This window comes from Calonectris borealis, chromosome 4 (genome assembly GCF_964195595.1).
Source record: "Calonectris borealis chromosome 4, bCalBor7.hap1.2, whole genome shotgun sequence".
Classification (NCBI taxonomy): Eukaryota; Metazoa; Chordata; class Aves; order Procellariiformes; family Procellariidae; genus Calonectris; species Calonectris borealis.
The window spans coordinates 1904330-2185241 of NC_134315.1; the positions used below are offsets into that span (position 1 = coordinate 1904330).

The 280912-nt window shown below is 51.7% G+C and overlaps 10 protein-coding genes across 23 annotated transcripts; 5 read left to right on the plus strand and 5 right to left on the minus strand.

Annotated features, from left to right (window-relative positions):
• Positions 1-999: 999 nt before the first annotated feature.
• On the plus strand, positions 1000-11304 carry EMX1 (empty spiracles homeobox 1). The gene is made up of 3 exons (XM_075148338.1): positions 1000-2156; positions 4277-4461; positions 10546-11304. The coding sequence occupies exons 1-3, from the start codon at positions 1790-1792 to the stop codon at positions 10711-10713; spliced, it is 720 nt and encodes a 239-aa protein (XP_075004439.1). The 5' UTR covers positions 1000-1789; the 3' UTR covers positions 10714-11304.
• A 991-nt stretch (positions 11305-12295) lies between these two features.
• On the minus strand, positions 12296-119541 carry SFXN5 (sideroflexin 5). 4 transcript variants are annotated; one of them, XM_075148340.1, is made up of 17 exons: positions 119300-119366; positions 110579-110716; positions 110260-110445; positions 109687-109753; positions 107659-107727; positions 95920-95997; positions 79833-79859; positions 78442-78496; positions 76476-76501; positions 72212-72265; positions 69525-69581; positions 68597-68662; positions 55316-55406; positions 50460-50575; positions 48285-48370; positions 39275-39392; positions 12296-18297 (listed from the first exon to the last, which is right to left on the minus strand). In XM_075148340.1, exons 4-17 carry the CDS (start codon positions 109747-109749, stop codon positions 18220-18222), a joined length of 984 nt encoding a protein of 327 aa, XP_075004441.1. In that variant the 5' UTR covers positions 109750-109753; positions 110260-110445; positions 110579-110716; positions 119300-119366; the 3' UTR covers positions 12296-18219. The 4 variants fall into 4 exon arrangements, with proteins under 4 accessions (XP_075004441.1, XP_075004440.1, XP_075004442.1 ...); XM_075148342.1 differs by lacking the exons at positions 12296-18297; positions 39275-39392 and adding an exon at positions 46620-46815; XM_075148339.1 differs by lacking the exons at positions 109687-109753; positions 110260-110445; positions 110579-110716 and adding an exon at positions 25121-25269 and having other exon boundaries at positions 119300-119429.
• A 3592-nt stretch (positions 119542-123133) lies between these two features.
• On the minus strand, positions 123134-166946 carry RAB11FIP5 (RAB11 family interacting protein 5). Of its 10 annotated transcripts, none has more exons than XM_075148344.1 (7): positions 166436-166946; positions 150068-150507; positions 147976-148714; positions 135837-137687; positions 135093-135233; positions 129076-129265; positions 123134-127577 (listed from the first exon to the last, which is right to left on the minus strand). In XM_075148344.1, exons 1-7 carry the CDS (start codon positions 166819-166821, stop codon positions 127368-127370), a joined length of 3957 nt encoding a protein of 1318 aa, XP_075004445.1. In that variant the 5' UTR covers positions 166822-166946; the 3' UTR covers positions 123134-127367. The 10 variants fall into 10 exon arrangements, with proteins under 10 accessions (XP_075004445.1, XP_075004447.1, XP_075004444.1 ...); XM_075148347.1 differs by lacking the exon at positions 123134-127577 and adding an exon at positions 127607-128440; XM_075148345.1 differs by lacking the exon at positions 123134-127577 and adding an exon at positions 132726-133021 and having other exon boundaries at positions 129154-129265.
• A 10789-nt stretch (positions 166947-177735) lies between these two features.
• LOC142082381 (uncharacterized) lies at positions 177736-180410 on the plus strand. The gene is made up of 3 exons (XM_075150504.1): positions 177736-177982; positions 179477-179661; positions 180174-180410. The coding sequence occupies exons 1-3, from the start codon at positions 177736-177738 to the stop codon at positions 180408-180410; spliced, it is 669 nt and encodes a 222-aa protein (XP_075006605.1).
• A 13899-nt stretch (positions 180411-194309) lies between these two features.
• Positions 194310-195539, plus strand: LOC142082382 (homeobox protein not2-like). The gene is made up of 2 exons (XM_075150505.1): positions 194310-194510; positions 195381-195539. The coding sequence occupies exons 1-2, from the start codon at positions 194379-194381 to the stop codon at positions 195537-195539; spliced, it is 291 nt and encodes a 96-aa protein (XP_075006606.1). The 5' UTR covers positions 194310-194378.
• A 3397-nt stretch (positions 195540-198936) lies between these two features.
• On the plus strand, positions 198937-207970 carry SMYD5 (SMYD family member 5). The gene is made up of 13 exons (XM_075148357.1): positions 198937-199051; positions 199254-199362; positions 200902-201041; positions 201268-201389; positions 202115-202184; positions 202610-202714; positions 203196-203258; positions 203480-203550; positions 203844-203950; positions 204513-204569; positions 205444-205538; positions 205792-205862; positions 206449-207970. The coding sequence occupies exons 1-13, from the start codon at positions 198956-198958 to the stop codon at positions 206585-206587; spliced, it is 1245 nt and encodes a 414-aa protein (XP_075004458.1). The 5' UTR covers positions 198937-198955; the 3' UTR covers positions 206588-207970.
• Positions 207971-208314: 344 nt separating this feature from the next.
• PRADC1 (protease associated domain containing 1) lies at positions 208315-212076 on the minus strand. Its single transcript, XM_075148358.1, has 5 exons — positions 211971-212076; positions 210795-210895; positions 209983-210092; positions 209373-209540; positions 208315-208892 (listed from the first exon to the last, which is right to left on the minus strand). The coding sequence occupies exons 1-5, from the start codon at positions 212023-212025 to the stop codon at positions 208772-208774; spliced, it is 555 nt and encodes a 184-aa protein (XP_075004459.1). The 5' UTR covers positions 212026-212076; the 3' UTR covers positions 208315-208771.
• Positions 212077-212445: 369 nt separating this feature from the next.
• CCT7 (chaperonin containing TCP1 subunit 7) lies at positions 212446-226245 on the plus strand. 2 transcript variants are annotated; one of them, XM_075148355.1, is made up of 12 exons: positions 212446-212549; positions 214033-214186; positions 215582-215688; positions 216138-216263; positions 216921-216973; positions 218012-218183; positions 220372-220536; positions 221647-221835; positions 222438-222535; positions 223239-223371; positions 224485-224691; positions 225588-226245. In XM_075148355.1, exons 1-12 carry the CDS (start codon positions 212544-212546, stop codon positions 225810-225812), a joined length of 1635 nt encoding a protein of 544 aa, XP_075004456.1. In that variant the 5' UTR covers positions 212446-212543; the 3' UTR covers positions 225813-226245. The 2 variants fall into 2 exon arrangements, with proteins under 2 accessions (XP_075004456.1, XP_075004457.1); XM_075148356.1 differs by lacking the exon at positions 224485-224691.
• FBXO41 (F-box protein 41) lies at positions 226136-244720 on the minus strand. The gene is made up of 12 exons (XM_075148354.1): positions 243999-244720; positions 240386-240614; positions 239961-240034; positions 239523-239833; positions 239131-239372; positions 238612-238727; positions 238204-238356; positions 236028-236123; positions 234920-235038; positions 234536-234694; positions 233699-233814; positions 226136-232634 (listed from the first exon to the last, which is right to left on the minus strand). Exons 1-12 carry the CDS (start codon positions 244718-244720, stop codon positions 232572-232574), a joined length of 2400 nt encoding a protein of 799 aa, XP_075004455.1. The 3' UTR covers positions 226136-232571.
• Positions 244721-250537: 5817 nt separating this feature from the next.
• EGR4 (early growth response 4) lies at positions 250538-253247 on the minus strand. Its single transcript, XM_075150506.1, has 2 exons — positions 252764-253247; positions 250538-252427 (listed from the first exon to the last, which is right to left on the minus strand). Exons 1-2 carry the CDS (start codon positions 252900-252902, stop codon positions 251100-251102), a joined length of 1467 nt encoding a protein of 488 aa, XP_075006607.1. The 5' UTR covers positions 252903-253247; the 3' UTR covers positions 250538-251099.
• Positions 253248-280912: the final 27665 nt, after the last annotated feature.

Consider the following 280912-nt stretch of genomic DNA (forward strand, 5'->3'; position numbering starts at 1 on the left):
ATTAAATTGATTTAAATTAAATTCTACAAATGGTCCGGAGCCGGGCACAGCTCCCGCGTCTGAGCAGAGCCTGTCCCCGCATCCCCCTTCCCTTCCCTTCTCTTCCCTTCCCTTCCCTTCCCCTTCCCCTTCTCCGTCGCTCCGCGGGTGCGCCCCGCTCCGCGCCCGGCTGCCCTCTCCGCCAGCCGGCTGACCCAGCCCTGCTTCTCTATTTCCATTTTTTAATATAAATATATATATAAAATGTAGATTTCCCCCCCCCCCTCTCTTTCGGAAATAAAAATAAAAATAAAAGCGCTTTGGCGACGCGCTCGCTCCATTTTCAGGCTTTCATTTCTATGGGGTTTTATATATTTTTTTCTCCCCCCCTCGCTTCTTCCCCGCAGTCTCTTGCGGGAGTGTGTCCGCGGAAAGCCCGCGGGCGCGCAGCACCGCTCTCCTCTCCGCGGGGAGAAGGATCCGCGGGTTCCCGCGCGGGGTATTTCAATCCAGCCAAGTGGAAAATAGACTTTCAACCCCCTTTGTGCAGGAGGGGAGGGCTGGCCCCCGCCTCCGCGGGCCAACAAAACTCAGAGCAGAGCCAAACTGCGGAGTGAACTCGGGACCGGCCCGCGCAGGGGCTGCGCGCCCCGCGCATCCCCCCCGCGCTGGGGAAAAAAGCCAAAAATCGCGAGTTATTGGAGGTTTTTTAATTTTTTTTTTTTATTGCCAGCGCAGGATCGGACCCGTGGGAAGAGCGGGCTTTTGTCCAGGGGGGAAGGTCCTGCCTTTGGAGGGGGCTACGCGGAGGGGAGCGGGGCTTGCGCGGGAGGCGGGGAGCCGCGGTGGGGTGCGGGGGAGGGCTACACCTCCCCTCCCTCCCACCCGGCCGCCAGCTCCCCGAGCCGCGGAGTTACAAACAGCCGCTGCGGGTATTTTTTTTATTTAAAAAGAAAAAAAGAGAGAAAAAAAAAAAGAAAAAAAAGGGGAAAAAAAAAAGAAAAAAGAGGATTTTTAAAAAATAATTTTAATTTTAAAAATTCTTTTTAAAGAAGAAAGAAAAAAAAAACCACGCAGCCGGAGCCCCTCTCCCACAACTTCGCGGCGCGCCTGCGGGAGCGGCTCCAGTCCAGTTTTTCGGGCGCTCCCTGCCTCCCCCTGCCCTCCCCAGCCTCCCCCTGCCTCCCCCTGCCCTCCCCTGCCTCCCTGCCTCCCCCTGCCTTCCCGCCTCCCCTGCTCTCCCCAGCCTCCCTGCCCTCCCCTGCCTCCCCCTGCCCTCCTCTGCCTCCCCCTGCCCTCCTCTGCCTCCCCCTGCCCTCCCCAGCCTCCCTGCCCTCCCCTGCCTCCTCCTGCCCTCCCCTGCCTCCCTTGCCCTCCCCTGCCTCCCTACCTCCCCCTGCTTCCCCAGCCTCCCCAGCCTCCCCCTGCCCTGCCCTCCCCTACCTCCCTGCCTCCCCCAGCCTCCTCAGCCTCCCCAGCCTCCCTGCCCTCCCCTCCCTGCCCGGCCCCGGCCCCGGCCCGAGCAGGTGAGGCCGCCCCCTCCTCCGGGCCCCGCCAGGTACCGGCCGTATTTGTACCGGCTGCCCGGGGCTTGCGGGTGCGTGGGCGCCCACGGGTGGGCGTGTGTGTGTGTGTGTGTGTGTGTGTGTGTGTGTGTGTGTGCGCGCGTGTGTATGTATGTGTGTGTGTGTGCGTGTGTGCGCGCGCCCAGGGGGAGGTTTCTTGCACACGCACACACACACACACACACACGCGCGCACCCGAAGGAACAGCCCCGCTCCGGCCCCCCCCTCCCCTCCCGGCTCACACCATGTTCCAGCCGTCTGCGAAACGCTGCTTCACCATCGAGTCTCTGGTGGGCAAGGACACCCACCTCAGCCCCGAGGAGCCCCCGCGTCCCGCCGCCCTCGGCTACCCCGGCCCCGCCGACGCCGCCGCCGCCGCCTTCGCCCCCGGCTTCCAGGGCGCTGCCGCCGCCGCCGGCCGGGCCCTCTACGGCAGCGCCGAGCTCGTCTTCCCCGAGGCCGTGGGGCACCCGGCGCTGCCCGTCGGGCCCCATCAGTTGGGGGGCTCGGCGCTGCCGCACCCCCACTCCTTCTTCGGACCGCAACACCGCGATCCCCTCAACTTCTACCCCTGGGTGCTGCGGAACCGCTTCTTCGGGCACCGCTTCCAAGGTGAGCTGCGGGGCACCGCCAACCGGCTCCAGGTCCTCCTCCCGGGGCGCGGAGAAGCGCGGAGAGGCGCGGAGCGAGGGCTGCCCTGCCCGGCACCGGGCGGCCGCGTCCCCCCGCCCCGGGGCCCGTTAACCGGGGAGGCCGAGGGAGACCCGGAGGCAAAACCTGTTGCTGCGGTTGCTGCACGCACAGCCGGTGCTCCGGCCGTTTGCACACCGGTGCCGGGCGCCTTCGCACACCCGGTGCCGGAGAGCCCTTACACGCCCGGTGCCGGTGCGTTTACACACCGGGTGCTCCGTGCGTTTGCACACCGGTGCTGAGTGCATTTACTCGCCCGGTGCCGGAGTGCGTTTACACACCGGTGCCGGAGAGCGTTTGCACAGCCGGTGCCGGTGCACTTGCACAGCCGGTGCCGGTGCGCTCCCGCAGCCGCAGCCCTGCAGCCGGCGTGCGGCTGCCCCGCGGCCCCGCTGCCGGTGCCCGGTGGGCGGGCGGGCGGGGGGGGCCGGAGCGGGGTCCCGGCCGGGCATCGCGGGGCTCCCGGGGACGGGACCGGCGCTGCCTCCTCCCTGCGCGGCGCCGCGGCTGGCGGAGCCGGGAGTTGGGGTTTCTCCTTCTCGGGAACGAAGGGAAAGATTGCGGTAGATCTCGGCTGCACAGCGAGGTTTTGTTTGATTTTATAGCTTTTCTCTGTTTTCTTTCTTTCTTCTCTTTCTCTCTTTCTTTCTCTCTTTTCTTTCTCTCTCTTCTTTCTCTCTCTTCTTCCTTTCTCTCTTTTTTCTCTCTTTCTTTCTCTCTTTCTTTCTTTATTTATTTATTTATTTGCTTTCTTTCTCTTTCTTTTTCTTCCTTTCTCTCTTTCTTTTTCTTTCTTTCTTTTCTCTCTTTCTTTTTATCTTTTTTTCTTTTTCTGTCTGTCTCTATCTCTTTGCTTTATCTTTCTTCTCTTTCTCTCCTTTTCTGCCTCTCCCTTTCTTATTTTCCTCTCCTTTCCTTTCTCTGTCTGTGTCCTGTCCCTTTTTCCTCTCCTCTCCTCTCCTCTCCTCTCCTCTCCTCTCCTCTCCTCTCCTCTCCTCTCCTCTCCTTCCGTCCCCGTCCCCCCGCTGTCCCCGCTGTCCCCGCCGCGATGCCCGGGGGGTCCCGGGGCCCGGAGGAGCCCCGATTAGGGTTATCTGCTCGGCACCAACCCCTCGCCTGGCTCCGGGCTGCGGCGGCTCCGCCGGGGGTTGCGGCCGCTGCCGGCGGCGCCCGGGGGCACCGGCCCGCCGGGACACGGCCCCGACCCGGCCCCCGCCGCCCCCACCGGACGCACCGGCCCCGGCCCCGGCCCGGGAGCGGCTCCGGGGGGTCCCCGCTCCCGCCCGGGGCCCGCAGGCCCCCGCTGCCTCCCCGAGTCCTCCCTCCGCCCGCTCGGCCCTGCCCGCCTGTGCCTTCTCGCCCTCTGGCTTCCTCGCCTTTTCCTTCTTCCCCTATGTTTTTTCCTCTTTCGTTCGTTTCTTTCTACCTTTTCTTTCTCTCTTTTCTTTCCTTCTCTTTCTTTCCTTCTCTTTCTTTATTTCTTTCTTTTTCTTTCTTGCTTTCCCACTTTCCTTCTCTCTTTCTTTCCTTCTCCCTTTCACTCTTTCCTTTCTTTCTTGTCTTTCTGTCTTATTTTTCTTTCTTTCTTTCTCGCTTCTCTCTTTCTGTCTCTTTTTTTTTCCCCTGTCACTTTCTTAGGCTGCCTCTCTCGTTCTCCTCTTTTTTATCTTCTTTTTCTCTCTTTCTCTCTGTTTTTCTCTGTCTCCTTCCTTCTTCCTCTCTTTCTTTCCTCTTCCTCCTGCTCTCCCCATCCATCCCTTCTCCCTCTCTTTCTTTCTCTCTCCTTTCCCTTTCCCATTGCCCCCGTGTCCAGCCCCACCATGGGACCGAGGGCAGCCGGGAGGGAGCATGGCCATGGCACCGCAGTGCCTGGGGGGGATGAATGCTGCCAGCTTGGGGTGGGGAACGTGCCCAGGGCCCCCCAATAATACCCCGTTGTCTGTCCTTCCTGGTCTCCCCAACATCCCCCCCCGGTCCCACAGAGGGGAACCTGCAGGGCTAGGGATGCCGGCACGGGACCCTGACTCCGTCTCTGTCCGCAGGGAGCGAGGTGTCCCAGGAGAGCCTGCTCCTCCACGGCCCCTTCGCCCGGAAACCCAAGCGCATCCGCACCGCCTTCTCGCCGTCGCAGCTCCTGCGGCTGGAGCGGGCCTTCGAGAAGAACCACTACGTGGTGGGCGCCGAGCGCAAGCAGCTGGCCAGCAGCCTCAGCCTCTCCGAGACCCAGGTACCCCCCGGCAGCCTCCCACCCACCCACCCCACAGCCGTCCGTCCCTCCATCCCTCCGTCCCTCCGTCCGCCGGTGGGAGCAGCTCGGCATCGGGCGGCGGAGACGGCGCCGACCCCATGCAGGGCTGGGGCTGCGCTTTGCAAAATCCCAGCTGGGTTTGTGCAGGAATCCCGCGTGGAAGCGGTGGCCGAGCCGTGCGGATTCACATGGGCTCGGGGTGGGTTTGGGTTGGTTTTTTTTTTTTGCCGCAGCGTTCGGTCGTTACAGTCGTCCCCGGCAGGGCTGGAGGCTGGGAATGCAGGTCTCGCGTCGTGCCACTCCGGAGCGGTTTTCCAGTGTTATTTCTTGCTTGCTTGGGGTGTTTTTCCCGAGAGCAATATACGGTTTTAAAAATCCAGTTAAAAAAGGAGCAGCAGCATGAGACCCTTCCCCGGAGAGCTGCAAAAATGCCCTTCAGTTGTGCTGCTTTGGTGTTGTACACAAACACCGCGGTGCCCGAAAGTCAGGATGGGTGCATAGATGGGTGCCTGCCGAAGGGCATTTATTTCAGCTGCAGCTTTCTGATTTTTAGAAAAGACATTTCACAGCCGTTTAGAAATGATGAGACCCAGGAGGACCGTAGGGATGAAACGAAACAGAAAAGCGTGCGGTGCTGGGGGAGAACAAGGGAGTTGGGGCTGAGCATCTCTGTGCGTGCTCGAGCCCCGTGTCCCGGCGAGCAGCTATTCCCAAATGCTCCGGGCGAAGGTACGCTGTTTCCCATTATATTTAGTAGCTGAATCGATGGAGAGAGTTTTCTCCAAATTCTGGCTAGGTAGTTTGGCCTATATTCTGAATTAATTTAAGTTTTATCCTTTAATTCAATTGGAAAATAAAGCTGGAGCCGTGGGTGTTCCCAGTACCCGCCTGGCTCATCCTTGCCGAGGCTCTGCCAAGCAAAACCTCCAAATACATCTCCGCAAGAGAGAAGTTACCGGGAGGGAAATGTCACTGTCACGGGGACAGCGGGAAACCGCAAGTGTGGATATCGGGGAGGATGGAGCGAGCCCACAAAATCCAGAGGCCGTTTATATCCCGATGCTGATGCTCTCCTGGCCCCCCCAGCCCCGCGGCTCGCAGGGCAGGGCAGTAGCGGGCACCCCAGCTCGGGTCCTTTCCTTGCTGCTTCTGTCACCTCTCCGGGCTGAAAATGATGTTAAAGGGGAAAAAAAAAAAACCACCAAACCCAAAGGTCAAAGAACAAACAGCAACTTGCCCGGGCGGAAAGGGCAGCTGCGGGATGCCCGAGGGGGAGCTCAGCGAGTCCCTCGGATTTTGCGTCGTTGCCCTGAGCCTAAATGCAATAACGCAATTTACTGGGGGAAAAAAGCAGAGGCATCCGTCCCTAAATCCGGGTGGAGATTTAGAAATGGAAAGAGGCAATATAGATACAGATTTTTTTTTTTTTATGCACTGCAGTGTATTTTGCAGTACGGTATTTCCATGTTTTTGGAAAGCTGCTGCAGGCGCTCGGCGCAGGGTAATTCATCACCTGCGGCAGGCAGCGGGTGCAGGTCACGGCGGGGGGCGTTGGCGGGGCCGGGGCCGGCTCCGTCCTTCCCGCAGCCCCACAGCTCCGGCCGGGGAAAGAGCATCAGGCTCAGGACCAGCAGCAGCAGCGGTCGCGGGGGGGCCCGCGGGGCGGCAGGGAAGACTTTTTCCCTTTCGGCTTTGTGGCTTTAGAAAAATAATCTTTTAAAAAAAAAATCTTCTTTTAATTACCTGGAGGGAGATAACCCCAATGAGTAGAGGGATGCGGTACGGGATGGGCATCAAAGTACCGGGACTGGCAGGGTGGGAGAGCCAGCCTGACCGGTGGCTGTGCCAAAAGCAGGCATTATTGTGGTTGTTATTATTGTCATTATTATTATTATATTATATATCCAGTGACGAATCCCCCACACACGCAAACCTCCCGTGGAAAACCACCCCCCGTGCTCCGTGACACACATCCCCGGTGTGACGCCGGGTGACACAGGCGCATTTTCACCTGGCGCAGACACCCAGCCCCACGTCCAAACCCACGGGTGGGGGCTGGTTTATTATTTTCGAGTGGGTTTAGCCGCTCCGAGAAGGGGCTGGCGGTTCTGGCTCTGCCTGGCCCTATTTCCCAGCTGCTTTTCCCCCTGGAAAAGGAAGTTTTGCCCTTTGGGCTGTGCCCGCTCCGGGAGCAACACCTGGAGCAGCCCGGGGGAAGGTGAAAAGGGTACGGGTACCTGCCCAGCGTCAGGAAATGCCTTGGGATATAGGGTGGGGAAGGGTGGAGGTGTTTAACCCCTTCCCAGCCTTTCTCTGCCCAAGGAGCTGCATTAGTCTGGGATAAGACAGGCCCACGCAACAGCCTCAAAAAAAAAGGGAATGGGAGAAAATCCAGCACAGGGTCCCGAAGCAAAGGCAAGCGTTCAATAAGTGGGATGAGGCAGGAGGACGCGTAGGGAGGGCTCGGTGGGGGGATGCGGGGTGGCCTGTGCAAGAGGAACCGTCCGTGGGGTTTGTGCGTGACGGGATGACACGGGGGGGAACACGGTGTGCGTGAGCCGGATGGCGTAACGAGCCTGGCGGCATAACGAGCCTGGCGGTCGGCGTGCCGCGGGGGTGCCAGGCGGCGTGGGTGCACCAGGGGTGGGATGCCTGTGCCGGGGAGGTGGGGAGCGGGGAAGAGGTGGGGGTACCACGCTGCGTGCTGTGGTCGTGCCGGGCTGGGCGACACAGGCGGTCACATCACCGTGCCCATCGCCGGTGGCGTCAGGTCACCCGGGAGAGCGCGCTGGGCTGGGAAATAACTTCCCTGCGTTAATTTTGCACGACGCAGCTCGGATCTCTCCGCAGAGCCTCTCCATCCCCGGCGGCACGTGGTGCTAACCCCACTCAGGGTCTCAAACCTGCCTTCCCAGAGGAAAAGCCTCACCCCGGCTCCTGCCAGCCGGAGGTTCGGGGTGATGACGGAGACGCCGTATATCCCCCGGCATCGTGCCTGCAGGGATGGAGGCACAGCAGCCCCGGCCGGTGGGTCAGGGCTGGCCGGGCACCGCAGACGCTCTGCGGGAGCGGTAATAATTAACCGAGCGAATGCCTGGGAGTCACAGGAGGAGAAAGATGCGCGTCCCAGATACAGGCGGAGAGCGGCTGCGCTGCAAAGCCGGGTGTGCCGGGGACCCTGCGCTGTGCCGGGGCTGGGTCTCCTGGAACTGCCGGTGGTCCCGCGCTGAGGACCATCCCCAAAACCAAGTTCTTAAAAGTTTTGAGGTGTTTTTAGAAGAAAAGTCCCAGCTGGGACCGCAGGCGTAGGCGAGGGTGCAGCGCTGATGCCTGGGGAGCTCCGCCGCCCTTCGAGGCGGTAGCACATTGGGGTGACAGCACGGCACAAGCGGTGTCACTGTGTCTGGCCCCAAGTGACACCAGGGCTGGTCCCTCTCGGTCATCACCCAGACCCATCCCCATGCCCTCAGCCTTCGGCAGGGTTTGGGACACAGGGCCGTTGTCCGGCGGAGCCGCACACGAAGCCACCGGATTTTAATTGTCCCCAGCTTGGTGATGGCAACGTCACCTTTTGGGCAGAGCTGCTTCTCTGGGTGCTGTCGGCATCCCCGAAGCCGAGCGTGATTTCCCGGTGGATGCGATGGCCCGCAGGGTGCTGCACGGGTGGGAGCCCATCGCGCGTGCAGGCAAAGCGGTGGATGGGAGCTGTCTATAGAGGCAGGACTGGGGTGCAGGAGCCATCCAGGGACCGTCCCCATCCCGCAGCAGGAGCATGGGGACGGTGGTGACCCTGGAGGGCAGGGCCAGCCCCGGGGAGCGGCCGGGCAGGGACCCCATGAGCATCGGATGCTCAAAAACCCGGCATGACAACGGTTAATGCGGCGAGGGTTTGGGAAGGGATAAACCCCCCTGCGCGTGGGGGTTTAAACCAATTACTCTTGGAGTCAGGATGAGGCGTCGTAGGGGGCAGCTTATCCCCCCGTTGCCCACTGTGAGGTTCTCACACTTCTCTCATTGTGGCTTCTGGCCTGTTGGAGCGAGGGATACGGTATCGGAGGGGTCAGGGAGCCCATCCAGCCTGGAAACATCCCCCTTCCCGCAGCCGAAACAGTCGGGAAGCGCAGGGGAGCCTCGTCCTGCAGGAGACGGCCGTACCCCGGTGGGTTTGAACCGAGCTGGGGAGGAAAGGCTTTACGTGCGGGAGCCGCTTCACACCCACCGCTGATTTCCACAGAGCCTCACTCAAGCATCTTAATTGCTTTATGCCTTAGTTTCCCCTTCTATAATTTAGGGATAAGGCAACTTCCCCGCTCCCAGAGGGCTGAGAGCTTTAATTAAAGTTTGCAAAGTGCTCTGCAGTCGTTGAATGAAAGGCGCCAGCTCAGTATTGTTCCAGAAATGCCCCAAAGCTAGGAAAGCAAATGGTTTGAGTCCAGGGCGGGGGGGTTTATAATATATACGGGTGCCATAAAGCAGCTGTTTCAATAGACTAAGCATGCCGTAAAGTCAAGGGCTCGAACTGCATTGCCTGCGCAGCACCCTGCAAGGGTTTTGCTCACCTGGGGAATGCAGCGAGGTGTGAACGCTGGCCGTCGCCTCGCTGCGAAAGGCTCCGGAGCCGAAAGCCAGTGTCGCCTGCAATGAATGCCGAAGGGGAAAGGGGGTGACGGTCCCGGGGGATGAGGTGCAGCAGTGGCTGCTTGGAGGGGCTACGGGCACTGCACCACCTGCGAGCGGGTAAATGCGTCAGCCTGGCCTGTGCTGGGCTGGCAGCGGCGGCCGAGCAGCGGCACCTAGTGTCCTGCGGGGCCTGGGAAGCCGGGCGGCATCCCGCATCCCTGCCTGCAGCATCCCGCATCCCTGCCTGCAGCATCCCGCATCCCGTCTGCAGCATCCTGCATCCCGTCTGCGGCATCCCGCACCACTGCTGTGCGGCATCCTGCATCCCTGGCTGTAGCATCCTGCACTGCTGCCTGCAGTATCCTGAATCCTGTCTGCGGCATCCCGTATCCCTGCCTGCAGCATCCCGCATCCCATCTGCAGCATCCCACATCCCCATCTGCAGCACCCTGCATCCCTGCCTGCAGCATCCCACACCTCCGCCTGCAGCATCCCACATCCCCGGCTGCACGGCATCCTGCATCACCAGCCGCACGGGTGCCTGCAGCACCCCACACCACCGACCGTGCGGGTGCTTTCAGCACCCCAAACCGACCGCCGTGTCCGTGCTGCCGTGCCCAGCCCCCGCCACAGGCCGCGCTCCCGGCGCTGGCATCAAGGGTGTGCGGGGTCGGAGCAGGACGCTCGGGGCCTCGGGCGGGCGAGGAGGGGGTTGCCTCCAAGGACGGGGACCCCGCTGCCCCTCCGGGCTCCTGGGACAGTGTTTGACCACCATCACAGTGGAAAAAGTTTCCTGAAACCTAAATGTGGTAAATTAATGATGTATAATTGTAATTATAATCTATCTATAATTAGCTACCTGGTTATATACAGTCCAGCCCAAGCCTAACGATGCCACCCTGGCCCTGGGGCACAGGTCCTCGCTGGAGGCGTGGGGCTGGCTCCCACGGGGTGGTCGGAGCCACGGCCGCTGTGCCCATGGCATCCTGACGCCAGCGACCAAATAAAACGGTGCTGGGTTTGTTCCCGCCGTGCTGTGCCAGTCGGGGCACAGCCCAGACACCGGGGTGATGGGCACCGGGTTGCGGTGCTGTAAGGAGGGTCCCGTGTGCCCGCTGGCCCCCTGTCTGAGGAGCGATGGAGTGTCCTTCACCCGTCCTGGGTTTCTCCGAGGCCGGGATGTGCAGCAAAGCAGAGCTGGGAGGCGGCAGCACCCCTCACCCTGCAACCCACCACGGTTGTTCCCCCTTTCCAGCTTGCCATGGGCGGAGGGGAAACTGAGGCAGGGCAGGGTGGCCGTAGGAGCGCTCCTGGGGGAACAGGGACTTCTTTTTTGTTGATCTCCGAGGAAAACTGAGCTTGCTACCTGGTTGCAGCACCGTCCCTGGCCGGGGCCGGCTGTGCCGGGACCCCCGCGAGCGCCCGTCTCTCCTTCTCCCCCAGGTGAAAGTGTGGTTCCAGAACAGGCGGACGAAATACAAACGGCAGAAGCTGGAGGAGGAAGGACCCGACTCGGATCAGAAGAAGAAAGGTTCCCACCACATCAACCGATGGCGCCTCGCCACCAAGCAGTCGAGCGGAGAAGACATCGACGTCACCTCCAACGACTAAGGCAGGGACAGGCTCCTGGTGCAGCCACCATGGAGAGGAACCCGGGGGAGGAAGGGGGGACACAGGCGGCATCACCAAACGAACTCTAAGGACGTCGCCGAAGCCGCCGCCGCCGCCGCCGCCTCCCGCTGCCTTTCCTCCGGGGCGCCCGGCCTGAGCGGGGACCCGCACCCCGTCCCCCCCCGCCACCCGGGGCGTCCCTCGGAGGTGCTTTTTGGGAAGCTCCCGCCGCTGAGCCGAGGAGGAAGAGGAGGCTGCCGGGGCGCCCGCGGCCCCGGGACGCGACCGCGCATCCTCCTCCGCGCTGGAAGCCATCCGTCAGCCATGAGATCAAATAAAACCGTCCTACCTAGAAGCTCAATGTACCCAACCCCTTTTTCATTTCCCTTTTTATTTTTCGCTTTTTTTTTTTTTTCGCCTCCTTCCTTTTCTCCATTGTTTTTTGTGGGTTGTTTTTGTTTTTTTTTTTACACAGTTTTATTTTAATTTATTCTTTTATTTTTGTGCCTGTGTGCGTGCGTTCCCTTGTCGTAGGTAGTCAGCAGCTGTAGCGTGTGTTACTGCGTGGTAATAAAAAGCAAAATGCGCTGGAAAGCTGTCTGGTTGCCTCGGCGGGGCGGGGGGACAAGGGGACCGTCCCCCTCTCCCATCGCCGGTCGAATGGCCACGGGGATGCCGGTGCATGGGGGGGACTGGGTGTCACCAGGGAGGGATGGGTCCCATGGGAGCGATGGAGCTGGGAGAGCCTGGTGGCCCCACCGTGGTGGGTGCTGGGGGGATGAGGATGGCCGGGGGATGAGGAAGGGGGGGGTGGGTCCCTCGGGGGTCCCCGGTGGAGCAGGGCCACCGCCGGGGTGGCCGCAGGTATGAGAGGTATGCGGCGGCTTCGGGGCCGGCAGCGTCACACCTGCGCCGGGGGATTGAATGTCGGGGAGAGGCAGGATCCCAACGGCCCTGCTTCCCTCCCGGCCCCCCGGGAATAGCCCCCAGACGCGGGGTGCCGGGGGCGGGCGAAGGGACCCCCCAGCAGCGAGGGACTTGGGCGGGGGCTCTTGAGGGACGAAGGTTGGGCGTCCTGTCCACATCTCGCTGGAGTTTGGGGGAAAGAACGCTTATAATTATTATATATAAAAATATATATGTTAAAAATATACACAAATACAGTAATTATATATAAGATATACCATATATACACATATATATATACACATTATACACATACATATATATGCATGCACACAATATATACACATGTGTGTATATATACTGTATTATGTGTATTTCATGTTACATATATTTTAATAGTATACACACAATATACACACATATTTGTGCATATAATGTATATATATATTGTATTTTATAATGTATATTATCTATAATTATATATAATTGCATATTTTAAAATATATCTTTACCTATTATATATTTTATTATATATGATACATTATAATTATATATAATATTTTATATATATATGTACACACACACACACATATAACAATTCCTGCTGTCTGGAAAGCCCCCTCCCCACATCCCCTCATGCTGTAGGGAAAAGCCCCACCCCTGGCAGCTTCTCCCCTGGCAAACCAGCCCACAAGAAATTTGTCTTTTCAGACGAGACCTTTGAATCCCGACATCCGCATCCTCCTTCCCCTTAAACAGCCGCACGCGGGTCGGAAGGCTTTAAACTCTTTTATTCCAGACAGATCCGAGTGTTACACAAAGTGTCGCGGTCGATAACTCTATCGAGAAGGTTAAAAAGAGCCGGTGCGCGCGGCAGGGTGCCCGAGGGCGGCAGGGGTCCCTGCGCCGGCGGGGGTCCCGCGGAGGGACCGCTGGAAGACGTGCCGGTGCTGGCGGGTGACCCCCCCGCCGCGTCCCAAGGGACTTGCCATTAACGCGGTTATAAGGTGCATTCAGATCGGGTGCCGGAGGGCGACTGCATGAGAAGGGGCAGCTGAGGATGTTGGGTGCAAAATAAACCACAAAAAAGGGGAAAAAAGCCCAAAAGTGGATGTTTCCTAAAGCGACCCGGGGAGATACCCAGGGCTGGGGGTATCTACCACCACCGGGACCACTTCAAGCCTCCACCATCTGCACACCCAACACCAGGAACGCTGTCAGAGCTTCTCTGATGAGCCTATTTGTACCCTAAAAAGCTTTGCTCAAAGGCTGTCGGGCTCTCGCCGCAACACGCCAGCACCCCCGCGCTCCCCCCCCGCGGCTGGAGGGCATCCCAGGCTCCGGATCTCCATCACAGCCCTTCAAGAGAAGCCAACCGAAGTGGGGGGACGCTATGTGGCATCGGTATAACCCTGAGATCTACCAGCATCGCTTGTCCCAGGGTGGCAGGGTCCAGCACCGGCCGGGTCATCCTGCATCCCAGCGATGCGTGGTGCTGGCACGGGCAGCAATCGGGGCGACCCGTTGCCTGCCGGCGCTGCCCGTCCTGCCGGGACCTGGGCACCCGCCGGCACTCTGGGATGCAGAGCAGAAAAAATGAGCAACAAGCAAAAATGGAAGGAGCTGAGCTGTGCCCGAGCTTAAGGGTGGGTTCAGGACACGGGGGACACAACCCCGGGGTTGTCCCCCTGGCTGTCCCCTGGCCGGCTCGGGGAGCAGCCAACAGACACGTCTTCCAGGAGGGACTCAAAACTTCTCGCTGGCACCTTTTGCTGCAACCTGGTCCTCATTATTTCTTAATTAACATATCCAAGAAATCAATTAACTGCGACATTTCTAATTAAAATACTACAGGAGATGATCATCTCATTATTATTATCTGCTGAGGTGAACAACTTGATGTGTGTGGTGGGTTTTTGCGCTCCCCATTTCTTCCACTTCCCCAATTATAGGAAATAAGAAATGCAAATGGTTGGGTTGTTCTCGCAAACCGAAGGCTCCTTTTTGTACATTAGGAAAGTCGAAGAGATTAATTAGCCATTAAGTGAATGTGCATAATGTTATCATTAGCTGTTGTGTGTAGTCTTTTCTGGCACAATTTGCTGTCCTAATAAACAGGACTAATGTGCCACCGCTTCCCCAGCTCCACGCTTTTCATTCCTAATGCTGCAGGAAGAGTTGAGCGTGGTATTTTGGTGCTCGCCGGCGGTTCCACCACGGACGGCAGCAACCACGCTGAGCCCAACCTTGAGCTGCCTGCGAGTGAAATGGTCTTTTAAGATCCGTAAGGGTCAGGTTTGTGTCTGCTGAGCCTTTCTGCTGCTTTTAAATAAAAATAAAGAGGGTGCATCTCGACACTCCCTGCGTTGGGATGGTGGGGGCTCAAAAGCTGAACCTCATCAGCTGGCTTCAGTGTCCCAGCGCGGGGGATCTTGTGTTCCTCAAGAGTTTGGGACCATGGGACCACCAAAACGTGCTCCTGATCCACGTACCTCGTCCTGCCCACCACCGAGCCAGGGGACAGCGAGGGGAAGAGCAGCAGGGACAGGTCTGGGCCATCCTGACTGCCTGGAGGAAGGGGACACACATGGGTTTGGGAGACGTAGGGTCGAGTCCTCGGGTCTCCAACCTCTTGGGCACTGCTGCTGCAGGCGCTACCTCGCAACGCCAGACCTGCAGGTGCTTTCAGAAGAGGTTAGACAAGGGAACCGAACCCCGCGAGGTGGTGGCTCTCCCTTCCCAGCTCCAAGCAGGAGCAGCTTTGGTGCTTTGGGCGGGGGGCACAACATTTGGAGTTGCGTTTGAACAAAATTCGAGAGCAAACGTCGTCTCCAACCTGCTCAGAGATAAACACCGGCGAACGCCTGACTCAGAACCCCGGGACGTATCCATTTCTCAGCGCAAACTCTGCTGAGATGACTGAGACCCGTTTTCATGACACATAAAGCGAAACAAGTTTGACGGGGTTTGTACGGGAAGACGGTAAATCCAGACTCATTTAGACCGTTTGATTGTCACTTGTTCGACTGCGCAGCTGCTTTTGAGCCGAGCCATAATCTCGCAGCGCGGCTCCTCTGACATCCCTCAAGCTGGTCCTCACCCGCTCCAGCAGGATCAGGCCCTCGCGATTCACAGGCGCCGCGCGGCTTGATAAGCCCCAAGTCTCTTCTCCAAACCAACGCAGTTCTTACTGAGCATCACCGGATTAACGGGACCAGCACCCCCTGCTAATTAACGCAGCCGGAACTCTGCAGGTGATGTGTGCGCAGGGAAAGCATCCGTACTCGCTTCCCATCACGGAGAAAATTGGGAATTGGCTCTTTCCCAAGGCAGAACTTGCTTGATCCATGCTTTTCCTGAAGAAATACAGCAAGCAAAGCCCTGACTCCTTCCCTGCGCTGCAAATTCCTCGTTCCATCTGCGGGCCCGGCAGGTAGCCGGAGCTCACAGCCACTGAAATCTTTGATCGGTGATCACCATGCAAAACCAAATCACCGCTTCTCTCCTTGCTCCACCTCTCCGAAACCTCGCGGCAAAGGGCAGTCTCCATCTCTTCTTCCTCCCCGCCCCCCCAAAAAAAAAAGCCTGGGATGAACAAGCTTTGCAGCAGAACGGTTCAGGCAGCGACAAAACCCACCGGGGAAGGGGAAATGATCCACCCAGACAGACGTCGGAGCCAGGAGGCTTCTCCCTGTCAACACAAGAGGCTGCTTCTGTCTCAGCCTCGCATTTCCATTCAGGAGGAGGAAGGCAGCAAGTTGTGCCTCCGTGCAACACGATGCAGCTTGGCTCCTAACTTCTGTGGGCTCGGCGGAGCTGTAAACTGAAGTTTTAGGCTCAGAGTAGCTTTTTCCCCTCGTGTGGATGTGTGTGCAAGGGGGTACCTGCATCCCCAGCATCCCACCACGGTCCTCACCTCCTCCCACGCCTTGCAGCAATGGAAAGGGCCCTTTTTCAGGCGCACAGCTCGTCCCAAGGCTCTCCGAAGCCTTGCCGCTGCGGTTCCCATCGGCCGGCTGCTGTTCGGGGATTGCCAGCGTCCCTGCTCCCCTCTCCCACTGCTGCGGGGAGTTACTCGCCCCCAAGGCAAAATACAGGGCCTGATTCTGCGCTGCGCTGCCCGTAGGACAGATGCCCATGAAAATGTCCTCAGGACAGATGCCACCTGCTTGCAGCCTCTGCAAATCCCACCCGGAGCGGATGGGGTGGCCTCGCTTCCTCCGGAGCATACATTCATCTCATCTAGTGCATTAGAGGAATTCTACTGCGTTAAATTCAGCTGTCCTTTACCCTGGTGTAAATCCAGATTAGCTCATGAGTGTAACTGGACCCACTCTGTGTTTCCACCAGTGTCAGGGACCAGGAGCTGGCCCATCAACAGCAGCTATGGAGAGCCCGGAGCCGGCCTCTCCTCCCCTGCACGCTGGCATGTAAATCCATAAAATTGATTTGTTTCGTGCAATTATTTCTGATTTACACCAGTGCAGGGACAGAATCAGTCTTCCTGAGCCGGCCTGACCGTTGCGTGACTCCAGTCCCTACTGGTGTGACTCCAGCCCCTACTGGTGTGACTCCAGCGGGGAGCGAGAGCAGCCAACGGTGGAGGAGCCCCCGGCGGGGCTCAGGCCTCCCGATTTCAAGCATTGCAATAAGTCCTTCGAATACATTCTGCGTCAGTGGCGATTTGGTTCCCCCTGCTCCCCCCACCCTCCCCAAAACCCCCAACAAACTGGCATTTGAAGGATGACAGCCTGTGCCTTCGGCTGTGTCCATCACCACGGCTCCATCCCCAGAGGCAGATCTTGCTGTCGGCATGGTCTTCTACTGGTGACCATGTTCAAAATCTGCATTAACTCCTCTGGTCCTCAGGGAGTCACTCGGGGTTTACCTTGGATACAAGATATCAGAAAGCCAAATTATGGCCCCAAACCCATGTGAGGGTAGGATTCGGTGCAGTGCTGGGGAGACTTGCCCCACCTCACTTTAAGCACCCCAAAGTGGAGTAGTTGAAGAGACAGACAGACAGACAGCCATCTCCAGAGGGCAGTTCACCCCTCTGATAATGCAGACTCACGAAGCCATCAGCTTGGCACGGCTGCCAGGCAAAGCTGTCTTGTCCATCGTTTTCTGCTTTGGGTCTCCTCTGCACTGGCACAAGGCTTTGGACAGTGTTGGTTTTGCTGTCTGAAAGCATTGGCAAAAATACAGAAGAGAAGAAGAAGAAGAAGAAGGAAGAGGAGGAGAAGGAGGAGAAGAAGAAGAAAGAGGAGGAGGAGAAGAAGAAGAAGAAGAAGAGGAAGAAGAAGAAGAGGAAGAAGAAGAAGAAGAGGAAGAAGAAGAAGAAGAAGAAGAAGAAGAAAGAGGAGGAGGAGATGAAGAAGAAGAGAGGAGAAGAGAGGAGAAAGAGAAGGGAAGCGAAGTGAGACGTGAAGCGAGAAGAGAAGAGAAGAGAAAGAAGAGAAAGAGAAGAGAAGAGAAGAGAAGAGAAGAGAAGAGAAGAGAAGAGAAGAGAAGAGAAGAGAAAAGAAGAGAAAAGAAGAGAAAAGAAGAGAAAAGAAGAGAAAAGAAGAGAAAGAAGGAAGAGAAGAGGAGAAGAGTTCCAGTTGGAAGGGACCTACAATGATCATCTAGTCCAACTGCCTGACCACTTCAGGGCTGACCAAATGTTAAAGCATATTATGTCCTCAGACAACTAGCTTAGCAAAGCGTAGCTTAGCCAATTAGTTTAGATTAACAACCATACTTTTAGAGGGTCTACATTAGGTGGGACAAACCCCATCCTTCGTGTCTGTGCAAAGGAAAAGAGCAGATCGATCGTATTTTTGCTATAAGATCCCTTCCTATTCAAGGTGTGGGCACGTTGGCTTTCCAGTATCTTGAACCCCGGGCAAAAGCCCTTGCAGATACGCCCGGCGGTAGTCTCCTGTGACACAAAGTCTTGCAAGTGCAATGAACGGCAGGATGCCACCAGGACCATCTGCAGAAGAAGGAGGGAGGGGTGGAGGGCGCACAGGCTATGACCTTCGCTGTGCTAACGGAGCGTTGCACGTTGAACCATGGAAGGCTGCTTTCGCACATGATCACTGGGGCAGGATCGGCATGAAATCAATACAGGACACTTATCAAACACCCTATCGAGCGCTTCGCATTCATGCACCTGTTGATCTCTACGGAATTATTTTTGCGCGGCGTTAGTGTGGAGATTTAATTCGCGTTGAAAACAAAGTTTGCTCGGTGAAGCCTGCTTTCATGTAGTTAGGTATAACCATGTAAACACGCCGTTAAACATCCCTCCATGCAGTGCTATTAAGTTCTGAGATTATTCTTTAGCTAGTTCTCTAAAGTGTTTGAATGTAATTTTTTTGTTGCTGCTCCTGTTGCTAATTTAAAACTTTTAATATTAATCTTTCTGACTGGTGTGAGGCGTCAGTTCTCTGCAAGTGTTAATTTACTCCCAGTTCGCCGGGAGCGGGAATACGTTACTATCGCTGAGCTCTACGATTTGTTTTCTCTTGTTGTTGTTTTCTTTTACCCAGTCGGGATCTCAAGTTTCCCCCTTTCCCTCCCCAGATCTTCTGGGCTGAGATTGTCCGCTTCCACTTACAATCCTTTATTGTAGACTACAGTCTTACTGGTGGTGGCCATTGCGATTTCTGGCTCCAGCCGAGATGTCTCAATCTGAAATCAAAGAGGAGGCAAGATCAGAATCGGTATCGCGTTGTTGTCCTGCAGCAGGAGCTCGACAGATCAATAAATTAATGTGGAGAAGTAGGATATGTAAATAATACGATGTCAATCATGCCTTTTCTGTGTCACTTTAATGAGCTTTATTCTGCTGAAGTCTCAAAACAACCCTGTTTGGATTGATTTATATTACATGAAATGATGCACGCTCGCTGCCTTGCAATATTCGATGAATTACAGAGCGTCTCTGAGAATCAAACGGATCCCACTCATCATTTTCCTGGAGAGATCCCTTCCTTTTCCCGCAGCCAAGGTCCCCTCGCATGGTGCTAGAAGGAATCGAGTCCCCGGAGCTGCGCTTTGCACCTGTAGGGACCCGGCAAAGCCAAGGGCTGCCTGGTGACACGAGGGGACAGCACACCCTCATTTGTCTCCTGGACCAGGGCTCTGTATCCTCCCAGGAGGATGGATCGCAGCTAAAATCTTATCTACCCCTTTCTCTCTCTCTATAAAATCTCCAGCCCTTTCCTAATTTTTTCCTTTTGCCAGCTTCGCGCAAAGCTTTCCCTTGCTCTGAAATCACTCCGAACCTTTGCATCCCTGGGAGGGATCCGTGGTGCTCCCGGTTCCCGCGGCAAGCGAAGATCCCGCTCCCAGCCGGGACAGGGCACCTTGCAAGATCAGACTTTTAGAAATCCTATACATTGAATTGACGCTGTTGCTGACACAATGCTAGGAACCCACGTTAAAATCGAAATGCTTTTGAAAATGTTTAACCTAGTTAGACAAATTAGCAAAAATTTGTGCAAAACAATTTAGGTATTTAAAATATTCAATGTTTTTAAAAACTGGAAAAACTGTTCTTAGCTTTCAGCTGCAAAAACCCAACAAAATATAACATCAAAGCAATCTTAACATGAGGTGCAACATAACCCTTCAGCAAAGCTGTTAAACAGCTACTGAAGCATCATGGGAAATAGCACTTCATTTATTCAAATGCACATATGTCAGGTTTTTGCACCATATGTCATTCCAAGCTATTTACAGTAATAATTAAATCTTAATCAACGTTTAACCTCTGTAAAATGTTTGAAGGGATCTAATCACCCTTCAGACTGCACTAATGAAGGAGAAATATATAAACATAAAAAGAAAATGATGCATAGATAGCACACCAGAAAGAACAGTAATTGCAAAATTGTATTTCTTTTAAATATAATCAGCAAATTATGTAAAGTAAGCCAACGAGTATTTTAAGTGAAGACATCTTGGGTGTCAGAGGTGTGATCAGCTAATTTTGTACTGCTATCCATAACAGATGTAGCATATTTTCTTTTAGTGCCATTATTAGCAACTTCACCATTTCTTTCTGTGCTGAAACACAAAGTGAAGCGTTGTGCCGGGGAGAGTGCCCGGCAAAGGTGCAGGAGAGGCGATTCTCACGTACACCGGCACTGACGGGATCCATTTTGAGGGAGGATTAACTCTGATCTGCCTGGCTCTGACACAGCTTTTCTTCCTATTGTTTTCTTATTTTTTCTTCCCGAGACAGAAAGAAAAGCTCTGAGGTATCGGGGCTGGGTGGTTTCACCCACTGGTATGAAAATACCAAGGTGGGAAGCGCTTTGAAATGACCTGGAATTGGGTGGTCTGACCCTGACCGTCCATGCTGGCGTCGGTAGGGCTTGGGGACGTGGGGCAGCTCGGACAGAGCAAAACCCAGCCTGCTCCTGGGACGTCTCCGCAGAAAGCTAACAGAGAGCCACCAACAGTCCCTTCCTCTCCAGTGGGGGACGGAGAGGTGGGAGCTCCAAGAAAAGCCACGTCTGCCTTGGTGGACCCCAGATTAATGGTCTGAAAGCAAGACCTATGGGGAAACGTTGAGGACTTGGATGTGCTGAGTCTAGAAGAGAAAAGTCCCAGGGAGGCAGAGTGGTATTTGCGTGTGCAAGAGGCTACGGCACAGAAGAAAGGAGTAATGTTTTGTTCACGCTCTCTTGGGACACAATTCAAAAAGCATTGAGTAAGATCCAAGCTGAACAGCAGGAAGAGTATCCTAGTGGGAAGGAGCAAAGTATTGCAACCAAATGCTTGGGGAAGGTGTGGTGTCTCTGTGGTGGGAAGTTTTTAGCACAAATTAGATGAAACCCATCGAGAATGGTTTAAGCAGAATTGAGCTTGTCTTGGTGGAAGGAGACAGATGAGATAACTGCTTGTAGGTCCTTTCGGCTTCCTTTCCATGGGTCCGGGAGGGAAACAGCCTCCTTTCCCTGCATGGCTGAGCTCTTCATTCACGGCAAGGCTGTACACAAGGCTGTTAGATGGGACGGCTTTAGGAGGGACAGGGTTGAGGTGTGGTAGTTCAGAGACAGATTATGGTGTCTGAGCAGAAGGACAAGTGAATGAATACCTAATGCAAGATGGACACGTGGTCAGGGACTCCTCTGAAGATCTTGAAAGAAGATACAATCGGTCACAGGCATTGGTTTGGAGCTGCGTATTACTGAGCTCAATTAAGACCCTTCCTGAAGCCTGAGAAGATGCAATCTGCAGATCCCCTTCTGGGTGACTTTAATAAAGCAGGTATTAAAAACTGCTCTAAAGCCTCAGCTACAGGAGCTCCAAGAGATGCATCTGCACCAAGGAGGCAGGTACAGGAGGGACGTGCTCCACAGCAGCACTGACAAAGCCCTTCAGAAATGCATCAGGAGTAACTTACTCCTCTCACTGGGAAATCAAACACAGAAGAATGGGGAGAAGCATTCGAGTGGTAGGCTACAGATATTAAGACAACGTTAAGACACAACCTTATTGTGTACCAGTTCAGTCTTTGAATGCCTCAGGGTTTTTTGTTGGAAAGTGTAATTTCACCTATTTTGGTGTAGACTGCTACTCTAGCTAGGATGTTCAGCATCCTGGACCTGCATGGCCAACCTTCCACTGGACATGGCATCGTGAAATGGATCTGGAGACCACAATTTCTTGTCAAGTTTCTTGTGACTTAACTGCAAAGAAGACCCCCAGCAGGATCCTTCTTGGTCATGGGCACACTGGGAACCCCTTCAACAGGGAACGCCTGCCATGAGGGTGCACTGAGCAACAGGTTGAACCCTGTTGGGACTACACTTGATGGGACCTGCCCCCCCACACACAGGGCGACTTTGTCCTTTCAAACTGAGCGCCCACCATGGGACTGGGTTTGAATTGTGTCCATCCTCTTCCTCCCGATGAGGTAGATCTACCTGTCCTGGGGCAAAGGATGGATCCCCTTCTGGGATGACAGCACTGAGGTGCCTACCAGAAAAGGCCCTTCAACAACGAATCCAGGAGAACAGAAGTCCAGGAGGGACGCAAGCTCACAACAGCACTGAGGGAACCGCGGTGTAAAAGCACCGCTCCCAGAGGGTGCTACAGGGGGCTGGTTTGGGAAAAAAAACAGGCTTTCAGGCTGATGGCTGCATGAGCATCAGTGCAGCATTGACCGCTCGGTATCCTGACATATGGGAGACACTATAACGAGGCAGCGGGAGAAGGGGAATTGCTTCACCCCCCCTGGGAGGCTACTGGAAGCTTTGCCATAGATGTAGGGAGATCCTTGCTGGGGACACAGCCAGGGTGCATCTCCAAACTCATCCAGAAATGTGGCCGGTGCTAGCCACAGCCCGCCGCAATACCTGGGAGCCGGCGCAGCCTGAGGATGCCCCTCTTCCCTCTAGCAGATAGCCAAGGGCATGAAGAAAAAAGGGAAAAAACCAAGAAACGGTGTCCCCTGACCTTATTCAAGCAACTGTTTATAAACCAGCATCACCCAGGTAATGCAGGCGGGATGACAGCGCTGGCTTTTTAGCGGTGCTCCTGACCCGGTGAAATCTATCCCTCCCGGGGAACAAAGCCACCGTGAAGGGAATCGCCTCTCGCGGTGCCCACCGCGCGCCAGCTCTCTTCCCCCCCATCTCTGCCTTGCAGTGGAAGCCTCTCTCCTCTCATCAGCACAGACAAGGCTAATTGGGGTGATAAAGAACTGGCTCCGAGTGCTGGCGTGGGCTGGAGGAACAAATGGTGCGGTGGTCACAGCTGGTGCTGCGGAGACGGAGAGGGAGAGGGTGTGAGGCAGGCTCCCGGCGCCCAAAGTTTCGTCAGCCCATGTTGGATGCGGGGCGGCGAGGTGGGGGGTTGTGTGTGTTTTGCATTCGCTGCTGACACGGGTGTAGCGTACATGCGCGTCCGGTGAAGCAGAAGCAGGCAGAAAGCAGATGCTTTTTGTTTGGGGTTGATACTCATTTCTATCCCAGCTCGGCAAAAGGTGTAGAAAGGAATGTGCTCCTAAGAGTGCAGGGAGAGAGATAGGTCTAGGCTGGCTGCCAGGGATCCTGTAATGATATGGAAGGCAGCTAGGGGAGACAGGAGCAGATGGATTTGGCATACAGCTCATCACTCAGCCAAAAAAAGGGAGGGGGGGGGAAGAAGAAGGAAGAAAGCAGCCAATTTTGGTAGGGGGAGGGTCATGCGGACTGACGGATGCTGCACCGGGAGGTGGGGGAAGGGAGGATCAGGCTGGTCACTGCGTCTTCTGCTGCTGCCTCGGCAGTGCCAGCGAGGTGGCTCGGTGGTGGCACCGGTTCGGAGCCCCGGAGGGCTCTCCTGGCCCTTCCAGCAGCCCTCTGCCATCTCCTCCTGGGCCATCAGACATCAGGGCAACAGCAGAGGGCAATGCCAAGCTAAGCGAGCCCCAGTGAAGCTCAGTGAGGTGTAGCAAGGTTAATAAACAGCACCACGAAGCACCGTGAAGGACCAGCAGCTGCTGCTTCCACGGTGGTGGGCTCTGTGCACAGCTAGACGGAGAGGTGGGGCACATCCAGCACGCTAACAGATTCTGCTCTGTCCTCGGCATTTGCAGACACGATGAAAAAAGATCATGTTTTTCCTCGGACAGACGAGCTGCTGCTCATCAGCCACGCCATGGTCACCAGGCACCTCTGCTTGTAGCTTGGTGCAACCATGGTGTGAAAGCACCTCTGTACAGGTCTGCCGAGGCTTCCTTTCACCTTCAACCCACGGTCACCTAACGCAACTCATTAAATTTGGTTTAACATGCTTACTTGGGGTCAAAAACCAACTTGATTGGGTTTTCAATGTTCTTGTTCCCACAGTAAGACTGCTTCTTTCAGATATTTCAGGTCTTCTTTTCTTCTTTTAATTGAGAGTAGCTGAAAGAATGCTGATGGGGCAAAATCACAAATCTGAACCTGTGCTTAATTTTGTAAGGCTTTCCAAAATTGGAAAATGAATACTGAATGATTTAAAGACAGCAAGATTGTTTCCTCCTGTGTTCAGATAAACTCTTTCCAAAGCTTTTCCCAGAGATCAAAAAATTAAAGTGCTTTCCATGGATCCACTTGCTAAGGAATGAGATGAGGAAATTGGTGTTTGCTAAGGAGAGTTTCTTGGAAATGCTGTGGACCTACGGCTAACTGAAGGTGACCTGACAAGTGAGAGAGTTCATGAAATGCCCCATCTCACCCAAAAACTTTCTGGTTAAATCACAGAAGATGTTTTTCAAAAGATATCCAGCCTCTGCTTAAGGAGTCCAAGCAACAGTGGAGCTATGAGACCTCTCAGGATGCCGCTTCGAAGACCATCAGCCATCCACATGGTTTGCATTTTTCTAAATTCAAACTTCCAGCTTTGCATTTATCTATTTGCTGCACTAAGGAGCTCTGCCCTGCCAAAAATTTTATGCCCATGAAAGTATTCAAAGATTATTAAATCACCGTCATTAAAATTTACAGATAAAACTCTTGCTGCTTCTCTGCAAGGCAAATTATTGTTTGAAATACTGGTGTTAAAGCTTTTTTCTGACCACTTCCCAGCTTTTCTACATACTTAAAAATTAACTATGTACCCCACAACTGGACACACTGGTTGAGAGATGGTCTCATGACTAACGTACAGGGTAACAAATAACTTCATAAATAATTGATACTCAGTTTGCTGGCCAAATCACAAAGCTGGGGAAAACGATTTTGAGATAAACCTGAATTTTGTTAAGTTTTCCTTCAAATTAATAATAAAAATTGAACTTAAGAGTTGACTGGTACAGGTCTCTTCATTTTTTGTTCCTCTCAAGTCTTTTAGACCCCCCTCTTTTAAAGAAACATTCAGTTTTTGTAAGAAAAAACATCGTATCTAGTCAAAATGTTTTTCTCAAAAACATGGAAACAACTTATTCGACTCCATTTCCATCCTTGACGCTGGCTAAGGTGTTAACAAAACATAACCAGAGCCGGGGAAGCCACCGCTGCCGCTGGCAGCCCAGTGGCCGGGTGTCCCTCCACCCATCACTGGTCACAACATGTCCGAATCCAGCCCCACCCGGGATGCAAGAGCCCCGTGGCTCGGTGGGAGCCCACTCACGGGTTTGACACCGTCCACCTTCCCAAAAAAGTGGTGACTTTGGGGTCGGTGCGGGGAGGGAGGGCTGGACCCCCCGAAACACAGGGATCAAAGAGCTGCGCAGCTGCTGGTGCAGAGGCACCGAGCGCTTCCCCGGTGAGGGGTTAGAGCCTCCTTTCTCTCCATCCCTGTTTTGATCATCTCCTTTTGTCTGACACGCCAAGGTATGAACTGCACCCGGCGACTGACATTCCCGAAGAGCCTTCGCGAGGCTCCCCGGCCGCCACGCTGCAAGGAGAGGGCAGATGTGCTTTTCCAGCCAGGGTTGCACCGAGAAAGCAGCCTGACCGGTCGGGCAGAGCCAGTGCATGCCGCAAGCAGAGCACCGCGAAGGCTGTGCACCCACACAGCACGTCCACACAACCTGTGACATGCAACGGTGTGGCCCAGGGCAGAGAAGAGACCACCAGAAGATGTTCTGGGAAGGTAGCGGCTTTGGAAGGAGAAGACACTGAGGGCTGGGAGCTGCTGCACAAGCAAATAGATTAAACCTCTCTGGAGCTCTGGACCCATCTATTTAGGAAAAAACAATTAAAGTTTGTCACATACTCCTGCATCAATACAACCACTACCATTAGTGCCTGGCTTATATTTCTAATGAAGTCATGGCACAGCCTCACCCGAGTGATCAGAGCCTACAACTGTGGATACATCCAAACCCCTGATGCACCATGCCGGGAGAACAGACGCACTCGTGGAGTAAGAGGTTCCTCTCTTACGTGCCTGGAAGTAAAGCAAAGCCAGTAGCAGATGAGGACAGGAATAAGCAGATAAAAACAAGCTCAGGAGTGCATTTGATTTATACTACCCTTTCACTGCCATAAAAGTGGATTCAAGTGTAATGCAGCATATATGTAAAGTAAGGAACTATCAGGCAGTCCGGGTAATTTGCAAAGTTTCTTGTTTGACTGCAAATCTGGAACTCCTGTCATGTGTCTAGCAGGTGAGTAACCTGTTAAATCCCTGCAATGTAGTAGTTTCGTGGGGGATTTCACATAAACGGCTCTGAATTCAGAGCCCTGTTTCCAAACAGTAAGTTTTTAGGGATATATCATTTCTCTGCAGACGGGCTTACACTGAAGCGCAGGAGAGAAATACATCGCCTCTGACAGGACCTGTGGCCAGCACATTTACACCAGAGATGTATCTCAGTGCTGCTGTCTAACCTCCGGTTGGACATACCTAGAATTGGCATTAAAAAGGACCATAGCTTGAAATTAATTTTATCTCCATTTTCTCTCCCCTCCTTCAAACAATAAAAAGGAGGAAAGTTGGAATATTTGGCTGTTCTGGTTCTTGAGGGCTATCCATTTCAGAAGGTTTTTCTGGTTTTCGCCATGGATGCTTTAACCACCAGCATCTACCTTCAGCTGTCTGTAGGACAGGGCAGAAAACAGAGGTTCTTCTCAGACCAGGCTGGAAAGGGTCTGAATGTGGCACCACGCATGACACTATGACATCCGTTAGATATAAAGTATGTCAGTGACGGTGTTAGTGCCACAAGCTATTCACACTCTATCACATCTGCTGACACCTCTGCACCGTCCCCTGAAAACGTCACTGCTTTTAGCAAAGCACGAAAGGCAAAGCGTCAGCAGCACCTTGGGTGCCATCAGGTTTCTGTATAGAGACGAGTAGGAATATTCCTCATGCTCAACAGATGTTTGGATAGAGATGTGCAATTGCTTTTGAGACAGCTACAAGGTTTAAGATGTTACTGCCCTCACTTTAAATGCGAACAATTGACTCTGCCCTGAAGCAGAGCAGAAGAGTTTGCAGGATTTATGGGTCAGTTATGGGACAGCAACTTCCACCACTTCCTTGGTGGACTTGGCAGTGCTAGGTTAACGGTTGGACTTGATGATCTTAAAGGTCTTTTCCAACTTAAATGATTCTATGATTCTATGATCAAGGGTAGGAGTTTTTAACTTCAGCTTCAGGAGTTGCAAATTATAGAATCATAGAATCACAGAATGGTTTGGGCTGGAAGGGACCTTTAAAGGTCATCTAGTCCAACCCCCCTGCCATGGGCAGAGACTTCTCCAATCAGATCAGGTTGCTCAGAGCCCCGTCCAACCTGACCTGGAATGTTCCCAGGGATGGGGCATCTACCACCTCTCTGGGCAACCTGGGCCAGTGTCTCACCACCCTCAGTGTAAACAATTTCTTCCTTCTATCTGGTCTAAATCTCCCCTCTTTTAGTTTAAAACCATTCCCCTTGTCCTGTCACCACAGGCCCTGCTAAAAAGTCTGTCCCCACCTTTCTTATAAGCCCCTTTAAGCACTGAAAGGCCGCAATAAGGTCTCCCCGGAGCCTTCTCTTCTCCAGGCTGAACAACCCCAACTCTCTCAGCCTTTCCTCACAGCAGAGCTGTTCCATCCCCCTGACCATTTTGGTGGCCTCCTCTGGACCCGCTCCAACAGGTCCATGTCAGTCCTGTGCTGAGGACCCCAGAGCTGGACGCAGCACTGCAGGGGGGGTCTCACCAGAATCACAAATTAGCCTATCACAACTTCCCTAAAGAAAAAGAATACGCATATCAAAAAACCCCCAACATTCTAATCAGCTGGGAAGAAGGAAAACATGGCATTTTAGGCTACTGCCCAGCCAGGCTGGAGCAGAGCACAACCGCCACGTGGCAATGAGCTGCCCTCGCCCAGCGGCACGTTTGTTTCCGGTGCTCTATGACTGATGACAACAGTGTCAGCAGGTGGGATAATAATATATGACAGCAGGCACCTAAGGCTGCAAGGTAGCTTCAACTGCTCGGCGTGTCCCTGCCTGTCCATAGCAGAGCAGTTCAACAGCGGCGTTTCACTCCTGTGCTCCGGCCCCCGTGTTCGGTCACTGCCCCAAACCAGTCCACCAGTAAGATACCAGCTCTAATCTTCCAGTTCCCCACGGGAACCCTTCTGGTGCCTCAAGATACATCAATGATGAACAGACATGGCGAGATGAATGCAAGCCACTCTTAGGAGCTGGGTTTGGTGAGCACTGGGCTCACACGACTCTCAGACCCTCTCAAGTCTTCCAGCTTTATAAACAGATTGAAAGGTCAACCCCCGACGTGACACCGTCTCCAAGTCATTGCAAAATTGTGGGTTTGAGTCTTCTGGGAAAGAAGAGGGTTGCCCACAGCACCAGAAACCTCAAGTATTTAAAAAAAAAAAACAAAAACTAATAAGGGCTTTGAAACCATAAGGTTTCAAATAGCAAGATCGTGGCAGATTCTGCCTGTCTTCCAGAGAAAAGAGACTTTTCCAGTTCTCTCTAGCAATCCAGGAAGGCGAAGGGCTTTCCTTCCTTTCACGCAGTCACTGCTATCCAGGAGGTGCCAGCCTGTGTCCCCGGTGAGCACGGCACCTTGTTCTGCAATGCTTCGCAAGGACCAAGGGGTAAGGCACAAGTAACACGAACTCATCACCCATACAAAGAAATGCAGAAGCTCAGGCATGAGACTGAACAAAGAATCAAAGTGAAGTTGAGATGGAGAGAAGCTAAGACCATGGCATGATGCGTCTTCCATGAAGAACCACACAAAAGGCCTTTGCAGGAGCTAAGATGCCTTTTCTCCTTTACTCTGGACAAGAAGGTCTGCTCGTGTGTAGGAGGTAAGTGCTCATAAGGTAAAAATTAAATTAATTTCTACAGGAGCTCTGGAGAGGTGGATGTCTTAGGCGGGTACCACAGCAGATACACAAGGGTTCTGACCTCAGGTCACCCAGCCTCATGGGCTAAGGACCCTTCTTGAGGAGAGGACCTTCTCCCAAAACTGTTTGTGCACAGCATTCAATCTATAGCATGTAGGGCAAAAGAAACTTCCTCCTGGCCTGAAGGAAGAAGCCTCACATTACATGATGTAGACTTTGTTGGGGAACGTTCAAGCCAACTGATGGGTAGAAAAGTCATCAACCCACCTAAAATACGACCTTAAGAACCCCCAAAATTGCAGAGTTTAGGGTCACTGCTCCTTGCTGGAATGAAAGGCATTCACAAAAAGAGTTAGAGTCATCTCTCCTCTTTTGGAAGAAAAAAAATCCTGCTTTTGAATATGGACATTATGAATGTAGCAAGTTTCCCTTTTGATGAAAATGAGCTATTAGGTCTATTCTGGTAAGAATCCCTCCAGCAGTTCTGTTGAGGAAGAGAGCATTTGTTGCTATTTGGTGAGAACATCAAACCCTGCAATTCTTCTGCTATTAAGAAGGAAGAGCATAATGAGTATTGCAAGATTTAGGGACGTTCTTGTTGCTTTAAAGAAACTAAGCAAGTTCCTCAGGATCCCAACCTCCATCACATTTCCTTCTCTTGAAGGACTGACAGCCTCACTAGAAACAGGCTGCTAGATCTAAATGATTTAAAAAGCAATTACAGATAATTATATGTACCTGTGCTTGGGAAATGTGATTAATAAGGCATTCTCTGCAGTAAGGAAGCATGCTTACAGCGGGCAAGTCTGGACAACTGGCCGCCTTCCTTTGCTCATAACAACTCACTTGGAGTAGTCTGAGCTACGGTTGCTTCAGATGAGCTAAAACAACTGTCTCTGAGCAGGCAGAAAAGGACATACCCAACACTCTGCAGAGAGAGGGGGCAAGCCAGGCAACAGCCGGGGAAGAGCCGGGGACAAACCCGGTTGCACCAAATAAACCACCAAGACAGGGGACTGAGTTTTCAGGGCGGGCTGGCAGAAAGAGAGGAAAGGTCTTGGCTTTCAGGCCAAGAAGAAACCAGCAAAACCAAAGACCCGCAGGAGGACCGCACAGGGCAGGAGGAGACGGGGACGGCCACCTCCACAGGCTCCCCGGCGAGCCGGGCAGGAATCCCTGGGGGAAGTGCTTCGGGAGGAGCTGCTCTGTTTACTGTAGGTGCTGCTGAAAGGTGTCCTGAAGAAAGACAGCAATTAACAGGCCTGGAAAAAAATGGCTTCTTTCCACAAAGTGCCTTTTAAGTATGTTTTTCGAGCCACTTTAAGGGTTAATGTTTAGCTGTTTATCCGGAGTTGTCGGATGTCAGCTCTTTCTTTTGACTCCTAATGGCTTATAGCCATCAGGAGGTGAAGACTCCTCAAAAGAGATGGTGTCAGGAATGTTTTTTTATGCCCACTAGCACCCACACACCTGCAGGAGCCTGTGCTTGCAGGATAGATAGTTTACATACTTGAACCTGTATCCCAGGGACAGAGATATAAACATGAAACCAGATCCCGTCTGACACCGCTGCTGAAGCCCCTGGGCAGTACAAAAGGGTCCTTTCTCCCACACCCACCTCGAATGACCACAAATAACAGTTCGGTTCAAGCCCTCGCTTCCCAGCAAGAACAAGCTCTGCTGGTCCAGGTTACGATTTTAGGGTTAGATCCTGTAAAGTTTTCAGCACCTTTGACTCCCGCGAACGCTGGTCGTGAAACAAAGGACCACTCTCACGAGCAGACTTCAAAAACCAGCTCGGTCACAAATCAAAGCCTCTCGGACAGGGAACGTGAGAACAAAGACACAGGCTCCAAATCAATCACAGCACTGCTCACTCGTGACCTTCCCCAGACGAGAGATGTCATTGAGCCTAATAATTACACCGCGAGGTGCAAACAGGCTGAGCAGCAGTAAATCTAACCACCCCAACGTCTCCTAGGGGCTTGCAAAGAGCGATGGTGGAGCCGATGCTCCTCAAGACCAGATCCTTCCTCTTCCTCTTGGAAAGAAGGACATTTGCTCCCAGAAGTGACTGAGACCTCCCAACCCCAGCCCATTGGGGAGCGAGTAGGCATGGGAAATGCTTTGATTTTGAGAAAGACATGGGAAAAAAAACATGGATGGAAAGGGGAGATGTCCTGATCCAGAAATGTTCTTTGCTTTGCGAAACTGGTTCCTTCTCTGCTGGTCATGTCTCAGGTAAGTGACCCCACAGCAAGAGGAGTCTCAGTTGTGCCAGGACATGAATCAAAAGGGCACTGCAACGAAGTTTGCCATGAGTCTGGGAAATGGGAGGTGGCCCTGCGACAAGGCAGATGCTGCTTCCACGAGATTACCACCCATGGGTTTGCATCTGGAACTGCCGCTGCATCCAGCTGGACGAGGGCAGAAGGAAATTACTGTGCCACATCATCTTCCCTATCCTCTTGCTACAGTCCCAGAAAAAGAACTTCAAAGAGCATCACACAGTAGTGATGAGGAGTTATGACACAATAATGAGAATTTGGGGGTTTTCATGACTTGGGGGGAACAAGAATGTCGCAGTGATATAGAATCTGGGACTTTTAGTTTGTTTGGTTTTTAGAGGCTCTCTGCAGAAACATCAAGCACTGAATTGAAGCCCCCCCTGAAGCAGGAGGGAGCTTGTGGCTGTTGGTTCAGCAACTCAGGCTAAAGCACCACTGGAAGCAGAGCAGAGGACTACTAAGCCTGAAGTGTCCCCATGTGTTAGGAATACCTTCACCTGGGAGATGTGCTCGAGAAGAGGGTTTAGAGCATGTGAGCCTGCCTATGTCCTTCAATATGCCCGAGCTCCCCAAAAAGCTCTGCTGCCACTTTGACTTGGAAGTTTAGAGTATGGAGGGTGGTCTGACCTTGCAAGCTCTAACGCAAATACAGCAAAAGCTCCGGGCTTCTTTCTGTCTGTGTCACACTGGAGACCACGGCAGAGAGAGAGAAACTCAAGGTGGGAGCAGGAACTGGGGCAGATCCCTGCAGCCAAGAGCAAGTCATAGAATCATAGAATAGAATCACAGAATGGTTTGGGTTGGAAGGAACCTTAAAGATCATCTAGTTCTAACGCCCCTGCCATGGGCAGGGACACCTTCCACTAGATCAGGTTGCTCCTGACAGAAGAAGCTGTGTAGGAGGCCTACGATGGGTTGGGAACAGTCCGCGGGCATCTGCAGAGCACTGACAATTACTGCGATAGTTAGTGATAACAGCTCATCACCATCCTCTGGAGAGACCCTTCCGGCTCCCGGTGCGTCTCTCTGCAAGCCTAAGCGCAAGCACGAATCCAGCCAAATCACCTCAGACCACCTAAATACTTCCAGTAACGCAGAGACTCCTCCGTGCTGGCGGGCTCCCGCGCAGCAGCTTTCCCGTGCAATGCAATTAGAAGGAAACTAAAAGTTGTGGAGGGAATCTGCAGCACAGGAAACAAGCTACTGTGATTTTTTCTTTTTTTTTTTTTTTTTTTCCCCCCCCGGTTGCTTTGACAGGAAAGGTGTTCTGCAGATGCCAGGCTGCCGAGGGGGGCGAGGGGGGAGAGCAGTGGAGGTGTAAAGGGAAAGCCAAAGGGTAGGGCCACGGGGGAGGCAGTGTGTGAAGTCTGGCTCCTCGGGAAACACACGCCGGGTCTGCAAACCCTGCCCCGACAGCTGGCGCAGGTGAAGGAAAACCTGAGCGAGGGGCTGAGAAGGGGGGCTAAGGCGGGAACACATCGTCTTCTCTTCTGCTTGATGCTCTCAACCAGAGAGGGCTGGTGAGAGCCGGGAAGGAAGGGAGACGTCAGAGAAGCAGAGGGTAAAAGCACTCCTGTCTCCACCCAAAGGAGGTTGAAACCTTGCCAAAAAGTTGGCTGCTTAGGCCAGAGTCGGGTTCAAGTTCACTGCTCATCCCTTGGCGAGCAGCCTCAGGCCGACCTTCCCTGTTCGGCAGATTGCAGTTACGGCACGGTCACCTTCCCGAGACGTACAGGTGAGGACTCCTGCCTGCTGCATGACTAAGGTCCCATCTCTCTGCATGAGCTACTGAGACAGCAGAGTGGAGTACTGGGGACTGGTCCCCCAGTGCTTTGAGCTGCTCTGGTGACTTCATGAAGGTTCATGGCCAAGGCTGTAATTTGATTTGGAGCAGGGAATGATTTGTCACAAAAAGAGCTGGTGACAAACACTTTGGTCTCCAGACTTCAGGTCCACGCCCAGGCTGACAGCAAGGGTAGGCTCCACCAGAAGTCCAGGAGGACAGATGTACCCTTTGCTTTGTGTGCCAGCAGTCTCAGACACTTAAAGCAAAGGCTAAAGAGATCTTTGCCTTTCCAGTGCTCAACTGAGGCATGGTCCTGTCGTGGTGCAGGAAGACACGATTCTCCTGTAATGCAAGATTAAGGCCATGGTCCTCTGATGTCAAAACTCAGCTCAAATAAGCCCCAATAAGTCATAAATCAAATGAACCTAGAGAGGTCCCAGGCTAAAATTATTGCACCACAACTTCCTGAATACTTGCAATGGGACAGGCGAGGCTTCAGCTGCATGAACCAACATGAACCAGTATCCAGTCTCAGGCTCAGGGGCCAACCGGTACGGCACAGCTTGCATCCATATGGCCAAACTCTTCCCCAAAGTGGGAGGCTCTATTCCTTGGGAGCAGTCCCTGGGAGTGCCACCCTCCAGCATTAGCTGGCAAGCCAAAACCGACCCAGAGAGCATGCAGGCAGTTAACTGGGCTGGACACCATGGGCCAGTCACCCAGCTTGTGCTCGGACCCTGCTGGCTTTACGAGTATAGACTTAGTTTATGATTTCCTCAGGCTATTATTTCTTATAAAAGATGGGCTAGTAACTTACATTTGAGTTCTGTGCAACCGTGTCCAGCCTTTGTGTGTAGTCATGGCAGCATCATCTGCTGTTCCCCAAACATCACCTCCTCTCCCATCACTTTCCCCTTCCAGGCGCAGGACTATGCTCTGAAAGGGGTCACTCATTTGTCCTCCAACCTCTGACAGGAACAAGTCCATCCTCACGGAAGAATGCCAGACACAAACATTAAGCACCACCCTTCACCTGAAGGCCAGAACAGGGCTCAACACATTTCCAAATACCATAGCTTTTCTCTCCAGCCCTACTTGAACCACATCAGTATTCAACCACTCAGTATCATATAAATCCTGGAGGTTTCTGCTCAGCTAAAAAGTTTCATGGGCATTAAAGAAGCTCACACAGATCGCCTCTCCATTTTAAGTTCATGTGGAAAGCAAAGATACTCTTGCCTATGTTGATAGTTACTTTGCCAGAAGAGAAACTGGATCAGCACATAGGAGAGGAACCTCAGATGAACCTCTTAATGCTTCAGAAGTCAACGATGGAGCATCGCCTGTGTGCCCGTATGAACCCAAAGCTTCAGGGCTTGAATCTTCTGCAGTCTTTGGGAGACACATACCACTGAGCTTCCAGCCTCCTGCCAGTCCTTAAGGACCTTGTGTCACTTCTTTTCTAAGAGGAGTTCCTTCCTAGACCAACCTCCATCCCAAGGGTAGACTTTGGCCAGCACACTCAGGTTACCAGACTCTCAGGAAACCATTCCTCAGACCCAGAAGCAAAGAAATACCACAGAACTTCTCACTTCTCAAACATTTTTTCCCCATGGCAGCTGGCAAATCCCTTCCTTTGCTTCTCATCCAAGTTGGACAAAATTACTGCAGAGAATCCCTCCTGCTCCCCTCCCCCCGTGCAATGCAATCCCAAGGGAGAAATGGTTTCATGGGGACCCCCTGCTGTCTTGCATCTGATTTCCCTCCTAAGTATGGTATAGGGAAGCGTCTCGAGGGCTATGGCTGTGACCTCCATACAGCTCTTTTGTCAAGTGCCATTTCATTAAAAAATCAGCCTTTTAACTGTGGACACATTTCAACCTCACCAAATCTGCTAATTATTGACAGTTGGTGAAGAGGAGATTTCACTTGTTCCTCCTGTTAAACTGCATCTAATTAGTAATTACTGGTTCACTGTCATCTTTACTGCAATAATCCCACTGCACATTGGCTCATTAACCTTTTGCTTTTCTAAAGCAGCCTGCCAACAAGATGAAGGCTAAAACAGATTGGAAAACAATAGCTCAGCCTTGGATTTTAGGCTGTTTATTCCCCTTGTCCTGGAGATCCAAAAGGAAGATTATTTTTAAGAAAAGGCTTTCAGCTGAAATCAGCCTAATTCCGGAAGATGGCTTGTTTTGCCCTAACCAGCAACCAAGGTCCTTTCAACCTAACCCGTGGCGAGGGCATGTGTATTACAGCTAGCGGAAGGGTTTTCTCTGCCATCAGCTCTTGCTTCAGCTCCATTTCTCACCTGGGTTTATCCTTCTTTATCAGCACGATCCAGCACACTGGGCATGGGATGAGGCAAGTTTCGGTGGGTTTGCAGCACCCTGGAAGTTCAACAGCATCCCCTCGGATGCTGAAAAATGAATGATCTGGATGAGCAGGGACCAAAGGGTGGAAAATCAGTGGAGCAACCCCATGGTTATTTCTTTTGCTGCTACACTGAATTTCATTTGCACAAGTCCCATTTTCAGTTTGGAACTGTCACAGCTGTTTCTATTGGCAGTGCATAGCTGAGTAGGAGTTGTCAGTGGGGATGCTGTAGGATAGGCGGCTAGAAAAGAGATTCCCCGGGGGGCATGGGAGGCAGTTGGAGGTTGTGGGCTAAATGCATTAACTAGATGTTTCTCCTAGAATTACTTAATGCATATTGATGCATTTAGGTACCGGAGTTAACACTATATTGGGATGAAAAGTGAATTTCTCAGCATCTTAAGCGTGCTTAGTCTCAAGGACCCACGTCTTTACGGCTGACACTAGGGTTTTATTTTTGTAATGTGATCTTCAAAACGATAACATCTAGAAACAAGCTGTAATTCTGGAGCACCACCGCAGACCTCAAAGTGGATTCCATCTGTACAAAATCAGGGAAGGTATGAGCTCTTAGCTAGACTAAATACCCACCAAAGAGAAGACCTGGATTATCCTTCCCAGCACATGAAGGTTGTTCAGCTCCAGAATTTTCATTTAGTTGATATTGGTGTTCCCGTATGCAACCAGAGCTGAATTCTGATTTCTCTTACGTTACTTTAAAACAGGTATAACTCTGAAGCAGCTAAAGCTGGTGTGATAAGGTGGCTGCATTTATCTAGCACAGTTATTAAATCTATTGCAAGGCTTCAATTCTGCTTGAAAACTAATTGTAAGTTTGAGCCCCTTTAGAAGAGTGGATCAAAGGCGGCCACTCAAGCTCCCATGCTAAAACAAGTGCTTAATAACACAGCAGCTTCTGTGTTTGCTCTCTGACTAAAGAAAAAGGACTGTGAATGTGTGATTAAGGGCAGAATTTGGCTCATTTACAATTCCTGAAAGGGTTGCTGCTTAGACCATAATCATATTTTTGGAACAGAAACACGCCTATTACATCTTGTTGTTAATAATTTACTCCCTGGGTAGTGCTCATTACAACAGCATCATCTCAGTCGTGTTATGTTCATAGCTGCTTCACCTACTGCAGTTATGAGAAAAAGCAAATACACACTTGCATACATATATACACATGCATATATATATACAATGTCCAAACACTCAAAGTCTATTAACTTAGTTATCTGACAAATTCATGGACCAGTGATGAGTGACCAAGAAGTTTGAGAAATGCTCTTCGCAAGGAAACTCAGGTTTCCTATCCAAGGCTGTGAAGAAATGGCTCTGGAGAGATTGTTTCAGATAAATCACTCGCTCTGCTCACTTGAGCATCCCCACAGTCGCTGACCACTGAGAAAGTCTCAAGGAGATTTTGCAGAATGGGAGGAACACCCGTTACACACACAATCGCACATACTTATAATGAATGCAATCATAGCTGGAAGACAAATCAGACCAGGCTGCTATGGAGAACTTGATTCCTCGGTGTCAACAGATGTGAGGTCCAGCTGTGCGCATGGAGCTAACTCCAGCTAAGCAGAGCCAAGACCCCGGTAAGTAATGAGCTATACCACCAGCTGTAATGGTTTCTCTTCGTTGACATGAAGCGTGGGCAGAGAGCACGTCGTTCCGTTTGATCTACTAATCAGCACTGATTCATGTTTACACTGCAGATAACATTTCATCTGCTTTTAGAAGGTCATTTTCAAGTGATGCTTTATGGTTTCAGTATTGTCTGATGCCTGCAATTTGAATATCCCTTGGAGGAAGCCAGACCTTAACTTTCCTTGTGGGCTAGAATTCATTCAGCTGTTAGCATCAACACAATTTCTCAAGCTGCAATATCAGATACTATACGTTATAAATTATCTGTCACCCATAAAGCTATAACACAAAAGGCAAAAAGACCTTGTGAGCTTCATTTTTAGATAAAGAAAATAATGCAATGAATAATTATTTTTGTAGAGCCCAAAGTGTTTAACTCTGAATGCCTCAGATTCTGGTACCAAAGCTTTAGTTCCCACTGACCTTAGTAGGCACTTACTATTTCAGAGAAGCCCATGCTAAGCAATGCCTACAGAAAATACTGGAAACGTACAAAATGCTAAATTTCAAAACAGAATTGTAGGGTGAGTTTCCTGTCTATGTTGAAAGAATGGTTTTGTTTGGCCAAGGCTATTAAACATGTGCATCGTCAGCGAGAAGGGAGAAAATACACAATAACCGCCGCTTAAGGCTTGAGACGACACGAAGTCTGGGAAAGCAGTAAATAATTAAGAGCCCAGGTCACTGATACAGAGGCCTCTAGATGTGTGGAAAAGAAGTCAACGTGCAACGTGCTATGGTCAAACATAAAATTGCCTCTGGGCGCAAATAGCGTACCTACGGCATGGGGCACCATTTTGGGAGAACGGTGGCAATGTCACCTTTGGGGTAAATGAGGTTGGTGGTACCTCCTGTGGTCTTGCTCCCCTGATTATCTCGAAAGAAGCCCTCTCAGGAAAGGCCATGGCTACCTTCTGGTGGGTGGAGCTCCTTTCCCTGGAAATAGGAGCATAAAGGATGCTCTAAGTCCAAGTCTCCTTCCAACAGCAACTTTGGACATACTCTGGGCACATACCTCGAATGGGTGCGAGACCTGGAAATACTCCTCAGTCTTTCATAACCAAAACCTCTGGGCAGAACTTGGGATCACAGCAAAAAAATGATGGACAAGGAGCTAAGGTTGAGCTCATGCCAAAATGACTAACATGCTCTGTGGATGTATGAATTCAAGTAGAAGCAGGCAAATCACGTTGCTCCTGCAACTGGTACTTGTGCAACTTCTTACTGGAATACTGTGTCTGGTTCTTATGGAACTGCTCCAAAAAGGATGTTGACTAATTAGAAAAAGTTTAAGGAAGAGCCATATGAATCATTAAAGCTTCAGAAAACACATCTTTTAGCACGAGACTCCAAGATTGAGATATATTCAGTTTCTTAAAGAGAAGATTAAGGGACAGTTTTATCTCAGCCTGGAAACAGCTAGAAGGACAACAGAAAATCTGTATCACGTTTTTCGGTCTAGCAGACAAGTGTACAACAAGATTCCCTGGCTAGAAGTCGTGGATAAACCCATCCAGACCTAAAAAAATGAATTAACCAGTAGAGACTGTGATACCAATTTCTCATCAACTGTTAGAGTTGACACCAAAAAAACTTCAGCAAAGTCCTTTGCTCTGTTTGATAGAGGTTTTACCACTTTTTAATAGAGTCCCTCCCTGTAAATGTACAAATTTACAATCTGCAAATCCATAAGCTCCAAACACCGAATGGTCAAAATTAATGACTTACAAAAAAATACACTTAGCAATTCGTTCAACTAACTTAGGTACGAGTGATTTCATTAGTCATTCTGCCTGTTTCCTTGGCTAGTTTTCCTCTGTTAGCCCCCAGGCTGTGTCTTCTTCATCTAGCCAGGCTAGATGATGAAAAGGCAGAAACGCTCAAAGAAGCTCTGGGAAAGTACATCCACAACAAATGTCTACCCCAGGCTCTTTGCTTAATGGACAAAGACTTGTTTTCACTATGTTAACACCAAGAAACACCACTGTCATGGGAGAGGGTCAGCTGAACCACGTTCTCCCTGGTGCAGCTCAGCTCTGACTAAGCTCACGTCCCCAGACAAGACAGGATGAACCCAGCTGGAGTCTCAGAGCAGAAGTCATCAGTCAGAAACACCAACATCTCTTGACTTGTGATCTGACCAGACCTGACCTGGGTATCACTGAAGAGGGGCCAGATACCCTCCGTGCTAGCTGAGACACCCCTCTGACTGGTGATCAAGCAGGCAGAACATTATCCTCGTACATTTAAAAAACCACCTTATTCCAACCTGGTTGTCCCCCTGATCCCTGGTGTTCTGATTACTACACAGTCTAAATGTCCTCCACATGGGAGAGGCCTGGCGCAGACCACCCCTGGAGAACAACGGATGCGATGGAAGGGAGGAGGATCACACATGACCATCCCTTGCCTGTAAAAGGTGCGTTTGCTGGGTGGAACGAAGGTTCCTCTGTTCAGTTCTTCCTCTGTTTGCTTGGAAGGTACATCCCCCCACGTGATCCGAACATTGGTTAAAAGCATAGAAAAGCTGTGTGATACTAATCTACGCTAGCATGCGCTTACAGGAGGGACTAACATAACCATCACCTGCCCAGTGAATCTGCACTTGTTCAAGCAAAGAAGACAGCAACCAACTTCATCCAAAAATGCAGGAGGCCCCATAGGAATGAGACTATTATCCAGGAAGGCAAAACAAGCAGTGGCATTGGCAAGCCCCTCTGAGATACCCCACTGCAGTGACCAGACATGTACTGACCTCGGACATCTGCGGGAAGAGACTGATGGCCAAGGGGAGGGCCAGGCCAAAGGCAGCGAGGCACACGAGGCTTTGGACTGGGAGAATCATCCGGGGACGGGACCTCAGGAGTGATGTTCTGGAAAAGAAAGGCTTCGTTAGACCATTTCATAGAGCAGGTGATTGCATGCCGTCATCAGAACGGACATTGGTGTTCACCCAGACCCACTGGTCTCCCTCTCCCTAACTGGTCTAGGTTCCTTCTTAGTAGGTCATCAATAAGTTCACCCACAAAAGATCATGAGTCCTGCACACTGTGCATCTGCTGGGGTTACACAGCCCACGCCACCTAAGTGCTCACTTCTAAATTAAAACAGGATCACTTCACACACGCTTCCCCCATTTCAAACAGTCTCACACTGGAGTACCCGGCACACGAGGTGATCTGGCCACATGGAGGTGTCACCTGCATTAAGGCTTTGGAGACTATGTTGAGTGAGCAGAAGGAAATTAGGTTCTTGAGAGATATTGCGAACTTTGTTGGCCCTATCACCCGGTGGTACTGAAAAGGTGGTACTGAAAAAGGCACACGACTTTGTTAATGGGGTAATAAAGTAGGAAACTTGACAATACCTTAATTTGTTAAAAATCAACCCCCTGCAGAGTGGGTGATAAGGATGTTTTAACACTTGCTGTCCCCAGGGGATATTTATGAGTTCAAGACTTGTTAACAGCAGACACTTTAAGATACCTGCAAGGTCAGGTTCTGATAATGACCCATTAAGTGACCCTTCTGATGCAATTAACACCCAATGACAGGGACAACATTTAGCTGGTAGAAGGTGGCATGTTAAGTATGTTCCAGGATACAGGACCTCAGACAGTTTACAAATATTAAGGGGAAAAATGCAATTCTTGAGGGGTTTGCTCTGGAGCTATTTACACCAAAATTACACCTGTCATTCAACTTTTTTTCTACCCATCTGAAACAACAGGGAATATAAACCAGCAACCTGATAGTGAGTTTTGTTTGAATATTCAGTGTATATTAGCAATGCAGAGAGTCAGCAGATTCGCTGCTGGGTCATCAGCTACAGCCTTAGTCCCAACGTGCATCTCTTCTCTGTCCATCCTGATCTTGAGGATGCCGATGGCTCGCGGTGTCCTGCCATCAAACACGGGCAAAGATCTGCTACTTAATGCCTTTCCCCTGCGGTGATAACACCGGAGCTCGCATTTGGTCAAGGAAGGTACAATCAGATTACACGAACCGCTAAACAGCCCGTGCCTGCTGCCAGTGCAAGACAACAGATTACCTCAACCCCCGTCTACTCCACGTTTACTGTGGGCTACAAACACGCACCTGATGAATTATAACGGAGCAGCTGATGTGTGGGAACTTGTTACCCTGCTGTATGTTGTCTGTGTGTCTGAACGTTCAGATTCTTCGCCCTTTGCTAGCAATGCTTGCTGAAAGCTGTCTTCATCTTGAGCAGGTTTGGGGGAAGTGGGGAAGGAAAACAAGATCCAGAGCCTTAACTCCTCCAATATCTCAGCTCCTCACTAATAAGCTATCGAGACGGAGTTGATCCTATCAATTTGTGCTGTGAAAGCCAAGCTTCTGTTCTCCAATTTGTCTTGCATAGAGCACGATCTAAGCTAAAAGACTCCCACAGAAGTCCACAAGGATTTTGTCTGAGACAGGAAAGCAGGTTACCTTGCTCCACACTCTTTAACAAATGCAACGTTCAAGAATCGCCATCAAGAAGCTGTGATAACTAGTCCCTGGGATGCAGAGGGGCAACTCCTGGAACTGATTTATTCTCCTGCTTAAGCTGTCGTGATCCACGAGAGCCCTCGCTGAGAAAATCATATGACCAGCATCCTTCAAGCCTCCCTGGAGTACAGTTTAGAACCAAGACATCACTGCTTATACCACCCCTGACATCTTAATTTGGAAGCTGCACCCTCTTTAATTACTGCCCTGTTGGGGACCTTATAATCACCCAAGTAAAAACTCAACCAATTTAAAGTGATCCCCGGTACAGCCCCCAGGTGTGATTTCCAGGAGCGCTTCAAATTCAGGCCAGTTCAAATTACAATGGCCAACCTCCTAATTAAGAAGAGTTATGACTTGATTTAAAAAGGAGAGGGGACTAATTAACACATGTAGTGTTATGTCTTAACTGGGATTCAGATTCTAAAATTTGTGTGGTTCAGAATAAATGACTCATAATTAGTCGAGAGGTCCACTTTTCTTCTGTCCCTAGGATCTTTGCTCTCGACACAGATCTCAGAAGAGTATTAAGTTAAATATTGCATGCTGCATTTTGTTAGCTGTCAAATGCAATCAAACCCCTTCTTTTCCCCCATTAGCTCCCCATCGGAAGTGAATGATTAGATGTTTCCAAAGGGTTTAATTGCAGGCTATTATAGCAGATTAAAACTAAATACTATTAATATCCAGTTGTTGAAGAGTGACTTAGTTTACAACACTGTCCTGCGTGCTCTGCCAAGGGGGTTGATCAGGGAACGGGAGGCCTGGACCTTTAGATCCCCCTGACAGCCCAACCTTGCCATTAGCATCTTCTGAAGCAGACTGCTATATTCACAAGAGCAAATATCATCTTACCCTACCAGTAATTCTGCAGAAGTACTTGAAGTAATTCTGCAGAAGTACTTGAAACTACTTGAACAGTAGTTTTACAGACTGTCACCACGTACACAGGACAGGACTGGCCCTGGTGAACTAAACCTTGGCGCTCAGATTAGACAACATGGGATAGAAAAGTTTGCTCCAAGAGAAGGTCTCACGTTGGAAATCTGCAGGAAGACAATAATACGTTTTATTGTTCCCAATTGTAGAAGCCAGAGTTTTGGCACCAATGGTCTGCCTCGCTAGTATAAGTGATCCATGTTTATACGACGACCTTTGGATGGCAAGGAACGTGCATTTTTTGTAATACTTCCCTCCTCCTCTCTCTTTTTTCTTCTTTTTTTTTTTAAAGATTTGTTTCTTTACCCCCCTTCAAAACCTCCTAATGCCTATTCTTTCTGCAATTTGCCTTCATAAAATTTGCCTAGCAGTAACACGCTGGGGAGCTTCTGGCTTACTAATCCTAGGTAGCGCTGGCTGTTAACGGATCTACCTAAACCAGCTAGACCTTACGGGTAACATTTCAATATGCATGAGTGTGCATGTACGTAGGTATATACACAGACACACGCATACTTGTACAGACAGTACATCTGCTCCGCAGAGACAGTGTGTTGTAGATCTTGTAAATACACCTTCATTCAACTTTCATCACATTGTTCATTAGTGGTTTAAATTTTGCATAATTTGGCAGCTGCCTCTGGCGTTTTTCAAGAGGTACTGTAATTTATTCCATATGGAAGTCAGTTGCTGTACTAAAAAGGAGTTATCAGGTTCAGTGAACCAGAGCTGTATTTGTCTAGAAGGAGGTGTCAGATGCTAAACTAAATATGACAGGAGTTAACCAAAGTCTCCCAGCTGACACATTCTGTGGGGTTTCTGCAGTGTTTGGTATAAACAGGTTCAAAGCTAATACATACATCGCAAGACGCCGAGGGTGCCGGCGGAGTAAGAAAAGCGCTGGAGGCTGAAGCTCTGGGTATCCCGAGGCATCCCAGGCTCCTCAGAGCCCGGGGTTCAAAACACCCCTCTGATGTGCAAACAAACTTTGGGGTGGTTGTCCTACCCCAGGTCACAGTTCTGCTGAGAACCTCCCAGAGCCGGCGTCGTACCGCATCTCTGCTTCAGAGAGCCCGTCAGGTCTCTCTGCTATCTGCAGAGGGTGTTCCTGAGCTTTTGTCACTCATTTTGGGTCATTTTGGGAATGCCGAGCTCTTCTAGCTCCGTCTGCTGTCCCGTCCAGCCAAGCCACCGCTGTCCTCGCCAAGGAGCATCTCCTGCTCTTGCCTGTAGCCCCAGTGCCCCCTCCAGAGGACACAGCAGACGCAAACAGAGTGAGGTGGGGGGGATTTTTGTGCTTGATTGACATAATTAAAGGAGCAGTTTCAATGTTTACTCTGGGAACAGCCACAGCAGTTTAAGGTGTCACTGCTGGCAGCTGTTTAGTTTAAACAAACTTCAGCGAGGGTTTAGCTGGACGGAAAGACTTTGCACTTCAGAGGAGGAAGAGCACCTGTAGGAAATGTTCTGCACACACTGTCAGAAGGAGAATATCTCCAGCAAAAGGCCATGAACACGAGGTTCAGGAGGGCCTCCTACCTCACACACATTTCTGCAGTGAAAAACATGGTTTAAGCTGAAGAAAACGCCCTTCCAGCTCCACAAAGCCATGGGCTGAGCCCTGGCTATCCATCAAAAGAATCCGTTTTTCATGGTTAGACTGACTTAGCTAAGTGAGAGCAGCTCTGTAATGTTGATCCAGCCTGGGAGCGTCCTAATTTTATGAGCTTTACAGGAAAACAGCCCTGACAACTGCTGCGTGAGGATGCTGACATGCTGTGGCAGCTCTGACACAAGATCAGGATGATGTGGAGATGAAGAAAGAGTAGAAATGCTCCTTTTTTATGGACACAGCTATTCTGCTCCCTGCTTCTCTCTCAGCTCTTGCCCATTGCCAACAGTTCCAGCTTTATCTCTCCTCCATAAACACTGCACAGTCAGCTCTAGGGCGTCCTCCTGTCTAGCCTGACATTCATGAGCTCTTGGAGCCCATCCTCAGACCTTCTGCTGGACTTCAGACCCTCTGAGATTGCCTGTACCGTGAGGCAGAGAAGAGGCTTTAGGATGAGGAGATAAGAAGAGCTTACGTTCTTCAATCTCCACTGCCAGCTATTAGCTCAAAGTGTCCACAGCAGACATTGCTGGTGGACTGAGCTTGTCCATCACTTGTCCAGACCACATGAACCAAGTACCACTGGATTTGGGCTCTCCCACCACAGAGCTCAGCCTACAGGAGAACCTGAGGTTGCACTTACATACAGACCTGGACGGTCTACACATACATAGACCAGCTGTGTGATGGGCTTCAACTCTGCAAGGAGTCGGAAGCTGGACAAAGACTACTGGAGAAGTCTTGGATGATGGCTGGGAGAAACTTGCACATTTCCCAAATTTCATCATAACTACCAGATAAAAGGATTCACAGAAGCATCTGAATAAAGGGAAGCGTCTGAGGGACGAGAAGTCCAACTTCATGAAGTGGATGTAATTGTCCCCACAGCTCTGTGACATGGAGGTACTATTGAAGTTTCCATTGTCTGTCCCAAAGTCAGCTACATCCCATAGATGAGTCGCCTTCGTCTCATAGATGATGTGAAACCAATATTTTTCCGTATTAAAGTTGCCAACATAGATATTATTTATAAAACTTAAATGAGAATACATCTGCACAAAATAACTGACACCGTGTTCCCCGCATGGCATATGTAGTCTCAAAATAAACATTGATTCTATACGTTAGCTGCTTCAACAGAGCGTCCAAGCAGCAGGAAATGCATGAAACATGGGGAAAGAATGGCGCGCTGCGGAGCTCAGCAGTGGGAGGTAACATTGAATTACTTGGAGAGCAGAGAAGGCGGCCCTGGGAGTTAAAATACACAGCAGGCAAAGAGACGAGAGAAGCCAAGAGAGCTGAAAAAAAATGGCACAAGAGACGAGAGAGGCAGCTGGGGGAGTTAAAACATGCAGATGGAGAGATGGCTGAGAGAGAGGAAAGACCTGGATCCAAGTGGAGAGACGACGACCAGGAACTGGCCACTTAAAATAAACTTTTTCAATACCGAGACGAAAACGAGTGAGCGGGTTTTCTATGAATCCGAAAACCGCTGCTGGGAGCACGTAGCTTGCTCCTGGGGTGGTGCAACTCCCACCCAACTGCAGCACTGTCACCCGCTTCCACCCGGACTTAAACGCAAGGCAGGAGAATCGCTCTCCTCCTTCGCCACAACCCCAAATGCAAACGACTTAGTAGAGGATCCAGATTGCGACTTCTGATTCCAGATCTCCAGCCTCCAAATAATAAGCCGTCGTCACTCTCGTCTTTCTCATTTATAGACACTGTAAGGATTTCTATAAATAAATTGATAATGCGTGCCTTGATATGACTCCCATTAAAAACGCCCTAGTCTAACTAAAATTCTACTAAATTAAAAAAGTTAAACTTTACACCAAATGCTCCAAGTTCTTTTCCACAACGAGGTTTCACCTCTGACTGTGTCCTTCAATAACCGCTTTAAAAGACCTGTGAGTTGACACCTGGACTGCGAATCCCTCGGCTATGGAAAGGGATGCTCTCCCTGTCAGGTGGACGCTTCCATGTCCTACAGCGATACCACCTCCAGCTGCGTGGCCATACCGCACCCCACTCCCTATCCCTGCTGTTTCTCGCTCACAGGCTTCCAGGAATCCAAAGATATTTGATGGAAAATGAAAGAGTAGGCACAAAGCTCTACGTAGAATTTAGGCAGGCAAAATCAGTGCCCAGATATTTTTATATCTACAGAGTTTCATTTGGGGAGGAAAGTATTCTCTTGCAAACCTGAATTAAGTCTTTCTCTTAGTTAAAATGACAACTTTTTGAAGACAACCTCCTGTATGCCTACATTTGCTTGACAGATAAAATTAGTTTCGAGAAGTCTTGCACCACAGCGCAGAGGTGCATTTAGTAAAACTCATTCTATCAGTACAAGAAGTTACGATGCCCCCAAGTGCGAAGCAAATTTTACGATTAGTTTTATTTGAGCTTGTGGATGCTTAGCAAGACCCGTGATGGTCCTCAGCGTTTTCTGCTGATGACAATTATTTATAGACCAGATTTCTAGAAACTCTGAATTTTTGCACATAAAGATTTTTGACTGTTCATGTTGATAACTAGAATAGCAAAGATCCTCTGAATTATACGGATAAAATAGTTTGTCCTCTGGGGTGTTCTTTCCTGGGTGAGCTAATCACCAAGGTACGGTCAGACTGGAACCAGTGCCCGTATTAAGCCAGCAGTAACACATGCAGCCACTTTGATGCAAAGCCTCCGTTGCGACAGAAAGGCAAAAAGAAAGAGCTCTGTGGTAAGAACATCACAAATCAGTGGCATTTCTGAAGTGCCTGGCATGTGGACAGATGAAAACAGAAGTCCTCTCGACTGACAACAGCAAAGCAGCTTTGATGGGATTATAAAGGCTAGAAGCACGCGTCTGAATTTGAAGCAGGGAAGCTGCCAAGTTGCTGGGGTACAAAGATAAGTGACAATCCCTGTTCTTCTTACACACGATTTTGAGCAAGCCCTGAGTAAGGTACTCCAGAGTACGACATGGTCACTCCCGAGCACCTCTCCTGCAGGTAGATCGTGGGCTGGGGGACCGTGTGGGTGACACAGGGTCTTGGAGCAGGGAAGAGGCTGCAGAGCTTTTGTCAAGGAGGAGCACGAAGTGAAAATCAAATGCTTTGCACAAAATTAGGGGGACTGGAATCTACCCCTTGTCCTTGTGTGTCTCCAGCAGCTGTCTCCAAACAGCGGCTTGCCGCAAGCGTTACCAAGACTGTGCCCTGCGGCAGGGAACCACCACAGTCCCTTTGAAAAAGAGAGGAAAACAGTATATTTTGGCCAAAAAAGGCTGAAAGAACTTACTTTACAGTTCCCAAAACAGAGTTTGTTGCCCTGTTTCTCCCCACACCCTGGCCATAGGAGGAACCGATCTTGGTGAGAGTCTCTAGCTGCTAGAAGGGTACCAGACTATATCTATACTTTTAAATTTAGATGTTAAAAATCAGACTCCAAATTTACAGAAGCAGCCCCGACCCTTCCGTTAAGGAGAGAAGATTGCCCAGGGGTGTTTCTACAAGGGTAAACAAAGCTAACCAAAGCTATGGGTCAATCCCTAATCGTACTAATTGCTATTTACTTTGTCAGTGGAGTGCTTTAGAGCAGCCATTATCAACAGATTTGTTTAAAGAGCGCTTCCAGCTTGGCTGTCTGGACAAAGGTAGCAAGCCCTTTAGCACCCCCATCTTTCAATGCACTAGTCAGTTGGCAAGGTGGTCCCCACCCCACAGATCATTCACACCGAATGAGCCGCTGATGGGTGTCCTAAGGAGCCACAGGCACCCAACAGCTCCAAACAGGCTCACAGCACCTCTGGGCAGAAGAAAAAGTGGAGGTGTTGGAAAGCAAGGTGGGAGAATGGCCAATGGAGAGGGCAGTTTGGGGTCGGAGACAGTTGATAGGAAGTAATTAGACATCAAATAATAACCCTGCCCTTTCCTGCCCACTTTCCTAGCACTGATGCTCCATGGAGACATCTGCGAGGAGAGGTTCTGGCTTAAACAGTGATGGAAAGCAAATTTCTGCAGAATATGTGAAGCATGTATTCTTCTGGGGAAGTCCAAGCCACAGGACGTTATTGAAAGAAACTACAAGTGAGTTCAAACAGGGCATAAGCAAGTCCAACAGTGGCCAAGGTGGTCTGGATGCGGCCTGTGGTCAGCAAGTCCCTACACTCCCCATCGTTGGCTGCACACAAGCCAAGACCTTTAGTCTGACTCCATGTGGCAGCTCTAATGCTTGCTAAGTGGAGGACTGAAAACTTATGGACGCTTTTCCACGGAATTCAGAGAGTTTTGGCTCACACTGACCCTACAGAATAGGGTTATTCAAACTGCTGGTGTCTCAGAAAGATGATTTAAAATAACCACATCAATATAACGCTTTAACAGCCTCCAGCAATGGTCAAAAATGCTGGAACATGAAAAATTTAATAACCAAAGAAGGTCTTTGATGGACCTTTGATAGGCAGTAGATGCCCCATCCTTGGAAACGTTCAAGGTCAGGTTGGACGGGGCTCTGAGCAACCTGATCTAGTTGAAAATGTCCCTGCCCATGGCAGGGGGGTTGGACTAGATGGTCTTTACAGGTCCCTTCCAACCCAAACTGTTCTATGAGTCTATGACCAATGCTAAGAAATATCAATGAATAACACCTCCTGAGCATCTTTTCTCCCTTCCCCTTGAAAAGCTCCCCCCGTCATATTACCCAACACTTACTTTTCCAGTATGGACATAATAATTGGAGGTAGAACCAGTATAGGCATTGGCAGGACCACTCTAGTCAGGGCCGTTTCAAGCAGTGCCTGAAAAGGAAAAAGAAACAAACAAACCCAAGACATTTAAAACAAATCTCAGGATGTACCTGCACTGAGCAATCAACGCGTGGGCACAGAAGTGGTTTGGCTGGCCTTTCTTCTGTTGCATATGTGAATGCATCAACAGGCACTTTCAACTTTGCTATCAGCTATTTGTATACAACCTATTTTCGCTCCGTTGCTACAAACGGTGGGCTGGAGCCCATGCTTGGTCACAAATCCAGCAGAATAAACAGAGACACCTAATAGCTTCCCTGATTTCACTTTATGTGACCAAAAGTGCTCAAACATCTCGTCATATTCCTACACAAACATGTTAGTGCTGTCTGGGGGAAGAAAGAGAGGCAAAACAGCTGCCTGGAGGATGCTGTAAGGTGAAATATCTCAGTATGGGCTGAGCAGCAGCTTCAACCCTTCCTCCCTCAACTGAGTTTCAACTTCATCTATGTGCTGGGGCAACGCAGCACCTTATTGCCAGCTCCAAGACTTGTTTCTGTTTTTTAATCACTGGTGGTTTATTGCAAAGCATCGTAACACACAGGGCTCTCCTCTCCCAGGAAGACACCCAACTGCGGAGCTACGGTTGTCCCTCCGCTGGTGCTTTCTCCCTGGCAAGACTGCCTGGGAAGCAGCAAAGAGAACAGCCTGGCAGCATGATACCTATCAATTACCCTGAGATGAGACCTAGAGAAGATCATGGGTGCTCTAGCAAGGTGTTTAAGCACCACTGTGTCTTCATTTACCTCTTCCAACCACCTTTGCCAGCACCTACCTGGGACCCTCCAAGCACTGCGACCACACGTGGGGCTTCGGCAGACCTAGGCAGAGGATACTATGGATTTTGGATGGAAATGCTGAAACTTATGCATATGGACAGGCTTGGGACCACTTGCTCCTTCCAAACAGGAGAAGGTCTCAGAGAAGTGCAGATGCGTTACACTGAGGATCTGCCAAATTTTACATGATAAAACCAGTACTAAGCTATTCCAGAAGAAGCATCGGGATTAGATGGCAGCTGAGCAGAAGTCCTCAGAAGTCCCAAATTTGATGTTTAAACTCCACCTAAATCACATTTACAGTACCTTCACTTTTAATATTTATTGTCTATGTTGTCTGTCTTCCCCTCGACAGTTAGGATGGAGAGGGGAAGCTGGGTCCTGAAGCCAGTTAATATAAGTGAGGAAAACTGGCTCAAATAAGTATCTCCGAGCCCTTCAACAGATTGTTTTAAGCTCCCTGTTAAACAACAATATGGAGATGTATTAGAGATCTCCCATTTCTTGCCGAGGACTGTAAATCTGTACATTAATTGCTGTCTATGAAGTGCCTTAAGAGCCTTGGACAGAAGGAGCGAGAGAAATGCCAAGCATTATATTATTAACTCCTCTGCCTGGGCGTGTGCTTCGGTACATGCTTTACATTTCAGATTAAAGCCCACTTGGAAACAACATGCCTCAGACAATCAGATGATGCTCAGAAGACAAAACTATGTAAGAAGGGAAGAAAAGGGAATAATTGCAGGCAGATGGCAAAGAGTAGAAGGTTACAGGGGAAAACAAACCAGGTGTTAGGACGAGGATAAAGACATCTGGCTACCCTCACAAAGCTTTGGTTGGCAATTGTTAATGCAGCTTTGACACGGCAAGGGTTAAAAAGCTACTCAGCTCGAAAATGAAGTCTTCCTCATTTAGAAAAAGGTGTAAGTTATCTTTGCTTCGTATTCAACATGAACTGCTTACAAGTTTCCACAAAGAAATCCAAAGGCTGTGAATGTACAGGATCTTCCTGATGTCAGTCTGCGCCCTTCCAAACCTTCAAGCTCAGCCACCGAATTTGCCTGCGTGACACGAGCCTGTGTCCACCAGCACACCCAGTTTTGTGGCTACACAACTGCATGCGTGGGTACAAAGCAGGCATTAAGTTTTGCCGCTTCGTTCTTCCTGCATGATGGGTAAAGCTCATCTATTTCTAGCTCTTTCAAGTCATCGATTCCTACGGCTGTGGGATTCGTTGAGCCTGAAGGCCAGTTGTCTACAAGCTCACCCGAGTGTTCGCCGGGAACATCACAGGTACATACGTGTTTTGCAGCAATTCTGGAAGACCCGACAATGTTTCCGTTACTGTCCAAAACATCAATTCCTTCTTCCAGCTCTGTGTGCCTCATCAGGACAACATTGCAGATATTGGCACTAGCTGAGGATGAGAAAAGCATGATGATTAGCAACGCAGCCCTGGTCAATACCAAATGGCAGGCTTCTGTTCGCCGTGACAGCCCTTCAGCTTTGCTTGCATCAATCTGCCAAGAAGTTTCTGCAAGTCAAGGAGCCACTCTTATACCAAGACAAAGATGTGATTCTTAAGAGGAGAATAATAATCAAGATAATTTTCTTTTACTTGCAAAAGGATGTGCTGCCACAATCAGAAACGTATTGACGCAAAGAAATACCAGTATTTCCAGGTGTTGGTGTTCGGACATGCTCCCAACTCCCACAGTGATTCTTCACCCGACATTTTAATCTACTAAGTCAAACATGTCCTTGCACTGGGCTACCAGTTGGTCTTGGCCAACCAGGCACTGCTGATTGACAGCTGCCTCTTCTGATGGTACATCCCAGAGCTGGTGGGGTCCTGCTGACTATTTGCCCTTATTTCACATGTTTTAGCAGAAAAATGGCTCTGTGGACTTATTTTCTATTAGAGACCTGCTTGTTTGCTTTAACAATATTTTTCCGAACTGCAACACAAACCAGCAGTGCTTTGGAGAACTCTGGTTCCCAACATTCCCACTTCCCAAATATCAGCCCTGCATTCACAGCGGAGGCAGCGGCAGCTCTGGGACCCTTTCTGACACCTCCGTCTTTGCCCAGCCTGTGGCTTTTGTAGCCTTCTCGAGGTGACCCCAAATTCTGCTCCTCAAGTAATGTGTTAGAGTTTGGGCTGAGGAAGATCCTTCCCAGATGCAGCTCCTCTCCAGGGCCCAGGCACTTAATTTTTTCCGAAGAAAAGCTGCTAATTCCTATAAAAGTTTTCATTTTGATAAACTGGCATTTTCCAGCACCCCCCACCACATTTTGTTGCAAACTTTCCAACCAGAACTAACACAAACCCACTGTTGCTGCAAGTACCACTGCTTCCAAAAATGTGTTTCTGTACTGCTTGATGGGTTAATATTCGCTAATTAATCTCAATTCATGTCATATAACAAATGTCTAATTTTTTGAGGGTGGTGGGTGGGTGAGCCCTATACGAATGCAGCTCTCTGCAATCAAGGATGATTTGTGGTGACAAATGCTCCTTACACTCGAGAATAAGAGGAACATACACACACGCACACTCTGTCTCTCTCTTTAATATTCAAACTACCGGACCACTCTTCCCATCTATCAAAATATCTGTGTTACCAACCCTTCAGCTCCCTAATCCAAGATAAAAAAGAAAACAGACATTTCATTTAAAGCAAGTTTAGTCCCTTTTTTTTTTTTCTTTTTTAACGCTCAGATGCCCCGTCCTTCTAGCTTTCAGTCAAGACTGAACATATAAAAATAGACCAGCAGAGATGCTCTGGCCAAGCCAGGATGCACCGGCACAAGGCTTTTGCGAGACTCACGATGGGGTGTCCAGACCTGAAGCTCCCACCACAGCTAGATGCTTCTCCAAGTCTCTGGATCCTATTAGGATTCATTGACCAGGGCCCAAATTCAAAACGTGATTCCAGCCTGTTTGTCTGAGACAAACAACTCTCTTAGTTGCTCCCATTCTGTTTCAGTAAAACCCTGAGGAAGCAGAAAAAGCTGCTAATTATGAGTAAACTTGGATTGTATGGAAGTCTCAAATACAGGGGGGAATGAGAAATAAATAAATATATATGTAGACAATTTGATTTTCAGAATTTGGAAAAAAACCGTGATAATATAGCCTGGAAACTACTTCTGTAAAAACACTTAGCGACATATTAGAAACTGGGTTCAGATACAAAAGCAACCCACTACCCTACTTCTATATGTGTATAAATATCCTTTCTAAACCAGGGTGCTCTCCACGCACTAAATACGCCCTTGTGCACCACCTAAACACATTTAACAATTTTAACCCCACCCACAAAAAAAAAAAAGCCCAAGGAGAAGAAATCCTTCCTCCTCCTCACATCCCTTCCCTCCAGCGTGTATCTTTCTACCAGCTTTAACTTCCTTCGGATCAGGTTTGGGGTGCCACCTTTGGGGTTTTTGGGGGTTTTCTGTGGGTTTTTTTAGCCACATACATCTCCAGTATAAAGCGCACCATCACCAGCGACACCCCTCACCTTTGTGACAGCTATCCACACCCAGTGCTTGGGGAGAAGTGGGTAAACTGGGTTCTTCGCAATAACCCTGGGCATTGATGTCCTTCACCACCTACATCTCCAAGAAAGGGTCAAGCCCCTTCTTGTTCAAATTTGGGAATCGCAGCTCTCCAGAACACAGCGCGGACACACTCCTTCCCTTCTCCTGCACTGAAAACCTTCATGGAGAAGAACTTCACCGCCCAGACGTTGCTCTGGGGTGGCCAACATCAAGCACGAACCCCTCTTGCATCAAGCCAGCCACTAGGTATGCAGAGCCTCGGCCATTGCCATGAGCTCTTCCACCCAGGATGGTTTGCTGGATCCATCCCCTGCGGCTGGGGAGGATTTTTTGGACAGCCTGTAATTTTCAGCCACTACAAATTACCTTTGGCGGAGGGTGAGGGCGCAGTCCGACCTGCCGGCACCCTGTTCCAGTGCCACCAGCCGCGACATGGGGATCAGAGCAATCGGAGCCTGCACCAGCTACCTGGGTACATTCATGACTGGCCACAGCCTGTGTGATCGCAAGTGAGGTCTGGAGGCCCCTGCAGATACATCCCCATGCCCTGCACTCATCTCGGGGTCCCATGGTGAAAGTGCGTTTCAAGGAAGAACCACTTATGTTAAATAAGCCCTACAGGCAGCATTTCTGCGGATATGGTTTAGTTTATCGGGCAAAGACAACCGTTACATGACCCAGAGAAGACAGACACAACATGTGGAGCATCTCTGAGGGCCATAAGACCCACAGACCCGTCTTCCCAGTGCCTACCCCAGCTTCCCAAGGCTTTACAAGAGTCTTTATGAACATGTCTGCTAGGAGTCTGGATGCCTTCCACCCAAGCAGCAGCTGCGCTTCCCCAAGTCTCCATCTCTCATGACCCCTTGGGATGAAAGACCATAAAGCTTTCATGCATACCTCCAGTTTTCCAGCTGCTACCACCAGCACAGCTCAGCCAAGGTCGGTGGGAGAGGGAGGCAAAGAAGGGCCAGGGGAAAACTGCTTAATGGTAATGGAGAAAGAGCTTTACACCAGCGTCTGGCTTTTCATGTAGAAAAAGTGAAATTCTGCCCTTTTGCTGGGGGCTGGTGGTTCAAAAGCAATGGGAAGACACACCTTAATTAAACAGTTTGTCCAGGTCTGCAAACCAGTAACTCGCAGCTTTCAAAACCACAAAATAGCAATTAGTGGGAGGATTCCTGATGTCCTGGCACATAACGAAGCATGACAGTACACAAATAAAATAAGAACTAGAGAATTAATTACGCACTAAACAAATTAATTATGGGTCCTCAATCAATGCCGACAGAAGCGTAACCTCTTTCTCCTTACACCTTGGTATGAAAATAGATCAACCCGGCAGCAAAGACTTCCCGCGTGCGTTTCTGACTCAAACCCAGCCTCGGAGCTGCCTCCCGGGTCTTGCGCTCACCTCTAGTGCCCTCCTGGTTACAAAAATCAAAAGAAAGCTGAAACCCTCTAAAAATATATTCCAGGAAAGTTCCAGGAAAACAATAATAACATCCACAGGTCCCCTAGGTACAGGCAAAGTGCTCAGAAACAAGATCAAGTGCAACCTACAGACCACAACCCCTGTCACCCCCTGCTCTGCAGACAGGGCAAGCGGCTGTTTTTCTGGCAGAAAAGGGGAAAAAAACCCCCAACAACTCAGGAACTGACGGCTGGAGGGTCAGAACAGACCTCTGTAGAAAAAGGAGCAGAAAGACCAGAGAAACTGAAAGCAACAGCTAGGTAAAGAGGCTCAGCATCCTCTAGCGAAGCTCTGAGGACATGGCCCTTGCACAGCAAAAAGAAAAGCTTAAAGGAAAGTTTTGCATTAACATGGTTGAAAAGGGACCTGCAACAGCGAGCAAAACCCCTCTGTTTACTGATTTCCTCCACGCTTGGACAATTTTTGCACCATCTTTATAAATAAAAAAGCTTATATAAAAAAATTACCCTAACGCCACTGGTGATTTCTTCACAGCTAAAACAACTCATCATTTGCTGAACGTTGTAACCACGGGCTTCAGCAAAGGCTGAGTCCAGCACGTCCCTTCCCTCAAACACTGAGCAGTTAGCTGATAAACTGCAGAAGGGTTTATTTTGTGCTCCAACAAGCCAGCAGCAGCCTTAATTCTTCACACACTTTGGTCTTTTTTTAATCAGTGGCTCTTAGAAATCTGTATATCCAGAGTAGGAGCATTTCATTGCATTTTTATTGTAAAAAAACCCTAACACTACTGCTTATTTGAAGGTTTGATTTGACATGATTCAAACCAGATCTTGCGAATTAAATGCTCTCGAATTTGGACGGTCGAGGACCATTCAACGCCGATCATTTTTTAAACTGCTCCAGAGTGGAAAGTGCAGCTTGATAAAGCCTCGTGAGCTGCCTCCACCAGCAGCTTTGCATCGTTTTCCTGCTGAAATCCTGCTTTGCACCATCCCGTCGCTGTCTGCACCAACTCAGGGACCCACTGCCGAGGAGACACAGCAGCGACGGCGTAAAGCAGGAAGACAGGAGTTAGGTGTCCATCCCAGTGGCATTCAGCCACCAGTAGGTTTACAGCCAACACTTTGAATATAGAGAAAAGGCATTATTTCTTACCGACAGCAGGGAATGGCACAAACCTCTGGATCAAGAGACGAGTGGCAGGGGTAAACTTGTTTGCTCTCTGAACCAGAACATTAAGGCCCACCTTTGAACAGAAAAAAAAAAAACAAAACAGAGAAGCAGAAACATTTAGCTACAAGGAGCAGGGCAGACAGCAGCAGAGCTCTTCAGGGGGACAGATTGGGGTCTCTCCCCATGCAGAAGCGTTTGAGAACTAAACCCCACACACACTGCAGGGTTTAGCTGTGTTGGGTTCAACCCTTTATCCAACAAAGGGTTGAACCCAACCGTTGGGTTTAAATGAAGGGTTGACCCCAACCGTTGGGTTTAAATGGAGGGTCGAACCCAACCGTTGGGTTTAAATGGAGGGTCGAACCCAACCGTTGGGTTTAAACGAAGGGTTGACCCCAACTGTTGGGTTTAAATGGAGGGTTGAACTCAACCGTTGGGTTTAAATGAAGGGTTGAACCCAACCATTGGGCTGAACCAAACCATTGGGTTTAAACCCTTTCCAGCCAAAAGACAGGCTAGAAACCACTGTAACGCCGTTCGGTCCTTCTGGAAATGCCCCTAGCTGCATTTTTACCCAGTTCATTGGCATTTTCCCCATCCAGCACAAAATCATTAGGGCTGGGAGTCATCACCCAGCTAGGAAAAAACCAAGTATCAGTGGTGGTGGTTGGCCCAACACGAGTCATTCCTCCTCCCAGGGTCTGTGCAAACTACTCCACCCCACTGCACTGCAAACATTTGGGCTATAAAGGAGCTATTAATAGAAACAAGGAATAGCAGGCAGTTTATTATAACCATGGATCATTTTTTTGTTGCCTCCTCCATCACTTGAATAATGCAGAGCTCTCCGCAGTTTTGCAGGGATCTAAGTCATTGCGTATGTTAATATAAACAGCACGGAGGAGAGTTGCTGCCTCGTCAGCCTCAGCGTGGATGGATAGTAGTGATAGTCGGAGAATTTCCATCAAAATTTGTTTCAAGCAGAACTGGGGTTATTAATTAAACAAACCTATTTGCAAGGAATGACTTCTGTCTTCAAATTAGTCTCCCCTACAATATTTTCTCTTTTTCATCCAAAAAAACCCAAATGCGCAAACAAAACCCAACAGCCCCAAACTGGGAATTTTAGGCCGAAAATGGAAGTCTTTAGCAATGCCTGGCCAAAAAGTTTTCAGCCAAAAATGCAGCAAAATTTAAAAAAAAATTCAGCCAAAGCCAAAAACCTGCCAGCAAATAGTGATTTGGGGGCTTTAAAAAAAAAAAAAGAAAAGAAAAGAAAAGAAAAGCATGGGAGAACATATTTTGCAAGCTGCTACATTATACATGCATCCGCACTGCATCTCGTCTTTTTGGAGGCTGAGAGGAAGATGTTGAGAAGCACAACTGCTGGGTAAGCCCTGCATAAGTAGAGTGCTGGTTTTCAAAACCCATGGAGTGTTTCCAGAGCCCCACGAGGCTTTCACCAAGACCCCAAGCAACAACCCTTCCTCTTCTCCTCGGCCACCGTGACTCTAGCACCGAGCCCAAGAGAACCATGGTGGTTCTTAGTCTGGGCAAGAATGAGGGTTTTGTCTTCATCTTCTTCCCCCTCAGAAATGACTGAATGATTTTTTTTTTTTTTTACATTTTCCAAGTGCTGGGATGCGTATTTGCAAAATCTGAATGCTTCCAGAAACTGTAAAGCAGTCTAAAACAGGTGGCTTTAAGAGTAAAAGTAAGACAGTCTTAAGTCTGGCTTTGCTGGTACTGCCCCATGGATTCGGGTATTTATAGCCTGGGTACAGTTCATCTGCGTAGATGACAAATTTTGTTGGGTTTGCAGCCTCTGCTCGTAGGTTTGATGGAAGGATTTGACCATGAAGTGGAGGAGCAGCAGCTTTTGAAACAGAAAAGATGAGTCTGGGAGAGACGCTGCTGTGAGGTTAGTGGTAATAAAAGCATTTTACTTTCAGATTCAATTTGGTGCTGCAGATGAACTCGCTCCTCCACTTACAGCAACCACCCCGCTGTGAATATGAAATTAAATGTTGCTATAGATTTAAATCCAATCTCCCAAATTCCCAACACGAGGACGAGATTTAGGAAACTAATGAGGGTTTGTTTTTTACAGTTTTGAAATTGCTTTAGCCAACCTGTGAACTCTTTCCCGCAGGTTACGAAGTGGGATGAGGGTAAACAGGTCAAGGAGAGCATCCAACAACGAGCAGGTACTCCTCAATCTCAGACCACCAAAGGGCCATCAACAAGGAGAGCTTAATGAGTTTAATTCCTAGGGGTTGGCCAAAGAACACTGACTATCGAGGCAAAGTCATCACTAAGAAAACAACCGCAGGAGTATTATTATTATCATCACCCTGCCTACAGCCTGAGTCACTGATCTGGGATCTACAACACTGGCACTGTACAAACACGTAACAGAGAGTCAGGTGGGATTCATCACACCAAACGTGATAGAATCATAGAATTATTTAGGTTGGAAAAAACCTTTAAGATCGAGTCTAACCGTAAACCTAACACTGCCACGTCCACTACTAAACCAGGGTCCCTAAGCACCGCATCTACACGTCTTTTAAATACCTCCAGGGATGGTGACTCAAACACTTCCCTGGGCAGCCTGTGCCAAGGCTTGACAACCCTTTCGGTGAAGAAAATTTTCCTAATGTCCAATCTAAACCTCCCCTGGCACAACTTGAGGCTGCTTCCTCTTGTCCTACAGGCTCCCTTTGCAGCCCAGCACAGAGAAATGAGTCTTTTTAAGGGTTTTTATTCTCCTCCCAAGACAGACATTTACGGGTGCTCATGCGAAATGTCCCCAACAGTGCCCATTCATCCCTGCTGACTACCAAAGGAGTCCAAGGATGGAGCTCAGATGAAGATACCTATGCTGGTGATGTCTCAACTCAGGCAAGACAAGTGCTCCTCCTTGCAGGTGGGAGCTCTGGCCATGGATTTGCAGGACTGGTTTCAGTGCAGGACTGGTTTGGGATATTCCTGCACCGTGACCCAGATTAGGGGACACATCCAGCTTTTTCAAATTGCCTATTTTTGTGAGGTTTCTTTCTCCACAGCACTTCCTTGATCTGGCCCAGAGCACCCCAACAAGCCGGGGGAAGCTGGGTGCGGGGGATACATTAAACCGCGACTGCTGCTAACATCCCGCAACACGAAACCGGGGCTGAACACTGTCAACGGGAGAGCAACCTTACTCAGGGCTCTACTACGCCTCTGCCCTTCCTCCCTCCCTCTTCTTCAAGTGCCAAGAATTCCTGCTATTTATTTTGCTACTGGTTTTGTCTTTAACATGAACAACGTTATCTCAGCAGAAGGACAGAGTTGGCAGCGTTGCCGTACTTGAAGCCGTACCGTCAGACACTGTCACAGAGTGACCGTGTAGTAATAAACCAAGATTTCTGTTTCCTTTTCTTTTCCTTCTTGTCTCAAAAAGTTCTGACCTCATGTCCGCCAAGACATGAATTTTAAAAGCACAGGAATTTTTGAAAAAATCCCTGCTTTTTTTTTTTTTTCCCCTTTATGACTACTAAGATTTTTGAAGCCTGAGCGATGGCTTTTGAATGCTTGAAGTTGGCAACGACTGAGCCATTTGACAAAGGTCTAATCCTACTCTTCTTAAACCCGTTCTAGAGCAGTAAACACATCGGTATTCAAGAAGTTATTTCACTTAATTTTGAGAGGGAATTTTTATAAAATAAAGGAATATTAGGAGTCCAGTCAGCAAGGTGGACACGGTTGGTAGATGATGCCACCTAAATGTCGCTGAGCAGCTCTCTAGACTTCAGTAACTATGTTGGTGAGATCTCCACTGGTTTAAGGGATTCAACTTTTCCAGGTTCCCGTAGCCTTGGGGCAACCCTGACCACTGCAGTTGGAGCTGGCTCCTCCAAGTGACTTAGAAAGTCAACTTGGAAGGAGGGACTGGCTCCAAAGCAGCTTATCCTTCAGCCCTCAAATCACCAGATTGCTGAATTAGAACACTAATTGGATCTGATGAGTCCCATACAATCAAATTGAAGAAAAGAGCATTAGGAGAAGGAAGGAAAAAAAATCATTCATTAGGGCTGAGAGGTGAAGACGGAGGCAGAGAGATGGAAAACTGGGCTGTTTACCAACTGGAGCTTTACCAAGTCAAGGAGAACAGAATGGAGGAGTATTAGGGAAGGGAAAGCAATAACAATCCGAGTGGAGAAGCAAGTTAGAAAGAAGCAAGAGTAAGGAAAGTAAGAAACTTGAGTCACCCAAGATGACCGCAGAAGGGATGACCGTAGAAGGGATGACCGCAGAAGGGATGACCGCAGTAGCCCCACAGTGGAATGCTTCAATGGAAGAAAATGGTGTAGTCTTGAGAAAGAAGCAAGATTGCAGGACAGGTATGAGCAGGAAAAGAGGGGATTAATGCTGATAATGAGACAAACTTGATTTGGCAGATGATGGAAAAAGGAGGACGGCGGGGGTCCATGCCCAAGACAAGGGGTTGTTGTTTCAACATTGAGTTTTCCATGCATCTGGATCCTGTACAGAGGCAACCCCACACCTGGGCGCTGTGGGGCCGGGCTGGGGTGGAAGGAAAGGGCACGGATGAGAACCAATTTGCTGGAAACAAAGACACACCAGTGAAACAAGACAGAAAACGCTGCAGAGAAGCACAAAAAATTTGGAAGGCAGCAGTCGGCGAGGACCGGGCAGTTGCCATGTACTCCTGAGCCCAGAGGCAGGGTGATGGGCACCGGGTGCCTCCCCAGAGCACACAGTGTCTTTGCCTCCACTATGCCAAAGGCTCGAGACTGTGCCTTTGCGAAACAGCTGCTACAGCTCCAATGATTTATGGGCTCGATGGAGGAATCGCTGGGCTGGGTTTCCAGCCTGAGTGGTCATACCACTCTCTTCTGGTCTCTTCTGGTATCTGGACTTGGTGTCTGTGAATCATTAGAAAAGAGGAGGTGCAGAAATGGGAGTTTTTGAGCACAGGTGTCCACATTTTAGAGCCGAGCACCACTTCATTTAAAAACTTCAAGCAGCAAACAGAAGTTTATCACCAGCTCCTCCATTCTACTGTGATTTTCCTCCTACTCCTGGCTCCCCACAGCGGTTCACCTCCGAGGAGTCGCCCGGCTGTGCTCCATCCCCTCCCATCCCTCGCCCTACTTTGCACCGACTTCCTCTGGCTTCTAAGTGTTTCTTTACTGCCCTAAGTGGTGGATAGTCCTGAGGGCAGTGGGTGGCCTCCCGCGCCGTCTCACAAGCTGATTACGGGCATCACACCAAATTCGCAGGCTGTCAATGCAGCCGCTCCACACGACTCACAAACAATTATCAGGAAGAAGGAGCTGGGATTAGAAAAATCCACAGGGGCACCTCCACCTAGAGAGGAGAGTGAAAAATTGCATCCGTGTGTGTGTGTGCACGAGTTAAGCGTGCAATGGGAGCGGGGAAGGAGGAACAACCCATGGCCGGTGGCACTGACGGCACGGGAAGGAGCAGGGTTGCTGCCCCGGAGTGCTGGGGGCGAGGATGCTCTCCTTGCCCCGAGTCGCAGGCAGTTGAGACTGAAAACTTGGTCTAACAAGCTCCTGTCCTTCCTGAGCATGGGGAAAAAAAAAACAAAATCAAGATCCTGTTTTTTTATTGCTCATGAATTTTATAAGTGTAATGAGCCAGCACAACTCTAATTCATCTAATTAAAGTTCTTAGATTCTCCTTCTAGCTTTGGTTAGACACCCTCAAGCATCGCCTGGCTTTATTTTAAAGGACAGACCTGTAAATGTAACTTTTTATTACTCTCACTCCCCGGCGTCAGAAAATTTTTAAACCCGCTTATCGGAGCAAACGTATCCCTTGTAAATGGTACCAGTTCGCCGAGCTGTGGGAGTCAGGGCTGCAAGGGCAGGTGTTGCCAACGCCGGCTGTGACACAACCTTTACAATGCTAATATTATATCTTATGCTAATAATCTTAGGCTTCAACAGTCTTCACCTCTCAGCGTCCTTAGGAGAAGAAAAATAAGATCTTTCTGGCTGAAATCTTATGTGATCGTGAGAATGTCTTGGGTTGTAAGGGATGTTTTCACGACAAAGCACATTTTCATTTTGCCAAATGCTAACTTTTCTGGGAGGGAAATTCAGCTTGTTTAAAAATGTCATTTTTGCATGATATTTTGCATGTCCGTTTGTCCAGAAGCAGCCTCTGCTTTAATCTGATCTCTCAGACCCACACAGGGCTTTGCTGATTAAACTTCTACACAACTTTTTTTTTTCTGATATAGCTAAATATAAAATTTAGGAGTTACAATTTTTGTGTAACCTCTGTGCTCAACCAGTTCCAACTGCGGCTAAGATTCCTGCACAGATTATAATCTATTAACCCTGTGGGAATACGACCAAACATCTCAAAGACAAATTACAGTGTTTCAAGAATTCAGAAGCTCTGCAGAAACCGTACAGTAACTACAGAAGTCCCCAAAAAGTTGTGTTTTCTTGGAAATAACATCACCAAGGCTACTGTACAGAAGAAAGTTGCCGCAGGATGACTTACTAAGACACCTGCCTCAGAGAGGAGTGATTTCCCACTGCGAGAGCAGGAATTTGAGTCCTGGAGCATCTAGGTTTGAGTTTCTGCTCTGAAAAGCTTCCTACATCGGTCCCGACACCAAGTCACGTAGCTTCTGTCTCTGTTTCCCAACCGTGCAACAGAGCTGAGAACGAAGCCCAACCTCCCAGGGGCATCCCAAAGATCTGCAGGGGCTCCAGTACAGCACGCTGGAGGCTACCGCAGCACGTACGTTACACCATAGTGAGAGCTCTGCCCTTCGCTCCTGTCCAAGTGATCTAATTGCATTTAACTTCAGCAGATTGTTGCTGGTTTCTTCTTTGAACTCCTGTTGTGGGCTCGTGGAGGCACCAGCCTTCAGTGGGCAGGTAGCGGCTGGAGGGACTAACCTCCACCTTGGCTCTGCTGGTTGCAACCACAGATTCACCTAAGCCATCTTTTTCTTTGCCTAAAGCCAAGAAGAACTCGCACACTCCACTGCTGCACAGCCACTGTCGGGACAAAGAGGGGTGACAAGCAGCTGAAGGGAGGCAACGTCTCCAACTGCTGCAGCAGTTCGCTGGATCAAAATGTGTCCAAACCCACAAACCAAGATCAAGAGTATCAGGGGTCCTAAAACTGACTTATACAAAACTCTATACTAGCAGGAATGCTTTTTTCCCTTACATTTTTCCAAGGAAAAAAGTATCATGGGATACCTCAGCAAACCAGATTAGGTCATTAAAACTGTCTTGTTTCTCTCCAGTTTTAACCTAGTTTGTTTTTATACACATTCAAGTTTAACGCCATATACTTTCACAGTTTGTGAAAGCACCAGGTGCACACCATACAGTGAGCCAGAGCATCACTAAACCATACTGGCGCTGGTTCCCTACCTCCACTGGCTTGTCCAGAGTCAGGATTTAGGGTCAGGAGGCACTTTTAAAATGAAAAGACCTGGATCTGCCTGTGAAGAGATGCTTTAAACACCCTCCTGTACACCGCGACCAGCAGTGACTCCAAGGTGAGTCATTAGAAGCTGACAGCACCAAAGTTATTAATGGCATTAATCACCTGATTTTTTTAACCCAGGGTTACCCAGTAAGGTAAGCCAAAAGGAAACATTCCAGTCCTGGGCAGGTACATTTTAAGCGTATAGATCAGTACAAAATATACAGCCTGGCTGGCAGTCATGGTTACTTGACATTGCATCTCTATCTTTTATACAAAAGAAGACAAAACACCTACTTTTGTCAGAATTTAGCTCAGGTTGCTAAGTGAGAACAACGTATTTATTTGCCTCTGTACTGACAAGACCATAAATCCCAAACTTGCACTTAATAAAAGCCTTCAAACCCCAGTATATTTGAAAGGGGAAGGAGGGAGCCTGGCTACTTTATTAATTGGGGAAAACCCCACCATCCCTCCACTTAAGAGGTGCCTGATCTCAAAAACACGTGTTTTTGCTTCCCCTTTCCTTGGGGGAGGATCAAACCCCTACTACGAAGGGGAAGCTCAGTGCCATCGTGCCTAGGCAGTCACGACAGACATTCCCTGGTTAAGTCACGTACACCTATATATGTAAAACACGCTCTGTATGCCTGCCAGGCTTGCTGCGGTCTAACCAGAGCCCATCCTGTCAACAGGGGAGGACGGTGCCAGCAGTACCGATGTACGTGGCACCTCCGGGGTACACGGAGTGGACAACAGATGGACAACGAGCTAATGACCTGGGCACCAAGCTGAGCGACAATACACTGCTTACTGGGAGACATCAGATACCTGGCCAAATATACTGGCAGAAGAGAGAAACCCCTTGGAGAGTCTGCACGGGGTCTTCAGTGTCACAAGGAGCAAGATTTGGAGCCGGTCTTGACAGAACATGAAGCCATGATCGTGGAAATTAAAAACCTGATGTATAAAGCTCTGACCCAGACTACGGAAACCAACGGCAATAACACGACTGCTGTGAAATGCTTCAAGGAGGACGTATGGAGAAACCCAACGACGCCCCACCACGGGCTCCAGGTGAGACAACCCCTGGGCTAACACCACCGGTCTCCAGTCTGCTGGTCTCAGCACCAGTGACAACCCAGAAACCAGAGAGCGTCTGCTCACAGCCCTTGCCTGCATCTGGTTTAATTTGCAGGTATTTAATTGCAGCCGCAAGAATCACTTCTGACCTCAAACCAAAGTTACAGTCTAAGGCCATAGTACTGAAGAGCTGAATCAGATGCAAAAGGGATCAGCAATACAGTAAAATCGAGTTTGGATCTGAAACTAAGAAACCTACTTATAAAATACATATAAAACAGTTATTAACAATAAAATTGGTTTTGATTACATAGCTTTTTTAACCTTTTAAAAGCGTGACAAAATTAGCAGAGAGCAAGAGCATGCGTGTGTGTGTGTGTGTCTGCTGAAAGGGTTTCTGTATAATTACAAGCCCTCCAAGCTATCAGTATAGTTCTTGGCACTAGAATATTTGTGGGGACAAAAAAAAACCATTTAAAATATGCTTGGTCTTTCTCAAGTCTTTTTACTACTCTCTGCCTTTGTTTGCCTTGCTTAGGAAAACCAGCTGGTATTAATTGCGCTTCGTGCACCACCATCATGAACAGCAGCCAGATATCAGAAAATAAGGCCTAATCACAGGAATCCGCTCAATTGTTTAAAAAAAAACCCCAAAACAATTACTGCTCAGTGTTCGGAAAAGCAGTAAAACGAGAGCAATCAAAAGAAAAGGCAGGAAGGAGGCTGGTGTATGGAGAATGCGATAAAAATAAACTACAATCACAGAAGGAGAAACAGAAATCTAGGTTACTTAACGGTAATCAGACTCCTCTAAACATATTGTCTGCCGCAAGCGAAGCTCAGAGACGTCGCCCGCTCGTGCGGAGCGGGTAGCCCAGGTCTTGGCACGTGCCCGGTGGCAGAGACGGTGCAGAAGTGTCACGTAAGAAGTTAGAGATGGAAGAGATCTGTTATCTCAGCCTTTTCACCTTTTTTCTCGCACTCAGTCTTAAAATTATCCCTTCTGATGTCTTTGCTAGCCTTACTTCAAGTGATGGCTTCACCCGAGTACTGCATGGGAGAAGACATAAAATTCTGGACCTGGCATAGCTTTCCTTGCCTGAAGCTATGCTGTGAATTGTGTTGAGCTGGGAGTAGGTGGAAAAAAAAAGGAATTTGGGGGAAAAAATATCGAAATACTGAAAAATATTGAAAAAAAGAATATTGATTCCTCAAAAAACTCATCCTGAAGGGCTGCAAATCAGGAGTCCCAGATGTAGCACTGGACCTAAGGGAGAAGCGTTGCCTCTCTCTGACAGCAATTCCTCTCTCTCTAAAATGGGAAAAGAATCAGGTTATTTGCAAAGATTTGCTAAGACTTCTAGTTTAATTGCAAGAAGCGTAAAGCCAAAATCTGCTCTTCTGTATGCGTGAGAAAGCAATTTTTTTTGTCCCTCTCGTTAGATAAAGACACGGAGGGTGAAGACGATGGGAAGCACAATCACAAGTCAACTGATCTGTCATTTCGTGAGCCTTCTCCCCGCGTCGCTTGCCAACTGCAAACATGGAAGGGGCTCGCTTTAATTAATACCGGGTCTCAGCAGACCACTGGAGGCAGTGGCACTTGTTTTCAGGTCATCTGGTCCTAATAGGCTCACACTGGGAGGTGATTTGTTGCTAACTGACAGCAGAGATCAGTTAATGAGGGCTGAGGCCTTACAATCCATCGTAATAAACCTCAGGGCTATTTCTATATTATTTGCCATCATCATTTAAAAAAAAAAAAAAAAAACAAAAAGCTTGAGGAGATGCTGGTTATTAATCCAGATATTTACAATATAAAAATCACTCCCTGCTCTGCAGGATTTTCCCTGAGCTGCTCTGCATCGGGAATTGAGCACGCAATAAGCGGTGCTAAGGATCATCAGGACACAAGCTATTCTGCGGTAACACACACATCGGTAGTGTCCCCAACGGCTCGTCTACACGGGGACATCGGTGCACAGCGACTTCCTCTCATTTTCGCACACCCTACGTGCCATAGCATGCTCCACTATGGAAGCGGACCTCCTTCCAACATCAGGAAGGAGAAAGCATCCATGAAGGCTGCCGCCTTTCCTTGCTCCCCAAACTACATCGATGGATCTGAGCAAAGCTCCTGCCTCCCCGTAACAATATTCTGACTCTCAGAGCACCAGAGCTACAAACCCACTGCTATTACAGAGCTCACGGTACTCTTCGCACACGCTAAGAGCACCCCAGTGGAAGCCCAGTCTGGTGGGGCCATCGTGGCACTTACACAAGAAAGCAGCAACACCCTCTCGGCATCTGCACCACTGAAGGAAGATTTCCTCTTGCACAAGCTTGAAATGCTGTATCTACAGAATACCGCGGCATCCTCTTTCCTCGTGGTGCTTTTAAAACTGTCCCTGTCCCCTGGCTTTTAAAAATGGCCAGCCGAGGTGTGCAAGATAACCAGGCACTGGGGCTGCTGCTGGAGATGCACCTACAAGTTACGTGGACAGATAAATCCCAGCATCATTTCAGTTTCTGCATTTATTCAAAGCTTGTTGCTCTGTACAGACCACCAGCTCCTTCACCACCAGGGAGCAAACGGTACAATTGGAGGTGCAAACCACCACGGGACGAAGAGCTGATCTACCATCAGCAGACTGATGAGCCACCCACGTGTCACCAGCGGTGACAGCCACCCTGCAGTAACAGCAGGCCACTGCTGGTTTGCTGTAATTTCTTTGATCTACAAGTCTTGGCGTAGTTTTTCACACTGCTTCAGAAAAAGAATGTTTCTCACAGCACCACTGATGGTCACTTCTGCACTCTGAACCTATCCTTCTGCTTCAGCTCCTTTGCAGTCAGCCTAGGAGAAACCAGAGATTTTAAAGACCTACATCAGGTGTCCCAACATGGACATCTCCGCTCGCCGCCCAAGTGGTTTCCTTACCAAAGCCTGTCAGCTTCTCAGGGTGACAAAAGTCTGCCAACATCACTTCTCCGTGTCTCCTGCCCTCTATCTGCCCCTGTTGCCAAAATGGAGAGGAGCATTAATGCCAACAACGTGGAACCAGTCATCATCCCTCTGCTGCAGCTGTGCTGGAGGTTGGAAGACAGGTTGTGAGCGGCAGCAGCACATCAAGCTGGAGACCTTTGCTTTACTAATTCACAAGGTGGAAAAAATTCTGAAGTAAGGACCGAGGAGGACAGTCCAGCTCTTCCATGTTACACTGGGAAACAGCGGACAGAGAACGGCTGCTAACCCAAGTGTTGAGGTTGGTGGGATGGGGACTCAGATTGTACTTCAGCTGCAAAAGCGTGGAGCTGGTGGGGACACATCTTCATGGGGTTATGAAGCGTGGGAGCTCACTCCAATGCAAGGCTGGTCTGTGCACAGTCTGGGTTAATTCTGCAGTCAAGGGCTAATACAGGTGACGCAGAGGAGCAGTACGGCAACCAGCGGGCAAGCCGAGCCAGCAATATGGAAAACTATCAAGCAGAAGCATAGCCAATAAAATGGAGAGTTTCCACTCAAAACTGCAAGGCACTTCACCAATTCTATGCCCTTTGCTACCACCGGCGCAAAGCTGTCTGGCAGCTGCAGGAGAACACAGAGATACGCTTTGTGCAGACTTGCTGCTGTCCACTGTGGACATGATGTGCCAAACTGCTCACTGAGCTCTGCCAGGAGCTCCTGCCTCCACAGTTCTCCTAACAATCCGCAGCCTGCTCTAGACAAACATTTTACCTTGTAAAGAAATCTAAACAAGCCCATGCAGCTTTTTCTCCAAAGGTGAATTGGGGAACCTGGGTACAAATGGTGTGGCGAGCAGGCTGAGGGCTGACCTCCTCCCATGGCACAGTCTGTTTGCAGAAAAAATGCCTGGAAAAGGATGTCTGTGGCTTGAGAAAACGGAAAAAAGGCTTGGCCAGAGGAAAAAAATACAAGCTGCTGTAGGATCTTTAATGTCCCAGCAGAAAAGGTACAACTATACATTTCAGAGGCTTATTTGAAAACCCAACATAAGAAATAACTTCCATAAGTTGCTCCTGAAAAATGTACCTGCTTCCTTGGGAATTAGCTGCCCCTGCTAAAGATGTCAACTTGTGCTTCTGGGGAATCTGGGTATTAAAAGCCTGACGACTGCACTACAAGACCACCCATGTTAAAAGCTCCTCTCTTACAGATTACTTCAGATACTTCGGAGTTGAACATCGTTTCCAGGTGAAAGATGTCATTTCGAGCACTGTGGTTCTCTCAATTCAAGGTGCTGACCCACCAGGAGAGTATCTCCGAAAGCCTGCCTCTGTTCAGCATGGCAGCTCTCACACTATCACTCTGCAGCCTCAAAGTCACTCTTTTAACTTGGACTAGGCTAATTCACCACGAGCTAATGCACGTGGGGATAATCTGAGTTCACCCAGCAGCAAAGCACGGTGCAGAGACCCAGGCAGCGCACGGTGCAGGACGTGCTGGAAGCCGTCAGCGGTAGAAGTCTCCTTCTGTTGAAAAGTTTGGGCATGCATGGACAGAGACACCTCACGGTTAAATTATTTTCTGGTTGTGTAGACTGAATTCTGTCAATTAAAAGATAAACATGCCTGGCAATTCAAACAAACATCTCAAAAGCACTGCAGTACTACTGTAAGGGAGCAGTTACTTAGTAATGAAATATATAGATATAAAGCGTTACCCACTGCTATTGAGACAGCACTTATGACAGCTCCCAAGTAGCCCTGGATGAACTTGGATGTCGGAGAAGGCTTTGGAGAGAAAAACAAAACATATTTTCAATAAACAAACTTCTGGTTATTAAAATGTAACCAAGCTTTGTTTGTTTTGTTTTCGTTTTATTTGTTTTAAACCAGAGACAGGTTTAATTTTGTCATATTGTTCTGTGACACATGGTCTGTCATCTAGCAGCGGCAAAAGCAAGGAAAATTGTGGCCCAATGAACAAGGTTAAAGGGAATGGAAAATTAATTGGCATTAAAATTATAATAGTAGCAGCTTAAAGGAAGTATGTGAATGAAATTCAGCAAATGGTACAAAATTAGCATTCTTATACACTAGTGATGAACCCCAAACTCTCCACATTAAATATTTGTCTTTGAAATGTTATCTCAGTGAGCTGGTTGGTTTCCAACTCAGCTTCCCGTCTCGAGCTTTCCACATCCCGACATGGGATGAATGAAGGCTGAAGCGATGGAAGAGAGCAGGAACAGCCCCACCACTTCCCAGCACCACTGCTGGTAGCACATATAAAGTCCTCGGGAGACGGCAGCGTGATCATGGAGCCACGTTCTGCTACCCAAAATCCCAGATACCATTTTGCTTTGTGCTCATTTACATATCAAATTAAACCATTTCATACCAGTTAGAACTATATACCGGTTCAGCTCAAAGGCATTGAGCGTTACTTATGTGCCTCGAGTGATTTCAAGATCCTCATGCCATTTACAGCTGAGGTTTAAAATGTTAGTCTACACAGGAGAATGGCCAATCTATAAATTCATCACAGTGCCGACTCCGGAGTTTCTATTAACAGCGAAGAGACAAGACTTATGTTTCCGTGTCAAAACAGACCTAACGTGCTGCACGCGCCGCATATGTTGGGTCTCCTCACCTTTGTCGCGTTGCGGTTTGCATAGTTGACGCAGGCATTGTGGCTCTGATTCAACCACTAAAGAGAAAACAAAAAGAGACAGGCATAAACATAACTTCACAAAAATTAAAAAATCTATAAACGTGGGAGTGCTGCGGGAAAACTCATCTCCCTTTGGACCTGCTCACAACTTGGCACCTCTTTTCAAAGGCTCATGCGTGTCCTACGTCTGATTTAATGCCCTTCAAAGTGGGGGACAGAAGTCCCAAGGCACCCAGAGGGCAGCTCTGCTTCCCTGTACGCTTGACGTGCAACTCTTCTCCTGGCCCAATCCACCTCCACACGACACCTCGGTGCTATTGGTCTTTATTTTCATCAGCACCACATCCATACTGCTCTTAAGACATAGCAGTAAGCCCAGCGGCCATTTCCTCAGTCACTTACTAAGCTCCATGGTTCTCAGAGGGTCATAGGAGGCTTCAGCTGAGGAACAGGAGATGAGCAGATGTACCATCTTAAGGATACGGATGCCACTAAACCGGTATTTCTGTCCACAACTTTTTGGAGCAGGATTTGTCACCAAAGCAGCGTGGCAGCCGCTGGGGATGAGTAGCACCACACTCCTGAAGGGGTTTTGCTCACAGCAACTGCTGGCAATGTAAAGAAAATTACAGTTTTCATCCCCAAAACACCATGTTCCCAGTTCAGAGCGTGTCAGAACTGGAGTCCTCTCCAGCTGTGGCCAGAACTAAGATGGAGGAGGAGGAATGAAGTGAGGGTGAGGAGAGAGAGTGAAATGAGGCACTAAAACACAGGGATCAGCCCAGTCATTGCCGAGTTCATGGCCCAAGAGCACGCTTTTCCTGCTGACCAGCTCTCTAGCCTGGAACTTTGAACCAAGCAAACCTTGCTTTTTTGTTTTCTTTAAATAATAATTTAAAAAAAAATTACAAAGTCAGCTTGCCAATATATGCTGGAAATCTGCCTCAGTTTTCCAGATGCGTTTTTTTTTTTTAACCCCCACAGCTCATATCTACATTAGCAGGTCCACAGGACCAGGCTAGTGCTAACCTGAGACATGTACATTTTGGGCATCAGCAACAACTGCTTCACTGTACAAGCCTGCTCCTATAGGACCCAGTGTTTGTTAATGCAGTAATATGCGTCGTCCCTAAATCCTATGCTATTTACCCAGATAAATCTCCTTTTCAGAGAGATGTAGACATACTGCTCAGATATTGTCCTTAAGCTAGAGTTTAAGCTGTCTCTAGGTTGAAGACATCCCCACTACCCGTTTCTTGACTCCATCGTCTTCCCAGGACACCCTCCTGGGCTTTTTGGGTGATGCCTCTCTAGGTTGCTATTCCTCCTACTTGCATTTTCCAGAAAGGGGTGACCCACATGCCCATAATGGTGGAGGGAAGAGTTTGAGAGCCACTCGTCAGGCGGCAGTGGCTCAGACAGGCTACGACTGCCGGACTTGCCTACTATGACCTCATCCTTGAGTGGGCTCGTTTTGGTTCTGCGTTTGAAATATTCTTTCTAGTTTTAAAAGGATTATTCCATCCTTTTAAAGCCAAAAGTTTCTCCCAGCTACGCCATGATGGTGGGAATAGGAGCTCCTCATGTAAGCCATTTACAAGGCACCCAGCCCAAGCCAGCTATCTGGGCCGGCTCGCTCCTCACTCACGCAAGAGTAACTTCTCCGAAAGCCAACTCTTTCCACCGTAGAGGTCTAAAAACAGGTGAGGCAAGTTGCCTTCAAAAATATGAATGAGTCTAGATGTCTCCAGCCACCATCCCACTCCCAGCAGGTAAAGCCACATGGCACAACTTACAGCTAGATACACCAAACCACAAGGTACTGGCACGTACCAATATATTCTCAATTCTGCAGTCTTTCTAACACACTAGGCAGATCCCATTCTGCTTTGATATTTCTTAACCGCATAATTCTCTATCATCACTTACACTGCAGACAATAAAAAGACATTTGCAACTAAAAATAAGTCTGAAAGTAACTTGTTTTTGCATTTCAGTTAGTGCTGAAATTATACTTAAGTGGGGTGTTTACTATGGATAAAACTCATTCACGTGCACGCTTCCTCCCCTTACTCTTAATTCCCAGAATTTTAATGGGAAATAACACCAACGCCTCCCTACACAGACACTTTTTTTCCCCAACCCCCCTGCAGCGCACTGAACACAGAGGTTTTTGCCTTTGCAACGCACAGCTATTCGCAAAATTCCTTGGCACGGAGCCTCCCGCGGCCCCCAGCCCTGCACTCACGTTGCACTTCCAACGGGAATTCACCAAGGAAGATCCCAACTACTTGACAGGGTGTCTTCAAAACAGCAGATAAAGGGCCTACATTTTCATGGAAGTACACACTATGCAATCATTTACACCTGTACAAAATGGGTCCAAAAAGCTGATTTTGAGATCCCAGGCTATTTTGCATCTCCCTTGCAATGGCATAAATTGCTGGGTGCTGGAAAGCCGACCCAATAGTTTGTTTACAGCCCGTTCCAGACCTACCAAACCTTTCCCTGATTATATCCAGCCACATCATCTCCCCATGAACTAAAGCACTGCCAGTGCAGAAAAGCCACGTGCATCAGTTTGTCCTCTAGACACAAGTCAACGGCCGCTTTCCCTTCCGTCACGTTCTCCACCCGTTCAGTGCACGGTGGCAGACGAGTGTTACCTGCCAAAAAACAGTGGATGCCAGCGTCTGGTTGGGCAAGAGGAGACCAACAACCTGCAAGAGAAGAGATTTTTCTCATTAGCAAATGCATCGTTGGTTTGCTCTCAGTGCTCTTCTAGGCACGCAAACAGCAAGCTTCTTTCTAATGACTTGAATAAATTACCTTCATTTATGGCTTTATTTCGTTATAGTTACTGAACTTCCCTTCAGCCTATTGTCTCTCAATTTTCCAGTGGTGAAACTGGGTAACGTAGCTGCCCGTGAAAGCTTTACATCTTTTATTATTGCTTGCAACACACCTTGAAAAAAGCCTGGCAGCAGATACTGTCCAAAGATTAGTTCATTAAAATATAATTAATTCTTTAATCCAGGTATTTCTAGAGAAATACAGAAACGTTGCATGAATGCAAGAGTTCAAAGTTGTTACTACTGGCAGTGAAGAGGGGTTTTCTTATTTTCCTTTGGCACATCCGCTGTTTCAAGCACAAGAAAGAAATCCGATTTGAACATCTGAAGACAGGAGTGCCACCTGGAAGCACATGTGCTCCTGTTTAGGAGCCTGAATTTTGTTTTAAGAGAAGGGAATTGTTGATGTGTCATATCTGGAGCTGCGAAAACTCCTGCTTGGGTTACGAGCTCAGGTTGATGATCGCCGTCTCCCAGAGGCTTAGGGCAGCCTGTCCCAGCACATCTGGCCAGGTGCTGCCTGCTGCTGCGTGAAAGCGAGATGCCACAGGCTTTGCAAGGTCACCCACCGCAGCACCCAAGGCCACACACGCGTACGTTGCCTATACAGCCCTGAGAGCATCCTTGGGACGTCTCAATACACCTCACAGGCACACCCTCTGCAATTCTTTAAAGGCTCCATCTCTTACAGAAAACGCAGCCAGACTCCTTCCTACCTTGTTTCATGGCCATCTTTCCTCTTAAAGCATAAGAAGTTGAAGAAGAGGAAAGGGATGCAAAGCAAGGGGACTCTCAACAATAAACCCAACAAACACGGCAGGAGGATGAGTTCTTGGGTAAGAAACAGGTAAGATGACATACTTCCTAACGTCATTGCCCTTTTCTCTCATCCTGCACCTTAAATGTCTGATAGTTTCTGAAGAAGATGGGCTTCTTGTTGCAAAATCACACTTGCATCTTTCTTAAGAGTATAAAGACTGAACAACTTTTAATTCCAAATACATTTATTTTCAGGACACTCGTGTGAACTGAAACGTCTTCGAGGCATCTGGGCAAGAAGGCTGTGAGTTCACTCCCACGCTCAGACCGTCTTCTGCACCATTTTCTTTAAGTTTATCCCTACAGAAGCTGAGAAGAAAGAAAACTTCCCTGTCAGAGCACGGAGAGCCTGCTGCACGGAGGGCTAAGCTAAAGCCATCTCCGCACATCTGCAGCGGCATCAGTTGAAGAGGAGGCAACTCTACGCTTAAGGACGTAAGAGAGAAATAACAACAAACAAAAGGGTAATAGGGTTGGGAGGCCTGATTTCATTTATTTTTCATTTCTTTCTCCTCCTCCTCCTCCAGCTTTTCCTCCTACAGCCTTTCGTGAAGTTACAGCTACTTTGTACGTTGGCCGAGTGCCAATCTGTGCAATTTATACTAATTTACCGCTTCCATTCAATATGCGGATCTTGTCATTAATTACTCCGTTGCCGGTCTTAGCCAAACGAATTCAACAGGCGATGAACCCCCTCAACCCAGGACTGACTTACGCCCCTGAAGCCAGCGGGCTAATGAGGCTCCGGAGGAGAGGGAAGTCTGCAGGCAGCTACTTACATTATCAGCTGAAGCTGAGCGCCGTGAAAAATAAAAGAGGAAAATAAATAAATAAAAAAGAGCACCCAAAATCTGTATGACTGAAAGAGGCACGTTTAAATGCAAACTCTCCATATGTGCAAGAGTCTGTCAAGAAATGTACAGTTTCACTTTTAATTACTGTCAGGGGAAAAAATAACTAAAAAGGAAAACAAAATAAAAAAAGCTTCTAAACACTAGAAAAGTACCAGCTACAAAATTTAATTGCCTATCAGGTGTGAACGGCCCTCCGTGGCCCCAAAGCCAAGGCTAAAGCTGCCGCTCCGACATCTGTCGGCTCTGAGCAGCCCTGCGGTGCGTTCGCATTACGAGCTCTCCTCTTGCAAGCCCCAAGTCCTGCCTTGTGTGTCAGAAAGAGTCATTTGCAACACACGGGTCTTCTCTACACTCTTCAAAACTCAACAAGACCCCCCCCCCCATTTTTAAATGGCTCAGGAAAATAAGCTGTAGGTGGCAGCTGGGAACAGCAGCACGGCTTCAGCTCCATCCTCACTGCCCGAGTCTTGGGCTGAATTTCCTAAATGCAGACAAATCTTCTTCCTTGGAGCCTTTCATCCCTGGGGTGAAACACAAACCCAGGGTAAAAGGCTACAGCCCAGCAGCCGCCTGGCACATCTCACCCCTACAGCAAAGGGAGATAATGCGAGCGGCTGGAATTGCTCCCTCCTGGACTGAAATCTAGGTGGGCAAACCCAAACTCTCCCTACACTTACATATACTCCATCCTGTTCTCACTCTGCCACTGCAACCGATTCTGGGGTCGAACCATAAACCTGAGCTCGGAAAGGACGGAGGCTAAAAAGAAAAGCAAACAATTGCAACTTGGGGAAAGAATAAACAGCCGCAGGATTTGGTTGTATCAAGGGAGTAGCTGCTTCGGCCAGAAAAGAAACGATTATTTTCAGCAAGACCTTAATCTCTTTCACAATGAGCTAAACCGTACTGAATTATTTTGCATTAGCTATAGGCGGAAAAAAAAACCCAACATGTATATAGGTAGCATCATGTATTGACTGATAGGCAGTAAACCTGTTAATTCATAATCTGATCACGTTTCTGCCAGAATCTATGCGGGTTGTTTAATTGACCCCCGAATACCGGGACAATTAGCGCGGGTGCAATGGCACGCCGGCACGGCTTTGCGGGCGAGGACAGCCACGCTCGCTCAGCCAGAGCCCACCGCAGGCACATTAAGTCTCTCTTGAGGAAATCCCATCCCCCTATGTGAAATGCAAGACTCAAACTGTTTTTATGCTAGAGCAGGCTGCCAATTTTGTCACTAAATTTCACAGATCGATTGGCATAAATGTTACATTTTAATTTTAACATTTGAAACGTTTGGGTTTTTTTTTTTTTTTTAAATGACAAGAGGTTCCAGTTTATCCTTTACAGCTAGTGAAATTGGGCTCATCTGACAGCTCTCGGCTCCTCTGACAGCTCTGGATTTGGGCCGATTTCATTGTCAATTTGATCGTTAACTCATTTTTGTTTAACCTTTTCTTTTAAAATGCCCCATACAAAGTTACCACCAGACCCTTATGCACGACAACAAATAGTAACAGCCGCGATGATTTCTGCTTTCAGGTGCTAGCAACCCCGCTATCGCTGTTTGGGAAAGGATTGTTACCTTTAAGCAAGTACTATTCCACAGTCCACCAGGTTTAGGAAGATTAAATTTAGCAAATTTTGCTCCTTCAACCATTTTAATATGCATGATCTAACAAGCTGAGCCAAGAGCTGGTGGCTAGGAGGAGCAACTACGTTCTGGCATCAACTTTGGGTGATCTGGGGCAAAACTGTGTGCCTCAGTTTCCCCATCCATAAAATGGGGTTAATTAATTTTTCCTGTTCCTGAAGACGAGATGAGTTTTCAACATTAGGAAGACAGGCAGAATTATCTCCCTTCTGGCTTTCGCTATCGAGAGCACCCAAATGCTTACAAATTTCACAATAACAAGTACAAACTAAAAACGCCCTTAGCAATAACCCCACAGAAAGCACTCGCCGTTTTAATTAATCAAGACGAGAGCGCACGACACCGGCCTCGCCGTGCTGTAGCTCGTCACGTTCAGGAAGCGACTTGTAAAACATGCAAATGGAAAAAAAAAGTGTCCAAAGATGAAATCCGAGAGTTGCAGAAGTTGCATTTTGCAGGCAATGAGCTCATCTTGGTCTTCCCTTTCCAGAAGGGAAAGATAAAGCTGAAGACGTTGCAGGGGGCTGGGCGAACGACTCAAATAGATAAATAAGCTCAAGCACAACGTCCACAGGGCAGGTTTTACAGGGCGAAGCCCTTGCTAACGTGCGATGGAAAAGGTGGGAACCCTGTGTGAACGTGTCGCGAGGAGGTAAGGTGGAATTTGGAGAACCGTCTGCGAGTGCTAAAAAATGCATTTCTTGGTACTCGCAAACAAAGCGGGGAGAGATGTTAAAATACTTACGATGGGTGTTCCAAAGGGAATGTAACCTATTAAAAAAAAAGAAGAGATGCATGCATTTTAATATGCAGTTTTGGGATGGAAAAAGATCACATCTAAGACATCTACCAGTTTAGGGTAGAAGCCACGCCAGGCATGACGGGCTGCACGCACTTCCACCAGCTCCGTACCACCACGGGGACATCTGTGGACCTACACCTGATGCACCAAGCATCAACTAGAGACGCCTCCTGATTTTTGCCCAATCTCCTTCCCATCCTCTGTTTGCTTTTCTTGGGTTGCGGTCTAAGAGTTTCCCTAAAACTTACAACATCTAGACCCTAAAGTTTACTCCAGTAAATCCAGTCTGTGCCAGTAAGTGGTATTACTTCAGAGGGCATCATGTTGTTGAGCTGGGCTAGGCAGCCAGCAAAAACTCAAATCAGCGGAAGCGAAGGGATGACAGCTCAGACCAGGAGCTGTTCGGTCCGGACCAGGAGGAGCTGGATGATGCTAACTGAGCTGACCTAGTGGCTTGCTGCCACAGAAAGGGGGAGATCCTGCCCCCCTTCCCAAGCTCAGTCACGCAATCTGTTCCCTCCCTCGTGCCAGCTCTGTTGCTCATCAGACCCTCCCACAACCTACCCTCACTAACCCAGGAGAAAACTCTCCAGCTTTCTGTGCCCCCTCCCCTCTTGTTGAGCCTGGTCCCACCACGATAGCATGCTGAAGACGCTCATGAAGCCATCTAACAAGCTGCAGAGCCCATGCCAGTTAACGAGCAGGACCATGCCACCATAGGTGGGACCTCTCTTTTTCACCATCTGCTTTATCAACCTCTCCGCTAGGGATTTTATACCAGGAGAGCTCATTTATTTCTACGTCAGTAGAAAAAGGAACAGGGTATAAGCTGAAGAAAGTATATTTGCATCTCGGAGGAGAGAGGGATTATTTTAATCACAGGTGTAAGTTAAAGCGCTCTATATTAGAGATAAGCTTTTACCCCAAATCTTATTGAGCACCACAAAAATCAAATGCTTCACATTTTTCCCCTGCTAAGTCTGCCAATTTTTGTGCTAATTATAATTCATCTCTATGACTTCCACTAGAAGGTCTTAGAGCATTTTACCAATATTACTGAATTAAGCCTCACGGATCCAATTTACAGTCAGAAAGGGCAAAGACCTGAGAGGAAGAAAAAGTAAAGAAAAAAAAAAATACAGAACAAGGCAGCAAAGCAGGGGATCCCGGCTTTTTTCCCCTCCACTTCACTCTCAACATCATTCTTCTTCAAAGAACTGGAGAACAAAACCCACCAACCCTGTTAATTTTCCCCTGTGCCCAGTATCCAGGTGAAGATGTTCCCCCAAAAAATACGGAAAAGGTCCTATTTATTTAAATAGGTCCTTTGGGAAAGGACCAAGGCTGCACTTGCATCCTCAAGAGAGCTATTCAACCCACCACAGAGGTAGCTGTGGACCCGTGCATGGCAGAGGGACACCCCAAAATGGGAAGGAAGAGGTGACAATTTAATAATTAAGCAGCCTGATTAGGCCACGGACAAGCTGATCCTTCCTGGGCTCCCAATGCCATGGCTATTAGGTACCACTGCAAATGGAAAAACAGGGCTCATCCTATTCTCTTCTGGAGAGTAAAGCCCTAAGCTGCTTGTTGGGCATCAAGCTTTGCTGTTTACTACAAAATTCAAATGCCCATTACAGTGATGGATACCTCAAAAATGCCAGAAAAGACATTAGCTTGAGTCCACGTTAAAATATCTGAAGGAAAGGAGAATATTAAGCACTAGATCTCACGTAGGCTTTAGGATCCTAATTCTCCCTGATTGCAAAGGGATTTAGGCATTTGAATTCCTTTCTGATCTTGGTCTCAATGTTGACAAGATGTAACTCAAAAACAGGAAGGGAAAAAAAAAAAAGTTTGTACAAATTCCCAGTAAAATTAATGATTGTCTGATCGGGACATACTATACCTGACATTCGGAAAGGCATGAAGATGGTCTCGTTTGTATCGGGGTGGATGATGGCCTGTAAAACAGTCAGCAAACAGACACGGTGAAGGCACAGCAACAGTTGGCAAGGCGCAGCGAAGCCAGCGCTCAGCCTCTACAAATAGCACCTTCAACCCCAGAGCACCGGGGGACTTCGTGCGTCTCGGCACCCTCCTTGCTTTTGCAGCTCCGACCAAAGGCAGTTATTGTTCGGCAGCTGCCACAAAACCTCCTCCTACCGCTGCTTTCCCCTCTCCTTAAATAATTTAGCGTAAGTTAATAATTTACAAGTAAATAATTTAACCTGAAATATAGAAAGTGGCTCTTTCTTGGTACTGTAATGTCCCCAAAGGCCACCCGCCGCTGTACCTTAACCCGGGGGGGGACATGCAGATTTAGGAGGGGAAAAGGGAAACCTATTTTCTGTCCCCGATGTTTTCAGCATCTCCACCGAGGTGCAGCTTAATGTCCTGGCTGAAACTCTGCCCTGGGGAAGAAAGGAAAAGCCCTCGCTGTGGCAGAGGGGCGGGGAGGGCAGGACTCCCTGCTCGGGAGGGAACGAGGGTGTAAATCACTTTATGCTGCTCGTGAAGGGGAAGGGTCGCGGGAGAGCCCCTGTAAGGACTCGTGTGGCTCAGCCACGGCGGACGGATTCAGACCGAGGAACATCTTCCCCATCTGCAGGTATGCATGAGCCCGCACGGCACGTCGTAGGAAACCTGAAATGCTGCTTCAGGATCCGGCCGGGTTGGGGTAAAAACGTGCAGACACGGCCCGCTCCGGTTGTCACCATAAGGGTCACCCAAATAAAATCCCCTCACGTGCCACGGGATTTGGATTTGCCAGATAATTCAACCTTTACGTGTATCCGCGGCTTCTCAGCCAACGCTGGTGGCTGCGGACAGCCCAACCTCCCCAGAAATCCTAAATCGGTTTTACCGATAAACAGACAACAGAGCTCACTTGGCCCATTTTTACCAAATTTTACAATGAGCCCAGGAGGTTGCACCGGCATTAACTGGCTGGGGATGAAAAATCAATCCCCAAGAGATCTGGGACTGCACAGGAGGAAGGTACGACACAGTTACAAGCCTTACCAAAGAACTGTCAAACTATTTTCAAAAGACTGGAGACAAGAAATCTCTTGACTAGACAGGAAAGAGAAAATGAAGACATCAAAATATATAAATACAAAAAAAAAAAAATCAGACTCTTTGGTGGCAACAGTGCTCTCTGCATTTACATTTCTGTGGCAAGACAAAACAGCAACTGGCAAAGCCAATAATGGAGGAGAGGACAGCATCGGTTAGCAAAATGGAAAAAAAGCAGCAATAGTTGAAAACAGTCATGAAATATAAAAAAAAGCATATTACCTGCTTTATTTTTTGAGCTCCCCACAGCTAGAAAAATAAAAGAGAACATTGCATTTAAAAAACACGGGCAGTGTAGTTTTATACCAAACCCCAAATATTCATCTTTTAGCTGCTGTAGTAAACGAACGGAGGGACTGCTGTAAAACAGACTCATTTTCTGCATCCTGCCAGGATGTATTTAAAGATCCCTTACACACACCGAGCTCCTTCAAATCTGTGTGGCCAGTAAGACCAGCAAGGCAGAGAAGATATTCTTTCTTATGTTGAATGGTAAGAAAGAATAACGACAGCCAGACTTCACGCTCTGCTATAAGCTTTACGAGTCGAGAATTATCTCGGTAACTCTGCCGCACGTAGATCTGAAGGTAAATTTAGCACAGCCTCTCCTTGGACGAGCTTCCTGCGGAAATCGAGGCTTGCTGGGGAACAAAGGTGGAGCAAGCCCCGCAGGGAAATGCAAGAAGTATCTCTTCAAATAAAACCTGGATTCAGAATAAACCACCGCTAGTTTTCATTTTTCACAAGGGAAACGCACCGAAAAAATGCTTGTGAAGAGGAAAAATCTCATTTAAAACTCTCACGAGCGCCTACTGTTATTTACTGACTGTAATTCAGCAGCATCAAAACACCTCAAATCTGGCTCAGACAGCGGAGATCTATGAGCACGGAGGAAGAAACATCATACGTGAGGTGCAGGTAGAGCTAATGAGTAGGTGCACAACATCAAAAGATGCTCTGGCATATACATAAACCCATAGTTTGCCCCCTGCTTTATAAAGCCAGAGGGCTTTCCGCCATGAATTACACCTAAATGCAAATTATAATTAAAAAAAAAAAAAAATTCCCCATTTTGATGTATATAATTCTAGAGAAGGATGAAAAACCAGGACTCCTGTAAAATATCACAACAGATTAATTGCTTTTACTATTAAGAACTGTTTTGTTCAGCTCAAGTCTGGCTTCAACTTCCAGGCACCGGCTTGTGTTACACCTCTGTCTGACAGCCTCCAGCGCTGTCTATTTTTGTTCTTCACGCAGGTACCTGGAGCTGCTAAAGCCACCCTTTAACCTTCGCTTAAAGATAAAAAAAAAAATATAAAATTCATCCGAGCCAGGAGACTGGCTGTTTCGTTGGCAAGGCGCGTTTGCCAATCTTTTAACCACCCTCGTGGCTTTTTTACATCTTTCCAATTTGTCAACATCCTCTTGAATCGAGGACGCCAGAAACCAGACAAATTATTCCAACAACAGTTGTACCAGTGCCAAACCAAGGGTAGGCTAACCTGATGAGTTCCGCTCTTGCTGTTGATAAATCCAAAGACAGCAACAGCTCTTTTTGCTTGGAGAGCTCACGATTACCCACCAAAATACCTACCCGAGCGCGTATTCGGCAATACAGGCATTCATGCTTAAGATTTTATTGTTATTACGGTATAAATTAAGCCCCATTCTGCCATTCTTCTTCATCTGAGGTTTAGTGCCTTGCCCAAATATAAATCCATTAAAATACTGTTGGAATAAGGTAATTACTCTATTATAAATAGCATAAATTGACCCACTGATACTAGCAACCCCAGCATTTCACTCCAAATTTAGCTCTCACTCCAGAATTGAAGCTCTGTGATGAACTCCACTGCGTGCGATGAGTTACTGGGATATCTAGATGTCACAGGCTGTCCTCAGGGCTCTTTCCCGAGGAAAACTTCCCTTTTTAAGGAAAATCATTATGCCCCATTTTACAGTTGAAAAACGGAGGTTGAGGGACACGAAGAGACAATCTTTGTGGCTGGCAGAGACAAGATGTGTCTACCCTCACCAACCCTAAAATCCAAAGGGTGGGAGGCTGCATGCCCAGACAGCTACCAGAACTTTCCTGCCCACCAGCTCGAGAACTTCCATGGACTGAAAGTGGAAGTCCTCGAGCTGCAGGTGACTACCCAAAGCGTCCCAGTAACCCTGTGGCTGCCCAGGTCTCACGTACCTTAGCGGTGAAACGAAACCACGGGATTTTCCTCTCCAACTGCAAGCACCGAGACTAGCAAAAAGGAAGAGGGATGGTTTCTGAGCCAGCGCTATGGCTTTTTTGGTCATATTATCTAATTTCATTAATTGATCCCAATATTTATGCATTTTCCTGCTGCAGTGCAAATATTGTTAGAACATGCGATTTCATTACTTCTCAGAAAGAGACTTTACAAGATGCACCTGATGAGTCACCTAAAGATTCTGCCAGCTCATTTTCACTTTTTTATCCTCTAATTCATTTTCTGTCTGCAGCATTTTTCAATAGCTCCAGTACTCTGACGAGTCTTGCCAGCTGGGGGGCTCGTTTCTGAGAGCAAGTCTCTATTTTTGCTGGGGATTTCATTCACGCTCTCTCCGGCCATCTTCAAGAAGCAGCCAGATTTTTATCTCATTTACACGAGCGTGAATCCAAAGCATCTCCCCTGGAGCACGTGGAACGACTCCAGATTCGTGCTCAATTTATGTTAGATTTAGGTCCACGATCTCTAAATATAGTCAGCCTATACTGGGTGGGTCTCCTGTAACAGATGATCTCCCTTTACATCAGCTTTGCAGTATATTACTGGCTCAAAGCTACATAGGGGTTTTGTCACCGTTCAAATTTGGGTGCAAGAACCAAACCTGCTCATACATGGATTTACACCAAAGAAGTCCAAAGGGCGAGGGGGCAGGAGTGTTGGAGCACTGTTAACATATTCCACTATCCGCCCAGCAACCTAAGCAGGCAGCGATGGACAAGCTTCTCCAGCCTGTGGCCATTGCAACCTTCCACCAGGACAGATCAGGCTCTGCTTCATGGAGATGTCCTTCATGGTCATGGAGGAATCGGCTCCAGGACCGTTCGCAAGTGCTCCCAGCACCAGCATTTCAGGACACTAGAGTCACGGATGAGATTTCCATCCATCCTTCCCAGGATTCTGTTTTTTCTACAATTTTTCGAGGAAGAGATACTCACCACTTTGCTCACCACCTACAGCAGATAGCTTCAAACCCCTGAACTCAGGAACTGAACTCAGTTATATGGAAACATTACGTGCTTACGACGTTTAAGGAAGGGCATCAAAGACTGCCACGACCTAAAGAGAACCAAAGCTGCAGTAAGGAGCCAGAGACTGGAATAACTCTTGGGGAATAGATATGATCTTCAGTTGACAGGACATTCATTAGCATCCCTTATTTAACAGCAGAATCGCAGCTTAGAGATAGCTTTCAAAAAAAGTATTTATTTAAAGAATATACCCAGCCCAAATCTATTAGCTAACACCCGCCACTATAAAAACAGTACAAAGGGTACCAGTTTTTCTTAAGAGATTAACTTCCCTCCTATTAAATACAGTAAGATTTCATGGTCCTGGACTCAAAGATGGGATTTTTTTTCCCCCCCCCTCTGCACAAAGTTTAACCTAGATTAGAAAACCATGTTTACAAATTGTTCACCCTTGTTTACAGCCGGCTCTAACGCTGCTAAAAGAAGCGGCCAACTCCACCCTACGCGAGTGCAGTTGGCTCTATCCAGACCACCTACTACATCGCTGAAGCTGGCCTCGGGTGTCTATGGTCAGGAGAGCACTGACAGATTCACACCGCCTACTCCCTTGCGTTGCCAGCAACCACCTCCCCACAGTCAATGGAGACACAAAGGCAGATTTGATGTCAGGAATCTGTAATAAATGCTCTAACGCCTCCCTCCCTCGATTGTAGGCACCAACAGGATCCGAGTCCCGTGCATAATATAGTAGTAGACATTGAAATGATCTTAAATCCATGGGTGCGTGCTCTGGATACGGCACGTCAGGAATAAATCTACAGAGAAAAGCTCTTACTGATTAACCGCACGTTAAATATGCATAATGACAAGGCACAGTTATTTTCAAAGATCTAATGAGGGATCACATGGTAGATGAGCCCTATGTGTAAGAGAAAACACAGCAGTTTAAGTTCTGCAAAGACTAAGTGGTCTACCTGTGTTAGACTTTGCACCATCATCACTCACAACAGTTTGCAAAATTTCCCTAGTAAAGACAAGGTCGAAGAGGAAATCCTCAGAAGAATGAGTATTTTTAGTTAATTTATTTCATCTGTCCAGTCAAGTGGAGACAGGGTTCCATCTCAAAATCTGCTCATCCCCTTCCCGCTCCATCAGTGAGGTTCTCACCCTTTCACGAGACCCCACCTGCACCCAGGAAATCTTCATTTTAATAAGGTAACAGCCTGGAGTTTGCACCCCATCAGAAATTGCCAGTAGTTTCACACTCCAGGAGTTGTAAGGTTTATTAAAGCAAAGCTCGGATTATCTATCCCACACTGAATTCCAAATATTGGGTGTTGGGAGCAGAACGTGTGATGCAGCAAAGCTCGTTCTGAAGAAGAAGAGCAAGCTGCTTTCATGTGCGTGGCCATTCGGAGGGACGGCTTCCAAAACCAGATGTGCTTTCCAATAATCCCAATTGTTTAAATGATACGAAACCAGAGGAAAAAAAGAAAAAAAAAAAAGAAACAAGAAAACCTTGCTCAAAAGGCATAACTTAACTGTGCTTGGCAAATTCACTGAGGAACACTGCAGACCGGCAACAGGGATCTGGCATCGCATTAGTGTCAAGTGATAGTGATGACTCTGAACAAGTTTTAACTTCATTCTAGATCCCTTAACTGGTAGTCAAACGGCCAGGGTAAAACACCGGAGGTGGGACTCATCCCCTCTAACAGATGTCTACAACATAATAAATACCTACCGGGGCAAATTCTCTGGATTTCCTTTATGTCAGTGGGCAGAAAACAGGCAGTTCGACTCATCACAGCTAGAAGACCAGTACAGGCTGGACAACCTGCTCTCCAGCAGTGCTTGCTTCTCTCCGTTGACTTTAAGATGGGACCTACATGATTAGTTCTGGCTCAAATTAGGTTTGGCTCAAGATGTAAAAACATCCCAAACCTGCAGCTCGTACCAACTTCAGCATGGCTTGCAAAGATACGGTTTCTTTGGATTCCAATGGGAATTTGATGAAAGTTGAAGATTTTATGTTAGAACATTCAGGAATCCCAGACTTAAGCACTACACCTTTTCCAAACATCTCCCACAAATCTAGCTGAGCAGATCTGGTCCCTCCCCAGGGCCGCCAGCTTGAATCAGAAGCACTCACCAGCAGCTCCACCACACCCCGTCAGCAGGGTTAGCTCATATTAATCTTCATTATAAGGTTAAACATACTGGAAAACTCTCATGATCCCTTTTGCCAGCAGTACCATGGGACATTTCAATTTGAAACTGCTCTTCACAGCCCTTTTGGGAAGAAGGTAGAGACTCCAGCAAATGCAGCTAGAGAAGAACATTCATCCATGGCCTCACCACTGAAGCCCCACTTGCTGAAATAGGAGGTCCATCCCAGACAACAGGTGCTCCTCACTGATATTATTTCATTATTTTATTTCACTATGCTTCTGAGATTTTTTATTGTTTTTAAGTTTACACGGTTATGGATGAAGATCTCCCAAGTGCCCACGGCATTGCACTCTCCAACACATCATCCTCTCTTACAGCACCACATTTTTCCCTACTGCATTCCTAGTTATTAAAGGCATTTATGGTGGTCAGTCTATGCCAGGCAGCATCCCCAGAACCTCTCAGCAGGTAACATGAAAACAAATAAGTATCCACCTATTTTTAGTATTTCACTAAAACTCGTGCCAAACTCAAGGCAGTTTGGTGCAGCCCGACAGAGCTACAACGCGTTCTGCTTTGCTCTCCATCCGTACGTTCTCCCCCAGGAGTGCGATCACTCATGCTTTGCGTGGCTTTCTCCCACTTCTCTCCAGCTTTAGTCCCAAAATCCCACTTCTTGAAAAGTGATATTTAACATAGAGACAAATGCACACTACAAGCTCCAGCCAAAGCACTCAGTAAGGGCTGAATGCTTTCAGCAAGATTTATAGATTTACAATGGAGGAATCCCAGACCTTTTGGTTCCACATTTAGTGTCACCTGAATGTCTGTTAACCTGGCTGATGTGCCTAACCCTACCTGCTAATATATATGGAATCTGATGTCTGGTTTTATTAATAAACACAGAAAACAAGGTAAGATAAACCACTGTCTACACTTGCTCCTCAGTAGGAAATCTCACCAATGGACCTTTTACAACCCTGCTCCTAATAATCTTCACATTAAAAAGATTTTAGCTCTAAGGAGATAAAGTTCAAATGACCCAACGCATGGGATAAATCACAAAGGGTATCTGTACATTTTCTGCCCTGCACCTGGCACTGAAATAAGTCAGCAAAAGAGGCACCAGAAGCCACTGCTCTTGAATGCCAATGGAAAACTCCTTCCCCGTCCTAAGCATCGCTGAGTCACAGCGCCACGAGCTGCTGCCCGTCTGCAGAACCATAAAGCCTTCGAACAAATGCACGTGCTGAAGAGCATCGGCTGAGATACCTGCCTGCACCACGGCAAGGCAAGCGCCTCGGCATTGGGAACCGGATTGGAAACCACGAGCAATTCCAGTGCAATACACAGATTTACACAGATATAAAACCAAGTGTAGGTGGAAACAGAATCAAGTCCTGACTGATAAAAAAAGATAGCACTTAAATAACACTTTGCAGCTTCGCAGCACTCAATAAACATTAACTAATTAATCCGCACAGCATTCTACTGGAGAGACTTAAGCAGAGTAAGAAGCACTCACAGAAAACCATTACTTGCACCAGGGTTGCAGAAGGACTTAGATGCCATTACATGGTTTAAAGTACAGCTTTGGAAACCAGGCTTGCTAATGCAACTAGGTTGCTCAAGACCAGATTTGTTTCAGCTTATTTTAGCCATACGGAGCTTGCGAATCTAATCTGATTTGTAATCTAGACGTAAATTTAGATAAACTCTCTTAATCCTCAAATGATGAGATGAAGCAAAGCAGGTTTGTAATTGAGTAGGAGCATCAACAGTAGCACTTAGCATGGTTTCTTTAAGGTGCGTTAACCTACAACACTTCTGCCCAAGCTCCCTAGGTGACTTCTGTCCTCTGACAGTCTGGAAATGATGCCTAAAAAGTTTGACCCCTCTTAGTGTCACAAAAAATATTTAGATTGCAGAAGAGAGAAGGTCCAAGTTCAGCCCTTGGACCAGCAACCAGGCTACTTTCTCGCAAAGAAAAGGAAGCCGCAGGACAACCCATATATCTACGTTTTATTGTATCCTGCAAGAGACCAGAAGGAAAAAAAAGTACAGTTTACTGCAAATGGACCTCTTCGCTCTTCATCAACACTGTTAAGAAAAGCTATTATTCTCCAAAAGGGATGCTGTTTAGACTCTGATAGATTCATTGTTCTCTGCTGTGTCTGGGACAGCATGAGCGGCTCTTCCCGCTGCTAACATGATTGAAGGAAGAACACGGTAATAAATATATGCCCATTAAGCTGTTGAGCCTCTTTTCACTTCACTGATACTAATGGGGAAGAAATGAAACAGTTTCAAAACAGCAAGTTGCCAAAACTGCATTTGGAAAGGCTGAAGAGTGAGAAGTCACAACTGACACACCACGGTTCATGCTCCGCCAACGCTCGCAGGAAGGGGCTGGCTGGAGAATAGCAAGTGTCTGTCTCCAGGGGACAACTTCAAAAAGCTGCATTTTTCCTCTCACTACAGATCATTCAGTTTGGGTTTATTTTTAATTGTTTTTTTTCTTTTTCCCTCTTATGTTGAAGGGGGTGAAGCTTTCAGGGTGGAGTTTCTAAGGGTACCAAATCGGGTAACAGAGCTGTCTCGCTGCTATCTTGTTTTCTAACAAATCGATATTCATGCATCTTAACATGCATGTATAAGTAAACATACAGTCAAATGAACAGGCAGGCTTCCAACAGTAAATCTAGGGACCTATGTTGGACTAGATGACCTCCTGAGGTCCCCTCCAGCCTGAATTAGCCTACGATCCTACAGCAGACAAAGAGGAAGATTCGGATGGATCAAAAATCTGAACACCTGGTGTCTCGGAGCTACAAGGATTTTAGTCAGCAAAAGATGCACAGCTCAAGATGTTTAGTCTTGGCCTTATGAAACCTGGATTAATTTCCGACCTCCATCACAGACTTATGTCACCTTCAGCAGCTCAAGCTGGTATATGTTTATGGTACCAGCCCCACTGTCCGTCCCCATCCCAGGCGTGCACTCCATCCCCCACATTGTACAGACAACACAAAGCAGAGAGAAAATACAGGGAGCTGCTCAAGTCAAAAAATGAAGCATTTTGGGAGTGGGGGAAGGGAGCTTTAGTTTTTATTAAGATCAGCTCTCTGAACCAGCTGTGCCAGTGCAAGCCAGCAAGGAGGTGGGAACACATGGCCGGGAGGAGAGGAGGCAGAGACATGGCAGTGCCGACTTAGATCAGCTCACGCTGCCATGGCATCGCACTTTCCCTTGCAATATTCTGGGCACAGAACAAATATGTACCAGTTCACATATAAAGTTCAGGGAACGATAAATTTAATAAGTACCATCTTTATTGTGGGTGCATATTTAAGGACAGAGTCATCTCTGTAAGACTAACGGCTGCATATGTACAAGGGTTGCATTTAGTTCATTATACAAGATTTTAAACCTCTTGTTGGCCCCATGCTGGCATTAAAAAATAAATCCTTGCACAGAAAAAGCATCGTTCACCTTTGCAAGTCCTTGTTCAGTGCACACGAAGCGCCCTCAGACACTTCTCCTATTCTGTGGCTCTTTACCTCTCTCTGCTGGCAGGACCATAGGGAGAAGCCGGGGTGCCAGCCTGAGATCAGGACCGATGGGACAGAGGGGAGGTAGAAGAGGACAATGAACCTTCATCGCCATATTTCTTAGACTGTATTCTACTTCTTGTTTAGATACTAAGACAGAGTGGTATGAATCTACAAATGGGGCAAATCAGGGCTCTGATCCTAACTTGCTCATCAGCCGAGGCTGCTGCTGTTTGGAGCGATATTAGGCTGATAAGTAGTGATACTAGGCAGTGATATTAAGCTGATAGCAGCTATTTCTACCCCAATTTCAAAGACACAAATGATTCAGCGCACAACCGAAAGGACACGTTTTGCTGGGCATGCCAGCAGTGTAGTTCTAGCACGGAATTACTGCAGGGAATTCTAGCAAAGAAAATAAAAATATAAGGCATTTTGGGAGAAGAGCTGAAAGTCAAGAGCAGCCTGAAGTTCCCCAGCACTGATACCTTACTACAGTCCTTCCAAGGCAGATCTTTGGTGCCTGAACATCTTTGTCGACATCTGATGTTCATCGATGTTTAAGAGGGCTTTTCTGCCATGCACATTTCTGCAGCACTGAGCACAAAAATCACACAGTAAAAAGCAGCTGTGTCGTAAAACGGGAGTGATTTAAATCTCTCTGTATCTGATAGCCGCCGAGTGCTGCTTCTCTTAACTTTTACCACTGCTGACATGCCAGCATCAATCTGTTCCTCCAATCTGTGCTGGTCTGTTGGACAGGTTGGGAAAGGGACTCGCACACACAGAGGACACAGATGCAATCCTACAAATTAGTGAAAGAAGCCTGAGGATAAAGGACAAAAGCCACATCATTATGCCCCGCAGTTGGTACAGCCCTTTGGTTTGAGGCTAAACCTCAGCACCGACCCTCCCGAGCTAGAGAAAACGTCCGCTTTTAAGCAAGCTGGTGCTTCATCCTTGTTTATCAGGCTGATAGTTTATCACCCCTGTTTTTTATAGGAGAAAGTATTCCCTCAAATGAAACCTTTTTACTCCAGTGGAGATTCCCTCCAGGAGGCAGTTTGGGGAATTGCCTGCCCTGTTTAGAATTGGATATGTTACAGTCTATACCTTCTGCTGCAAATTGGCTCTCAGTGCACTTGTGTGTGTCATTTTCACCTACCCACTCGCAGATCGCACCAGCCACCGGAGCTTCGTGCGAAGGGCCGGATTCTGCCAACCCCGGGAGCCGCCGGTGGAAACCGTTATTAAAAACGGCTTGTAGCAGTGGGCCTTTTAACACATCTCTCTCTTGCCGCGGAGCGGTCTGTAAGGAATGTAAGCTAAAAAGGTCGCTTAAGTATAATGAGAGACCACTTAAATGAGGAGCACAAAGTGCAAAGAACAGAGGAGATGAAGAAACTCTCATGGAAGGGCAGTAATACATCAGCACCTATGGAGCTGGAAAAGACAGGACGTAAATGACAACTGAACCAGTTTCTCCCATCAACGTGAATCCTACACATTTCCTTTTTTTCCCCACTTCTAAGGATCCTACTAGTTCTTAGTTTCCTCCAGGACCGGGAGATGAAAGGAGATACACGCCATCAGATGACATGTCGGCACTTCACATGCACTTACCCTCTGCAGAAGGACATCAACGGATGAGGTCACCAAGCAGAACCAAGCAATAGGAAATTTACTCACCAGTTCTTGAGGTTTTCATAGCAAAAATTTGTAAACCATTATAAGAAACAGCTGTTTCTTCCATCAAACACTTCTGGATCCGTGGAGTTCAATCACCCAACACAGAGACACGCAACCACCCAAAATCCCCCACCAGGAGACCAAACCTCCCCAAAGCCTTCAGGGAGTTTGTTCTCCAAGCATGTTCTCCAATCCTATTAAAATATCTAACCCAATCGACCAAGAGAACAGAAATACACCCCAAATGGTTGCATTACCAATAATATCTTTTTATTTAGAGAAAAATTATGAAATCATAAGAGCCTATCAGAAAGGGGGTTTAATTACAGTGCGGGGTATTTCCACTACACAGGATGTTTTTGGTTGGTGGGATTTTAATAAGTGGAATGTGAAACACTCAACTTCATATCTAATAAAATACAAGACTGGCTCTTAAATATTCAAAGGAAAAGTTGGGTAAATAAGCTAAGCTGAAGAAGTAGAGACTGGAGCATGTTTTCTTGCTCCAATACATAGCACTGAATAAATACTTACCAAGCAGCTATTTGTCCTCTGTTTTGCTGAGTACATATAATTGATACACCTATGATAAAAATCATGTTTTTAAAACATTTTTCTAATGTAGGAAAAAACCCTATAGATTCCCTCAATAAAAAGCTATCAGCAGTCTAGCAGCTATTGACAGTTAAGGGATCAATTCTTTATTTTTGCTAATGATGCCCAAGAAATAGGTTTTTACCATCTTGAATGAATGGTCATTTTCCTGAGCGGTGAAATCACTCCAGTTCAAGAGCAAGTACGGGAGCTACTGGATGAGTGTGAGACCTGAAAGTGGAAGAGATGTAGGTGTTGGCAGTGCTGGTGTCCATCTCATAGAGAGTAACTGGAGTGAAGCAGCATTTATTCTGGAAACTGGCTTAGAGATGGTCACGGGGAACTGGAGCAAAGTATGATTATGGCTCTTGAGAGTTTTTTTTCTTTAGGTGATTATGGCTCTTCAGAGGTTTTCTTTCTTTAGATAGTCCATAATTGTTCCATTTCAGCTCATTTTCAAAAAACTGCTCTGAAAATGCAGAAGAGAAAGACTCGCTCTACAAGAACCCTGTCAAGAAGATAAGTGTGGAGGAGATACTTGACGTTACATAGCTTTAGGCTTTTATATTTTCCATTTTTCATGTGATGAAACCATTTCAGCAAGCGATATAGATTGTGCTGAGCTGTTGTTATGCTTTCAGCTACTGCCTGCCATCCTTCATGAGAACCACGAATTTCTGAATGAGGGGAAAAAATGGAATTTGAACACTGTCAAACGCACCGTACCACAAAAGTGGATCAGTCAGGAGATTAGTGAAACAACTCTGTCAAAACAAGTTGTCTTCTTGATCTCAAAGCTGATATTTGGGGGGGTTGGGTTCTTAGAAAGCTAATGCATTAAAACTCTGTCCAAACTGTTATTTTTAAAGCCTTCTAAGGTGATCATGATTTTAATCCTGATTACGAAGCCCAGAAGACCATTCAGGCATTTCTTCTACACACGTGCCATATCCAATCCACGCCTAAAGAGCCTGTTATAAGGGTAGCAATTGCATCTCTAAGGGGTTCTAGCAACCAAACCTGAATCAGCTCTTAAACAAAGAAGATAAAGTTGAGTGCTTCTCTCTTGAGCATCACACGAAGTTCTACCTGGCCTTTTTGATGAATAATAATAGCGAATTAGCCTCTCTCAGATACAGTTGCATTACCACGTCAGATGAGCCAAGTCACTACTCCAGTATACGCTTCTTGCCCACAGTGAACACGAGGTGATTAGCTCTGTTCACAGTCAAAGAGGGGTAAAAAACAAAAAAAAAATCAGTCAAAAATCAAATTACCTCTCATCTGCTGTTCTTCTGCCAGCGTGTGGCAACTTCATCAGTGCATCAGAGGTGTGTGTGACACTCAGTTATCAGCTACGTAAAACATCAGACGGCTCAGTCTTTTATTCCAACATCAACCCATCCACGCGAGCCACAAAGTGGGCACCTCTCCAGAGCTGCATCGAAACCCTTTCCCGAATTAGCACTAGAACAACTGCAAATTGTTAATGCCTTGTAGCCGGAGTCCATCTTGCAGATAATGGTGCACAGAAAAGCCATAAAAATGGTAAAACTTAGCTTGAGGAAAGCAAAAATGTATTCTCCAGGCATCTTTGGTTCACCGGTAGAAAATTTGGGGTGATACCTATGCAAGTGAGATGCTTCCCCTCCCCCAAAGCAATCAACCAGCACATCGTATGTTCTGCAAATGCACCAGTAATTAATGAGACACTTACAGCTGTATATATCTGGCACCCTCGTATTTAATTCAGCACTGGCAAGCTTGCCAGCTACCCAGATCTCCCCGCACGCTCCCCTCCACCTTCCCTCTGCCCTCAGAGGTAGAAAACAACCGATGCTCAGAGTGCTCAAGTTTCGTGGCATACACCGAGATCTGCATCCAGCCCTACGTCCTGCATGCAGAGACAGCAACCACAGCCCTGTTTCCATCTGATTGACTGTTAGATCTTCCTCTCCCTCTCAGAGAAGGAAAAGAGAGTATTTGGCTAATCAATATGAGAAGCACCCAACGCCCGAGGTCACCGCAACCTCAGCATTCAGTGAAACCCCCTTTTCATACAGATCATCTGGGCCTTTTAGTTCTTTGGTAGAAATGGTCATCACTGGCAAAGCTGAAAGCTCAGCGTTATTTTGTGACCGCGGCACAGCAGGAAACACAAAGGCAGAATGACACCATGTGAGCTGCATGACAAGAAGATGCCCCAGGGGATGGAAACAACTAGTGCCAATGAAAGACTACAAAGATCACCTTCGATGCAAAGAGAAAAGCACATACGAATATCCACAATGTGCAATGATTAATTGCAGTTTTCAGTGCCACAGCTTAAAACTGCAAAGTAATGCCCTCCTACAGGAGAAGTTTGTTTCTAAATTGGTGGCTCTGCTTGACAGGATAGGGATATTCACCCATTTGGCAATAATGATGCTCTCACAAGAGATAACCAACAACCCCATTTTGAAGACTTTCACCCGCTTCACTGCAACCACATGCAGGCAAGTAGTTTATTCAAGTCCACTCAAGAGCACACTTGGGAGAAGAAGAGCATTCAGACAAAAGGGACTCAGGGTTTTCAGGTGTGCCTCATGGAACGTCACCATCATGGCCAGCCCATCATGCCACACTGGGAAGCTCCTAATTAACCCAGTCAGAAGTTCCCATTCACCTTCACCCAGATGGATTGCAAGAGTGCCAAACAGCGTTTGATGCTTTTATTGCCCCGTTTACCCCTGCTAGCTCAACTTCCCGCTTCATTACAACCAGCCAACTCCAGGAGTGAAGAAGGACCTGCTGGTTTCATGGATCCTTTCTCCAGGTTAACAAGGCAGCTTCGGCTGCTTCATAATTGCGGTTGCTCCTGTCCCGCTGCAGCCCGAGCACACTGATTGTCATCTGCTTTCGGGTCCCTTCCATCTTTACCCTTTTTAGAGTGGTTGCAGTATCCCGGGTGAACATTCAAGTCTCACAGCCTTGGTGGGATCTATTCAGGGCTTGCTCACCTCTCCCTGTGGTTTCGTTTAATTAATGCAGCAAAGCATAGTTAAATACAACAACAAGCACATGCGGCAATTCCACCCCAGGCTCCTCCTGGGAGAGCTACTTTATCCTACAGTCAGCAAAACTACATAAACCCCTCTAACATAATTGACACTGTGATCAAAGCGAACCACATCAAGATTTTACTACAAAAAATATTATTTTTTACACTGATGTGCTAACATTTCTCTAGGAAAGGCATTTTTGGCATCATTTTCTCTCTCCTCCTCCGCCCCATACCTTTATTTTAGACTCAAAACCCTCCAACTTGCATAACAAGGTTCACCTCCTGCATACGTTGTCATGACTGAGGGAAACAAGAAGCGCGATACTTTTGTCTGCTCTCTCTCAATGCGATTCTGAATGAACTCTGGGTATATCCGAGGTTTGTCACTACGCAAACCCAAAATGTAGGTCAAAAGTCTGCGTGGTTTGCCACAGCGAATGGCTTGTATTTCATCTGCCTGAAGGCAGATGGGAACTGAGTCATCTGCTGCTGCATCATTCTTTGCTTTTCTCCTTTCCTCAACCCCGGTTTCTTTTTTCTTACCATCAGATTATGGTTGAAAGAATGCAGTGACATCAAAAGACCAGGAGAGCAATGCCTCGTACCACACATCACGCAGGGAGGGGATATTTCCCGTTTATTTTTTGTCGAAGCCATGCCTCTTTCCCAGCACAGCACCTACCACTCAAGCAGCCACTTTCGAAAGTGAATGCAAATCTCAGTTTTCTTCATTTACCTGCTATAGTTGTCTCTCATGAGAAGAAATTATCACACGTGAGCAGGAAAAAGAGGTTATTTGACCTACGGGGCATGGGAGAAGAGCTCTCTACCATTTCCATCACTGTTTACTTGGGAGGTGCACTGGTCCTTTGGCATGGTCACTTCTTATATCTCCTGAAGCAGGTCTGCCAATCAATTCACACTTTCTTTATATTACATTAAATTACATAGGACTGAAGTCTTTTGTGCTGGACGCACAAACACGCACCGCAAAAACAGCCCCTGTGTCAGTGTTATGGTCAAGTGTCCACACACGGAAAATAGTTTGAGATAATACCCACAGGAAGATCAATGATCTTTGTTTCGTGCTACTAATTTGGAGGTAAAAGGCTCAAAAAGCAGTCTAGCCCCTCTGCAATACTCATCTCTGCTTCCACAAGTTTCATGTGTTCATATAGATTAATATCAGACAAAAGTCCAGAAAACAGGACTGACAGGGTCTTGGAGAGACCACCCAGTCCATCCCTCTGTCCCAAAGCAGAATGAAGTTCTACCAAAAATGACCCTTTTCTCAGCAACTGCCTAAACTCTGCTAAGACCTTCGCAGCAGTAGGGTTTCCACAACCTCCTTCAGCTTCCATCCCAACAGTAGGAACATCACCCAGCAAAAAGTACCATTACTGATGGTATAATCTACAACATGAGGACATGAGGGGGTTATATGTAGCCCAAACAACATTTATTTCAGTGAAGGAATGGCCATTATTATAATCAACAGGAACACAGTAGGAGAGGAAGCTGATGCATCACAGTTGCTGGTACAAGAACCTACAGAACTGACAGCAGGGTTTCCTTCAGCTAAAAAAAGAAAATTACTTTTTTTTTTTAATTTCACAAGCACTTTGCAAGGGAAAGGAAAGCAATAGCATTGGCCAAAGGTAATTGGTAACTCTGCAAGTCAGAAACCCCAAACTTTCTACTTATTCTAAATAAAAAACTTGTATGCTTGTTCTGCAAGCCCCTGGCTATCACTTCTGTTCAGCAACATTTATCATGTGGGAACTTCAGAACAACCCAAATTCACTGTAACACACTGGCAGCTGAGTTGCAAGGGACCAGAAGCGACACTGCAGAGGTCAGCAATCAACTGAAGAGAGCCGGTATGGGATTCTACCAATAGAAACACGAAAAAAGCCCCGCAGTAATGCATTTGAATGTAGACACAGCCTAAGATGACACCTTATTACCCCCTCCTTTAGACTACAGGAAGAAGTAGAAATTTAACAAAAGGCTTTTTCCTCTTACCTCTTTGTTGGTGACCCCCGGGGGCAAAGTCCCATGCTTGTAATCCTCCAACAACTGCACAGCTTCCTTCAGACGGCTCTGCAAATAAAACAGTAGCACGGTCTGCAACATTGGTCCTGCACTAAATTGTTTTCTTGAAGGCAATGAATTTAAGTTATAGAATTATATCTTCTTTCATGCAAACCTTATGATGGGTCCTTTTACCCATATGATATTGAAAAAAAAAAAAAAAGGATGCATGGACACTTGTTTTCCTGGTAGGCACAGCCCTGCTGTTTTGTATCTAACCACAGAAGTGGCATAGAGGAAGAAACAAAAGAGAAAATACAAAAAACTCCCCCTCACAATGCATCTATGGAAGACATCATAAAAACTTGAGAGTCTGCAGTGTGATACCAGAGATCTGATAAATCTTGGAGATGAATGAGTTCTCACTTAAAGGTAGAAAAGAGTTTAAGACAAAACGGATGCATTTAGGTGCACTGCAGAATACCCTAAAGACATCTCAGACATTGGTATCACTCCATGCCAACTCTCAGACGAGTATTAGCCTGGAGAAGAGGAGGCTGAGGGGAGACCTCATCGCGCTCTACAACTACCTGAAAGGAGGGTGTAGCGAGGTGGGTGTTGGTCTCTTCTCCCAAGTAACTAGCGATAGGACAAGAGGAAATGGCCTCAAGTTGCGCCAAGGGAGGTTTAGATTGAACATTAGGAAAAATTTCTTTACTGAAAGAGTGGTCAGGCCTTGGAACAGGCTGCCCAGGGAAGTGGTGGAGTCACCATCCCTGGAGGTATTTAAAAGACGTGTAGATGAGGCCCTTAGGGACATGGTGTAGTGGGCATGGTGGTGTTGGGTTGACGGTTGGACACGATGATCTTAGAGGTCTTTTCCAACCTGTATGATTCTATGATTCTATGATCTCCCAGAGATGTCAACAGGCTTGGACTGAAGACCTGACTTTGCCCCCGCACACTCTCCCAATGCCGTACTGGGGAGGTATAGCTGAAGGGAAGAGCAAGGTGGAAGCCTGCACATATTAACCATCACCGCTAAGAACTCAGTGCCCATTGAAAAGTTACAACGCAGCAAGTTTTAGCCCGATCCCAGCACAGCCATATAAAGAGCAGCTCCACAGCATCTAGCTTTTAGCGGCACGCAAGGCGACATAATAGCACCGCTTTGTAACTGTGCGTTGAAGTCCAAGTTGAGTTAATTTAGCTGAAATACCATGACATTTTCATATACTTCAGATGGATCTCAGAGCGCCGCGATGCTGAACCGCTGACCTGTGCTGCTTTTTTACGGCGCCTGTTACACATTCATTCAGATGGGGTTTTTGCAACTGATTATGTGTCTCTAAAAATACCAGTCAGTCATCAGTGCAATTAGAGTTAGAATCCGACTGTCACTAGCAATTCAAGTACATGCATGTGTAAAGAAAGATCTTCCTCACATTGTGACAAAATAGAAGAATAAATACATTTTATGTGTTCAAGGGATCACAAGAGCATTAAACCGTGCTACCAGCCTGTCAGAATCATCAATTTACTCCCAGAATAATTATTCATATATATAGAAATATAAAAAAAGTGTTCTGCAGTTCAAGCAGTCAAAGTTTATATATACATATAATACTTTCAAGAACTGTATATATATAATAATTTCAAGAAATATATATATAGTGTGCATATATATGCACTATATTATATAGAGTATATATATACACTTTATATATTTCTTGAAATAAAAAAAACACAGGGCAGAAGTAGACAGGTAGAAAGATTCTTTGATTAGTCCAAGCTAAAGAGGAACAAGTCAGGATATAAAGAGCGGCTTCAGTGGGGATAAAACCGCTTATTCAAGCCTGCAGAAAGCACCAGATCACCGAGTAACAGCTCCCAAATATTTAAAGCCAAACAAATCACTCAGCTAAACGTTTTCAAAAGCCTCCTGCAGGTTATCTGTCATCCAGATGAGTAACATCAACTTCGATTTGATATTTCTGCACTAGCTCTGTTGTTTTGGCAGCTTTTCTAATATTAGTGCCGGAGGACATTTCATAAATACAGAATATTTTGTCTAAAATAACATGTAGTGTGATGGTGGCTCATCTAAAGCCCTGTAGCTTGAGTGCAATCGTGTCAAGGCTCCTCGTCGTCACTGCAAGCTCCGCTCTCACAACCCTCCTGTAAATAAGGCGAGCGTCCCTGAGCTCATTACGAGCTCGCGTCCATGGGATCGGTTGCAGGGAAACTACTTTTCTCTCTTTCATGCAAACATCAAAGAGTACGTTTCCTTGGAAGCGCCAGCAGTTACGCCAACCTGAAAGCAGCAATTAATGAATGACTATTGTCCTTAAAACGTTCAATACACGGGACATATGGAATAGTGGCAATTCCTTCACTTTGCAGAGCAAGCTGGCTGGGATTGGATCCACGACCGTTTTTACACTGACTGAGCTCACATCATCAGCGCCACGTTATTTCCAGCCCTGGTATTTTATATATGCTTGCCCTGATTAGCAGCTACTCAGCAGAAGTGGAGTCTGTACAAAGACGGCAAATGAGGCTTAGCATCAGATAGGAACGACCTCTGCAAAAAACTGTATATTCTTGGCAAAATGTGGGCTCAGAGATGAGGCTTGCTCCCGTTGGGTGCTGATGCCGAGGTCAGTGCTACCAGCCTGAAGTTCACGGCCCTGTGTCGCTACACACGCGTAACAAGTGATAAATTTTTTGTTTTCTGCCCTATTTCTGGGTCTGTTGTCCTGAAATCGGCTCCCTCTGACTCAGCCTGTCCCACGCTCCATGCCTGACATGCCCCTGCAGAAAGAGCTGCAATTGTCCTTCTCGCGCTTTGCTAAGCCACTTGCTCAGCACTTCCCAGAGTCCTTCCCAGAATCCTGCTCTGGATTTCTCTTACCAGATGAGACTTAGATCCACTCGCAGATTTTGGCATCACCCTCGACTGCTGGTGCGTTCAATCCCAGCCCCGAAGGGGACTAGCTACGTTGAGAGCATGAAGGATCTCAAAGAAAGATGGTCAGGGCCAAAACTGGACTCTATTTTAGTGCTAGGTGCGAGCACTTTCTTTTGCTCTTCTGTTCCCATTTTATTGGGCAATTAGGAAGATCAGGAAACGATATTCATCAGTTTTTACAGATTTTACAAAGAGTATCAAAGATGAAGGATGATTAAGTGTGTCCAAGAATCTCCCCCCTTTTTCAAAGGCTAGGCAATCACCCATTTCACCTAAAAAGCTGGTTGTGGAAACACTGTGCCTTACCCCCAAAATCAGAAAATTACTTAATACCGAAAAGCCTTCATTACTGGTTCAGAAAAAACATCCACCCAGCTCAAACCTTCTCCAACGCTGGCCACAAGCACGTGCACAGGGAAAAGCAAGAAGGCGGCAAGCAGAAATAACGTCTCCCCTAAGCACCTTCCCAGCCTCCCACTGCTTTCAGCCAAAGCAGGTGAGGTTTCTGTGGATTTAGTGATCTTCAGTGGATTTCTCTTCCAGCTGCTGCTTGAACCAAACTGCCGTCATCCAAGAAGACACAACGGACAAGGCCGGGTTGGACAGGGCTTTGAGCAACCTGGTCTAGTGGAAGGTGTCCCTGCCCATGGCAGGGGGGTTGGAACTAGATGATCTTTAAGGTCCCTTCCAAACCAAATCATTCTATGATTCTATGTATGTAGCAACAAAAATTTGTGTCTTAACTCTTAGCCCCCTTCCCTTATTATACATATGCTAAAACTGTCTTAAAATTTAAACTTATCTTAATAAAAAATAATATGCAAGTGATAGAGTGAATATGCAAGTCCTTTCCTGGAAGGAGCTTGCATTCTTTAGGAGCATAAGTACGTACATCCTGAATACTTCAGTGGATAAGGCCAGTTGCTGGTCATACTTTTCCATGTCTATCCAATATCCCAGACAGAGAAATGAGTCCTTATTATTTCAGCCAAGTCCTCTTGACATTGGACAAAAAGGAAGAGTTATGAATTAGGATGATATTTTCTGGTGATGCAGCACTGGGTGATGCACTGTTCCTCCAGAAGGGCTGAAGATCTCATACAGAAGAAAAGCTGACCTTGAGAAACAGGCACATGGGATGAAATCCAACGGCACGGATGCGTGGCCATGCTCTTCTGGGCAGGCTCAAATTCCTGCAAGACCCTCAGGGCTCTGTAGCTGGAATGACCAACTACAAGAAAGACCAGCTAAGAGTGTTTGTTGATCACTGGAAAACTATGAAGCACTGCAGGCATGAGAAACAAATAGGATTTTTAGGCTGCTTCAGGCATTTCCAACCTGTGAAGAAAAGTAATCATACCAGATCACAACAGGACTTGAGCTTCTTGAAGTTGTTCTTGATAGCTCCTTGCCCTATCGGCCTCATGGTTGTTTAAAAATATCGTATTAGGAAAAAGCTATTACCTAGCATGAGTATCGATAAAATATAATTGTATAATATTTTAGATAGCCCGATAATCCAGAGGTGAAAAGCCAGACAGCTGAGTGACTAATGACTGCAGATCCAGGGAAGACAACCCTTCCGGCCTCCAAAGCTAGAAAATAACCCAGGAGTGCCAGCACAACATTCTGGAGAGCCATTTGTGCTCGTTATTGGTATGTGTTTTTGTCACTGAAATTACCTACACTGTGTGTCTTGCAAATTATCTACACAGAACAGCGTGTAACTGAATGAAAAACTGGAAGTAATAGATGAATGGGTCTGTGTTCTATTTTTTTCTCCTTCTCTTGAGGAAATCTTAGTAGTTACTATAACAACCCTGGCCAGATCCCATCTTGTTTAGTATGGTAACAAACAGAAAACAAAAAAGCCCGATTTTGCTTTTAAAATTGCAGTCTTCATGAATTTCCTCTTTCAGCTCCATGGGGAGAGAGAGGAACTTTCTCAAAGAAAAGAATCCTAGACCAACACTGCGGATGGTTCCCGAGGTTGACAAAAGAGTGGTACAGAAAGCGAGCAAAAGTGTTAAACGCAGGGACCACATTAAGAAGACACTTTTCACATGGCTTGGAGGTGTTCAGGTAGTTTTAGTGAACGACCCACAGCCTCAAAATTTTGTCAGTCAAACTACACGGTTGCCTTTTATCCCCTGGAGAAAAGTCAAGCACGCTCTTTTAACAAGAGCCTCCAAAAAATAGGCAATAACTTCACAGCGTGCTACAGCTCCAAATGCCAACCAGCTCCACTCCCCGGCTTTTAGCAGGATACAGCATTATTATTATAGTTGATAATGTCTAAGATTACACTTCATTTCCATTTTAACAGGGAAAAAAGAGGTCTGTCTACAAGGTTGTGCTACTGTTTCAATATTTATTGTTGCTTGATTTCTCTACTGCTATCTGTAGGAAGAAGTGTCACTTGAGTTTTTACAGCATCACTTAAAAAAAAAAAGCAACCACAGTTTTTGCTAGTACGTATCATTTCTTACATACCCCTTTTCTCATAAAAACTAGAGCACTTCTAGTGGTGGATGATGGGGTCTCAGCTCTCACAATAGGGTGCTAGACAGACCATCTGCACCCGGAGGATGTTCTTACAAACCTAAGCCCAGAAGCAGTGCCAGCGATCTACCACTCTCAGCGATTCAGAAGCTCTAACTCCACATTGGTGCTCCACCACAGCAGCCTAAGCCACGTCCACCTGGGAAACACTACCCAACAAGAAGTCGTCTTTGGAAAAAGGCTCAACCATTGCCTCATGCTGAACACAGCTGGAAAACACCCAGGTTTTGCACTACAGCTCAGTTCACCAAGCCCATGAGAGGTATGCAATGGGCTACCACTGATCCGTGAGCCTGGGTTTTATGGTTATGGCTGTGCTATTAAACAAGTCAGAGCCTGGGCATGAGCCTGCATCAGCAAGATCTCTGGCATAGTTTTGATTCAGAGGATCCAGCCCTCTGCCGAGTGATTCTCGGTCACAGTTCGGGAGTTACCATGGGCCAGGACAGCTGCCAGTAGGCACCTTCTGGAGAGGAAGAGCGCTCGGCTGCATGGCACAAGCCACATCCGCTGGCTGCACAGCCAAAAACCACTACCTGACTCAGTTTGAATGAACCGGCTTAGATTTTACCCATAGGTTTTAGTGCAAAGAACGAATGTAACCCGTTCTGCCCTGAGTCAGGCCAACAGGCGTTGACTCAGAAGGTCGTTGCCTGGAGTACACTTGCAGGACTACATCAGCAGACGTTTCAGGCTTTGTAGAAACAGTTGCTGAAGGATCACGTTATTAGGGGCTTTGTTTGGCGTGCCAAAGAAAGGAGGAGAAAGAACAAAACCAGAGATGCCAGCAGGGCAGTAGCCCACATCACCCTGAGCTAACGGCCACCTCCAGGAATCCTTCGTTGGCACCCCGAGTCCCTCGCGGCCATCACTCCAGCTCCCTGGCGGGATAGAGGACAACCGCGTTGGGTCCCATAGATGACTGCACACATGTACAGGCGTCAGACACCTCCATCCAGCTCGTGAGCTCTTGTACTGATTTTTCACCTTGTCCTCCTTGCTCGAGGGCACACTGTTTCTGTCTGAAAGATCTGTGCCTTGTCTTCTCTTGGATCTCAACTGATGCCTACACATGGCTTAGAGCTGCCTCCAGAAACCCATATGTGCACATACAGACCGTAATAACAGTCATTATGCCAGTAGCACTACAACATTACTGTTACAGAATCAACAGAAAAAGAGTCAAGTTTTACATTTGAGGCTTTTAAGAAAAATATCCACTGATGGGACAGGGCATGCTGGAACAGTTTGCATCTCGCTCTGCTCGTACGGGGCTGGTATCGGGGTTTCGAGGCCGCAGTAGCCCAGTGATGATCCGCTGTGCGCCTGCGAGTTTCACTGGTTTCAGGTTCAGACCAACGATGACTTACTGGCACATGATCCAAAGCAAGAGTCTTCTGGCCACCGGCACCACAAATTTGACGTGGGATACGGAAATCCAGCTGTGTTCTGCCATCAGCGACTCGACAGTTTCCGATTTTGTCTCACTGCTCTACGGATGATACATACGGCAGACTTGACTCCAGCTGGCCCTATTGTATTGGATCTACAGTGACAGACAACAGGAGCCAGAAACTTTTTGTTCAAGTAGAGCCAGCAGATGTGACACTGAATAAACACAGACAGTCAATCTGCTGAGTAAGAAGGTATCGTTCATATAAATAACATACATCTAATCCTGCTTCCATTTTAAACCCAAATATGGGAATGCAAGATGCTCAGCGCTCTGCAGATCTATGCTTTGAACAATGAGATAAAGCAAAAGCAGATAACACACAGCCCCTGTGAGCTCAGTTTAATTCTTATTTCACTTTTGATTTGAATTATTGTCAGATCCACAGCTTTCTCCACGAAGAGCTTCCCACAGAGCGTTAACAGTCTGTCCAGGCTAATGTCAGATGAGATAAGTTAGCCTTATCAAAATATCTGCAGGTCCCTACTGCTTCTCCCAATGGACCTTAATTACAGAGCAATTAAAAGTATTATTCCAATCATTTTAACCTCACACATGTCAAAAATAGGCATTACACCCACTGAGGGGTTTCTCATGGTCTCAGTGACAGGACTTGTTGGGCTTGACCTCTGAAATGACACATTTTCTGCTTACTGGAAAAGTTTGCAAATTTGCAGCTGCCAAAAAAATTATTTAATTAGAAAGCCAGTAATTATCTGAATTAGCACACAAGAAAACCTCCTCTTTAGAGGCGACATGCAATATTGACACAAGGTCGGTGCCTTGTTTCAATATCATACGCACCCAGAAAGCAAGTAAAATTAGTAGGTAAGTTTGATACAGACAATTATTCTACCAGAACCCACTACAGATAAAACTGGAGCAACTGGCTTCCAAGTGCCCCTGCCACGTGCCTCGCACAAGCACACACTTTCTTTTTGAGAGTTCACAGACTGCGAAGTATGGCTACAACATAATCCAGTACTCAGAATGCATCCCTTGAGGATTAAAGCTTAAGAACCTCTAAAAGACAAGGAAGTTTTTAATTGTGTTAAGAATTTGCTTTATTGAAAAAACAAATGAGTAAGAGAGGACTGTCACTGAGAATAATTATACTCGATATCACTGTGCTCGGTTTCCCCCACTCAGAGGGATCACTTCACCCTTCCTCAAAACACAGCCAACAGTAGGATGCAATGATGTAACACAGAGGAATTAAAAAAAGGATGTAGAAAAAGAAAAATATTATTACATCTCCCAGCATCTTCCATGGGATTAACCTCCATTCTCATTACAGACTCATTTATCTACTTTTTTTTTTCTTCATTTGCTAGAGAGCTCCTCCAAGACAAACAACAATTTATTTGTTCCCCGAGAACCCCGGGCCTGAAAGATGAAGCCATCTGTCAGGGGGAAGGAGCTCTCCGTAAACGGTTGCTTTCTCATCAAACCCTTTCTAGATCTTAATTTGCCACCTAAATTATCAAATGAAACCAAACAGCCTTTAGTTACATGTATATACAAAGTATTTTAAAGCACAAGATCAGATAGACAGAGCGCAGCAAGTAGGTCAATCAACAAAGCAGCTCTTGTGCTCTGAGAAGTGCTTCCCATGACCCCAGGTGTTCATATCTGTTTCGCCAAGAGACTTCTCTAGGAAAAGAGAGCTCATGTAGACTTCATAAAACGCACAGCAGAAGGTCTACTGAAGCATCGCTACCATATAATTCAAACTCCCAAAGAAAATGGACGGAGGGCATTGCCTTCCTTGGACAGCCACCAAGCCATTCCTGAAGACCACGAAGAGACCTAAGCTTATTAGACCCCATTGAAGGACACCAAATCTCCCTTGTTTGTTGAGGTTCAGTTTGGGGTCCAGAATTGCTTGAGGCACTCAGATCTTGACAGCTGTCTCCAGGATAAAAATGGGCCACTCGGATGTTGTTCTTTTTTCCCTAGGTCTCACCTTCTTAGAAAAACCTCACCAAAAGGTGTCTGGAAAAATTAAGTTAACCAGCTGACCACTCTGTACCCCCAACCTTACCAACCTCTTCAAAAAACTTCTAACAATTTGAAAAGGGGACAACAGGAAGGTAGAAAAGCATTCTGAGCCACAGGAGGGATCATCTCAAAGTTCAGAGCAGGTACCCAACTTACAGATAGCTTACCCAAGAGTCTAGACACCCTCTATATTCAATGGAGCATGACAAGCAAGACAATTGCCCTCAAAGGCAGAAGAGATTCAGCTCTTAAAAAAGTAAGAAATTCAGAAAGGAGGGGAAAAGTGAGCCTTTCAGGAACCTAAAATACCTGTTCTGGAACCAGAACTGCTTGTTGCTGGAGGTAACAAAACGGGTAGACAGAATTACAGGTTTTGAGTGCACAGTGAAACCAGACTGAGTTATAATGCTCAATTTAAATTGTTTCATTATACTACCATAACCGTAGTGTGAAAGTGCTTATCCCATCCCAAATGGGAACACAGTCATTCTCCTTAAACCTGTTTTGTAACCGCAAAAAGTAGAATCACTAACTCAATCAAGTTCACTCGTATCCTCCCACTTGGGAGATACACAAGAAGTAGGTTTGAGAATTTTGTCTTTTTTCTGTATTAATGCCATTATAAAAACCAACAGTTTGGTCTTGCATTATGTACAGTGGGTTACTCAGCTTAAAAAAAAAAAACTATATACATACACACGCTATAGGCTTAAATGGAGATTTGAGAAAGGTGAGGATTATTATTAGAACATGGAAACATTCCCAAAGGAAGAGAAATTTTAACTAAACAGAACTGGATGAATGATCTCCACCCAACAGAATTCTCCTCCAAAATGGGGAAAACAAAACAAGCTGAGGCATAACAAAATCCACCAAAAAGATGAGCAGAATCACCTGTTTCTTCTGTCCTACCAGAAGAAGTTCTCTTCCCAGTGACCTCAACTCAGGACCTCCTGGCGCAGCTGCCTGGAGCCCAGGACCCGTGTTCACCCTCAAAAACCCCAAGGACATCCTGTCCCCTGCATCACGCCCCAGAGCAGTAGGCTGGAAAGCACACGCTTATGGAAACCTACCAAATACCAACTCTGCAAAGCTCACTAGTGCAAATTAGCCTAGAGAGAGGGGTGTTTCAATGTTTGTCTGGATCCATATATTTCTGAGCCTCAGTTTCCTCTTTAGGTGTTTAATTAACATTCTCAGTGCATGACAAAAATGGTCAAAGGCAGTCTCCCTTCTCCAACATCCCATTCCCTTTTGCATGCAAAGCACCCTCTCCTTCCCTCCAAAAATTATCATTACGTAGTGATTTATGAATTTCAGAATCAAAATCATGAAAAATATATAAAGAGAGCTCACAAACTACACAAAACAGCCCCTGCATCACCGCAAATGCACGCTGAAGGATTCCCCACACTGTCAAACACTCCTTCAATACGCACTGCGTTGCACTTAACTGTAAATCTCTGCTAAGGTAAGAGCAGAACCAAGACTTTAATGCTTAGTACCGTTTTTATTTATTCCGGCATACGTGCTTATATGCTCTTTAAATAGCATCTACAAAGTGCACTGCATCCTCAGGTAGCGTGATTTTTCATTCCCTTTTATCATGACACAATGATGGCTAACAGTCTCTTCGGAATTGTGACATTCTTTTGCTAGCAGGTTACCTCTCCAGGCTGAGCTCCATATCAAGGTTGGTGGCTTTTGAAAATTGATCTCAGACTTGATCTGAGCCTGTGCTTTTACAAGGCAAAGCATAATCTTCAATGTGATGGTGTAAGAACAGCTGCTTTATTGTCTGCCGCTCTCTTGGGCACACATCCAAAAGGTACTCAAAATGAATGACACGGTACATCTTAGCCTTATGTTTTTGAAAAAAGCTAGTTGATTCAGAAGGAAAAGATTATTTAAAGTTGCATCAGGTCTTTTTTCCCCCTGCCACCACAGTGTGTAAGGAACTGGACTCAGTTCACCACTAGCTATAGTAAGCAGTTCAGCTCCCTGCGTTTTCAGAATTGTTTGCACATATATTGTCATCTTACGCTACTCCACCTCCAAAAGAAAAAAAACACATTAAACAGAGAAAAGCAAAAAGAAAAAGGAAAAGGCAGCTGCCCTTCACTGAAAGCAAAATCCTAAGTTTTCTGGCCAACAGGCAGAATTTAAGATCACCAGTAGAAATATTTCTCCTAAAGGATTCCCCACAACTATTAGCTCAGTATTTTATGAAAGCAGGGAAATGCAGTAATGCTGGACAACACTAAATGAAACGTAAATGGGGCAGAAACGCAAAAGTCTGTTACAAACAGGGTAATAACTACGGAAAAACTACAACAACTTGCTCAGAAAAGGTCTTCCTGAGCGCAGCCGCTGAAAAACTGCAGTGCGAGCCCACCCAGCTCATACTGCAGCTCTCTCATCAACTCACTTGCATTTTTTTCTTGCAGGAATTTTTCTTCTGAGAAGCAGGCATCACTGGCAAGTTTGACTGAAACCAGTTCAGGGTCTCACCAGTTACCAGAGGGAGAGGGGAGACTGACGGGTGTGGATTCACTGATGTCTAATAAAGAGCAAGTCTCTGGTACAGATTTAACAGAGCTCAGTTGGGCAATCAATCAACAGTGAAACACAAATCCACTGGAAACCTGGCTTCATTACTTCTGCTGTTCACAGAAGAAATTGTTTTTAATCGAAACCTGTCTAATAAACAGTACTTTCAGAAAACAAGGCGCGTATACATTACCTCAGTAACAAAGAGAGTGCGCGGATCAATGATGTCCAAGAAGTGCCTGAATCTGCCATAAAATGAAGTCTGAAAGACAGGAAAAAAAAAACAAAATGTGTTCAGTTAGAAATTGCCTTTCATCTGCTGCAGAGAAAGGTTTTATTTCCTCCACAGAACTAAGTAGCAACTAAAAAGAAATAATACAGAAGCTATTCACTGGTAATTTGTGATAGAAAGTCTGAAAGGAAAAGATGAGGACTTGGACCCTGCCAATAGCAGCATTGCTCTTAACAGGATACCAATATAGATGCTTTAATAAAGGGATACTATTAAGCTGCTAAAATATCCTTTACTTTTTCCCAAAAAAAGACGTATTGCCTGCTTAACCCTCCCTATGGGACTCCTGGGAGATGTCTCAGGCCACAAAAACCCAACAGCGCTGCTCCAGACCTCCCACGCCGAGCGATGCTGTCGAAGGAATTCCCACCCTGCAAAGTCTTTAACACCGTCCCTACGCTGCTTGTCCTCGTTCCCACAAGCACCCATCTTGCGGGACCAGCAACACCACAGTGCCCCTGATTTTAGGGAGAGGCTAGCGTGAAGAAACTTCTGCACCCATACACTGCTGGAGAAAAAGGTATGTAAAATTCTATTTTCAAATGCTCTAAAAAGAGTTTTCTCCTTGGTGGAAGAAGGAGAAAGGTAAAAGACGAAACTAAGTACAAACCCAGTTTTATGTCTTACATTTATTGCAGAATTGTCCAGGCATTAAACTAGGGCTGGGTTTCATTGTGCCAGTCCCTACACAAACACAGAGCAGAAGATGGACTGTGAACCTTAACATATGTAAAAGAAACCATAACTTTATGGTTTGGGCTTGTTCTTAGCTGCATGTTTGGAAAATCCAATCTAGATGTGCATGCATAGTGATAATGCTGTGCAAGAGCTGGTGAAGACGCCTTCGTCAGGAGCAGCAAAAGTGTCTGAAGGACCAGAAAGGGATCCAGAGAACTGGGAACAGAGTTTGAAAGAAAGGGGAAGGTGTCTGCGAAATAGGCTGGAAAAATCATGGGCAGCTCCAAAGGAAAGGAGAGCAGTTTTGACTCAGTATTTAAAAAAGAAAAAAAAAAAAAATTAATTTAGGCAAGCCCAAAGCACCGGACCATGAAATATTGATATGTTAAGAACACTCAGGATACATGTCCATTGTGACTCAAACACCAGCCTGGATTCTTTCATCTGGATGCCGATGTAGGCTGAGTGCCAGAGCTGCCTTAGTGCAGCCTACACTCTCATCTGGACATCGGCAAGGCCAAATGGACGCGGGGCAGCCCGGTCCAGCGGCTGCTCTCTCCCCCGCGGCTTCTCCCCAGCAGAATTTGCACCAGGAATTTGCAGCCCACCGCGGATGTGGAAAGGACACAGGTTAGGGACCTCCAGGTGCTCTTGAATATTGGGACCCCTTTGCCCTGGGTACTCTCCAGCCACGTGCAGGCAAATCTCTTTTTGCGTTTGTAATGCAGAAGCATGCTACAAATAAAGGACTGGAAAATGGATAAAGCAGCAAGAATGGCATTTAATCACAGCCTGGCATAATTTTATGAAACGTGCTGGTTCTTCTCTGCTGAATCCATCGAGCATAGAGAAATACCAGTAATACTGCCTACTTATTCAGGCAGAAATCCCTCTCTAATGGCAGTTTCCAGCAATACTGCTGTCCACCACCTCGCGTTGCAACACCCCGTTCTCAGCTGCTTACAAAACTCTCTGCTGTTATTTTTCCATGTTCTGCACTAAAAAAAGAAAAACCCACAACTAAACAAAACAGCTTCACATAACTTCAGAAAAAAAGCCCAGTGGTTTTTAATTAGCATTGATTTAATTAACACTAATTCTGGTACTTTCTAGCTTTTGCGAGCTTGACATTTTGCTGCCTTGCTTTTATTTTCAATATAAAGATCTCTGCAGATGCCACTGCCCTCCACATCACTACTGCCCGATGCTTGCCAGTGGTGCGGGGAGTGACATGACTAACGCATGACTCACTTGGTCCCTCGTCACGTTATCCTGAGCGCTCCCACGTACCGTCGTCCCTCTCCCACTGCCCATCCTTCTGAACAGCAGCAAGAGAATTCAGAGCAGTTGTAAGTACATGGCTTAAACAAGCACAAAAGGGGGGGATTTTTAAGTTTAAGTGGTCTCGACCTCTCCACTGCCTTCACCGTTGTGATATGCATTTCACGGTGAGAAAACCAATATTAAATGGAATTAAATAGAACATCAGTATTTTATACCCACTTTACAAAGGTGTAAATGACAGTACAAGGACAAGGAAGGGGGAATGAGACCGTAAGTTCAAATGTGCATGATGTAAATGTTATTTTAGAAGTACAGATTTAAATTTGCAAAGTTGCAGAGGCTCTCGGGAAGCCGGTCTCATAGCCCAGGGTCGTCGTTCATTTGGCTCAGCGCTGGTCTCCTGCTCTGATCCCTGCCTGGTGCAACCTCAGCAACGCCCAGCTAAGGACACGTTTCAGCAGCTCAAACCCACCCTGCCGCAATCCCGTTCCCACACTCCCTCCTCCTCCTCTCCTGCCCTGTGCCAGCGCTGACACTCACCCGATGCTGCAACCGGCTGATCGGGGAGGTAAGAGTGCCAAAAGTCTACTCCTGAAATGAGGGATTCGTTTTCAGGTGGTGGTGTTGCCTGGACCCATTCCTTCTGCGGTCAGACAAGCCCCAGGGCAAGGGCCGGACCATTCGAGCGGGGTCAGGACAACAGCTCTCACCCAGGCTCCCACGGAGCTGCACAGCAAGGTCCAGAGCAAAAAACATAAAAATAAGAAAGCTGTTTATACCATGCAGAGCTGCTGACCATTCCCCCAAATACTTATGGCCAACATTCACATCTTTAAGTACACACACACACAAAACCAACCAGAAATGCTGCAACCCAGTAAGGGAAGAAGTGGTTTTCCAGCCCCATGAAACTTAAAAGATCTGTATGAAAAAGTCTTGGGGCTTTCTGAAGTCTTTCTTCGAGAAGCAAAATTGCTTTAACCTTCTAGCCTTCTTCCTGGAAAAAAAAGAGCCTGAATATACAGACTAGGCTAGGAACCAAGAAAATTAACATGAACAAGTAGCGACACTGTGCTATGCACTTGCTAGGAGATGATGGCCAAAGAGTCCTTTCCTCAGATACCATAAGGCACTTCATGGCGCAAGGTCACCTAGGGCCAACTGCTTGTCTGCCGGCAGACAGGACTATTTCTGTGCTTGCTTCTTTCATCCCCACTTTTAAAAAAATAAAGAAATTATCCTCTTGCTACTGCTACTTCAAAGAGAGGACAACGGGAAGGCAGATGCGCTTCTTCCCTAGGCTGAAACACAAGGCAGAAGCCAGTTCTCAAGAACGTCTCTGACCATCAGGGATGCACAAAGAGACCAGGCAGGGAGACTCGAGCTCCAGTCCATCCTCCCTCTCCTAAGGCAGGCAACAAGACCCAGCTCATCGGCTGTGGTTTCCACTTTCTTTTTGCATTACCATGAGCTCTCTAAAATGCATTTACATAAACATGTTTTTCCTTGTTGCTCTTACTCTGAGCCTCTTGGAAGTGAAAACCACTCTTAAGCCTCCCACGAAGGGGATTCTGGTGCTCAACCACCACCCAACCTTTCTAGCAGAAGGGCTAGTGTCGCCCTGCGGCTCAATCTCCATCACGGCGATTGACACAAAACTCCGCCTGCTCTCCTTCCCAGATCCCAAGAAACAGGATGAGCTGCAATCCCGTGACAGTGAGTTATCCTTTAACACATCCTCATCAGCTCTACACGCTCACAGGCTGGCTCAACGACATCCCTCATCACCACCACAGCAGAAGACAAGCCATTAACAAACTTCTCGCCCTGCTGCCTCTAGTCCAAGTTTCTTCAAACAAGGCAATTGCATTAAACCTCATTCACTCCCACATCCAGGCCAAGATTTTAAAGAGAGCAGCTTTGTTAATCAAGCAACTGGGGGAAAAAAAAAAACAACATTCTAATTGGTAAAAAAGCACTTTCCCCATCCCGCTTCTCCCCCTCATGCACACGCACCTGGGCTCGCTTGCAATCAAAAAACCTAGGGGGAAAAGAAGCAAATAAAGCTCAGCCTTGGACAGGGGAAAGCACCATCAAGGTGAGACGACTGGCAGAGTGGGATAGGTAGAAGTCCCCAGTTCTACATCTAAACCATCTCGAAGTCAATTCATGGTGCCATACCTTGTTTCATGAAAAAAACAGCCCCAAAAAGTAGAGGAGTATGAGTTTGAACAAGTTTTGTTTTGTTTTTTTAAACTCTGATGAATAACAACCACATTTTTCCACAACAAAAGCTCTCTTTCTGTGGTCTGAGAACCACATAAAATGGAACCAAATTCAAACCAAGAGCAAAGTTGTCGTCTTGAGGCTGCATCTCAACATCATCACTGCGTATTTCATTGCTCAGCCCTCCTAAGCAGCAATGTATTTACCATGACTGTACAGCCCCTGAGCAAGAAATACACGTTGTTTTCACTGCCATCCAGCCATGGGACTTTTTGTTTTCCCTTTTCAGATGACTATGGAAAGCTGCTTCACTGCTAGACCTTCCTGGTTGCCTTTCCACCATCCAGGTCAGTTCCTACTTCCCGGATTTAGTCTCCTGACTAGGAGCCCGCAGAATTTTTTTAATTCAAAATTTTCACAGGGCTGCATACAAAACAAAAATAAACCACCAAATCCTAATCATTCCGAAATTTTGGGGCAAATTAAATCAGATCCAACCGTTGCACCTCAACTGCAACTCAAGATGCCTTCATGAACATAACCACAAAACTGAACTCACAGAACAGATCAGGATTTCGCTCTCTCTCTCATTCAAATACTTTCCTGCAAATACCAAGTTTCTACAGGATAAGTAGGAAATCAATAGCCAAAATACAACAGACTGTTTTGCAGACTGACCACAGTCAAGAAGCCTTCAAGAAGGGCTTCTTTGGCTCTAACTAACTAAAAAAACATGGTTCCCACACTGAGGCTACAAGCACTCAACCCAGAGACCCCCTGAGCACCCCTACTTTCATTTACATGCTGACATTTTACACTCCTCGCTTGCGCTCGGGCTTCACTGAGCACTGCAGTGCTTCGTGTGGTGGAGTATCGTGTTTAACTGTGAATAAAAGTGATGAGAAGTAAGTAAATAAGAACACCACAAAGTTCTTTCAGCTTAAAATACATTCAACTCCCAAATTACTTTCCAACACCAGATGAATCCATTGCACATTACTGGTTGTCTTTGAGCACTCCAAAGCACCAGGTAAAGCCAAGTGACCGGGCAGGCACTGACCTGAGCTTCTCAATTTTCTTACAGGACCTTTTGGCTCCACTAAGAGGAACAGAGAAGCCCCTATGAAGAAGCTAATTAAAAACCACTGGAAGAAATAAATTCATGTTATGGAGACATTTGCCTTATTCCTTTCTCCTTATTATTTAAAAAAAAAAAAAAAATTAAAATTTGGTGTTAATCTAGATCAGACCAGACACTGCCATGTCATCTTGGGGTTTCTACAGCAAAAAGAGGCCCCACTGAAAGCCTCAGGAAAACAAGAGACTGATCTCAGGTGAAGCACAATACTGCAGTTCCTAGTTTTTATACTTTTCTTCTGTAACTGCTTGAAGTTCTGCCATTGCTAACAAGCATTTACTTTCCTCGGTTATGGCCACTTTCTTTTTAAGCTCGGTTAGTTAAAGGGCTTTAGGATAAAGAAAGCAGCCAGTGCTCTTGTACGTAGCTGTGGTGCTACAACAAACTCCGGGGGTGGAGGACAAGCAGGGACAGGCCAGGCATTGTGGCAAGTACTTGCCCACAGTCCATACTGTAAATCCTTATAGTTGGGGAACCACTTTCTGCAGGTCCTCACGACGGAGTATTCTGTTATTCCTGCAACTCAGACGGCCAAGGCACTGCTCAGCCCTTCTCCCGCCAACTGCTGCCTTGTCCTAGGCTCTGGCAAACACGTGCTCATTCATTAATCCATTATTACAAATTCTAAGAGAGGGAATTTGATTTTATTTGCCTTTTAGATGCCATTTCAGTGCTAAAACAGTGTTATTCATTGTTCCAGCGTGTCTTCTTTTGCTGTACATCATTCATGAACTGCTTTCTTTTCCCATATCTCCTTCTGACCCTTTCTCCTCCATCCTTTCTCCATCACTCCATGCCCACTATCATCTAATAGGGGGAAACCAAGGTATTTCCACCTCCCTCCAAGGCCTGAACTGGACACACCAACTCTGCATCCATCCAGCAAACCAACAGTTGTTCGGACAAGCGAACGGGATGAGAGGATCAAGCCCCGGGGCACAGGAACAGCCAGTGCACCGGCAGCAGCCCTATGACACACTGCAGTCAACCAAACCCAGATTTAAGTGAGAATTCAGGACAGTTCCTTTTTAACAGGATCATTTCCAGCTCTGGCCGTCATACTTATGCAAGGGATGGAGCTTGCAAGACGCCCAGAAATTTGACCTTCAGCTCCCAACTATCCATCCGTGGTCTTTTTCGCCATTTTATTCCTGTAACATCTGTTGTAGTAAACAGTTATCTGGAAGAAAACTGAACAACACAAATTTCCTGTGATTAATCGCGGCTATTTTGGGACCACTTCTCACCAGCCTGCAAGCAAGATAAGTTCTGCAAAGCAGCTGGGAATATTAATTCCCTTACACGGCACAGCAGTTCATAGCGAGCACAGGAGTACATTACAGCTCCAGCTCATTTAAGTGGCTGCGCTGGGGGCCATGCAAGATCCAGCTGGCTCCGAGATAAGAACTAGAAGAAAACTACTCCTTGCAGGCTCAAGAAATTTGGAGAAGGGCAGTAAGAGACCAGTAAGTGACCATTAGCAAGCACTTGTTTATCACCTTAAAGAGGGCGAGTATTCCTCGACAGCGTATGCTGGGCAGCCCTGGGAAGAACAGAAAATACGCAAAACTTTATCAATTTAATTACAGTGTGATTTTAAAAAGAATTTAATTACGCCAGAGCAAAAGGCATGCAGACTTGGGGGGTTTTTTGAGCTAAAAAATCAGGCTTACGTCAGTTTTAAATTAATTAGGAAGAGATTTAAGCTGAACCAAACAAAATTAAGAAAATCCAAGCCATTGAGCAACAGGACTCTGGCAAGGTTCGGCTGGATAGCAGAGCTGTGTAACTGCACGCACGCTTGCGGTCCACCCCAGTTACAAGTTTAGGCTAAAGCTACAGACTCTCAGCCCTTCAATATTTTCAATTTGACTTTACAATATTAAAAGGCCAAGAGTGTCTCTAGGAGTAGCTCCTGCATCTCAGTAACTTTGGTTACCTGCAGTGACAGACCTGCTCATGAACACAGATAGGACATGACATGGAAACCTTTCACGGGCAGTAGGTGGAGTAGCAGGGGTTTACATCTTGTAGCAGAAGACACGAACAAACCAACCCCTTGTTTAAAATCCAATCCTGGCTGATAGAGACGTAAAAAAGCCAACGGATGGCTTTTTTGGCAGGTTCTGTGAAGTCAACAGATAAACATCAAACCCAAAGGTGTCTGTATTTCCTCTTCTCCTCTGCAATTCGTCTTTAAGCATGTGTTTGCAGGACCCAATAGATGGCATAGGATAAACAGGGTCAGCTCATCTTCAGGGCTGAGAAAGCCACGTTTGGCGACAGCAAACACCATTTAGCATATGCCAACCTCAACTCAAGCAGCTTGTACATGCTGGGCTGGACCTGCACATACACAAGAATCACAACAGTTGCAAACCAACCTTAAACATCCTTCCACAGCCTTTTAAGAAAATCCCTTCTCCATAATGGTGACCGTTTAGGACAGAGGAGTTTCATTCACTTTTTTAAGTGGAAAATAACATTACACTGAGCAGCATGAGTAGAAACTTCCGTGTTGACTTTACACTGTTACGATATAGCTCTGGTTCCTCCCGCTGCCTGTACCAGGGCTTTCAGCAATCACAGTACGCAAGCAGCAAGCCACTAAGCTCTTGAGAGGCATAGCTAATCAACAGCGTCTTTATCTGTGTGTTGTTGCAAGGGTTATCTTGGACATAGGAGGCATGTGGTTTTGTTAAAGGGATAATAAACCCTGGTTGTGCTTTAAACTTACTAGATTAAAGTATACAAAGAACAGGAAATAATGATTTTTAGCACTAATGTCCTTATCAGACATTTCTGAGATTAGCATGTTTTGAGTTCCAACATTTAAAACATCTGCAAGGTCAAGCTCTGACAACAGCACATCTCTAACGATGCTGTTAATATCACAGTCATAGAAATGGCACGTTTGGCCAACAGAATAAAACATCCTAAGCACATCATGTACCATACAAACACACTGAGCTGTTCAAGGGATAAAAGATCTAAAATCTGCAACTTCTTTTTTTTTATCATTTCCTACTTCACAATGAGGACAAGGCATGCTCATGAGCTCTGCTTGTTGAGATGACCACGCTCGACTTCAGCTGTGAAGGAAGTCAGCTCGTTCGGTTTCCCCCACCCTTGCAGTTCCTCCTGCACTAGCTGAGACAACCTCATGTTACTTTTTAGAGGGCTGACCTCAATAAAAACACCAGAGTTTAACTGGTGCTATCTTCCTCCAGCAGTTAACACCCCTGGTTAGTGAACAGCCGCACCCACACCGTATTTAGACCCTTGTTGGAAAGGTTTCCTTAGCTCTTCTGATAGGAAAAAAAATGCATTTATTTTGCCCAGGGTAAATGCCTGGGATACAGGCAAAGACCCCAGAGCACTGGGAACACACATGTAGTGCTCTGGCTCTAGAAGAGGGAGCACTTAGCAAATCCTTAAAGAAAAAAAAAAAAAAAAAAAGGAGTATGCCTAACAAATTAGAACTACTCGTCAGAAAATTAAGTCCTTATCACACATTCTCCAGCCTAACGTCCTCATTTCTTCTTTTACCTAAAAATAGCCTGCTTTCATTGGGAGGCAGAGGCTCTTTCCAGCAAAGAAACAAAAAATAAAAGGTGACGCGACAGAATGCCACTTGCCCGAAGATTGAGAAAAACAAGTGAACTGCAAAACAAGGGATGGGAAAAGGGAAATTTAATAACCTCCAGAGGTGGTGCTGGGGGAGGGACATCTCCCGCCTGCTGTCCTAAATTCTGCCCAGCCGCTTTCCAGGGGCTCTGGGTCATGGCGGGGGAAGGAAACCACCGTGTCTCCTCTGAACCAAATCCCCAGGCAGCCGAGTTTGCTTTCCAAGGTTTTTGTTCCTAACACACAACTTTTCCTTGTTTTCCTCCGCAGAGACAAAGATGCTTAGCACAGCTCCCTGCATCTCTCCCAGCCCCAGTTTTAGTCAAATCTCCCCTTAAGTAGCTCCAGACCTGCTCCCAGCCAGCGTTTCAGAGGAAAAGCAAATGCTGTCATCACATGGGGCTACGTCTAGAATTTAAACAGCCACCCCAAGCATCTAATCCTTTCCAAAACAAGTAAGGCATCCTTTGTCAGCTGGACCACTAAAACCAAGATCTTACAAACAGATAGAACCCCACAACAGGCTACCGAAAGAATGGGAAAGGCAGAGGGAAATGCACTGAACAGCTCACAGGAGGGGATCATGGTGTTTAAGGTGCGCTGATCCCTCAGGCTCACATAGGCGTTCTTCCCCAGCGCTGGAGACTGACCCAGAGATGAAGGACCTCGGCTCTTTTACAGGAAAGGAATAAAACCACTAGGGAAGAGAAGGGGAATGATTTCCAATGCTCGGCGTGGCCCTCCGGCAAAGCACCCCTGAACCATCCAGCCCTAGAGTGCTTTTGCCAACGGGCAACCCTCACCCCAGATCCAGGCTGCGGTGTAAACGCACCCGGCTCATCTCCCAGGAGCGGCAGCGAGGAGAGAGGACTTCTCCGCTGAAACGCGCACACAATCATTAACATCCTGCCATACCCCTCGAAACATTTTCTAAATGTTGCTACAAGTGACAGTCGCTCCTTAATGAACAGAACGCACCGATTCTGTGCCTGACTCGCTGCCAAGTGTGCCTCGAATCATCTGTGGTGTCTAGAAGGGAGTAGCGTCTCCTCCTCCTCCTCCTCTCCTTATTAAAAAGCTCCGTCTCCCCAGCTTGAGCATCCCTCGCCTCGCACAGCCGAGCAGGCTCCTGGCACGGGGAAGTCACCCCTTCCTTGCTACGGGGGATCTGTCGCTCCGAGGAGGTCCCCCCATGACACCCTGTACAGGGATAAGGCGGTGGGGAAGAGGCGCGTAGATCCACCATCCGCGAGCTGGCCCCCTGCGGGAAATAAGCAACTGGACTTCTCAGCAACCCAAACGGGTGGCTTCGGTCAAGCCAAGCTCTGCAAGCTGCTATTAGCAAGTCAGATGGTTGGCAAATAGCAGTCCCGTACAGATTTCGTGTGGAGGGTGGGAAGAGAGTCTTCTTGGAGATTGCCCCAACAGGGGGACACACACACCTATTAATGAGCAGACTCCTGCTACTCATTCTTGATTTGGTAATGGCAATGGCTCATTCCTTTCCAAAGGTGTCTTACCCAGCTCAAGAGCAATAGAAGGAAGTTTTATGAACTTGGTCAGCCGTATTGGAAGTCTGACATGGCTCCACGAGAAAGGAGAGTGGTCTTTGCCAGCCGTGCCGTAGCGGGGACCCCGCGGAGTGCTTGTGAACAGTGGAAGGCGGCAGCGGGGACGAGCTGCTCTGACCCCCGCGCCAGCTCTCCTCACCCGGGGACAGCGGCTGTGGGCCGCGGGCCTTCCTCGCCATTCCCTCAGGTACCGAGGACGGGGTGGCTCTGCCACACGAGTGCCGCTTCCTCACCTCACGCGTCGTCCCAAGCCGCGTTTCCTCGGCGGCCACCTCAGACACCCCACAGGCTGCCATTTTGCGAGCGTCAGCCCCTGCCCAGCCACCACCCCGACACCGTGGAGGCGGCCGAGCGGCCACGTGAACCCGCAGCACTGACAGCCCGTTGTGAGGCGGCCGAAGCGCCCACCCGGGAGCGGCCCTGGCTCCCGCACCCACCCCGTCCTCCCCACCGCCCCGGGGCCCTGCGAGGCCCCGCTCCCTCCCGGGGCAGCTCCTCACCTCCCCACAACCTTGAGCTCGCCGCCACCCCCGTCGGGGCAGGGCCCGGCCCTCGCACCGTCCTCCGGGGGAAGAAGGACGAGGCCGCGCTGTGCGCTGGCACCCAGGACCCCCGCCCAGCCCCGCTGCCCTGGGCGGCGGCCGCGGGGCTCGAACCCGCGGCCCAGGTGCTTCACACCGCCCCCCCCCACCTCTCCGAGCCATAGGGGCACGGCGGGACGCGCCAATCACCACCCGCCGCGGGAGCCGCCGCGGGGCGGGGGGCGGTGGCTCTGAGTGACAGCCGCGCGGCCCAACGGCAGGGGGGCTCCGCACCAATCAGCGTGCCGCCCCGGGGGAGGGCGGGGGGAGAAGAGCGGGGAGAGGGGGGTCTCTCCTCCCGGGGCGGGGGGGGAACGACGCGGCGCGGGGAGGCGGGGGACAGCTCCCGGCGGCGCGGGGAGGCGGGGGACAGCTCCCGCCGCCGCTCCCTGCCCCCCTCCCCCGCCTCCCGCCACCCCCTCGCCCGGCGGCGGTACCTGCTCGAAGCGGGGCTTCCCCAGCTGGAACGGGGGATAGTCCGCCGGTTCCGCCATCCCCTTCGCGCGCCGCAAGCGCCACTTTAAACAGCCTCCCCCGCCGCCGGGCCCGCCCCTTGCGGCGCCGCCGCGCTGATTGGCCGCGGCCCACCGCAGCTGCCGCGCGGCACGCCGGGAAATGGAGTTCCGCCCGGCGCCTGACGGGAGGTGGAGTCGGAGCGGCGGGAGAGAGGGGGCCGCTGGGACAGGGCGGCCCCGCCCCTTGCCAGCCAATGGGGGGGCGCGACCGCGCGGGGCAGCATGGGAAATGGAGTCCTCAGCGGGGCGGGGCCCGCGGCACGACGGGAAATGTGGTTTGGCGGGAACCTGAGGGGAGCCCCGGGAGGGAGGCGGGGGCGGCAAGGGAAAGGGGGCTCTCCTCAGGACGGGGCGGGGGGGGTTGCCTCTGATGCCACTTCTCCCGGTCTGTACTCCTTTTTGTGAAATAACGGTTGAATTTAGCAACTAACAGAGATGTCGGAGGCAACCGGCCGTGCCCAGATGACAGAGCTCCGTTCTTCCTGCCCTAAAAGCACCTACGCCTCGTGGCGCACGCGGCTGACGGCTTCACGAGGGAATCGCTCCAAAACGTTCTTCCTTTTTTGAACGCGAACGCCGTTTTCTCAGTGACACCGACATGGCAGCCAGAATATGGGTGGTGATCGAGGGTGCACAGGAACGTGATGTGGAAAGCATACCTTTGCCTTAATTCTGAAACTGAGCAAATAGTAACGCACAGTGAAAGCCCAAAAGCTTCTTAAAAAAACCTCAAATTTCATCATTTCCTTGTGGAAACATATATTCTTACTTTGATGGGAGCCTAACAATTACTATTGACCTTTAAAATACAGGATTAAAAATAAAGAACAGGAAACCTGGAAATAATAAGTTTACTTTGATGCAGACTTGTTTGTCCGCTTCCTCGGCGTTACAATTCGTGGAGATAAAGGCAAGGTCGCGCAGGGCTGGGGGCAGAAGGGCTGCGTACGGAGCGATCTCCAGAATCCTCTTCTCTAGATTAGTGGAATAAGAAGTGTCGGGCCCTTCAAATGCCGGTGAAATTGTTTGGAGGATTAGGATCAATTCTCCGAGGAAGAGCAAAGGGCCAGCAAATAGAGTGGAGATGGGGATGAAGCAGGGAAGGCAGGCAGGGTGTACGAGGAAGGCTTGGTGCAGCAGAAGGAAAGGCAACAGATTACAGAGCAGGTCAGAAACAGATTTTCCATCTAAGGAGGAATTAAACAATACACCTGAAAAAAAAAAATCCCTTATTTTTTGCTATACAGGGAAAAATATGAACATCACAACTTTTGCTGTGGGGATGCTGCTGTTCTGCTTCACGGATGTGGTGCTGATTTTTCTTCCGCTCTCTTTCCATCTGCAAAACCAATTTCTGTTTTTAGGCTAATTCACCACTGATCCCCCTGTGGTGAATCTCAAATCTCCTGCAGCTTCGGGTAGAAAAAGGGCAGAGAAGGGGCCCGGCACGGAGCCTGCCACAAGTACAATACCTACCCCTTGCACCGGCACGAGGAAAGAGCTTTTATCAGAACCGAAAACTGACATTTTCTCATTTCTTGTTCCTTTTCCCTCAGGGATAGTGTTAAAATCAAGTTGTTCCTTCCTGCGCTGCACCAGCCTGCTCCCTCGGGGTTACCAGCGTCGCCTCTCCTTCTGCCCTCTCCCTGCCTTGTTGTGTGCCAGCATGAAAACGCGACTCTCCCCAGGAACGGGTAGACGATGAGCAAAGATCTGCTCCAACAACAAATCCTGCTTACTGGAGCGCACCCACTGCTGTCCTTGTACCGTGTCCTCAGAGTTAATGGTTTGCTTACGTTAATTAAACCCGTCTGCAGCGCAGACTGGGGAGCACTTGCTGCCTGCTGGCCCAGCTTAAACCCCCCCCAGCACAACCACGGCACTCGCAGCTACATTTTACCGCTGCCCTTCTTATCCCTCCGCTTGCGGTACGATGTCGATCTTTATCCTGAAGAACAGCGTGTCTTTCGGGTTTGCTTTCCTCTAGGCAGGGTCTAACACTGCTTGGAGCACTAACACTGTCTTAAAAAGAAAAAATAAAATCATTTTGCTGTGACTAATGCTTTATATGGCAACTCTTCCTTTTCTAAAGGTTTCATCCTGTACTTCACAATGCAGCAAAATCTCTCTAATAAATATGGATGATAACCCAAATCTCTCCGTCTCTACACAAGGGAAATCCCCCTCCCTCCCATTACAGCTAGAGCCAGATAATTGATACAATCCCTAATGTTGACACACTAAATGTTTTGTAACAACAGAGGGGAGAGAATCTGTTTATCTAAAACCACATTTGGAGTGACATAAGACTATCACTTTTTTGGTTAAATACCAGAAAGAATATCAATTCTTTGGCTGATATCAATCTAACCAGATCCATTTAGACTGACAACTCGCATTTCCCTGGTTTGGGGAAGAAGGAGGGGGGGGGGTTTGCTTCCCCAGATCGACGACTGTTAAGTCAACACTGACGTTTCATTCCGTTTTGGTGGGGCGAGGAACAAGCCCCCAGCCACCGAGCGAGCTCCTCTAGAAGCCGAGGGAGATTTGGGGGTCTCCGACGGCCACCCCACACGTGACAGCTGGGTGCGGGGCTGGGCTGCCTGCTGGCTCGGGGAGAAAGTCACAGGAACATTTCTTGTCGGCTTCCATCTGTAAAGCCAGATTTTAAGAAAACTTGCGGCGGGCAGCAAAACTCAGGCTTCGAACAGCAAACCCAGCCAGTTCTTCCTGCGGGGACGGGAATTATTTGCATCAGTCCCGAGCCTGTGCTTAAGCTTTCAAGCAGGCAGAGACACCCGATATAATCACGTACAGCAGGACTAAGGTCTTAAAATCCTTTTGCTTTTTTTTCTGACTTGATGGATTCCAGTTCCCCCAGCCTCCCACTGACTGCTGCTCTGCTCTGTCCCCTGCGCCTCTGCAGCCAGGGGAAGCCCGCGCTACCCCGGTCATTTCAGGCTGTCTTTTCTTAGGGTAGTCTTTCAGGGGGTCACAGTTCAGTGCCCTGATCCGGGCTCTCGGGGCTAACATGATCCCCCCAGACAGCTGGATGAAAAATAAACCGGGATTAGAGCTAATTCTTCTGTTGGAGCAGCAAAGTCATTTATCGAAGCTTAAGGGGAGTTAATTTTTTTGAAGGAAAAAGGCATGAATGGAGAAAGAAGCAGGTCTTGAGAAGGAAAACAGCTGAGCGGTAAAACAGGTGGGTGGGATTAGGGCAGAGGAGCTGGAGGCGAAGGTCTCCGCTGGGGATCAGTCCCGTGCCAAGCAAGGTCTGCTGCACAGAGGGGGAGAAATGCAAGTGCTTTATGCCCACCAAGAGCGGGTAAAAGCTGCGTGTTCCTGTGAGCAGCGGCACCGAGGAAGCCGGGTTTCCTCACCAGGCACCCTGAGGCTGAACTCTCCGGTGTCTACCATGCAACAGGAGCTCTCCTTTCTTCCTCCACACGCTGCAGCGGGGTCTCTCTCCTCTACTCAGCTGCTGATTTTCCACAAATCCTCAGGAATGCAATAAAAACCTTTACCCTCCTGCTCGCAGGGGCAAAGTCAATGGAGAGCAGCAAGGGAGCTGCAGCACTACCACCCCCCGCAGCCACCGCACCCCGGCGGGTGCTTGGGGACTGTTAACGGTGCTGGAAAAGCTGCCGGAGGAGTTGGACACCGTCATCCTACTTCAGAAAATAAACAGATAAATGTCACTCACTGTCCAAGTCCTATCAGCACAGACGCTGTTGTCAATAAATCAGAAGTATCTAGGAACAGCTTGAACAACTTTTATTTTTTTTTTTAAAGTGCTTAAAACGTAAATAACAAGCTCTTTATAAACATTAATTGCAACTATTAAAACATGAAACACACAGAACCCACTTCCTGCGTACATGAAGTACAGGGAAATCAACAACTCCAAAAACCCCGACGCTTATCTCTCCCATTTTGGGATGTTTTTCCACCCCACGTTTATAACACAAAACACACGGTGCTTTCTTCACAGACAAGTCGTAAGGCTGAGTCTACGTGACACTTCAGTATCCACATCCCCTCAGGTTTGTTCCAGTTTAAGGATATACCTTGGCGGTTCTTTTGGCCCATGACTCTGGGCCAGAAGGGCCAGTCAAGGCAAAAATAAATCACTTGGCCAGAGTTCTTTAAAAGCAAGAAACCCAGTTGTGGGCTGACAACAAAAGCAGAGCACAGCTGCGAGCAACAGCACCCTGCGGAAGACCTCGTGAAACAGCTTGAGTGTGGAAAGAGAAAGACAGACCAGGAGGCAAAAATACAGAGTAATTGGTCTGGCCGTGTTTAAAACAGAATCAGTGAAAAGCTGCTGCTGGCCCATCAAAACCCTTTCATCTGCTCGGTTCAGCAAAGAGCGACAGACCTCGGAGTGTTACCCTGCACACCCTGACCAGAAGTGCTGCTCGCCTCCCTGTTTTTGCAAATAAATCGCTCAATACAGAGATTTGGGACACGAGCAACCTGAGAACATTTCCCCCACTTCTTTTTCTCATCCTCCCCCCTCTACGGGAAAACACCTAGGTCCTCAAAACCCTCTGGTAACTTAGAGGTTTTAACAAAAAAAATTATACAGACTCCGGCTTCAGTAGTGTTGTGTGGTGTAGTCAAGCTTGCTTGCTCTTATGCAGAGAATAAAAACTGTGTGGTGGGGGAAAAACCCCCACATTTGCAGGACAGCGGGGTGGAGAAACAGAGAACGAATACAGAAGCATCTTTAAGATGCCTTTTCTTAAGCACAAGTTGTCATTTGTAGATACCTGTGAACTTCTAAACGCTCGAGGACAGACACAAAACATCAGGGCAGCCTTGGCTGTCGTCACCGCTTGTTTTATTCCGTAGCCCCCCCGTCTCACGTGCGATGCCAAGGTACCCGTGCCGCTCCCCCGCCTCGGCCTTTGGAGATGCTCTGCTATCACAAAGCCAAGGCGAGAACGTTTTAGCCCTGCTTGCTCCAGCCTCCTCCGAGACGGTGCGGGCTCCTGCAGTGGAAGGCAGTTCGGGGGCTGCGATGCGCCGCTGCAATGGAGGCAGGACACCGGGGGAAGCACGTATTGCTGAAAAGGCCGTACACCCGATACAGCCTGCTGTAGCTCTGAGATTAACTTGAATATATAAAGTGCAAAACATTCAAGCTTTAGAGAAAAAAAAAAAAAAGGCAGAGCTGACTAAGGCAGAGGGGGGATTAGGGAGGCAGTGAAACGTGATGGAAGAGGAGGGGGAGAAGGCAGGGAAGAGGGGCAGCAAGATCCTTATAAACATTGGCACTTGTGTGGGGAGCACCTACAATGCCGATCGCTGAGGGGGGAGAAATCCCAGGAAGCAGCTATTTCTCAGGGAGCGGAGAGCCAGCATGAGCCACTGGCTCTCGTGTGAGATTTCGGCTCTACGCCTCCCCCTTACTAATGCCCGCCTGATGTAAGCCTTCACCGCCCAGCATCCCTGCCCAGCATCCCTGCCCAGCATCCCTGCCGGTGTCCCCCTTCTCCCGGCCCTCCTTCCCGCACCACGCCGCTCTCCTGACGCTGGACCGCTTTCTAGCTGTCCACAACTCCTCCCTGCCCGCTTTCAGATAAAAGGGACGGCTTCTCCACGAGAGATATCCACCCAGAAAGGGAACCCAGCTCTCAGGCCACAGGATCTTTTGATTATATAGGCAGAGAGAAGTTTCTGGTACTTTTTTATAAGGGAAGACCTTCCCTCAGACCCTCACATCTTACACCAGAAACAAAGTCCCTGCCCCTGAGACACACAGAAGGAGGAGGAACATGAAGACGCAGGCAGAGAAGTGCGAAACCTCAGATTACTTCCTACTAGGGGCAAAGGCAGGTAGGAACTAAAGGCTCGTAGCTGGTATCTTCCCAGGGAACAAATCCTCCTTCTCCTACGATGGTCTACAGGCTGGATAGGACCAAACGTCGTCAACAACAGCAACACCGAATCTCCTTTTCAGCCAATACCTCTCACTCTGACAGCCTACTTCTCCAACCCCAGACTTCGAGCATGACCCAATACTGTCTTTATCCAGCTGTATTTTGTCTGCTTTTCCCCCGGTGTCACCTCTTAATATCTCTACCTCCCACGTCACGTGAGCTGCCCGTGCAGCACTCCTGCTAAAGACCGAAAGCAACCTGCAGGCAGGGATGGGAAGGCTCTGCTGTCTGCGTTTAAAAATAACCCTAGTTCAATTAGCAGGCCAACAGAAGAGAAAGCTGCCCAAGACGGGTTGCGCTGAACTGAGAATTGGATTTCAGAGCCTTTTTTGGTAGGAAACTGCTATTGTCCTATTGCAAAAGGCACGATTTTTCAAAGTCGTGGTATACATTGAAGCAAGTAAGGAGAAAAGAATATGAAGGTTTTAAAAGAATCCAGTAACTTTGCGAGATGTATGGGAGAGAGAAGATGCCTTACATATCAAGACAGCTCAAGTCCCACACCAACCAACCCTCTGCCTGCACGGGCGCCTTCTCCAGCCAAAATCCTGGCAGAACAGAGAGGGAGCAACATCCTTTCTATACCCTTCCACAGCATCTCCAAATCAAGAGCTGCGCTGTACTCCGGTGAGCATCGCTCACCAGCCTCAGGCTAACATCATCTGCGGTTGTTAAACCGCGTACATCAGAAACCTTTAGACGGTCACTCAACGGTTAGCAGCAAAGAAGCACTCAACTCCCGAGAGAGCTGGCCTACAACGCCTAAGGGTGGGCCCGAGCCACCGGAGACCTGACGCTGAGGTGTGTGTGTGATACGACTGGAGCGGTGTTTGGTACTAATACTGGCCTGAAGGGGGTCTACGACGATTACGGAATGGCGAGCTTTGACAGAGAGCGTTTGACGGATGCCTGACCTAGCAGGATGTCATGCATAGAGGTGGCCGGGCGGTCAGACATCCTTCTCTGCACACGAGCTTCGGTCCCGATGGCATTTTCCTGTTGCATTGAGAAAGACGACACAAAGTCAACGGTGGGGGGCAGCCAGTGGAAAGCAATTCCTGTGAACGCGGGAAAGGGGGAGTGTAATACTGAGTAGAAAATTCAGCTGAGGTTTATACATACAGGAGTCCCCCCCAGGGCACACTGGTGCCAGCCAGCCCGGTGAGGGGTTGGGAGGTGTGCGTGAAGCTCTCCTGCAGCAGTGATGGTGCACGAACCATCACTGGCCCTTCTCCCACATTGCGAGTTCAGTTTTGAGCTGGGTAACTGAGGCAGCATCGAGACTCTGCACGCACGCATCGAAGGAACCCACACCGCTCAGTCAGGCAGCGACGTCGGCTTGAGTCCTTTACGGCCTCCGACTCCGGCGCCGTCGCTTTGTGTAGCATCTCCCATACGGTCAGGTACTGGCACAAATTGGAGCTGGCTCTTCAGATGGAGACGCTTCATTTGGGCGTACAACGTATGGGGCAGGAAGGGAGAGAGGCATCCAACACAGCCCCTTCCCCTAGCTGCCCTGCCGAGCAGGCTCAGCGGACAGTAACGTGCTGGTAGACCCTTACTGAGTCTAAGCATCCCTGATGTCATCAACCAATTTAACACCGTCCATCAGCCAGGGTACACCACTGCGGAGAAAAGAGATGTGGAAGAGTGTGGGCAGAAGAGCAGCAGTAGCAGGATGAAGACATGGGCGAGGTGGTTGGTTTCCAGCTCTCAAATGTCCATGGACCACTTAAAGCATTGGCAGGATGAGTGCCTGAGAAGAGGCCACTTGGTCACAACGACAGGAACCTAAGGAGGCATCTGCCTCATATGGAGGGCTCTGCTCCTCCCCATAGGGTGTGTGACAGCCCACCACCCTACAGTTCCCTGGAGCCAGAGCTGGGATGAGCTTGGGCTGGGAAGGAGCAGATTTCCTGCTAAACTCTGCGAACAGAAGCCACTGGAGCCCTCTTGTAAGAGGAGGGGGGAGCGCAGGGATGTTTGCAGCGTGTTTATTGGAGAAGTGCTCTAGGCAAGTGATGCTGGTCTCTGGGGAGAGGTTACTTGGTCTTGCTTTCCCCCAACGGGATCTGGAGGAGTGTGGGAGACTGTTCCATGATGCGCACCAGCAGCTGGTCGATGTAGTTCTCCAGTTCACGGATGTGCTCCTCCTTCTTGCTCAGCTCCTTCTCTCTCTGCAGCAGGAGCTGGATGAGTTCATCATGGGTCAAGTGATAATACTTGGCTGACTGGTCCAGTACGGCGGGATCCTGTGGTAGAAACCAAGAGGAACATTCAGTGACTCAGATGAAAACCGCTGCTCCCTTTAGCATTTGCAAGGTGCAGCAACAACCAAAGCAATCAGTATTTTCTATGTCGGTCTTCTTTCCAGATCTGTCCTGATGAGCCTGAGACGTTCTGCAGCTATCACGTCGTGTCTTTACAAAGCAGCTTTCCCACGTGCCATGCAGTCACCCAAAAATACTGCAGACAGAACAACTGCCCAGGCATCCGGGCCAATGCAGCCCTCTCCATTCGGCTAGAGGTGACTGCTGAGCACTTCCACCAGCTGAGCGAATCATTTAAGAGTGTTTCCCCAAAGCCTGTGTCAAACCTCTTTCCCCCAACAATCAGAAGCTAAGGGCATGGGCACAACGGAGCCCATTAGCCTGGCATAATGAGGCCTGGCCTTAGCTACTCCCCCTCTCTGGGGCTTCCCCCTTCCCCAGTCCTCCAGCAGCAGGCCTGGATGATGGCAGGAGAAGAGAATTAAGAGCTGAAAGACCCCTCAGGAGCTCCCAGAGGACGAGAGCCCAGGGGGAGTCCACTCAGGTGAACCCCAGCAGCAGCATTTTACATGTTGAGTTGGGGAGGCAAACGGAGCAGCAGTAGACAAAGGGAAGGAGAAGGCAACCCCGTGAGACTGTGCCCTCAGACATTTCACACAGGTATTTTGCTTGCCTCAACACGCCAGCATTTAAAATACAGCCAGGCAAGCAGCATTCGAGCAAGGCTCCAGGAAGCACTTCCCTCTGCCTCCGTCAGGAGAAAAAACCCTTCAGGCCTTCAGTCTGGCAGCTACCACATCCTCCATCTTTCATGTCTTGCAGATGGCCAGGCGTTCGCTCACACACTGTACAGTAAAAACCCCAAAGCAAAGCAAGCAATGGGAGAAGAACCCAAATCATAGAATCGTTTAGGTTGGAAAAGACCTTTAGATCATCGAGTCCAACTGCAAACCTAACACTGCCAAGTCCACCACTAAACGATGTCCCTAAGCTCCACGTCTACACATCTTTTAAATACCTCCAGGGATGGTGACTCCACCACTTCCCTGGGCAGCCTGTTCCAAGGTTTGACAACCCTTTCGGTGAAGAAGCTCATGGCTCTTCTGAGGCATGGAAAAGAAATAATTCCATGTGATCAGTATCCCTGATACAGCAAAAGAAGGAGAGTCAAATCTTATCACTAACTCTAATTTTAAAAAATGTGGCAAAGACCCATTTTCTAGAACTGATTTATGTCATCTTTAAGGTGCAGCGATAGGGAGGAAGTTCCCTATAAACTTTAATAGGTCAGAATCAACTCCAAAACAACATGTGTGGTTTTAATCAAGTCCAACTTCAATTTATACATATGTTTCTCCTCACACTGTGGCAGAACCCCGTTCTACCTCCTCCAACACCAGTTTTCTACACCTCTGTTACCAACTATAAAACATCTCAAGCAGGTGGGAACGCAGCTCTCACCTCTGTGGTAGATTCCTACCTTTAACTTCTTTGAATCCGTCTTCTCCGGGTGAGAGGACGGGGCCACAGGCTGGACGCTGCTCGTGGTGACCGTCTTCAGCTTCTCCAGGCCATTGCTCAGGGCAGTCGTCAGGCTGGACCTGTGCTGCTGCTTCTTCTCGCTGGAGACCTCTTGCACCGCAGCGCTGATGGGTTTCACTGGGTGAGGACTAAGGAGAACAAGGAGGTTGGACAGTTAACACCCTGCCGAGCTGGGGATTGATGCTGCTGGTTCTCCCTATGGTTTTTATGGGCATGGGACCCACTTATCAAATTTAGTCAGCTCCATACGGCTAAATCCTCTGTGCCTGTGTCGCTCAAAGCTCACCTGCTCTGAGAAGAGAGAGGAGAGCCAGCGTCCTGCAGAGCAGGCAGCCCACAGCGCTCTCCAGCACTGTTTCCACCCAGAGATAAGATAAGGAGCCTCAGGACACGTGTTCGGCTGAGACACAGAACAGGTCCCCGTGCCCACACTGGTCCACACTGGGAGTGCTGTGGGTCGAAACTCCTGGCTGCCAGGCGTTGGCACAGCTGGGGGAAATTTAACCCAGGTCCAATGTAATTGGGGGCTGCTACATCCAGAGGGACATTTTGCTGCCCAGGAGCCCCCAGATTAGTGTCTGGGGTTACCACTGATGCTTCAGGGATGCTCCTGCACCACCGTGCATCAGTTCCTGCACTGCCTCAGCCCAAGAGCTGGGTTCCACCTGCCTGGAAGACACTACAGAGTTTGTGCCCCTCCACTAGCCAAAAGGGAGGGCGAGGAGATGCTGTCTGAATGCACCTTTTCTGTCGCTTAAGGATGAATTACATTTTCATTTATTTTTGCCTCACTTTTCACCCAAAAGATTGTTTCTGGGCTTAAACAAAGTGAGTTTGCTTTTCAGTGCGATGGAAAGAGAAGTGACCTGATGCTACCTTCCTGCAAGGAACAGGCAGACCTGTGCACAATGCTCGGGATGAAAAGATCCTAAAACCTACCCGGGACTCTGCAAAGCCTCTGCACTCATCAGATGCAGCAGCCACCCTGCAAAGGGTGATAATTCCAACTGCTGTGCATCCAAACAATGCTGCAGGGGAAGGGCTCGCAGGAGCTCTCAAGCAAGGTGGGCAAGCGCAATCTCTCTTTACAAACGGGGACCTCAGGGTGTTGGTAGGATGGGTTGTGGGAGGAGGAATAACACCCACAGCCACTGTGTGAGCTGTTAGCCGGGCTGGGACAGACCCCTCTCAAGTCCAGCTTGTGCTGTAACCGCTTGACTGTGCTTTATTTCTGTTTCGAAAGCAGAGCAGGTGGCTTTCAACCCTGTTCCAGGTCAGAGAAGATGGGTGATGCTGGCACAAAGGTAGCATCACATAAGGCATCAGGTGGATGGCCCAAGTCCTCAAGGCTGGTGTCCTCATGTCTTCTCAGTGGTGACGGGATCAGGATGTACCAAGCAATCTCCCAGTTGTGCTGACAGGGCACGTCTAGAAGTCCTCTTCAACCACGATGATGCCTCCTGTCATTCATTTGCTAGGAGAGGACAGCAACGGTAGCCACTGACCAGCTCCAACAAGCCAAAAGATCAACACCCCTTGTCAGAACTGTCCAAGAACGTGGACAGAGCCAAGGGTTCCCAGACAACTTGAAAGGATGGAGAGGGATATCACAGATCTGAGTGGGAGTCCACTGACAGCGCCAGGGGTTGGAGAAGTCGCCGTTCTGCATGTCAGCCTCAAGCACTCTCCACCCTGGACTAAACCCTTCACCAGGAGAGCTGCGAACACCATGATGCTGCGTTACAAGTGGCCCAGCAGCTGCCCATTTGTTACGACAAGATAGGGTGAGGGTGAACCAGACCGGAGGCCATGCACAGATCCTGAAAAATCGCTCATTCCCAAATCCTTTAAAAAACAGAAGTGATGACTTTGCTTGCTTGAACCGCTGCCAGCCTCCTTCCTAGCCCAAAATGAGTGGGGTTCGCTGCAGGATCTGGGGAAGACAGCTCTACTACCACTGAGGGCTTCTACTGTTCCTCAAAATGCAGTGGCTGGGAAGGAGAGCGGCTGGGGAGGCACCAGGACTGCTCATCACAGCCAGATCTGAAGATAAGCAGCCCCAAACGCCACCACCGCCTCATGCATCCCCATGGCATCCCCACAGCCAGCGCAGAGACTAAGACCAGAGTACGGCTGCAGAAGCAGGAGGCTGACACCCCTAAGCAAGAGGTCTGCAGGGCACTGGCTGGCCGTCACGAACACTCAAACCATTTTAAACCTCTGAAGGGGACCCGTTTTGGACCAAACTTACCAAGACCGCTCTACGGAATGAAAACCAGCAACAGCCTTGGGGTGCCAGTGGGATAGCTTGGATGCATTTTGAAAGCAGGGGGACATTTCCCACTGCAAGTCTGGTCGCAGGCAGCTTTCAGCCCCATTGTCAGTGGGAACACATTAATTTCTGCAGAGGTGGAAAAGGTATTTAAAAAAAATAAATCATTAACCCATTCTTTCCTGCTGGGAGGATAGTGTGTGCAGGGCTCCTGCTGAGCACAGCAGGGGCTCTGCCCCCTCGGCTCGTCACTCTGAGAGGGTCTGAAAGCAGGAGGCATTCCTCCACCTGCGTCCCGCCATGGGATGGCCAGCACCGGGTCCTTCCAGCGGAGCAGAGGTTGCTTCACCCTTCATAGCCAGGTCTGAAGTCCTGATGGATCTGCCGAGAAGTTGGACCTGTTTCCATTCGCCAGTCGATGAATGTGAACTTGAGAGTAGAATTAGTTGCTGACACCGACAGCCTGCCTAATCCAGTACCGCATCTCCGAGTGGACATAAGTCTACAATGAAGCTTAACACGTTCAAGATGAAACACCTCAGGATGACAGTGGCACAGCCCTGTCCCCCCTCTCTGAGCAAGCCTTGCGGTGTCACAGCACAGCTTTCACCAGTTGCTGAGCACAGTGAAAAACTGAGGAGATTCCCCTACAGCAACTTGGAAATTAAGTCTTTATCAAGCTATTAAAATGCTTCTTACAGAGAACAAGACAACAAATCCAAGGAAATCAGTCTTTCATGGGTAAGCTGCTGTGCCTGCAGCAGCACACAGCACCTGAGGGCCAGGCCTCCATGGAGGAAGGGTCTACAGGAGGAAAGGGAATGACTGAACTTGGGATCAGCAGCTCTTCTCCCAGGTCTATCTGTGGACATGGCAAGCCACTCTCTGAGCTCCAAGGGCTCCACAAGGAATACATTCAGATCACAAAGACTGGCACGTGATTTCACCTGAAACCTCATTTTCAGAAGAGGACGATTCTGCTGCACTCCTGACGTTGGGAAGGCACAAAGCAGTGTGTGCCAATACCACCTCGGCACCTGTGACGTCCCCAATCCTGTCGCCTACAAGTGCCATGACATGCTGCAATAGTCACACATCTGAATTCCCGATGGATGGGTAAGGACCTGCACAACTGCTGGGCTCCTCCAAGGCAGTGGAATCCCCAGAGCACTGTCATGGGTTGTCTCCTTTAGGTCCCACCTGTACCAAGGCACGTGACCAGAGACACCTTTTTTTTTCCTCTTTTAAGCCCATCCCCAAAGATGGGGATGAGTTCCGTACATTTGAGAGTTGCAACTGATGCTCCAAGCACCCACCTTACCCCAGCAGCAACAGTTTTGTGACGAGAGCCCTCCCTCGCTGCAGGAGAGTGGGGAAGGATCTGCAAATGCAATCCCAACACGTGCTCTTCTGGACTCTGAATTCCCCAGCTGCATCTTCACATCTGGCAGAAAAGAAGCTGTTCCAGGAGGGCACAACCTCCCAGCTCACTGTGACCAGGCGGTGCCCCAGCCAGACTAGGTGGGAGGTGCTGGTGTCACTCAGATATACCGGTCTACCACTTGACTTGCCATCTTGAACAAGATGACCAGCAGAGAGCCACTCTGGCCACCTGGGAAGAGACATGGTCCCCACACTCAGTTTCCATCCCTCCCAAGGAGGGCACATAACCCCAGCACACCAGACTCTCAGTAACCCACACCAGGTACTAGCTCCTCCCTCACCTGATGGAAGAGAAAGACACTTTTGACCCAGCTAAGCCTTAATGCCTGTTCTAAGTTTGAAGTCCTTCCTTTTTCCTTCCATCTTTTTTCTACCATATTTTTTCTTTGACTATGTGCCACTGACCAGCCTAATAGGAAATGATTCTAGGAAAGGCAAGCATCACCACGGGGACCCAGAAAAGAGCCCTTCCACCTTGCCTCTCTCCCCCCATGACAATTAGTCACATCCCCCAACCTTATAAAATAGTGCAGATCCTCAGAGCCTTCCACAGAGACCTCAGTAACTCTTCAAAGCTTCTTGAATCACAGCAGCAAGTATCCAAACCATCCGCGTTTTACAGGTAGAGAAACCAGAGCAGAGACGTTCAAGGATTTCTCAGACGTGTCTCATGACAGAAGCCAGCACTGACACGATGACCAGCCCTTGGGCCCAAGCCCACTTTCCTCCCACGAGCCAGTCAGCCCTTGGGCGGATGCACAGTCAAGCCCGAAGATGACTGTGAGCACATACTATTGTCAAAGAGAGCCCTGGGTCTGCACTTCTCTCACTGCCGAATTTTACCCTTTGGGATTGCAGGACACTTCTCTTTCCATGAAACATAACAAACACCAGCAAAATTCAGGAGGTTTCTGTATACCTGCTATCTGCAGATTTTGTACAGGGTTATTTGTTGGAGGATGAATAATCCAATTAAGAATCATTTGGGGATCTGGCCTCGATAAAGAAGAAAAAAAAAAAAATCAGCTAACAGACCCGTCTCTTGCTGGTCTTTACTCCCGAGGTCATTTTGCACATCAAACGCACACTCGAACCAAGGAGGGATCCCCACGCAGAAGGGCTGGAGCTCAGCTAAGTTCTGCTGTCCCCATCCTCCTGCCCTCTCTCTCTCCAGGGCCATGACCAATATTATTCTTGGGTCAGACAGGATTTTATCATTTCAGTGCCCCTATGAAGCTCCATTTGCCTTCTGTCGCAGAAGTGAGGCTGATCAAATACATCACTACTAGAAGATCCAGGTCCCCAGGTAAACCGTGAGAGCTTGATCCTTGATACTCTGAGCAGACAGAGCCCATGACAATCCTCTCCTGCCCAGGCAGACCAGGGGAATGTGTACCAGGAAAACTAGATGAACTGAAGGACATAGAGCAAGACTCCATGCCCTAAACTCAGCATTTTTCTCTGCTTCACGGTATTTCTACAAGCCCAAGACTGACCTGGGAGGAGGAACAGCCCCTTCTTTCCTCTGATGCACCACCACGGTACCCCCCTTCCCATTCCCGTTCTCCTCAAGGCTAAGTCCCACTTGCTTCATAACCAACGGGCATCTCGGCAGGAGGGAGGGGAGAATGGCATTTTGCCACTGCCCTGGTGAAACTACTTTTTTCTTTTGGCTATGGAGAGAAGAAGGTTTTTAGTACCTGACGGTCATTTAAAAAGGAAAGAAACCAAAGCTGAATTAATGAAAAGGGAAGGGGCAGTAGCTGTGCACATGCCATGAAGGAACTCATGAGAGCATTAACAGCTGGAAACTCTCCTGGCAGGCATGGAAAAGGCACCTATTTTGCAAGCACAGGGAAGATGATGGAGCCAAAATTAGCATCGAGTGAAATGCGGATGCAATTCTGCTGTGGCTGAATTTTCAGCTGGGGCAGGTCTTGGATGCGTCAAACCGTTTGCCCTAGTTTAGGGCAAACACAGGACACCAGTGGCCATTCCCCACCCTGATCCGAGAGAGCCAAGGCTTCAAGCTGTACAAGCTGGACTCTCTGGGACCGCGGGAAGGTGAGGGGAGAGAGGACCTGCAGCAACACATGGAGCGGCCTCCTTGAAGTCAGCAGAACCGTGAGCTGCTGACGCTGAGCCGGGGTCCACTTATCGGCCCCCTGGTAAGAGCAGAAGGGAGACAGGGTTCACCTCTACCAAATACACACCCTTCGCCTTCCCCGGAGAGTGCTCACCTGGTCGTCTGCTGGAAAAAGGGCTTCTCAGCTGGCTGTGTCTCCCTGGGCAAAACCACGAGCGCTGAAGCTTGTGTGTCACCGGACTGCGGCAAAGGGCAGGGCTGGGCGGCTGCGCGGCTGGTCGCGGCAGGGACCCCGCTGCTCGCGGGGCACGCAACAGGGGAAGGGAAATCAAACTGTTTAGGGTTAGTTGCAGCCACAAGGAAAGGGGTGGAGAAGGCCAAGGGCTGGCTGTCATGCAGGAAAGGAGGCTTGCCCAGCGGGTCCCTGGGAAGGTTAGTGGGCTGGAAGCCTTGCCCAAGGGCTTCCTCGTGGAGGTTGGTGAAGCTGAAGCCTCCCTGACCAAGCCTTTCGGGCAGCACAGCTTGAACAGGGAGGGGGTCTGGTGACTTCTCCACAAAGGGATTGCTTGGGGCATTTGGGCTGAGTGCCGGAGCAAAGGGATTTCTCGGGGCTGAAGCGTCCTGCTCACGTGTCTCCTCTACCCTATCTGGCTTCCAGAAATCAGGCTTCTTGAAGTCTATCCTGCTGTCTGCCGAGCATCGGCGCCACGGCCCCTCGGGCTCGCTGGCGGGGGGTCTGCCCTGCTCTGCCTCCCGGGGAGGGCCGGCCCCTGCCATGGGGGCACAAGGCTCAGGCTGGCCTCCCGCTCGCCCGGCGGGGCCGGCTGCCGGCCCATGCCGCCCCTCACCGTCACCCCACGCCGGCTCCGGTTGGGGTGGACTCTCCCCACACGCTAACCTTTGGGGCCGCGCCGCCAGGCCGAGACCCACGGGGTGACCGGCTGTCTCCTGCTCTTCCAGAGCCGTCCAGAAGATTTCCGGCTGGCCCAGGTCTAGCTTGGAAGGTGGCTTTAGTCCTGACATACTGAGCTCCTCAGGGAACGGCTCCTGTTCGGAGGCCATCTCCTGCTTGGCACCGTCTGCGGCCCTCATCAGAGGAGATAAACGGGGCTGGCTCCAGCTCTCCTTAGCACCCGACTGGCCTAATCCGTCTAGGGAGAACTTCGATGGGCAAGTCTCGAACTGCTCAGCCGCATCCGTCTCATTCATCTCTGACCAGTTTTCCCCCAGAGAGGTGTCCCCTTTTGCCAGCTCGCTAGCTTTCGCCTCTAAATTAGCTGCTGAGTCCACAGCGGCAGATTCGGCATCCTTGGAGCCTGGGAACTCGCTCGTGGCTTCAGCTACGTCCACTCCCAGTGCGGGTGGGCTGGGAGACGCCAGGACAGAGGGCTCGCTGCCCAGACGGCTCCTTGGCAGTTCCACGTCTGCCTTTGGGCCCTCTGCGTCTTCCCATCGCTCCTTGCTGCCTCGCTGCGGGTCGCAAGCACCCTCCTCCTCGCCATCCCCTCCGCCACCTGCAGCTGCAAACCACCTCGGAGGTTTGGGGGGCGGCGCAGAAGAGCCGGTCGTCATCTCCTCCCTCTCTCGGGTACCTGTCCACGGAGAGAGGATGACGTGCGTCTCGCGAATGTCGGAGCCGAGTTTTACACGGCTTTCGCTGGCCTCGAGCCGCATGCTAGCCTGGAGCCGGTAGACTGAAGTCCGTATGTCGAACGCTTCCTCCTCGCTACCAGCACCCTGGGGCTCCGTCCCTGGCTCGCGGGCCATGGGGAACCGTCGTGCTGCCACGTCGGCGAGCACTCGCGGGGGCACGGCTGCCACGTTGCTGCCTGGCAGGGTTTCGGAGCCGGGCTCGGGGGCAAAGGTGCTTTTGGGCAACACGCAAGCGGCAGCGCGAGATCCGCTCTTCGCTTCAAAGGCGCCTTCGCTGAGGAAGGCTGGCTGCGGGCCGAACGCGCTCTCCTGACTCAGGCGCTCCTGCTCAGCCACGCTTCGGGCGCTCTCTGACAGGTCAGGAGCGGTTTCGGTGGCTATGGTCATCCATCCGTTTGTCCCTGCGCTAGAGGGTTCCTCCTCATTACTGTCCCCTTCCTCTCTAGCACTATTTTCAGCAGTTAGTGGTGTTGAAGCCTCTTTTTCCCCTGGATTTCCTGATGCAAACGCAGCTGTCCAAACCGTAGGTGTGCTGCTTTTCCTCCTCCTTCCCATCGACCCCGCAGACACAGGGCTCAGCACATCCTCTATCACGGTTGCTTCCTGGGTTGTGCTCACCAAGTTTGCCCCTACATCTAAACTGGAGAAATTTGTCCAAGACCGTAGAGTTGCAGGCATTTCACTGCCGATTTGTGAATCGGCCTTTTCAAATACCTTTGTCCCCTTCTTGCAAGGCGGCTCGGCCGATCTTTCTGTCGGGCTGGCTGCATCGGGATCATCGATGAAAGCCATGCCCTCCGCTGCCACCGAAGCGAAGAAGTTTTCCTTCTTCAGCTCTGGTTTGAGTCTGCTGGTTGCAAAGGCATCGAAGGTATCGTCCCACTCCGAGAGGGGAGGAGGGACAGCGGGTTTCTCGTCCGGAGGAGGAAGGTCTCCTTGTGATGGGGGAGTAGTTTCTGGAACAGGGACACAAACGCTTTTGGCTGGAGATTCCCTCTCCGGGTCTTTATGTCTTAGGGAGGCAGAGGGACTGCAATCCTCAGAGGAATAAAAGCTCCCAGCGACCTCTGTTGAAGCATGCGGCCCAGACGGGAAACTAGAGAAAAAGTGAGTAGGTGAAGGAGAATTTAGTACCTGGTCAGCGAGGAGATCCTCAAAGAAGGGATTGCTCTGCAGGGAGTTGAGGAATGGGTTGGTAGGGGACAAGCATCCGGACTGACTGTCTCCAATAGCGGGAGGGAGGTTAGCGCTTGGCATGCTAGCGAGATGGGCTACAGCAGCAGGAGGAAACTGGGCAGGGGAGCAGGGAGGAAAATGAGAAGGAGCATCTGAGCTGGTTTCTACCTGAGGAGACACTTCCAGGCTGTGGAGGGAAGACAAAACAGTCCTCCTGGTTAATGCTGTGACAGTGCTGTAAGCATACACCACACACACTACAAACGCTTCGGTTCAAAGCAATGCAATGATCAAATACATACTCGTCTCTCTTGTTAGGCAGAGCAATGATTATGGAGTCAAGGCGTGGAAAGGGCATGCACGACAAAAAGGAAAGGGCAGCCCTTCTTCTAGAGCAGTCCTCCAAATTTTCCCTTTCTGCCTTAGCAAGCCCTAAGACTCAGGAGCCCGAGAGGTTTTCCCCACCTCCTGCAGCCCAAGGACTTGGCTCATTGTTTTTGTCCCAACACTGGTGCATACCCAGGGCAGGCTGCGCACAAGGAGCCGGGCTTGGCTCTTGGATCAGGATTACTTGAGCCAGTAAGAGAACGCAGGAGTCTTTCCCAGTTTACCCCAGTGCATTATTACTTGTTTGGCAACATATCAGGACGACAGCGGATGCAGTGCTCCCTCTCGCACAGGAGGGAGGGTAACGCAGCTGCGGGCGGCCAAGGAACAAGAGCCGAGCAGGAGGGAGCACGTGGCCAGGATGTGCCCCTGGCTCCCCTCTTGACTCTGCCCAGCCTCTCCGCACGCCCTTCACCACATCACTTCTAGCCTGAGGTCCCGAGATGCCTGAACCCCCACGGGGGACCCCAAGGAGGAAGGGATTCAGCACAGCTCGAATTCAGACTGTCAGCCTCCTCCTGCACCTCACCCCGAGTCAGGCAGCCAGTCCTTTGCTGCCTTTTCAAGAGAGACTACACTGACCTTCCTTTGGGATTTCATTGATCTTCCTTTGGGAACTCCTCCAGCAACGAGCATCACCACCCCTGAGGAAGACTTGCCAGGCCAGGGCTGGCCATCTTGGAGGTTTTCAAATCACGAAGGGTGTGACGTGGACACCCCGTGCCCCAACCGGTGCTCGACTGCCGCGCTCCCTCCTCCTGAGCCCCCGTCCCCTTGACTCACCCCTGCCAGGAGCAACCCCGTCCCCAGGATGGGGGCACCCGGCACCGGCACATGTGGCTGCGCTGCCCCAAAACGGAGCCGGCGGGATTACTTCCTTCTGCATCGGCCACGACAGCTGAGCTTCAAAGAGACCCCAGTTTTGGTTTGGGAGAAATACGGACATTGATCAGCCAGCACTGGGCATATTAAAGTTAATGAGGAATGAATAAAGTAATTGCTTTGCCAATATGCACGGCGTATGTCCAGCCCTGGGGCTACATCACGGTATTTCCCTGCCTCACCCAAGCTGCTGGTAGGGATCACAGGCAGCACTGGAAGATGACAGTCAATGTGCTGTCAAATAGCAAAGTTGCTCGGACAACTATTTTCATCTGTTATTATGGATGCACAAAAAGCCTTAGACACATTTTAAAGCGCAAAAATGCCATCTTGAGGCAAAAGCTAACAAAGTGCGAAGGTGCAGTCAGCATCAGTTGCTTTTAATGCAGGAAGGGTTATGTGCCAGCAGCGCGCCTTGGACCATGAGTGATGCATGGACGGGCAGGAGCCCGTGCACGCTGCAGCGGTGGGGTAGGACCCACTTCTCCCCACTCCTGGCAGCTTCAAAGCCCCCCTCACGCATCATCTTCTGAGCGGCTACCTTGGAAAGGTGCCTATTTATGCAATCAACGCCACCGCTATTCTATTCTATTCTATACCGAAGTCCCCCCATCCCGGTTTTTAGGTAGGTAACACACACAGCAAGCGGCCGAGCACGACAGGCTCAACTCCAGCACCCATCAGACACTACGCCAGATACTACTTAGCAGAACTAGTAATTCAGGCACAAAAAAAAGCCTCGAAACCTTCACTTCCACGCAAACCTGCGGCTCACTTGGTGCTGCGGGCAGAGACAGCTCGTGGGTGCCCTCTCCTGCTGTCACTAAGCAGCAGTGGTGGCCGTGGCGCCGGTGCCCATCCCCGCACAGCCCGGCCGTGCTCTGCCGTGTCTCCGCGTCCTCTCCCCGCTCGGACCACCGGTGTGTAGCAGGGTGGAAAACCCATTATGGGCAGCCAGGCGCGCATCTCCGCAGAAGATAACTCTGAGCAGCCCAGCTCTCCCTGAATGTTTTAAGCTCTCAGTGAGCAAAGAAAACCTCCAGGAGAAGTGATGGGAGAAGCTGATGGAGAAGGTGATGGACCTTTAGGCACAAACCACCCCAGAGAGACTGGCAGCCAGTCTCTGCTTGGGAGCCAACCTCTCCGGTCCATGCTGTGACCTGGGGATCGGCATGTGGTTGGGGTGCTCTGCATCTGAACCCTGCCTCCAGCACAAGACCCACTCCGGACCATCCCCAGGGCATCCTCGCTGTTCTATAAAAGACCATCCATGAGGCAGCAGTGGCCCAGCGTGACAGCGTTTGTGCAAGGAGGCAGGGCAGCCCATCTCTCCCCAACTCTCTGTCACCGCTATTTGGTGTTTGCCATCCCAAAGGTCTCAAGGCTATGGTTCGTATTGACAGAGCCCCTCAATTCTTCTGGTTTTCTGAATGCGGAAAGTACGGACAAATGCCGGCAGCTGCTGCGTGGCTCCATGCTCCTCAGCTGAACACACGCGCTAGAGCACAGGCTCCTGTTCACTGCCACTTGCTGCAAATTGACCTTTTTTCCTAATCACCCTCAAATTTAAGCTCTCCAGAAGAGGAGCACAGCTGCCCATGACCCAGGGTCTGGCTGGGTGAGTTCACAAGATGCACAAATGGGTGTTATCTGTGGTGGAACAGAGGAAAACACGGCAAATTTTCCTTTCCAGCTGGAAAGGGAAGGTGGCAGGGTCCAACCTGAAACAACACGATCTCAGGGTGGCTGCAAACGCCACACGCCGCTGCCTTACCTCTGCTTGCTCCTGTGATTGCTCCTTCTTGCTGGCACTTGCCTTAGTGTTTTGGTCCAGATTAAGATCCCTCATTCATGATTCTGCTTAAATGACATTTAGTGCTGAGTAAGAGCAACCAAGGCCTGATCCAGCCAGCTCTGCTGGGCTCTACCACTAAATGGCTACAGAGCATTAATCAGCTTCAGGCTCCTAATAAGTGCTTGCTGCTAACGACCTTCACAGCTGCCAGAAGACTGAGTGGTTGAAGTTCCTTCTTCTGGGAATGGCTGATGCCAGAGTAGCCCCTCGCCCAGGCAGACACGATGGGCAGTGCCCCGAATTGCACTGATCCCCACCCGCACAGGTGGAGGAACAGCTTCAAGGTCTCTTCAAACCCACCGGAGATGACTGCGTCTTCCTTCCCCCAGTCATGATGGGGCTCATGGGGTGCTGACCTGCTGAGACAGAGCAGCTCTTGGCCATGCCAGCAAGCTGGTCCCAGCCCCGAGCTGCTGTCCGGGCCACCAGGAATCAGGATGGTGCTTTCAGCAAGCCCTGATTGCCCCACGCCCGTCGTGACCTACACATCAGTGTCAGGATGCAGCAAAACGAAGGTTGCACTTTGCCTGGGAAACAAGGTGGGTGAACATGAATCTTTTCTTGGAGAGGAAACCAGAAGCAATGCAGTTTCTGGCTCTGGTGCAGGAGGACCCAAAATCCTCCCCTGCCAGACAGCGGTCCCGTATCATCCTCCCCCAACATGTGCAGCCCAAGCCAAGCTAAAGATATAAAGACAGAACTTAAATCCATCTTTTTTTCTCAGATTCCGGTTTTTCTCCTCCAAAACCCTCTACTGAAGTTTCCTTTCCACTGTCCATCCCCATTCCTGCTGGGACCCACTGGGGCTTGCTCAGGGGCTGCACAAACCGCTCTCAGCCACAAACTCCTGGCAGCAGAGCCTGCGTCTTTCCCCTGGCTTTTCAAAGCACCAATTGCACCGTCACCATTCAACCCCTTTCCTCGGGACAAGCATCCCCTGTTTTGCTTACCAGCCCGGCGCTGGCAGCAGACCTGCTCTCCCCGCGAGTAACCCACCCCACAGAAAGCCCCGTTTCCCCTCTCTGATGAAGGATGCTGGAAGCGCTAAGCAAAACAAGAAGCCGAGGACGGTGTATTCCTCTAGAGGGAAACCTCCGCTTGCAGCAGCCTGATTGAAGATTTTTGCTGCATTGAAACGCTGACTCACCCTCCTCCTCCCATACCCCAGCACACAGCTCCGCCAGCCAAAATAAATAGCGGGTACCTTTCTGCCCTCATTTATTTGTTTGGCAGCACTTCACAGACACGTTTTAGCCTCTCAGCAGAAAAAAAAAAGAAGAAAAGAAAATATTGCTGAGCAACCCCCTGATGGAAAGTCTATTTGAAACAGCTTGTTAAATGCAGGGAGATTTTTTTCCTACAGATCACAGCCTGAATTTCAGGCTGAAAGCAGCCGCCCCAGCTCCGCAGTCACGGAGCACCGTCCCCAGCCATCGCAGCCCATCTGCAGGAGGGTGGGTAACTCTGCACCACCAAGATAAAGAAAACAGCACATGCGCTGAAAAAGCAGGGGTTTGGGGAGGGCAGGGCTCAAATCCAGCCATAATGTGCCAAGGTTAAGAGCTGCGCTGAAGCTCAAGTGGAAAAACCCTCCTAGGAGGGCTGGATCCAGGGGAGCGCTGTGAACCTACCGCTCACAAGCTGTTTTTTGCACCGTTTCCCTGTAGCAAGCTCACTGCGAGCGAGCCGGGGCGGGTGGAAAACCAGCAGGACCTGGGTGCCGGAGGCCCCAGCGGCAGCTTCAAAGCCTGGCACGGATCAGGAATTTCCTCCCACCGGCACAAGCAAGGCTGGCACGGCAGGATTTGTGCAGAAAGGGGTTGGGAAGAGATGGGTATGGCAGCCCAAGACATTTTTGTACAGGGTGGGAACCCAAGTGGGAAGAAGTCAGAGAATATATGCAAATGCTGCTTTTAAATAGCAATTTTGGAGGTGAGAGCAAGGGGTTTAGCTATCTGTTTTCCTCTTGGTCCTCACCTGCCCATCATCCCAATTAAAATGAACAAGTCCTGCTTTATAGAGATTTGCCCCAAAACCACGGGATAAAAAAAAAATAGCAAAGAGAGATTCTGGGCAGTAGAAGCCGAGGTAGATGCAAAGTGCTAACCCCAATATCCACTTTTAGGGGTGGGAATGGGGCTGTGTTCTACCTGGACAGCTACAAAGCAGATTGTCTCACCAGGGCTGAGCTGGTGCCAGCTTAGGATCTGATTTACCACCCTGCTTCATGTCCATCCCTTGGAAATGCAGGCTCAGGAGGCAAAAAGGAAGGCAGAGGCATTTTAAGAGCCATTTTTCACCCTTGCAGGCTCCCCGCACCCCTCGTGCCGAAGGGAAAATGTCCAGCTCCATCCCTGATCATTTTTAACCCTGTGACTGATCCAATGCAGACGTGCAGTTTTGCAGCTCACGTGAATACAAGCCAGAGATGTGACCCTGACGGCTCCCCCGACGGACTGATCCACAGCATCACCGTTAACCGCGACGCCCTGGTTCTCACGACACGGTGCTCCTCTTCATCAAACTCTGCAGGTTCTGCTCTGAAAGTCCCCGTTAACGGTGCTTTGGAGGGGGGTGTCACACGCATCAGTGTTCAATCCCACCGACAAGCGCACCTGGTCCACCTGCGCCGCTCCCCACTGCCAGCCTGTCCGAGGACCGTGCTCCAATCGTTCAAAACCTTCTTCCCATTTCCAGCATTTAGGAAATGTACTTTTTAGGCGTATGTGATGAAGAGTGAGGAATTCGAGTCAATATTTGGCCTCGCTGCTGGATATAAGGGTATGGACTATGGAAAGAGGAGTGACAACCAAGGTGGGGAGTGATTTTACATTTTCCCCCCATGAAAGCAGCGACAGAGAGAAGGGGCTTTAATCTGCAAATGGCACTAATGCTATTATTTTTACAAGAGAGAGCGCAATTTCTCTTTTTTGCTGTTGCCAAGCATGAGATGCAGCCTCATTTTATCATCCCTATTCACGCTGCAGGAAGCAGGACCTGTGGAGCTCTGATAACGTTGTAGGAAACCCTGAAAACAGTTAAACCAATTGTTTTAGCCCCAGGCCTTGCCTCAAATAAACCTGCTGAGCTTCTTCCTTACATACAACCCTTGACCACACAACCTTAAAAACAACAAACCCCAAACAGTCTTTTATTCAGGTCTCCAAAGAGCAAACACTATCTCCTACTGCTTCCATTCAAGCCAGTATCAAAGCCCGGTAGCCGCCACGGATTAGCAAAGCTGGGGCAGAAAGGCACAGCCTTTGGGACCTGCTTCCCCATCAAGAGTCAGGGAACAAACCTGTAAATAAGGGCTGAAGGCAGAAATATCCAGCCCTCTCCCTGGGTAAGAGAGCGGGCAGGTTTGCAGCTCGCAGGGCAGCGCCAGCTCGCGCGCGCTTGCCGATGGGTCAGCAAAACCCGCCTGCAGCAGAACAGAAAACCTTTTTATAAAGCTGAAGTTAAAACCAGCCGAAAGTCAGCGGCTTCCTTATTTTAGAAAGGGTGTGGTTTTGCAAGAGCAAGTGGTTAAAGACAAGCTGTGCCAAACTTGTCTTAGCTCCAGGCTAATTTAAACCTTAACTGTAAAGCATCTTTCTAATTACAGACCTTTTAACTAATTACAGGTTGAGTTTTTTGGTCTTGCAAAGGTGACTGCTTTTGACGCTCTCTCCCCGCATTCAGCTCTGGGTGAAACTTGACTTATCCACGGTGGGCAAAAAGACGAAGATGCTGCTTGCTCAGCTGATAGGAGCCGCAAAGCTGAAGTTTCCAGAATCAGGAGAGCAGGAGGGAAAAAAATCCTTTCTGCAGATAAGTCAAAGACTTAAAACTGCTCGATTCAGAGGCTGGTTCTCTCTACGAAGCAAAGGTTAATCCGTCTTCAGCTCTAGAAGTTACACTGGTAACTGAATAGCTCCCCCAGATGCAGATGGACATCCATAAAACACCCACAGATAAGCACTGCTAACTTTTCAATCGCACGCTTGAGAGACCGTACGCATTTGATTATCACAATACAGATGGCACCAGACCGTACGTTCAACCTGACAGCCTCAAGACCTAATAAGCTCTTCAACAGCTTTGCCTTGAATCAGTGGCACAGTCCGCAAGGTCGTTCAGTGTAAGGAAGGAGAATAAAATCAGAAAAATTAGAGTTCTGCATAATTAGAATAAGTAGTGATGTTGTAATTAATGGTCAGGAAAAATGAAGAATCAGGAAAGCCAGACTAGAGACAGTCCATCTCCCTGTGATGACGGAAGGGCCATTTTTGCATCACATGAGACTCAGTCACCATCTCCCGCCGCCCAGCCTGGGCCATATGGTCGGACAAATGCTTCTTGTAACATTCCCCAAAGGTGCTCATCTACCCCGGACCCCGAAGCCCCAGACGCTGGGCTTCCTCCTCCCAGCCAGGCAGCTCTAGCACTTCAACACCCTCCACAAGAGACTTCTCCTAATGACTACCTTAAATCTCCCTTGCTACTTTAAGCTCATTACTTCCCATTTTCAAATTGCAAACTGCAATTAAAGCCCATTCAGGTGCTTATAAACGCCCCGAAAGGGGCCCCTGTGAATTTGCTCCCTCCAGCCCGTGCTGCTTCAAAGCAATTCCTATTTTTGGGAGAGAAAACCCCAGCCGGAAGAGCTGCTGTCGCATGGCTCGTCCAGGTTTCTCCTTACAAGACAGCCGTCTGCGGATGGGGTCCTCGGCACATCGTGGCAAACCAACTCCAAGCAAAGCTTAGCTTCAGCTTAGCTTGAAATTAAACTGTGAGCACTGACGTAGATAAAAAAAAAAAACCACCACACAGAGTGAAAACCCTCTGGGAAAGGAATAATGCTGGGAATGGGTCCAGCAACTGTCATTTAAAAAAAGGCAGAGGGTTGTTAGAAACCAGCAGTGTTTAAGGGCACCTCTGCGCTCACGGCAATTATCTGCTGGGTTGGATGCTACAGGCGCTCGGGAGCTGATTTACAGCTGGATTGGAGGTCCTTGCCTTGAAGACAGCAGCGTCCATCAGAGGCGCGGGGCAGGCACGGCTCCCACCTCAGGCTGTAACGCACGGCCCGTGTCGGCCTCCTTCCCAGAACTGCAGAGCAGGAGGAAACCCGCAGGTTTCTCACCCGCAGGTTTATTGAGGAAGAGGCTCCAGCGGGAGATGCAGAGGGCATCTCCCACCCATCGCACGTGTACATCGTAGGCTCACGGTACTTCGCTGGCCGGCTCAGGCAGCCTGTGGAGTCACTGCCTGAATACAATGGGGTTTTTTATGGGGTTATTTTTTATACTGTATCTTTTCTATTCTAGGACTTAAATCAAACAGAAGGTTTATTATTGCAAAATGAAAAAAAAAATTAGAAGAACAATCTTGAGTGGTAATATTCTGTCCTTCCTTAATCACAGCATTCAGAGACCTAAATCCTTTAGTCTCACCCAGAAATAAACCTTGCAGCAGGATGTGACACCAAATAACTACCGGGGTTTCAAGTCTCCTGGAAACGAATGACCCGTACTTAGGAATGCAGCCACAGCGGTCCCAGGACCTCACGTTCATCTCTCCTGCTGATGGAGCAGCTCGAGGACAGAGAATCCACATCCTGCCTGGTCCTTCCCTTCCCCATCGCCTCCCCTCTGCGAGCCAGGCTTCGCTCCCCAACGAAAGGCTTCAGGGGAAACAGCTCCGGGCCCTGCGAGACTCAGGAGAGCAGCTCCCCGCCTGCCTCGGTGTCCCCAGCTCTGCCCGTACAGCTGGGAGCGCTGGCAGCGGGCAGGACCGAGCCTTACCAGCCCTCGCGGCTCCTCTCCCGTCCTCGCGCCGACAGCACATGCTCCTCTTGCGGGACCGCGTGTGGCACGCAGGACAAGGACACGTGGCCTTAGGTTCTTGGGAATGGGGGTGGCAGCACGTTCTTGCCTCCCATTGGCCTTAAAGACCACTACGAGCACACCACCTTCTTGTGGGGTGAGAAGAGGAGGACTTTTGGGGCTGCCCCTGTTCTGAAGCGGCGTTGAGCGACGTGCTCACCCCCTCACTTACATCTGAGCAGCACTTTAAAAGTAGTTTAACCCGTGTGGGAATCTGGTTACATTGAATAAACCATGAGTGCCCTCCTCATTAAAGGAGGCTTAGACTGAATTAAAATCCTTCTGCTTAATAAATTAGGTTAAAGTCAGCCCAGATTAGAAAACCCCTATAATAAATCAACCCTCTAGATTCAACCAGCTCTCAACTGCTACTTATTTTCTCTGCCTGCCTTTAACCCCATTTTCTCCCTCTCGCTGAGCAATGATAACACCGCACTGGGCTCTCAGTCGACCTCTGGACCCCCAGCTCAGCTGCCGGGGGCTACGGGGATGGACGTGGGTGACGCACTGTCGCAATAAAGCCCGCACAGAAACAGCACGAACACCACGTTTTGTGTGCCACAATACAGCACTGAGGATTTGGAGGGATGAATCATCACGCGAAGCGAGAACAATTAGAGATTCATAATCGGGAAGAGGGAAGGCTGGGATGGGATAGGAAAAGGAAAGAGCAGGGCTGGGATTAGTTACCACAGAAATATTAATAATATCTCAAGTTACCAAAGTACCGCACCCCCAGGCCAGACCAGCGACGTAGAGGAGGTGGGATGTTAATAAGAAAATGTGATTACATGTCACTATGTCCCGCATCCTACACTGACTGCCAGGGAAGCTTTTTTAGCTAACTAAAGGATAACGATCCTTTACTTCGAGGCCACAGAAACACTTGGCCTGACCACGCTGAGCTGAGCCTCTGCAGAGGGAAACGTCTCCCTCTCCATGAAGGGGATCCCTCCCTTCCCCAACCGAGAAACACGGCCTGGGAGCGCAAATGGAGTTGGTTTGTGGCAGAAGCCAGGGGAGGATCCAGGAAAAATCACCCTCCCTTTGAGATATTTAAGACCAAGGAAGCATTTTCCCCACTATCATCTTGTCTGAGCAATGGGGACCGGTCTTCCGCTGATGCTGGAGAGCATTTAACAGCGCAGCGTTGAAGACAGGAGGCTGGGGCAGCTAGTTAACAGCCTAGACGTCAACACACCCGTTTCACTGACCTGGGTTTCTGAGGGGACTCTTTGGGCTCCTTTGAACCAAACCAGCCGCTGGTTTTATTCCTCTCATCTCCCCCTGCCGTCGCGTGGACGGATGAGCTGTGGGAGAATCCCACTTTCTCCCCCTGGCCTTTGCTCCCCACGTCACTTTTGTTGCCCCCGTGGTGGAAGAGGCCGCCCTTCGCTTTCTTGTCTTCCTTCCTTGTTTCCTCGGGTTGTTTGTCCTTCGTCGTTTCCGTGGAGAAGACTATGGGTGTTGCAGCTTGAGTCGGCTTGTTCTCTAAGCGACTGTTTTCTTCCATCTTGGCTCTGCCCAGATGGTTACTGAGAGTGACGGCTTTCGTGGAGACCTTGAGTTCTTCTTGCAAGGCTAAGCTGGGAGGAGACGGGATGAATCTGGGCTCATCTCTCTGCTGTGTCCTCTCAAAGTTGCTGACCCCCCAAGGCACCTCATGGGAGTCGGGATGGAGGGGAGTGAAGCCGAAGCCCTCCTCCTGCCGTCTGGGGATGTTGGGCACGGACAGCGGCGCAGAGCTCTGCGGGACAGACACGGGGCTCTTTGGTGCAGGTTCGTCGCTGTAAACGTGGCTCCCGTTGATGCAGAGGGAAGACCGGGACACGGGATCGTTCTTTGGCTTCAGGCTTTGGATTGCTTTCGGCTCCAGGACCGGGCTGACTTGGGAGACATCGTCGCTGAATGCTCTCTTGTGGGTCAGCTTTGGAGATGGCAAGTAGTCTTTCACTGGGGGGAAATAAAACGCAAAACAGAGGTGAGGCCATCTGAGTAACAGGCACAGGTACGACAAGCATCGTTATCTTCTACTCGCAAACACTAAAGAGATGTGTGAAATCCCACCGGCTTTCTCCCTCCCAGGCTCTACCGGATTATAACTGAGTTACCAGAAATGCAAAGCACGGGTCACAAGTATGTGGCTATACAGGCTATACGATATTCTCCCCCAGCACGTCACCTCCCACTGCAGGATCCGGAGAGGAGTCTCTGTAAGACGACAAACCCCTTGTCTGAGAGGATCCGGGATCGATAATAAATGCAAGAAGCTACTTAAAGGGCTTATGCTTCCGTACGATTTAAGAGTTTGCATTGAATAAAAGACGATGAGCCTGTGAGCTCCGCTCCGACAGGCCAGGCTGCTGCTTTGCGTAATATAAGCCAGGAGGGTCCAGCGCCTGCTCTTCCCTCCCGCTGCCTGACCCTGTGGCTATTGCTAACGCTCAGCAGATTTTGGGGGTTACACGGAGAGCCCGGTGAGAAGGACTGCCTGGACTTCAGGTGGCGTGCAGCTGCTCTCCCCTCCTAGCCGGAGGTGCTGTCTCCCTCACCAAGGCGCGAGGATGATGGGGCCAGACCGGTGCCTCCGCTCGCTCTCCGGCCGCGCACGGGAACATCACCCAGCAGAATCCGAGAGGCATCACGCGGGCGGCTTCACCAGCACGGTGAGAAGCAGCACGTACCCAGGGACTCCCACCCAATATGGGAATTTGCTGTCTCCAGCCAATTAAACCATTTAATTATATATTTTGTTTTCAAGGGGCGGCAAGAATTAATTCACTACAAGGGCCTTTTTTGTTTGCAAATCGCCGCTCTCCGAGCGCCAAGAGCTCAGATTGCTTTAATCACCAGGAACCGGTCACTGTTTCAGCTTTGCCTCCAAGCCGGAGGCGTCTCATTAGACAACCGGGCAGCAGCGCAGCGCAGCAGCAACGTGCTCTGCTTCGCCCAGCCCTCTCCCAGGGGCTTACGGCCACAAGTCAGTGTTAGCGACCTGCTTTTAGGGGGCAGAGAAGAAACAGTCCTAAAGAACCCTCGTAGCCCGCAAGCTCGTGGTGCGCTTGGATGCTCAGAATGCTCATATACAGGCTCAGCATGAAAAGCAAAAATCTTAAGAGGTCTCCCCCGGTTCTGGCAAGCACGTTACCGCCAGCACGCAGAAAGTCTCAGAAGGTTTGTGCAGGATGCCGCTTCTTGGGTAAGCAATTAGTTAATAGATTTGCAGGAAAGCCTCAACAGTCCCTTACAAAGAAAAGAAGGGGGAAAAAAAAAAGGGGGGGGCGATTAAAACCGTTATCCTCTTACCAGAGCGCTCTGTGGACAGACTGCTGTGTCTGCTCGGGGATTTGGTTACCTCGGGAACATTTGTGGCCAAGCCTAGGCTGGCAGAAGAGATGGTGCTGTCGGATCCCAGGGAGGTGTTGGATTGCGTCAGGGACGACTTGCGCAGCTTGTTCTTCAAGAAGAAGCCCTTGACTTTGGACTTCTTGCCCCCAATGTCATAGTCATCCTCCATGTCGAGGGCGCCCATGCTGCTGGGGATGATGGCAGAGGCCGACTCCAAGTCGTATTTCTTCTTGCCTTTCACCTTGTCTTTCAGCTTGCCGAAGGGCGACCGCGGCTTGTCCTTCATGGACAGGTCAAACATACTGGCTGTGAGGTTGTTGCGCGTAAACTGGATGCTCACCAGGATCTCACCACGCTCCTTCTCCTTCTTCCCAGCCTTGGAATGTAGTTTGTGCCACCTGGAGCCGGAGAGGAAAGAAAAGGAAAGGTCCCTCCGTCATTTCCAAGAGCCACAAGCCAGGAAGACCTTGGGGAGGATGCTGCTGGGTGGGAGCTAGCACAAGCGCCCCAGAAGTCACCTGAGACCTGAGTCAGAGACATGCAAACGCCAAGCACGGAGGTGTCGCACAGGACCAGACCCCTCCCTGAACCGCAGCGGCTTTGCAAGAGCTCTGTCTCCATCCCTCTCCTAATACTAAATACCGTCCTTGCACTAAATAACCTGGCAAACGTCTCGCTCACCCTGGCGTCAGATACCGCCATGCGTTTCAGGGGAAAGTTACTGGTGGCCAAATTTTTGTACGGTCAGTTGATACATTGCTGTGAGCCTGTGTTTAAAAAAAGATGGTGCTTTGTGCTTGCTTTTTAAATATTCAAGAGCCAGTGACTCAGAACAAATCCTTTCAAGTCAGAGACAGTACCGTAATGGCAAAGGCACTCAACAACCTTCATTAAAATAACTTTATGCCAGACCTTCCGCGCCTCACCCTAAATAAAGAAGCTGAAGTTTGCCTAGAAGTGTCCTTGCATCAAACATTTAGAGGATGCTGCATCCTGGGAGCTCTTTATGGGCAGGAGGAGCTGCCGTGCAGCACCTACGCTATCCAACCCAACCCAACCCTACTCTACCCTACCCAGGTTACTGGATTTTTGGGAAATATCTGCATTCCCACAGCGGCCGATGGCAGTCTCCAGCCTGCGGTACAGCTTTGGGATCTGCGATGCCGCGATGTGATGGTGGAGAATGCAGCACACCTATACCTCCATCACCTTCCCCTCCTCCAAATCCCTCAATTCTGCTGAAATGTCTGTAAGATTTGAGGCAGCCAGAAGCCTGAGCTGAGGAGGGAAAAGGACTTCATTTTAACACCCCTCGCGTCAGTCGCCAAAGCCCAGCACCACGCCGCTGGGGCTGGTGAGAGCTCCCGAAGGAGATATTGGCCATATCCACCAGCGCAAAAGCTTTAACTGACTCCGCAGCAGGTTACTGGGGGATGCTCCCCACTGCCCTGCCCCAGGGGAAACCCAAAACGCAGACTTTGTTCCATAGCTTTGCACACAGAGATGGAAGAAGCATAGGAAAAGCCTCCAAAGCATTCACTGCAGAAGGGAAAAAAACCTCCCAACCTCCATGTAGGGCCCAATCCTTCCGCAGGGAATAGCCTGTGCGTTGGCAGGACACAGAGCAACCCCTGGTACGCGATGGGAGAGGGGACTTGCCTCCTGCCAGCTGGAACGAACGGTGGGTGAGAGGACACCAAAGCAACGCCTGGAGACACCTTCTAGTTCTCCAGTTCGCAGCGGTACCACGTTCAGATGGGGCAGCACAAAATATGGGCCACAAGGGAACCATTTCTTCCCCAAAATTGCTGCCGACCCCGCTGTCCTTCCCTCCCTTCTCCTCCCACGAGATGCCCCGTCTTTCTGCCCCAGTTCCAGGCGCCGCTTCCCGGGGCGGCTGCGGCAGGACGAGCAGGTCTCCAGCACAGCCGCTGCCCCGGCAGCTCTGATCCCTCCCGGATCAAAGTATTAAAATTCTCCTTAACAAGGCGCAAGGAAATCTGTAGGTTCACAAACCCTATTTCTCCATGACGTGCTTCATGGGCGAAACACACAGCAACGGGAGGTAGAAGAAATTTCTAGACCTGGGTTAACAATTTCCCAATGATTCCCCAGAAAATAAAACTCCCGGTGGTGTTTTATATCCACTTGAAAAGTGAAGTCACTGAAAAGAAAAAAAAAAAAAAAAAGGGGAAGGAAAATGTGAAGGGATGGAGACGGGTGTGACCATGCTGAAATCACCAGGGCGAGGAGAAAACTTAAATCGCGTCCTCCAGAAGTTCCTGAATTACTGCTGGGGAAGTTATTGCATCTCGGATGACGGGAGGAGCTGGAGAGCCAGGGGAGCCTACACTGTACCTTGGGAAGGGGGCACAAAACCCCTAACTCCCTGCTGGGATGCCAGGCTAAATAACAGGAGTGTACAGCTGGAATACCCAGGTCCTTCACCATCCAATTCTGCTGCCACCGAAATGCAGGAGGGACAGCGCCTGGGACTTTGCTGGGCACAGATGCGGGGTTAAATTCCCAGCAAACCCATTCCTATTCCTACCGCTTGCTTATCCCACCCCCATACCATGCCCTTTGAAAAATTTTCAGCACCCAGGCTTCAAGCTTGAAAATATCTAGGCATGCAGAAAAAAAAAAACCATGAGAAAAAGCAACATTAACCCCTTACAGCAAGGCAACAGCAGCAAAGAGACACTCGAACGGGCTGATCGGCTGCCAGGGAGCAGGAGCAGGTGAGTCAGGCAGACTCTTCCCGTAGGAGCGGTGAGGAAAAGGCTGTTTGGAACAGGCTGTGGCCACAGCACATCAAATATTACGTTTGCTCAGTTTGATGTAAGACCTGGAAGAAGTTCAAGAGGGAAGGGCTGCAGCAGCCTGCCAGCTGGGAGAGGAGAGATTTGGGGGCTGAATCATTTAGCAGGAAAAGAAAAAAACCTCGCAAGTAGTTTTTATATCTTATGTCATCCCGTGGAAAAAAAAAATATAGAGAGAGAAAATCTGGGTGGATTAACATAAGGAAAGGCACAAGCTTGAGGATGATGAGATGTAACAGTCTGTAAGAGCCCTGCACTGGCTCAGCTCACATGGATACGCTCTCAGCATCTCCAGTCCCATCACTTATAATGTGGTGGTCATTAAAATTAATTTGGGTGCTCGGCGGCGATGCCTTTGAAAGAACAAGCCTTAAAACCTGATCTGCTTCAAAAAGCGTCCGTTCAAGGAAAAACCTCTGCTTATGCTGGCACTGGATTAAGGAGCTATTTTTGGTTCCCAAGACCTAATCAGAAGTCGGCAAGCAGTCGGGACTACACCTCAAACAGGGAACGGAGCTATTCTTAGGCTGAACTCTAAGTTTATGGCACAAGATGAGTGTTTGGGAGGATTAAGTTGTTCCATGTTGGGTTTTTCTTTTTTTTATGAATCAGTTCCAGTGGAAACAGGAGGTGCAAACACTGACTCGGCCAGGATGCTGCAGGAGAGCAGGATCCGAACAGGTTTCAAGTCCCAGACCAGCTAAACACAAACTCCCACAGCACCTTTTCGCTATTAAACCTGTCCCACACCCCTCGGTTTCCCACATTTCTTCCACAAGCTGCCCTCGGAGGGAAGCCCTGGGTGGGGAGTTTCTGGATTGGGGCCACCCGAACCCAAGCCTCGGAGGGGGACATGATCTATTTTATGGGACTAGACGATATGCCTGGAAAAACAAACCAGCTTCTGCCCATACAAACCCTTTTCCAGGTCTGAAATGGCAGCCGTGGGCTTCGCAGCTCAGGCTCAGACCAATCGCTCTGAATTTAACTGGGTTGTATTAATCAGACTGTGGAAGAGGTGCTGGCACCGAGGAGCGCGGGGAGATTGAGGAAGCTGTGCCGAGCATGTCCAGCACCGGGGACCCAGGACTGCAAGGACCCGCTTCTCAGAGGTGTTTTGGAGGCCTCTCTTGAGGAAGGTGCCACCAGCTTGGGTCCAGCTCCTTGCTGCACAGGACATCCAGGACAAGCCACCCATCTCTGGCCACCTACTCCTGGGATGCTGTTCTTAGCAAGGTTTGGAGGGGTCACAGCCTGACACAGACTTTGCTAGTTAAAAAAAAAATTAAATTAAACAGACTGTCTTGTCCTGGTACCAGAGCTGGTGGGGACAGGGAGAAGGACTGCTCCTAGCTAAGGAGATGTGCTTGGTGCCCGAGTCTGTGCTCCTTCCCTTGCTCCCTGCAACTAGAAATGGGTCTCTCCCTGAACACGGAGCGGAGGATGAAACCTGCAGCTTCTCAGCCTGCTGGTCCCATATCAAGACCCTTCTCCTGCTCCGTGGAGAACTGCTCCTTTCCACCCGCCAGCTACTGCCCACCTCCACTGCAAGGCGATGCTTCCGCCGAGACACCCCGGCCCTGGCCGTGTGGAGAGCCAGCCTTGCTCAGAGACATCTCCAACGCGACACGTCCAGGCCACACAGCTCGAGCCAGCCTGAAGACACGAGCTGCAGGTTCAGGCAATTAGCTTTTGCTAAAAAACCCTATTGTCTTCCCTCTTACGCCCCACAGGTCCAGCGCCTCTGTGCATCGGGTACCTGCTTGCAGCACTGCACCGTGGTGGGCGTGCATCCCCCCAAAGGCAAATGGCTTCTCCCAGCATCACCCCGGGATCTGCTCTCCACAGATGCCGTGGCAGGGAAGGGGCAGGCGGGCACCCAGGCCCCGGGGACCTCCGCAGGGGGAAGGAAGCAGCAAGCCGCCCCAGCACACAGGGACGGGAGAGGAAACCTCAAACAGAAAACTCCCCGCAGACGCCCCAGAAAGGGGAAGCAACTGGAGGCCCCTGCGAACTCTCGGGCAGCTCCTGGGAAGTGAGACGTGCTCCGGGGGTTTGCAAGCTCACATCGCGCCGCAGTAACACTGCTTGCCAGCACTGATGTACGGCGGAGGGCTCCCCAGCCGCCCTGCGTGGCTCTGCACGCTCATTTAGGTCACCGAGTTTCATCAGCACATCCGAACTGCCTCCAGGCAGTTTCAGTAAAACCCTTTCCTGTGCAAAGGCTCCTCTCTCCTCCCATTCGCCTCCACCGAGAGCCAAGGAGAAGAGCGAGCCACGCAGCACGGCTGCCAAAAGGCAGGTTTGGGAGAAAAGGCAGAAAGCGCCCGGCATCTATTTTTACATTTGCTATTGCCAGGATCAATTGGAGCAGCAAGGGAGGCACGGAGAGCAGAACACAAAGCGCTGCTGTATCTCCAGGCCCCCAAAACCACACGTGCTTTCCCTCATCCTCCAGCAGCGTCTCATACCGGAAAGCCAGCTAGTGCTGAGCCAAGGGAAAAAACACCCTGGCATGGAAACAAGAGCGTAGGAACTGTTTGTTAAGGAGGGAAAGCGACCCCACGGGGGATGCTGACAGGATGAATGTGCTCAGGGTCAGCGCCTGGTTCGCACCGTCCCCCCTCCGCTGCTCTTCGTCCTCCGTTGGGCTGCAGGTGACCGTTTATGGGGGGCACGGCGAGCCCCCGCTCCTAGAAACCTTGCATTGGGTATCTGAGCTACAGGGGGAGAATGCTTGGGCAATATTTTCTCCCCATCGATGAGAAAACTCGTTTGGGTTTATGAGACACCTGGTCTGTGTGGGCTGCCCCAGCACCTCCCAGGATGGAAGACAAGCTGCTGGGATGACCAGGAGGACACAGAGCCAACCCTTAACAGAAAGGCAACACTGACCGTGATCTGAGGCTTTCTGTCACCTTGTCCCTTCCACATCTCCCTCCTGATCAAGCAACTCCTTCAGCACGAAACCAAGCACAAAGCCGAAGCCCCCATCCCGTCAGCAGCTTGGCGGGTTGATATCCCGAAGCCCCGGGGTGATCCAAGCTCATTTTATTGGTTCGGGATTACTACAGTCGCAGGCAACATCACGCAGGGGAGAAAGCCCAGCGACACCAGGACAAGATCAGGCGAGCAGGGCAGCACACGCAACACGGCTCTCAGAGATGCCATGTGCACCATCAGGGCACCATCCTGCCCTTCTTTCAAGGAGGACGTGAGTCCTTCCAAGGAGGACATTGAGTCCTTCCAAGGAGGACCACCTTTGCTGGTGGGGGTCTGCAAGAGATCCCCATCCATCCTCCAGCTCAGCTGGACCTACCTCGCCCCAACAGACCTGTCCAATGCACCCTGGGTACCTTCAGCAATGGTTCTCCAGTTTTGCTCTCGGGCTGGTCCCAGTGCTTTACTAGCGGTGAGTTCAAGAGAGCTTCCTTGGGTGGTTAAGTCCCTTAGCGACTCGCGGTGTTCATGGATGCACACGGGGCAGGATGCCCAGCTGAAGTGTTTGTGGAGCGTTTCTAGAGCGCTTCAGCCATCAGGTGCTTCCCAAGAGGCTCCCAAAACCGCTCAGCGTTGTCAGGGTGGTCGAGGTTCACCTCAAACTGAGCAGAAATGCTCCTGCCCCGCACAACTCAGCCACCCGAGCTGCAGTACAGAGCAAGAGACAGCCCAACGCGCAGCCAATGCCTCTTTCCTGACCGCACCAGCCTGTCATTTACTGCTGATTCATCCCTGCAACAAGGTCAGCCTGGCTTATGAGAAGAGCCCCAAGTCTTTAATTAAAGAGTACTTGGGCCCCTACAGTGACAGAGCAGGAGGGAGCGCAGAAGGCAATCCAGGGAAAACACGAATGGTGGCAGAAGGGGCATCGCTCTTCCTGGCACGACCCCCCTCGATGGGCACAGCACGGGCAGCGAAGAGGCATTTCGGTGAGATAAGAGCTGAAGCAGCCCTGCGGAAACACGCACATCGCCTCGGGCCAGGAGGAAGCTCACCTACCCGAGAAGGGAAGCGTAGGGTAGAAAACAACCCAACCCTGGGGAGTTCTGTGCTTTTTGTCTGGCTTTGTGTTTTTGACACAGCTTCCCCCACCGGTGCTGGGAAGCTTTTCTGCAGCGTAGGTTCGTTTCGTGTTGGTTTTGGATGGCCTATTTTGCAAGGCGATCCCTGTAAGCTGCTAAAAGCACAGATGGAAAATAAACACAGGCTGATTCCCCCCGCAGATGGGGAAGAAAGGGCTCAAGTGCCTGAGGTGGGAAGAAGTTCATCTCTCCAAACGTTTCTCTGAGAAGTGCTCGAAAACAAACTTGAACAAACCAACCCCCCACAGCTCGTTAGAGAATTCAGCTCACTGCTAACGAAGCAACTCAGCCCTGTTCCTCTAATGGGTTCCAGCTTTGACACGACCAACTCAGCTGCTCAAGAGAGGCCGGCTAAATGGGACGTCAGTAACAAAGAGCAGAGGCTGTGTGCGGTGAGGGGCGCAAGGGGATGGAGCTACGGACTCGGCGCTCCAAGCCATGTATTACTGCAGCCGATGCGGGAGCACGCAACAACCAGGAACCCGCATGAGAAAACCCCACCACCGACTCACAGCCGAAGCCGTCCATGCTCTGCCGTATCCGTGCCCTGCTGAAGGGCTCGTCCCACAACTCGCAGGCCAGGAACAGAGATGTTATCACTCCAGTGGGTCTCGATGGCGGGGAACAGCCTGCAAATCTGCAAGGCATGATGAAAGCCAGGAAAAAAACCAGCCCTGCTTGTGTCCGCAGCTCACCGGCAAGCCTGGTGCAACACCCAGGCTGTGCTACGGAGCTGGTGCTCCAGGAACGTATCCTGCAGCACCTCAGTGCTCCATGCACAAGGTCCATCATGGAAAGGTCCTGAGCATCCTCACTCCTGCATCCCAGCCGGAGCGATGCCCCACAGGACCCTGCCGCCTGGCACCTCCCCTTGGCTACGGGGGGACTGGGGTGGCCCAAACCCGCGGAGCCCCCAGACAGGCTGCTTTCTTGACCCGGTACCCAGAGGAGACAGAGGATGGCCCAGCCACCCCACTGCCCCCAAATCTGCCCCTATGGCCTCTGTGCCGGCTGGCAGAGGCAAGCAGGGGTGTGTGATGGCATGGAGGGGGACAGTTTTAGGAGCAGGGTAGACACCAGGGATGGAGAAGAGCTATCAGCCACCAGGACAGTGCTGGCATGAGAGCAAGGGCAGGTAACTTCATCGCAAATCAGTTTAGGCTAAGAAGATCAGAGGCTTTCCCCTCTCTAGCGCAGGATGGACAGGTAGGAAAAGGAAAGGAGGGAAGATCTAAGGAGCTGTAAAACGGAGCATGAAACATTTATGAATGGAGATAGTAATAGCAGGAGACAGAAAGTGATCTCTTCAGCTATATTTATCCGCTTATCCTCCAGAGCGTCCGAGGTTCCGAGTTGCGAACAAGCCAATAAACCACATTTGTGGTCACCGAATGACCTGAACTGCCGGACCTGGCTGGGCATAGTGAGGCTGGGGGACGAGGTCCCCGTGTGAGGATGGGAGAGGAGGCAGCGCTGGTGATCCGCTGACCCAATGCGCAAGAAACCAAGGGCACAAAGCAAAGTTTAAAAAAAACAAGCCCTGAGCTGACTTTGCAGGATTGCAAAGCACAACGGACACCGAGGAGCTGCTCCGCAGGTTCCCCCAGTGCACCTGCTTCTGGGGAGCTACCTCACGCACATCTCAGCGTGCACGGGATCGGCAGGAGAAACACGTTTTTCCTGTAAATTCTTTTCCACTTGCGAATGGGAAGAGCATCACGGCAGGGCTTGCATGGAGAACTTAGTACCTAGAGGCAACACAAGGCTTGGGAACGCAGCGCCTGTCCTCCAAAGGGGAAAGGAATCCCAAGGGCTTCACGCTTCGCCAACAGGTCATGCATTGATTGTTCACTCATCGCATCAAGAGATGCTGCAACCCACTCTCGGGCTTGAGTCACGTACGTGAAAAAGGGGGAAAAAGGGAAAAAGGAATGAATCTTAAACCCAGCGGCAGGTTGCTCTAATTACACACAGCTTTACCCTCGGTGGACTTGCCAGCAAAGAGACCCACGTGCTGGAAACGCAGAGCTGGGGGGGCCATGGGATGCTGCTCCGGGGACAGGGCTCCCAAAATCCCCAGCCCGGGCTTGGAAGTCCGTCCCGCTGGAAACCCAAACCCCATGTCCCCGGCCAAGCTTCTGGCAAAGAAAACAAATTCCCATGGCAGTTATTTGCACATCTTTGCCGAGCACAGGCTCCAACAAACCCTGGGGCAGGAAGAGAGGCAGCAGCAAAGGTTTAAAAGCCATTTTCACTCGACAGACCGCATGCAGAAAGGATGCAAAATCTTTTTTGGACTTCAATTGTCAAGAAAGCCCCGTGCAGCAGCCGTGCAGAGGCAGCAGCCCATGCCAGCACGCCTGCTGCAACGGAGCAGCATCCAGAGCAAGAGGATTTCAACAGGCGAGATGATACCAGAGCACCCAGAGCCTGCAGGGTTACCTGGGGCACAGGCGCAAGCAAGCACTGGCAAGAAACATTTTGGCAGACCCCGTAGGGAAGGGAGGGGGTCACCTTGGAAAGACGAACCGAGGCAGCGAGGCTCCTGAAGCACGGCGTGAGCACCAGCTGAACTCGGCACATGCAATAGCACCAGCTCCACCCGCATCTGGAGCTTTGTACAAACAGGTTTGAGGTGTTTTCTGAGCTGGCAGCGGGTTTTTCTGCAGCTGCTAAGGGAAAAAGACAGCTGGAGGCAATGAGGGCTCTGAAGATTAGCCTGAAACAGAGAAAGAAGCCTGAATCTGCAGCTTTTTGTTTTTTAAGATGATGGAGGGTGACGGCCCAGTGCTCTCAGCCACTGACAGTCCAAACCCAATGTGCCAGACTTGCAAAGCTGGGATCAAACTGCTCAAATATCTTTAAAAAAACAACAAAAGCGGAGCTTTCACGGAGCAGAACACAGCAAGGGTGTTAAACCCCTTAAACCGACCTTGGCAACTGGGTGAAAACAGGGTTAACTGGGCAGGTGGGAGCAAAATTAAGCACCACCACCATCTCGTAAGCAGCGTCACCATCACTGCAGCGCCTCTGCGATCTCCCCACGGGCTCCCAGCTATGGGTAAACGTTTTCCTGGGACAAGCTGGTCACCAAGGACCCTATCCCAAGGCCTGGCTGCCTCCTGTCCAGCCTTGCCTCCGGCAGCGCAGAGAACACCTCAACCTGATTTTTGGCAGGACTAACCCTCTCCTCCCCCTGCTCGGCGGCGTTTCGACACAGCAGGGCGTTTCCTGGCTCAGCTGAGACGCAACAACCCCTCAGAGCTGCCTTTCCAGCCCCAAAACAAGGATTTCATCACAGCCCAGGGCGACCAAGGAGCTCGCTACTGCTCTCGGCCACCCCGAAGACCTTCACCAGCCTTTCCGGGCACCTCTGATCACAGGCCCCAGGGAAAAGAGCTCTGTTTGCCCTCATATTAAAACTTTCCATCCCAAAACTATCACGGAGCAGCTATTTCCTCTCCGCCCCGCTGCAAGGACTCTTCCTCTCCTAGGCTTAAGGACAGACGTGCAGAGGTCACGGCTGCAGCGATTTGGCCTCGGCTCACGCCTGATAGGGAGCAGAAAGCGAGCTCTGACCCTGGGTGTGAAAATCTTCCCTAGGAGATGCAGCCAGAAGCCAAGGCCACAGTGGGAACGGCAACGAGCACAAACCACCGCATCCGAGGGAGATGCCACAGCCAAGAGCCCGCAGGCCACAGCGCGTGCTCTGCTGCTAATGATCTCCGCTGATTTTAATTTAACGAGGGAGGGCGACGGCCGCAAGCATGCCTTGGGCTGACAGCAGTCCAGAGGGTTTGGCGGTGGAGATGAGAGCGGGTCTGTGCCCGGGGGAAACACGAGGACAGTGCCACAGAACGCACGTTACCCATCCGCTCTCGCCACAGCAAGGAGGGGACGTGATGGGTACAACCAGGGGGGGTTAGCTCAGGAAGGACCAACAGACAGCGAGGGAGCCCCGGCACGGATTCGGGGACTGTCCCTTGGCTGTGAGGATGCTTCTCGCCCCTCCGAGGTTCCCATGCTGCTGAGCAGACGGGGCAATGATGGGAACTCCGGGAGGGCTTCTCAGTCATAGAATCATAGAATGGTTTGGGTTGGAAGGGACCTTTAAAGGTCATCTAATCCAACCCCCCTGCCACGGGCAGGGACATCTCCAACTAGATCAGGTTGCTCAGAGCCCCGTCCAGGGCCTTGAATGTTCCCAGGGCTGGGGCATCTACCACCTCTCTGGGCAACCTGGGCCAGGGTCTCACCACCCCCATTGTAAAAAATTTCTTCCTTATATCTAGTCTGAATCTCCCCTCTTTTAGTTTAAAACCATTCCCCTTGTCCTGTCGCAACAGGTCCTGCTAAAAAGTCTCTTCCCATCTTTCTTATAAGCCCCTTTAAGCACTGAAAGGCCGCAATAAGGTCTCCCCGGAGCCTTCTCTTCTCCAGGCTGAACAACCCCAACTCTCTCAGCCTTTCCTCACAGCAGAGCTGTTCCATCCCCTGATCATTTTGGTGGCCTCCTCTGGACCCGCTCCAACAGGTCCATGTCTGTCCTGTGCTGAGGACCCCAGAGCTGGACGCAGCACTGCAGGGGGGGTCTCACCAGAGCGGAGCAGAGGGGCAGAATCCCCTCCCTCGACCTGCTGGCCACGCTGCTGGTGATGCAGCCCAGGATACGGGTCACCACAGAGCGAAAGCAAATTCAGAGCAATGTCCACCTAAGCCACCTCCGTCTCAGCCCATTCCTTCCCCTGCTTTTCCCTCCCCGTGCCAAGCCACGCAGCTGCAGGCAGTGATGGGGCTGACAAGCTCCTTCTTCAATCTTGGCCAGTCTTGGCCTGGCTCCGTGACATCTTCCCCCCAAAGCCCAAGGAAATCCCCATCCCTTCTCCACTGGGCCTTGCCCCAGAACTGAGTTCCATCAAGACACAGAGGAGAGAAGCCTCAGTGGCCTCAAGGACTTGAGGTAGAAAAGTTTAGCACCCAGAGGAAAGGTTTTGTACCCCCAGTAGCTTCTTTGCTGTTGGAGAGCAAGAAGCGCCCCATTCCTGCTGCCAGGGTGGAGATGCTGTGGCTGCCCAGGCCAAAGGCTGCGCGCAAGCCCAGACCCCTCCAAGCAACCGGTCCCTCCACAGCTGGGGAGGGACAGGAACGAGTAAAGGGAACTGCAGCAGGGAGAGCTTTGGGGAATTTGGAGCTGGGCTAATTTTGCACAGGTAAACTCCGCAAGACAAGTTCCCTGTCGCAGAGACACCAAAGGCCACTCGCTGCCGTGGCTCCCTGTCCGAGGCAGCAGCCAGCAAGCAACTGCAAGTCACTGCAGGAGAACACCGGAGCCAGGAATCACGACTCCTTTGCTACATTTACTGTCCCCTTACCCACAGGATCCCAGTGCTACAGAGCCCTGAATTTTGCTCTCCGGAGACCGAGCTCTGGTAGCCCAGTGTTTGCACGGCAGCAGAGCTTCGCCCTGGAAGGCTCACGGCTTTAATCTTTCCCATTTGCGAGGGGCTGTGAGGTCTTAAGGAAAGAAAGCAAATGAAAATGAGATTTCAAAGGGGGAGAAAGAAGGTAGTAACAATTATGTTTTTTCTTTACCCAGCCCAGGAAACCTTGGGTGCCCACCGCCCCTCCCCACCATCAGCCTCGCAGCCCCACGGAGCAAAATCAAGGCCCCCACACAGTGAGGTCCAAGTTCCAACCCTGCAGGCGTTACTGTGCACCTCCTGTCCTCTCCAACGCCAAGCCCCTGCCATGCCACCCACCCAACCGACCACGTTGGCCAAGGGCAAAACACAGCCTGACGGGTGTCAGGTCAAAGCTCTCGTCTCGCTGCAGCCGGAGCCACTTCCACCCTCCCCAGATGCTGCATTGATGGAGATGGACGTGGAGGTAACGCTCCCCGGCTCGCTGCCACGCTGCAGGGAAGGCAGGATGAGCCCCCGCAGGGGACTGCAACGGCATTTCCTGGATGTCAGGAAGCAGAAGCGATAGCTGCCTTGTGGGTACAGAAAAAAACCTCTTCTGCTGGGCTGAGCCCTCATTTCGGAGGGACTGACCACCCCGCCGCTTCCCCGCTGAACTACCACGTCTCCCCACGCACCCGTGCCAAGCCGGCAGCGCTCGAGGACCCACCGGCAGACCGTTACGGTCGGACGCGGTGATGGTCACCGTGCACAGCCTCATCCTGCCGGCAGCACCTGGGTTTGGGCTTCTAAAAAAGGAGGGAGAGGTGAGGACCAGGAGCATCCTGCCCAGGCAGGGCAAAGGGTTTTCCTGATGCAGAAGGGTACTGCGCCCGGAGACGCGCATCAGGCTCGGCAGGGCAGTAAAAGGCATGGGTGAAAATTAAAAGCACTACACGGCTCAAGCGGGAAGGGAGAAATGATGCTCAGCACTGTTGCTTTGCTCACCAACCCCAGGCCTTGGCGCTCACTGAGCGTGGGACAAGCCTTGGGATGCCCAAAAAGACCAAATCCAAGAGTTTGATTTTCTCACAGGCAAAACAACCGAGACGTTTGGCTGAACAAGGCAGCTCATAAACACCCCTGGACGCCGGCTGACGGCTCGTTCCTGGAAAAGAGTCCAAGTTTGACGGAACATTTTCCATCGAGCTGAAAACAAATATAAAAATCATCACGGTAAAGTTTCCGTGCAACAAAAATCAGCAGGAAAATGAGAGCAAGGTCAACACGCTGACAATCAAGGCCTTTTTTCAAGCCAGGTCCCATTCCAACTGGCAGCACTTTTATGCCCAGGAGCGAGGACTGCAGATGGGGTCCTAAAAACCAGCGTATGGCGGAGACTCAACTTATACATCCCTCGCTCGGGGGCCAACAGTTATCTCCGCCACACAGGCCTGGGTGTGCTCCGCAGTGCAGTCCCGGAGAGGGGGAGCTTGTGTTTGTTTTACTATTTTTTAATCTGGGACTAAAATTTCCTTCTAAACAAAGTTGTTTGCAACGGGGCCAAACCAGACGTCAGAAGTTGGTTGGAAGCTTACATGGCACGCAGAGCCAGATCCCCGGGGCTCCCCCCAACCCTTCTCCCACCTGGCTGGACATACTCCAGCACTCAGGATCGCTCTCCAAAAAAAAGTGCAGCCCCTTCCACACTGCAGACCTGCCACCCACCCTCGAGACACCTTCCAGCTCAGGGGTTCGAGCGAACGGAGATGCTCAGGGCGCAGGGTGAGAGCTCTCCATCACGTTTTCTGTGCTCACTTCCATCACCGGGGGCCACGGGCAAAGATAAAGAGCTTTAAAAGCTCTTGCGATCCGGAACAGCGCAAGGGGAAGTTAATTTTCCTTATGCAAGCGAAGCTACAGGAAGGGAGGGAGACGGACAACAAAAATCCTGGGGATCTCCTGCCTCGCAGCCCAGATCCCCTCCTCGGGCTGCAGTAACAGTGCCGCCGGGGTGACCGGCAGCCGTGACAGGCAGCACGGCATCCAGCCACGTTGGACGTTGCACCCCTGGGATTAACAGCCCCTGACGCCGAGACCTTTGAGACGAGACCACAGGCTCAGCCTCCCGAAACCTTTGCGGGACTGTCGCAGGGCCCCCCCGCTTTGCACAGCTTCGTAAACTTCTGCTAACAGGAGCGCAGCTTTCCTCGAGACACGGCTCCTACCCCGGCTCCCGGCACAGGGCTCGCTACCCAAACCGCAAAGAGGACGGGAAGTTATTTCACATCCTCCCATGCCAAAACAACACATCTCTCCCGGCGCACCCGAAAGGCCGCGGATCGGCTCGCTCGCTCTGAAGTCTGCGCACGATGCTGGTTTGAATTAGGCCTGAAGAATTCAGATCCGGCTCCTCCGACACCGCCCATTCTCCAGGCAGCACTAATAAAAGCAAAATAAACGCCAGGGGGGAAACACTCAGACACCAACTCCAGGGTCAGTCACTTTTCCTCTGTGCCCACTCTCCCATTTTAGGGCAAGCAGGAGTCTCCATGGGCTGCAGATGCAAACGAGCCACGTTTCTCCACGGGAAAAGTTTTTCCGATCCCTTTTCACGCTAATCCCACTCTCCGGGAGTGAGGCTGCGCCGTCTGCCAAGCCCCGGCGCTCCCTCCGCCGCCTCCCCGGCCGTGCCCTGGGTAGGAGGGTGAGGGAGGCTCCTCTCCAAGCCTGCAGCTTTGGGCAGCGAGCCAGCCAAATTCCTGGGGTCCGGGGAGCCAGCGAGCGGCGGGGACACTCCCGGAGGCATGCAGCAGCCCAGCCAGGTCTGCGTGGAACAAAGCTCAAAAAGCTTCTTCCCTAAAGGAATTTCATCCACATTCCTGCATTTCTCTGCTTGGCAAAGGCTAGAAAACATTATTATTGTTTTAAACCCTTCTGGGGGAAGGAGGAAGAACAGCAAATCCCCCCCCACACAGGGATTTATGCTGGAGGCAACACAGGGCTGGGGTTCAGTCCCCCAAACTGAGGGACCCTCCTGCAGCAGCACCGCAACAAACCAGGTCATGCCGACGGCCCCACCGAGGCGGTGGGGGCTGCAAAGCCACCGCAGCCATCGGAAGGACAAACCACCACGGGCATCTGTGCCACAGCTTCCCAGGAGTGACAGACCCCAGGGGGATCCTCCCGGGATACAGAGGGACCTCGCAGCACCCTGTCCCCCGGGACCCCCTGCCCAGGGGCAGGAAGGATCCCGTGAAGCCTTGTCCCGCACGACTCTCATCCTGGGGAGCGGAGGGACCCCGAGACACCCCATCCTCCACAACACCCTTCCTGGAGCACATGTGACGTCCTATCCCCCGTGATGCCCTTCCCTGAGCATCCACAGGCCCTGCGATACCCCGTATCATGCAATGCCCTTCCTGAGTCATACACGGACCCCATGCCACCCCATCCTCTGTGACACCCTTCCCAGGGCACCCACGGACCCTGCAATGCCCTGTCCCCCATGACACCCTTCTTGGGGCATGCACGGCCCCTGTGATGGTGGATGACCTCCTGCAAAGCGTGTCCTGGGGCGTGTCTGGACCCCACGACACCCAACTCCCTGTGACACCCTCCTTAGCGTGTCCACGGACCCTGTGATGCCCTACCTCCCGCAACGCCCTTCCTGGGGCATGCACGGATCCCTACCACACCCTACCTCGTGCAGTGCCCTTCCCGGGGCGTGCGTGGTCCCCATGATTCCCTGTCCCCAGCGACACCCTTCTTGGGGCACGCAGGGACCCTGTGATGCCCTATCTCCTACAGTGCCCCTCCTGGGGCACACATGGACTCCATGACACCCCATCCACTGCGATGCCCATCCTGGGGCTCACACGGACCCGTGACGCCCATCCTGGGGCTCACAGGGACCCATGACGCCCATCCTGGGGCACGCAGGGACCCCGTGACGCCCATCCCGGAGGCCTCCCCTGCTCTGCCCCCATGGGCGTTGGGTGATGCCCAACGGGACCCACTCACCGCTCGTCGGGCGCGCGGCCCTGCTGCAGGGTGGGCTCCAGGGGCACCAGGGCCTGGCCCAGGAAGCGGTCCATGCCCACCAGGGCCCGGTGCATGACGGTGAGCACCAGGCCACCGCGGGCCGGGCCCGCCGGGGTGCCCAGCTCGGGGGGCAGCTCGAAGGCGCACTCCTCCCGCCATTCGGGGTTGCCGGTGCTCTTCTCGGCCACCGAGGTGCTGTACTTCTCGCGGCCCAGCTGGATGATGGTGTAGGCGTCGCTGGTGCCCGGCTTGCCGCCGCCCTTGCACCGCAGCCCGCGGGCCCGCACCACCATCACCTGGACGTGGGTGGGTAGCCAGGCCGGAGACCCCTCAGCGGGAAGCGCGGCCGCCCGCAGCAGCGCCATGGCGGGACGCTGAGGAGGCGCCGGGCCGGACCGGACTGGACCGGACAAAACCGGACAGGGCCGGACCGGGCCGGACCGGGCCGGGCCTCGCTCCGCCGCCGCCGCCGCTGCCGCAGCCGGGCCGCAGCGCGAGCGCCACCGGCCGCCCCGCCCCGCACCAAGCCCCGCCCCCGGCCGGCCCTAACCCCGCCCCCGGCCGGCCCTAACCCCGCCCCTGCCCAGCTCTATCCCCGCCCCCGCGCCCTGCCATAGCACCGCCCCCCCGCTTCGTGGCCACGCCCCACTCCGCCCCCCGGCCCCGCCCCTACTCCCCGGACCGGAGGGGTCGACGGGGGGCGGTGCGCGGGGGCGCGTGCAGGGGGCGGCGCATCGGGAGGGGGGGCGCGCACCGGGCGTGCGGGGCTGGGCGTGCAACGGGGGGGGCCGTGCAATGGTGGGGGGGGTGTGCACCGGGGGGGCGTGCAACGAGGGCGGGTGTGCACCGGGGGGGCGTGCAACGAGGGGGGGTGTGCACCGGGGAGGGGTGTGCAATGGCGGGGGGGCCGTGCACCGGGATCGCAGGGTGGAGCACGCAGCGCACGGTGCACCGGGCTGTGTACCGGTCCTTTCCTGCACCGGGGGGGTGTCAGCCTGGACACGCAGCAGGCTGGGGCAACCGCAAAGCCACGATGGGCCACCCAGACTATCGCGACATGTCCCCCGCGCCAGAGCGAGCCGGAAAGAGGGGGGACATGTCTGTGTGCCTCGACATGCCGCTGCACCCACCCCGGACCCCTCCGGGCACGGCTGGTACCGGCGCTTCTCGTGCTCTTTCCTGCGCCAAGATGTGCCTGTGTGCATGCGAGTTGGTGCACGTGCATGGATGTGCATGCGTGTGCGAGCACGAGCACGTGTGTCCACGCATGTGCATACATGTGCAAGCACAAGCATGTGCGCCCACGCATGTGCAAGCACGAGCATGTGTGACCATGCATGTGCAAGCATGAACACGTGTGTCCATGCATGTGCATCAATGCATGTGCGAGCATGAACACGTGTGTCCACGCATGTGCATCAATGCATGTGCGAGCATGAACATGTGTGTCCATGCATGTGCATCAATACATGTGCGAGCACGAGCATGTGTGTCTACGCATGTGCAAGCGTGGATGTGTGTCCATGCATGTGCAAGCACATATACACACATGCCAGCGTGAGCATGCCTGTGCATGCACCATTTGCTGCCGGAGCACCCCTGCACCCCGGGACGACCCCCTCCGCAGCGCACCCACACCAGCACCCGTTTGGAAGCTGCTTCACCCTCGAACACATGCACGCGGGAGCAGATTCCCGGTGTCCCCCCGGGATTATTCCGGGGGACGATGGTGGCATCAAGCCGTGCACGACCTTTCCCCTTCCCGAGCTTCGCTTTCAATATTCAGCCGCGTTTCCCACGCAGCAGCCGGGCAGGGGGACAGCAGCGTCCCCGAGGGGGCCCCAATCTTAATAAGCAATTAAAACCCTCTCCGCTGACCCTAATAACTCGATTGCACGACCAAACCCGACATTCCCCGGCCCCTCAAGCAAGGTCACGCCAAAAAGCCGTGCCGGGGTGCGCCGTGCTCGGTAACGGCATTTTGGGTGCTCACGGCCGGGTGATGACGGGGCGATCTGGACCCCGGGGCTTTGATGCCATCGCGATAAGGGACGTTCAGGGCCACCTCGGTTAATGGGGGGGGGCTGGGCTGCTCTGCTCTATCGCTCCCATCTCCGCCAGCAAACCAGCCGCAAGTTTTTTGTTGGTTTTTTTTTGCCTCCTTCTGCTTCGTGGCTCTTCCCCGGGGGCCGGGGCCGACCGTTCCGCTCGGCCGCGGGGACGCAGGGTGCCCCGACGGGGTTGCAGGGGGCCTTGCACGGGTGCAACGGTCCCTTTGGGATTTGCTACGTCCCCTTTGGGGTCACTATGTCCCCTTTGGGGTTCCTGCGTCCCCCTTGGGTGTGCAACGTCCCCTTTGGGATTTGCTGCATCTGCTTTGGGTGTGCAACGTCCCCTTTGGGTGTGCAACGTCTCCTGTGGGGTTCCTGCATCCCCCTTGGGTGTGCAACGTCCCCTTTGCATGTGCAAAGTCCCCTTTGGGGTTTCTGCGTCCCCTTCAGGTGTGCAACGTCCCCTTTAGGTGTGCAACGTCCCCTTTGGGGTTCCTGCGTCCCCCTTGGGTGTGCAACGTCCCCTTTGGGTGTGCAAAGTCCCATTTAGGATTCCTGCATCCCTTTTGGGTGCACAACGTCCCCCTTGGGATTTGCTACGTCCCCTTTGGGTGTGCAACGTCCCCTTTGGGATTTGCTGCATCCGCTTTGGGTGTGCAACGTCCCCTTTGGGTGTGCAACGTCTCCTGTGGGGTTCCTGCGTCCCCCTTGGGTGTGCAACGTCCCCTTTGCATGTGCAAAGTCCCCTTTGGGGTTTCTGCGTCCCCTTCAGGTGTGCAACGTCCCCTTTGGGGTTCCTGCGTCCCCCTTGGGTGTGCAACGTCCCCTTTGGGTGTGCAAAGTCCCCTTTAGGATTCCTGCATCCCTTTTGGGTGCACAATGTCCCCCTTGGGATTTGCTACGTCCCCTTTGGGTGTGCAACGTCCCCTTTGGGGTTCCTGCGTCCCCTCTCCTTGCTTTTGGGGGTTCACACCGCTCCTGCTCACCCCAAACAGCTGCTAACGAGACCGAAGCCGCTGAGTGCAGGAATCGCCACGTTCTGCCCCAAAAAACCCTGCCGGCAAGTACATAAACTGGGGGAAATGGGGAAAAAAAAACCCCTCAGTAATCCATATTTTTCCGGGCGGGACGCGCTGCCCCGGCCGTATTCAGATCTGGCATTAAAATATGCTGCAAACAGGGGAAAAAAACAACACGGGAATTTCTTATCGCCCCCGAGATGAACCGAAATCCAATTATCCCTCCAGTCCGGTGCCCGGCCCCGCTCCGCCGGCCGCCTCTTATCCCCGCTCAGCATCTGCTTTTTATTTTGCCTTCTTTTGATTGTTTTTCCCCTTTTTTTTTCTTTTTGCTTTCTGATTATCTCTCCTCTCGCTGCGTCTCCTCCCCTCCGCCGCTTTCCATCCTTGCCCCCGTAATTGGGGTTGGTTTTTTCTGTCTCCCTTCACCTTCCCTGCTTCCCAGCTCTTATTTATTCCTCTCTTTGATTTTACCGCCACCTTTGCATTTGAAGCATAAAGAAGATTTTTTAATTACCCCTGAAATCAATGATTTTTTTTTTTTTTATTCTTTTCTTGAATCGCAGGGAAAACAGGGGTTAGCGGCGGCGCGGGGGCCGTGTCACTGCCTTACGGGCGCCCTTTGCACCGTCCTCGGCAAGCCTGGGCTGGCTTAAATTTTGCTTTAACTTTTGCTTCAGCTTTAATTTTTGCTTTAACTTTAATTTTTGCTTTAACCTTAATTTGTGCTTCAACTTTGATTTTTGCTTTAACTTTAATTTTTGCTTTAACCTTAACTTTTGCTTCAATTTTTCCTTCCACTTTAATTTTTGCTTCAACTTTGATTTTTGCTTTAACCTTAATTTTTGCTTTAACTTTAATATTTCCTTCAACTTTAGTTTTTCCTTCAACTTTAATTTTTGCTTAAACTTTAATTTTTGCTTAATCTTAATTTTTGCTTAATCTTAATTTTTGCTTCCTCCTGCTCCATGGCAGCCGTGCATCTCCCCCAGCCCGCTCCTAAATGTCATTGCAATGGCACCCTCGACGAGGGTCTCACCTAACCCAGCTGCCTTGCCAGCGAGGAGCTGGAAAACGATGCTAATTACACAGTTTTGCTCTTTTCCCCCCACTTTTGGTGCAAAATGCCGCTCCCCATCGCGGTGGCCCCAGCAGCGCCTAGTGCTGCTCACCCCCAGGACCTCCCCCCGCCAGCCTGGAGCCGACCCTTCCCTCCTCGGGGATGGGAAATGCACCTCGTTGGGGTTGCAAAGAAATTGCATTTCCACCAAAATGCAGCCGGAAGGTCGCGGGGGATGCACGGCGACGGGATGCTGAGCCGGGCTTTGCTTTGGGCTGGCAGCTGGGATCATCTCCCTGGGGGGCTCCTTTGGTGTTTGCGTTCATTTTAGGATGGGTGCTGAGACCCAGGGTGGGAGCAACTGCACCATCGCCTGCACCAACAGCCCTGGGGATGAAGGATGAGCCGGAGTTGGGGATGCATCACCCCAAATCTCCACCCCGGCGATGCGCATCCCTGTAAATATTCACGCCACCATCAAAACAGCACCCAAACATCTCCCAGTTTGAGGACGGACACACGGACCGGGACTGACAACAGCACCCAAACCTCCCCAGGCTTTAATTTTTTAGAGGACAAACTGCAAAATGCTCCCTGAAAATGGGTTGCAAAGGCGATGGTGGGTCCGTGTTGGTGATTTCCCACTGCAAAATCCCGGCTGGCAGCGCAGGGATGCCCGGGAATGGAGGGGGGGGGGCTGGAGCCAAGACAAATAAAGAGTTCAAATGGGAAACGATTAAAACTAAACTAAACTAAAATAAATCGAAAGCGGGAGAGATAAGACGCGGGCGCCCTCGCTGCCTATTTAACATTCATTGGATTGAATAATCAGGCCTCATTATCTCAAATTGTCTGCATATTTGCCCTCAAAATGCTAATTTGAAAGTTGGCTGCGAGCGCCGGCTGCCTATTTTGACTAAAATATTATTTTGCTTTATTGTGCGTTGGTTTTAGCTCCGGGGGCATTTCCCCTTGCAAACCAAAAGGGAAATAGAAAAAAAAAAAAAGGCAAAAAAGAAGGAAAAAAAAAAAAAACCCACCGTTTATCAAAGGCTGGCCGGGGAGGAGAGCGGCGCCCTGTTTTGCGTAGAAATGGCATTTTTAGGCCTTCCAGTAAAATTAGAGGCGTTATCAGTTTCTTTTCGGGGATGGACAGTTTATCGTCTATCTCGGGAAGGAAAATAGGAGAAATAATTTGCTTTTATTCTGATTGTTTGGCGGAGCGGGGAGGGACGGAGGCTGCTGCTCCCCGCGGGTCCCCTTCCCCCTTTCCCCATCTTCTTGCCCCCCATCACCCCTTCGTCCCCATCCCCGCTTCGTGGGGGGGGACAAAATCAAAGCTCTGGCCTTTATCCGTTGGATCCCACATGGAAAATCAACCGTCGGCTCCATTTGATCTCCGGATGGGATTCAGAGCATCAATCTATTTATGTTATTACCCTTTCTAAAAGTCAATCAATAGATAATAAGGTGGGAATAATGGCCAGGAGTTAAAAACCCCCATTCACGGCCGAGGATTAGGGTTATTGAAGGGCAATTGCTTCGAAATCGTTTCAATCCGACGTTAGCGATGCCGCGATTCACTCGCTGGCTTACCCGCAAGGCTGCCGGCCGCCCCCAAATGACACATTTCTCATGCAAACCCCACGTTGGCCCCCCCAAAGCTGTTTGCACAGCAAACTGCAATTGTATCGGAGATTAACGGGGCTTTGCGGGGTTGGGGGGGAGGCCAGCAAGCCTTGTTGACAAATAAGGGTGGAAATCCGTCGCCATCAATTCCGCGGGTGCCTCTGGATTTGGCAATGACACTGCTTTTGACTTTCCCGGCTGGGCAGATGGATTGGGGGGGGGGTTTGACTCGCTCCTAGATTTTGGGGGCAGATGGTAGCGCAAAAAGGGGGGGACCGGAGAGATGCTGGTGGTCCTGGGGATGTTGCAAATCTCCTGCACGGGGTTCCAGCCTGGGGTAAATCGGAGGAGAGCCATTGTCATGGGGCACGTTTGGCCTCGCTGCCCCATGACCAGTGCATGGAGAAGCACAAACCTCCACCCTCCCGCAGCCCCTGGTTGGTGCTGCCCCATGGGATGGTGGGGACGGGGCACGACCTTACGGTTCTGCCCAGGGATGTGCCCTTTTAGGGCTGATTAATGGGTTTTGGGGGTTAGTTGGAACCCGTACGCCTTCTCCCAGTTAGCGATGGGCTGAATTTGGCCAGCTCGCCATAGGGTCAACCAACACGTGGGATGCTGCGGATGGAGCCATCCCTGTAGAGTTCACGTGGCTTGGCTGAAGTCACGCAGCTTGGATCGAGCTCCGGGGCAGGTTTCAGCCCCCACAAACACCCACGGTCTGGGGCACAGCAGGGCAGTGATGCTGTCCTTGGTGTGCCCTTGGCTTGCTTACACGCATGGTGGGACTGTGCTTGGCTTTCTCCTGGAGATGGTCCTCACCATCACCCAAAAGCTCAGCCAGAGCTTGCATGGCCAATGGTGGCACCTGTGCATGGAGGGGAGACAGGTTGTCACCCTCCAGTGGGACCCCCTTTATCCATGCAGCGTCTCAGGAGAAAACTCCTGGCCCTGGGGTGTCCCAGCCCCGGGGTCTCCCATCTCGGTGCGTACAAGCCGGGGTGTCCCAGTCCCAGTGTGTCCCATGCCAGTGTGTCCCAGCCCAGTGTGTCCCAGCCCCGGTGTCACAGCCCTAGTGTGTCTCATCCCCGATGTGTCCCAGCCTGGAGTGTCCCATGCTGGTGTGTCCCAGCCCACTGTCCCCCAGCCCAGTGTCCCCCAGCCCGCTCTCCCCCCTCCCGCGGGCCCACCCTGGTGTTCCCAGCCCGGTGTCCCTCAGCCCGATGTCCCCAGCCCGCTGTCTCCTCTCCCGCGGTCCCAGCCAGCTGTCCCCCAGCCCGCGGTCCCCACCCCGGTGTCCCCCAGCCCGGGGTCCCCAGCCTGCGGTCCCCCACCCCGGTGTCCCCAGCCCGGTGTCCCCACCCCGGTGTCCCCCCCCCGGTGTCCCCAGCCCGGTGTCCCCCAGCCCGGGGTCCCCAGCCTGCGGTCCCCGCCCCGGTGTCCCCCAGCCCGCGGTCCCCGCCCCGGTGTCCCCACCCCGGTGTCCCCAGCCCGGTGTCCCCAGCCCGATGTCCCTCTCCCGCGGGCCCAGCCGGTGCCGCAGCGCGGTCGGGCAGTGGCCTCTGGCGGTCAGCGGGGGAACGGCCCCGCCGGGACCCGCTCGCTGGGACCCCCGGGACCCCCCTGGCACCCGCCGGGATCCCTCCGGGACCCCCCTGAGACCACCCGGGACCCACCCTGGTACCCCCCCGGGACCGCCTCTGGGACCCCCGGGATCCCCCCGGGACTCCCCTGGCACCCCCCTGGCCCACCCCCGGGACCCCCCCACGACCCCCCTGGGACCCCCGGGACCTTGCCCGCTGGGGTACCTCCCTACTGGGATCCTCATTAACTGGGAACCTGCTGACTGGGATGTTGCTAACTGGGATCCCCAATACCTGGGATCTCTGATGAGCAGCGATACACTAAGCAGGACCTACGCTGACTGGCGTCCCCACTAATTAGCAGCCTGCTAATTGGGATGTTTGGTAACTGGGACCCTCTTTAACTGGCAGCCTGCTGACTGGAATTGTGCTAACTGGGATGCCTGTTAACTGGGATCCCTGCTAAATGGGATGCTGACTAACTGGGATCCCCACTAATTGGCAGACTTGCTAACTGGGACCCCGCTGACGGGGATCCCTGCTAACTGGGATACTCACTACCTGTGATGCTCACTAACTGGGATGCCTGCTACTAGGGATGCTCACTTACTGGGATGCTCACCAACTGGGAACTTCACTCACTGGGATCCTACTAATTGGGATACTCACTAACTGAAAAGCCCAGTAACTGGGATGCCTGTTAACTGGTATAACCACTAACAGTGGTGCTTGTTAACTGGGGTCCCTGCTAACTGGGATGCTCTTGGATCCGAGTGGGTCAGAGATGCTCGGCACTTGGGGTGCCTTTGGGAATCGGTCCCAGATGCTCCGAGCAGCGGATGTTTTGCTGGAAGCGGCTGCTTTGCCACCGCTGGCATCCGAAAGAGCTCTGGTACAGAGTGGGACCAAAGTGGGCAGGGCAGGATTTGTCCTTAGCCACAGACCGCACAAGCCACAGCTCTAAAAAGCCACAAAACAGAAATTTTCTTTCAGGTACATGGAAAGGGGCAAAACCTTTAAAGAAGACACATCCCTCCTGCTTCAATTCTGTATCGCACTCGTCTGCTGGAGGGGGGGATTCATCCCAGCCCCGGGGGGACCTGACCCAGCCCCGAGTCACCCAGATCTGCTGCAGGACTCCTGTGGTTTGGGGCACAGCGTATTTTATCCTATATCATACACCTATGGACGTTATTATTTGCAGAAAACTCCTCTGTTGAAGCTCTCAACCTTCAAGAGCTCGCGGGCAAGGAGTTCCCCAGGTCAACCACTCACAGGGTTTAAAAGAAAGATATTTTTCTTTATTTTTTCTGCCTTTGCGCCCACAAACAGCCCCCTGCGGTGGCGGTGACCTGTGCACGTATGAGTCCTACTTGAGAAAACCTCCCTAGAGCTGGGTCAAGTCTATCGAGAGAAGAAGCAGAGCTGCATATCTTACGACGCTTAGGGGAGAGCTTCACTCTGCGTCCCAAATCCGGGCGATAAGACCTTTAATAACACCAAAGGAAGAGCGGATTTAATTGCGGGGGGAGATCTGGGATTCAGATAAAATGATCTGTGAAGAACCAAGAGTCAGGCCTGGATCCTCCCCAGCCACTTGATGGCAGCGGGTGTCCAACCGCTTTGCTTTTTTCCAATAATTTCAGCTGAATTGGTAGAAAATACTCCTTTTCCCTGCAAATTGGGGGTGTCCGTAGCCCCCCATCCCAGCCCCCAGCACAGGACCGGCATGGCGTATCGGCAATCGGATGCAAAGGGATTTTGTGGGTGAAGGGCTCCAAGAGCCAGGATGGACGGACGGACACTGGCCAGACAGAGGGATGCTGCAGGACAGGGGATGGACACAAGACAAAGGGGATGTCCTGGGGCTCTGGGGTCACCCCTGAGGCTGTCTGGGGACAGGGGGGTGACCCTGAAAGCCCCGCTCCTCTGCAGACGGACAATCCACACCCTGCCCAGACAGCCCGGCCACGGGCTAATGAGCAGCATTGTTATTAATTAGCTCAGGAGCCGGAGCCTTGGGGCAATTTTGCCTCAAAATTAGGCAGGAGCCATCTCTGGGTTCACGTCCCTGTTCTGGATCCGGACCTGGTGAAAGCAGGCCCTCAGTTTGCGGGCGGCGAACCCCCCAATTCCAGCCCTCCGATGCTCTTCACTTGCATCACCCCCCCCAAATTACTAACACCCCCCCTGCAACTCTCCAGGACAGGATTTTCCTACCTGACTGTCCCAAAGCACCACTGGGTACCAGTATCCCTATTTTGGCCCCATATCACCTGGATCCCGACCCTGTGGATGCCATCAGCATCCCATCCAGCACAGGGGTGCCCGACACCCCCCTGTCCTGGGGCCACCCTGCTGCGTGGGGGTGCCGGGGGGGGGGATGTTTGCTGAGCTCCATCAAACAGAAGAAGAGGAAAAAGGAGACAAAAAAAGGGAAAGCACCTCCTAACCAAACACACCGAGCCCACCAAGCCTGGGCAGGGGTCTCCTGCCTTTTTCTCTCGGTCTTTTCAAGACTGTAATTAAGACCTAATAACGCCAAATCTGCCGCCCTTTCATCTCTGCCCCCCCCCCCAAGGGCTTTGTTTGCCCCCACCGCAGTGGCTGCGGGGTGATGAGCCAGGGAGCGTGGCATCGCCACCGGCACGGTGCCCACCACGAGCATTTTATGGCTTTTTTATAAAGACACCCCCGGGGAGCCTTCGCCTGCCGATACTGGGCTCGGATGTGCCCCGGTACCGTGGAGCCGGGGCGTCCGTGTCCCCATCCCCATCCCCGAGGTGGGCACGCAGCTGCAGAGCGGAGGATGCTCCCCGCCGAGGCAGAGCCCCGTAATGACTTTCTCAGCGCCGGAGCGACCCTTGGGGTGTTTTTCTTCCCAGCTTGGGGGGCTGCACACGCGCGTGCTGGGTCCCGGGGAGCTCGTGAAAGCCGAGCGAAGGAGGCTGCTGCTGTGCAGATGTGGGCCCCAGCCCCCCGACTCCCCCGCGCCCCATTTCCTCCCCAATAAACCCCCGAGCCCCGGTGGAGTCCTTTGACCGGGGCTCGCTCCCCCGCCGCGCCAGGCCCAAGGTGTGACTTTTCCCAGCTCATTAGGAAAAGCTGCGCGATTTTAAGAATCTCAGACCCTAATGACCATCTGAATCCCATCAGCCGAGAGGGGAGAGCTGGGGGGGGTGTGTGCAGCCCCCCGCCTCTGCCATTGCCTCTCAGAGCATCCCTGGTCCTGTCCCTTCACCTTGCTGGCCCGGGGTACAGCTGTGCCCCCCAAAAAAGCAGCTGTGCAGTGGGGTGTGTGCCGGCGTGATGGGACTCCAAGTGCCAAAGGGTATCCCCAGCCCCCCTGGGGGCTTTGGTGGCCTTGGGGTGACACTGGCTGTCCTGTGGTGTTCCCTGGGCGCCCGGATCCTCCTGCCTATTTCAGAGCCAAAGCCACCCTGGGGGGGACATGAGGGGTGTCCACTCCAGGGGCAGGGTGACGTGGGGGGGGTCTCCATTCCAGGGGCAGGGGGACATGGGGGGGTCTCCATTCCAGGGGCAGGGGGACATGGGGGGCGGTCTCCATTCCAGGGGCAGGGGGACATGGGGGGGTCTCCATTCCAGGGGCAGGGTGACATGGGGGGTCTCCACTCCAGGGGAAGGGGGGCATGGGGTGTCCCAACTCCAGGGGAAGGAGGACATGGGGGGTTTCCACTGCAGGGGAAAGGAGACTTTGAGGGGACACCGCAGCCGAGGGCAGGGGGACATGGAGGGGACACGGAACGCCCGCCCCGCCGCCCCCGGACAGGGCACAGGGCGATGCCACCGGTCCCCGCCCGCCCCATCCCGCCCCCCGCGGTCTCCTCAGGACGGACGAGAGTCCCCCGGGGGTGGGGGGCTGGCGATCGGGGCGGCCGTATAAAGGCGGGCGGCACGGCCCCGAGCAGAGCCCGCCATGCCGGCCCCGGCCCCGCCGCCCCCCGCCCGGCCCGGCCAGGCCTTCACCATCGCGGCGCTGCTGGGACGCGCCTCCCCGCCGCCTCCCCCGCCGCCGCCGCCGCCGCCGCTCTGGGGGCCCCCCCCGGCTCCCGGCCCCGCCGCCGCCCGGGTCCTGCCGCCGCCGCCGCCCGCCGCCCCCCGGCCGCTCTGCGCCGCCTGCTGCGGGGTCCCGCCCGGCTGGGCCGCCCGGCTGGGGGCAACAGGTACCGCCGCCCCCCCCGGACACCCCGCACCGGGCCCCCCCCTCCGCCTCTCCCGTGGGGACAGCTCCAAATGGGGACCTCCTTCCAGGTCCCCAAGGGGGGACCCCGCTCAAGGAGACCTCTCCCAGGGGGACATCTCCAAACATCTCCTCCTTCCATCGCTCCAAGGGGGGGACCTTTGGTCACCTCTCCAAATGGGGAACCCCGCTCAAGGGGACTTCTTCTGGGGGGGGCCTGTCCACCTTTCCCATGGGGATGTCTCCAAATGGGGACCTCCTTCCATCTCTCCAAGGGGGGATCCCTCTCAGAGGGACCCTCCCAGGGGGGACCTTCTCCACCTCTTCCATGGGGACACCTCCAAATGGGGACCTCTTTCCATCTCTTCCAGGGGGGACCCTTGGCTACCTCTCCCAGAGGACCCCTCTCAAGCGGGCTCTTTCCAGGGAGACCCCTGTCCACCTCTCCCATGGGGATGTCTCCAAATGGGGACCTGAATCCACCTCTCCCATGGGGACATCTCCAAATGGAGATCTCCTTCCATCTCTCCAAGGGGGGACCCCTGCCCACCTCTCCCAGGGGACCCCTCTCAAAGGGACCTCTCCCAGGGGACCCTTCTCCACCTCTCCCACGGGGACACCTCCAAATGGAGATGTTTTTCCATCTCTTCCAGGGGGGACCCTTGGCTACCTCTCCCGGGGGACTCCTCTCAACGGGACTTCTAGGGAGACCCCTGTCCACCTCTCCCATCGGGATGTCTCCAAAATGGGGACCTGAATCCACCTCTCCCATGGGGACATCTCTAAATGGGGACATCTTCTTCCACCTCCTCAAGGGGACCCCCTCCAAAGGGAATGTCTCCAACAAGGACCTGAATCCACCTCTCCTATGGGGACATCTCCAAATAGGGATCTCCCTTCACCTCTCCAAGGGGGGACCCGTGCCCACCTCTCCCAGGGGACCCCTCCAAAGGGGATCTCTTCAGGGGGACCCATGCCCACTTCTCTTGAGACACCCCCAAATGGGGGACCTCTCTCCCAAGAGGACCTTTTCCAGGGAGACGACCCCTGTCCACATCTCCCAATATCTCCAAATGGGGGACCTCCTCTGCCTCCTCCCAAGGGGATATTTCCAACAGGGACCCTCTTCTGCCCCTCCAAATGGGACCCTCTGGCCTCTCTCAGGGGGGCATCTCCAAATGGAGCAGCTCCTTCTACCTCTTCATGGGGACCCCCTCCAAAGAGATTCTCTACAAGAGGGACCTGTATTCACCTCTCTAAGGAGATCCTCTCTAAATTGAGGACCCTCTCCCACTTCTTCAAATAAGGGACCCCCTCCAAGGAGACCCCTTCTGCCTCTCCAAAGGGGACACCTCCGAATGGGAAGATCCTTTCTGCCTCTCCAAGAAAGGACCTTCCAAGGGGGGACCCCACTTTAAAGGGGACCCCTCCAAGGGCTCCTCTCCACCCTGACCTCTCCTCTCTCTCTCCGCTCCAGGCTTCCTGATCTCCAAGTGCTGCTTCCCCATCTTCAAAGCCAAGACCGGCAAAACCAAGCGAGTCCGGACCATCTTCACCAGTGACCAGCTGGCCCGGCTGGAGAAGGAGTTTGCACGGCAGCAGTACATGGTGGGCACGGAGAGGTGCCTGCTCGCCTCCTCCCTGCACCTCACTGAAGAGCAGGTAAGCCCCACCATGCTCCATCTCCACCAGGTCCAAGGAGGCTCCCAAACCTGTGTGCCAACGGGTGGGACCTGGGCCATGCTCCTCAGCCTAGGGCAGGAGCCATGTGGGATAGTAACTGCAGATAATGTACATTAAAAGGATGGAGGATCACAGATTGGGAAACTGAGTCACAAAGTGGCTGTCCTAGGGCCATGTGGAGGGGTCAAACTTGTGTCCATCTTAAGGCTGGATCTTCTCCACCACTGCCAGGTTCCAGCTCACCAATGCAGGCTCAGCTTCTGGGTTGCAGGGGACAGTTTTCCATCTTGCTAGGGACAGAGCGTGGCAGGGGACCTCTGTCCTGGCCAGCCAGGGGATGTCTGAGGCTGTGGGCACCTAAGGGTTTGTGGAGTGTCTGGGCACCGCCTGAGCCACGGGAGTTTAGCAGACCATGAGTCCAGACCATGGACTGGAGTTTAGCAGACCATGGAGAAACCAGGCTTGAAAGCTGAGCTTTACCTCTTCCTAAGGTGAAAGTCTGGTTCCAAAACCGGAGGATCAAGTGGAGGAAACAAAGCCTGGAACAGCAACAAGCCAAACTGGCCAAAATGGGTTTGGCCACCCCGCAGAGGAGCCCCGACTCTCAGAGCCACCACAGTGAGGAGGACAAGGACTTCCCAGCGGAGTCGGAGGACGGCCAGGAGGACACAGCCTCCTCCCCGGGCTCAGGGACGGCACCTGCACAGACTGTGGCAAAGAGCTGCTGAATCGCCCCTTCAGGCTGCTTTTCCGTGTGTATTATATGAATGTATCATAGCTGGCAACGTATCTAATATATACAGGGCACCAATTATTTTTGCAGTGCAAAAATAAATTATTTATGCAACTCTTGGGCTCATCTTTGCATGAGGAGGAGGAGGAACAACACATGCCTGCAGTGGCAGCAAGCGTTCAGTGGGGGCTTGTTCATGGGAGCAAGCCCTGGAGGTCCAGGGGAGGGGAGGCCACCTGCACACCCCACCCACAATCAGTCCCATAGCCAGGCTCGTCCCAAAGGCGCTGGGTGCTCAGATACCTCCTTGTGCTCTAAAATAGCTCAGGACCTTCACAGAGCCCAGGTCTTTGTAGAGCACCTCCATCTCATGGTCCACCCATCTTTTTGCCAGCAGCATCTTCACCATAAAGCCCTGCTCTGCCCACGGCTCACCCATCCCGACCCTGTGATGGCATCCTGCTCTCTGGGGCTTTCGGAGCCAGGAAAGTTGGGAAAATGTACCTGGCGAGCGGAGCTGGTGGTGGCTTTGTGAGCTGGACACCTGGGGTGCCATCTCAGCTGCGCAAGGATTAGCCAGGTTTTAATTCTAATTGCTTGACCCTGCTTGGGCAGATGTAGAGGTTTCAAATCCAGCAGGTTTGGGCTGGACACTGGCCTGGGGGTGAGCCAAGGGTGGGCTCTGCTGGGAGCTGGGGAGCAAGCGAGAACCAACAGCCCTGGACCTCCTAGATAAGAGCAATGGGGACATGTGGGCGCTCGCCTGGGCAGCACCAGCTCCTGCTAACCGTATTTTCTCCATGTCTGGGCGTGGGGCTGGAGGAAGAAGGGACCCAGGTGGAGGGTTTATTTGGGCAGGTAGGAAACCTGATGCAAGGAGAGGGGGAGAGGGGATGAGGCAAAGGGAAGGGGATGATCCAAGGAGAAGAGGGACAATGCAAGGAGAGGGGGGACAATTAAGGGGATGGTGCAAGGAGCGGGGACAGCGCAAGGAGAGGAGGATGGTGCAAGGAGAGGGGGAATGATGCCAGGAGAGGGGGACGGCGCAAGGAGAAGGGGACAATATAAGAAGGGGACGATGCAAGGGGAGAGGGGTGGTGCAGGGAGAGGGGGGCAACGCAAGGAAAAGGGGACGATGCAAGAAGGGGACAGTGCAAGAAGAAGGGGATGGTGCCAGGAGAAGGGGACGATGTGACGGAAGCTGCCCTTTGTTCCGGCTGTTTTCAGAGCCAGGATTAGCCGGCAGGTCTCAAAGAGCCCAAACTGTGCTAATGTCTTCACATGTCTGCTGAGAGCCCAGGCTGCGCCAGCGGGTTTAACCCGCTAATCTCGCATGCCGGTGGGTTTATTGCAATCATCCCCGAGACAACAGGGCTTACGGGGGATGTTTTAATATCGCCCGGCCGGGGGCCGAGCTGATTGTGAGAGTTAAGTTGTTCTCAGGACACCTTTAATCCCCTGGGAGCTGGCAGTGCTCCGCCTCGGGCAGGATTGGGCCTTTTGGTGGTGCGGGGCTCCTCCGGGGCAGGCAGCGGGGGACCCGTCCCCGCTCCAGGGGATGCTCCTGCTCGGACTCCTCTGCAGGCAGCATCCAACCAGGGAAATGACTTTAATTAAAACTGCTGGGCTTGATTGAGTTTTTCAAAAGGTGACTTTTCTATGAGATGAATTAAATCACATCCATCCCTCTGGCACCTTGGGCTTTCGCTGGGAGCCTTTTCTCATGGTGGGTGATGATCCTGGAGGGGGTGGCCGGTCCCTGGGGGTGCACAGGGCTCAGGACGTCTGGGTCCCCTTTCCTACCTGCCTCGGGACAGCCGGGTGCCGGGGAAGGCCATCCCCTGCCTTCCTCCCACCCAGTGATGAACCTGTTGGCAGGGAGGGGAAGGGACCGCACCTGCAGGACAAAGCAGCTCCAGTGGGGATGAGAAGAGCCAGGTCTGACCCTGATAATGGGATGAAGTTGATGGTTTTCAGAAAAGCTGGATTCAGCTGGGTCATTTTATGCCCTGCCAAGCCCTCACTGGCCCTGGCATCCCAGAAAGGGGGTAGAAATGCAGTTTTCTTCTCCCATCGGAGACATCTCCCTCCCCTGTGTGGGAAGCAGGTCTTGCAGCTGAGCCCAACTCCTGGCAGCTCGACCAGGGCACATGGATCAAACCCGGGCACAGTGATTTGGCACCATGGAAAATAAGGGAGAGGGGTGCTCTGAGAGTTTGGCAAGGTCTTGGGCTGGATCAACCCACCTGGGACAGAGCCTTGGCTCCTCTCATGACCCAGGAAAGCCTGTGCAGAATAAGAGCATTTTGGCTGCGTGTCCTTACCCAAACCCCACACACATCCCAAAAAACCCTCTAGTCCCTTCCCAATCCTGCGTATCACATTGCTTTCTTAAAGACACTGGTTTTTTTACCTGTCTGAAAAAAAAAACGAGTTGGCTTTCAGTGGCAGATCATTGTAAGGAGGTGAGAATTAAGCAGCCTTATTAAGAGGATAAAGGTTATCTGCTAAAGATGTGGTGCTGAGCAAATCTCTGCTCTGCAGATAAGTCGGCGGCTTGTAGGAGGACAGGTAGGTTGTGAGCCGAGTGGGTGGATGTATTGGGGTGGACTATTTGCCCAGAGGACCAGCCTGGTCTGCATGTGGATAGATGGATGAGTGGATGATTGAGGATGAATGTAGGGCGCTAGCGAATAGGTGCAAATGGGTGGCTGGGTAAATGGGATGGGATGGGAGATGGATGGAGAGATAGGAGAAGGGATAACCAGGTACGGGCTCCTCCGTGTCCCCCTCCCCGCTGTCCTTCCTGCCAGGATTATTCCTGCTGAGCACATGGCAATGGACGCGATTTGTTTCCACGAGTTGCGTTTACTCAGGATGGTAGAAATTTGCAGGATGGGGTGTTTGGATGCTGGAGCAGCAGAACCCCTCCAGCCCCCAGTCCCCGGGACCCAGACGCTTTCCCAGGCACCTTTTGCATCCCTCCCCCAAGCCGGCAGCCCCCTTCTCCTCAGCTGATTGCCCTCTCACGCTCTCTTTTCGGGGAGTTTTGCTAAATGGGATTACCATGTGCTGAGGATGGGCCGGGGTGCCGGGGAGGGCAACCTGCCGGCGGCGGAGGTTCAAGGCAAAGCCCGATCCGAGCCGGGACGTGGGGCGCCGGGGTCAGCCGTGCATGTTTCCAGGCTCCGTCTCGTCGTGTAATCTTGTTAAATGGTCAGGGAGCATTTCCCCCTGCTTCTCCCTCCCCTTTAATTCTTGATTGAAACATCAAATAAAGCTTCCCGAGGCTGCCAGGCAGCTCCAATGGCTCCACGCTGCCTGGTTTCGGTGGAAATAAAAAAAGACATCACGAGCAATGGGAGGAAACGTCATGACATGCCAACTTTTGCAGTCTTTCTGGGATGAATTTGTCCCAAGTTGCCTTGCTCAGCCAAAGAGCAAAGGCACCAATTCTTTGCATTAAACTCTCTGCTGGAAATAGGTCCTGAATGCATGAAAATAAGGGTGAAACGGGGTGACCTGCCTGGAAATGCAAGTGGGGAAACCGGGTGACTAAGGAGACCCCTCACATGGGGTGAGCATTGCAGTGGCCAAACTCTCTGCATTTAAAAATCCTGGCTTTCAAAGGTATTTATCCTGCAACAAGAAACAGAGAGCTGTGGACCAGGACCATGCACTGAGCGCTGTCGGAGCGAGAGCGAGCAGCACCGTGCCTAAATCCTGCGTAGGGCTGCGCAGGGTGGTTCGGGGGTCTGTTAAGGGAACACCATCAGCCCTGGTCGGGGTTTGCCAGGGGGCACATCAGCTCTTAAATAGCTCGCTCCACTGGCTCCCCTGCACCCTGCTCCTTCCTCACCTCCCATCCCAGTTTCAAAAAAGGAAAGACTGGGAGGAAATCCCTCCCCGGCTCTGCTCCCAGCCACGCACATGGCAGGGCCTGCCAGAAACCAGTACGCTTCGTTTCGGTGAGACAGACTGTCAGGAAAAAGAGAAAAAAATGCTGAAAATTGCACCATCTCCCCCTTTGCAAACGGTTTGTGGCACAAAATCCCTCGGCCCGGTGGCACTGCCGCCCTGGCACGGTTGGGCTGGGCTTTCACTGGGGGTGTACTGGGGGCTCTGGCACCAGACACCCTCTTCAATGGTGTGATTTTATTTTAAAAAGTTGATTAAATCATTAAATCAAGTAAGCCCTAATGGTATGAGATGAATAAGGGGATCTCGCCGGGAGGTGCGGGACTGTCAGTCAGATAAAGCGCTCCCCAGCTCTGCTAAAACCTCCTCCTGGGACTCAGGCTGTGATGCTCTTGTGCCTCAGTTTCCCCAGCTGCAGGAGATGTATGGTATCAGCACAACTCGTGCTCATCCAGGCCGGGTCTGATCTCGTTCCCACTCAGCACCCCTGCCGAGAGCCGAGCCGGATCCAACCCCCGCTCTGCCCCAGCCTTCCCCCACTCCATCTCTATTGATTTAATAAGATGGAGAGGAATTAACGGGGCCGGAGCATTGGAATAATGAAAGATGAACAAAGGGGCAGCGCTAGTAAAGATGCTGCCAGCTTTTAATGACGAGGCCGGGCAGATCCCCTGCTAGCTGTCCCTTTGGAGTGGCGATTAAGAACATACTGTTATTGTTAAGGCAGAGAGATAAATCCCCGCACCGTTTCTGATGTGATCAGCCGGGGCTTCTCCCTACAATTTGTGATCCTATTGTGGACGGTGTTTGCCCTGGGCAAGGAGAGTCTGGGAACCACTTATGAACCATCCTTTGGTCATTAGCCTCCTCATTAGGAGAGAACAATGTGGGAGAAAAAAGATAATTGAAGGGAGCAGCGGGCTGATCGCGCACTCAGGGCTGCCTCAATGCTTAGTTTGTTTATAATTCCCAATTAATTTTAAATGCGTGGTTTCGGGATGCGTAGTGTTCAGGTCTGTGCTTGACGGGAGGACAACGAGGAATCCTCCGAGGCCTTGTGGGAGGGTATTAGCTTATTTTTGGGGGTCACCCAGACTTTGCTGGCAGCTGGGTGTAGCTCCATCGTGGACTGAACTCGTCGACTGTATTTGGAGGGGCCCCAGGCAGGCGGATGGGCCCCCAGCACCCGGGGAGAGTGAGGGTGGTGGGATGCAGCAGGTCCTGCTCCCTCATTTCACATCTGGCTGAGATATGAGGCCAGATGTGACACTGAGGGATGTGACACCGAAGAACAATCCCTCTTGGATCAGAGACAACATCTCCCCATCGAAAGGCCGGGGCAGGATCCAGCCCACATTGCAGCGTGGGCTCAATTCAGATCTTGCCTGGAAATATCAGCCTGGGTGATAAATCACAGGAAAGCCCCCAGGCTAAGGGGGGAGAGGTGCTTTGCCCCACAAGCTTGGCAATGGAATAATAAGAGGAGCAGGTCCTGTCCCCATCCCCAGGGACACCCTGGCCTGGCTGGGTGCAGGGCTCCGTGCCCTGGGGAGGAGGGGGAAGAGCCGCAATTCCTCAGGATGCTTGATATTATCAAGTGCTAATGAGACCTGGATGGGGCTGAGGTGCTTTGCAGGCCATTATCCTAAATTAACCTGACAATACAGCCGGGGCCAGTGTCTGGAGGGCGGCTGGGGTGTGTATTGGCTGTCTGGGGCTGGGGGGAGAGAAGGATGCTGCCCTCTGCCTTCCCCCCCTGCGCCAGCTCCCCTCTGCCCGCACCCCTGAGCGGAAAGCGAGGGCCCTGCATTTTGCAGGGTGAGTTTCCCATTGCACGAACATGTCGAATCGGCTCCCCGAGAGGTTTGCCAAGCCAGAGCTGGAGTAAGGTGGTAGGGATGGAGAGGACACGGGAGCGGAGCTATCTCCTCCACAGATTGGTGTTTGGCATATCCTTCTTGGAGGAAAAACCCAAATCCTCGTGTCCATCCCATGCTGCTACGTGCACAGGGCTTTTGTGGTCCATCCAGTGCTTGGGCAGTGGATCAAACTGGGGAGCACTCAGCTGAAAAGTAACCATGATTTCTGAAGAAGCATTTCCCTGGAGCTGGTGGCCGTCCCTGTATTGGGCTTTCTTAGGGAGACGTAAGGGGCTGCTCTTGCCACCTGCAGCCGGGGCTCCCATTGCTGTATAACGCCCTCAAAGTGAAGACAGCATCGTGCCAGCACTCCTGTCCTCACCCCAGTTTGGGTCTGTTAATGGGACCCTGCAAGGTGCCAAGGATCCAGAAGGCAAAACGAACCGTGGCTGGATCCTGCTGCAAACAGGAGAGACGGGGTTTGCCAAGAGCGATCGACACCAGCACCCTGTTCTGGAGCTCTCTGCAGCTCCCCAGCATCTCGCTGAAGGTGGCAAAACCAAGGCAGGGTGGCACCCCGGCACCCGGCACTGCTGGGTGCTCCCAGAGCAGAGAGCACGCAGAGTAATTATTGTTAGCCTGAGTAATTTCTCTTTTCCAGATTTTATGATGAAGGAATGAACATGCATCAGTTATCCTGTGGGGAGAAACCCCATGCTCCTCTTTTCACAGCGAAGATGAATCCCCATTCTCCTCTCCCTACAGGATTCATTGGGATCCGGCTTGGGAAGGGGCAAATCACCAGCTCCAGGAGCCACGTGATTTGGGGACGTTCCTTATTGCCTTTTTATTATTGGGTTATGGATTATTATTTATTATTACTGTAATAAACTACTATAACGGGAGAAATGGCTGCAAAAATCTGACACAAGGCTAAAAGCTAAAGTTAGTGTTCACAATCCCATTTTTAAGCTAATTCTTATTTTTTTAAGAGTAAAGGGCATGAGCTCATGATTTCAGACTCCCTGAGCTGGCAGTGCTGGGCTAGTTATCCTAATGAGCACAAGCACACGCCTGTCTCATCAGCAACAGGAGCCCTGGGATCCATCTTCTCCCTAATAAGATGCGAGTGAAAGGATGCTCTCAGGAGAGAAGATGTTTTCCCACTCGCAGAGGGACTCACGCCCCGGATTACAGATGCACAAGATCCCCATCACGTTTTCGCGTGTGCTTGCTGTGGGTTTGGGGAAATTTCCGCCACTTCTTTCGCCCGCTGGGATGGTTTTGCGGCTTGGAGAGGGATGGAAATGGAGCCAGGCTCTCCCCACCGATGGAGGCGAGGTGTGAAATTTCTCATGGACAAACAAGCGAGAGCTGCGGGGTGCCCAGAAGAAGGGGGACAGAAAAGATGAAGCGGGGGGGAGCGGAGGAGGAGAGAAAGCAGCAGCCAGAGAGAAACAAAAATCCCCAAAGCAGCAACCTGGTTTGAAGAGTGGGGCGTTTTCTATGAGGGGATTGTAAAATGCACTCTCTCTTTCCCCTTTGCAGGGGGGAATAAGGGCCCCCACTCTATCTGATAGTCATTAGCATCAATTAGCCCCGTTTGAAGTAGGCAACATCTTTGTCTCTTGGCAAAAAAAAGAAATAAAAAAACCTTTCAGGGAGCCCATAATAACATCTGGAGCAAGGAGAGGCTGAACTCAAGTTCCCCACTTTCATCTCTTGTCGAGGTACTTGGAATGTTAATGCAGCCTCATTCTTTAATGGAGTTATCAGGAAATGCTTTTCACCTCCTTCCCTTTGCTCAGGGGGGATGTTTACAAAGGGCTGGGGGCTTTTTTTGTTGTTGTTTTGTTGTTGGGATTTTTTTTTTTTTACCCCCCCTTAAGAACCCCCCCTCCCCTTTTATTTTCTACGCTCTTGAAAAACAAAACTGGAATAAAATAAAAAAAAACCCAAACCCCACCAAAACCCCACTACCGAAAAAAAAAAAAAGAGGATCAGGGTCCATCCTTTCATCTCCCCTGCCCAGCTCCTGCAAAAGTCTCCTTGGCTGGAGCAGATGGGCTGGGGATGGAGCCGGTGGTTCAACCTCGTGTGGGCAGGGGGTGGCGGGGGGGTCCCCGGGCCCCGAGCCCCTGCTCCGCCTGGCTGCTGGGTGCTATATTTCCCAAGTCATTACCAGCGAGTGAAAACTTCCAGCTTTCGAACCGAAATGCATTAGCTGAGCACACAGTACTAATGGGAAACAGGACGCGTCATTAGGCAGCGAATTTGGCCAAGCGGGAGAAGCCAAAGGGAAAAGTCGGTCGGTGCTTTTGCTCATTGCTCATCCCTCCGGCTCGCTGTCCATCCGTCTGTCCGTCCTTCCTGCCAGCAGCATCTCACCGTAACCCCCTGCTCCGCAACAGCTCGCCCATCCCAACAACTGCTCCGTGAACAACCCGAGCATCTCCAACATCTCTTTCCATGGAAAACTATACCCGAATTCCAGTGGCAGTCACAACTTATTATAAAGTCGAAAAATAATTAAGAAATTTAACAAGCTTTTAATACAACAAATCAAAACCTTGTATAACGACACCCATATTTTAATCCACACAACCTCTGTGCAAGCAAAGCCAGAAGCTGTGAATCTCCGCAGATTTTTTTTCTCGGTGGCGGCTTTCTTTTTGGGAGAGGCTTCGGCACTTGCCCAGCTTTGAACGTGTGATTTCAATTAAGCACATAGTTACACAGCGGCAGGATTGGGGCTGGTTGTTTGGATAAGGAGCAATAAAGCGGCAGCTGTATTTATTCACTTATTTTGAAGCTGCTGTGGAAGACAGGATGCTAAACGGGAGAAAAAAAGCATTTTAAAGGCAAACTTGAGGGACTCTTTTGTCTCCTGCGGGCATCCTCTCCCCCAAGGTTCCCGTAGCCATCACCAGGGTGCTTCCTCGCGAGCGGGATAATCCTGCCCATGCAGTCCCATAATTTCCATTTGCTTTGAAATGCTCAAAAATATAGAGATGCTCATTTATGACAAGGTCTATTTCTACGGCTTGGGCAGTGAAAAGAAACTTTAAATGGCATGAATCCCTGATTTAAGGCAGGATTTACTGGATATGGACAGCTAGCCCGCGCATGCAGAGATGTTTAATGCTGGGTTATTAAGCCACGGGGGATTTTTGGTCCATGTTTATTAACCTGGAGACTCTGGTCTGGGGATTTCTCCATGTTTGCACACACCGGAGTGAATTTTCAGCGCGCATTTGGTGCTTGCAGAGATTTGAGCAGGAACGTTTGTGTGTGCGCAGGGCTGCAAATCGCCGGTGCTGCGTTTGCCGGGTACGCTCACATCTGGGTGAGGTGTCTGTCCGCACTTCTCCATCAGACCATGCGCTTGGCTCCGGGGGTGTCACACAACGTGTCACCCAAAACAGATCAACAGTTAAATTTCCACAGCGCAGTCATCTTTCAGCTTGTTCGAGCTCCTGATGTGGTCTTCCCATATTCCAGATATATGTACACTCCCCGACACACCGGGTACACACACGTTCCCCTTGGCACGGCGGCAGGATGGGCTCGCACAGCTGGTCCTGGGGTACGTTGGTGCCCGTGGGCAGTGGGTAGGGGTGGGCTGGCCTGAGGAGTGCGGCCAGGGGGATGGTGTGGGTGCGCCTGTGAGGCCTGGGGGGAAGGTGTGGTTGTTGGGGGGGTTTGGGTGTCAGTGGGAGAAAGTATGGGTGTCAGTGGGGTCAGGGTGGGGAGCTGTAGGTGTCCATGTGGGTGTCCATGGGGGAAGGTGAGGGTGCAGCAAGGTTGTGGCGGGGGGGAGGTGTAGTTGGCCATGAGGAAGGGAGGAGGTGTCTGTGGCGGAAGGAGCGAGTGTCCACGTGGGTGTCTGTCTGGAGTGGGTGTTGGTGTGGGTGTCCATGGAGCAGAAGCAGGTGTCTGTGGGGAAGGAGCAGGTGTTGTGTGCGTGTCCGTGGGGAAGGAACTGGTGTCACTGTGGGTGTCCGTGGGGAAGGAGTGGGTGTCGGTGTGTCTATGGGGAAGGAGCAGGTGTTGGCGTGGGGGTCCGTGGGGAAGGAGTGGGTGTCGGTGTGTCTATGGGGAAGGAGCAGGTGTTGGCGTGGGGGTCCGTGGGGAAGGAGTGGGTGTCGGTGTGTCTATGGGGAAGGAGCAGGTGTTGGCGTGGGGGTCCGTGGGGAAGGAGTGGGTGTCGGTGTGTCTATGGGGAAGGAGTGGGTGTTGGTGTGTCTATGGGGAAGGAGCGGGTGTTGGTGTGTCTATGGGGAAGGAGCAGGTGTTGGCGTGGGGGTCCGTGGGGAAGGAGCGGGTGTTAGTGCGTCTATGGGGAAGGGGCAAGTGTTGGCGTGAGGGTCCATGGGGAGGGAGAGCGGGTGCCTGTGGGGGGAAGATGCGGGTGTGCAGGTGGGTGTCAGTGGAGGAGCCGGCAGGGGAGGGAGGGGAGTCCGTGGGGGTGTCGGTGGGGAAGAAGGGGTGTCCGTGGGGATGCCGCTGCAGGCCAGCGGGGGTGGGGGCAGCCCCCCGCCGCCCCCCCGCCGCCACTTTGCATAGGAGCGGCTCATCCCAGCCCACCGCGCCCTCCATATAAGCCGGCGGGGCCGGCGGCCGGCACACCGGCCCGGCCATGCTGCGCAGCCCGCCGCGCCCCCGGCCCGACCCGCCGCCCCCCAAGACCCCCTTCCACATCGAAGCGCTCCTCGCCCGGGAGCCGCCGCGCCGCGGCCCCGCCGCCGCCTCCGCCCCGCCGCCCCCGCGCTGGCCCGCGGCGGGACCGGGCCCCGGGCCGGGGCTGGGGCCGCTGCCGGGTGGCTGGGGCTGGGCCTGGGGCTGGGGCTGCGGAGCGGCCGGGCGGGGCGGTGCAGGTGAGCGGGGGGTTCCCGTCCGTCACGGGTGGGGGGGGCGTGTGCGTGGGTGAGCGCGTCCGGCGGGTGGGCAGGGAACGGGGGCTGTTGTGGAGGGGGCCGGAGTGCAGGCGGGGGGTGCGGGGACCTTCCACCGGCGCTGGAAAATAAGGGGGTTTGGGTCACCAAAAATTGCTTTTTTTACCCCCTACGGCCGTAGTTTCATTTCCTGCAGCCGCTCGACCAACCCAAGGTGAAGAGTTGGGCTGGGGCTGCGCGAAACGAAGGAGCGGGAGCGAAGAGTTTCCTAATAATAGTTTTTTTCCCCTCTGGAGTGATCGATAATTAATATTAGCCATTTACCCCCAACAATTAACGTCTGGGTGAAGTGATAACCCTAATGACACGATTTACATCCTCCAGGCTCGACTTTAGTAGAAGGTTTCGGGTCAAGGACAGTCCCCCCACATCCACGCGTGCCCCCACCTGCATTTTAAGGGCTGCTTTGCACACACTGGCATTTATTTCTCCTTTCATGACTAGAAAGGCACCGCAATGCCTGTGTTTTCATCATGCCCGCAAAACCCTGCTGTAATTTCCCAAAGCCTCATCCCCAAAAGTAATTTCTCCACCATGCCAGCACCCCTCTGCTGTGGGGTCTCCTCTTCTCCCAAAGCTGCCCTCGTCCATTTGTAATTTTGCTCTCCCTGTAGTTTTTCACTCGCAGAAGTGAAACTGCTGCGTGTTTCGCAGCACCCAGCCCCAAAAACTGTTCGTATTTTTAGTGCAAAAGCACCTAAGGAAAAATGTTTTTGTTGTTGAACAGTGGGTAGAATTTACACAGTGGTGATGGATGATATTGGCTAATCCGTCAGGCGCCTCTGTATTTTCGCTGAGGGGTACTGCAACTTTTTATAAACAGAATGACTAATTGTTTTCATGAAGTACCTCTATTCAGAATATTTGTCGTGAAATTAAGTATCTTTTTAGCATTCAGAACCTGATCCCGTTGTTGCCCAGGCAAAACCTGCAGCCAAGCACATATTTTACTTGTATCAGGAACTCTTGATTTGATCCTGATAGCTACAATGTTCAGGTACCAAAAGTATTTGCTACTCTTGATCTTTTTTTTTAACTACTTAGCATAACTATTTAATCTATTATTTCTTTTACAAGACAGCATCTGCATAGCTGTGCGTTAATCTATGTATTTTATGGAATATACAGGTATGAAAATATAGTTAAACAATTTGCAAAGCTATTTCCACAAAGTATTTAATGTTTGAAATTACACTTGCTATTATCCGAGTATTAAAATAGAAAAAATGTGACGGGTGAAATTATTTTAATGATGACAATAGTTTTAAATGCAATTACGGCTGTTAAGCTGTCAGGTCTCCATCCCACAAATCCTTAAACACGCGTAGAACTTGCACCCAATTAATGAAACGAAGTAGGTCAAGGTGCCCATTTGTGCCTGGAGAACATGACAACATCAGTCGTTAAAGGCGAGACAAGTAGCGGGTGTGAATCGGCATCATTATGTACAGTATTTCCATAAAAGTTAAAGGGACTTGGCTTGCCACAATACAGATACATCACACCAGTCCAATGTCCCTCGTGTTTGCTGTTGCTGTACCCTGGTGACAGTGTGCATGACCCTGGCCGAGGGGGACCTCTGCAGCTGCTGAATCCAACCTCTGCTGGAAGCAGAGCTGGTCTCGGACAGATCGCGTTGCCCGGGGCTGAGGTTTCAGAACAGCAATGGTGGGGACCATTAATGGCCTGATCCTGCAGATGCATGCTGCATACAATGCCTTCCACCCAGAAAAGTCCCGTTGGCTATATTAGTGGGTTCTTTCTTAAAAGTTAAGCGTGTGTCTGGGCGTTTTCAGGACAGAAGCCGTGGTACCATCAGACATATCTTAGTGCTGGCCGTATCTGGTTCCTAGCACCTTCACGAATGTACTTTGACACTTGGAGGAGTTCTCATGGCACCCAGCGGTCTTGCCTGTGCAGGCAGGTCCTGCTGCCTGGAGTCTTTCTGGGGCTCAGAACAGGAGTTGAGTCCCTGATCCGTTAGCTTTTGGCATCGAGCAGGAGGGGCTCAACTGTCCCTCCAACGCTTCACACTCGGACATGCAAAGTCTACGCTAACGTTGATGTCATAACTCCAGAACCAGCACCTTGGATGCAGAGGTTTTTTGCCTTGACGGCTGCAGCCCCCTTTCCTCAGCCCTCGACTGTGGTCTCTCCACCCTGCGGTCCTCCTGGCAGTGAGATCTGGCTGGAGTGAAGGTCCTTCAGGAGGACAGAGCTGGCTGGGATGAGCCCTGTGGCTCCCAGGGGATGGTCAGGGGTAGCTGTCACACCCTCCTTTTGTACATGGAGATGTGTGTGAATCACAGTCTGCGCTGGCGGATGAGGGCTTTAGAAACCAGAGACAGCACACTCTTAGGCTGGTGCCGGCTGGTCCTGTGACAGTGCTGGTGTTGTATTGTGTGTTAATTAGGTAATTATGGTTATCATCAGGCCACAACTAGATAGGAGACTGAGACCAGATCCACTTGTTAGTCCTGCTAATGCCTATGCATATGAGGAACTTTATGGATCCTTCAGCCTACTGAGACGAAAGGACTAAGGTCCAGGATGAGGACCTGCACGAGGGCTGGTGACTCCTGTCTTCATCAGGCCAGTCTGGCAGCTTCAGTATCTTCTGGCTGACTATGGGTGCCAAGGGAAGGGTAAAAGCGTGGGGTAAACTCCCCCAACCTTTAGACATTTGTGATTAGGGGCTTCTTAAGACAGAGATGGGATTTTTGCGTTCAGCAGCTCTTGATGGACTGACTTTATTATTCAGTTACAAAGCTCCTGTACAGATGGAGGTCAGACTCTGCTCACCTCATTGAGTGCTGACTTCTTTGGGTCTGGCTGCACGTCCAGGACTGTCCTAGGTTGTACCTGTGGGTAGAATCATAGAACAGGTGGGAAGGAACCTCAAAAGATCATCTGGTCCAACCTTTCATGGGAAAGGGAGCCTAAATGAGATTATCTAGGTAGGGACAGGGTAGGGACATCCCTGTTTTTCTTTTTGGTGCTACTTTCTCCCAGCCCCCTTTAGTGCAGCGTATGGTTGGGCAGTTGCATTTGGATTTCAGCTACATTTGAAGCAAGCTGGGCTTGGTGCTTCAACAGGGCTGGAGGAATGGCCTCAAACATGCGGAACCCTTCAATCGCTGCTTCTTGCTTGCAGGTCTGGAGTTGTCTCACTGTGTAGGGGCCAACTCGCTGGGCCCTGCTGTGCCTTGGAGGTCCGGAGGGCCCTGCAAAATGAAGAGGGTCCGCACCGTCTTCAAACCGGAGCAGCTGGAGCGGCTGGAGCAAGAGTTTCTCAAGCAGCAGTACATGGTGGGCACGGAGCGAGTAGACCTGGCTGCAACTCTGCATCTCACAGAAACTCAGGTAAGAAATGGGGGAGCTGGGGGTGGCGGTGTAGATCCTGGGTCTGGGTTTGGCCTATGGTGATTCCCCTGCCGTGAAGTGCAGTGGGAGGAGGACATGATGCAAAGTGACCTGTGGGACTCCCTGCTGCAAGATGACATTGAAGCCACGTTCCTGGAGGGATGCGAGATAGGTTCAGATGGTTTATGAATAAGAAAATCCTTTTCTTAATCCATGAAGTGGAACAAAAAGCATTTAGGAGCACAAACCTGCTTGCTTTAGAGTTCAAGCTGGGTTGGACTAATGTAAGTACATTGTTATGGTCCTCTGGAGACAGTTTATGCTTTAAGTGTCCTTTTATGACACTGGATCTGAATTTTTTTCTGCCCCTCCCACTGCAAGCTGCTTATTTATTGCGGAAAGGAGGAGCCATGTGATCTTCCGTGGTGGCATCCAAATTCAGCTGGGGAAAAGGGAGAGCAAGCAGGGGTGGTTCTGGGGGGTCAGGGAGTGTGTGAACAGCAGCGGGAGCAGGGGCAGGGGGTAGGTGGGTGTCTCATCGTGCTCTCTGGCAGCCGTGGCCCCGGGGACGGGTTCAGTGGCTCGTGGGAGCTGGGGGAGGCACCTCCTTCACTCCCCCGGCCAGAGCCTCCTCTGTGTAGCTGTGTCCCCCTCTCCCCTGCTCCCTTCTCCCAGCACCACTCTGCCCACCATAGTGTCAACCTCCTCCTGCTCGCATGCACTGTGCCCCGAGCAGAGAAGGGGCATGTCCCCCTCTTTAAGGAACTCTATTTCTGGGGACTTCTGCCTCGGAAGCATGTGGCAACAGCCCCCATTGGAAAGGGGCTCATGGAGACCTTGGATTAAGCTGTTGTGCCATTTTCCTGCTAGGTGAAAGTCTGGTTCCAGAACCGGAGGATCAAATGGAGGAAGCAGAGCATGGAGCAGAAGGCAGCAAAGCTGTCACAGTTCGGGGTGATACAGCCTGCCACTGCGGACTCGACGGACATCAAGGACCACGAGGAGGACACGGTGGATGTTGAGCTTTGAACAGCTGATGAGATTCAGCTGCCACTATTGTTTTTTGAGCCGTGTCTGCTTGATGGAGATACTGGGGATGCAGGCACATCTGTGCTTCTTTGGTCCAAGCGAGACATTACGCTCTCTATCTGAGAGTTGGAGCTACAGGACTAAACTGCAGTTGGTTGGGAGGAACCCCCCAAATATTATTTGGTTGCTGTTTGGTAGCCATGTGCTGTAATTCCTAGGATTCATCACCAGGCCGGTTGTCCTTGATGGTGCCATAGCTGTGGCAAGGCATGTGATCTCCTGTTTGCTCTTGAAGCACCAGGACACACAAACAGTTTCCAGCAGAGAGGCTGGGGTGACAATCAGACGGTGTCTCTGATGGCTGTGAGCAATTGGGGCATTTGAACATGGGGTCACTTGCGTTGGCGTGTGGCTGTGTGCTCCTAGGAGGGAGACCTGTGCTGGGAGGAAAGTCCACCCTGATTGTTTTTCCTGGTTAACTTGACTCCCATGTTTGATGCTTAGATCACAACAAAAAACCCCAAAAATTGGAAAGCCCTTTGCTCCCACCCGCAGACTGTATCATTACTCTTGCAATAAGTGAACAGGGTCTGATCCTGCCCCTGGAACAGAAGTGCCTCCTCTTGTCCTTGGTGTTTTTGTGCCTTTGTGTTGGCTTCCCAAACCCAGAGGGCAGAACCTGGTCAGCCTGGTCTACCTTCTGGCATTGCCTTAGTTGGCCAAGGTGTGCGTACGCTGCTGCGGCAGGGAGTGAGGCACTCGGGCTGGCCGAGGTGCGGGGATCGGGGCTGTTATAAAAAGGCAGCTTTCCAACACCTCTGGTGCTTCAGACGACCCCCTGCCCCTCGTCCAGATGTGCCGATTCTGGCCCAGACGGCAGTTGCTCTGTTCTCTCCTCATTATACATCCAGGTGCCATGAGAAACGGCACCTGGAGTGTTGGGCGAGCACATCTGTAACCACCCGATGCAGTTAGCAGTTGTATTTCTGGCGGGTGGGAGGGCTTTGAGGGGTCAGGACTGAGTACTCGACGCTCCCCGTCTGTGTGTTAGCAGCTAAGTGCTCTTAGGCCAGGCTGTCGGCGCTCAGGCTGTCACCTCGCCTTCGTAGCTCTGCCCAGGGTACCAGGCACCACGTCCCGTCAGCTCAGGATAATTTATTGTGTCTCTTTCTGACCCAGAACACTGTATATCACTTTACTCTTATATTGTTATTTATAGAAATAACTTTTTTTTTCCCCTTAATAAGTGTCACTTATTTATTTGCTTTGCTTCTTAATAAAAATCTAGTGTATTTTAAAAAGAGATGGGACTGGCTGGGGGGGAGGCAGGGCTGGGCAGCTCCTTGGTTTCTGAGCAGGCAGCGATGCCTCAGTGGCTTCTTGCCCCACAGCTGACAGGGATGGGTTACTGATCTTTTTTGCTGTGTTTCTGAGGAAATGGAGTAAAAAAAAAAAAAAAAGAGAAAAGAAACACACCTTTTCCTCCTCCTAGTAAGACCCCTGTTGTCAAAAAGCAATGTCTGCTTTCTAACAGCAGAAGTCACAAAAGGGTGATTTCTTCTTGAAAGGGTGATTTCTTCTTGCACGTTTTCATTCCTGACGTGCCAATACAAATATGAAAGCAGTTTTTTTTCCCCCACATTTGCGTCTTTGCTGGTAAACCTGTGCACTTGTCTCAAGCTTGAACATTTGGAAGGAGCAAGAACAGCTTTTAAACAGATCAGCTGAAAACCTGTAAGTGTCAAAAAATCAGGGGGAAAACACATTTCCAACTACTCTCTTTTTAATTTTCAATTGAAATTATTAAAAAAAAATCCAAACCAGCGTATTTTCATCCTTCCCAAAAGTTTGAGTTTGCTCTTTGACAAAACAAATGCTAAAAAAAGTTTTTTTTGGAAGTTGATTGATGACCCCATATAATGGGTGACAGTAAAGAACATGAGTAGTTATCTCTGGGCCAGCTCCTGCAGAGGTAGAACTACATTTGGAGTATGAAACATAACGTCTGGTAAACACGGGGTGCTCAGGTTTGGGCTGCTGCTCCCGGAGAACAAGGACCTCCGTCTGCAGGTGGATGCGGCCAAACCTTCTGTGCAGCTCCCGCTCTGCCAGGCTGATGCTTCAGCAAACTGAAGTCCAGGAGAAGGTTCCCCTTGTGCTCTGCAAACACAGAAGCAGAAGCAATCCCAGTCCAGCTTTGCAAATACTTCCAAATTAATGTTGTGGGCACCAGGGCTCGTTCAGAGACATGAAGGAGGCGTTGAAGTGTTGGTGGCCGGGCCACGACTCAAGCTGATGCTTTACGTGTGACACACCCCGCCACTTAGCACCGAAACCTTTCAAAAAGAGGACACATAATGTTGTTATTACAATAATGGCTTCCTACTATTAGTACGAAGATGTAATTGAAATAAGAGTCATAAGGTAGCGTTGCTCCACCCGTGTCTGGGTCCTTGTAGACCCCTGGGGCGGGCATTGCGTGGCGAAGCAGTGCCCCGCACAGCCCACTGCTGGGTTCACCGGGGCCAGACCCCAAAATACAGATGGGGAAGGTGTCCCAGGCAGTTTGTCTGTCCCTTGTCGCCGGCCGGGTGGCCGGGGAAGTTTCCCGCTCTGCGGCCATGCTCCCGCCCGGGCCGCTGGCCATGGAGGTGGCAGGATCCAGCCGGCCACGCAGCGTTACCCTGTGTCGTGTCCCCGCCACGAGCCGACAGTGACATCTAGTGACTCCAAAACACCCCAAAACGCCCCGAATATGAAATCGTCCCGTATTCCCAAACCCGCTGCAGCCACCTGGTTCATGAAGAGCGGGACTGAGTCTGAACGGGCGCTAGCAGCACCGGTGTGAATTAATTAATAAATACAACTAAACACGCGTTTTCGTGGGTTTTAGGTGTTTGCAGACAGCCTAGCAGGACGTAGCGAGGGCGCAGGGGCCACGTTAGCGTGTTTTGAAGGTTTTTTTTGGGAAAGCTGGCCCAGTTTTGGGGGCGCAGGGGCAGCTGGCGATGTCTCCCTGCCCTGTGAGGGGGTACCTTCCGTTCCCGCCTGACGGGGATTATGAAGGCTATTCCCCCCCCCGGCTGTACGGTTAAATAATAATAACAATTAATAGGGGAGAGGCAGCAAAACTCCCGTCTGTTTTTCTGCGTGGCTGTGGAAGCACCCCAGCCCCGTTTTCGGGCTTTTTGGCGGTGTTTTTGGATGGTGGCGGTGGGCTGAGGGGAGGGCTAAGATGGCGGCCGGCCCCCGCCCGTCCTAAGGGGCTGAGGGGGGTGATGGCAGGCGCGGATCCCCGAGGGGGAGCCGGCGGCCATCTTCGTGCGGGGCGGTGGGTGAGGGGGGCGGAGGAGGAGGAAGAGGAAGAGGCGCTGCCCGCCCCCGGCGGGTCAGAGCGGGGAAGTCGCCGCCCGAAGATGGCCGCCGCGGCGGGGGACGTGTGCGGCGCCGTGCCGGGGGGCCGCGCCGGGGCTGGGGCTGCGGCGGAGGCGCGGTTCATCAGCAGCGCCAAGGTGAGCCCGGCGGACCCGGCCGGTCCCCCCGCCGCGGGGGTCCCTCCCTTCCCTTACGCTGCGGCAGAGCCAATTTTGGGGGGGAAAAGGAGGTAAAGCCCCGACAGCCTCCCCTCAGGCCGGGCGGGGTGGGGGTACCCTCAACCCCCGGGTGGGTTTCGGCTTCGGGTGCGTCCCCTGACCCACGCCCGTCCCTCGGCAGGGGAAAGGCTTGTTCGCCACCAAGAACATCCGCAAAGGGGAAACCGTCTTCGTGGAGAGGCCGGTGGTGTCGTCCCAGTTCCTCTGGAATGCCCTGTACAACTACCGAGGTGAGCGGCTGGCGGCGGTGGCACGTCTCCGTCACCTGCCCCGGCGAGGTGACCACGGGATCCCGAAGGAGCTGCCCGGTTTTCAAGGAGAGGGTTTGGATTTGTCTTAGTGCCGCAAGGAGGGTGGCCCTGCTGCCATTTCTGCCTCTGCGCTAAACGAACTGTTGACAAGTTGAAAATGTTGGGGTCCTTTGAGGGATGGCGACTTCCATCAAGCCTGGAGGAAAGCACCGCGTGCCACCATTGGGCACCACCTGCGTGGCAACCCCGATTTTTTAGTGGCGTGGGTCCTATCCTGATCTCGCCATGGCAGGGTACAGCCTGCAAAGGTGCCAGCGCTCTCCAGAGGCCTCAGAACAAAAAACGAGGGTTGTAAGAGCAGGATTTTAGAATCATAGAATAGTTTACATTGGAAGGGACCTTTAAAGATCATCTAGTCCAACCCCCCTGCCATGGGCAGGGACATCTCCCTCTAGATCAGGTTGCTCAGAGCCCCGTCCAACCTGGCCTTGAATGTTTCCAGGGATGGGGCATCTACCACCTCTCTGGGCAACCTGGGCCAGGGTCTCGCCACCCTCACCGTAAAAAATGTCTTCCTTTATCTAGTCTGAATCTGCCCTCTTTTAGTTTAAAACCATTCCCCCTTGTCCTGTCCCAACAGGCCCTGCTAAAAAATCTGTCCCCATCTTTCTTATAAGCCCCTTTAAGCACTGAAAGGCCGCAATAAGGTCTCCCCGGAGCCTTCTCTTCTCCAGGCTGAACAACCCCAACCCTCTCAACCTTTCCTCACAGCAGAGCTGTTCCATCCCCCTGATCATTTTGGTGGCCTCCTCTGGACCCGCTCCAACAGGTCCATGTCTGTTCTGTGCTGAGGACCCCCGAGCTGGACGCAGCACTGCAGGGGGGGTCTCACCAGAGCAGAGCAGAGGGGCAGAATCCCCTCCCTCGCCCTGCTGGCCACGCTGCTGGTGATGCAGCCCAGGACACGGTTGGCCTTCTGGGCTGCGGGCGCACATTGCCGGGTCACGTCCAGCTTTTTATCCACCAGTACCCCCAAGTCCTTCTCGGCAGGGCTGCTCTCCATCCCTTCATCCCCCCACCTGTATTGATACCGCGGGTTGCCCCGACCCAGGTGCAGGACCTTGCAGTTGGCCTTGTTGAACCTCATGAGGTTCACACGGGCCCACTTCTCAAGCTTGTCCAGGTCCCTCTGGATGGCATCTGGATGGCATTTTAAACTTTTTTGTCCTACCTAGACCCTGCTATCTGCTGAGCTCCATCAGCAACATGGGGACTTATGGCCATCGTACGGCCCTGAAACACTTCCGAGCGTTACAGAGCAGCAGATGAGGGCTGGGGGAGTTTAAATTGCAGCAGAAATGGTCTTTCCTATGGAGGGAGTGGTAAAAGACTGGTGCCTCCAGCTCGGAGATGGTCCTCTTTGATACCAGTCGTGCTGTCTTGCCCCAGGCTCTGGCCCCTTTCCTTTTCGAAGGCTGTGGTCTCACTGTGGCATCCATCTGTCTTGTCTCCCTGCAGCCTGCGATCACTGCCTGCGGGCTTTGGAGACGGCGGAGGAAAACGCCCAGCGGCTGCTGGGGAAGAGCTCGCTGGTGCTGCCTCACCCGGAGCAGTGCAGCATCCGGAAAGACCTGCACCAGCAGTGTCCCCGGTGCCAGGTATGGGGCTGCCGGGCGGGACTGTGGTCTTGTTGGGGTCGCTGACTCCTTTACAGCAGCTAGCCAGGCACCTGAGCTGCCCCAAGATGGGTGTCTGCCTCTCCCTTCTCCATCACGATGGCTAAAGAGCTGGGGCTCAGATGGTCAGGGAGGGGGCACAGCTGGGCCTAGGACCCTCTTTTCCTGCTGCCGTAGCCAATGCAGGGCGCTGTGCCCCTCGCTCTAGGTGACGTACTGCAGCGCTGAATGCAGGCAGGCCGCTTTGGAGCAGTACCACCAGGTCCTCTGCCTCGGCCCGTCCCGTGACGACCCCACGCACCCCCTCAACAAGCTGCAGGAGGCCTGGAGGTAGGGGACCGACCTGCCTGTTGCTCCACGGGCAGAGGAGGTGGCTCTCCTGGGCTGGGTGACGCTGCCTGGGACCAGGGCTGAGGACCGTCCTTGCTTTGCATCCCTGCATGGGGTGGCTTGAGGGGGGTGGTGGCCGTGGGACACTGCCCAGCTCTACCTGCTGGTTGGGCAGCAGGTGAATTTGTGTTGGCAGCACAAGGGTTTGGACACATGGCTGGGCAGTTCTTATTTTTCTCCCAGTGAAGAGCTACAAAGCACTGAGCTGCGCATCCCTCACTCCTGCAATTTTATAGTGCTCCTGCAGATCTCCAGCCTCTGGGAGATCCTCCTTGTAGCACATAAATTGGGTGGGTACATAAATTGCTGCCCCTGCTTGCAGATGACAAAATGGGCACAGAAGGGAGAAGCGACATCCCTGATCCAAAGCTCGTCACAAACTACAGCACTCGCTGCAGTCCTGGGCTATGTATGGGACGCAGGCTCTAGTTTAGCAGGATGGTAGGGGATTATTTGTATGCTCAGAGCAGGCAGGTGGGTGCAGGCTTCTCCTCGCCCCGAGCGGCGCTGGATCCCCACGCAGAGATGCTGCACTGGCCGCTTTGGTGTGACGGATGAGTGCAGGCCTGACCACATGGATGGCAGCTGCATCTGCCTCCCTCCAGCTTTTTACTTCCATACCAGCACTGATCTGCTCATCTCTTTTCTTCATTCTTATCCACCAGAAACATGCATTATCCACCGGAGACTTCCAGCATCATGTTGATGGCCCGGATGGTCGCCACCGTCAAACAGGTACGTCTGCAGTTTGGAGCCACAGCTGCCGGTGTGTGGTTTCCTCATCCCGTTGTGGCTGTTATTCCCAAGGACTGATCTTTTCTCCGGTGACTAGCGGGGTCCTGCTTGAATAGATTTCAATGTCTAGTGGTCCCTGGTCATGGAGACAGCAGGCAGGAAAGGAGGTTCCTGAGCCAAGCAGGTCTTTTCTTCCGTACCAAAATAATTAGTCAGAACTGAACCTTTCCTTTGGCTCTGTTTCTTTGGCCTGGCTTTCTCAGTGTTTATTCTGACAAGAAACTACCACCATGCAACTGCTTCTAGTGGTTCTTGATAGCAGGCTGGATACCTCTGACCTCAGCGGGGCTTGTCCTCTCCTCCCTCAGTCCTGGCTGGGAGGAAAGCGGTGTTGGTGCAATGCCTTTGCTTAATTCCTTTGTCAGGCTAAAGACAAGGAGTGGTGGATCAAGGCCTTCTCCCAGTTCTGCAGTAAGACAGCAAACGAAGAAGAGGAGGTTGTGCACAAGCTGCTGGGGGACAAATTCAAGGTAAGATCCTGGCAGCACTCGGGTGTGTTGAATCCCCGAGCCTGCCCTCTCCCTGCCTGTGTCTGCAAGACCACGGGTGCAGAGACCCCGTTATAGTTGGGATGGGAGACACTGGAAATCCCAGGCTCAAAGCGGGGGCGCAAAGCCCCCCATTAGGGGCTGGCTGACCTGACAGAGAGGAAATGGGTTGCTTAGAGGGCTTTGGGCTTGTGGTGCTTCAGTGAGACACACTGCTTGTTCCTGTGATGAAGATGCTTCTGCTGTGGGATGGGACAGGGTGATATTTAGCTGCTGAGTAGGTGGCTGTTGCTGCTAAAATGAGTGGCTTTCGCTGCTCTGAGGGCAGCAGCCTCCAGCCTTGCAGGGAGAGACGAGGAGCCTGACTCCTGAGCCTTCCAGCCCAAGCTGGGCTCGGCTGTCAGCCTGGGTCTGACTCCCAGCAGCATCTCACCACCCTGATGGTGTTGCCATGTCCTGCCAGGGCCAGCTGGAGCTGCTGCGGTTGCTCTTCACCGAAGCCCTTTACGACGAACATCTCAGCAGGGTGAGTTGAGCCACCCTCCGACTAGCCCAGGAGCGTGGTGGGACCCCCCCTTGGCACCAGCCCCCCTGGGTCGTGTCTGTCCCGAAGGCCAGGGCTTCCCTTGGGACTCTACCCATTCCTTGCTTCCTCCAAAGCTCCCTGTGGGATTTGAGGCACTTGCAGAGCAGGGTGCAGCCGCAGGCTGGCCTGGGCTCAGCTGCTTTCTCATCTCCTTTCTGCAGTGGTTCACTCCAGAAGGCTTTCGATCCCTCTTTGCCCTCGTTGGGACCAATGGCCAAGGCATAGGAACAAGGTAATGGGGCTTTCTGGGTGCTCCTTGCAGGGCAGCAGAGATTGGCATGGAGGGGTTGTACAGTCTGTAAATCCACGCTGGCCTGGGTAATGGCTGGCTTCAGACGGAAGAGAGGGGGATGGAGAAGCAAACTTAAAAGCAGTCTGTCATCTGTGTCCGACGCTTTTGCGTCCCTCTGCCAGACTTTGGCCGCTCAGAGCCACCGAGTTTAGCCCTTAGATCCCCCCTGCGAGGTCACACCGTGTGCCGACAGCACTGCAGGACTGTAACGGTGTCCCTCTGCTTCCCGACAGCTCTCTGAGCCAGTGGGTGCACGCTTGCGATGCGCTGGATCTCCCCATGCTGCAGCGAGAGGAGCTGGACGCCTTCATCGACCAGCTCTACAAGGACATTGAGAAGGGTGAGGCTCTGACGTGGTCGCGGGCAGTGTCAAGCAGTGCCGTTTTCAGGAGACTGCTGGAGACTCTTCCCAGCATTCAGGGAGTAGAAGAGGTTCCCACTGGGGACTGGGAAATCCCACTTCCCCTGGTCCGTGCGAGCCATGCCTGCTGCGTTTGGCTCGCTACATGGATAGGGCAAGTCCAAGTTTGCGGGCAGCATGGTCCAGGTGAACTGCGGCAGGTTGGGGTGGCTGGAGGGTTGATCTGGAGGGATCCTGTGCAGGAAAGTCCCATCTACACTGAACGTTCAAAGACCTGTTTATCACTTATTTGACTGATGCAGCTGTGTGAGTACAGGGACAGACCAGGGAGCCTGGGGCTGCAAATCTTCGTGTCCTCCATCCCCTCCCAGTGGGGAGGGAAGGGTGCTTTGGAAATCACCCTGCAACACCCGGCCCCCAAAGCAGCGCTGGCTGGGTGCGTTCAGCGTGGATGGACATCGCTTCGTGCTTGCGCTGAGCTGCGCGTGTGGAAGAGCCAGAACAGCCCATGCAAAGCTCTAACCCCCTCTCTGTGCTGCAGAGTCAGGAGAGTTCCTCAACTGCGAGGGATCAGGTCTCTACGTGCTCCAGAGCTGCTGTAAGTAACACAAGGACTGGGAGGAAAACTAATAGCGAGGAGGGAGATATCCTGGGCTAGACTGGCTCACCTCTTCCTAAAAGCTTCTGGAGAAAGGGGTTCATGCTTCACATCCGTGGGTAGGATGGGATTGGGTGGGTTGGGATGGGATGGGTGCTGCCCTGGCGCCTGGCTGCTCTCTTGGGGTCTCCTGGCATCTCAGGAAGTGAGAAGTGGTCATTCCTGGCTTGAATGGACTTGGATGTGATACGGGCTCTGGGAGCCGTGTATGCAGTTAGCAAAGAGACTGTCTGAGCAAAATTGAGCTGAACAAACACATTAAGGGAGGGAGCCTTTCTTGGCCGGGCCATGGGGACGTAGGAGAGGATGTCCCAGCACCCGGAGCTGTCTTTTTTCACTCCTAAGTGTTAACGGCAGAGCGGGGACGAGCAGGGCTTGGGGACTGGCTGCTGGGAGAGCTGCGAAGCAGGGAAAAAGTGCTGCCCTGCGCATCCTTCCCTCAGCACCTGGAGGCAGAGATGGTGCTGTGCGTTCCTGGGGTTGATCCAGGACAGTTCGCTCTCTCCAAGCGGTTTTTGTGGGTCTAAGGGAGAGCCCTGACCCTGCACCCTGCTCCACTGGACCCTGCAGTCCCCAGAGTAAGTGGAGACTGTCATGCTGCTGTCCCCGAGGTAAATGGGGTGGCCGCAGCATTGTGCTGCCTTCTCCTTAGCCAGGCCGTGGCCCTCCCAGTTGGAGGCACTGGCTCCTGTGTGCCCGGGCCACACAGAAGGGCAGGCACAAGCCCCGTGGGCTGTGTGGGGTCTCCGACCCTGCCTCTGCCTTCCCCTTCCTCTGGAGACACCCTCGCAGCTGCGTCCCATCTTCCCCGTAGGTAACCACAGCTGCATCCCCAATGCCGAGACATCCTTCCCCGAAAACAACTTCCTCCTACATCTGACAGCTCTGGAGGACATCGAAGCAGGAGAGGTGAGACAGCAGGGCCTGGATGAACCTGGGCTGGCATCGCACCTTGGCAGAGGGTCCCTGTGTCCCCTACCTCCCCCGTGGACCCCGTACCTCCTGTCTCTCGTGTTGGCCTGGCAGAGGAATTCACGCCTCATCCCATGTAGGGGCTGCCAGACCCCATGTTTCTGCCTGACTCTGAGAGGGACTGGTACAAATCGTGCTGCTTTGGGTTCGTGGGAAGTGATTCTCAGCCCAACCTGTTTCTCGCTCACAGGAAATCTGCATCAGTTATTTAGACTGCTGTCAGAGGGAGCGGAGCAGACACAGCCGCAACAAGATACTCAGGTAGGAGCTGCTTGGAGGAACCCGGGGGGAACACGGCACCCCTTTGCACCTCCAGACAGTCAGCCTGGGCTGCGTCCCCACCTTGGGGCCCTGTGCGTGCTGTGCATGGGCTGCTGTGCAGGGTGCGCGTGCAGCACGTGGCTCTTTTGGGCTTCGTCCTTGCTGCCATCAGACCATGGGGGACTCGTCTCTTGAGTGAGGCTGGAGCTCCCTGCTCTCCCTTCTCGTGGGTTGTAGCCCCAGGGACCGAGGATTTGTGCCCCCCTTCCTTGCTCCACTCTGCAGTTCACTCCTGCAAACCCTTGCTGTCCCCACCCACCTTCCTTCTCCTTCTTTGCCCTTCAAGGGTAGGGGTTCCTGCTGATGGTCACCGTCCCCATGTCCCATCACCCCTGCAGGACTGAGAAATCCCCCTCTCCACCCAGATTCCCTCCACCCCACCTGAGCCCAGCATGATCGAACCTGCAAACTCCTTCGGTTTTAACATATTTAGCCCCTTCCTGGCTGCTCTGTCCCAGCAGCAGTGTTGGGGTTGTGCCTGTCTCAACGCCATCACTCTTTCTCCTTCTTCCTTCCCTTCTTCCAGGGAGAACTACTTGTTTACCTGCTCGTGTCCCAAGTGCCTAGCGCAAGCCGACGATGCTGACGTGACGTCGGACGAAGAAGAGGAGGGCGAAGGGGAGACGGATGATGCTGAGCTGGAGGATGAGATGACTGACGTTTGATCCTGGCCCCGGGCGAGAGGAGAGGGAAGGGACGGGGGGGTCCTCCGTGAGGCAGCAGCTTTAATACTAGAAACAGGGTTGTGTTGTGGGGTCGGGTGGGAGGCCACGTGCCGGTGGCGGGTGCGGAGGTCCGGCGGAGTGGGGCAGCGGGGGAGCCGGAGGCAGGCCCTGCTCCTGCCTGTCCTTGTTGTGCGCTGTGCGTGTGTGTGTGTGTGTGTGTGTCAGGCCATCCCCGTCCTCCCTGTGAGGACAGGCTGTGAGCCGGTGACCCCCCGCCACGCCCCGGTCCCCGGAAAGGCTGGCTGGTGCTTGCAGGGGAGGCTGGAGGAGAGCAGGGTCCAGCCAGCCCCTGGGACATCACGATGGTCACCTCGTGGCCACCTGCGAGGCTGCTCCGCCGTGTCTGTGCCGGCCGTGGGTGCGGAGGAGCATGGCCTTTCCTACCCGCAGGGACGAGGGGAACGTGTGTGCGTGTGCGTGTACGTGTGTTTGTGCACGAGGGATACTATTTAATGTCTATATTAGCACTATCTACACACTAAGGAGCTGGGGTCCTTATATATACTCCATTCCATGCCTTGGCTCGGTGAGCAGAAAGGGGCAAAACGATTTTGCAGGTGGGACAGAGACACCTTATGGGTGGCTCAGATGCCCAAGTCCAGCGGGGAAAGCGGGGCCATCCCTGGCAGGCGCCTCCCTCCCACCTCAGCCCCGTCCTTTACTGGTGCAAAGCCCCGTGCAGCGATTGCCGGGCTGTTCGGGGAGGGGGAACGCTCAGGCTGCTGCTAGCCCAGAGCCGACACGGGCTACGGTGTTGCATAAGCAAAGTCAACCCGTCCAAAACCCAAAAGACGTTTTGGGTTTTGCGGAGAGCGAGCCGTCCCTCCGGACCGTCTGTCTGCGGGCTGCTTCGGGAGCAGGATGCGCCCGAGCGGGAGCTGCTGTCCCCAGGGATGCAGTGGAGTGGTGTGTGCTTCCCCGCAGCGAGCGGCCCCGCGTGGAGACATCACCGGCAGCTGAGTGTTGTCATCCATCCCATGCTGCCAGCCACCGATGAGGCCACACTGCGGTGCGCGGTGTCCCCGTCTGTGGACCACACAGCCGGAGGGAGGAGATAGCTCCAAGCGACGGACAGGCAGCAGGTTGGGGATGCGCCCGGGGTATTTTCCTCCCCTTTTGGATTTTGGGGAGCTGTTTCCCTGCTGCCTTTGGGCCCGTTGGCAGCTGGATTGTGGGACTGAGGGTGACACTGTAGATGGGCACCTCTGACACTACCATCACCTCCAGCCCTGCACCTCGCTGCTTGTCCCCAGCCGTCCCGGGGCCGTGTCCCCTTCAGTGTTCGTAATAAACCGAGACTGGTGAGAAGTGGGGCCGTGTTGTTTGTACTGGTAAACTGGAGGGTGGCGAGTGCAGAGATGAGGACTACAATCCAGGGACTGGTCCCAGTGGGGACATGGAGGTCTGGGGATGAGGGAACAGACACCTAGTGAGGTCTGGGCTCTGGGTCTGCGACCAGCCCACCCTTGGGGACAGATGCCGGAGGCAATGCTGTGCCGTGAGGCTGTTTCTGGCCCGGTGCAGGACTCCTCCATGCTGCACAGGGGTCCGATGCGAGCCCTGACCCGGCTGCAGGAGGCACCTTGGGAAGTTTACTAGGAAAAACATCGTTAGGGGATGAGATTTGTTCCTTCATCCCCTGGCTGATGAAAAAAGAGAAACTCCCCTTTCTCTAAAACTTGTTCAGACTTCATTAGCTCAGACAAAAATACACAGATGTTGGGCGAGCCCTGCTGGTACAGACCAACTCTGTATCTCACTCTCCCTCCCATCCCTGTCAGACCTCCTCCACAGAATCCTGCATCCCTCTAAATCAGCAGCACAAATTACCGGTGGCATCTCGCGCATCGTTAAGATGTTTCTTGGGGAAGTGCTGGCCTGCTCTGGGCCATCACCTCCCTCCCAGAAAGTCACTACAAAGGGTGCTCAAGGTTCCCACTGCGGGTGCTGGTGTTTGCCCTTCAGCCACACGCCGGCGGCAGCAGAAAGATCTCGTTGTTGAATCTGGCGAGGCTGGGCGGTGGGATCTCTGGAGCGCGCTGGGACCCTTTCCTCAAACCTGGTCCCCAGGGCAAGCTCCTGGGATCCACCGAGAAGTCCTTGATCCGCTGCAGCCTCCTGCTGCTACCAGAAGGTCCAGGGGGGCTGCATCATTTCGTACGTGGGGATGCTGGTGACGTTGACGGGAATGGAGATGACGGCCCAGGGGAGCCCGTGCTGCTCCAGGGAGCGTCTGATCATGTACCTGGAAGGATAAAGGGGTGATGGGCACACCTGAGCTGCCGGAGTGGAGCCCAGACGTGAGCATAAACCACAAACCAGCTCAAAGAGAAGCTCTGCGGATTAATGATGACTGAATCCACTAAAAATCTGGTTCACTGAGCCCAGGTGGGACATGCTGATCACTGGGACCTCCCTGTTTTGTGGGGACAAGGCTGTCGCTTGGCCCTTCCCGTGAGATAGAATCATAGAATCATAGAATCATAGAATCATACAGGTTGGAAAAGACCTCTAAGATCATCGTGTCCAACCGTCAACCCAACACACCATGCCCACTACACCATGTCCCTAAGGGCCTCATCTACCTGTCTTTTAAATACCTCCAGGGATGGTGACTCCACCACTTCCCTGGGCAGCCTGTTCCAAGGCCTGACCACTCTTTCAGTAAAGAAATTTCATGTTTCACACTTGGGAAGATGAGATGTCTGTTGGCCGAGGCACCTACCCGTCCCTGCCCAGCAGGAAGAGCGCGGGGATGTCGGCTGTCCGCCTGGTGCTGTCCTGGATCATCTCGATGTAGAAGCTGTCGTTATCGTAGGCGTTATCTGCGATGATCACCGCCCGTCCGCCATGCTCCTGGATCACACGTGTCTTCGACAGGAACGAGCAACCCCTGGGGCAAAGAGTGACAAATCTTTGGTAGCCGCAGGCAGATCCTCAGCAGGTACGAAACCTGCAAAGTGCCGAAGCTTGCCTGGAAATGCCCAAACCAGGGACTGTCTCCCTGGCCCTGCGTCTCCCCCAAACCCTGCTCCTCTTTCGAGTCTGTATTTTAGGCACAAGCTGCCCACATTCTGCCACTTTCTCCTAAGAAAAAATAAAATAAAATAGGACTTTTTCCAACTTAGCGCAGGCTGTTTTCTAGGAGATGCAACGTTAAATGCTCTGGGGTAGGAGCAGCCTCACGTTTTCCTCGTGTACCCACGTGGGGTCACGGGAAGAAGCTGGAGGTGATGGTAAAATGTGGCCGTGGCACTGTCACCCGCTGTCCCATGGGCAGCTCCGCTCCTACCCAAGGGTCCTCCCCCCCCCAGCTCCCGTGACACCAGACGTACCCCCTCTCCACCAAGGCAATCTGGTCCTGGATGAAGACGCCATTATTCAGCTCTCCGCAGGCTTCGGGGGGATCCGCCGGGACCAGGTGGATCTGGTCGTACCTTGTGTTCTCCGAGGAGGAGAGAGGCAGGGGTGAGCGAGTGGGGAATCGGGGCTGCTTCCCGTCCCCAGCCCCACCGCGGCCGTCCCCGCTGTCCCGTGCCCTGCTCATCCCCGTGCAGGCTGTGCTTTTGGGGAGATTTAGGACTCCCAGATGCAGGGATGCTGGTTGCCCCTTTCCAGCCTCCGCAGAGCCATCTCGACCTCGCTCAACAGCTTGTCTAGATCTTGGTGTGACCACGGGAAGGGGAAACTGAGGCACGGCACTGTCTGTACATACAAGTGCTCCTGGGGAACACGTGCAGAGCCAGAAAGCGTCTTTCCACATGTTTCCTAGCAGATCTGCTCCTGCATCCCCATCCCGACCCCGAGTTTATTCCGGGAAAGGTCTCACATCTGTAGACCAGTTGGTTTATCTCTGCCGTTCCCCATGGGAGCCCGACCAGCCCTCCTGGGATGTGGCTGTGCCTGTCTCAGCCCTCGGAGGAGGAAAGAGTGGGGCATGTGCTCCTGAACACATGTGGGACCAAACTCCCTCTCCGAAAGCCTGCTGAGGCCGAAGGCAGGGACCAGCGTGTGCCACCTTCCTAAGGGAATGCTCACGGAAGAGAAATTAGCTCCACTTTTATAAAAGGCTTCAAATCACCGGGCTGCGCAGTGGAGAAATATTAGGATGGGGGGACCCAAGACAAATTCAGTTCTTAATACTTACAAACACACCACCAAAATCCTTGGCCGGAGTGGCGGTGAAGATGTAGCGGATGTCTCCAGGGCTCAGCACTTGGAAATACAAGTATTCATGGATGCGTAAACCTGGGTGTGCATGGAGAGAGGCGAGAGGCAGAGAAAACAAAAGGAAAAATTCCTGAAAAAAGGGAAAATACCCAGCTACCGCTCCTGAACTGCACCATACTGAAGGGAACGCACCCTTCGGCAATGCCAGCTCCTGGCTGGGCCCTGGGACCGAGTACCCAAAATGCTGGGTTCAGCCTGGGGTGCTGCGAGGGGAGATGCACCAGCACCCAGGAACACAGGGGAGACGGGGAAAGGCACCGGGATTGGGGTGCACGAGGGGAAGGGGAAAATGCAGCCGGACCACGGAGGGGATAGGGGTGACACAAGACCCAGATCAAGGTGCACAGAGGGGAAAAGTGCTTGGACTGAGGCACCCTGAAAAGACATGCACCTGGGATGGGATGCTGGGTGGGGAAATGCAATGGGGCCAGGGTGCCCCAAGGGGAAATGCGCTTGGATGGGGTGCGGGAGGGGAGATGCAATGGGGCCAGGGTGCACTGAGAGGAAATGCAGCTGGATTGGGGTGCTGGATGGAGAGATATAATGGGGTTGGGGTGCATGGAGGGCAAATGCACTCTGATTGGGGTGCAGGAGGGGAAATGCAATGGAGTTGGGGTGCAGTGATGGGAAATGCACCCGGATTGGGGTGCAGGAGGCGAAACGCACCCGGACCGCGGTGCACGGTGGGGAAATGCAATGGAGACAGGGTGCAGCGAGGGGACATGCACCTGAATCGCGGTGCATGGAGGGGAAATGCACCCGGATCGCGGTGCATGGAGGCAAGACGCACCCAGATGGGGGCGTAAGAGGGGAAACGCACCCAGAACGAGGTGCTGGATGGGGAAATGCAATTAGGTCGGCGTGCACCGAGGGAAAGCGCACCTGGATGGCGATGCACCAAGGGGAAATGCACCCGGATTGGGATGCAGGAAGGGAAATGCAACAGGGCCGGGGTGCCCGGAGGGGAAATGCACCCCAATCGGGGTGCAGGAGGGAAAACGCAACCGGGCCGGGATACGCGGCGGGGGGGTGGGAAAGGCAGCCGGTCGGGGCGGTGCAGGGTGCCGGGGCCGGGCGGGCCGCTCGCACTCACCGCGGGCCGGGCAGGAGCAGAGGCAGAGGCAGAGCCAGAGCGAGCGGCGGAGCATGGCTGCGCCCGGCGCCGCCAGCCGCCCCGCCCGCCCCCGCCCCGCGTCTATTGGCGGCGCCCACGCCACGCGCCTTCCTATTGGCCGGCGCCGCCATCAATCTCCTGAGAGGCCGGTTAGGCCAGGTACGGAGGCCTGCGCGGCCCCGGGCCGCCTCTGTGTCCTCCGTCCCTTGTCAGGTCGGTCGTCCCGCCTGGGGCGGCGGGGCCTCGGTGTCCCCTCACCAGCCCTGCCAAATAAAGCTCCGTCCGCCAGCCCTGCTCGCCCCAGGCCGTGTGCCCGCTCCATCCCCTGACAAATAGTGAGCCGCCTACCGGGCCTCTCTATGGCTGTTCGGGAAGGAGGGGCACCTCGCCGGGGCCGCTCTGTCCGCCCGTACCATAGAGCGCGGCCGGAAGCGGTCGCCTAGCAACGCGAGCTTCCCCTCCCGCCCCGGGGAAGCTTCTGGGCGGGCGCGGTGCATTGTGGGGTGGGGCCTGTCTGAGGCGGGGGGAGCAGGAGCGAGGAGCGCCGCCGGGATGATGGTGAGTGCCATCCGCCGCCATCCTCGCCGCCGCCGCGCCCCGCTGCCCGGGGGCGGCCTGCTCGCCCTCCGCCACCCTCCAGGGGCCATCTTTGGCGGGGTTATGGCGAGGCCGGTGCGCGTTCGGGCCGGCGGGGGTGGGGGCCTGGGATGGCGGAGGCCGCCCTGCGGCAGAGGCCTGTCGCTATCCGGGGCGTGAGGGGGCAAGTCGGGCCCCGGTTCCCGGCGGGCCCGGTCGGGAGGGGCTGGGGGGGAGCGGTGCGTGCTGGCAGTTTTAGTCGTGTATCCCGGTGCGTGGTGGTCCCAGAGCCCCGGCCTCTTGGCTGCGCCCCCCCCCAGCCGCGGCTCCTCCCCCGGCTGCGGGTCTCCTTCGACTCCGGCGCTTCCCAGCTCTGAGCCCCATTGCTGCTGCTCAGGAGCAAGCAGGCTGCGGCACAAGGGCGGTGTGTCTGCCTCTACCCTGATTTTCTCGGGGATGCAGGGGTTTCTTTTCCGTTGAGATCTCTGCTCTGGTGGGTGCGGAAGAACTCGGTATGTTTTCTTCCACAAGATCTTTCCAGGATTAAGGGAGGCCTGACTGTGATCCGCACACCCCTCTTCTACTCACACATCAGACCCTCAGCAGCAGCTTTCTCACTCAACAGTCATAGTATAATTTTGCTCTCTGCCCCCAGGTAGTTGTTTAAAACTGGGTGCCTCACAGCCTTTGGCTGTGTTTGGGCTTTGAGCTTTGCCTGCAAGGCACGTTTGGTTTGCTCTCTGAAAAGTGCTCTGGGAGCACAGTGAGAAGCCCTTGTCTGCTGTGGCCTCTGGTACCCGCCATCTCCAACACAGTTAACTGTCAGGCAGGTGTAATCACGTAAATTGTGTTCGTCTGCCATGTCTTCTCTGTGCAAGCATCTCTCAGCAGTTGCCATCCTTGGGGCAGCTTGGACTCTGATTTGAGGAGTGATGGGGAAGGGGCTGTTGTGCCTGTTCTGCTGACCATCTTGCTGGTATTATAATAAAAAAAATCACTGATCTGGTTGCAGCACTTGTGCAGTTCCCTGCTGTCTTAGTAATTACTGCACGTACTGTCTTCTCCAGTATAGCATCGAAATCAGAACTTCGCTGAAGTGGGCATGGTGGTGTTGAGTTGATGGTTGGACTCAATGGTCTTTGAGGTCTTTTCCAACCTTAATGATTCTATGATTCTATGAACTGTGCTGTATGGAGGAAGCCTGCTCATTTTGGGGACAGTTAGGGTACGGTCCCAGAGCGTGCACTGGAGACAGTTGGGTGAATTCCAGTTACACTGTGGGAGCAGTGGGAGATGGAAAGCAGTTAGATCGTGTGAAGACAGAGGAATTTGAAGGAGGCTGTAGGTTTTGGTCTCGGTCTTTTTGCGTGGAGGTAGCTTGCTGGGCTGTGTGAGGAGTTAGCTCCAGGTTGTCCGCAGGCTGTTGGGTTTGGAGTAACGGCTCTGCTGTGGGTTCTCTCTTCAGCCAACACCGGTTATCCTGCTGAAGGAGGGGACGGACACCTCGCAGGGGATCCCTCAGCTCGTCAGCAACATCAATGCCTGCCAGGTTATCGCAGAAGCCGTGCGCACTACCCTGGGACCTCGGGGCATGGACAAGCTCATTGTGGATGACCAGGGTAAGCACTGGGCAGCGGCCTCGCACAGCCATGTAGAAAAGTGACTCGGAAATAATCTCCAAGTGCAGTGCACGCTGGCAGCATGCATATTTATTCATATCTTCATATCAGCATTTGCATATATGCAGCCTTCATCTTCCTCACCCCATACTAAACTCTCACAGTAGAGGTTCAGCCTCTGTCTCAATGTTCAGTTTAACACCTTGACTCTGGCCTCGGCTGTTGAAGAGAAGATCATTGTCAGACCGACCTGAGGAACCACCTGTTTGCTGAGTTAAGGCAGCTGTGGTCTTTGTTGTGAAGTTGGGTAGATCCAGCGTTGGTGGGACTGGATATGAGAAGGTCCATACCAGAAAGGAGAAACTATGTCTTGAACCTGGTCTTCAGCTGTCCCTGACCATCTCTATTTATTTATTTTTTAAATGAAGTTCATAATATGTGTGGAGTTACTCAGCATCTCTTGTGGCTGAGCGTGAGGTCAGTGGATGTTACTGGGTTGATTTTTTTTGGTGTGATTTAGGGATGAGACTTGCCCCTCCTCTGAAAAGACTTGTATGAAGTCACCAAACAAATATATTGTTTGTGTGTTTTTATTGCTGGTACTGAAGGGTGGGGTAGAAGGTCTTGGTATTGTCTTTAAATAGTTTTTACAAGTAGGAACTGTAATAACTTTTATTAAAAAGGATAATTGGATTTAAATTTACCTAATGACTACTATGATTGATTTCTAGTCTCTTTCTTCAGTGAGTGTCAGACTGGAATATCTCTTTTTATCTGTCTAGGGAGGCTATTGAGAAGTAAGAGGGAAATGAATTTAAAGCCCCTATTAATTGGTGTGAAGAGTTGTTCTGCACTCAGACTAAATTCACTTAATCTGCTCCAAAAATGGACTAAAAAGATGCCATTAATATGGAATGGAGGCACCTGCTGTGAAACAGCTGTTCTGGGCTCCCCCTCTCCATGGGGATGGCCCTTTCACTTTCCTTTTCAGCCAATTTATAGTTGTGTATCTGGCTGTAGGAGTATTAAAATATCGTGGTGATCACATCTCAAATCACACAGGAGAAAAAAACAGTCATTTGGCTGAAGAAAAATGACTTTCAAGTGGAAATTTGGGATGAGAGCCTGTGGTGGTTTAGACATAACAAAATTCACAATGATGCAGGACCACGGCTTGATTGGGGAACACTGTAGCTTAATAACAGGTTGGGGACACGTTTGACCTGAAAGGTGAAAGGGTGAAGCACAGTGAGACTGGCTGGTCTGAAGTTAGTGTTCTATTAACGTCTCTCTGAGGTCTGAAAAGCTCCCTTGGGTGTTGGGGTGCCCTTTCAGGGTGACCAGGGCTTTACTCGTGGCAGTCGAGCTTGACTTCCTTTTGTACATCAATCCTAGGCAAAGCCACTATCTCTAACGATGGTGCCACCATCCTGAAGCTCCTCGATGTTGTCCATCCGGCTGCGAAGACGTTAGTGGACATCGCCAAATCTCAAGATGCGGAGGTAGGAGGGTAGCCTGGCTGCGCTCCGTGGTGTAACATGCAGCAGCAAGCTTGCTCCCGTCAGTGGTTGTGTGGACTTCGTATTAATGCGTGGGAATTGCTCATGCGCTGCTGGCATTTATGCCGGTTTCTTTATTGATGCCTTCTCTTTTGTGATAACTTTCAAATCTTTTATACTATTTCCGTCAGGTCTGATGGGGGGTTGGAAATTTCAAAGGTACAAAGTTCACATTTCATGAACATAGGTGACTGGGAAATGAGACTTCACCCTCAAATGGGATGTACTCTGAACCCAGCCCTTCTTAATCACTAAAGAATCCAGCCAGAAATCTGTGAGCAGAGAAAATGATGACATCTGATTTCCTCTAGAAGCCCTTGTGTGGTTTTGAAGCTGCTATCACAGCGGCTCTGCAGTGTGTGGATGACACAGAGCGTTTCCTCTCCATGCAGGTTGGTGATGGTACCACCTCTGTAACTCTGCTCGCTGCTGAGTTCCTGAAACAAGTGAAGCCCTACGTGGAGGAAGGCCTCCACCCTCAAATCATCATCCGTGCCTTCCGCACAGCAACTCAGCTGGTAAGGCAGCGCTGCTTGTAGCCGAGGGAGGGCTCGGTTGCTGTTGCAGAGCTGAGGCGTTTATTGGGTTTCACCAGAGCATCTGGGGAGAGGCGTTCTGTGCCAAAGAGGAAAAATAACACACTTCCAGGCAAAATTCAGTAAGGAATGGGCGTGGGGGGTAACAGTAGCGATCTCATGATGTCTTACTGCAAACATCAGCTGCCTTATCTGGTGTCAGTGAGCTGTTATTACCAGCTAGTACCTCTTGAGTGCTATTGCTTCCTTTTTTCTTCCAAGGAAGAATAAATAAGTGGGAAAATTCCTTTCCCATTCTTCTGATCGCTGCTGTTCCTTGGTAAAGAGTATGTCTCGTGAAGCACATCAGTCCCATTAAGCTGAACTTTCTCTGGAGGTTAACTCCTTCAGTAGCCCTTTGGTTCCCCAGATCTCCGCTGAAAACAGCGGAGCAGCTCCGAGCCTCTTCCCAATCCTCTTAAACTTATGTTGGTGTGTTTCTTAGAATTACTGTACTCGAAGGAGTGGAATAGCTTAAATGCTTGAAACTTCAGTGATGCTGAACTAGGGAATAAAAGGTAACATAAAATACAAAGAGAAAAGTTGGGAGATCTGATCAGCATGAATCATTAATCCAGCTGTTGGCTTGTGTTTTGACAGGCTGTAAACAAGATCAGAGACATTGCTGTTGCAGTGAAGAAGGAAGATAAAGAGTAAGTTTCCCTTACAGATGACCTGGTTGTGTAGCTGGGCTTCAGTTAGCTAGTGTGAGGGCATTTCTGACTTCTGCGGTGGCTCTGGCTAAGGTCTCGAGGCCGGGCCAAACAGCTGCGGCCTCACACTGGGGTTATTCTCGAGCTTTCGGAGTTTCCTGCTCCTCCAGGGGAGATGCCATGCTCTCACTTGAGCTGCAGCGAAGTATGTAGGCCAGCGTCTTCCAGTGCATGTGGAGGAAGCTGGGTACCAAAATAAGTGGCCTGATTTCTTTTTTCCAGTGGTGATGGAGACTTGTAGCTTTTGCTGCAATCAGTGGCAGTGTTAAATGCTCAGCGCTTCTCTGAAAATCAGATCACTTTTTAGTTGTTGAATACATGAAGTTAGATAGCTAATAGCAGTAAGGAAATGATCTGTTCAGATGAGGTGAGAATACTAGAGTTCACTTTGTCCCTGCATTTTAAGCTCTTGTCTGCTTGATCTGACCTTACTAATACCTGCAGTAAAACTTCAAGTTGAACTGCGTAACCATCTTAAATAAACAGAAATGAGTTGTATCCTTTCTGCTGTCCTCTGATGCGAAATACAGTAGTTCTCGTGGTCAGCAGTAACGTGGGTGATAGAGTCTGGGAGTTGGATCCGTATTTCCGTGGTGTCCCTTGTATCAACCACTCTGTTACGGCGTACGTTACCTGAGTTAATACTTTAGAGAATGTGCCACCTTGAGAGGGTTTCGGAAACTTCTTACAGCTTCTGGATGAAGGAGAGGATGCTGAGCCCTGCTGTTTTGCTCAGGCCTGTGGCGTCTAAAAGCCAACCGACCTGGTCAGTGCTAGCCTGATGCTTGGGCGCTAAAAGGGAGAATCGTACTTTGACAGTCTGGGCTTTGACGTGTGTGCCTTGCTTTCCCCGTCGATAGAAGGGAGCTGATCTTTGCCTCTATCAGAGTGGATTAATCATGCCATACCCAGTGTTTTGTGAGCCGTGAAAAGCAACGGCAAAAGAACAAGACCTTGTTTTCTTTTTCTTTCTTGCAGCGAGCAGAGAAGCCTCCTGGAGAAGTGTGCAGCCACAGCCCTGAGCTCTAAGCTGATCTCCCAGAGCAAGGAGTTTTTCTCCAAGATGGTTGTAGATGCTGTCATGATGTTAGACGATTTGTTACAACTCAAAATGATTGGAATAAAGAAGGTGCAAGGAGGTGCTTTGGAAGTAAGTTCTGTCGGAGCCTGTCCTGAAAGGATAGGAGACAGCGATCACAGCTGATTATGCAGCCTGGCTTGATAATGCCTGTTCGGGAATTACCCCAGTGAAACAAAGCTGTTGATGTGAGGAAGAAAGCTTAGCGAGTAGGGCTGGATTTCTTTTCTGTAGGTAGAGAATCTGGGATTTTTTAGCCAAATACACTCCTTATCTTGCTGCCTTCTGCAGCAAATGTTGTTACAGATATAAATTCATAGAATCATAGAATAGTTTGGGTTGGGAGGGACCTTTAAAGGTCATCTAGTCCAACCCCCCTGCCGTGGGCAGGGACATCTCCAACTAGATCAGATTGCTCAGAGCCCCGTCCAACCTGACCTGGAATGTTCCCAGGGATGGGGCATCTACCACCTCTCTGGGCAACCTGGGCCAGTGTCTCACCACCCGCATTGTAAAAAATTTCTTCCTTATAGCTAGTCTAAACCTCCCCTCTTTTAGTTTAAAACAATTCCCCTTGTCCTGTCGCAACAGGCCCTGCTAAAAAGTCTCTCCCCATCTTTCTTATAAGCCCCTTTAAGCACTGAAAGGCCGCAATAAGGTCTCCCCGGAGCCTTCTCTTCTCCAGGCTGAACAACCCCAACTCTCTCAGCCTTTCCTCACAGCAGAGCTGTTCCATCCCCCTGATCATTTTGGTGGCCTCCTCTGGACGTGCTCCCACAGGTCCATGTCTGTCCTGTGCTGAGGACCCCCGAGCTGGACGCAGCACTGCAGGGGGGGTCTCACCAGAGCAGAGCAGAGGGGCAGAATCCCCTCCCTCGACCTGCTGGCCACGCTGCTTTGGATGCAGCCCAGGACACGGTTGGCCTTCTGGGCTGCGAGCGCACATTCTATTTATATCTCTGCAAATAATGAAATATTTTTTTTGTGGCAAGTTTTTGTTACTTCTGGAACCAAAAGCCATACAGTCCTGGTCGTATGTACCGGCTTGGGAAAAATGCAAAGAAAACCTTGTGAAGGAGCTGATCTAGTGGTGGGCAGGGCAGACGGGCTGTGTGGTTTATACCACAGTGCTGGAATGCCTGTCGTGTACGGGACTGCACGCGGGTATGTGGTAGGGAGTTGTTCTCGGGCTGTGGGACAGCTGGTGTGTCCGTGCTCTCTCCTGCCTGTGTAGGATTGGCCTGTCGCTTGGGACCCTCTGTGAAAAGTAAAGCCTGCCACGGTCTCTGTGAATTATCATTCTGTGGCTGTTACTGTCTGTAAACACTCTGCATGAGCATTTTCATCGAGAAGAGACATTATAATTACACTATTATCTTGCCCAGACAACTAATTTAGTAAATTAGGAATGTTTCAGCATCTGTTTTTGTGGTGTCTGGGCCTGCTGGTATTGTGAGGGTTGCAGAAATTGGTCCCCTGGGGAAGATGATGTCTCCCGTTCTGGATAAAAGCGGCTCTCCCTACTCCGTATTGTTTGGCCCTTGTATTCTGCTGTCAGATTCCTTGGAGACCTGTACGAGGATGGGGCAAATAATTTACCACGCTACTTTTCAGGGTTGGCTTGTGAGAGATCCTGGGTCATCTCAGCCTGTCAGCTAGAGCAGAGAGAGTCTGTGCTTGTCCTAGCTTAGGAGGGACAGGGACCCTCTGGGCTTCAGCATCTGGGCAGAGCCAAGTCTGCGGTGCGTGGTTAGATACCCACGGGGTAGGAGACTTAGCTGCTGATTTCTCTCCCAGCCATGAAGTCAAGAAGTTCACTTCAGGGGGCAGTGTTGGGCAGGGCAGTCCTGCTGCAAAATGATCCCAGAGGTGGTGATGGAGCTCGAAAAACAAACCAGGGCAACAAAACCCCCAGGTGTGGGGCTGTGGATGAGAAATATCTGTCTTCAAAGGGTAGAAATGGGAAAGACATCAGAGAGAGAACAGATTGCTCCATCCCTTGATCTTCAGACTCTGTATAGCATCTTTCGCTGCGGTGTCTTGAGGGGTGGAAAGGAAGTGATAGAAGCTGGTTTTGTGAACAGAGAGAAGAAAATATTTGCTGCTTATTTTCTCTGAAAGTGGGTTAATCAAAGGAGACAGCTGTTGGTGAGTGCTTTGTAAATGAGGACTCTGAAAGCAGGGAGTCTCCTGGGGGAGTTATTAACCCTGTTGAGAAAACCTTGGGAGGCTGAGCCTAACACAAATCCCTGTCTTCAAGGACTCTCAGCTGGTGGCCGGAGTTGCCTTTAAGAAGACATTCTCTTACGCTGGGTTTGAAATGCAACCCAAGAAGTATCAGTCTCCCAAGATCGCCTTGCTGAATGTGGAGCTGGAGCTCAAAGCCGAGAAGGACAATGCCGAAGTCAGAGTGAACACGGTGGAGGTAAGAGCCAAAAGGGGAGCCTCCTCCTCCTGTCCCGCTTCCTCATACCCACAAGATGTGGTGGCTGCTTGAGAGCCAGCGGGATAAATGGGATTGACTTCTGCACATCCTTCCCCCCCTGAAAACAGCTGGTGGGTTATGCTGCCTCGTTTGGGAGGAAGGGTATGGCAGACTTTGAATTACAGCAGGTTTAGGGCATGTTTCTGCTCAGTCGTTGTGCCTCACCTATGCTGTGATAAGTCGTCAGCTGAGTGGTGACTTCTTTACACCTAACAACTGGCCTTCCAGGGAAAGCGTATTAAGCATTGCTTTAAATAATGGAAGAGCCTCTGCGTATTTAAGTAAACAAGGTAGCCATTTGGACAGTAGTTCTCTTTCCCTGTTGTTAAAATACCTTTATGAAACATGGTCATTCTCTGACACCTTGGAAAGTACCGCAACGTTGCATGCATTTGGTTCCTGCATAGTTGTGGTATCTAAAGATCTCTGGGTGCTTTGCTTTTGGGGTCTTGGCCCCACTGTGATCTCAGAAATTGTTTCCTTGAAGTTCCCCTCTCTACCGTGGTGAACATGATGGGTCTTTTCTGTTGTAGTCCGCTGCTGTGTGTGGTGTTGCTGGTGCTGCTGTAAGCTTTCTCAGCTGTCCGTGGCTGTTTCACTGACAGCTAGAACACGGCAGGCTTGTGCATATGGCTTGTCAAGCCTGGGCGTGCTGGTAAAGCAGGGGGTTTCTCAGGATCTGTGTTCTTCCTCTGTGATAGATACTTTAAGTCTCTCCACCCTGACATCCATGCACAGGTCTGTAAACACCTCTCAGACATCCTTGTGCTCTCTCTTGAGCTGTCGCTGCCTCTCTGTCAGTTCATCCAGCCCCTTTATCGACTCAGTTCTGTTGCTGGAAGCATTTTAACAGACATGGCTCTTTGGCATAAAATGGAGTGACCTAAAATCACCTATGAGTCTTGAAAAGCAGTTGTCTGCCGGGGCTGCACAGAGCAGTGTCACTGCTGCCTTTGTTTTAGACGAGCTCTCCCTCTGCAGGCGCTGCGGGATGGCGTTGCAACCCTTTGTAACGTGAGCGCTTGTCCCTTTCTCTCTCGTCCCTGCTAGGATTACCAGGCCATTGTGGATGCTGAGTGGAACATCTTGTATGACAAGCTAGACAAAATCCACAAGTCGGGAGCCAAAGTCGTCCTCTCCAAACTTCCTATCGGTGATGTGGCTACTCAGTACTTTGCGGATAGAGACATGTTTTGTGCTGGCCGTGTCCCGGAAGAAGATCTCAAGCGAACTATGATGGTGAGCTGCCTTGTTTCAGAATAAAGGCTTTTGATTTAGTTTTAGCAGTGCCAAGCTGGTCATTCCCAAACAGGGCAGCAATCGGTGAGTGAACACACTGTTCCTTACAAAGATTTAAAATTAAAATCGCATAATTTTATTGCCAATGTGGTTATTATGTAAAGTTGCCATATACTGACAAAGCTGTTCCTTGATGGAACGAACAATGACGCACTAATTGCATCTGCATGGCTTTTTTGTTTCTCTGATGTTGTTATATTGCATTGGTAGAGGTTTATTTTCCCTAGTTCTTGCCTGTTCCATCGTGAGTGGTTTTTTCCTAAGCTTTCTTTGTGTAGCTGCTGGACTCTAGAGCCTGTGAGTCAGCACTTAGAAGAAGCATAATCTTATTTTGCTGTCGAGGATTATTTTTGATGTTGGTAGCCTGCCTAGATGCATGAGATGGGAGGAAAGTAGAAGGTTTTTTTTCCCGAATCTGGCCTGCAGGGTGGTTTTGCATCAGCTAAAAGGCCGGGCTGTCTCTGAAGGGTGGGAACCTGCTGGGCAAATTTGTCTTGTTTGTCAGTGTCGGTAATGCCACGCTTCATCTCCTTTCTGCGCAGGCCTGCGGCGGTTCCATTCAGACTAGTGTCAATGCCCTGTCGGATGATGTTCTGGGCCGATGCGAACTCTTTGAGGAGACTCAGATTGGAGGAGAGAGGTAAATACACCAGCTGTGAGCCTGTAGTCCTGTGTAAACACTAATATTAGTTTGAAAAGTTAGGGTCTGAGCATTGGCAGGTTTGAGCATCTCTCAAGGTGATGGTGTGAAAACAAGATTGCGTTATTGCTGCTTTTTATGAGGCTGTGGGAAGGGGCAGGAGTAAGCTTTCATCTAAATCTTACCTGTTTTATATGCTTTTAAAAATATTTATTTATTCCCCAGCGCCTTGTAGAAAGCATAGTGGTATTCTTTCATTCGTAACTTAAAAGCAATGCATTTTGGGGTTGATGGCACTTGTCTGATATCCCACAGTGCACTATCAGTGTGAATGAAGCTGGGTACTATGTAATGGGGTTCTTCCCGTCGCTAGAGGAGAAATCCTCTTTGGGGCTGTCTGCTAACATCTGCTGCGTTCCTGCCGAGTGAAAATGAGAGCACTGGTTTAGCGCGAAGCCCTAGCAACAGGAAGAGAGTGGATTTTCCTGGGTCAGCTTGAATTTCACTTGTATATTGCCTGGCTCTGCGCCTTCTCAGCTGAAGATCTTGATAGGGGCACTGCGTAGGGTGAAACGGCTTCAGTCATGCATCTGGCTTGTAAAGAACTTCTGTGTTTCCATACTGTCGTATTGGTGCAAAGCCCGTTGAGCAGCAGCACTGCTTCTCCGTCACCTTAACCCTTCTTGTGTTGTGCTGTTGGCAGGTATAACTTCTTCACAGGCTGCCCGAAGGCGAAGACTTGCACGATAATCCTGCGAGGGGGTGCAGAGCAGTTCATGGAAGAGACGGAACGGTCCCTGCACGATGCCATCATGATTGTCAGGAGAGCAATCAAGGTAAAGGACCACTGGAGATGCCTCCCTGCTGGATTGGCACTGGGGTTGTTGATCGGACCTGGCACAGCTGTAACTCCTTCTAGAGACCTTTTCACACACCCACATTTGGCTCAGGTCTCTGTGGGGAGACCGGGAGCTCTCAGCTGGTAGAATGGAGTGCGCAGACGGGCAGCATCTGATTGATTAACTCAAGTGCTGTTCCGTGGCCAAAGCAGTGTTGTTTCTGCAGTGTTGCCAACTGCTTTTCAGGCACGCCTGGTTTTTGCCTTCTCTCTAGTACAGTCGTAACTTGTGCTTGCTGGGTTGTGGTGTGTTCTGTAAACACCTCCATCCTAAAGGGAACACAACATTTTGGGTGCGTCGGGTAAATCTTCAGTAGATTTGAATAGCAGGGTTGATCTCATGTGCGTGTCTGCACCTGTTAAAGCCACTTGTTCCCTCTCTTGGTGACCAACCTGAGGGGGTAACTGTCCCCTGGCTGTGAAGGTAGGCTGGGAACACCAAGAGAGAAGTCTGAGGCATGTGTGAATGTGAGCTCTGCTTGTGGAGTTGCTGGTCCTGTGTGAGAGATGCTGTCTAACTGCGGGTGTTTCTGGGTTCTGCATAATAACGTGTTTATGTGGTGGTTTCTGTTAAAAAACAGCTTTGAGGCTGAGTGCCCTGAGGGGATGGGAAGAAGCATGTCAAGATTTTTGGAACTGTTTTGCTTTTAGAAAGAACATCCTGATCTCCCTACTGAAACAAATAGGAAGGGGAAAAAATAGCAGAACTTGGCTGCAAAGTGCTGCTGCAAATATCTTTAATTTTGAATGCTTTACAAAAGAGAGGGAAACTTGCCCAGCACAAGGGAGCTGCCATTCCTCCCCTGGTACAGCATCCCCAAACCACTTCTTTATCTTGTGCACAGCTGGAAAGAGCTGCTGGTAGCTGCCACTGGAGGTTCTTGGCCTGTTTCTGAAGCTCCCAGCAAAGCTGGCAGGCGCTCCCAGGGATGGCAGCAGCCTGGGCTGTAGTTTCCTCTGGACCTGGTGTGTCTGCACCACCCTGACGTGCAACACTTGCAGGAAAGGAGGCTTCTTGGAACGAGAGTGAGAGTTTCCCCTCTTCTTTCAGAACGACTCAGTTGTTGCCGGCGGTGGTGCGATAGAGATGGAGCTTTCCAAATACCTCCGGGACTATTCCAGGACCATTCCAGGCAAGCAGCAGCTGCTGATAGGTGCTTACGCTAAAGCCCTCGAGATCATTCCCCGCCAGCTCTGCGACAACGCTGGCTTTGATGCCACCAACATACTGAACAAGCTCCGAGCCAAGCACGCGCAGGTGGGTGCCCCCTTTGAACCGAGGGCTGTTAGGGAGAACCAGCAGTGTATATGATTTATTTCTTTCTTCTTTTTTCTTGAGTCTGACAGAACCAGTGTAATTCAGCTAAGCCCACGTTCGGCTTGTGTCCTCTTTGATTAAATGCGGTGTTTTGTTTTCAGATCAAGTGTGGGCTTGGTGCAGGTTTCTATAAAAGGAAACGATATGTTTTTCCTTTGATCACAGCTGTCGAGTGACTTCTAGAGCTGGGAGTTTTGATTTGCTTTTTAGAAATGCAACATTTGTCAGGAGGGAGGCTTCTATATTGAACATTAAAGTAATTAGAGTACAGAAGTTGGCTGAGACGTGTTTTCCAGAGGAGCTGCAGACTGAAGTTCCTGATTGCTTGCGATCATTTCGGATCTTGTGAAGCACGTGTGTGCATGCACACACAGTCCTAATTCGGGCAGTTAGAGGTTGCCCCTTGGCTTCTCTCGGAAGCAGCTGCCGCCTTCTGTGGTCGCTCCCACCATGTTTCATCCTGCTGGTGATTGTGGAGTTAGGGGGAATGCCCCGAGATGAGCGGCTGTATCTTGGGCTGCAAAAACTGCGGCTTTGGGTAGGGACGTGAGACAACAGTGTAGTGGAAGTCAGTCCTGTAAGGCTTCTACAGCTTCTTTCTGAAATGGAGCACACTTCCTATTTTATGAGGCTTCGCTGGCACTGTTTGCTGACAACAAAGGCTTTTTGGGTTTTTTTTTTTCCTTTGTGTTTCCCTCAAATATTCTTCCTTCATACAGCAAGGTCCAGTCTCTGCCCCTCCCTGAACGTTTGCATGTCTTTGCTTCCCAGTGCACTGGCCCCGAAGTCCTGACCAGCCCAATTACGAGACCCTCTTCCCTATTCTCTCCCCCCAGGGAGGTATGTGGTACGGCGTGGACGTGAACAACGAGGACATCGCCGATAACTTCGAGGCCTGCGTGTGGGAGCCGGCCATTGTGCGCATCAACGCGCTGACGGCAGCCTCCGAGGCCGCCTGCCTCATCGTCTCCGTGGACGAAACCATCAAGAACCCCCGTTCCACCGTGGACGCTGCGCCCAGCGGACGGGGCCGGGGGCGAGGCAGACCCCACAACCACTGAGACCCCGCTCCCCGTCGGCGTCGTGACGGGGGCTGGCGCTCTCCTCCAATGCGCAAAGTGAAAAAGAATTGATTTCTAGCTTAATTAACGGGCCGTTTACCAGATGGTCATTTTGAGGGCTTACAGGCAACCGCTGGCCTTGTTTAATTAGAGTCAAATCTTGGCCTCGGCAGTGGCTGCCTCCTGCGAGATGCCCTGCCCCGACATGTCCTGCACAGCACTGATCCCCTTAGGCTCGCCTCGTCCTTCCGCTTGGAAGCCGCGCGGAGCGGAGCCCTCTTCAACGCTGGCAGGTAGTGCGGCGAGCGTGGGGTTTGTTCGTATTTATACTCTTTTTTTTTTTTTTTTTTTTTTTTTTCTCCTCCCCTTTCTGCTGGGGGTTTTGAACCCAGGCACAAATACAATAAAAAGATGACTTTGTTTCAGTGGCAAACTGGGGGGTTCCTCTGCTCTCTGCTGCTCGCTTCATTCCGCAGGGTGGTAGCTCATGGTTAGAGTTCAGATATTAACCTTTCAAACCGGTATTTGCCCCGTTTAAAAGCAGGCGCTCTGCTGGGAAGCAGGACCGACTCCTACTGCACCCCAGTTCCCTGTGCTTCCAAGACGGATCGCCTTTGCGCTGTTGCTCAGTGACATTTCTACTTGCTTTTGCTTAATGGGCCATTTACATCTCGCCTTTTGCTTCGTGGAGCCTGGTTCAGGGCAGCAGCTGTGTCCGACATCTCCGGCCCTGGTGAGGGGCTATGGGGAGGGGATGTGTGGGGCTGGTGGTGCTTCGGGGATGGATCCTGGGGCTTGGGGCGTCTCTGGCAGGACAATTCTCTTGGGGAGGCTTGGGTCTGCTAGGTTGAAAGTGCTAACGGAAGAAATTCGGTATTTACCCGGTATCAGCCTTTTGAGATCTCATTTAATTAGGCAAGTCGATGGTCCGTTACACCACAAAATGTGTTACTTCTGCCCTGTTCGTGAAGCGCTGCCATGCGACTGCCAGTACGAGCCCCGTTAGAGGCATCCGGCGCATCCCTTAACGTGGCCCGCGGGCCGTTCATCTCATCTGAAGCACGTTTTGGCAGCGTGTGAGCGGTCGTACTGAACAGTGAGCGCAGTTACAGCTTTCCTGTAAAACCCTCTCGGCATTTCTTAGTGGTGGCGTTTAAAGATGAAAGCTCCCAAGAGAAAACGCAGCTCTGCAGCCCGGGGTGGGGGTAAAAGCGGGACTAGTGGGGGCTGACCCTGCGGCCCTCTGTGCAGGCGGCCGGTGGCTTGCCCAGCAGAGAACTGGCACAAAAAACCTCAGACTCGACTTTTTCCTCTGCAATGGTCTAAGATTGCCAAAGGCTGTGGGGCTGGGAGTCACGTCTCTCTCGTAAGCCCTCCTGTAGCCCTCTGGGCTCCCCGGCACCATCTTGCGCTGCCAAATGCTCCCGTGCAGCCGAGACCCGGGGGCGGCTGCTCCCCCTGTACCCCGCTTTGTCTCTGTGCCCCACGGGGCTGGACCAGCGGAGACCATGGGCCCTGAAACCCCTGTGCCTGCAGGGAGAGGGAGGTAGGAGGAGGGATGCTTCCAGTAAGCCCCAAACAGCAACTGGTCTCACTGGTTTGGTGCTGGAGCTGGCCGGCACTGGCCTGGGTTCAATGTGGCTCGCAGGAGAGCGAAAACCCCGCCTCAATCTCAAGAGTCTTTATTCAACACTGAATCATAAAATAGCTCTTTACACAGCTTTTTTTTTTTTTTTTTTTTTTTTTGTAATTCTTTAAATACACATTGTTTACACTCGGCCAAGTTTCAAAGCAACAACATCAAAGTGCGTCTACAGGTGATAGTACCAACCAAAGTGCTAAAAACATGGTCCCCGACGGGCAGCAGCCGCCTCCCCCGCTCTCCCCGTTGGACCCTGCTGCCAACAAAACCACCCAGAGCCTCCCCTGACCCCTCCCCGCCTCCGGCTGCACCCCAATCTCGGCTGCACCCCCATCCCCGCCGCTCCCCCCTCCTCCAGGGCAGCATCCTCCGGCAGATTTAGCATCGAGGACCTGGTTTAGCATCAAGGGACCGTGGGGCGGGGAAGGGGGGGGGGGAAAGGGACGTTTGGTTCTCCAGACACTGGCACATCGCTGCGAAAGACTAAAATAGACCTAAATTTATATAGATTTAAAAAAATAACTTAGGAGGCAAAGTCGCTACCTTTCGGGAAGGGGGAGGTCGCTGTACAGGGCCCCTTGGAAATCGCTCGCCGGGGCTGAGCTTGCGCCGGAGCAAACGCCACTGTGAAATGCTTTAGGGAAACGATTGCGATTCCTGTCTATATATATATATATATATTTCTCTCCCCGCGGGGAGCGTGTCCTCTGATTATCTCTAAGCAAGTGTGCGTTACCGCGCTCGCTTCCCCAAAGCCATCCCGCACCATTGCACCCGCTTGTCCCCGGCCCCAGCCCGCCTCGTCCCCCCCTCCACGGGGCTCAATCCCGAGGCTGGATCAGAAAATCCCATTTTTCCTGCTTTTGGGCGGTTTTCCCTCCTCTCCTTGCTGCTGCGCACCGGGGAAGGACGTGCAGCAGCTTTTCCTTGGCGCAGGAGGGACCGTTTCGCCCCCCGCGGGGATTATTTTGCCTCCCACCGATGGGGAAGGTCGTGCATCGCCACCACTCACCTTGCAACAACGCCCCGCGATGCTTCGGTCACAACAAACCATCTCTGGTTGCTAAAATCTCCCCCTCACTCCCTGGTTTGTTTGGTTTGTTTTTTTTTTTCTTTTTTTTTTTTTAAAGCATTTTGTCATTTGGCACCGATTCCCAAATGCTTTTGCTCCACCCCAACCTGCAGGTTTTCAACCCAAAATGGGAGGCTGAAGCGATGCGCCAGCTCCTGGGGTGGGCTCTAAAAGCCGAGAAAAAACATTGTTCAACCTCTTTAAGAGCCTTTATCAACACTTTTCATGGGTTTTTTTGTTCTGTTTTAACTAAATTTGGAGCCTTTCGGAGGATCCAAACAAGCTATCCAAGACCCGGCCCGTGGCTGTGCCTTGGGTGGCAGCTGGGACCGTGACAGACGGCGAGAGGTGGGATGTTTTTTCTTGCCGCCTTTGCTTAATAAAGAGATTTAAAAACCTCCTGGGATGGAGCCAACCTGGGGGGCTCCCCCCTTCCTGGAGACCTGACACCCCTGAAGCCCCCCAAGCTGGGGGCACAGGGATGAAGGCAGGAGGAGGCAGCCGGTCCCCGGAGCATCCCCGGCTCCTGGGGGCTCGGAGCGATGGATGACGAGCAAAATCCAACACACGAGGGAGACAGAAAAACATGGATTTGGGATAAATTTGGCCCCCGAGCTGGCTTTGCTGGTGTTGTTCCGCTTGAGATCCCTGACCGGCACCCAAATTCAAAAGAAGAGGAATGTCGCGAGCGTTGGCCATGGGGAAACTTTGGGCAAACTCACTAGAAAAGGAATAAATCCCCCCCAAAACTGGTCCCATGGGAACCAGGTCTGGCAGGAACCGGCAGCGCCGTCCATCCAGCCCTTGCCAGATCCGGTCATCACCACGACCCCGAGCGAAAGCTGCTCGCCGATGATGCCCGCCCCGGGTCGGGCTTTTGCTGGGGATTGTCATCGCAGAGCCCCTCTGGGGCTTCTCTAGGGTCTAGTATGGGGTTGAGCTCAGGCTGCAGCAGTCCCTTCCCTACCAGCACCCGAATACACTGCGTGATTTCAAGGCTTTCCCGGAGGATTTGGTATTTCTGTGCATCTCCATCGTTTCCAGAGGAAATGGGGCTGAAATCCTACAACCGACGTGGTGAATCCTACGGCCACGGGCGGTGTTGCCTGAGCATCCCAACGGGGCCACGCGCCGGCGGGATGGGGAGGGAAAGCAGCAGGGAAACCATCGATATGACATTTCAGCAGAAGAAATACGGAGCCGTTAATGAGCTCGTTGCCATTAACAACCTGGGCAATTAGCCACTGGGAGGGCCAGGGAGATGCAGGGCTCTCATTACCACCAAGCCTGTGTCACTGTGTCAGCCACCTTCATCCCCAGCCGAGGAGGAGGAGGAAGGGTCCTGTCCAAGCCCAGGCAAAATGGGGGAAAAACCCCCACTTTCCATCTTCTAATCCTTGAACTGCTCAAGGTCTTGTGTCATCGCAGGATTTTTGTAAAAATGTGGCTTTGCTAAGCCAGAAGTTGGACTTTTTGGGGATGCCCCAAGGGGAGGCGGATGGTTTGGTCTCGGCGACGCACCGAAGCACCAAATTCGGGTGAGGTTGTCCTGCCGTGACTTACAAAACCCTCGCGGCAGCGGAGGGACGGGGACGTCGCACGCCCACCCACGCTCCACACCACCGCGGCCACCAGCAGGCACGGCCACCGACGGCACCGGCAGCCAGTCTGGCCTCACTGGCGAGCACAGAAGGTTTCTCCAAGAGTCCTCAACATCTCCCCCTGCTTTCCATCACCCCGTCCTCGCCTTCCCCATGGCCTGGAGGAGCCGGGCAAGGGGCCAGGCACGGGCTAGCAGCAAACCTGGAGCAGCCACCTTCAGTCTTCAGACACGACCCTCCAACACGATAGTCTTTAAGCATAGAGTGTATAAACATGCTGAGTATATAATTTTCCTTTAAAATCTTTTTTTTTCCTTCTTTTCTTTATAGAAATAAATACTTACTTTGTTTTTTTAAGGGAATTTTGCAAGTCTCTGCGCTGTTTTGAATGGTGACATCTCCTCTGGGACCACGCTCGTGGGATGGTGGCCGGCTGGTCCCCAGGGGGTTGTAGCTTTGCTGGATGGGGTTTTTTTGCTGGTTGGGGCATCCCTTGCTCCTCTTGCCCCTGGATTACGTGTGTCCCAGCCCCCCCGGGGTGGAGGTAAACCCGCGGCGGGCACGGCAAGAAGCTTGTCCCCGGTGCTGGGGAGCTTGTCGAACGCTGCCCATGGGTGCATGGTGGGGGACGTGGTAGTTTCTCGCAGGTGTTTTTTTGGGCTCCCACATTTGGTGCATATGGGGAACAGCCTTCTCCTGGAAAGCTGCAGTCAGCAGGGGAATGGAGGTGCTTCAAATGGGGGATTATGGCCAAAAAACCCTACCCTGCTTTGGAGGAGACAGCATAGATGGGATGAGGGGTGGATGAAATGGTCTCCTGAGGTTCCTTCTGGGGTTGGAGGCCCAGGAGCTGCCTCCAGCCCACCATCAGCTTCAGCAATTTGGAATAGATTTTATTTTCTGTCAGGGTCCCCACAGGCTGTCGGCATGCTGGGAGCCCCCCGCTGAGGTTTGCAGCTCTCGTGACATGGATGAGGAAGGTGGTACCAGGATGGGTCTGCAGTCTTCTCCCTCCTGGTGGGATGCTCCATGGCAGCGCATGACCCTGGGAGGGCTGGAGGAAGGGGAGATGTCTCAGGAAGGGCTGTCTCCTCGCAGCCATGCTGGCCAACAGGCACCGAAACCTCCGATGATGGTCCAGAGAAGAGGACAAACCCCCAAAATCTGCTTTTCCCAGTCAGTTCCTCTCAGCTCAGCATGTCGGGTCCAAGCACGCCTGGTTGGGGCTCGGGGTGGCAGGGACCGGTGTGTCCCTGCTGCTGGCAGTGCTGTGACGGGTGTTCCCCATGGCATGGGCACCTCCTGGCACCTTCTCCCCAGGGTGGAGGATGGAGATGCCCGACCCTTTGGAAAAAGAAGGGTATTTTGGTGGGGGATGATGTCCTTGCAGGCAGAAGACAGCCAGAAGAGAAAAGCAGAATTAAAAAGACAGCCATGGCCATAGATAAGGGATCTACCAGGGCAGTTGGGTTGGTGCTTTCACCAGCAGCTTTGGATTTCAGGACAATTTGGCCAGGGTTTCTCCAGGCTGCTTGGGAAGGCGATGAGATGGCAAACGTGGGTGTCCCATACCAGTCCCTCTCTCCGTGTGGGACAACTTGCTCTGGAGGAAGCCTGAGCGGGTGATAGATGTTGGTGGGGACAGAAGCATGACCCGTGTTTCCTGGTGGACGAGGATTTTGGAGATGGTTTATTGCCTTGGCAGGAAGGTGGACAGGAGGTGAGGCTGGAAACCTCTGGAAGAGCAACCATCTCTCCTGGTGTCCTCTGGCTCCTACAGCCCCCGAGATGCAGCTCTGCCATCCGGGCTTGTGCTGTCGTGGCTGCTGGTTTCTGGGCAGTATTTACCCAGGTTTGGGTGCCTCTCTGTTAAACAAATGAAATTAAAACGAGCGGAAACCCTGCTGGAATGCTGGGCACCATTTCTTCCGGAGGAACAGCCCCTTCCCACCCCACCTCCACCAGCCCACGGAGAGGACGGGGACGGTCCAGCCGTGACGCAGCAGCGCCGAGCCCAGCGCTCTGCAAAGAGCCCACGGGGATGGGCTGAGCCATCCTCAGCTCCCACACCATCAAACGGCCAAAAAACCCCCCAGAAAGAGAGTTCGAAGAAAAAGACATTCCCCAAACAAGGATCCTTGGCAACGAGCAGCCATGGGGGGTTCAAAGCCATCTTCCCTCCCGGGAAAGAACGTAGCCCTGCCTCTCAGGCAGCCGAAAAATTTCCTTAAGTAGCACCTTCTCGCCCACGAGTTGGCCGCGGGGACGAGCGCCGGCTGCCAGTCACTGAAGCCTGCAAGAGTTTGGGTTTTTTTTGTGCATGGGCCAGCGTCTCCGTGCTCCAGGTCCGGCAACGGATGAGCGGCAGACGGTGGGTTTGGTTTCGCGGGGCCTCTGGCTCCGCCGGGCAGAGGAGGGAATGTGCTTTGTGGTTCCCTGAAGGTCTAACAGCCTCCTTCCACTTTGATGTGTAAAATCTTGGAGAAGCCGGGTCTCTTCCTCAGGGCCTGGAAGAGGAGCAGAGAGCATGGTCGGTGCAGGACCTGGCAGTCTTGCTGCCCCACAGGTTGAGCAAGAGAGAGGAGAGGACATCTTGAATCCCCACCATGGGAAGGGGTCCACCCTGGTTTCATCCCCACCATCGCATCCCACGGGGATTTGGCTTCCTTGCAGGACAGGCTCAACGCCTCTTAATCCCATGCCCTTGAGGCTAGCTCTGGATTTGGTTTCTGCTCCAGAGGAGCAGAAAACACTGTTTTCAGAGGACAGTAGTAGTTTGGGGCAGACGACATCAACATGCAGGGGCAGGTGGGATTTGCAAAGCACAGTGGTGGGCGGCCATGTGAGGAAAGCCCTTCCAAGATGGCTCTTCTCTGAAGGTGACCCCCAGCCTGGGGGTAGATGTGGGTCTGTCTCACTGCCTACTGTTGTTCCCATGCCAGGGCTTGGTGGTGGAGCAGGAACCGCATGAGCCATCTGACCCCATCCAACTGCACTGGTGGGCCTCCGTCCCCAAGTCCCGCTTTGCATCTCACGGGAGTTTTGCCTTACGCCCCCCTGGGAACCCAACCCGCTGCAGGATGAAGTCAACCAGAGGATGAAGGGAAATGGAGACAACTATTTTTCCCCTTGGACACGGATGGAGATGTCTGCCTTGGAGACCCTGACCAGATCAAGGACAGCCCAAGAGCATCACAAGCTAAGCAAGGTCTGCAACCCAGCCTAACTAAAATTAACCCTATTTCTGCTTTCACGGGTGGATTTTAAATCACTTCACGGTGTTTGGCAAGTAAGTGGCCCTGCGAAGGAGGCAACAGCCCTTTTCTGTCCCCCAGGGAAGAGACCCCCAGAGAAGCAGTCCTGGTTAAAGCAATGGGAAGGAATCACAGCGTGTTACATCTTGTTTCAACCTTTGGGGCAAGTGTGAAGGATAGTGAGCCTTCAGGACGTGCCTGGTGAGCTAAAATGTTCTCTACCAAGGAACTTCAGTGGTGGGCAAGAATTTGTCCTCAGATCCCATGGGGACATGAGACTGGTGACACACGGGTGACCTGAGAATGGCATCCTTTACCTGGAGTTTGTTCACCATTTCTTCAAACATCTTCTTGGCTTCAGGGCTGTGGGGCTCCTTGAAGTAGTCCACAATGCCCACCTGCACGACGATGGACTTCAGGTTCCGGCACACACCTGGGGGCAGAGATACCGCCTGGCCTCACCATACCTGGTGGGGAGATAGCCTCCCCGCAGCCAGGATGGACCCTAAAACCCACCCAGTGCTCCTCAAGGCCTTATGCATTTCGGGAGACCTCACCCTGAAGATGGAGGAGACCCGCTTTGGGTGACCAAGACCTCTGTAGGGAGGGGTAGTCTACAAGATGGTTCCGAGTTGTCCCATCCCAATTCAGCAGTCCTACGTCTTACTTGGGAAACCCTTACTCTTCCTCCTAGATAGGTGGGTTCCCAGCAAGTTCGACCACAGTCACATGTGCCATGACCACCAGGAACGGCACCTCCAACGGACCCTCCTGCTGGCTGCAGACCTATCTCCCCGGAGCTCCCACCCTAGCAAATGGCTTCAGTAAATGGTGTGACTCCAAACTCGGACACCCCAGGGTGAACCTCAGGTGTGCCACAGACATTGAGGCCTCGATTACACTGAAGGGAGCATGGAGGGAGTGTCTCCATCCTGCCTCTGGCCCAAGGCAAGATCAGCTCGTCTTAACCCATCCTTGACAGGGGGCTGTTGGATCCCCGCTTAGAAACCTTCCACCATGGAGCTCCCAGCACCTTCCAGTGTTGGCAGTGGGTTCCTGTGGGTGGGGCTGGAAGGCAGAGTCTGGATCTGGATATCTGGTGGCCTTTTGGTCAATGGACGATGCTATGCACTCCCCCCGGCATTGCTACTCACTGTTGAAGTGCAGCAGGGCTTTGGGGGTGACCGGCGTGGAGGTCAGCACTAGCATCTCCAGCCCCTTCAGCCCCTCTCGGCACACCTCCGCTGCAACCTCCTGGTTGATCTCCGCCACGTGGTCCAGCTCCAGGACCTGAAGCCTCATGCAGTTTCGGGCTGGAGGGACAGAGCACCCGCTGTCAGCACCCCACGGGGAAGGGATGAGGACAGCCGATGGGAATGGGGTGGTAGGAAGGATGGGTGGCAGCAAGGAGGGGCAGGGTGCACCCATGCTCCTTGGGATGGGCTTCTCCATTGAGATCCCCACGGGCCATCTTCTAGGGGTATACCCTGCCTCCCAAGGTCCCCTTCTCCTTGTCCCATCAGAGGAGAGCTGCCTACCTAAGGACGCCAGTCCCTGGACGCCGCAGCCTGCCCCTCCAACGCCCAGCGCCCGCAGGTGCGGCCAGCACCGGCCGATCATCTGAAGGCAGCGGTTGCTGAAGCGCGTCGGCTGCTGGCTGGGGAGATGAAGAAAAAATTGCTGGGGAGGGCTGGCAGAAAAGCTCGGCCCCCCACCATGAGCAGTCCTGCAAGTGGTGTGGGATTGGGACCTCTCCCACCCCCAGGGGTTGGCACACTGCAAGGAGGTGTCTCCAGAGCAAACGTCTCCATCTGAGCAACCACCCTGGGCTGTGCTGCAACCAGGACAGGGCAGGTCCATGCACTCAGTGGAGTCCCTCTGCCCCAAACCCTCCACCTTTGGAGATCTGAATCAGGCCCTGAACTCCGTTGCTTGGAGTGATCAAACCAGTAGCAGGAGCCTCTAGCTCAGGTGGAGAAGCCTACATGCCATGTGGTGTTTTCCCCAGGGAAGAAACAAGCCATCAGGACTTGACATCCAACTTCTCCTGCTAAGAGGCATCCCCCTCTGTACACCTCGATCCAGGCTGACGGGGGATGTGACATTGCAACAGGACAAGAAGAAATGCCCAGAAGGCAGCCCCATGGCATGGAGGTGAGGACCCAAGTGACCTGCCCGGTGAGCCATGAACTCCTGAACACCCAGATGTTGCTGGGTGGAGAGCCACCAGCATCTTCACACCCCCAAAATGCTTTTCCAAAGCGAAAGCAACTGCAGTCATCTCCCTAAGTGGTGACTTGACACCTTCTTAAAAACATCCAGGCCCTTTAGGGCTGCTATGATATGAGCAGTGAGGAGCTCAGACAAGCGTTTGATGTTCAGCGTCACCTACCAGACCCATCATGGCTCCCCTTTCATCTTTGGTGTTAGCAGCCTCCCCAGAAACATTCCCGGCTTGGCAGGGAGGTGCCTACACCCAACAGCCCCCAGCCTTCGCAGGGAGGGATGGGGCTGAGCTCCCAGTCCCCAGACTGGCCTCCAGGATTGCTGTTCATCCCACGAGGACCCTCCCCCAAGCAAATCTGGATCTGGCACCCAGTGGTGCCCCTCACACTCAGCCTGGCCTCCTCCTAACACGATTCTTACCATGGATGCAGAGGTGCGACCTGGAGGGAGATGATGTCCCTGCAACCTGCTCCAAGGGCCCAGATGACTTCATGACCCACGGGGTCCGTAGAGCTCCTGGAACAACACAGAGGATACGTGGTGGCCCCCACCAGCAGTGATGCTGCCCCAGGGGTTGTGTCTGCAGTCTCCATGCTGCTACATCTCTCTGCACCTGGAGGTACAAATCTGGTCATTATTTATAAGCCACGATCTGCCCATGAACCAGACAGTCCCAACACCAACCCATGCAGGAAGGCTGAAGGCGTTGTTATTGGAATTGTGCCTACGGATGTGCAATGTCAAGAATAATGGAAGAAGGTGAGATTGAAGGTGAGGCTGAAGGTGAGGTTGAAGGTGAGGCTGAAGGTGAGATTGAAGATGAGTTTGGAGGTAAGGCTGAAGAAGGCTGAAGGTGAGGTTGGTGGTTGAAGGTGAGGTTGATGTTGAAGGTGAGGTTGAAGGTGAAGGCAGAAGTCTTCTAGATGCAAAGGTGGCAAGTGATTGAACTGAGACTGCCAGGCCATGTACCCCTGCAGAGCAAATATAACATCCCATTGGGTTGGTTTCACTTGCCACCTGCCCAGCTTGGATGGGGAAGGTGCCAGGAGGTGGCGAAGATGTTTCAGCTGATGGGTGGTAACTTCCAGCCAAGGGAAGTGGCTGCTCCATGGCCCCTGTACCAGCTCCATGGTTGTGCTACCACATCTGTAGCTGGCTGTTGGCCAAATGTCGCTGCAGAGGTTTGCTGTGGGCTCCTCCTTGGTCTTTTTGGAGGTGTCATGGGATGCTGCTGGATTCGTGCAGGGGCATAGTGGAGGTGTAAGTTTATCATGAGCCATGACACTGATGGAGTGCAGCCACGCTGCCTGCCACCCAACTTTTGTGCCACTGGCTCAGAGGAGCTTTCACTGATGCCGTTGGCTCCCTGCACCGAGCCAATGGAGGAGAGATGTCAGAGAGTGTCGTCGTGATGCTACCAGCTCGGACAGAGGCCACTGGCTGCTTCACTGCACTGGGCTCCCTCCCGAAGACCGAGGCCGCACTTCCTAACTCTAAATGACCTATTTCAAAACTTCAGGCAAGCCTAAAAATAAGTGATGGGTGTTATCTTGAGCGTTTCACACGTCTCCACTGAAGACGCCTGCCAAGAGCCCCTTGCGAGCGCGGCGGGTTAATTAGAGCGTGAGTCAGAGTCACAGGTTAGCAATGTGCCAGGAGCGCTTGGGCTTGCTCTAACGCCCTTGGAAGGGCCGATGGAGGAGTCTTTGGGTTAAACCCGGCAGCACTGGGCTGCCTCATGGTGTGGAATCCCCAGATCAGGTTGCTTGGTCCAACATGGAGGAGCTGGCTGGGTGTGCTTTCCCACCTGAAGAACTCTCCATCCTGGGCTGGATGAGGACACCCATTGGCTGTAGGTGATATGGATGCAGAGGCTGAAGTGGTCATCTGCAGGGCACAGCAGAGCAAGGATCATCCTCCTTGAGAGCGTAGGAAAGCTAAATCCTGTCTCCACGGGAGGCAGAGCCTTTTTGGAAGGTGGCCAAGACCAAGGAGCAGTCAGTGATTAACTCCAGGACCTGTGACCTCCTCCAGGACCTACACCATCATGGGCCTTGTGTCCTTGCTCTTGCCCAAGGTCTTGGGTCTTAGCAATCCCGTGGCAGAGCTGTTCCTCCCTCCCAGGACAGAGGGACCCCAACGTCTCTTCTCCCCGTTAGAAGCCTTCATCAGCGGGTGACAGTCAGGTGGGACCTCACTGGGCCCTGGTGTTGGTGCACCTCTTCTTCACCCTTCTCTAACATAAAGCAGTGTCCCCATACCAAGACCCCGGTCACGCCTCCAGCTGGGCTGAGATAGGTAACAGGTTGGTGGGAATGGAGCTGGAAGGGAAACATCTGCATGGGAACATGCCAGAAGAGGATGAGAGTTGCAAGGACAGCTTGCACTGGGGCCACTGGACACTGGGGCTGCCGTTGGGCTGGGGACACGGAAAGGTGGGTCCTTCGCAGCTGGCCAGATGGGCTGCGTTCTGACAGGGGATGGGGATGGGCATCAGAGGAGTCCCAGCACATCCCATGGATGTTCCCAGCCCTATCCCAGCCAGGGAACCACACTGTCCCCATGGGCAAGGGGGGATGCCGGTGGCCATCCTTACCGGTACGTGACAGCCTGCAGGGCCCGGCAGTAGCAGCTGGCCAGCCAGAGCGAGCGGTCCGTCAGCACGTTGGGGCAGTGCGAGATGCGGAGGATGAGCAGGTTGCTGCCCGTCGCCTTCAGCAGGGACTCCAGCCCGGCTTCCAGGCAGCCCCTGCCAGGGACGGAGCAGGGTCAGGCACGGGCGCCCGCGCTCACGCACCCCATGGCCACGCCGGGGCCACCCCAAGAGGGTGACATGTCCCACGGGGATTCGTGGCTCCAGGACACCCGAAACCCACAGCAGGAGCCGGTGTGCGATGAACGTCCGTCAGTGGAAATGGGACGTTGAGGCTCATGGAGCATCGTCATCCCTGAGGACCAGCGGCTCCGGCTGTGGGAGGAGGGTGCCCAGGACACGGGGACTCACCGTGTGCTCTTCATGTAGTCCTCCTTGCTCTCCTTCTTGCCCCGCTGGCGCGGCTTGAGGTTTTGGAGGGTGAGGGAGTGCATCTGGGTGCACCACTGAGACAGCATGGCCAGGAACTGGGGGGACAGGGGTGGCTGTCACCGAGGGGGACACCCTCGGCGTGCCCCATGCCACCCATCCTTGGCTGTCTTGGGCAGATCTGTGCACACATCCCACAGCACACACACATTTCGGCATGCACAAACACACGCACGCCATAAATATGTGAAAATGCACACAGGAGGTGATGTAAGAGTGCGTGCAACAAAATCACGGCTGTGACCACAAAAGCACGTGAAAACGCGTGCACACGTGAGCTCGCGCCCACAAGCATGCACGCGTGAACGTGCAATGCATCCAGCACACAGCTGTGTGCACTCACGTTTCCCGTGACCATCAACACATATGAGCTGCTTGTACAGCTTCACCTTTCTGGAAGAAAGGTCTCACCCCGGGCAGTGCCATCCCCATCGCCGGTACCTTGGAGGACACCCTGGCGTTCTCCAGCAGCACCCGCGTCCACACGGCTGGGTGCCGGGCCACGAACTTCCAGTCCTTGCACACCTCGGCTGCCCGCAGCAGGGTCTTGGTGTCCAGGTAGGTGAAGATGCAGAAAAGAGCCGCCCGCATCTTGAGGATCTCGGGGCTGATCACCTCGCTGGAGTGGCCCGGGCTGCCCCTCTCCAGCCGGCCCACCTTGCCCCCGGCCCCCTCGGTCCTGGCTGTGGGACACCCACCGTCAGTTGCCACTGGCGGCCAGGGAGGACGGCGGGGAAGGGATGCTCCTCGCAGAGCTGAGGGGTCATCCCCGACCCCCAACTTCCAGCCTCCCCGTCCTCCCACCCCACCAGAAGAGCCCGGCGCGGTCTCACCCGTTAGCCGGCAGCTGCCGGCGGGTCGGGATGCAGCGGATCCGGGTGCCTCCGGCTCCCAGCCCTCGGCCTCCGACTCGGTGGTGCGGGAGCCCACGTCGGAGACATCGCCCTCCTCGCCCTCCGTGCTGTTGCGGTAGGGCCGGCGGTGCCAGTTTTGGATGGCTTGCCGGCGCAGCCCCGAGCCCCGGGCGCCGTCCCGCGCCGGGTAGGGATGCCCGTCGGCGGTGTCATCGGTGGGGCACGGCTCCGCGCTGTCGCTGTCGTAGCAGCCCGAGCTCTGCGACACGGCTTTCGCCCGGCTTGAGGCCCTGGGGGACAGGGATGCCCAACCTCAGTGCTCGCCGGGGTGTGCATCCCCTTCCCGTCAGCCCCTCGCCCACCAAAAAAATGAGCATCCCATTAAAATCCCACAGGCAGCACGGATAGGGGACTCACCCGGTGCTGGAGGAGGAGCGCTGGTTGGACACGCCGTAAGGACCATGCACAGCCAGCCCTGGGTGCCGGTCTCTCTGCAGGGAGACGGGACAAGAGGAGCCAACGTGGCAAAACCCAAAATGTGGGTGGTGCAGCTGAGGGAGACGACCCCGATAACCCACCCAGTGCCAGCTGCGTTTTGGGGTGAGGCCATATCCAAATGGGATGCAGAAGAGCATCTCCAGCATCGCCCCAGTGCCTTGCCCACACTCGCCACGGAAACACAGACCCACGGAGAAGCAACTCCTCTTTGGGATCCTCCCACCCAGGATTATCCATTTCCCCATGGGAATGAGATGGGGGTCTCTACACCTCCCTGCTCAACCCTTTGTAGCCCTCAGAGAAGCCACATGGGTGGATGCCCGAAGCCGCTGGGGTGCCCGTGCCTGTGCCCGCGGAGGTACCGGTCGGCCGGTGGCCTTGGCCGCCGGCGTGCCGCAGCGTCCCAGGCTGCCGTTTGGGGTGGTGCCGCAGCTGCTGCTGATGATCTGGAGCTGCTTCTCAGCGCGGTCCGCCCGGTCCAGCAGCTCCTCGATGAAGTGCTGGAGGCGGACCTTGGCGTTGGCCTCGCGGGCGGCCGTCTCCTTCAGGAACTGGTCGATCTGCAGCACCTCCCTGCATGGAGGGACCAGTAGGTGACACCCCAATCCTTTCCCACCCGTCCCTGTTAAGCACCTCCATCCCTGTCCCATGCTCGTACGTATCCGGATCGGTCCACCATCAGCCTGATTTGGGTCTGTGCCAGCCCAGATGGCTCCTGGGCATGGTTCGGGGCAGAGCAGGGACCAAGGGATGCTCCCGGCATGCAGGGTGGATGTGGCCACCTTGTTTTGGGGGGGTGACGTCCCCAGCATCTTCACTGGGATGTACATCGCTCCCAGGACTGGAGTCAGGCCCCTGAGCGCGATGGACCGGAGGGAGGAGGATGATGATGGTGCGGCGGGTTGATGGAGGAGGTGGCAGTGGTACCCTGCCTCATTCGGGGCAGACTCAAAGGAAAGACCTTAAGGGCAGCCTGCAGATGTCATCCCCGAAATGCAGCCAGCGACTCAGCGACCCGAGGTGGCCCCGTCCCGCCCCGCACACGCGTGTGCCCAGGCACACACGCCCCCACCGACCTCATCTGCTTCCCAAAAACATGGGCGTGTACACGCGGGCACACGCAGCCGTCACACCCCCGCGAGCACACACGTCCCAAAAACACGCACGGCCGTTGCAGCCCTGCACATGCACACGGGTACACCCAGGCACGCACACGCACAGCCGTCGTGCGCACCCACAAGTGCAGCCCACGCCCGGGTGCACAAGCACCACGAAAACACAGATACAGAGGGGACAGCGTGCACCCCGACACACACGCACAGCCAGACACAACCGGCACACGTGCAGGCAGCGTGACGAGCACGCACGTGCACACGCCCTCCCAGACACACATACAGTGAGTGGCAGCTCCGATCACACCCGCGCAGTCGACGGTGCACACACACACGTGCACAACTGCTCTCACACCTTCACTCAGCATCCATGAACCCCTGCAGACGCACAAAAACAGCTCTGCACATCTGTCTTGTGCACACCCGACTGCGCACACCCGACCATGCACACCTGACCGTGCACAGCTGACCGCGCACACCCAACCACGCACACCTGACCGTGCACACCCGACAACGCACACCCGACCGCATGCACCCAACCATGCACACCCGACCACGCACACTCAACCATGCACACCTGACCACGCACACCCAACCATGCACAGCTGACCGCGCACACCCAACCACGCACACCTGACCGTGCACACCTGACCGCGCACACCCGAACATGCACACCCGACTGCGCACACCCGACCACGCACACCTGACCATGCACACCCGACCACGCACACCCGCCGCACACACCCAACCATGCACACCCGACCACGCACACTCAACCATGCACACCTGACCGCGCACACCCGACCACGCACACCCAACCATGCTCACCCCACCACGCACACCCAACCACGCACACCTAACCACACACCTGACCGTGCACACCCGACCGCGCACACCCAACCGTGCACACCCGACCACACACACCCGACCACGCACACCCGACCGTGCACACCCGACCACACACACCCGACCGTGCACACCCGACCGCGCACGCCCAGCGGCACCAATCTGCACAGGAGCGCGAAGGAAAAGGAGGTGGCAGCCCTTAGCAACATAATTCCTGTTGCCATTTAATTACCAATTAATTGCCCCCAAACCTGCCATTTGCAGGGTGAGCCTGGGCGCTCCCCGGTAATGATTTAGGAAGGCTCCTGGTGAGGGGCCCCCGGAGATTTGGAAGGCAAACGGGGCGCTGGCAGGGCGGGCGTAAGGTGACGCTGATGGTTATCACCCGCATCTCTCATTCCCATGGACAGGGTGGAAAAACACCGCAAACGGAGCCCAGGAGCAAAAAGCCTCCGTGGGGCCGATGGCCTTGCGGCGTTTTGGAGCTGGCAGGGCTGGGAAATGTCCCGGGCAATGTTTTGTTCTTGGGGAAGGGTGAACCCGGCTTTGCTGATGAAAATGATTTCCGATGATTTCCCCACATCCAGGAAAAAACTGTCTCTTTTCGTCAGCTCTTCCCGTGCTCCCTCTGCAACCTGGCAAGTGATTTTGTCACGCTGGCTGGAGAAGCTTGGGGACCGATGGGGACAGTCAAGGGGCAGGAGGGTTTCTCTAAGGAAAGGGAGGACCAGGACATAGTTTTGGGGTATAAACCTAGGTTCTTAGGTGGCAACAGTGTCCAGGCTCCGCCATGGACCGAACGAGACACATTTGACCCATCGGTCACCCTCCGTCTGCCCTCTCTCACATCTGTCCAGGCCCTGCTCCAGACTTGTCCACCCCGTTGGCCCTCACCCTGTCACCACGCACCCCCAAGATGCCCCTAGACAACGCCCCCGAGGCAGCTGATGGCAGCCCCCAAACCTCCCCATTGCCTGTCCCATACACGCGCATCCAAACCAAGAGCTGTTGCCCTTATCCAGCCCCAGCGTCATCCCACTCCTCACCCCAGGACCATCTCCACCACCAGCAAATCCTGTGAACCTTGTTTCTGAGCTGCAGTCATTATTTTGGGGTCAACTTCATTAATGAACATGCTAAGGATGGTGGGGATCAAGACAAGTCCTTGAGGAATCCCACCAGCTCTCCCAGCCCAGCACAACCATGACTGTCCCCCACTAACCTGCCCTTCACTGACTTTCTGGACTCCATGGTGGCCTCCAGCTTTGCTAAGAAACTCCTGAGGAACAAGGTCTAGTTTGCTTGAGCAACAATGGGCAAAATAACCCAACGCTTGACTGGAGGGAAACTCAGGAGCAGCACTGGGGTGGGAAGAGGGTGTTGAGTGGGGAATGTGGAATGAAAATGAGGATGACAGTGCCATGGTCCTAACAGCAGAGGGAGGTCATACTGCTCAGGCTATCCCACCCTAGACAGTTTTTCTCCTTTTGGGAGAAAAACCCTGTATTAGGCAGGGCCAAGGTGGCTCCTCTCATGTTTACAACCATGGGACAGGTCGATGGGATTGCTCAGGTTGTACAGGGCCAGATGATTCAGCTGTGGAGCCAGAGGGGATGACCCAGCCCTGGTTTTGGGTGGACACTCTTTGGTACTAGAGATGGGCTGCAGCCCATCACCATGTTCCTTTGCAGGACAGCAGGATGGCCATGTGCATCCCCAGCCTGGCCATGTCCTGGGGGCACTGGTGGCTCTGGGACAAGGTCTGACATGACGTGTCAGGTTGGTCACAGACATGGAGGGGCTCAGGTCTATGTGGACAGTGCCCATGTGGGAGAAGATGCCAAACCTGATGAGCGATGATGCTCATGAGCATTGCTGAGGGGATTGTGCCCTAGCACTTGGTCTGAGGGTTTGGTGATGGTGTTGGGCTCCTCAGGGCTCGCCACTGGGGACAGATTTCCCCCCACCCTGCAGCCACGAGAGGGGGCAAAGGACTCACTGTTGCTTTCGGGTGAGCTCCTGCTCCTTCTGCACCAGGTCCTGCTTGAGGGAGGCCAGCATCTCCACGCTGACGTCCACCTGACGGGACAGCTCGGACGCCCGGTCCTCCAGCTCCTGCTTCTCCCGGCTGAGCCGCAGGCTCTCCTGCTTGGCCTTCTCCAGCTCCGAGCTCTTGCGATCCAGCTCCACCTGGAGCCGGCCCACTTGCGAGGCGATCTTCTGCTCCACCTCCTCCGTCAGCTTCTCCAGCCGCTTGTCCACCTCCAGCTTCTCGAAGGCACGGATCTTCAGGCGGGCCAAGCCTTCCTCATAGGCAGCGTCCATAGTGGCCGGCGGCGTGGGGGCCGGCGCCACGGCTTTGCCCCGGCTGAAGATCTCCGTTAGAGGGATCTCGATCTCGTGGACATAGCGGGGAGAGGGGGAGGAGGATGGGGCCGGTTCCAGCTCCTCCGCGGGGACGAGGTCGCAGGAGAAGCGCTGGTCCTTGCCTTGGAAGGAGGTGCTCTCAAAGTAGTCCCGCCGAGCGGCTGGCGTCAGCAGGGCCCCGTCGGCGGCCAGGGGGAAGACGGCGGCATCGCAGATGCTGTTGGTCTTGGAGAGGACGTAGAGGGTCTCATAGGTGTGGTTGTACTCCAGGTGCGCCCGCAGCGAGGAGAGGCTGCGGAAGCGCTTGTGCTCCCCGCACCGCGGACACCGGTAGGGCAGGTCCAGCGAGGCCATCCCTCAGCTACACGCCCTGACGCAGGGGAACCGCACGGCCCCGCTCATGGCGCGGGATGGATGGAGCGATGGCACGTGGGATGGGTTGGGGAGCCCTGGGTGGTGGGGCCACGGCTGCGCTGGGGCATGGTGGGGTGAGAGCCCTGGGACGGAAGCAGGGGGTCCGGCAATTCTGGGGGGGATGTCAGCATCGGCCGGTGCCAGGCGCTGGAAGAGATAGAGGGGTTAGTCGTACAAGGACGGAGGGTCCTCAGAAGTCCCTCCTCGGTCCTTCTTCTTGCTCCACTCTCTGCCTCCATCCTCCCACTCATGCGCAACTCTTGGGAGGGTGCACCAGGCTCAAGAAGGCGCACAACCCTTGGGAATGTGGGCAACCCTTGGGAAGACCCACAACCCATGGGAAGATCCACAAGCCTTGGAAAGGTGCACAACCCTTGGGAAGACCCACAACCCTTGGGAAGATCCACAACCGTTGAGAAGGTCCCCCACCCCTTGGGAAGGTGCACAACCATTGGGAAGGTTCACAACCATTTGGGAGGAGTATAGGAAGGTGGACAACCCATGGGAAATGTCTCTCCATCCACCCTGAGCTTGCCGCAGAGGGGTGACCCATGTGCTTTCTTGCCCAACCACCATGCAATGAGCCCCTGCAGTGCCAGGGGTCTCCAGGCCCCGGGAGCATCCCTGTGTCTGACGCAGGGGCCGGGGTGCTGGGAGCCACCTCCTCCAAGCAAAGGGTGACCCAGTCCTGCTAAATCAGCCTGCGCAGCCTCGCAGCAGGATTAGTTACTTCTCCAGCCCCTCACCACAACCATCGGGTCTCATCGCTGGTCCCCTCCGGGGCTGTGGGACCCCCCATACTGTGCCGTCCCGGTGATACAGAGGACTCCGAGGCTTCCCACGCCTGGTGAGTGAGGGTCCTGCGGGGACCTGGTTTATCCCCCACTCACAAAACCCTCCAAGACGTCAAGGCGGGGGGGGAAAACCCCACCCTTGTGAAATGGGATAAGCCAGCAAAAATCCAGCCTAGGAGGTCACCGTGGTCTCCTCCAGCCTGGGCGGCACAAGCACACATCAGGGTGCATTGCTGCAATGCTTTCACCCCAAAGCACCGAGGGCACCCACGGGTGGGAGCACCCCTGGCTTGTCCCTCTGCAATATTCCACAAATGGCTCTTCCCACCACCCTAAAACCCCTCCGAGCCCCTCTGCACCCCACAACCTCCAGCCTTGGCGAGTGTTAAACCACCACCGAACCCTCCACCCGTGCTCTGGGCAGCATCGCCCGCGGCTCAGCACCCCCCTTGGAGGGCACAACCGGGCCACGAGGTTTGGAAAACCATTTTTTAGGGAAAAAACAGTAAAGGCAAGAAATCCATGCAAAAAAATAAAAATAAAATGTGCTGGGAGGATTTCTGGAACTGCCTGGCTGTGTTTTGGGGTCATTACAAAATGCACCCTCACACGTTAACCCCGCCTGGGCGACCACCGGCGCCAGCCCGGCCGAAAGCTGGCGAACACAAAGCACCGCCGGCAACTTCGGTTGCTGCCGATGGGATGAGAAAGCGCTTTTCCACCGTAGGGATGGGGCCACAGCATCGTGCCACCGATAGCTCAGGCCTGGATCCCTGCCCGCGTCTCCCGGGGTACCCGATCAGCCTCGGTCCGTATTTCCCAGCCATAAGCCAAGGCAGGATCCGGCCCAGGAGGGTCTGAATGCACCCATCGCCCGGTCCCCATCCTGGGCAGGTCCTACCCTGCCCACAAAACCTCTCCCCCCTAACAACGACCAGGATTTAAGGAAATTATTAGCGGAGTCATTACTACCACGGCCACGCTAATAAAGCCCACCGGCATCCGGAGCTGGGAAGCGCTCCCAGGCGCCGGGAGATTGCAGCAGCGGGTGAAACCCATCCCCGGGCTGCTTCGGCGCCGCTACCTGCGATTCATCATGGATCCTTTCTTCGCATTGTTTAACATTTTTCCTGCCCCCCCCCCAAAAAAAAAAAAAAAAATTACCAGCAGGCAGCTCCACTGCCTGGTTGAAGAGGGAAGGGGGGGATGGAGAAGAGGGGTGGCGGCGGCGGATGCTGCCGGTGCCGTGTCCCCGCTGGTCCCCATCCTTCCCCGGCTGAGGCTGCAATGGCAGCGGGGTGGGAAGGAGCGGGGTGGGGGCACCGCGGTGGGAGAGGGTGGCTGGGGATGAGGCGCAGGGGGCTTGTGGGAGGTGGGCATGAAAAGCCGGGGTGCATCTAGCCCCCCAGCACCTGGAGCAAGGAACAGCGGGTTCCTCCTCGCCTCCTGGCAGTGGCTTTGTCCCCGCTGCGTCCCCCTGCTCCCCGGGGGACCCCGGGCGAGGAGTAGCCTGGGGACAAGCCACCGCCTCCCAGCGCAGCATCCCGCTTCTCCCCATACCTGCTTCTCGCCGCCGACCTCCCGCGCTTGGCTTCTCCGGCGAGGGCAGCATCTCTCCCGCTTCCCCACCGGCTGCCACCGTCCCCACCGAGCGGAGCGAGCCGGGGGGCTACGGGGGTGGGGGACGGAGGACGCACACCCGCTCCGGTGCACAAAGGAGGCGGCTGCGGAGCGGTTCAGGGCTTTGTCGGGGAGGAGGGATGCCAGGCAGGAGGGATGCAGCCCGGGGAGGAGGCAAGAACCGCGGGAAGCAGCCGGCTCCCTGCGGCCAGCACCTCCATGCCAGCCAGGCCCTGGGGAAGGAGGGAGGGTGGTGGCTGCGGGAGAGGAGGAGGAGGAGGAAGAAGGGGACAGAGGCCGACGGCCCCGGTGGGGTGGTGAGTGGGTGAGGGCTGCAGGGTACCCTGGGGACGGCGGGTCCCCGGGGTGCTGCGGGGCTCAGGGGGGGCTATGCATGGTGAAGGCAGGAGCGAGGGAGGGAGGGATGGAGGGATGGAGGGAAGGAGGGAGGGCGAGCGCTAGCAGCCGCCTCCTCCTCCTTTGCAGCCTGAGCCCGGACTGTTTCTCTCTGCCGCTTTCCTCCTTCACAGCTCCCTCTGCCTGTCTCCCCACGAACACCGCGGGCCCTCCGCCGGGCCTTGCTGCCATGCGGCAGCCCGCCGGCCTCATCCTGCATCTCCCCTGCCCCCCAATCCTACCCTCGCCCCCACCACTGAAGCCCCTGCCCCTGGCAGGCTCCCGGCTGGGATCACCCCAGAGCATCCCCCCAGGGGGGCCAGCCGGTGCGTGGCCGAGCCTGGGCACCTGCATTGCTCCTTCCCCATCCTGGGCTGGACCCACAGTTACAAGGACCCTGCCTTGGTCCTGAGACAGTCCCTGAGCACCCCAGCTTGGGCCTGTTCTGGTCCCCGAGCACCCTGGCTTGGTCCGCAGCTGCTCCCCAAGCACCCGGGCTTTGTCCCTGGCTAGGTCCAGATCCAGTCCCTGAGCACCCCAGCTTGGTCCCTGATCGGGTCCCTGATCACCCTGGCTTAATCCCTGGCTTGGTCCTGATTGAGTCCGTGAGCACTCTGGTTTGGTCCCCAGCTTGGTCCTGATCCAGATCCTGAGCACCCTGGCTTGGTCCCCAGCTTGGTCCGCAGCTGGTCCCCAAGCACCTGGGCTTTGTCCCTGGCTTGCTCCTGATCCGGTCCCCGATCACCCTGGCTTAATCCCTGGCTTGGTCCTGATCCAGTCCCCGAGCACCTCAGCTTGGTCCTCAGCGCTGAAGGCATCCAGCACTGATGGCTTTTCTCATCTCTGATGTGGACACAGGAGAAGACAGCAGCGTTGGGACCAGGATGCTGCCAGTCTGGGGGTGTCCCCATCCCTGAGTAGCCCCAGGTTTTGGGGTGCAATCGCTCCTCCTTTCCTAAAAACACAAGCACGCATGCTCGGACCCTTCCCACCCCAGAAGCAGCTGCACCCAGCTGCCGTGCTGGGTGCCCTCCTCCCTCCTGCCCTCCCTCGGCAGCGCCGGCCAGGGGAGCAGAGGGTGAAGGCTCGAGCCCGGGTGCCTTCGCAGAGCTTTCAGACTCAACATCAATAATAGATGCACTTTCGGAGGGGTATTAATAAAGGCCTCATGCATCATGCATGGCCAGCGGCGCGGGGGAAAGCAAGGCTGTTTACTGCCCGGCGAGAGCTGACGTCCCACGGAGAGGTGCCCAAAAGACGCCTCTTCCTGAAGGAAACCTGGGTGCTATTATTAACAATATCTGGGGTGTCCCCCAAGAGAAAAGGTTTTTCCTGGTGTCTGGGGTCATCTGCATCCCACCGAGTGGTCCTCGCTCAGGATCAGGCTCTCGCACACGTGGGATGGTTTGGCTGCTGGGGCTAGCAGTGCTTGGGGCTAGTGGGTGCCCACCCGAGGGGCATGAGCATCCTTGGCTGCCACCAGAGGTGCGAGCTCTTAGGGACAGGTCCAAGGGGACATTTAGGATTTCCCCCTCAAGCAGATTTCCCTCTGCCCCCTTTCCCCATCCTATCCCTGCTAACAGTCCTCAGGGACCCCACGTCCCCTGCCCAGCTTCCCACCCCATCTCCCTGGTTCCTCCCACCCCATGGCAAGCTTGGTGCCAGGCAGTGGATTTTGCTGGGATCATGGTACAACTGGAGTTTAGCCGCAGGATGCTCCAGCCCACGTGCTGGCATGAGGGGACCTGGGGAAGGAGACCTCCCTCCTCTGTAACACAGTTGGGGGGTAGAACCCCCCTCTCCAGGGCTGGTAGAGGGGATAAAATCCACCGGAGAGAGCAGATCTGCAGCCATGCTCAGCACCCCTTCCCTGCCTCAGTTTCCCCCTCTGCAAGAAAATGCCAATAATCCCCAAAACGCCCGAGCACTGATGACGATCGTCGAGCCAGGGACGTGCCACCCCGTCCCCGCTGCCCAGCTCCCTCCCTCCCCACAGACACCTTCTCCTCCCGATTAATTAAAAGCAAAGACCGGCATGCCCCATCCGAGTGAGCATCTCCTGTTAGAAAGAGGAGATTTTGGGGATCTATGGGTTTGGCTGATTTTTAACTGCTGGAGGAGGGAGGCTCTGCTATCAGCAGCACCTTCCAGGCTGTAAAATCTCCTCCTGAGCCATCCGGCTGCTGGCTGGTCCCAGGAGGAGGGAAACGGCATCTCTCGGCCGTCTAAAAAGCCGAAAGGGAGGGAGCAAACAGCCCCCACCCCAGCTTCGCAGGAGGCCGCATCCTGCCTGCCTCTGCCTGATGGTGCCTGGACCTTCTCCAGCCCTGGGGATGGGCCAGGTTGAAGATGGGGTGTGGAGTCACCCCGTTTGTCACGGGTGAAGCCTGCCAGAGCACATGGGGCATCCATGAGGGACCAGGAGCCCAAGGTGGGGGCTCCAGGCTGGGCTTTGGGGTCCCCACAGCGGACCCCATGGCTCTGGATCCAAGTAGGACAGATCCCTCCAGGGCTCGGTCCCATCGGAATAAATCCAGGGCCACGTCCCCCCTTTTCAGAGGGGGACCCACCAGCAGGGAGTGGGGATCCCTTCCCCACTCTATCCGGGACAAGACCCTTCTCCCGGGATAAGCCACCCACCCTGGGGATTTGGGGGTGCTCAGGAGGAGGGTCGCCAGCCCACCCACTGCACTGATTGATTTTTCTCTCCCTGCTAATTATTTAAGCACCTTTTTCCCCATACGCGTCAGCTAGAGGTCAAAAACGTAACAGAGATACCACCGGCGTCGGCTGCTATATGGGATTGAGAGGCAGAGAGCAACCCCGGCAAGGTCTGAGATTAGTTCAAATCTTTAATTAGAAAAATAGACACAATTTTCTAATATTCCTGATAGAGAGAAAAAAAAAAAGAATCTTTTTCTTTTTTTTTTTTTTTTTTTTTAAACAAACAGGAAAATAATAATAATAACGACATCACCTTTCCAAAGGGACCGTTACGCACCGGTTGCCAGAGCCCGGCGGCATCTCTCTCCTTCGGGAGAAAGGACCGGTGCAGCCGCAGCCCCCGACCGTGCCGGCCGGTAAATAACTGGTCGGGAGCTCCGCGTAAAGTGCTGGCAGGGGAAAGCACGGTCAGGTCACTACAAACACAGGATGTCCGTGGGTTTGGGTATATTAAAAAAACCCATCTCAGCGGGGATTTCTTTCTGTACATGGTTTGTTTTTTTTTTTTTCCCCCTCCGTGGAATAGGAGCTATAAAAATGACTCAGTCCCTGCGGTTTGGAGATGGCTCCGGGTGGCCGGAGCTGCCACATCCCTTCTCTGCAGCCAGTGGTCCAGCGCCGCGGCATCGCCTCTGCCTCCCGCGTGCCCCTCTCCTCCCTGGCACGGCCCGATCTGCTGTCATCTTCTCCGGGGCCACCCCAGGAGGATATTCCCACCCCGGCTCTCCCGTGAGATGCTCGGGGAACCTCGGGAAACGCCGTCTCCCAGCGTTCAGGTTGGGGCTTCACAGTGTCCCGAAGGAGAGACCCACCGAGAAGAAACCCAAACCTTTGAGCTTCTCCTCCGTCCGGGCTTTCTGCTTCAGGTGGACCTTGCTGTGGCGCTTCTTCTCGTCGCTCCTGGCGAAGCGGCGGCCGCAGGTGTCGCAGGAGAAGGGCTTCTCGCCGGTGTGGGTGCGGATGTGGGTGGTGAGGTGGTCGCTACGGCTGAAGTTCCTCAGGCAGATGCGGCACTGGAAGGGTTTGTGGCCCGTATGGATGCGGAGGTGCCTGTTGAGCTCATCCGAGCGGGCGAAGCTCCGGATGCAGTTCTCCACCGGGCAGGCGAAAGCCTTCTCGTGGGGTTTCGGACAGAAGCATTTGGAAGAGCACTTGGTCCGGTGGGTCTTCTTCTTGGGCTCGGCCAAGGCAGGAGGGTTGGCGGGCAGCAGGGAAGGGATGGAGGAAGAGGTGGGGTGGCCCAAAAAGTCCGGGGGGGGGACAGAGGGCGAGGGGTGGGGATGGAGGAGCTCGGCAGAGCTCATCAGACCCGGCAGGACTTCAGGCTGGGCCAAGGAGGCATCGAACTCCGGCATTAATGGAGGAGGGAGGTTGTGGATCTTTGTGTCGGCAAAGTCCCCGCGGGCCGGGAAGTTTTCTGGCTCGCAGCCGAAGCCCAGATGGGTGCCGAAGCAGGCAGCATCCTCTGCCAGGCTGCCGAGCTCCGACTGGCAGCTGACGGACAAGACGCTCTCCATCTTGGAGCCCAGTGGGTGGAAGAGCCCCTGGCTGCTCTCCCCAGCCGGGAAGGCTTCAGGTGAATGGTAGCCGGTGGGCAAGTAGGCCTGATGCTGGGTGACGGGCTCCCACTGGGCGCAGGAGGCTTTAAACTTGTCCAGGGATGGGGAAGCAGAAGGCAGCTTGATGTCCTGCTTGTTGTCCAGGAGCTTGGGCTGGAAGAAGCACTGCGAGGTGTTTCCTAAGGTGGGTTGTGCCTGGAGGGGTTGAGCACCATCCGCTGTGGGGAAGCCACCGTAGCCCTGCTCCGGGAAGGGGGCTTGGGTGGATCCGTTCATTTCGGGTTGGCAGGTGGCGTAAAGGTCCAGCTGGCTCTGAGCCACCTCGGGACAGGGGTAAAGAGCATCCAGGTGCCTTTGGTGGCCCTCGGAGGAGGCGAAAGGGGAGATGCCCAGGATCCCTGACATCAGATTGAAGAGGGATTCCTGATCCTGGGGATGCTCCGGTACCGCCTTGATGAAGAAGCTGCCGGTGTAGCTGAGGGAAGGGGAGGGCTGGTTGCCCAGGAGGGAGTAATCCAGCGCCCCGCCGCTCATCGGGGCGCCCAGCAGCTCACCTGGGGACGCAGAGGGGACGGCGGTTAGAGGGATGGAGGGATGCGGGGATGGGGGGGGGCGGGATACGGGGGAACAGCGGGAGGCTGACGTTGCGTCACTGTGAGGTCCCCGTCCTAGCCGGGTCCCCGGGACCACACAGGGAGCCCTGGGCATCACCCCCCTTCCCCAGCAGGACACCAGGACCCCCACCCTGGGCTAGCGGGGGACTGTTGAACCCACAGCCAGGGGCTGGGAGCAGGCTGGGGGCAGAGGAGGGGGAGATGCCCGATTCCTGGCTGGAGCCATCACTCCCAGCGGGGTCCCTCATCCCTGCCCGGCTCCCCCCTTGCCCTTACCTCCCAGGAAATCGGCCTCTGCCAGAAGTTGCTGCTCAGGCTGCCCCAAGCCCTGCAGGTCTCCGGTTTTCATCTCGCAGCTCTCCTCATACTTAGAGTAAAGCGGGTCCGGGCAGGAGAAATCCATAACGTTGAGCATCTTCCCGGGAGGAACGGCCGGAGCGGCGGGGCCGGGCTGGGGCGAGCCGGGGGATGCTCAGGGCGAGCCGGGGGGGATAATGCGGGGCGAGCCGGGGGGGATGCTGCAGGTTGCCCGGACTGATCCGGGGGATGCTGGGGGTAGGTGCCAGGGACCGTCCGGGGGATGCTCCGGGGTGCTTGGGGCAATCCGAGTGATGCTCCGGGGTGCTCCGGGCAATGCGGGGGATGGTCGGGCTGGGTGCCGGGGGGTGCTGTGCCCCAGGGTGGGTGGGTAGGGGGGGCAGGTCCCGGGGGGAGGGGGGCAGGCAGGGGCAGGCAGCAGCGGCAGCCCGTGCGGACGCCCGGCTCTCCCTCCCCGCCGCCCCCTTTATAGCTGCAGCGGGGCTGCTCCGACCTTCCGCCGCAGCCATTTCTGGAGTCCCCAGTGAGGCTGCCGTGACGTAAATGCCCATATATGGACTCAGGATGTAGGCTAGGGAGTCCCAATAAGGAAATCTCTCCCGTGACGCGCTGCCCCCTCCCTCCCCTCCCCCTCCCTTCTCCTCCCCCTTTTCTCTCCTTCTCTGTTTTTTTTTTGTTTTTTTTTTTTTTCTTCCATCTCTCTCTTTTTAACTAATAATCGCGATATTTTTAACGAATCGCTGCAGGGCCCGCGGCTGCTGCTCTGTGTGTGTGTATACAGCATCTCCCCCGCCCCGTACCCCCCTGCAATCCTGCCCGCATCCCCCCATCACACCTTCTGCATCAACACACCCGTGCACACGCGTGTGCAAAGCACACACGCGTGTTCACACAGCCTTTGCTTTCCTCCAGCTTCAGCTTTGCCCCTGCAGTTCCCAGGGCTGGGGGGGGGGGATGCTGGGCACCCCTCCGGATCTGGCCCTTGCGCCGCAGCAATGCGCTGGGGCTTTGGCTCCCCTCCCAACGTGGGCTGCTGTTCTTCCAGATTTACATCTCCCCAGGCTCTTATTCGCCTTATGCTATTTTTTTCCCTGTGAATGCCTTTTGTTGCTCTTGTTCCTTCTAGAAGCGTGAAAGGTGCTGGGTTTGCTATTCCCCCCCCCTCCCTTCCCCTCCTTTCCGTGCCTGATTTTGCAATACTTTCTGCTGGCATTTCGTATTTGCTTTGATTTGGAGCCGTGAAGTGGATGCCGGCTCCTCCTGCGATCGAGCAAGCGGCCAAAAAAGAGAAGGCAAACGCTGCGGCCAGCTCCCTCGCCGCGTTTCAGTCATCCGAGTTCATGGCTCCCACCCAGGCCGGCGTGCGATAGGCACGGATTTGGGCTGGGAGAGGGCAGATCCGTAGTGCTAATCCCACCGGCTCGTCGAAGGGGGATGTTTTAAGAGCGGACTCAACACAAGCAGTGATTTGGAAGGATCCTGGCAGTGCTTCCACCCTCGCCACGGTGCCCTGAGCATCCTCCCGACCCCCCAGCCGCTGCGGTGGGGTGAAGCCTCCAGTGAAGCAAGGCTGGAGGCTGTTGCTTTCCCTGCTTAGTTGTTTGGAGATTTCCAAATTTCCAACATCGATTCGGAGCCAAAACTGGACGATGCTTTGGCGATGTTTTGGGGAGGGGATCGCCACCGGCATCCAGCACAGGCAGCTTGGATGGGGAGGGGAAGGTTTTCTCCGGGCAATCTGGCTGTTGGGTTCAGAGCCCACTATAAAACACACCTATAAAAATATTTACCTGCCGCTTCTGAGCATAAGGCGGCCGATGAGAAGGTCACCTCCACAACAGGGGCTGCAGGAGAAAGCTGTGGGCTGCAAAGGAGCTAGAAATGAGGAGGGGACCTCTCCCCAGCCCCCCTACCTGCATGTTTTCCCTGCCTCCCTGTGCTTACAGCCCTTGCTGGAAGGCCAGATCCGTTGGGGACGTGCAGCAATGCCCGCACCCACGTCCACGGGGCCAAGCGATGCTCGAGCCGGGGCGCAGCGGCTGAAGCGGGGCCCTGCTCCGGTGCTATTCCTGGCTCCAGCAATGACTCATTGCGTTACCTTGGGCAAATCACTCTGAAATGTGTCTAGCAGCGCTTCCCCACGTTGGGGGTAGGCTGTTCATCGTTGCCTCTGCAAAATGCACCGCGATCGCTGGCGAAGAGGTGCAAAGAAGCATTAAGCCCGGCTGGTGATTCAGGGAGTGTCAGGGAATGAGCTGTAAGGTTCAGGTTGGAAATAAAAGAGGGGATGAAGAGAGATCCAGAAAATTATCAGAGTGTGGAAATGGTGAGTGGGATTCAATTATTCACCGTTTCTCATCTGACAGGAGCTGGGGGGAGCCCAGTGCAATGGCCAGAAAGTGGGTTTCAGGCAAACCAAAGGCAATACTTAGCCCTGCAGTGCTCGACGAAACTGGAACTCAGCGCTTCAGGCCATCATGGGGACCAAGACGATAAACAGGTTTAAAATAGTCCATCTGTGGCTACTAAACACAACCCCAACCTGCTGCTTAGGGGATCTGCTGGATGCCGGTGGGATATGACCAAGGGATGGACCTTGGGGTCCTTACTCTCTTCTTCACCTCTCCTCGGCTGCGTTAGATGGACCCATCAGACCTTGGTCGCTCTTATTTTATTTGGCTGTGCCACATTTTAACTGGGATGTCAGCCTTTAGGATGCGTAGGGCCTCCAGTCTCTGAGCTGGGGTCCAGATCCTCGCTCTCGCCTGCTGCCGTGCACATCCCTGGGACAACCGCTGCCATCTCCTTTTCTCCTGAAGATGGAAAAAACTGTCCCACCTTTTATACGACGCCAGCCTAACGTGCCATGAGAAGGTTCCCTGCTACCGCCGCGGGGCAGAAGCAGCTCTCGTAAACCTCTCTTCATCCTCAGAGATGATCCTAAAATAATGGCGATATTTCAGTTCCCCAGACAAGAAAAGAAACAATTATCGCGTGGTTTATATACGCCTCGTCTGCCTGGGAGAGCGCTGCTGACTATAAGGGGTGGCTGTATAGGTACTGTCTAATGTGCCCTCTTCCTCTGGATGAATGCTTTTTTCTTTTAAGCCTGAGATAAATAGAGACCCACTTACATTAAAAAAAAACAGTCTAAAGTGACCCTCTTGGATGGGAGTTTCCATGGGAAGAGTGTGGCTGTGTTAGCTCCGACCGTGGAGGTGACACCACGCATGAGGTAATGGGAAAACGTGACCACGACTAAAGCCAAGCTCCGGGACCAGGTGCTGGCACAACCTTTCCCTTCCCAGAAGGAACACTTGGCTGGCGAGGAGGCGGGATAGCCTTCCTGGGGAGAAATGTGTCGTCATAAAAATACAGGGAGGAAATCCGTGCAGCGGCCAGGTCCCCCCCGCCACATGCGGGCACCCCGGGGAGGTACCGGAGCTCAGGCTCTGCCCCCGTTTTTGGGTCCTCCCTCTCTTTCTCTGGTCCCTGAGATGCTGCAGGAAGCTTAACGTCTTTAAAAGCTGAAGCGGTTTGGAAAGCCGCTGTGGCAGCCCCGTGTGTGTCCGCGGGGCATCGCGCAGCAAAGCTTCACCCAGGCAGAAGGGTGAACCGCTCCCTCCGTGCGCCCTCCGCGCGGTGGGAGCATCCTTGGGGCAGCAAGTGACGACCCCAAGGGAAGGAGCAGTTTTGCTCCAGTGATGCTGGGAATCCGAAAGGCGTCTCTGAGCTTTCTGACAGGGCACAGGTTGCTCAGCCCCAAGCTCGCCCCCAAGCTCGCCCAGGACTCCAGCCCTCCAAGCGTGCTGCAGCGCGCAGGCTGCCAGCCCGGGACTCCCCCAGTCACCTGCCATCTGGAACCAGCTGGCACAAGCCACCGTCCCCGGGCGCCTGCCCGCCTCCGCCAGCCAGGGCGAGCGCTTGCTTGGCGAGCTCCTCGCTGGGTGAGCTCCTTGCTGGCTCCTGCTGATACCCCCAGATATTTCCCCTGCAGAGCCGGGGGCCAGCTTGGTCCCAGGGGTCATCCTTCTCCTGACCGTCCCACCACGCCGCGTGCAATCCATTGCAATGGCACATCAGCCTTCCTTTCCCTCCAGTTTCCCAGTCTGCTCTCCCAGTCGGGGTTATAGCATGGAAATCCCACCTTAATTCTTGGCTTTGTCCCCTGTTTTTCCCCTAGCTCTCATCTTTGGGGGCTTGGTCTGGGGTCTTCCCTACAGTCTGGGGAGATTTTGGCAGGGGGTTGGACGCTCCTGGGAATTCCAGCCCTGTTGAAGGGAGAAGATGCTGTGGAAAGGAGGTAAAACATTCTCGTCCTCCTGCCTTGCCTTGCCACAAGCCAACAAGGAGCTGGGAGAAGGTCTGGGGAGCACTCTCCTCACCGCAGCACGCAGGCTGGGCAAGAGGAGGCAGCCCCGGCGCCGCTGGCAAGGGCAGAGATGGACAGCGCTGATCTGAGGCTGGAATTCATTTTTCCAAAGGGATGGGCTGAGTATTGGTTCACGGCAATACTACTTTGGCAGCCAAACTTGGGCCCGTGTGCTCAAAGCCGACAGATATCTAGGGAAAAGCATAATTTCCATGTGTCTTCTCCAAGCCCCAAGTATTCACGGCTCATGCACCTTCTGCATTCGACCTGATGCCCTATATTTAATAGTCCTCAGTGAATTCGTCCACTGTCTGATTTCTTTTTGAACCCTCAGAATCCTCTGCGCTGTGAGATGAGCTAAGTTTTAGGTGAAGAAATCTCTCTTTCTGTTTGTTTGGAGCGTGCCCACCACCTCCACGCTTGCAACTTCAGAAAAGCCTCCGAGCAAATGGGTGTGCGTGCGATAAATCTGCCGGCTGCTCACACGAGGCGATGAATTCCCTCCTCCTGGTGATCAAAATCTCTCTGTGGTGATGGGTATAGCTGGGAAATTCCCTGCTGGTAACGCTAACCCCTCCCAAGGGCTTCTCCCACCGGCAAGAAAGTGGCTCTGTTGACTCTGAGCCGCTGGTTTTCAATATTCAAGAAGATGCTTCCGTGATTCGAAAGTGTTTTTCTCCTGGAAGTTGGGGAAAAGGCAACAACCCCGCAGCACTGCCCACCTCCCCTTGCTCCCCAGCATTTCCAGCTCTTACGGACAATGGTGTCCCTTGGATTTTCTGCTTGTTGTTCAGGTTTGCTCTGCAGATGGGGCTGAGCAGCAGATGGAATTGGGTATTTTAAAGAAATCCCCCTGGGAAGTGCTGTTGCTTTCCCCCATGGTGTTAGGGGTAGGGACAGAGGTGGGCACCCAAGGGGGCAGCTGCCCTATGAGCACCCAGGGCTCACAAGCTGCCGGTACCACCCCGTGCTCCATGCGAACCCCTGAATTACCTTTCGTGACTCCCATCTTTTGGATGCATAGCATCTCCTTTAAACCACCCCCACCAAAAAACACACCAAAAGCCAACCAGCAAGCCCAGATTCTTTATAAACCACCCCAAACCTCCCTCCACCAGGCCTCTGAGATGGAGAAGGGAGCAGCATCCCAAAATCTTGAAGCTGGCAGCGGATTGCATGGGGAGGGTGGATGGCACGATGTGACGGAGCAGCGATTCCTCCTGGGACGGGCACTGCAGATGGCATGTCGATGGGTCACAGCCCAGCCGCTGGATCTCATCTCTTTGTCCTCCATCTCCTCCTCCGATTGCTCCAACCATCTCCCCTTCCAGGAAAACTTCTAGAATACATCGCTCTGCATTTCCATGGCAACTGGCACGCGACCAGCGGTGCCGTCTCCACCGCGTACCTATTCCTGGCGCCGCGGAGGGGATGCTCGTGTGACAGAGGAGACAACCCGGAGAGGTCGAGAAGAAGATCACCACCACCTCCCGGCCGTGCTGCCAGCCCCGGGGCGGCGGCGAAGGGATGCTCTGAGGACCTTTGCCGAAGAGCGTCTTTCCTCAGGCATGCCCAGGCGGCCTCAGCAGATTTAAAGAGCACGTGAGGCTCTATGAAATGCCTGCCAAAAAGGGGCTTTTTTTTTTTTTTAATTACGAGGCACGAGGAGGAATCGCTGGCTGGAATTTCAGAGCCTGGGCACAGCGGGAGGTCGAGGCGGATGGCTATCTCGCTCCAGGTTTTATGTTGCTGCACATCACCATATTCTCCGGGCGCTCAGCTAATGATAATGGCTCTTCCTGCCCTTAAAATTTACGGATCGCTTCTCCTGCAGCCTTGCTTTTTTATCACAAGCAGCTGAGCTTTGGGGTAAAATCCCTCAAATTTGGATGCTTTGGCTGCTACCTGCAGTTTAGGCGAGGGGAATTACAGCCTGGCAGCGACTGCATACGGGGATGGCAGAGCAGCTTGCCAAAGCGGAGAGGCCGCTGCAGCGCCCGCGATCGCATCGCCTCCTAAACACAGGCTACAGACAGAAATAATCTCATTCCCTGCTCCCCCCTGCCCCCTGAATAATAAAATCAAACCCAATACTAAAGGCAAAGTGCTAACGCTGTGAGCTCTCGGAGAAGCCGGCGGAGAGCAGAAGCGGTATTTCTATTCTCTCCTTCATCACATGTCCTAATCACAATATTTTTAGCATGTGCTTTTGCATGCGTTGGTCAGGGGCAGGAAGATTAATTGGGCTCAGTATAAGCACAGGGCTGAGGCTGGGGCTGTCAGGAACACAATGATTTGGCTGTAATAAAGGAATAAAGCAGGAGGGGACGATTTTCTCAACTTCTTTCCAAATTCACATTTTTTTCTAAGAGTCTGTTTGCCTTGATGTATTGACTGGGAAGCTGTAAACATTTCCAAGCAAGCTTGCCTTCCAGTTTGAATGAAATGATTCACTGAGCCCCAAATAAGTCTTTCTCCACTCATTCTCACACTGGTTTTAATCACCTCTAAAAAAATTATTTATATTTTTAAATAAAGCATTCTCTAAACCAAATTATTGGACCGTTTTATTTAGAAAAAGCCTGAAGCAAAACATTTGGACTTTTTTTTAGTTTCCAGGGGTCTTTGAAAAGGAGCTCGAGCTCCGAAACAAGCCCTGAGCATCGTTAGGCTCTATCCTCATTAGGCTGCAGGACTCAATCCTCATCGCAGACGAAAACCAAGAGGGTTGTTTGTCTTTAGGCCCCTTCTGCTCACCTCGCCGCGGTCCCGCAGCCCGGGCAGGTTTCGTTAGGGCAAGCAGAGGCTCGCACGGCGCCCAGCAGCCTCCGGGCTCCGGCTTCGCAAGCGATACGGAGGAGGAGTGCCGGGACGCATGCCCCGAATGAGACACAAACAAATGTCGGCCCCTTTACCGCCGGTGTCGTCAACCTGAAAGAGAGCTGCCTTGCAATCAGATAAAGGCGTTCATTAACAAACCATTAGAATAAAATCCCTTTCGAGAAGGGCAGGTACGAAAAGCTAAGCTGGCTGGAGAGGGAGGAGAGCGTTTCCTTGCCCAGGGAAAGGAAGAAAGCCTTGAGGTTGCTTCGCCTCCACCCCGGGCACCCGGCCAGTTTCGAGACCCAGTTTCCCAGTGCCCATGGGGATTACTGGGAACTGGTATCGACCCTGGGAACGGACAGGGGGCTTCCTCCAGAGATTCGGAGTTAAAAGGGCTGGTTTTGTACCCACCGGTGCGAACTAAGTGAATTGACCAAGGATGCTGCAGAGAGCCTGTTGCGGAGGTTGGAGCTAAGTCCATGCTCCCTGCAGCCCGTCTTACTTTTCTAACCGCTGACTGCACAAATCGTGCCCGTGAACCGTGCTCAATTACTTACCCCTCTGATTGCAAAGCGGGGGGGACGCACACCTGGCCCAGTGCCTGCTCGGAGATGAATTTATCCGACAGCTTTTTATTTGTGAGTGTTACTTGCTTTCTTGACCAGTTCACTGCTCCTTTTCAGGAAAGTTTCCAAGAATCTGGAGAGATGCTTTCCAGAATCATTAATCAGAGCAGCATGAAGATTTATTAACTCTCCTCTCCATGAAATAAAACCATCAGCCTCCGAAGTCAGCTTTCTATGCCATCAATTCTTCCTCCCAAGTAAATTTTAAGGCTGTCACCGTCAGCTGCTAACGAAGGCAAATCCATCTATCAAGTTCTGATTTGTTGCTTGTGGTTACAGTATCGTGAACTCGACTCGTATCCAAAATATAAGAGTGAAGTGATAGCAGTCCTTTTTTTGCCATTAGTATTAATTATGTTAATAAAACTTAATGATATTCATGCCAAAAGTTGGAAGTGCATGGAAATGCATGGAACTCTTCAAATTAACTGCTCCGGTCTCTCAGCATATCATTAGGAAAACTCTTAAATATACTCGGTATGTAAATTAATACTAGTTATATCTATTATATAGCTCGGCTATGAGAGGAGCAGAATTTGCCATCTCACTTGCAGGAATCAGGCTGTCCAATCCAGGCATAAATGGGAAAAGTGTCACTCTAAAATGTATATGCTGGAGTGCATTTTTTACCCCAAAATACCATGGGAGAACGCTGATTCTACCTCCTCTTAAAAATGTCTCAAGCCGCATTTTGCAGCCCATTGCTCCAGATTGGCAGAACCTGGAAGGGCATACCGAGGGAATATGAGCGCAGAAGGATGCCCCTTGTACCTTCCTGTAGGCATCCATCAGTGGCCACTGTCAAGGGGACAAAGTACGTGGCTAGATGGATCTTTGGCTTGACTCAAAGCGACCAAGCCGACGTTCCTGCTCCAGGACATCATCCCATTGCTATGGTGCAGGAATAAGGAAACCTTCCCGGGTTGTTTTATGACAGTCCAGCATCTCGTGCTGAGGTCGCACACTCGGCAGCATCTGGACTTTGGTGCATCATCCAGTTTGGCAATGTGTTCGAGTCCCGTTTGAGAAGAGGATAACTCTCCACTCCAAGGTTTGTCCTTCAGGGAACAACATGGACTACTGTGGCTAAGGTGTACCAGAGTGTGCCGAGGAGAACAAATTGTCTGCATCGCGTGTGGCTATATTTGCACTCAAACACACATCTGGGTCAACACTGTTTCTGCATGAGTCCAGTACGGGGAAGACCGATGCATCCCCTCTCGATCAGGCTCCGAGCAGAGCCTCACCACAGGGTGCAGGCCAGAGCAGCTCCTTCTAGAGGAACCTGGAAATTTATGGCTGCAGAGCACAGGTGAGAACACCATGCCGGTGGCTGGTCCATGCTTTCTGGGCCATACATCACCTTTTTACTAGGATCAGCTGGAGCTGGGAGCAGATCATTAAATAATGTGGTGAGGAAACCGCAGTCTGAGCTGGAAAGTGAGGTTCAGGGGTTGAAACTTTCCTATAAACATATGAATCATCACGATGCCACACACCAGCGACAGTATTTACTTGTGTTTGTGCCTTTGATTTCAGCTCCTCTCTGAAGTTAACAGAAGGGTCTTTTCATTCCCTTGGATCTGCTGGAAGAAGGATTCAAGCAATGCTGAACGTCCCACCTCGACACAGGAACCTGCAGGATGAGAACATCATGGAGAGCTTCTTGCAAGGTTACTCATGTCCTGGAATCTGGTTGTGCTCCTGATGGATCTCCCTTGACTCCTTGGCTTGCATCCACCTTTGCCTTCATTCCCTGCTCATTCCCCTCGTCTGGAAGAAGGGCTTTGCGTTTGTCAGCAGCAGGGTGGGGAGATGGACAGGCAGAAGAAGACAGCATTTGTCCGTCCTGTGCACTTGTACATTTACATCAGTAAATATTCCTGCGGTCTCTGTCAAGAAGCTGCAGGGAACAGAGCAGTCCATTTAACGGTGGCCCCAGGACATTCCTTACTCTGCAGGTTCACATGATGGACAAGTCTCCTCTTGTCTTAACTCTCTACTTTAGCCATCAGCTAGTGATTACATGGTACCTTTCAGCTCCTTCTTGGTCCCCAAGCCTTCCTCGGTTGCTTGTCCTGTTCCCATCATCCCCTGAAGCTGGTGATGCCAGCTGGGACTCTTGATGGCAGCTCATTTGCGTGGAAGTCCTCCTCAGTTAACGAGTACAGCCATTAGCGTCAGTTATGCAGTTTACATCCCTCTATAAATAAACGCAGCAGTTGAGAAATTACCAGTGATATAAAACTGGGATGTAACAAGGTGGTTTGCAGGCAGTCACCAACGGAGAGTGCCATTCGCAAAGCACACAGGTTGTTGTGGAGCAGGGACACCCCACTTGCAGCCTATGGGACGTGTCCAACCATCCCAAACAACTCATCCAATGCTGCGGGCTCTGTGGCACCCCTTGTTCCCGCAGCTCCAATGCATCCCGCACGGGACCAAACGTAACTCTGCTACGGGACAGGTTTGCAGCCAGTTGTTCTTCCAGGACTCTCCTCTCTTTGCAGAAGACTTGGCCAAGAGCTGCAAAGAATTAAATAAGCCCTACAAGAAAGCGTTAGTAGACAAAAACAGTGGGCCTTCTTGCTCGGCGCCCAGAGCTCTGCTGGAGGGATCCAGTGGGAATCCTGTGTTACTCCAAACGGACAGAGCGGGGCTTGGCCCACTCTGGCTCACTGACAAATAGAAATAAATATAACTGGCACGAAGCATAAACTGCCTGCCAGGACAGTGCAGTCTCCATAGAAACCCCTGACAAGAGAACCTGACGCTAATTTAACGACGGCAAGAATAATGCTGTAGCCTGTTGATGTTGTAAACTTCCTCGTTTGAGCTCTCTTTTTTTTTTTTAAAGGAAAGTGGGATGTAATCGCTGGAGACACCGCCGGGTGCAAGGCAAGGGACGGACACGGCGTCTCTGGTGTTGTGACAGCTAGTGATGACAGATGCGGGTTCAGCTCGCACCGAATTCTCCTTCGCTGCTCCAGTTCACATCTAAAAATAAGCAGAAGAAGGAGCTGAGTCTGCTTCAAGGAATTGTGGGGCAATAGATAAATAAAAAATAAAAAGCGATGTTCCCGAGTGGAGGCATTTCTAGATCACCTCCTTCAGTGCTGGCCCTTTAAACCTCTGCCCAGGAAAAATCAGCAAATCAATGATTTCCTGTGAAAAATAAACATTTATTCCCATACGGTCAGGAAAAATACCCAGAGACGAGGATGCAGAAAGAACTGAGGACCCAAAGCGTTCAGGAAACACAAAGGTGACTCCCCAGATTGCTAGATCTGTATAGAGAGAGAAAGTTTTGGTCTCTTTTTTGTTTAAATTTGCTTTCTGCTTTTGGGTCTCGAGGCAGTGCTCACACTTGTCTCTGACCGCTGTGATTGCAAGAATCTAGGTTAGACAGTACGCACCTAACTGAGGTTATATTTTAACTGGGAAATCCTCTGGACGTCCTGAGGCCGGTCTCTCCCACCCTCTGGGTCCATCCCAGCTCCAGATCAGGGTGCTCCCTGGGCACGCACCGACCTACCCCTCTTCTCCTCCTCATCCCCTGCGCCTGGGTACACCAGAGAGGATACTGAGCTGCAGAGAGCTCCGACTACTCCGTTTCGGTGTTGGGGGGTTCAGGATCCCATGATAAAACAAAAAACCAGTGAGTTCAGTGGCAAATTTGGGCACTTTGAATTGCCACCTGGAATTAACAGCTTTTCCTATCAGCTGAATAGTGAGATTTGAGCTCCCATTTAATTGCCCAAAGTTAGCCGGGGTGCATCCCTCTCCCAGCAGGTCAGGACCCGACTCCCTCTGCAACCTTTCAGTCTCTGCTAATTAGATGGGGTTTATTTTGTGCCTTGATCATGCCTCAGCTCCCTGAGGGAAGAGACCTGGTTATACATCATCCCTCCACCCCTCCCCTCCATGACCTGGTTGCCTATAGAGAGGAAATGCATGTAGGTGCTCTATGGCCATGGGGTTACCCGGTCCGCCTGGCTGAGGCTCGGGGACTCCAGATGCGACTCGCATGACTCAGGCCTCAGTACTGGGGCCGGTCCTGTTCAACATCTTTATCAACGATCTGGACGAGGGGATCGAGTGCTCCCTCAGTCAGTTTGCAGATGACACCAAGCTGGGCGGGAGTGTTGATCTGCTGGAGGGTGGGAAGGCTCTGCAGAGGGACCTGGACAGGCTGGGTCGATGGCCAAGGCCAATGTATGAGGTTCAACAAGGCCAAGTGCCGGGTCCTGCACTTCGGCCACAACAACCCCAGGCAACGCTGCAGGCTTGGGGAAGAGTGGCTGGAAAGTGCCCGGAGGAAAAGGACCTGGGGGTGCTGGTTGACAGCCGGCTGAACATGAGCTGGCAGTGTGCCCAGGTGGCCAAGGTGGCCAACAGCATCCTGGCCTGTATCAGAACTGGTGTGGCCAGCAGGAGCAGGGAGGTGATCGTGCCCCTGTACTGGGCACTGGTGAGGCCGCACCTCGAATCCTGTGTTCAGTTTTGGGCCCCTCACTCCAAGAAGGACATGGAGGTGCTGGAGCGTGTCCAGAGGAGGGCAACGAAGCTGGTGAAGGGCCTGGAGCACAAGTCTGATGAGGAGCGGCTGAGGGAACTGGGGGTGTTCAGCCTGGAGAAGAGGAGGCTGAGGGGAGACCTCATCGCGCTCTACAACTACCTGAAAGGAGGTTGTAGCGAGGTGGGGGTTGGTCTCTTCTCCCAAGTAACAAGCGATGGGACGAGAGGAAATGGCCTCAAGTTGCGCCAAGGGAGGTTTAGATTGAACAGTAGGAGAAATTTCTTTACTGAAAGAGTGGTCAGGCCTTGGAACAGGCTGCCCAGGGAAGTGGTGGAGTCACCATCCCTGGAGGTATTTAAAAGACGTGTAGATGAGGTGCTTAGGGACATAGTGTAGTGGGCATGGTGGTGTTGGGTTGACGGTTGGACATGATGATCTTAGAGGTCTTTTCCAACCTTAAGGATTCCATGATTCTATGATTCTATGATTAGTGAATTAAACATGCATGGGAACTTGGGCACCGAGGCCAGCTGGTTAATAAACTCCTTACCTTTCAAAACAGGGGTTTTCCTGCAAACCGCCTCCTGGGAACATTCCCTGGCACAGCTCCCAACCTGTGCTAACTCAGAAAGCAGCCAAAATCAGGAAGATTTATTCGATTGTTGTTTCCTGTCTTAATAAAACCAAACAGGAGGAAAGAGCAGAGCTACAGCCCCTCACTCCCTTTGAGACCAGGCTGGGAAACGTAACTGCTTACTGTAACGCAGAGAGGATGGAGCGATTGCCAGGTGGCCCCAGAGGCGGGGGGTGGATTTGCCGTCGTAACAATAATGACCTGATGCAGAGGAACGTTGCGAGATTTAATTCATTAATGCTTGAGAAGTGTGTTAGAAGGGACTACGAGGTGAAAATCCTCTGCCCAAGGTCATGCACGCCGCCAGTCACCTGCAGAGCTGTAACTAAAAGGACTTGAGGAGCGAGACCTGGTTTCTGTAGGAACTTGCCGGTGGGAATTTTGCTGTTGACTTCAAGGGTACCAACCTTTCTAGCAGGTTTCTGCCCTACCTTGGACTTTACACACAGAGAGACATTTGATCCTCTCTACAGTTGTGTTTGTTTCATGACTGTTTGGTCTGAATTTTCCTTTCCTTCTCTCCCGATGAAATAAATAAAGCTGATTTCTCAGGAAATACTCATTTCCTGATTTGTCCTAGACATAATCAGCTGCCCTCAGGGTCTGAATATAATCACAAGTATTTACTCTTAACTCTGAAATGCAACCAGTTTTGGTACAGAACGTGCTGATACTTTCTATTTTAACTTCCACATGCCATTTTCTTCTTTTTCCCCCCCTCTTTTTAGACTTCAGATTCAAATAGTGACAGTAAAAGCTCTAAAATCCACAAAGCACTGGAAACTCAAAGGTTTCAGAAGAAGAAACATGTCTGTTGTTTCCAGGAGATGAAATGAGGCCACGTTTCGTTGGCACTGCTGTGACTTTCCCATGGTGAAACGCTTTGGAGGTTCATTACATCAGAAACGGTGGTTCAGCACTTTCTCCTCCTTCTCTTCGGCGGTTATAACCTCTCCAGGTTCCTCTGCAGTCACAGAATAAGGTGATTAATAATATTTGATACATCTCTGATGTGTTAAATAAAATACCGCGCTGTTTTGCAAATGTCAGGTTCTTGCCTGAACTGAGCCTGGAATGTTTGTTTCTGACTGTCAGGTTTCACTTCCCCTTTGTCATGTTTAAGTTCATGAAAAACAGGCATTACATTTGGATTTCCATTGAATCACAGGGCCAAGCCAGTCACTGGAGCCAACCAACTGACACTAAGCGAGAAGCTGACTCATGAAATTGGCTGGTGTTGAATTACTCTTCCAGAGAAGACTGAAAGCTGAGGCTTTAACTTCGGAGCAATGTTCAAAATCCTATCGTGTGCTTTGCCAGAACGTCTGTATTTGCTTTTCATTATTAACCCCAGCACTTGTTAGATCAGGGTAATTTGGAAGGAAAATTAGGCAATGGGTACATTAAGTGCTTCCAATCGTGTTATTCCACCGTTCACAGAGATATTTCCTCCAGCAATGCAAACACTATCTGCCTGCAGCACGCACAGCACACGACCTCGCAGAACAGATTGTCCCAAACCGGGAACACCAGAAATAAGGTTGCCTGTACGGTCCTTTGCAGGGTGACACCAGAGACATCAAAACTGCAGGAACATGGTACAGCATGCCTTGAGATCCCGGTTCCAAAAGATCTACATTAAGGTAGGTAAGAGTACCTTACCTACGTTAAGGTACTGTGCGGCGTACCTCCTTTCTACCTCATGCACCCGAGCTGTTTGCTCCTAGAGAAGGACTGAGCTGCCCAAACATCAGCATATGGAGTCATTTGAAGTGTCCCCTGACATCTCCAGAAATGATGGACGGTCTGCAGAAGACCTGTGCCCTCCTGGAGTGGCAGGTGGAGCTCAGGCAGGGCACCCTGTCAGGACACCAAATGCCAAGCTGTAAGCTCCTGATTCCTGCCCCAGTCTCTTCTATTACCTACTCCATTTCTGCCCAGCTTATCTTCCCTCTCTTTCCTTTCTCCCAATCTCCTTTCCTCCCTAGCCCTTTGGTCTCCTATATGGGACATGTCTCTCACCCCTCCGTGGTGCCTTGGGAAGAGGCAGACAGACTCCTGCTATTCATGTCAGCTCTTGCCCGTATCATGCTTGGCACTGGCCAAGAAAGCTCTCCCGAGCTCCTCTATTCCTAACATACGTCCCACGTGCTGTAGGAGCAGGCAGCAGAGCACATGCTGGTCACATTTAGGAGCTGTGGAGGGCTGAGATAGACTCATTCATGTTCACAGAACGTGCCTGCAAATTTGCCATAAATCTCGCTGAACACAAGGAAAAAAGCCAGATTTTTCAAAGGTGAAATAAGCATGTTCAGGTGGATTTTCCTGGGACAGGTATCTCCTTGATCATTTTATAACACATTTTATAACACTCCAGAACATTTTTTAATCTGGTAAAACAATGTATTTTTCTCCTCCCCTCATTCCTGAAAACCACAGAACTGTTTCATCTGAAACTTTACACAAAATCTCAGCTGCAGAGAGACATTTGTCCCAGAAAATTCTTGTCCAAACACTTACAGTTTGGCAAAAGTTCTGAGCAACAGAAAGCAAGCGTTGGAAATGGGAAAAGCCGGGCTGCCGTAATGAACAGAGCAGCTGGAGCAAGAGGAACCAGCCACGGACAGTATACGCTATCTACAGCAACCATTTCTTTAGCTTTGCATCCATGAAACAAACTTCATTTTAAACATTTGGCTTCCGTACCGGCAAGACTGGCCTTGGCAAAATGTTGTAACACAGGCGCACTTACTACTTGTCTGCACTGTGCGGAGTCTTGCCTCTTGCTTCCCAAGGATTGCCCTGCCCCAAGGTCAAAAACATGGACATTTTGGCCTTTGCGATTGAGCTCTGTTTCAGTAGTGAATGAACCCAAAAAGCAAATGTCTTCTCTTTCTAAGGAAGTGGGATTCCAGGGTCTTCTAGAGGTCTGTGGTTAGCCACGGCAGGCTTTGTTTTGCAATAGCAAAGCTTGAACTTGGGTTGCACGGATTTTCAAAGGAGCTTCTAAAATCTTAGTTGAGCGGATGACAAATGTATAAATCATGGACATCTTGCTTCACAGATGGAAAGATACAGAAATCATGCTGATAAAATTACTGAAAACTGTAACACACCCACAACGCATAGGCTACCATATTTTTTTTGCATGCAAATTCCGGGTGATCCTGTAGCCAAAAATGGCACCTAGAAAAGCAACCTGAGGGGACGCAATTCCTTCATATAACTTTGCGTCCAAGAATAATGATGTGTGTCAGTTCTGTGGATATGTGCTGAACCAGCCAGAATGATTCAGAACGGTTGGCAAAACGGAAGCGTTAGTCACTGTGAAAGATCAAGAAGTTAGTGTTGGCATATCGTGGGCATGTCAAGGAGAAACCAAAAGCAAATAGGGAAAAGGGTAATGTAATGGAAGAGAAGCTGAGAAGGAGATGGAGGTGGAAAGGGTAACTTCTCAAATAAAGAATACTCTGGAAGATGAAAGTAGCGCCAATACAGGTAGGTCATGGACGGGACAGGGTGGCAGCCTGTGTTTGAGCTCGGAGGAAGAGTATCTCTAACAAAGGCAAGCTGGCAAAGAGGCATCTTGCTCAACACATCGGTGCCCTCAGATGGGTTGCCCTGCATCCTCAGCCCAGCATTTCGGAATTTAAATCCATCAGCAGGCACTGCCCTCTTAGATCTGACAGGCAACTGTAGGGCACCAAACCCTCTGCACCAGATGCTGAAGCAGGCTCAAAACTAGCCTTGTGCATACCAAGATCTCCCACCTCTTCTTTCCCACTGCAGGCTGTAGCTTGGGCTGAACGCCTGTTCCAGCTTGGGATGAGTCCTGTTTGGGGTATCTGCTGAGGAGGCAGGTGGCTGTCTATTTGGCCTCATACTCTTCTTGAGGTTGCTGTCTATTTGGCCTCATACTCTGTTTGGAGAGCATGAACTAGAGCATGGTCCTTCCCAACGGTGCAGAGGCTCTTTTTCTGGAGAGGGGGTTGGACCCATGCCTAACACTCCACACAGACAAAGGCGTGCTGGCTGCAGGCGGGAAAGAGCGAGCTACTGTGGGGCACAAACTCTTGCTCGACTTCTTTGCCTGACAGGTAACTCAAGTTAACTCAGGTTTAAGTTGAGTGTAATACTGGGAAAGTGAGACCTCCACACATGGTGAGCTTTGCCCACAAAGTGTGATGAACCACGTAAGTGAACAAGGTGGGCAGTGATAAGTAGAACCAGTGAAGTCTGATGTCCCACAGAGCTGTAGCTCTTAATTGGGTCCCCCGGTGTCTCGTAAGGCTCTAATTAACAGACTCTATAAAAATCTTTCCATGGTTGGGACATTCACAACATTTGGTTGAAGCTGCCCAATGGCTATCAGCCAGTTATTACTTTATTCCTTTAAAATTAGGAAGATGAACAGACAGACGGATGCATGCATAGTCACCTAAGCCTTGTTTCCAAGGAAGCCAGGCTCTCAGACGTCTGAGATAGCTCAAGGAATTAGGATGGACATCTTACACCTCTCAAGTGTTGATTCATAAACCCCCACACGAGGAGTGACCTGCCAGACAGAAGTCAACATTATGCTTTCTTGGTAACAGGCTCTGACAATGCGCGCGTGTGTGAAATACCAACTTGGCATCATCCGAACAGGCATGAAAGGGAATAAAATGCACTTTTTAAATCAATCACCATTTTAGATTTGTTTCTATATTGAAAGGAGCGGGGGAGAACATGAAAAGGTTGAAGTAGCATAGACAAAGTGATTCACCAGGAAAGTGAGGGTCAATAGGTGGGGATGGGCTATACATTTAATCTCTGTGCCGGGATTTCAGGGATATAAATGAGGAGATGACGATCCTCCGCAACGTAAGCGGATGATGACCCCTCCTAAGGCTGCATTGTGGGTTTTCATTTTGTCTTTGCAACTAAAAATTAGAGCTTAAAACCTGAGAAAGAACACACTGTAGATATTTGGTTCAGCAAACAGAATCTGCAGAGGGCAATTACAAATTTGTTTTCTTTAAATAAGTAGATGAAGTTCTATGCTGGTATAAACAGGCTCTCTGTCTGTGATCCCACATACACCTGATCTGCTCAGACGGTATAAAGAAGAGCGGATAAAGTATAAGCACCCATTTCAGGGGATGTGAATCACTCCCTAGGCTCCATTGCCCGATTTCCATTTACTACACGGGAGCTCGGATGCTTGTCGTGCAAGCGGGCACCCATGTGTAGACACGTAAAATGGGGTCATCTTGTGTGCCTGTTGTCTTTCAGCTTAGACCAAATGCCTTGAAGTTGTGTTTCTGTAGCTTGAAGCCCAAAGGGAACCATTTCTTTATTGGACTATAGCCAGGACCCAAATAACAAAGAAAAAAATAATAAAGGACTGATCCAGATAACACCACATATTGCGATTTCTAAGTCATCGCAGGGAGTCCAGGGACTGAAAGTGAGGATTTACAGGACTTCGCTTCAAGTGCACAGCAGTTACAGAGAACTGGTTGTCTAAGCACCCACCTCAGGGCCAGTTGCATTTTTCTTGTCCACTCAGGAGGACAGCAGTGGGCAGAAAGGTTATCTGTAAGTCAGGGATGTGTATGAAGAGAACCCACTCTTCTTCTGGGTTGATTACAGCTTTATACCCACCACTTCTTCCCAGTTGACAGCACTGTCTTGAGACATAAAGTAGGTGGTTACCTAGAGCAGCAGAACCTGAGCTTCGAGCAAGACGAAGATAATTCTGAAGGTCACAGCGGCGACCACAGCTCTGCCCAGCTTATGCTGGCTCAAGACAGCAGAGACTCCCCCCAGGGACTGCTGGATCTGAAGTCTGAACAGAAATGCTGGCAAGAGGTGGCCCAAACCCTCCTGCCTGCTCATCTGACCTTGCTCCATGCCTGCGTCCCTGCATCCCGCGGAGGGGAACTAGTTTGTTCAGAGCAAACTGAATTTTGCCCGCAGCGCTGCAAAGCCTGTAGCCAGCTCTGCCAACCTCTCTGCCTGTGGAATGAGGGAGTGATGATAGCGATATTCGATGTGAATTCCCACCTGCCTCACACGGCTGTTTTGGGCTTTAATTAATACTTACAAACTGCTTAAAGAGCCGCATATAGGAGCTGTTATGTAAGCACAAGTTATTATTATTAAAAAAACATTACGGGCGAGTTGTTAGACTGACAGATGGAATTATCAGCGGAATTATATTTTTATCAATCATCTTTCATTCCGTTTCATCTCATCTTTCTTTTATCAGCCTTCAGCTCTAGGCTGGCAGTCCTAACACCATCTAAACGGACAGCTTATTGAACGTTGCATCACCGGATGGCTCTCAATGGTACAGATGAGTAAGCGAGCTCTTCCCAGGCAGCGAAGAGACCATGTTGTAAAACTAACCGGAATCCATCTGTGGGTTGAAACGGGCACAAATGATTTAGAACCGACGATAGCTGAGACCTGAATATCATTTCCCTCACCAAGGCTGGCTCTCAGCTTAGGCAAAGCAAGTGGCTGCCACCCTCACGGGGAGCTGTGGGCTGCGAGAAGGAAACCTGCCAATGGGAAACATTTACTATTCCCCAGCAGTAATTGTTCTTCATTAGAACTGGCAAACTGCTGTGACGGCAAAGGCTAATTTTCTCTCTTACCTTCTCGAGATGTTGGGAAGTTAATGGCACTATCACATGAACTCTCCTTCCAGAAAGGTACTGATCGGTGCATGCCTTCAAGGCAGGCTTATGCACAACGGGAAGCTGCACAGATGAGGCTCCAAGTCCTCGTGCTCTGCTCTATCCTCCACAAGAACCTGTTGTCTCCAACGCACGGGTGACCTGTCGCAAAGACGAGCTGGGGGCAGAATCTGTGAGGATGATTAGGAAGAGCCCACAACTGCTCTCACGATGGGAACTGCAGAGGAAGCTACTTCCAGTAGGTCGGTGGTGGAGCAAAGGTCCACGGGACTTTTCAACAGCCAAAGCCCCCGAAGAGATGACTGTCCCCAGCACAGTGCAGTTTTGGTAATTCCTTCTTGTCTCAGGCTTCGGTGGGCAACTCTGTATAGCAAAGATCTCCTTCCTGCACTTGGACAGTGCCTAGCACTTTGTTTCTGGCTGGGGCTTCTGAAACGACAAGACATAAATGTTTCTTTTTATTATTAGATTTTCCCCAGAGTGATTCTGTATCCAGAATCTGAGAAGTTTCTGGGGTATATATCAAAATTAAAAAAAAAGAGGGTCCAGGCAGAAAACATCTACTGATAACATAATCCTAACTTCTGTTCAAGGAAATCCTGTTTCCTTCTTGACTGTACTGGGAATGACCAACTGGGACAACTGGATCCTATAAAACACATACTTGGGACTAGACTGCCTTCATACTATTCTCCCCCTGCCCAACCATCCCATCTGTCAAAACTTTCATATATCTGTTATTTGCTACACGTTTTCTTTTAATTGCTACATTTAATTTATGATGCTATTACATTCTAAAATAGATAACCTGCTTGGCAGCATGTATTCCTAAAATAATCAAGTTCATTAATATGATTAAGAGCAATATGATTTACTGCTTCTGCTATTTAATATTAAGTTGAAGAATGAGCATTTAAATAGACAGTTTCTCATGTAGGTCTCTTATTTTTACGAAGTATAAAAACCCAGTTAATTTTAAAGGTTTCTATCCAAAAATAGTACTGTACTGTACTTTAATGGTAAAGTAATAAAAAATAAACCCTTCCATGAAGTAAGAAAGAAACAAAATGTTAAGCATTGTAAGTTCCCAGACATTCGTTCCATGACTAATACTGTAATGGTGGTTTTAGACCAGTCAGAATCCAAGAAATAAGGATGCTATATAATATCAAACTATGAGAAGAAGATGATCGTGCAGTTAACATGGGGTGATGGTTTATGATTCGTAGGATTTTAGTTACCGTGCTAAATTTATATCCTTAATTTACTTAAATTAAAATTGCTCAGTCTGGCTACAGCCTTTTCTTAGCCAAGTCTGAAAATGAACTGCAGTTGCATGTTATTGGTCTTACTTTGGAGGTTTATAATTATAACATAAGTAATTTAAGGATGATCAGACTGTTAAAAGTGAGGGAGTCTCCCATTACCCCTGAAGAGTATTTGGGGAACAGAGGTCAAGCCTTGTACAAATTCAAGGCTTCTCTTCTTCCTCGTGAGAGTCGAAGGCTAGGCACCCATTCCTGTGGGTTCAATAAAATACACTCTGATTTTATCGAACGTTTATCATTAAAATGTCTTTTAGCCCTACTCACGGACGAGGGCCACGCTGTACCGCAGGCTGCAGAGAGACAGAAATAAAAAGGACAGTCTGTGTCTCGCGAAGGCTACGGTCTGAGGATAAGGCAAGATACAACAGATGGAAACAGACAGATGGAGGAAAGCAAGGAAACAATGATACAATGTCAGCCAGCATGACGGGAAGTCAGCTCAGCACCCCAGGAGTCTGTTAGGCAGCTTTTTGCAGGAATCGCGAGCAAAATGCAGGGAAGGAGCACGAAGGCGCTCGCCTGCAGGCTAGCAGGGAGGTGACGAGGGCTGGCACCGCTGGCAGGGCGAGCCGGCTTCCTGGCGCTGATGAAGGGCGAGGGCTGCGCCGAGAGGAGGTAAATAAGGCCCTGAAAATGAAGAGCAAGCCTTCGAGCTGGAGGCCACGGAGAGGAGGGAGCCAGAGGACGCAGGGCATCAGAAGGAAAATGTTAGGTTTTGTAGCCGTCCCTTGGGTAGGTACAGGTGTGTCAGGAACGGTGTGGGCAGCGGGAGCAGGGAGGTGATCGTGCCCCTGTACTGGGCACTGGTGAGGCCGCACCTCGAATCCTGTGTTCAGTTCTGGGCCCCTCACTCCAAGAAGGACATGGAGGTGCTGGAGCGTGTCCAGAGGAGGGCAACGAAGCTGGTGAAGGGTCTGGAGCACAACTCTGAAATGGGGAGCGGCTGAGGGAACTGGGGGTGTTCAGCCTGGAGAAGAGGAGGCTGAGGGGAGACCTCATCGCGCTCTACAACTCCCTGAAAGGAGGTTGTAGCGAGGTGGGGGTTGGTCTCTTCTCCCAAGTAACAGCGATAGGATGAGAGGAAACGGCCTCAAGTTGTGCCAGGGGAGGTTTAGATTGGACATTAGGAGAAATTTCTTTACTGAAAGAGTGGTCAGGCCTTGGCACAGGCTGCCCAGGGAAGTGGTGGAGTCACCATCCCTGGAGGTATTTAAAAGACGTGTAGATGAGGCCCTTAGGGACATGGTTTAGTGGGCATGGTGGTGTTGGGTTGACGGTTGGACTCGATGATCTCAGAGGTCTTTTCCACCCTTAATGATTCTATGATTCTATAAATATAAGGTGGGGTTAGGCTGTGAAGTCCAGAGAAGGGGATATCGCAGCATTTGGAGTGGGAGATGGCTGGGTGTGGGTGACTGCATCTCAGAGCCTTCAGGTGGAAAGAGTCAGAGACATAGACAGCTTGAGTGAAGGGACCAAGAGAAAGACCCAAGTCAAAGGTGGGGCCCAAATGCAAGGTCTGAGTGGTAGTCTCCTAAGAAAAATAGAGGAGGGCTGGCAGAAGCCATTCAGAGTTTGACTTGACATCCATAATATGAGGATACCAAACACAGGCTGGGCTTCTGCTCCAGACTGAGGAGGGCAGGTGAAGTAAAGGGCTGGACCTGCGAGTCGCCATCACAGAGGCAGTACCTGGGTTTGTGTCTCTGAGATTCTCCCAGAGGAGATGTAACAAGGAGACCGTACAGCACACAGCATATAGAGCCCCGTGAGACCTACACAGAGAGCCTGGGAGCGAGAAGAGAAATACTCTCCAAAGTCCATACTGAAGGATCCACTGGAGAAATAGGAAGATGCCAGAGAAGGACAAGGCTTCAAGAAGATCAGTGTAACTTCTGGAATTGATTGACAGGCCAGGGAAGGTGAGGATGAAGTATTGGTTTTGAGATTTAACTTTAAAGAAGTCATGAGGGACTCTGGAATGAGCATTTCTTAGGTATTGAAAGGGATGGACACTGGAAGAATCCAAGATAGGTCTGGTATGTCCATCCTTGGAGATATTCAGAACTCCACTGGACAAAGTCCTGAGCAATCTGATCTAGTTGTATCTGCTAAGTCCCTTCCAGCCCTGAACTATTCTATGAATCTGTGGCAGCAATTGTTCAGTGTGTTCAATGAGCTTAGACGTGGAGAGAGAAGGCAAGGTGGGGCAGGAATGGAGGTGGCAAATGGGTTTCAGAGTGAGAGTTTTTGGAGATGACAGAACCTAAAGCGTGATTGTACTGTGAAGAGAAATTAGCAGTCAAGAATGAGGGTGTAAGGGGAGAGTAGGGGATGGGATGAAAGTGAGCACAAAGGAGACAGCGAGAGATATTTGAGGCAATTGTGGGGACGATCAAGAAGCTCCTGCATTGGTGACCATGGAGGAGAAGAATGAAAGACAGATTGACAGCAGGGAAGCACAGAGGTAGGGAAGGGTGACAATATGTCTTGTCCATAAACTCTTGGAAGTATTAGGCAAGATCCTGTCCTGGGAGAGAAGCAGATCAAAGAAAGGGAACCTCAAGCAGTGAACAGTGCAAGAGTCTAACAGGGTATTAGCCAGGTAGCAGAACTCAAGATTGAGTGAAGCCACTCAAAAGAATGAGTATATAATGGATGAAGTCACCCTTGCTCTTGATTGCTGCGATTCATCAGACCAAAGGTAGGCTTTCATCGCACAGATATCTCCATTTGAGCAAGTCACCCTGAGTTCCCTTTGAAGTCAACACAGAAACAGAATCTTTGGGGTCATGCTTCATCTCATCCTAAAACAGAGATCTAAAACAGGCCAGCAGACTCATGCCCTGAAAGAGTATGATTTTTCCCCACAGATTATAAAGGGAGCTCACACACCTGCACTCAGATTAGAAGTCTGTACTGTAGGAACATAACCAGATAACTGCCATGCTGCCTATCCACCCCAAACACTCTGCAATCTGGACACGGGAGCAGAGGAGTGGTATCAGGGATGAGCTAAGACTGGGCAACCTTGCAGCAGGAAAGAAGGGCAGAAGAGACAAAGGTAGAAGAGACTGAAGAGCGGAGACAAGCTAGAGGTGAGATGGCTGAGCACAGAAGACAATTAATCAATACTGGTCATCTGGATGTCACGGAAAAACTTACTATGGGTTTGTGGTCAATGCTGAAAGAGAGCAGGTTGCTTCAGAAAATGCCATCAGAGAAAATGTGTCTAGAGAGTGTGAAAGTTGATAAGAGTTGCAAGTACAAGACTGGGGCTCCTGAAAGTGGAGCACGCGAACATGTGAACACCTGCATCTCAATGAGGTGTCTAAGCTCCCTTTATGGTCAATTAAAATCTGAGAATCAACACGGTTGCCCAAACACTGAGGCATCAAGTGCTACTTGAGATGCCCAGCAGTATCACATCTCCATTTCCATAAGGGCACAGGTCTCCCATAGGTCTGGTGTCGGATTTACCAGCTCCGCACGGATGTCTTGGGCACTCTGCTACATCTCAGGTGGCACTAGGTGTCTGTGGGAAGGTAACAAGAGTTGAGCCCAGTGAAGGGTAGGAGTGATTCAGCTGACCCCAGAGTAGATATCCACATTTTGGCAGTTGAATGCCTCAGGAATCACCGAAAGCTGCCATTGCAGTAGGGTGAGGGCCTTCCCCCCATCAGCTCCAGGCAGGTGTGGAAGTACCTCAGACTGAACTAGGTGCTATTTTTAGGCAAGTGGATCCCATCCTGCATTGCCACTGATTGTAGAGGGGTTTAAACACACAATTCACACACAGAAACCTCTGTGTAGAGACTTAAACTCAGATGTTTTTTTTATCTGTTAGCTGAACTCCACCCTTGGTCTGTAATTCAGATACCCTGGACGCCAACACATGAGGGCATTGGTGTGGTGGACGGACTCGGGAGTGTGCTACTGAAGAAGACAGATGGAAACTTAAATAGATTCCTCAATATTTCAAGCATAAAACAGGTATCTTGGCTTCCACAGGCACAGCCTCAGAGCCCTGATGTTACTGCAAATTTTATCAGGAAGATCAGTCTGAAAAACTAGGTAGCCCTGGCACAACCAGGTCCGAAGCGTCTAGAAGCCACCAGTACAATTAGCAGAAATTAATGTATTTCTGGCAGTCCCGTGCAGCACAGAAAGCAAGGTCTGAATGGGTGACAGAGTGCAAACGATTCCGCTGTCAGAGCAGAAGGCGGCTGACGGGATGGCACAGACAGAAGGTGTACTGCAGGAGCTATTCTGATCCCGTGGGTAAAAGAAAGACTCCCGTTTCCAGCACTGCCAGTTTGTCATTTTTCATCCCCACTAAATTCACTTATTTATTTTCTTGTTTAAACTTAGCACATAAGTCAAAGAACGTAACGTTTTAGCTTGACAAGTGGTTTATTCAGGCAGCTGATTTACCAATTCAAAGGCTACTCCCTACAGACTCCTACCAGAAATGGAAGCGTTCAGTCGTAAACCTCTGATTTAATTAAAGAAAGACTTGGACCTCCAAACATTATCGCAGCTGGAAAATCCATAATTAGTTGTACATTTTTCCGAAGGAACTTTCCCCTGATTTGCCTGAAACCTGGGGAAGGGCTCCATACATCTATCATAATTTCCTACCACTTTCAGCGCAGGCATTAGAGACGCTGTGTGGGCAGATTTAATAGGTTCTTTCTCGCTTCCTGGTGAGGAGAAGGATTGCATAAGATGTGAGTCAAGACACCAGTCCTGAATCTGTGACTGCGATACTTGCAGGAGCTGCACTGTCTGGTTGTCGGTTGGGATGTCAATGAACAGCAGCGGTATCAGCCTACTTCGGGTCACTGGAGAAAGGTTGACTAAAATGTTCTCCTTTTGCGTGAAATCAAGCTCAGCATTACCCCCTCTTTGGGAGGAAGGCATTGGGGTTCCTTTTCTCATCCCAGCTTACCCTTTCACACTCCTAATTGCATCCTAAGCTTTCTCGCCCCTAAGATAAAGCTTTCTTTGGTGATGAGTCCTCTTGATCACTCTCTTAGGGTCCCTGTTTATTCCCATTACCCTCTTTAAGGTTGTTTTTCATCCAGGTCCAGAGCCTTTCGACACAGGGTTTTCCCTCCTGTATATGGAATAAAATTTTAAACAACTCACGCACCACTGACAGAAAGAATTTTCAAGCTTTCTCCACGTTCAGGTCCTCAAAACTTGGGTCTATTTAACCTAATTACCAGAGTACCTAACTTAGGTATTTAGTTATCCTAGGCACCTTCTGGGCTCACTGGAAGGAACCACGTACCCTCAGAGAGTGGATCTTAGGCATGCTCGTTTTTTTAAGATGAGGACGGTGAGACATGGGACCAGGTTTCCCAGAGAAGTTGTAGATGCCCCATCACTGGAATTCTTCAAGGCCAGGTTGGACGGGGCTCTGAGCAACCTGACCTAGTTGGAGATGTCCCTGCCCATGGCAGGGGGGTTGGACTAGGTGATCTTCAAAGGTCCCTTCCAACCCAAACCATTCTGTGATCCTATACCTCGTTAGGGACTGCGAGACAACTGTTCCCCAACTTAGATACCCCAGTTAGGTGCCTGAGGTTTGGTGGAGTGATGCTGGGCCCAAGTTCCTCAGATCATTTTATCTCATTAAACAGTTTTCTCGGTTTAATCCCAATTTGCTCTTTTGAGATCAGAAGCGGCAGTTAAGCCCAGATTCTGTTTATCCCTCAATCTAATTTAGGCAGAATCAGCTAATAAACCCTCCTGCTTTCTCCAACAGTATTTCAGTAATTATGGCAGGTTGTTAGCGCTACCAGAGACAGCAAGGAGAAAAATCTTTTACTAGCTTTCCTCAAAGTCATGTTGACCTATGCTGGTTCTGCTCCACCCGTTCCCGCTCCTATTTCTCCAGCCTAGTAAACCACGGCACGTGGCGCAGCCTCCCCATTCATACATTTATTTCCATCTTCCCCAAGCAGCCCTGACTCTTTGGTGCCTGTGCTCTAGTCATGAGCTCTAACTCATTATCATCGTTATCCTAATACCTGGTTTCGTGTCCTGCATCCGCAGTTTGAACTCCTTCACTGGCACTAATACATACACATTGCAGCTCCTGTTTTAACGGAGCACTCCCACTGTCCTTTCACTAATTGAATCACCTACCTAATCAGTCTTCTCGCCTATGAGCACTTTCTCCTTGCTGCCCACCCGTCTGCCCACTGACACGCTTTATCTTCACTTACTTGCTTTTTCCCTCACTTTTTTTTTTACCAAGACTAGATGTAGAGATGACCTGGGTCTCTACCACTAAACCACATACATTTTCTCAATCACAAACCAGGAAAAGACAGAGTGGAGCCAGCTCCGTGTTCTTGAGATACCTGATACTGAAATACGCAACACTAAAATAGCTGAGATTTTCCAAGCCAGCTAAAGAATCCTGCTGACCAGCTCCCAATAATTACAAGTTTCCAACTACCTCAGCACATCCAAACCCGACAGCCTGAAAACTCAATTAGATCTTCAGAAAAATACTTGAAAAAGTTTAGTATTTTGCTGGTGTATCAAGAGGTCGGTTAAAAAGTGCAGTAGCTGAGGATATTACAACCATTCATAGATCACTTTATCCTGTCAGGCTGCCTGGGACCATCAGTTGTGGGAAGGGAGGGAGACTCTTAATTAACGGGTCGTAATATTCACAATATTGTATATCTGCTTTTATTAAACGCTTCCACTGAGGTCACACCCAGAGTCCTCTGTCACCTGGGCGCTTTTGCACTAGAGAGAACAAATCCCTACGTCAAAAGCCTTGAGATGAACATGTCATTGGCACAAGCCAGGACCTGATTTTTAAATATTCCTTTTTACAAGACATTTGCAGTCATGAGGGACACCTGTACTTTATATTCTCCTCTGGAATTAGCACATTAATCAATCACTATATTTTAATACATTATATTTCACCTTTAAAAGCCCTTGGGCTTTACAGAGTTTTGGGGGAAGCCGAACCAGGCAGGGCTGGTCAGGCCCGGCTTTCTCTGAAAATCTTCCATGGCGATGGCCTTTTTAAAAATTCCTCTCCAATTTTCATTTCAAGTGACATTTTATTGGAAAGGATTTTAGCAT

Excerpts from the sequence above, each read along its gene's own strand:
- EMX1 (XM_075148338.1), top strand. The coding sequence starts at position 1,790 with ATGTTCCAGCCGTCTGCGAAACGCTGCTTCACCATCGAGTCTCTGGTG. Across the intron at positions 2,157-4,276 it reads CTTCGGGCACCGCTTCCAAG|GGAGCGAGGTGTCCCAGGAG; the intron begins GTGAGCTGCGGG and ends CTCTGTCCGCAG. Across the intron at positions 4,462-10,545 it reads TCAGCCTCTCCGAGACCCAG|GTGAAAGTGTGGTTCCAGAA; the intron begins GTACCCCCCGGC and ends CTTCTCCCCCAG.
- SFXN5 (XM_075148339.1), bottom strand. The coding sequence starts at position 119,356 with ATGGCGGAACCGGCGGACTATCCCCCGTTCCAGCTGGGGAAGCCCCGC. Across the intron at positions 78,497-79,832 it reads GAGCTCAAAAAATAAAGCAG|GCCATCATCCACCCCGATAC; the intron begins GTAATATGCTTT and ends ACTGTTTTACAG. Across the intron at positions 69,582-72,211 it reads CATCCACTGTTTTTTGGCAG|TGGTTGAATCAGAGCCACAA; the intron begins GTAACACTCGTC and ends TTTTCTCTTTAG.
- RAB11FIP5 (XM_075148343.1), bottom strand. The coding sequence starts at position 166,821 with ATGGCGCTGCTGCGGGCGGCCGCGCTTCCCGCTGAGGGGTCTCCGGCC. Across the intron at positions 148,715-150,067 it reads TCTGTCCACAGAGCGCTCTG|TGAAAGACTACTTGCCATCT; the intron begins GTAAGAGGATAA and ends ATTTCCCCCCAG. Across the intron at positions 137,688-147,975 it reads GAGTCCCCTCAGAAACCCAG|TTTCCCGTCTGGGCCGCATG; the intron begins GTCAGTGAAACG and ends CTTTTTCTCTAG.
- LOC142082381 (XM_075150504.1), top strand. The coding sequence starts at position 177,736 with ATGCCGGCCCCGGCCCCGCCGCCCCCCGCCCGGCCCGGCCAGGCCTTC. Across the intron at positions 177,983-179,476 it reads CGCCCGGCTGGGGGCAACAG|GCTTCCTGATCTCCAAGTGC; the intron begins GTACCGCCGCCC and ends TCTCCGCTCCAG. Across the intron at positions 179,662-180,173 it reads TGCACCTCACTGAAGAGCAG|GTGAAAGTCTGGTTCCAAAA; the intron begins GTAAGCCCCACC and ends CCTCTTCCTAAG.
- LOC142082382 (XM_075150505.1), top strand. The coding sequence starts at position 194,379 with ATGAAGAGGGTCCGCACCGTCTTCAAACCGGAGCAGCTGGAGCGGCTG. Across the intron at positions 194,511-195,380 it reads TGCATCTCACAGAAACTCAG|GTGAAAGTCTGGTTCCAGAA; the intron begins GTAAGAAATGGG and ends TTTTCCTGCTAG.
- SMYD5 (XM_075148357.1), top strand. The coding sequence starts at position 198,956 with ATGGCCGCCGCGGCGGGGGACGTGTGCGGCGCCGTGCCGGGGGGCCGC. Across the intron at positions 204,570-205,443 it reads CTACGTGCTCCAGAGCTGCT|GTAACCACAGCTGCATCCCC; the intron begins GTAAGTAACACA and ends TCTTCCCCGTAG. Across the intron at positions 205,863-206,448 it reads AGCCGCAACAAGATACTCAG|GGAGAACTACTTGTTTACCT; the intron begins GTAGGAGCTGCT and ends CCCTTCTTCCAG.
- PRADC1 (XM_075148358.1), bottom strand. The coding sequence starts at position 212,025 with ATGCTCCGCCGCTCGCTCTGGCTCTGCCTCTGCCTCTGCTCCTGCCCG. Across the intron at positions 210,896-211,970 it reads CTGCTCCTGCCCGGCCCGCG|GTTTACGCATCCATGAATAC; the intron begins GTGAGTGCGAGC and ends ATGCACACCCAG. Across the intron at positions 210,093-210,794 it reads AGGATTTTGGTGGTGTGTTT|AACACAAGGTACGACCAGAT; the intron begins GTAAGTATTAAG and ends TCCTCCTCGGAG.
- CCT7 (XM_075148355.1), top strand. Across the intron at positions 215,689-216,137 it reads CCAAATCTCAAGATGCGGAG|GTTGGTGATGGTACCACCTC; the intron begins GTAGGAGGGTAG and ends CTCTCCATGCAG. Across the intron at positions 224,692-225,587 it reads TCCGAGCCAAGCACGCGCAG|GGAGGTATGTGGTACGGCGT; the intron begins GTGGGTGCCCCC and ends CTCTCCCCCCAG.
- FBXO41 (XM_075148354.1), bottom strand. The coding sequence starts at position 244,720 with ATGGCCTCGCTGGACCTGCCCTACCGGTGTCCGCGGTGCGGGGAGCAC. Across the intron at positions 239,834-239,960 it reads CGCTCCTCCTCCAGCACCGG|GGCCTCAAGCCGGGCGAAAG; the intron begins GTGAGTCCCCTA and ends CCTGTCCCCCAG. Across the intron at positions 234,695-234,919 it reads CCAGGGACTGGCGTCCTTAG|CCCGAAACTGCATGAGGCTT; the intron begins GTAGGCAGCTCT and ends CTGTCCCTCCAG.
- EGR4 (XM_075150506.1), bottom strand. The coding sequence starts at position 252,902 with ATGCTCAACGTTATGGATTTCTCCTGCCCGGACCCGCTTTACTCTAAG. Across the intron at positions 252,428-252,763 it reads AGAGGCCGATTTCCTGGGAG|GTGAGCTGCTGGGCGCCCCG; the intron begins GTAAGGGCAAGG and ends CTGCGTCCCCAG.